General features: G+C 44.9%; 5 protein-coding genes across 11 annotated transcripts; 3 read left to right on the top strand and 2 right to left on the bottom strand.

Annotated features, from left to right (window-relative positions):
- The first annotated feature begins 56790 nt into the window (after positions 1 to 56790).
- On the top strand, positions 56791 to 171724 carry BTRC (beta-transducin repeat containing E3 ubiquitin protein ligase). 5 transcript variants are annotated; one of them, XM_083866387.1, is made up of 16 exons: positions 56799 to 56897; positions 73414 to 73482; positions 84136 to 84243; positions 105369 to 105446; positions 117804 to 117893; positions 148226 to 148457; positions 153032 to 153218; positions 156857 to 156953; positions 157817 to 157954; positions 158423 to 158541; positions 160865 to 161114; positions 161725 to 161843; positions 166035 to 166145; positions 166750 to 166828; positions 170130 to 170323; positions 171333 to 171724. In XM_083866387.1, exons 1-15 carry the CDS (start codon positions 56850 to 56852, stop codon positions 170289 to 170291), a joined length of 1887 nt encoding a protein of 628 aa, XP_083722513.1. In that variant the 5' UTR covers positions 56799 to 56849; the 3' UTR covers positions 170292 to 170323; positions 171333 to 171724. The 5 variants fall into 5 exon arrangements, with proteins under 5 accessions (XP_083722517.1, XP_083722514.1, XP_083722513.1 ...); XM_083866388.1 differs by lacking the exon at positions 73414 to 73482 and having other exon boundaries at positions 56798 to 56897; XM_083866389.1 differs by lacking the exon at positions 84136 to 84243.
- Positions 171725 to 182724: 11000 nt separating this feature from the next.
- On the top strand, positions 182725 to 190335 carry LOC310912427 (solute carrier family 2, facilitated glucose transporter member 9-like; the record flags this gene model as incomplete). The annotated part of the gene is made up of 12 exons (XM_083867010.1): positions 182725 to 182862; positions 183804 to 183902; positions 184359 to 184519; positions 184602 to 184726; positions 184905 to 185050; positions 185186 to 185264; positions 185602 to 185789; positions 185916 to 186026; positions 187201 to 187302; positions 187860 to 187935; positions 189469 to 189596; positions 189812 to 190335. 12 exons carry the CDS (start codon positions 182725 to 182727, stop codon positions 190049 to 190051), a joined length of 1593 nt encoding a protein of 530 aa, XP_083723136.1. The 3' UTR covers positions 190052 to 190335.
- Positions 190336 to 206615: 16280 nt separating this feature from the next.
- On the bottom strand, positions 206616 to 217812 carry POLL (DNA polymerase lambda). 3 transcript variants are annotated; one of them, XM_083866122.1, is made up of 9 exons: positions 217429 to 217812; positions 216354 to 216470; positions 215794 to 216091; positions 215048 to 215213; positions 212486 to 212806; positions 211801 to 211974; positions 210757 to 210885; positions 208613 to 208781; positions 206616 to 208311 (listed from the first exon to the last, which is right to left on the bottom strand). In XM_083866122.1, exons 2-9 carry the CDS (start codon positions 216466 to 216468, stop codon positions 207947 to 207949), a joined length of 1737 nt encoding a protein of 578 aa, XP_083722248.1. In that variant the 5' UTR covers positions 216469 to 216470; positions 217429 to 217812; the 3' UTR covers positions 206616 to 207946. The 3 variants fall into 3 exon arrangements, with proteins under 3 accessions (XP_083722248.1, XP_083722247.1, XP_083722249.1); XM_083866121.1 differs by having other exon boundaries at positions 216354 to 216497; positions 217430 to 217812; XM_083866123.1 differs by having other exon boundaries at positions 215794 to 216088; positions 216354 to 216472; positions 217430 to 217812.
- Positions 217813 to 217898: 86 nt separating this feature from the next.
- DPCD (deleted in primary ciliary dyskinesia homolog (mouse)) lies at positions 217899 to 225216 on the top strand. Its single transcript, XM_083866757.1, has 6 exons — positions 217899 to 217977; positions 218310 to 218390; positions 219061 to 219185; positions 219972 to 220105; positions 223751 to 223853; positions 225014 to 225216. The coding sequence occupies exons 1-6, from the start codon at positions 217914 to 217916 to the stop codon at positions 225116 to 225118; spliced, it is 612 nt and encodes a 203-aa protein (XP_083722883.1). The 5' UTR covers positions 217899 to 217913; the 3' UTR covers positions 225119 to 225216.
- A 1635-nt stretch (positions 225217 to 226851) lies between these two features.
- FBXW4 (F-box and WD repeat domain containing 4) lies at positions 226852 to 286734 on the bottom strand. The gene is given in 10 exon segments (XM_083866124.1): positions 226852 to 227654; positions 227908 to 228049; positions 228208 to 228348; positions 240708 to 240773; positions 268461 to 268555; positions 271100 to 271232; positions 272403 to 272588; positions 275152 to 275247; positions 286401 to 286584; positions 286587 to 286734. Coding segments are annotated over 10 exon segments (1293 nt in total). The 5' UTR covers positions 286720 to 286734; the 3' UTR covers positions 226852 to 227537.
- Positions 286735 to 288358: the final 1624 nt, after the last annotated feature.

The raw sequence follows: 288358 nt of genomic DNA, 5'->3' as shown, positions 1-288358 counted from the left end.
AAGCTCCTGTGAAGCTAGTGCCCTGCCAGTGTCAGCTACACAACTCACCTCCTTTCCTCACCAGTTCTTCCACATGCAATGTGGGGGAAATGAATCACCAGTGCAACAAAGGATCCAGAGATTTGGATATTGGGTGTTCGTGAGACAAAGGCACAGGGCTGCTTGTGCATTTGTGTGGTTACATCTTGCTCTGGCTCACCTAGTCCCACCATTGCAGCTAAGTGTGTGCTCCCACACATGTGAGTGGGGTCATGCACAGACCCAGCACAGCTGAGAGCAGAGAGAGCGTGTTTCTGTTACACCTAGCTCATGCCCAGCACAGACACACTGTATTTTGGGGCATTGGGATTTAAGGAGATGCAGGGAACAGGAGGGGAGGGAAGGCTGCCTGATGAACAGCAGATGTTGGTGATCATTGGATGGAGCTGTTAATTTAACTGGAGTTTATTGAATAGCAATTAGGTTGGGGTCTCATTACTGTAGCCAAGTGGCACAAAGATGTGCTGTAAAAACCCAGGGAGCAGGGATGTGCACCGGCAGAGTGACAACACTGATGGTGTATTTAGGACCTGCAGCAGTAAACATTCTCACTTGCCCAGTGCTCCTTCTCCTGGGTGGTGCTGGCTGGAGCTTGGCACCTGAACCCAGCTGCTGGGCTTGTCTCAAGATGGGAGGCTGCAAACACAGGGAAGGGTAGTGAGTGTGTGTACTCGGGGACCAGAGGACAGGAGAGAAATGAAGGTCTGAAAACAGTGTTAGTGAAGAGGTGTGAGCAACAGCTGGGGTAAGACAGCAGTCCTCTAGCTCAGCCAGGGACAGGGATGAAAGCAGGACAAAGAGTGGAAGAAGGTTTTGGAAGTCTGTAAGATACACCCAGGTGTCCTAACCTGCCAGGAGTTGGGACAAGGTGTCCTGGTGCTTTAGAAAGAGCATTACCACAAAACCAGCAGAGCGGCACTACAGCAGGGCAGATTTCCATTTCGCATAGAGAAATATGTGATCAGAGACCCCATATTTAACTGCTGCTTCTCCTGCAAGCTGGGGTTTGTTTCACACCTCTGCTGTGTAGGATGGCCCTGACACTGACATGGAGGGAAGTCAGTGCTCTCTGCTCCTGGTGAATGTGGACATGAGATCCATCAATCCCATCTCCTAAGAAAGACCCAAAGGTGTTCACATGAGCACAGCCTGAGACTTTGGTGTGGCATAAACAGTGCAGAGAGGGCAAAAGCACATTCCTACCCCTGCACAGCCTGACTTGAGCCTTTCAATGTCTGGTGCAGAGTAAAACCTGAGGAGAGGATAGAGGCAGGACAGAGAAGTCCCAGGCAGAGCTTGCTTCTAACACAGGAGACACACACAGACACAAACAAAACCACATTCACTCTCCTAATGATATGATTTTATCTTGCTTCTGTCTTGGGGGAGAAATCAAATGATCCAGGTTCAAAAAACCCAAAAAACTTCCACTAATGAACAAATTGCCAAACTAGAGCACAGCAGGGATTTGGAGGGTTAAAATGTTTGGGATTAATTAACTGATTAATTAAGCCCTCACATCAGCCTTCATCCCTGCAGCCCTGCTATTGCATGAGGGATGTACTGGGATTGTGTGATCCTGTCAGCACGATGTGGGAATGCTGGGGGGAAGGTGCTCAGAAAGGGAATTTTACACACACATTTGTGATTGTGGGGTTAAAGTCGGCTATGCCCTGCAGACCTCGTGTGAGACACCTTCACACCTCTGCCCTGATTGGAGTGGCTGCACATCAGGGCTGATGGTTGCTTTGAGATCTTGAAAGAAAAACAGTTTTCAAAAGCAAAAGGGATTTCTCTCCCCTGAGGGCATGGGATTTGCCTTCGTTGTGCCCTGCTGTGAAGGTGACAGCAGCCCTGCTCTGCTCAGCAGCCCATGATTCCCACTGCCTGCCCATCCTGGAGAAAGGGAGCAGTGGGTGTTGCAGTGTGGTCTCAGAGGACAGTAGCTGTGGGGCTTTTTGCACGGGTCTCTAGCCTCATCTGAGTATTTAATGCTCAAAATTGGATGGGACCCTCCATTTCATGAGTGGCCAATCTTACTGCATGAGGGTTAAAAAAAGGCATAATGCTTTCAGCTTTTTCTCCCATCCTTCCTGACCCACAAAACAACCAAAGGAAACCTCTCCATGCCACGAGGCCACCTGTCTGCTTCCCATGTCCTGACTTGGTAGAAGAAGTTAACAGTACATTTGGTGGGTCTGGAGGATCATCTGCTTCCTGGGTACTAGTACAGTCTTCAAGACTTGAAGTACTGCTGTACTCAATACTTCTAACACTTGAACTGTTCACAACCCATGTTCTTCTCACAGTCAGCCTGCTCAGTGAGTGTCTGGAAGGGTGCAAACCACTTTGGTTCATTAACAAGACCTGGCCTGGGCACTTCTGCAGTTGCACAAAGCTGTGCTAGCAGATCTCTTGTGCATCAAGAACAGCTTTGCAACCCCTCCCATCAAAGTGAGAAAATAAAGAAACTCACATGGGTCTGTACACACAGAGTTGATAATGAATCTGCAGCAGGTATTTTTATATAAAGCATAATCGAAAAAATGAGAGTGGTTACAGAAGAGTATGCCCAGGGAGATTAAAACAGCCTGCCTTGGAGATTTCCTTCTGGAAGTGGATGACACCAGCAAAGGAAATGGCAACCGGAGCTCAGCCCACCACCACTTCATAGCTTCACATTTTAAATAAGGCATCGAGCTATTGCACCCACCAGGTTCTTCCCTGTCCTCTGGTCTAGGGCAGTGCTGTGTCTGGGCCATGTATAGCATCAGCTCCTTTGTGGTATCAGGTGTTTTCTCTAAAGTCCTGGCTCCCCGATTCTGGGATTGCATGGTCAGCTCTGGGTCTTTTGGGAAAAAAAACCAACTAAGTAGACACCAGAAAGAAAAACTTAAGATTAGAGTCCAAATGCATCTAAGTAGACAGCTGATCTGTTTTGCTTAAGAACTTGTGGAGAAAAATGTGGTTATTCCAGCATCAAGATCCTTCTGAGGAAAATATTTTGATACAAGTTTTCTATTTTCTGATCAGGAGAATCAAAGTAACAATACAAATCATTCCAGCTTCAAATTCCCAGGCTGAGCAGCAGGCTTCATTTTAAAATATGGCAAGAAATTTCTTCTTCCCAAGTTACATTTCCAGTGGCTAAAGAGATTTTTCTTGCTGGTGTTTTCACTTTCTAGATTCATGATTTAGCTACAATCTGCAGTTTGGAGATTTTTTCTTTTGTTTTCTGACATTTCAACTTTTTTTTCTGATTCCCCACTGAGAATGACCTGGAAACACCAAGATTTCTAACAAGTGAAAATTTCTGTTTATTTTCCTGCATTGCCAGGCTGACAAGATAGAGGGTAAAGAGAAGTTGCTCCAAGTTCCAGGCAGAATATCTTGGTTGTGTGTATGAACGTTGATTCTTTGAGGTGCTGGCTACCTCAAAGGCCCTGACTGTCCCAGGTGAGCACTGTGAATGTGTAGAAATACCACGGCAGCTCTCCCTGGGAGCTCTGCCTGTAGAACATCTTGTTACAAAGGCACAGGGCTGTTCTTCAGAAGATGAATAATTTTCAGATTGCAAACCCCACAAGTGTCACTGTTCATTTGCCACCCACAAAGGAAATTAAACCATGGATGGAAGAAATGTAATTTTCATCAGGTGTCAAATAGGTGGCACAGGCTGTAAAGTCTGCAACATCCACACTTGAAGTCAGGGATGGGATGGGATTCTTCAGCAGCTGAGCTCACGTGGGGGCATGAGGCACAGGGCATAGGCCTGAGCTTACTTGGGAAGAGAAGAGATTTCTTGTCATCAGGTGCTGAGCACTGGGACTGCTGACATGCTTGCTCTGTCCATTCATTCCAGCCATGTCTCTGATGGTCTGTATAGTCCACATAGAATCACACCAAATTCTTACCCTTCATGAATTCACTATGATTGCAGCAGTGCCTGGACACTCCCAGGGAGATGCTGGAGCCATTGCATATCTCTAGGGGACCAGTCAGGTCAGGATCTAAGAAGAGAAGACTGATGCACAGTGCAGCAAAAAGAAACAGAGTGACTCCTGTTTCAGAGGCAGGAGAAATGGAGCAGAAAAAAAGATTAAGTCCTGGGCTCCCCCAGAAAGTTTTGCTGATGAAAGTTTGAGTGTATCCATGAACTGGGAAATTCCCCGGGTATGAGTGAACCAGGCAGCAGGGTCAGGCCTCCCCCTTTGCAATTCCTGGCTCCGTTGTTACTGGGAAACCTCAGGGTTTAGTACAGCCTGGATGGGCACCGAGATGTACAAACTGCTTTTCGTCCCGACGGCTCTTAAGCTGCAACTCCAGCTTCCCTGTTGCCCTGCGGAGGGCAGAGCTGAGGCTTTGCTGGTGCTGGTTGGAGGGTGTCCAGCCCCATGCAGGGAGTCTGGGCGCCACTCACACTGAAGATGGGGTGCTGAGGACAGAGAAGTTCTCACCCAGAGAACCTTGGGGGTGCCAGCCAGAATGGCCTGAAGAGCTTGTTGATCCACCAGCCCTATGGTGCATCAGAAAAGGGGTGAAAGGAGGCAACAGGCTGTATCAGCCATGAGCTGGATATTTGAATCCAGCAAATGACTGGGTATAGCAGGAATTTATATGGACTGTGAGATGTATCAGCCTGGCAGAAGGTCAGAGCAGCCACCAGAGTATGTTCCAGCACCCTCTGCACTACCATCGTCCACCCCAAGTCATGGCCCGAGCCTTTGGGCAGCGGGGATGGTGAGGGCAGACAGCGCCCAGCGAGGGAGCGCTGTGCCGCGCGGTTTGGGGAGCGAGGAGGGCAGCTCGGGAGCTGACTGGAGAGGATGCTCTTGCGAGTCGAAGGCAGGATGCTCTGGGCTGAGGGCTGCAGGCAGGGGGGAGCTGCCAGCGCAGCCTCCCGGCGCAGAGTGCTGACACTTCTTTTTGTTCAGGCTGACAGCGAGCACCTGGTGCCCCACGCGCGGAGCCGGCGGCCGCAGCGAGCGCAGGCACACACACGCGCTCAGCCCCGCAGCCTGGAATCGATGCAAACATATGCTGCCATTAATGTGAAAATCACTTCTGCAAACATGAGGGTCTCTCTATTCACCGCCTTCCCCTCTCCCGGCAGGGAGGAGCGGGGGGGTCAAGTGCAGACCTTTTATGCGAAATCCCTGAAAGGGACAAGGGGGAGAGAGAGGGAGATGGATGGGGCTGATGGTGATAGGGAAAACGGGACAACAGCCCAGACTAACATACAGGAGCTGCTCTCTTGCCACGAACTGTACTAAATCTGCAGTGTTGCCTTCCTTTCTCTCTAGCCAGACACCTCGTTGGGGCTGTCAGTTTTGCCCTTGCCTATTTCTGATAAATGCAGGAGGGGGCTCTGTAAAATGGTGTGACCGGATGCTGCAGTGATATGATAGGTGTTCATACAGGGGGGGTAAATTTCTGAGGGGGTGGCAAGCCCCTCTTGTATGGTTAAAAAAAAATATTGTTTAGCAGTGCTAGCTAGAGTAGTTGTGGTGACCAGCACTGGAGTACCCAGTCTTCCCCTAAAGCTCATCGTATGTTTTGGCCAGCCTTGATGTGCACAGCCATATCAACAGAGGCTGGTTATCTGGATGCTGCTCTTCTGCCTCATTGCAGTGCTTCAGTCTTCTTGCTGCAGACATTTACAGCAGACTGTCCTCTTTGGGCAAAGTGGCTTCTCTGGTATCCTCTATACCACTGCCTGCTGTGAAACACCCAGAGTTGCTTTGCCCTGACAGTGGCAGTGTAGATGTGGGTGGGCAGGTTTTGTTCAAAAGCATCAGGGGTGTGTAAAACAGCTGGAAGGGCTCTCTGTGAATCTGAATGAGAAAAGGGACACAGTTGACATTAGAAGAACCAAATGGAGTTTTTGAACCTCTCAGTTGTTTGTCAAAGGCTTTAGAGCAACACTGTGAGATGTCACTGAAGTGCCTTGCACCATTCTGCACCCACCTCCCCCATGAGACAGGCTATGTCCCTTGTCTGTCCTGTACAGAAACAGCTTTGTCAGCAAGAGCCTTCTATATATCTGCAAAATCCCTGCAAACTCTCTTCTGGACTGTCCTTGGTTGCTGGTCTGATACAAAAATTCTTCAAAGCTTGGAAAAACATCACCTTTCTCTGCATTTTGTTTCTCAGCATTGAGCTTTTCTTTCAGAGGGGAAATTTTCCTGGCTCAGCTTTATGTCCATCTCAGACTATCTCAAAGCACCTGGTACTTTATAGCATCTCCATTTTGTTTCCTTGTGATGTCCTAGACCAAGCACGTGTGCTGAATTCCCCAGCATCTGGCCTTCACCCATATCTATCTGTTGGAAGCTGAATGCATCTCTGATTTGGGAAATCAATCACACTTAATTGAAGGGTGATTGTTTTCACATACGAGCTTGCCACATCACTTTCATCTTTATCACATTCCCTTTCTCTCTGGGTTTTGTGTGACAAGATACTGCAGAGCAGGAGGGAAGAGGTTGCTGACCTTGGACCTGGATATAATTGAAAAAAGGAGGGCAGCATCTTCCTTTCTTTCCTCAGTGGATCAGTTTGCATTTCCTTCAGCTGTGGGACTGAGCACGTGCATATGCACCCAGAGCCATATTTAATGCAGCCTCACACAGAGCTGTGCTGTGATGCTTCACAGCAGAGAAGCTGGTGCCAGCACTGCTGTGCCATGGAGATCTGGCCTCTCAATGAACCACAGCAGGGAAGGGGGAATGACACAGCTTTGGTCTGACGTGGCAGTGTTTTGGGTGCCCAGTGTTTCTGGGTAACTCTGAGCATCCTGAAGAGTATTGCCAGGGAGATCAGCATGGCTTTTGAATAAAATTTGGGGGCAAGCCTATTTTTTGTTCTGTCTTGTGTTTTGCCTGGCCACACCAGAGACTGTCTTGAACCAGGATTCTCTCTTCTTTTAGTGGAACATTATGCTGCACAGCAGGGCTCTGATTTTCTTCAAGAGCTTCCACAACACAGATGCTGCATGAGCTATCCCTCCCAGTGGGCTTTTGCAAGGACTTGTGCAGTCCAGTCCCATGTGGCCAGCTGTCTTGTCACCCCACTGGGATGTACCAGTCTGAACTGCTGAAAAGCTCTCAGCTCACAGAGATGTCTTCCTGTCTGTACCAGCAAGCTGAATTGTAAGCTGCTCCCCAGACTCCAGTTTGAAGGTCTCTATAGTATTGACTTTCTAGCACTTGGAAGTGCCTCATTTATCTTATGTTCTGCATTTGTCTTTCCTGCCAGAGTAGTAGTAAGCAACTGAAGCTTGCAGCCAGCTTTTCTCCCTTAATGATATTCCACATATGCAGACAAGGATCTGAATCAGAGTTCTGGAGTCAGTCCCCACTTTTTCGTTTTGGTGAAATGTATCTTAACACAGTAGCCTTCCTTTGCAGTTTGTCTTGGGGCTTGGCAGTGAAGCAGCCCCAATCCCTACCTCTGAAGGCTGTGATTCAGGGCATGTGTCCAGATTTTAGACTCATTTGAAGGCTGATTGTGTCAACAGGAAGGCTCTGCTGGCTCTGATGGCTCTAGGACTGGGCAGCCCCAACTATCTCCAACTTTGGCTCTTTTCCACTGGGGACAGATTTGTCCCTTCCAGATGTGGGGAGAGCCTTTCCTAGCAAAGACCCAATACAAGCCTTTAGCAGACAAAAGGTCTTTTCTAGATAGCATGGAAGGAATTTTAGGTTCCTCTGGGTGGATGGTGCCTGTTTTTTCTTATGTACCTTCACCACAGGCCTCTCTTTCTGACAGATGCTGATGACTAGCAGCCCAGGCCAATGGGACTGAAAAGGGTAGAAGAACTGGAGTTCGTGTGATGGAGCTGTGGGTTTCATTGATTTCTAAATAAAACTTTCTTCATGACCCAGGGCCTCACTTTCCTCCCAATTTTATAAAGCTCTTGTCAATCTCTGACACAGCTGCCAGAGCAAAAATCCAGAGCTGCTGGCATCATTGTGGAGGTGTGTGTACACAAGCAGAACAACAGGTGGGGTGTTGGATGTCTTCCCTCTGTGGAGAGGAACCAGAGCCCCAGCCCAGTACCCTGCAATGTACCCACCCCCTGGCTTTCCCTCGGGGCCATACCACCCCACCATGCTGAGCATGCTCTGCTTCCTCTGGGCCTGCTCCTGTCCAGAGGGGATTTGTGTTTGCAGTTAACTTTGTGGTGACTGTGTGGGTTACAAAATTACATTTTATAAAGTCATGGTGGAGGTGGGGAAGGAAGAATATGATGTTCACCAAGGCTGGGGGTACATGGGCAGAGCTCTGTGCTGGCCCAGGGATTGAATGAGGTCCCTGAGGTCTCCTTATGATGGTAGAAGGTCACCATCCTCTCCCAGACCTACCTTCTGAAAGCTGACAGGAGTGACTCTAGGGAGCCAGCAGGACAACCTTTCACTGCAAACTCTGTTTTTGGTGGAGCCTTCCCCATCACTGGGAGGTGGTGGACTCACTCCTCCCAGGGCTAGTGGAGGACACACAATCTCCTTGCCCAGAAACTGCCATGTTCTGGAGCAGGAGGATGGAGAAATCAAGCCAAAAGCAATGATTCAAGCATTATTTGCCTCTTACACAAAATTTGATGAAAACAGATGGAACATTTGCAGGTTTTTACTAAAAAACAAAATCAAAGCCCAAAAATTTGAAAGCAATCTTGTATTGGCTACTAGTCTTTTCAGGCTTTGTTTTTCCCTCTTGGCAAAAAATAATTGACAACATTTTCCATCACCAAAAAAATTTCCCCACTGAGAATTAAGTATAAAGTCTTCTGTGTTGACCAGAGATGAGAGGAAGGAGAAACATTTCACATTCTCTTGGCTTAGTCTAACAGGGATAGGAGATCTCCTGAGAGTCTGTCTCTCTGTTCAGCATCCAGAGGGAGCAGAGAGTCTCCAGTTGTTGCTGTGTCTCATGAAGGCAGCAGTTTTCCTTTGTGAGCCTGAGGAGTATCTGCCATTTTAACCAGTGCCTGGGAGTCCAGAATGGCCTGAGCAGCCTTTGCTGGCTGGCAGAGAGAGCCACTGGAGCTTTTAGAGAGGACCATCTGTGCTGGAGAAAGGGAGACATCATAGCAGGGGTGTATGGGGCAGTGGACCACAGAGTGTCCTGGGGGTGAACTCAGGGTGTCCTGGGGACACCCCCAGGGGAACAACCAACACTGCAGTGGCCAGAGCATCTTGTCCTTGGAAGCCTCTTTACCTGCAAGAGTCAAGAGACTGGAGCCAAAGCCTTCACTCTCATCCATCAGCAGGGATGGAGGAGCCCATGGCCTCCCTCCTCCTTCTTCCACTGGCATTTGATTCAGACATACACTAAAAAAGGAGCTGTCGGTTAAAGTAAGAGCTGCTTTTCCAGCTCCCACAGGATCCCCCTGGTGTGACCTGCAAGGTGTTGCAATCCCTCTCTGCCACTGGCCTGCCTGGTTTTTGTCACACATGCACACACTTTCCTCCCCCTTCCACAGTGCTTATCACAACCATTTTGGTAGAACTGCCCTTGTCATATAAATCTAAACATAATTCTCTCTTTCCTGTTAAGCTAAAGAAAATAAACGTGTAGGGCTGTTACTGGAAGCCAAGCTGTAGGACTGCCCTAAATTCTCTTCTTATTGAGTCTGGGCTGAAAATCACTCAATTCTGCTGAGGACACACATCTATGCTTGCACACACAGGGAGGGAAGGTGGGAGGGGGAGGGAGAGAAAGAGAGAGAGAGAAAGAGAGAGAGAGAGAGAGAGAGGACACGGTGTGTATAAATATCTCCAGCTCTCTAGATAGTCGGCAGATTTATTCTGCTGCCAAGCCTGCAGAAAATTGACTTGTTTCATGGAGGCAGGCTATTGACACATTACCGCAAGGAGGGTTAGGAGAGAAAGCGGTGCGGCTGGCGCCCCTCTATTATACGATAATGTAATCAGCATTGTGGGAAATGACTGTGGGTAAAATGGCATCGCTGACATTTATATTAGAGGATATTGATGGCAGGAACTGTGACCACATCTATCGTACCTCCCGTTTGCCAGGATTGACACAGACGGCTCTTGTTGGCTGGATTTCCTCTCTCTCTCTTTCTCTCTCTCTCCTTCCTCTTAGCTCCGTTGCTCGCTGCTGTCACTGCAGATAGATAATTGAAAAATGGATCTCACCTTTCCAGCAAACAGGAGTGGTTCAGGCAATTACTGCAGAGGTTATCTACTCAATCTCGAGGCCTCTTCTCAGAGAGAGATTCAGAGGAAATTGGATTTTACATGGATGTTTTATTCTACAAGGGCTTTAGTATAAACAGAGGCAAGGAGACACCAGCAGACTGTATGGGCGAGAATCACATACAGAGGGGTAGGGTGAGGTTTTGGCAGGGGGGCTTGGCTGTAGATGTGGTGGTAACACCATTTGGTGGTCCTCTGCAGAATTTCTGATCTCAAATTTTTTTGAGGTTGCTATAGGTTTTCCTTTTCCTGTTTTGCAGGGGTTTTTTAAAGTGGAGGCTAAGAGAGGCTGTGCCCACCTACAGCCATTTGGCTACATTTTGCCCCTGGAATTTTAAAATTAAAAGGGGTTGTTCCCAAAGGAAAGAAAGGCAAAGAGAGAGCAAAATGCTCTAAAGATGAGAGGGCAAAGAAAAGCAAGATGTATTAAAAGATCTTTGGAAATTGTCTGGCTCTGAAAGGAGAGGAATTTCTCTCAGGCAAGGAATATTATGCCCATAGGCCTATTCTCCATGAGCACCCTTGAAGAGCATTACACCTTGAGGTGTGTGGTTATATGATAGGCAAAAACATACCCGTGGTCCTTTTGTACATGCTGCAATGCCAGGCTTTGGGCTGAGCTTGGTGGCAATCCAGCCCTTCAAAGCAATTTGCAGCTGGCACCCTTGCCTTCAAAGACTGCTGAGCCAGGGAGGCCAGAGAAGGACATTGAGGGTCTTGGTGACCTTGGCAGTTCCAGTGAGCACACAGGAGGGGCTGTGGGGTGGCCCTCAGAAAGGCTTGGCAGATGTGGCTGATCAGAGACCACTTTCCCAAGAACAGCAGGCTGAAGTAGTGTCTGCCAGGGAGTGCTTGGAAGAAGCTCATTCCCCATTTGGGGAAATTCACCCATTTTTTTCATGTTTTATATTACCTTTTCATAGGTAACATATAATGTGGAGTGTTTGCAAATGTGGGTAAATACTCATGCAAGTGGGTAAGAGCAAAGGTCCTTGCACCATCCAATAGGTTTTACTTCCAGCCAGTGTAGGATGAGTGGGAACACAGCTTTGCACAAACAGCTCTTAAACTGTTATCCCAGATGGAAGCAGCAGGGGTGGTTTTGCAGGAGAAGAAATTCAGCACAGCATTAGGCACTCTCATCAGCCCCGTGCTGTCCCCAGCAGAGATTCGTGGCATCCATGGGTGCTGCTCTGCAGCCCTGGGTCTCCACACCCTGCCATGTGCTGCAGTTCCCCGTCCATCACCAGCGTTTTCGCACTCTCCTCTGTCTGTCCCCTGATGTCAATGCTAGAGGTGCTCATCTCTCTGGCTGATCAAATCATTCCTGACGTGCACAGTGGCTGACTCTTCCTCGCTGAAAGTCTGTCTCCAGGGTCCTAGGTGAGGTCCTGCTCTCTCTTCCTCAGACAGTGAGAAAGCAGAGGAGGGGGAGGGCAGTGAGGAGGGGTAGGATGGGCTCCCTGAGCTCTCACACCTCTTCTCTCCATGATGCTGGAAGCCAGAGGGCCCCCACAGCCTATTGCCTATTCTGGCACTGAATGCAGAGCTGGAGATGAAGCCAAATGGCTTTGAATGAGCAACAAAATCCCCATTTTCAAGTGAAAGAAGAGATGAGCTACTGGAGCTCAAGCCTAAGGCAGTGATAGCTGTTATGTTCCTTGAGATCCCTGAGTCTGAAAGGGATGTTTTTTGGGAAGCTGAGTACAACTGATGTGGCTGATCCTAACCCAAAACCTCCCAGCATTAAGCTGGCAGGCTGGGATGGGGAGAGGAGGTCCTGGACAAGTAAGGCTTTGTGTTTGCCCTTGTCCTGCATCAGTCCTGGACTTCCAATAATGGCCATGAGAAAATGTCTGGCCTCCTGAAACAGGACCCCAAAGCACAGTCATCTTGGTTCTGTAGAAAGAGGTGGTCAAGCTCTCTGAAATTAGCTCATTAAAAAAAAAAAAAAAAAAAAGATGCACAGGGTCAAGCCTATGGAGTTCAAATTTTCATCTTGATTTTTACACATGTTTTTCAAGGAAATACCGAGTGATGTGACCCTAACCTGCATCTTTTGAAGACTGACAAAAATCTGCTTTTTGAGCTGCAAATGATAGACCAAAAGAAGGTGAGAGAGGAAGAAGTTTTAAAAATCAGCCGCAAAAAATTTCAAATCACAGTGAAATAACATATCAGCTTCATTTCCTCCTGAATTTTTTCATTTAAGGAAAAAGGCAATGAAACACTGCTGAAATGACATTTTTGACAAAGTGCCATTTTTCAGCATGACCTCTTGGACCCACTCACACCAGTGCTGCTAACTAGTTCTGCATTCATCAAAGCCTGCAGGAGCAGGGGCAGAGCAGCATGTAGTGATGAGCACAAACGCCTTGGATTTTCAGCACACATGCCTTGGGTTTTTTTCCACCAGCACCCTCCAGGTCTAAGTCCCAGAGCAGTTTTCATTGGAGGTGTTCAGGCTGGGCAATTGGTGTGTGTGACTTCAAGGCCAGAGAAGAAAAGGAGGTGGCTGAAAGGGTCTTGTTGGTCATCAAGAACCTTCTCTTGTCGATGTGATTTACTCTTGGGGACTGGTTCTGGACAGGCTTGTGCTGATACAGCTCTGGAAGTGAACATGGCTTGAAAAAGACAGTTTGTTTTCCATCTCCAAGGTGTCTGTCTCAGTGGATAACCCCAAGTTAGCACATAAAGAAATGCCTCCTGCAGAGTGCCAGAGTGAGGCTGTGCTGAGTCACACAGAGGAGACTGCAAGCCTCCTGCTTTCCCTGCTTTCAAAATCAGGAGCACATGGTGCCCAGAGCAGGATGAGGGATCACACTACTGCCAAAGGTCTAAGTGATTGACCACTGTAGGTTCTGGACATCACAAAAAGTGCCCTAATACATCTAAAAGCCTAGTGGTTGGGCTGCGTGTCCTGGAAGACACTGTCTCCTCTATAACCCCTGTAATTGTCCTGAAAATGGTATTTGCTTTCATTACTTCACCTAGATTGCTGTGTACTATTATTGCCTGATCATAAATAGCTGCTGTGTTCCACCTTGGAGGAGACTGCACGCCACAGAAATGGCGAGATGGCTTTGCTGCTAAGTTTTCTTGAAGTGGGATGGATGCCATGAGACCTAATTTCCCTTAAAAGCTTAGAGCTCTTTGGATGGAGGAGCCCAACATTATTTTATTAGCATTACCACAATTGTTAGTGGTATTACTAATACAAATCTTATTATAGACATAATATCTGCTCAGGATCAGAAATTATGAAGCTTGACTAGCTGACTGAAATGCTGGGTCTCAAGCCACATTTCCCTGGTGGGCACATAGGGATTGTCGGCCGATGATCCCAGCCCCACTGCAGGAGAGGATATAAGCCCCAAAGATCTTGTAAAATGCAAGGCATGAGCGTGTTTTTAACTTTAATTTTCCTTGGTATTACCCAGCTGTGGTGAGATATCCACCTTGGATCAGGGTCCTGCCTGTCCCTCCAGCCCCAGAACAATAAAAAACTGTCCTCAAATTGCTCCCAGCCCTGATTTAGAGATGTTTAAAAGGTCCTCTGCTTTGCTCAGCTGGTGTTTAACCTTCTCCCATGTTCTTGCCCTGACCATGCCAGCCTTTACTCCCAAACAGAGCATCTTTTGAGCTTTGCTCTCCTCACTTCTCTTGGTATGCACCCGTAGGCAGGAGGAAGGTGGGAAGAACCCATGGCATTGATCAATAACTCTTTCCTGTCCAGCCAGGAACCCAACCCGCTCAACTTTATTGCTGCAACCAGATCCCGGCTCGAGGGATGTTAAGGCAACCGGCCTGGGCCGTGGGGGCCAGAAGAACAAATACCTCCCTAACAGGCATGACTTCAGCCAGCACATGCCCCGCTGCCCGGATAGCTCCTCTGACAGAGGAAGCCCCTGTGAGGATTTACAAGTCCCAAACACTTCCTGAAATCACCACTGCTGCTTGTTATCTCGCCTCCCATCACCTGCAGGGTCCGGATACTGTTTGAAGGGAAAGGGGAGCCCTGAGAAGGAAGAGGAGGAGGAGGTGTGCGAGTCCTGGTGATCTGGCCATTAGGCTGGGGGATGGCAATGGACCCCGACGATGAAATATCTGAGCACTCTGGCTCAGTCTTTTTATTACCTGCAATGGAAAATGAGTGCCAGCTGCAAATCAGGGATTTCAACAGCCTCTCTGAAGGCATGTCAAGCATTTTATGGCTGGAAATACATTTAGAGTTTATTATGGGCTGCCCACTGATCTTTCCTGCATGCATGCAGTGGCTGGACCCTGTTCCCACCCTGTCTTTGGATGGGAAGGGGTCCTCACAAATTGATCGGTTTTCTGATGGCAAATTGATTGGTTCCATCTGCTGCTTCTCTACTTTCTTTATCCTGAGCAAGGATTTAACCTCACATTGAGACAGGCTGGAAGCTGATTTGGAGGACAGCTTTAGCTGCAGTGGGATGCAGCATATGTTGCAGACCTGTCAAATGTCACACAGAGCAACACTTGGCCCATGGAATGGGTGTCCCTCCGCAGCAGGAACAGGCTTTCCCCTTCCCAGCACTGTGCCATCACCTCCTCAAACTTCAGCACTCAACATCTGTAAACTCCACACCTTCATGGAGGAGCACCCCAATCATCCAGTCCCGTGGGGTCTTGGGAAAGTGAGCCAACTAATGGGAATTGGACCACTCGGAGATGGAAAGCTGGCAAGATAGGATGTAGCAACACAGCTTTGCAAACCAGCCTGCAAGCTCTGCAGGAGCCTGGGCACCGACTGAGCTGTTGGAGAAAACATCTCTTGGCTTCACTCCTAGATATGCTACAGTCTTCATTGCACCACACACACCTCAACCATCCAAGTCCTTCTGTTAAACCAAGTGCTTAATAGTTCCTTTCAATTTCTTACTGACTGGCCTCCACTTTTCCTGTTACGCTAACATCACATTTTCAAATTTTCTCGACCAAAAAAAAATGAAAGGGAATTTCCCTGCAGTGTCCTGGTGTTAGGAATTTGGATCTTCAAGGCCTGCAGAAAGTCATCATCATGGGTGATAGGACAGGAGAGGAGGGATAAAAACAGGGATGTTTGTGGGGAGAGGAGAAAGAACAAAGGAAGGAAACAGGGAGGGTCACTGGAGTAAACCTGAGGAGTTGTGGGGTCAAGGTCTGCTATCTTGCCACCCCTGAGAGAACAGGTTGCAAGGTCTCGGGTGGAAGAACGACAGTCCAAAAGCAAGCTGGGAAAATGGGGCTGTAGATCAGCTCCTGCCCAGTGCTGTGACAGCTGTCTTGGCCTGAGCCATGGCTGACACCTTGCCCAATGCCATGGCAACCACTCTGGCCTGTGCCATGGCTGTCACCGGGGCTAAGCCACCCCAGCTGGGCGCTGAGTCCACAGGCACACCCCCCTGCCATTTTGTATCTGAATTCACGGTAGGAATGCTGAATTCATTAAACTCACGGTGCCCATGGCCTTGTCAATAACTAGTCAAGGGCCCCCTCGTGTCAAGGGGCCGTAGTACCCTTTGGTGCCTTGGCTCTGGGTGCTGCTTGCTTGGCAGCCATTCCCTCTGGACATGAGGAGCAACACCGCCGTGTCCAGCCGGGGATCCCAGCCGGGATGCCCATCCCCTTGTTTACTCCTGCTACCATCTGCTGGAAGGAATCAGCCTGTGCACTTGCCTGCCACATGGAAACTGTTGGGAGCCATAACGGGGACAGCACAAGGACGAGAGCAGCACTGGGGTGAATCTGCCCATGGACAGAACAAGGATGAGGGCTGTGCTGGGGCAAATCTGCCTGTTCTCTGCCTTCACACCCTGTGTTCAGAGGGACCAGGACACCCATGTATCTCTCCTAGTGCTGTTTAAAGACTGCAATTTTGGAGTTTTCCTTGACTCTAACACCATCCTGCTCCAGAGCCCAGCAAAAGGCATTGGTTTGGTCTGAATCTCACTTTCCCTGTTGCTACTTAAAACACTAACTTCTGGTGTGGCCCAGTCCCCTCCGTTTGACTCATTGTGAGCGTAAACATTGTCCCTTCCTAGATAGGTGCCATCACCTTTGCTATGTTCCCATCCCTGTTTCTCCCCACCATTCCCAAAACAATTCCCACTGACCAGAACTCCCCTGTCGCGCAAACACAGACACACCTCGAATGGGGCATGAGGGCTGCTCATCTGTCACCATCCGGGGTAAAAAAACAGTGCTGGAAGCCAAAATACCTGCTCATCACACTCTTCTGTGCAAGCTGGGCTTGGGACTGAAGACAGACAGTACCAGGCTGGAAGCTTCTACATTTTTGTTATGGGTTGTTGAACAAACCACACAGTTTTACCCCACAGGGTATCATAAATAAGCAATGAAAAAGCAGAGAAGTGAAAAGGAAAAGTATTTGCCTACAAAAATGTGCTACAAAGCAAATGAGTCAGAAGGACGTGGACTGAACTGTGCAGGGCCTACCATGTCTAAAAGCAAGGCTTTTATAAGGTAGGGAAAGTGATTTAAGAGTCTGCAGGTAAACATGGGCTGCCACGTATTGTTCTGGGGAAAAGTGGCAGAATAAATATGCAAATCCTTCTTATGTGACAGCCAGAATGGTGGAAATGATTATGAAATAGACCTGAAGAAGTCTGATTAATAATTTATCCTCAAATGGAAGTTGATTCTTGGCTGAACAGCAAGGATAATAAGGCTGACGAATCAATAAGAGCATTTACAACTCTGTAAAATGCGTTTACAAGTACAAAAAGATGGGTTGCTTTGTGGCCATGCCTTGCATGAGCTAGGAGAGAGGGAAGGGAGAGCACACAACACTGGCTGTGCAGCATCGGCCACACAGACAAATCTGGAGAGGGAGCTGAGCATTGTCTCTGGATCGTTACTGCTGCCTGAATGATTCTCCACCATTAACACATGTCCTGACAGCCCATGGAGGACACATTAATTAAACTCAGTCACTTCAGAAGGCTAGCATAATGAATGCAGTGTTGACAGAGCAGTTCAGTAGTACCTTCAGCCAGAATGTGACTGTCCTCAGAGACCCAGTGTGGAAGTGACTGCCTGGACACCACACCTTTGGCTGGCCTGTGCACATCTGACCCAGCTAATCTCCCTCTTCACCACACCTGTATCACAGCATGCATTGTAGACAACTCACCTGCTTTCACTGAGAAGCCTCTTTTGATATTAACTCTTAAAACTCTTAAATCTGAGGCATGGTGCCTCAGGTTTCTCAAAAGATCCTCGGCGAGATCCATTAGACAACTGGAAGTTCATTGCTTGTCCATCCCACCTTCCCTGGGCAGCTGTCCCTGCCCACCCAGAGAAATGGGTGCCTTAACAGCAGCCCTGCTCTGTGTCGTGACAAAACTGGAGGCATTTTCACATGGTCTGATTCAGAGCTGTGAGCAGGCACCTCTGCCTTGAGGCAGATGAAAAGGATGGGGTCTCTCAGCTTGGCTCCAGACTCTGTGACCCTGGAAGGGACATGAACCCATGACGTGTAATTGTCACAAACGTCTTCCAGCCTGTGGTCCTCGGGTTCTCAAAATGTCCCTGAAAAATGAGAAAGACAAGCCATCGGGGCTGCAAATGACTAAAATCCACACTGCCCCTGGCAAAGTTTTTCTTTGTGATGTCTTCTGTAATGAGAGCTGTTACATTTTGGGGGAGCAGAGGGAGGTGAGAAGGCAGCTCCCACTGGGGATGTGCCTGATACTGAGGCCCTCCCTGCCTTGGGCAGAGAGTACAGATAATAGATTTGCACAGATTTCCTCTTAGTGCTGCTCCTTCCCTGAGGGCCTTTGGCAGAGCATCTCCAGTGCCCGGATGGCACAGTCTGTCCCAGCCGAATGGCTCCACGGTGGGAACATGAAGGGAGAAATGTGAGGCTGAAGGGACCCTGATAGACAGTCTTGCAAGACAGCTCTCCCCAAATCCTCCCAACAGATGGGTGTCCAACCTGCTGGTAAATACTGCCAGTGAAAGAGGCTCCATCCCTTGCTGACAGCTTGTTCCAGGGTTTGTGTGTGCTCAGAGCTGGAGGAGTTTCTTAACATCTGACCTAAATCATGCCTACTGCAAATGGGGCCTTGTTCTCCTTATCCTGTCCCCATGCTGAATATGGAGAGCAATTCATCCTTGTCCTTGTATAAAAACCTTATATATAAAAATGTATTTTACTTGCTGCCTTCAGGTCTTTTCCTGTTCTGGCTTACACCATGCCTTTGTTGAGCATCCCAGAACTCTGGTTACTTTAGTGAACAACAGGCCTTGCTAAAAAATGGATTCAGCATCAGCTGTCAGAAGGATACCTTGGCTGTCTCAGCCATCTAGAGTCCCTCAATAGCTAAAGAAAGGACACTTGAGGAACATGAAGAAAGAGAGAAAAAAAAAGGGACAAGTCAGTCTTGCAGAAACTCACACAAGAACAGACTGAACTTACTGGTCCTATTTAGGAGTTTGTCCTGTAGCATAATACACTGTGATCCTGAAAATATTGCTCAGCTAAAAGTGGCTGCTGGGCTCATGTGGGACACTGAGGTGGGGGGATGCTGACCTGCCCTGCAGCCTTCTGTAGCCACAGCTTCCTGTAAGTCTCTGCCCCTGGACTTAAGGCAGTTTACAGTGAGATTACAACCCATCCCAGCCAGGTGTGAGATCAATTTACTGTCTGGAGCAAAGGTCAAGCATCCTGAAGGGTGAGGGCCAATGCAAAGCAGTGTCTTGGCCCATCTAGGCTGAAGCTGTTGGCAGCCATGGCTTTTGTGTCTGTAATTTAAGCCTCAACAGACAGAAAGACCAAACTTTGTAAGGGATCTCTCATCTTACTTCACTTCTACCAAGTTTGGGACTGGACTATTCAAGAGCAGGAGATCTCTCTTGATATTAAAGTCCTTCTGGCATGGGTTGAAAGATGCCTTTTGCAGGTAGAGGACACACAAGGGTTTAGAGGCCCCTGGTTTGTAAATGGTTTACCTCTACAGCAGCTCCTTCTAGGGAGCAGTGCAGACTAATCTATCACACAGCTCAGATGGTGTGAGCAGCAGCTGGTGAGACCTAGAGAGAGGAAGCTGAGGAGAAAACACAAGTTTTTGCTCTGTCCCTGTGCCCAGCATGTGGCTGGTGGTCTCTCTGGTTCGTTCCTTAGAAAAGATCATGGATGACTTTGTCCAGTGCTGAGACATGGCACAGGCTGTCTCCTGGTCCTCCATCTACACACATTTCCACCTCCAGGGTGCTCAAAAACATTGAGGATGATATTTCCTGTAAAAGACACTGTGTACCTGTTCTTATGGAGACTGATGGCATTAGCAGGAAGGAGAGGGCAATTACTTAGATTAACAAGGCCCCAACACATGGACTGAGAGGAAGGGTGGGCACATCCGTGGGTTTTCAACACTTTATTTATTTTTATAATCCTCCTGTTTCCCACCTCCCCCTCCGTGGTGTCTTGGAAGTCAAGACTGACACCTGCCAGGATATGAGAAGTCCAGACAAAATCAGAATGATCCTCTCCAAAGCTAGAGTGGAAGGGAACTTTTTCAGCCCCCACAGAGATCAAAGAGCCAGCTGGGTGTGGGGTTGCAGGGCTGGGCAGTCCCCAGGTGCAGGAGACTGGCAAGGTGTCAGTCATGTCCCTGTGCACATGCTCCTGCAGACGCTCAGCATATGACTTGGGGGCAGCTGGTGGCAGCTAAGCCTTGGCCCGCACACCCCCTTCCTTGAGAGGCATGACGGAAGGGATTAAGTGGCTTGTAAGGTGACCCGGGGTTGATCAGCTCTCGGTGGCGTGGTGGGAGGGGAGATGCTGAAGTGGCTTTCCATCTCTGCTCCCGGTCTCCTCTCCAGTCTCCACCCAAGCCCAGAAGTCTGTTGTCCTGCTGGAGGGACAGCAGCTCCTGTATGTGTCACCCACTTTTCAGACTTTACTTCTATGCCCTTTTCTCTTTAGTGGGGAAGGATTTGTCCCTCCAGTCTCTTCTCTATATCCTAAGCAGTGACAATCCCAGTGGAGTGTCTCCAGGAGCTGGAGGTGCAGAGGATGAAAGAGGGCAAGTAAATGCCATTCAAGCACAGATGTGACAATTAGATGCGATGTTCTCTGCAAATCCCTCTCTCCTTCCTGTCCTTGCAGACCTGTGGTAAGGCTTCAGCATTGCTCAGAAGATGAGGAATGATTCACAGCACAAAAATGCTCCTGCATTCATCCCTGTGTCTGCTCTGCCAGACATATCCAACCAGCTCAGCTCCCACAAGCAGATTAACCGTCACACACCCCAGCACAGGGAGCTTCCCAGGGCCTTGAGGATAGATGTTGCCTGGCTCAGGGAGGGAAATTTCTGAATGCAGCCCTGTGCTGAAGATGTGAGCTTCACTGATTTTGGTCACCTCTTTCTCACCATTGGTCAGTTCTACCATGATGATTTTTCCCCCACAAGGTACACAGAAACATTGTGGGACCTTACCACCGTCATCGGACACCAAAGAAAGAGCTGTGCCACATGAAGAGCTCTTTCTCCAAGCACAGGTGGCTCCAGCATCTCCCTGTAATCCCCTTGCTCTGCCCTCTCCTTCCTGCTCTCAGCCAGCCCCCTGGGCAGGCATTTCTGGATGACTCGTGTGCTCCACACTGCACCAACTCTTGTAACCCCCACTGCCACTGCCAGACATAGAATGCCAGCACATGGGTCTTGCTGGCAGGGTCCTAACAGCCTTAGGGAGCAGGATTAGCAGCTCCTGTGGTATTCCTGTAATATCACTTGCACTGTCAGCTTTGTTATTCCTCTGCAGCCTTCCCACCCTCCAGTGACACCCAGACTTTCTGTAACGCAGATTCCTCTCATAGGGAGGCACCAGAGAGCAGGGAATAAATTTATAACATTAGTTCATATGGTCAGGGCTGAAGCTGAACAGATTTTTTCCATCTAATTAGTTCACATCCCTGCAGTACCTATGGACCCCAGGCACTCTGCACCTAATCAGTGGATCTTCAGTAGACCTGCTGAGTTTTACAGGAAGAAGAAACACTTTTGATTGTCCAGTCTTCTCTGCTGTCTCGGGGGAGTTGCTGAGCTTTCCTATGGCAGGTGATGTCAGGTCAGGTGTTGGAGCACAGAGCAAGGCACGAGGATACTGCTGGCATGAAGATTATCTCTCATGGTCCTCATGAGCTTTATTTCCCTGCTGTGTCCCTTCAGTCTCCTTCCTGGTCCAGGAGACTGTATGTCAGGCATGGCTGTGTCAGTAGTAGGAGTCAAAAAGCAGGGGAGATACTCCATGCTATGCTCGAGTGATATCCAAACTGGCTGCAGGGCAGGCGACAAGGCTGTACACTTAATCCTCAAAGCATGGCACTGCCCTGTAACAGGGATTTCCCTTCATTGTCAGAGCCACTGGTGATGGCTCAATCCAAGAGAGGTGAAAAGGCTCATAACTGGCATCAGTAGTGGAAAAAAACCCCATCCTTAAGTGGCATCTCTAGTGGAAAATATTGCATCTCTAGAGTGGAAAAAAATCCAGACCGTTCCTCTGGAGAACAAATCTCAGAGAGTACGACTCTGTCTAAATATATATCTCCGTGAAGGTCCCACAGCAGTCTCAATGCTGTCCCGAGGTGATAGAAGATCCGGAGGCAGAGGGTGCAATACAGACCTGGCAACATTAGAGGGAGCTTTGGGAAGGGGTCTGGGAAGAGTAGGAAACAATAACTAGATGTAAATTACATTTTGTGAGTTCGTTTAAATAAGGGATCCAGTTTAATCCCATCGAGTGTTTGCTTAGTGTACAGCTGAAAATTAGCATCAACAATTTTATGCACACTAATAAATTTAAGCCATTACTCTCTCCATCTGCAGCTTCATTCATATAGTTTAAGAATCAAAGTGATTTCCCTGTAAATTTCTAAGCTTCAGTAATTTACTCGAAAGAATGTAAATAGAAAGAGCCTGAAGGCCCAGAGACACAGTCGTACAACTCCTCCCTCTCCTCCCTCCTCTCCTCACCCATCTCAGGTGAAGATGACAGGAGATGTCCAGTTTGGTGAGTGAACATGGGTATCACGCTCTGGTCTCTGACTGCCCACTGGTGTTATCCTGCATCTGGACATGGAGCACATCAGCTAGGGAAAGGGAGCCCTGCACATTGGGATGCTTGGTGTGGGTATAGCACTGTGCTCCGAGGCGGCTGTGAGGAAATCAATCATCTTTTATTGTTCTTTGCTCCTCCGGTCGGGGTGGAACATTCCTCCTAAAGAGAAACTTGTTATCCTCCCCGGCAGCGTCCCTGCCGAATTCCTGGCATCAGCGGCTATAAATAACCCCCTGTAGATGAGAACAGCATGTGGGCAAGTCTCCCAGGGACTGCAGGCAGCACAGGATCCATCCTGCACACACACCGGGCCCTGCCTTCAAACCCCAGGAGAGCTTTCCAGCCGGCTGGGGAGGTTGTTCCCCCATTCTTAGCTTAAAAGCCAAGGCAAAAGAGGCAAAAGACTGCAAGGAAACCAGCTGGCTGGGAATTCTCACTCTGGGGTTTTAGGCTAGGCCTGTCCAGCTGGGGCAGAGACAAAGTTAGGATAAAGTTCTATATGTTTATGAGTTTTACAGTCTGAGGCCTTGAAATGCGGTTGGAATTAAGATTAGAAAATCTTGCACTTTTTTTTCCTGAGAATTGCAGAAAATATCCCATCCCCAAGTCAGAACAACACCCACCAACAGTCACAGCAGCCCCCTTCCCATCCCCAGGCTGTGTGGTCAGAAATCCGGATGAATATTTTTGTACATGCCACTTTGAACCACTGTCTTTCAGTTTCCAACATTTCGTCAAACTATTTTATGGTGTAAATGTAAAAGTCCCTTTTAAGTAGAAAACATCTACTTTTTCACTGCAGAGCCTGTAAACTGTTAAAAAATGTTTCCACTTTTTTATTTTTTAAATAAAATAGGAAACATGTCTAGAGCAGCCCATTGAACAATTTAGCTTCAGCAAATTAAAAGATAAAAATTAATAAACCACTATTCTGCTTAGGCAAGGTGTTTATATTTTACAGCCAAGGAATTGGTGGATTATACAAGACGTCTAGGACAGAGCAAGGGCGTGTTTGGAGGAAACTAGGGTGGCAGACTAAAGTGCAATGGATGCTGCACAAAGATATGGCAAGAAACAGCTTTGGAGGAGAAAATCCATGCTTGTAAATGAGAAACATTTGGCTACGTAAGAACTGAAGCTCTGGGATTTGAACTGACATTGAGGCTACCATTTTTAAATGCTTCTATAGCACTGAGCACAATAAAGAGCTGGACGGAGCTCTGCAAAGTGCAGAAGTTTGCAAAATCCAGAGGGGAGAAAGAATGCTGAGAGTTCCAGATGTTCAACACTTAATTAGAAATGTCCATCTTGTTCCCTCTCTCCTTTCACTGATCTCAAAATTATCTGCAAAGGAAGGTCCTCAAGGAACACTCTTTTCAGATCAGATTAATTAATTTCATTTTAATGTCAAGGTTTAAAAGCATCATACTGCTAAAATGTTAAAACAGAAAAGCTGTGTCTGAACATAGTAATTTTTGAAAATACAGAAGTGAGGTCTTTAAACATTGACCAAACATTTCCTTTGTATTTTTTTTTTTCAAATGTAAATCCTGGTAAAATTAGGCACCACTCTGTCCTTTTCCTTAAAGTTCAGAGGACCAAAGTGTCAGGAAGAAGAAACCTTCTTTCAATATGCATAGAAATCATGTGTTTTAAAACATTATTTTATTACTCTTGTAAAGCTTTACTGACAAGTCTAAAAAATAATCTTATGAAGGTGGACAACAATCTTATTTCTAAGGAGAAATGAACCATAACAGCCAGATAGTTGTCCCAAATAATTAACCAAGAAATCTTTCAGTAATAGAAAACACCAATAAACTTAACATTTGGGATGAAACACATTGATTGACTCATTTCACCTCAATCAGGGTGTTGCCCATGTCTTTTCAAAAAACCAAGGGGAGAAGCAGGGATGGTATGAAAGTCAGGCACACCAAGAAGCCCCTCCACAAAGCTAGAGAAGGGTTCCTCCTCACCCCTCTTGGGTGGACAGACTCTAGCTTATCCAGTTTTTTCCTATTTTCCTACTCATATTCTCCAGGAGTAAACTAGGCTTTAGACTGTCCCTAGAGAAGACCTTGGAAGTGCCTGTCTTGTTTAGGGTGACTGCTGGACCTACATGTCTGTTCTGGAGGGGACAGGAGAGGCACAGTATCTATCCCCACTCCCAGCAAGGCGAGGGCAGCAAGCGGGGCACAGGGGCTAGGCTGGTATGAATCCAGCCCAGATGTGCTCCCACCTGGCTACAGCAGCAGCAAAGGAGCTGCACTGCTTCAGTGCAGGATGTCCTTACCACTTGTGGAAAGGGGAGTCTGAGAGAGCTCGGCTTGTTTAGCCCAGCATGACACCCGCTGAGAGGGGATCTGATTGCTGTCCATAAACACGTCAACAGGCCTAACAGCAGGGAAGAGCCACTGAAGCTAAAAGAGGACACTGGCACTGGAGCAAACAGGGCTAAAGCACAAGGAAAGAAAATGTAGGCTGGAAATTAGCAGCAGATTTGTAGCCAGCAAAGAGAGGCTGAAATAGGCATCCCACAGGGCCAGAGTGGGCCAAAGTCAATGTTTGTGTAAGACAGAGCCTGCTCAGTCCATGAAGGAGCTGCAGTACTGGATGTTCTCAAAGCATTATTCCCCAGCCCCAACAATGTTTTATATGCAAGTCAGGTACAGCTGGTGAGAGGCACCTTTCTTTACTTTTCTCTCTCTCAGTGGAGATGATGGCACTGAGAGTCCCTCCTCCTTAACCAGGTGGACCAGCTTCTCTACTGGGTTGCACTCCATCTTCCAAGCCCCAAGGGGCAGATGAATGTTTGGTTTTCCACATGGGGTCCAACCCATCCAAGCCATAATTTAAGCGGTGCCTACTCTCTGTGCTAGCAAGACCTCACTGAGGTCATTTAGCACAGTTAAACTTGAGTTGACTGAGTCACAGGAACATTACCCCTGCCTCCCTCCCTGCCTCTGCTGGAGAGACCAGCCCTGGGGTGGTCAGCATAACCCACTGCTGAAGATGAATTTGCAGATTAATGATTGGTGTGGCAGCAATGAAGGCCATGTTCTCTTCTGCCCTTTCTGCTCCAAGAATAGCAACACATAGCAGAAGGGCAGGGCAGCCAGCAAGGGATAACCCGAGTGCTGTAGACCAAGGTCAGATGTCATAGCCCTCATCCCCTGACTGGCCCAGGCCCCAAAGCTGCCCCTTTGCAGCACAGCAGCTGAGTGGTTGCACATTTCCTCCCAAAGTGCCACAGCCTGAACCCTGTCTGCAGATTTCCCTCTGTGCTGATGCAGTGGTGTCTAAATGCTTTTGGTGGATGGGGATGGCTCTGGGCTGGATGCATGATGTGTTCAGCTGTCTCGGGTTTCGGAGGGCAGCAACATCTGTGAGAGCATGAGGGAATGGCTGCAAATTGATGTATCACACATGCCTCCCATTTGTGTTGGGAGCTCGAATGCACCATGCTGACGGAGCCTGATGTGTTCCAGCCAGCTGGAGCCCAGGGACAACAAACTGACAGGTTTCAGCCATCAGCTGGGCACAAAGAACCTGGATCTGGTCCAGTTTCTGTCCAGTCCCAGAGCAGGGATAACCGACAGCTCTGCTGGAGGCCCTGTGACGTGAGTGGCTCAGGGAGTGTTTGTGTCTCAAGGGGATTTGAAGTGGGCAGTGCAAGCTCAGCAGGTTTGCAGTGGGTGACCTACTTTGCCCCAGGCTAGATGTGGACTGTGTGACTGGCCATGGAACTCCTCCAGTCCCTGCTATCTGCTTGGGCCAGACTTCCTTTTTCTCCTCTACGCCCAGTGCAGCTCATGTTTTATGACAAATTGAATTTAGTTACGTGGTTCATTGACTCTGTGCCCTGGAATTCCCTCACCCCAAGTACCTCCTCCCTCCACCATGCGCTGGGAATCTGCTCTGAAGCAAATCCCCTCTGATATTGGCTAATCCTTTTTGTCTCACTCCACACCACCATGACCTGAGCTGATACTGCTCTCTCCTCAGGGGCGCAGATCCTTCCCTAGTGACCTGCTTAACAGAAACTGCTGCAGCCTTTTGCAGCCAAATACAAGCTCAGCCATGTGCTGTCCTCTCTAATCTGGGCAGTGACACTGATTTTGGCTGATGGCAACTGGAACTATAATTGGCATCCATAACATTCCTTCCCAAACAACAAGTTCCCAGGCAGCAGCAAACCTCAAAAGCTGAGAGCAGTGCTTCCCCTGAGCTCAATGACTGCCATGAAGTTTTGTGCAAGCGAGTCTTGAAGTGAAAGCCACCCCTTACACCTGCAGCAGCAGCATCACCTTCCCAGGCACCTTGCCTGATGACAAATAGCTGTTCCACGCAGGCACATGACTAAGAGAAGATGCCCAGTCTTTTCCCCAGCAAATGTTGTGACAGTGGCTCTGAGGCAGGTAGGGGAGAGACACAGCCTCAGTCCGTCTCCTGGTCTGCTCTCCTGGCGACAATGTTGTGTAAATGTTGAAATATGGCTCTTTTGTACTTTCAGTTATGAGAGGTGGGTATCCTGCTTCGATCTGTCTCTCTCATACACATTCATAACATTCAAATTTATAATGTAATCTTACTTGCCGTTCCATATTTATGAGAAGTTTTGATGGGTGTTTCTTTATGTGATAATATCAAGCAGAATGCTAACCCATTGCCTCAAACCACTGTAAAGTCGTTTTCTTACATAATTGACACCAGCATATTCTTTCATTATACAAGATTTAGCATGCATCTGCTCCACCATTGCACGGCAATAGATGACTTTTTCCAGAGTCTCCTATTATCAATTCAAATTAGCCCCATTTCCCGAAGCTACTGTATGGATTTTACAGTTGACAGTAAGGGAAAAACACAGGAGCATAATGACTCTATTAAATTATTCAGGCCTAGTTAAACCCAGTTCGGTCTGAACTGGAGAGCAAGGAAACAGGGAAGAGGGGGGAGACAGGCAAAAAAAGCCCTTAACTCCACGCAACTCATTGGTTATAAAACGCAGCCATCTTTACAATGAGTTATAGAGTGCATCACCTGCAAGAAGCCTGGAAGTCCTTAATCAAAGAGAAAAGTCTGTCGTATGATAGAACATTCATTTTAGTTAGGGTAATTGGGTTCAGCAAGAGGCTAAGAAGAAAAGTTTGGTGAAGAGACGGACATTTATCACCTTTTATCTTCCCCAAATTTTGGTCTTGTGTGCTTCTCTTTCCAAATTATCTTCTGCCCCATCTCAATCTTTCCCTTCTGTAAGAACAGGCAGCTGGACAAGGTGCCCTTGGGTTTTGCCATCTGATTCCATCCTAACCAAACTCACTGTCCTTTGTTCCCTTGTCAGACAGATGGACAGGTAGACAAGGATGGACCAGTGACTTTGGAGAGGGAGATACTGTGTGGAAATGGACAGGTAAAGAAGTGACACCTGGCTGCTCATGAAGGGACTACTGGAAAGAGAGACATGGGACTAGGTGTTTTGATGGGACCACATTTAAAAATGGAGGATGGATATATCAGGTTACCTGAAACATGGAAAAATAAGGCTCAGAGACTACTCAGGTAGATGGTAAGTACATGGTAGGTGCCAAGTTCACAAAGAGTTTCTAGGGTCTCACACTAAAATGAATGTATTGGCCATGATCAGCTGTAAATGGTAGACAAACAAGCCCTTTGATATTCAGTGTGGCCAGTCAGCCACCTTCCCTTCTCTTGGCACCCCACTACCTGGTCTTAGCCAGTTGCACCTCCAGGTTTGGCTTTGTGCTGCAGAAACTCTGAGCTCAGTGCAGACAAATGCAAAACAATGGCTTCAATGGAGTGATGTTCCTGCTACTTTGCCTGGATTATCAACAAGGCCCAAAGTTTATATCCTGCAGAGTCTGCACAGTGAGATGATAACAATTTGTAGCCTGCCCAGCTATGCCTTTTGACAAACAACACTAAGCCTACAGCACTCTATTCCCAACCAGACCCTGCCACAGCATCAAGACTTTCATCTCCATAAGCAAAACTTTGCTGTAACTCATGGCTGTGAAAGAATGTGTAAGCAGTGGAGCAAAATTCTCCTGCTGTGCACTTTTTTGCAGGAGGAGCAGGAATGAGTCAGAGATTGTTGGGAGTTTTTTTTGGGGGGATGAAGACAGAGGCAGAAAAGCTACAGGGAAAAAGACAAAGGCCAGAAGGATCTTTCTGGGAGATATTCTGCATCCCTTGGTTGAGGATGCAGAAGGCGCAAACAACCTTCTCACAGCTGCCCTCTCCTGCTTGGACATATTTGCCCAGGTTGAAAGGAGCAAGTCCAGTACAGTGTAAATTTGTTTCCTGATAGATTGATATAATGCAGCGTGTTCTCTCACTGCTGTGACTTTAGCTCACAGAACAGCTGTTTGGTCTTTTAGAGTAGAGATTGTCCTTCAAATCCGAAGGCCTTGGATTGAGCTCCTGCAAGGAGTGACACAGGGAAGTAATACTTCTTGTCCTGCAAAGAAAATCCCTTCCCTATTTTGTTGCAAACAAGTATTTTGGCAGCTCTGAAGTTTTTGCCAGGCTCTGGAAAACCGAGCAGAAATTTTCTGTGGAACATGGTGTGCAGCACCAACCACTGTGCGTGGTCCAGCAGTTGTGCTCTGTCAGCCCCCCTAGTGCCTTGATGATAGTTGAGGCACAATGAATGGATTCCAGGCTTGCAATGCCCTGAAATATCTGGTGTGGGTAGGAACAAGATGGGAGCTGGCATCACCTTGAGAATCCTGGCCAACCCAAACTATTCTCCATTAGCAGAAATGAGCCTTTGGGATCAGGATGGAGAGCAGCAGTAGCCCTTATGCCCAAGGTGGGCTCTAAGGAGCTTGTAGACATGTCTGATTTGGGGTTTCCCCTCAAACTGGGTCTTTGTCCTCTTTTCTTCTTTCTGTTCAGGCTGTACTTAGACTTTTCCCACTCTGCCTTTTTCATCCATTGCCACTTGCTCCAGAAGCTGTTTTCTGCTGTCTACAACAGTGTGTCCCTGGGGTCTCACTGACTGCTGGGAGTTTCTTTCAATTTTGCTTCATAGCTGCAGGTGATAAAGCCCAAAGAGAACACACTCTGGGAAACTGTGCCCAGTAAATTGCTGGTTGAATTGGAAAGGATCTTTTAACAAAGCAGAGAATTGAATGAATGGCTGAAATCACAGGATCTGAGGAGCAGCCAGTGGAGTCAGACTGAGGACCCATGCCCCAAATTCCTGCTGTCCTCATGCTCGGCGGATCCCAAAATGTTTTAGGGCAAATTCTGATGATGTTGCTTGGTTTAACAGAGTGGCACAGTGTTTAGTCCAGCTGGCTAGATACATGGGTCTACAGGTCCTGTCCTCCAGCTGCTCTGTAGTCTGTGGGGTTGCAGGGTGGGCTACCCTGACCATCCCTAGTCTGGCTACAGGGTGTGCAGGAACCCAGCTTCAAATTCCCCTGCCCAGATCATGGCTGATCTTTCCAGAGAATTTGCGTCGAAGGGCAAAGCCTCTGCATAGTTTAGTAGCAGCTGTTTTGCCTGATTTATTGGCTGTTGCAAAGGCCTGTGTAAATGTAGCAAAGTGGTCTATTATCACAAGATATATCCAGTGCCCCCTGCCTTGCTGATGACTGATGCCCTGATCCAGCAGCTTATTTAACACCTGTTCAGTTTTAAGCACGTGGGCCCAACCCTTTGAAGTCCTCTGGGAGCAGTGGTAGAGCTCATGTGGTCATGGTCTGAGTGTGTGCTTCAGTATCTGTGTGAGTTGGGGTCCCAGTGGGGCTTAGCTTTGAAAACAGCAAGGGACAGGACATAAACAAATCTCTGTGAAGACTTTTACCCACTTACAGGGTGCAGAGAGTTGGGTTGGATTAGGGTACACATGAACACAGGCTCATCTCTTCATGTCACTGGGGACAGGGACATTGCTGCTCTCATGGACTGCAAAATCCCAGGAAAATGGGGTATGAAAATCCACAAACAGGGGCTAGCACAGAGCAGGGAAGGTGAAGTGGTCAGGTAAAACCGAAGATATCTTGCACAGGTCCCTGTGAACAGTTTTTGTTGCTAGTGAATGAAAGTGAAGCAGAACCAAGAGTACTCACAGATTATTCTCATCTCCCTTTTCTAGTGGGAGTTTTCTGGATGTAGGGTTAGTGTGAGAAAGTGTTTTGGAACCTAAATAGCCTCAGATGAGAACACAGCCTACTTTGAGTCCTGTTTTTACAAAACATATGGAACTTTCTGGCCTGGCTGTGCTTGGCATTTCTGTCTGCATGACATCTAAATCTAAGGAAGATTTTTTGTGGATATTAGGAAACCACTTCATCCCTTCCCCAAACCTGTTAATGAGAATATTGCTTTAAAACCCCAAAATATCTCACCATGATAAATACTCCAGAGGAGACAGTGATGGGACAGAAACAGCCTGCAATATTTTGTTTCATCAAACCTGTATTCTTCATTTTAAAGGGGCATTTTCAATTTTAAAAACCGGTCAAAACTTCAACAAGGGCAGAAAAGGTTACAGGAGGTACAAGTTGTTAAAATGAGTTGGAGCCACAATGAGTCCTGGAGTCAGTGATAAAAAAAGCATGTTCTTGATGGGAAAATGAGAACAGCATGACCCTGTCACCCATCTGCAAAGTGGACTACCCTTTCCCAGCAATGATGCCTGGTGTTATGACAGCTTTTAATTAAGCTCCCTGTTAATGATCTGGGAAGAGGCTGCTTCATTCCTGAAGCCTGTAGGTGGTAGTAAAGACAGGAACAGATAGTGAAATGACACCAAAATATTTAGCACCCGGTTTCATTCCCAGTGGGAGCTGGATGAAGCTCATGGGAACACTGACCTGGGGTTTGAAATAACAGATGAAGGTCAGCTTGGGAAAACACAGCTGATCTGCAAAGGGAAAAGTAACAGATGGGCCCCATCAAGTTCGTTCCAGCCCCAAACCTCAAATACCCATTGGTGCCTTGGTTTCTCACTGGGGGAAAGAATCCTGATCCGTTTTCACCTGCTCTACTTTTCATGTAAGTTGCCACCTCTTCCCTTATGAGATTAAAGGAAAATAGTCTGGTTTTCTTCCAAATGGAATAAGCAGAATGGAATGTTATATCTCTTTTTTTCCAGTCTACATTGGTTCAGCTGGTATTGGAACACAGGCACAGCCTGTGCTCCAATGAGTAGCCTGTAAAGATGAGATTGCCATGGGAAAGGTGCTGATATGATTTGGGACTGAGCACAGATGCACAGAAGGAAGGCTCAGCCTAGAAAACCCCTTAGCAACGTTGCCTTTGGCCCAAGTAGAGTTCCAAGGGTCATTTCCAGGCCTATGACCTGAAAGCCATTGGCATGATTGGAAGACGTTCAGAAAAAGCTATGAAAACAAGCAGAGGTGTAAAGGGAAAGATTTACAAGGAACTTTTGAAGGAGCTAACTGCAAGAGCTTAACCTAATGATGACACAGTGAGGACACGATGATAGCTTGCAAATATCTGAGGGGTATTAGCACTAGGAACCAGTCATGGGGGACTGAAAGGGTGTAATTGAGAGGGACAGGCGTCAGGGAAGGGAAGCAAAGAAGGAGCTTCAAGATAGCTTCCAGAGAATCAGGAGCATTAAGAGATGGGATACGCCTTTCAGGCAATGGTTGGAAGCAACCTGAAACCTATGAACAGCCTGAACAAGGAGCTGAAATGCGTGCTGGGGAGCACACCTGGTTTGAGGGGCAAGGGAGGTGAAAGCTCATGGGCTTTTCAAGTTGCTGACCCATGTGATCCCTGGTGTGACAGGTTGGTGCATTGCTGGGGAGCAACAAAGTACTGGGCACTAGAGGCAAGCATTTATGGAAGTTCTGGGAGCCAGTGCTGGCTGGCCATGGCTGGAAGCCAGCTAAATCCATGCCTAAGTCACACTCATCCATCAGCTGAGGTACATAGTCCAGGCCTTTGATGTCCAACCCTTTGCTGGTGCCCTCCACGCCTCCTGCATCTCTCCCAAAGCTCCTCAGTGCCAGCTCTGCCACTGCTGCTCAGCCACCCTTTAGTCTTTCTGTATCCTTGGGCTCTCCCTGCACCTTTGGGCTCTGCCTGTATGCCACCTTTTCTCCTTGCCCCTTCTCAGGGACCTCTGCACATCCTTCATGTCATAGCATGCCTGACCTCTCCCACCTCTGTTATTTCAGCCCTCTGTCTTTCCAAGGCAAGGATTCCCAACCATCCCAAGTAGCACATGGAGGGATCTTTCCATTTCTTTTTTTTTTGGATACTGAATATCCAAAGGCAGTAGGTTCTGGAGAGCATGAGCACACTGAGCCACCCTCCTGCGTGTCCCCGTGTGTCCCAGCAGTGTCAGACACAAGGTCACCTCTGAAGATGGCATGCCATGTGGCACAGAGATGTGCCAGCCCTGTCAGCTGATGCAAACTCTGCTCCTGCTCCAAGGGAGCAGCGCCAGCCACAGAGAAGGGAGGAGATGGAAGAACAGGGGAAGACTGATTGCAGAGCCTGACCTTACATTTGGACCTCTCAGAAACTCTGCCAAGGTTGCCTCCATATGTTCTCCCAATGAGCCCTGTCTCTCCCCTCTGCATCCCTTACAGACAGGATGAGGCCTTGGAGACAGGAGCCCCTCAATCACATCTTTCTCCCATCCACGTAAGGCTGGGCTGACAGGTCCTGCTTCTTGCAAAAACTCCTCAGCATGTCTTTGAGCAGAGAGACTCTTCCTCTGGGGCAGGAACCCCTTAGAGATGTTGATAGGGTGGGCCATGCCCAGGGGAGCAGTGCTGCAAATGGCACGTCACAGAGGTGGCACGGGGAGCGTGACAGATCACTCAGTGCCTCCGCTGCTGGACAATCAAAGAGTTCCTCCAACTGGCTGGATTTATCCAAAAGTGACATGCATCTGGGCTGGGGGCAGGGAGAGGGGGCTGGCAAGGGACTCTCCTTATGGTAACAGCTGGGACCAGGCCTAAATATGATTCATTAACATGGTTAAAAAAAAAAAAAAAGAAAGATCAAGACTGAAAGAGAGCAAGAGAAAGGGGAAATGAAAACCAAAGTCACAGACACAATTAAGATTTATGGACCCAGAAGGATGAGGAGGCTGGGGATGGAGAAGAACAAGGAAGGAAGGAGAAAGAGTGCCAAGAAGGTATATTACAATTTAATGCTTCTTCATGCTCAAAAATTACGAGAAGGGGCTGAGTGTTGTTCCCTGGGATGGAGGCTGATGAAGCTTGGTTGGGCAGGAGTGGGAAGGTGAGGAGGTGCAAGCTTGGTATACTTTTTAAGGGGGGGATGTGTCCTGAGGAAAATGTCACTGAAGGAATGTGCAGTCATGATTTACAGCCCACGGGACAGCTTGCCTGGCTGCATCGTGCCAGTGCTTTTTTGGCCCACAAGGTCTCAATGCCATGGGATCCTGAATTATGTGGGACAAGGGGGACGGCTGCCTCCATCCCCCCAGCTCTACCCACCCCACAAATATTTCCTCAGAAGGAAGGGCTCAGAAAGGCAAAGGGGTGAGATCAAAGGGCCACAGCAAGGTGCTTACCACCACACAAAGATTTTGGTAGACGATGCCAGGTCTGAAATTGAGAGGGAACAGGAGGTGGGGCAGGTGACCCACTTTGGATGAAATAGGAACCATCTGGGACCTCTTCCCAAAACCACTGACCAGTCCAGCACTGCTCTACTCCCGTCAACTCAGCTGTAATTTATGGAATGGAGGGTACATGATCCCAAACAGCCCTTTCACATCTCTGTTTAAGAGCTGTCTTGTACCAGCTAGAGTTGTGACATAGCATTGACATTTTTCTTCTGCCTCTCCAAGTTTGTGTGCAACTGCCAATGGCTTCACTATTTCTCTTTTTTTTTCCTATCAATGAGTAAATACTCCAGAGGTGTATTTGCTGGAAGCAACCTGTCCCCTCCTCTCTTCCAAAATCAACTTTCAAAGCCAGATTTTGTAGAATGTGCTTGGCTTTCAAAAAATTAGAAGAACATCCTGGTTGTTGTGTGGGTTTGTTTTGTTTTGTTTTGTTTTGTTTTGTTTTGTTTTGTTTTGCCTCGCTAAGACCCAAATTGAACTCAAGGGCTTTGTAGAATTATAAACAAAATAATAAGTAGGGGAGTTCTACTGAAGTGAAAAGTTTCTCCGAAGGGCTTTGTCTGCTTTAAAAAGTGTTTTGTCCAAAAATATTTTGTCACCCAGCTCCATTAGCATTTGCTGCAGACGTGCACAGCTCATGAACAGGGTTATCCTTTGCCCTCCCCTGATAAGACATCAGCATCACCAGTTCTGTTGTCTCTCATCTCACAAGGAAAATAAGGTTGAGTCCACTGACTCCATTCAAGTTGCAACACCTTGTTGCCTTCCCCAAAACCACTAGTAGAATGCAAAGCACCACCCTCCCAGTATCTCTGCATGCCCTCTGACCAGTTGGCTCCTGCAGCAGGCAGCAGATGTGAGGTGTGGTGAGCCAAGGGATTGAAATGTAGTAAAGAGGGAGATTCCTACTGTCTTGTGCCCATGAACTGTGTCCCTGAGTAACTCCAGCCATGCTGCTGACCAGTGAAGGAAAATTTCCTCCACAACACAAAGGTCTACAGAATTTTCTGATGCTGTGCAAATCACAGGGTGTGTGGGGAAGACAGAGACTAGCAACCTTCTCTGTTTCCCAAAGTCCTGGAATGTTCATACCTGTTTCATAGAGCTGTGAAATTGTCTGGGTTGGAAGGGACCTTAAACTCCATCTAGTCCCAAACCCCAAGGGCAGGGATGCTATCAACAAGACCAGGTTGCTCAAAGCCTCATCCAATCTGTCCCTGAACCCTGAACAGGGTGCAGAAGATCAGTGTGGAGATCTTGGTGGCTGATCAGACTACACAGTGTCACAGGTGGGACAGGGGAAAATACAGACTCAGGATTATCTGGTATCTGGCCCTGAGGGAACAATGCTCTTGTGGGAAGGATGTTAATCCTGGCTACCTCACTGCAGTGCTTCATGCTGAGCAGAAAGTGAGTGGCAAGCAAAGCACCAACAGAATGGCATCAAATTGATGTCAGAAAGTGGGAGTAAGGAAAAGTTGGGAGTGTTTGGTTTCACTACAGCAGATGGGAAAGTAAATTAATATAAGGAATTTAAGAATTTAGACCGGAACCTTGACTGGACTTAGCACCCATCTGGGCTGTCCTTCATCCATCCGCCCATCGAGGGATCTTTCATGAACCACCCATTCATCCGTTTATCTTCCTCTTCCTGCCTGCAGTAATTGTTGGCACAAGGCATTGCACAGAGGAAACCAGCTGCAGAGCACAATGTCAATTTGCGTGGTACTAATTCCCCAGGAATGATGCTCCGTGGTCTGACAGGCTTCTGAGTTGCCCTCCATGCATTAACCCTTTCTGTGTAGCAGAACAGCCACCTCAGCATTTCCATGGCCTGCTCTGAGAAGAGCATTGCACCCAATCTGCTCCCCATTATATCAGGACACAGGGATGCAAGGAGGCTGGTGGTGAGGCCAGCAGGACCTGGAGCAAGCAGGGAAGAGGTGGAAGCAGAGAGGCAAGCTTTGTATGCAAGCTGATAGGGAATACCCAGTGGGGAGAGGTGAGGACAGGAAAAACAAGGGCTGTTTGAAGGAAAATAGGCAAGAGACAGAGGAGCAAAGAGTCAACAGCTGCAGTGCTAGGAGCAGATGGAGTTGTGCTGTGCATGGGTGTCCTGAAGGGGCCCTCCAGGGAAAGACAGAGCTGAGAGAGGTAATAAGAGAGGCAGCAAGACCTGGTGCCCATGTCCCTTGGAATGGGCAATGGTAGCTCTCCAGCCTGGCAGGCTGCTCTGTCCCATGCTGTTCCTCAGCCCCACCAGCATTTTTCCAGCTGGTCCCCTCTCCAAGGAAAGTCCTGATTTCAGCAGGAAAATGGCAAGAGAGCACACTCTAAAATGGGATGTTCATAGTAACTCACCCTTCACACCCCTGGAACTGCTGTGGGCAACAGTGGCTGGCATGCTGAAAGTGAGCCACATGTCACTCCCATGAGGAATGAGGCAAACAGTACCCTGACCCAGGTGGTTGTCCCATTCCTGTGGCATTGGGAGGCTGCCCTGATGCTGTGTCCACTTAGGGAGGGAAGTAGAGGAGATGGGTGGGATCTGTTGGCCAGGACCATGGCAGGGAGCAGTGAGAACACAGAAGGTCAGTCCCATGCTGTGAGAGGTTTTTTACTGCATTACACAAGTGCATCCCTGTGTTTCTGCAGCTTGGACTAGACTTGCAAGAAAGCTGAGTTGTTATTTATTTGAGGCAAATGTGAAACATCTCTGTCCCTTTTCTCTGGGATCTATCCTCAGATGCCTCTTGATGCATCTTAAATGTGACCCAAAATGCTTCTCACTGATGAGCTTGGAAAAGGGACCAGGTGCTCTGAGCTCATGATATGCTCTGTTTGGGCAAGTCACCAACAAAGGTTTTTCTAGTGAGTTGGATCAAGACACCTTTCTGTTCACTCCTCTCCCCTGCAGCACAGATCACATTGGGGTCAGTCTCACTGCTTCTGGTTGGCAGGCTACATAAACCAAGAGAGTCCTCTGGAAACCAAATCCCCCAGGATCTAGGGAACACATGCTAAAATAAGCTAGAAGGTGGTCTACATATTGGAGCTTGTGAAGTAAAGTTTCCCCTTTGGAAACACATATGGTGGTATATTCTCTGGTCTCAGCATCATCACATGGCAGTTAGGTACAAACTCCTTGTGTCACCCCCATGTTCTCTGCTGTTTGGTTCCCCTAGAAGCCCCTTGAATTTTGTGTGGCAAGGCTGGAAGAAGACACAGCAGCTGCTTTTGCTATTCTGTACAGTTTTCTCCACTGCCTCACATTCCTCTTCCCATTCACTACTTCCCTGTTCCCTCCAGCTTTTCTACACAGGAAAGTCTTTCCAGTCTCCCTGTCAGAGGCTCAGCCAAACATACCTAGGCAGGAAAAGGTGCAGTTTTCAGAATCCTTGTAGGGAAAAGAAATGGCTTAATGCTTAAATACCCTCCCTGCCATGTTGACACCTTCCTCCCCCCGACCTGGTGCATGTTGAGCGAGCAGCAGGGTACCCCAGGGAGCTCTGCTCCAGCTGCACGCTCATCAGCCATACGGGGAGCGCGCAGCGGTGCTTCGCCACTAACGCTCGCCGTGTTTAATCACACATCTGTGGGTTCAAACAGACTTAGCCAGAATGGGAAGGGATGCACCAGGTAGCAGCAGGTGACAGAAATTGCTGATTCTGGTTAAACTGTGAAAAACTGATAAGCTAGGGACAGGAAAGAGGCAGTGCCATGGGAAGCAGGGAGCTAGGGGCATCCTGGCCTAGACAGCTGGGGTAAAAAACATGTGTGCATGTGTGTGTGTGTGCACCCATGTTCATATGGGAATATCCAGATGTTTATACCACTTTGGTCACTGTAGGCCGTGCAGCCTGGGTCTGCCATGCTTCCACTACCTGGCTCACACATGGGCTGGCAGTGCCTGAGCATGTGGGTGATGTCTCCACACCCAGAACAAACCCCACACAGGTTTGGGCTGAGATGTTTGTGAAGCAGTTGACATTGGCTGCAATGATCGCACATGAGTGTGTCGGGACAACAGTGTATTGCTGTGTGTGACAGAGCTCTGTGTAGGCATTTAGCAGGAGGGGACTTCCAGTTTTCTGTAGGTGTTTGCTGAGATCTGTGTCTGTGAGATGTCATTTTCTTTATTTGTTTGCATGCACCAGCCAAAAAAAAAAATGAGCAGGGTGCCATGTCCCAAGCAGTGGGAAATGATGAAATGAAGTTTTTGGAGCTTGGGCTCCTGCTTGCATGCATGTGTGTGTGCTTGTTCTTCATAATGACAAGTGTGTGTGTGTACAGGGACTGTGTGTGTGCCCCACACACGTTCAACCAAATGCCTGCATGTTGCATGTAGGCTCCTGAGGAATGAGGTAACTGGGCTGTGGTCTCCAGCTGTTTGCCATGGTAGAGCCTGCATGGCACAAAGACAACTCAGAGCAGCCCCTCTCTGCTTGTGTCCCTGGCACAGCCTCTCCTGCAGCTGAGGAGAGGGGGAGATGTCAGTCTGGTGCCAGGGCCAGGCACAGCTGGCACTGCCATGCCCAGTGGTGAGGAGCTGGGCATGGGGACCTGATGCTGCAGCTCATGAGCAGCTACTTAGGCAGTTCCCACTAGCCATCAGCACAGGCATTCATGAGGTACCCCAGGCTCTATTTTACCCCAGGGATGCTCCCCAGATGCCTGTATGCATGGCCTGACCTTCACTCTGCCTCTGCTGTCCCCATCCCCAGTTCCACAGTGCCCTGCAGCCTTCTCTCCTTCTGCTTTCGAGCCCAGCTGGCAGCCTTCATGCTCTCCTGTTTCTGAGTGTCTCCAGCCAGCTCCTTGCTGCCTCCTGCCCATCCCAGCTCACTGTCCTTTGGTCCCAGCCTACCCTGTGTCCAATACACGGGGTGTCCTGGCTGGCAGCCACACTGTGACAACCGGTGGAGGGGACAGGTGAGGTCACAGGCAGTCTCTGCTCTGCAGCATGGCACATTTTGGAGCTGCATTTGACTCCCTCAGTGGGAGGGAGGCGGACGAGGTAATGGCTGCTCTTTTGGGAATATGAGCATCCATCTGGTGTGCTGAGGGCACAGGGGGTTTGGCACCCAGGAGCTGGCTCTGCCACCACGTGTCATGGAAGGGCCAGGTCTGAGCTCTGCCTGGAATGGAAAACTTCTCCTTCCCTCTGACCTTGGTGCTGAGCAGTCCCTGTGGAGCAACTGCATCCCTCAGTCCCTCCACTCTGCAACAGTTCTCCACATAGGCCAGGCACAATCCAGACTTTTCCTGTCTTCTCCCAGGTTGTGTCATACCCTGAACTGTCAGAGAAAATTTAGGGGACACTGCTCTGGGCACTGCACCTTGTGCCATTTGCATCAGTGCAAAATGTGAGTGGAAGAGCATTTCGTACACAAGGTGTGTTTGCAAATGACTGTATAGCACACCAAAGGGTGATGAGTCTGGAGAGGCACAGGAAATTCCCACCACACTGCTGTAGGTCCTCATGGGGGGTTGAAAAGGAAAAGCAACAGCAAGATGGGAGGCTCCCACTGAGCTGACTAAGAAGGATCTCCACTGGGAGTAAACCCCACTGAAAGAAAGAAGAGGATTTAGCATATTTCTCTGCTCTTCCCACTTCTCCAAAATCTGCCTCACTTTACCTCTGCAACATTAGTTATATTTATTTCCCTCTTTTCTTGTTTAATATCTCACACTCTGTTTCCCTCAAATTTTGATTTCTGTTATTCTCTCAAACTGTGCCCAGAAACACAAGGTAAATGCACCCCTCAGATGCCAGCACATCTCTGCAGATGCAGGAGCCTGCTGCAAAGTGTGTCCTTGGGAGGAGAACTCAGGGACACCAGGGTGCCAGTATTACCTCAGTGTTACTCCTGACAGATGCACAGTTCACAGTCTATCTTTTTAATGTGTGACACTTCGGGATCTAAAAACACAAACTAGTGAGTGGAAGCCACTTTGTGCTGCAGTATCAGGGCACTTGCTTGAGTTCCAAGCAGAGCAGTAACTTTCCACCCCTGGATCTCCTCTCTGTGACTGCCTGGGGGAAGCTGGTGATTCTGATTTGTCCTCATCCCACAGGAAGTTTCCCAACTGCTGCTGTATGAAGGATAGCAGCTTTTAGTCTAGAACATATTCTTGGGCTTAGAGCCTCTCCAGGATGTCAGGGGCAGGATGGGACCAGGATCTACAGCAGTCAGACATGACTGACGTGGTTGGCAGAAGAGGGGTGAGGTTGGAGGGTTTTGAGCATCATCCTTTTCTTGGCATGGATTTATTCTGAAAGCACTCACCTACATCCCCACTACCTGCTGCTGCACAGACACCCTGCACCATCCCAGCTGTAGAGCTGAAGCCAGAGTTTGAAGTAGGAAAGTCCAAGGCTACTCCTTCCCTCAAGAAATCTTTGGGGGACAAAGGGGAAAGCTGGCTAATGGATGGGACAGGAGTCCACAGGATGTCACACTGAGAGTCACACTGACTCTCCATCTCACAGGAATACCAGAGGCATCAATAATTCTCATCCCCAAAGCTCTTGCAGCCCTCTGCAGCCTGCAAACAGCACCATAACATTTACACTGATCCCCTCCTCTGGCTGCTCTGCACCCTCCATCGCTCTGGATGCCCCAAACCGAAAGCGCGTCTCAGTCTCCCCTGGCATCACGAGCAACCAGGGCTGTGAGAATGACTCACAGGCAACCGCACCCGGGTGCTCACAGCTACTGCCCCCATCCCAGCACAGCCACTGCCCCCAGCCCGCCCCCGGCTCGGCAGCAGCCCACACCATCTCTGGGCAGCACAAACCATCCCTACCCGCGGCCCCGCACGGCGGGAGCCCCCACGCCTGCTCAGCAGTCCCGGCTGCTCTTAGTTTCTCCCTACTGAAGAATTATGTAGCATGAAGAAGCAGGCTCCACCATCTTGAACTGGCAGTGAACTTTGCTTTCTACATATAAATACAGATAGCAATCACACCCCAATCAGCACACAAGCTTCAGGGCATCATCACGGCAACTCTAACTTTCCCATTACGATAATGTGATTTTCACTCAGTCTATAATATCACCAGCCATGAATAAAACAACTGGCTTTTTCTCTCTTTCTCTCTCTCTTCCCTCTCTCCCCCCTCCCTCTCTCTCCTTTCCTCTCTCCCCCTCTCTCGGATCACAGTCTTTGCATACTAATGATGGCTGAATAAGGCTTCCAGGGTGCGATTTCTGATGGATAGGGAGGTCAGGCTCTGGGTGGATCCTCGGTGCTCTCCAGTCCTCACACACACGGCTTCATCTCTCTTTGACCTCCTGGGTATGTGGAACCCGGCTGGACTGACAGACCTAGCTGGACAGACAGGCAGTCACTGGCTTCTTGTCCCATCTGCCCCTAGAGTAGGGCAGGGACATGCTGCAGTTTGTGTGGTTGGGTAGAGGGGACATTCTGGCCCCTGAAGCCTACCAGCCCCTGCCCGGCTCCCTGGAGCATCTCCATCTCAGCTCGAATGCTCTGGTGTGTGGGAAATGTGTCAAGCCGGGATTAATCCTGCCCCAGGGCACCCTCACCCCTGCTGCTCAGCCAAGCTGTTTGTCTAACCCCGTTCAGGTCTACTGTCCCTGAGGATGTATAGAGGCTAGATCAGGGAAGCAATCCGACTAAAAAAAACCCTGCCACCATTTAAAAAAAAAAATCCCATAGGGACCAGGTACCTCATCCAACCCACTACGCAGAGCAGAGCAGTTGCAGGGAATTGACTGGATTTTCCCACTGAGAGGCAACTTGCTGGATCAGACCCATCCTCTTCTAGTTCCCAACATGATTAACAGCTACTGCAGAGGAGAAACCCCTTTTGCAGGCTTGTCAGGAATAACCCTGACCAGGAGTTCCTGCTCATTTCAGCAGCTCCAAGAATTGCAGCCTGATGAGTTCAAACCAGCCAGAAAGGGTTCATGACTGATTCTGGTGATTTCTGGCAGACTGAGCATCACTGTGCATGTTCTGGTGCAAACAGGGCACCACTATCCCTGTGCTACATGCCCTGCTCTGCATTCAGCCCCAGCAAACATCCCGTGCCTGCTCTGCATGCCTCTAGCTGAAACTGGCACCCAGCTGTCATAGGAATGGCATGGTAGGGAGCACTCCCATATGGAGAGACTCAAGATATGTCAGTTTGATTTTGTTTCCCATTCTCACTCCAGAAACTATCACGCCAAAGCACAGAAACCCAGGAACAATTTTGCACTTTCCAGACCATGCTGATCCAACATGCAAAGCCGAAATTTAATTTCCTTACATCCTTCCCACACTTGTTGTCTGCTTTCAAAGTTTTCAGAAATCTCTTGTTTGGGAGCAGTGGTAGAGCACTGTGAGGTTTTCCAACCTCAGACTCTATCTCAGAGACAAAAACACTGATCTTTTAACTCCTCTCCACCCAGTGCTTTGCTTAGGATTATTATCTCACCTGGATAATTAATTCTCTTGAATATCAGCATCTGGCCCTGGGTGGGAGCTGTGCTGGAGAGAGCAGCAGAGCACAGGCTTGGGTTATAAGGTGCTAGAACACCTGTTCGTGCCTTTTGTGTTCTTCCTCAAATCTATAAAGCAGGAGAGGGAAGGACATAGGGTCCCTACTCTGCCCCAGAAAGGTGTCTGTAGGAAAGCATTGTGGAAGGGACTAGTTCTCCTTTTTGCAAGATAAAAGGATGTGTTGAGTACTAATTGCTCAAGTGGCTGTTGAAATGTCGGTGTTCCTCATGAGCACCCCTTGCTGTGTCAGTGGAGTTCCAGGGTGAGTGTTGAGTTACTGGGGCCCTCCAAAGGCTGAAGCAGCAATAAAAGGCATTAGGAGCAGAAATGGGATGGGATGGCGCCTAGACTTTGCATTGGTTGAAATCGAGGATCTTAAGTGTGTGCTTGCAAGTTTTGAGTGCTCAAAAGGGAAAAACAGGCGGGAAAACACAAAGGAGCAGCAACAGCTTGCATGGGGCAGACTCTGATGCTGTTAACCTGCACCAATCCCTCGGTGGGCTGTGGCTGACCTGGCAGGACAGTGCATGCAAAACCAACCCTGCAAGCCCTGAGCCTGAAAGCACATGACCAGGGGCTGCTGCCTTCATGGCACTGCTGTGCAGCACTGCCACCACTCCTGACTGCTTTGCTGGGCAGCCACACAGGGAGATGGAAGACTCAGTCCCTGCAGTCTGTCTCTGGGACAGGATAAGCAGGGAAGGTGCATATTACAGACACTTGAATCCTAGTTAATATGTGCCATGGGGTGGCAGACAGGGTATCTCTCAAAATGAAGGACTAAGACAGGCTACCTGTTCACTCCTGCCTGCGAGCACTCACGACTTGTAAGTGTCCTTATATAAATCAAGCTTCTTTCCCAGCTGATGGCTGTCCTTGCAGTATAAGTGGCTTTGGGGATGGCTCTGTCTCTGCCATCTCTCAGATGTGATATAGGCTGATTCAGAAACTGCAATGAGTCCTGCTGCAAGCAGCCTGGAAGGTGCCCTCTGCAGATGAGAAGTGTGCTGGAGTGGTGTAGCCCAGAAATCTATGCTGGCACCTACTGCATGTCGTTTCCCCACCCCAGCAGTAGTCTGGGGTATGGGATGCTTTGGAGTTACAGAGAGAGGGAGGGATGACTCCTCAGCTTTGCAGCTGCTTTTGCTTCTTCTCTAGCTGGAAAAGGCTTCCTTGCCTTCCCTGACATAAAGAAAGAGCAGAGGTGCTCCAAAAACTAGTAGGCACCTGTGCCAACTGATCCCAGCACAGGGCTCACCCCACACAGCAGGCTACGAGTCCCCTGGTGGGTGACAAAGCTGGCTGAAATGGATGGGGCTGTAATGGAGGTACCTGCCGGCAGGGCTACCTGGGAGACGCTCTTATCTGTCATCTGATTTATCCAGGTTAAAAGGCTGCAATCAGTCACCAAGGTAGATTCATTCCCCAGTAAATAGTGCCCGAGGGCTTCCAGGACCTATTTTACTGCTAAGCACTCTCTTTCCAATGCTTGAATACCTTTGTTCCCGATGGAGCTGTTGCTGGCTGATATATATATGATATGGGGAGTCCCGGTGACTTTTTTATTTTTGCTCTGTACAGCTCCTGGCCTTGTCTCGGCTGCGTCGAGCTGCACGATGAATTATCTGTCCAAGGCTTTCTTGCGTCTGGGGGCAAATCCAGCCGAGACTGCTCTCAGCTGCCGGGAGAGCTGTCTCTATGAATCAGCTCTGCCTGAAGCCTGGACGATTGGCACAGCAAGAGGAGAGGCTTGGAGGGGAGGGAAATGATGCTCAGAGTGCTGGTGGGCTGGTCCAGGTTTTGGGCTGGGAGGGACCAGCCTCTCCCATCCTTGATTCTGTCGCTGGGGCACTTTGTGACAGGGTGACAGAGCTGGGCTGAGGGACAGTGATATGCTGTAGTGCCCCAACAATTGCTTTCTCCAGTGATTTTTTCCTGCTAGATCTGCCTAGAGCCTGTCCCCTCTCACAGGTGAGTCCTTTCCAGGTTTGGCTGCCTCCAGGGTCAGGGAGGCTCCTTGAGCTGTGAAGAGCAGTGACTGATATTACTCAGACAGTGGTACCTGAACCCCAGTGATCCCCAGAAAAAAGGACACTCTCTGCCCTCTGGGATTCAACTGTCACCTCTCATGACATGTCATAAAGCCAATCTGGTTTCTTTTGAGGGCTGAGGTCCCCTGCCCTGGCCCTGCTCTTTGGGGGCACGTTTGTATTTGACTTGATGGTGGAGAAGAGGAAATCTCTATCAAGAAGGCTGTGGACACAGTAGCAGATTCTATCCTGATTTTAATTTTTTACTATTTTTTTTCATCCTGGTCGAACCCACCAAGAGATCCCCCAAACTGCTGGCAAGGGGCTGCCATCCCCATCCAAGCTCCAGGTGCTACCTGCCTCCCCATCCCAAAGGACAGAGGAAAGGCTGCATCCTGCCCCCTCCTTTGGGGAGAGACCGAGCCCTTGTCTACTACACCTTGTTCTAATGTACCTTCAAGCACTTGTCCTGAGGTTTGACTGCTTTTATTCCTTTTCCTGTCTTTGACAAACCTCTTATGTAGTTTATCAACCCAAATTGGTTTGTTAACTTCCTCCTGCTCTTCCCATCCCCTCCCACTCCTCCTCCCACTAATTGGAGTGAAGGACTAATGGAGTATTACTGTGAGGGACTAGGCAAGCTTCCCAAAGTACTTACCTAAGAGGACAGCACTTTGACTAATGGATGTGTATTAAGGCTGTGCATCCTCTTGTCCTGAGAGTGGGAGGAGGGAGCCAAGAGTACAGAGCAGAGCTCCAGACATCGGTATTACTGGCTCGCTCCAGATATCCAGACTGTACAGTTAGACCATCTTTGCTCTCAGATTCACCCTTAGGAGTAGGTTTCAGATCTAACTTGCCCTTTGGTAACACCCCAGCCAGGTGAATTTGACTCCGACTTGGTGCAACAGTCCTTTGCCAGTTACAGATATCAGCTCTCCTGCTTGGGCAAAAAAGGACTTTTTCCTCCATGCTGTGTTTGTACAATAACCAGCACAGGAGGGCTCCTTCAGTCCCCCAGAGGATATTTTGCAGTGCCTGCACCAGTACGTTGAATATTGGATCACCCAAACCTGCCCTGGGACAAGACACTGGGACAGCCAGAAGGAGAGCAGGACGGGTCTGTCTGGAGGCACAGAGCACTTCAGGACTGCTGCATACCTCTAGACCTTCCATCCATGAATGTCATGAGAGGTTTTTTCCTGCTAGCCATCTGGCTTTGAAGCCTCCTGTGCATTTTCCAGGGCCATATCCAGCACTGGAAGAGGGTTTGAAGTTGTAACTATGCAGAACCACAAAACCCGAACTTGGGAGATGCACAGGGATGATAGGCTGTGATGATCAATATGTGCTCCTATCCTTGCTCCTGCAATTTGGTTTCTGAACCTATGCTAGGATGCAGAACCAATTAGATCAGCCTGATGACCATCACCAACGTCATCTGCAACCTTCAAGTGTTTCATAGCTCAATCCTCTGGACACCTGGAGGGCATTGTACTGACATTTAAACATTGTAAATGGCAGCAGTGCTCAAAAGCACCAGGAGAAAGGTCAAGTGCTTCAGTAACAGGTGGGCAGGCATGGGTCTGCACATGGGTGTTTGCTGGTTAAGTGCATGGAGACATCTTATCTTGGGAGAGAGGTAGCAAATGTAGCTGGATGCAAACTGGGGGTGGGCAGGGTGGATGGGAGAGGACATAAAAATGGAGAGGAGTGAGCTGTGGCTGTCATGAGCCTTTGGGGAGGGAGAAAGTATTTCCAGAAGCTAGATTTGGGGAACTAAAGCCATGATGTTTATGAAATGTGAGTGCTCAGGTTCAGAAGACTTTGACAGCTGAGTCTGGAGATAGCATCGGGGACAGCTTACAGCATGTTTCTGAGACCCCTTGTTTCACCAGAGAATGTGCAACTTGCTAAGTGGACACAGGAGGTGGACGTGGCCAGCCCTACCTTTGTTTTGCTTGGGCTCTCCAGGTGTCCCAGTTTTCTCTCTGCCACTTCTTACTGGGAGCTGCCCTTAGGGCGTGTGACCTCCCAGCAATGTCACCTAGGTAAGTGCTGGCTCTTTGGAAAGCTCTTGTGTGTTCCTGGCTATGCCCCCTGATTAGCCTTATCACTACAACAGGAGAAATGGAGTGATAAACACAGGACAGGTTCAACTTGTCCAGCTTCACTCCCTGTAGGCAGCACTGGTGAGTCACCCAGACTTAGGACATTCTTCATCAGGATGCTTCAGGAGGAAACAGCCAAACTCAGCCTGAGTGATGGTAAATGGCTCTGTGCATCTTATGCATCTCTTATTATGGTGGGCAAGGACACAAAACCCACAAGTGCAGACACTGATATGAGAACTGAGTTTGGCCCAGCTGCAGCACAGATTGCAGTTTGTGTCCCTGGTTCTTAAGCACTGGTACCTGACACAGTGTGTGGTGGGAGAATGAGGAATTCACCATAGCAAGAAGAGCGTTCTCAGGACAACTGCCTATGTGAACATAACGATAAGGGGGAGGGATAAAACACCTTCCTGATACACGGAGGGGGGTTGTCATCATCCTGGCCACACCCATGCAAGGGGATCCTTCAAGCTCTCTATGTGAGCACTGGGGAGGAGGAATATCAGAGCTCCCCACGAGCTGGACACCACTCTCTCCTGCCCCAGGGAAGGCACAATGAGCGGCCACAGAGCGGGGTCACTCAGTAATGCTCCCATCAGGGAGGAAACCTTCCTGTGCCCCGGCAAACCCCTAGTGAAAGACAATCAGGCTCGCTGTCACCGAGCTAATTCCGATGGCATAAAAGCAGTAATGAAATTCACGGCAGGATTAGCCTCTCCATCCAATGGGCCGGCGCCACAGTGACATATCGTGCTTCTTGCCCGAATGTAACACACCATCTAATTTACGTCGTGTAGCGAGCGGGAATGAAATGTTCATAAAGAATTGCTGAATCTTGTCACCTTAACTGCGGCCCCGGGCTCTGAGGCATCTGTCAGGGAGAGGAGAGCAGAGAAGGAGGCTCCTGCCTTGCAAAGCTGCGACCAGGGCTTTGGGAAAGGGGAGATGGCTGCATTAATCTTCTGGGTCTGTGCAATGGAGATGTAGCACGTGGGGATGAGGACTCTAGGCTGGAGGAGGGGGGCTGTGAACCTTCCTTACATGTGCATGCTGTAGAGTGGTGTTAGCAACAAGAAAAGGGCTGTTAGAGCTTCCCCACCCAGAGAACTGCATGCCTGGGATGCATGAAAATGGACCCGTAGTGGCATGGAAATAAGGGGCAGCATCCTTGGAGATACACATGCTCACAGCAGAACACAAGTTCCCAAATTCCATGTTGGGTCCCATGTGCAGGTGCACACTATTTAGCAACTGGAAGTGTTCACCTGTCTGGGGGGAAGGATGTGCACAACCTTTTTGCAGTGGCTTGGCAGCCCCGTTCCCCCTCCCCTTCCCAAATGTTTATTTGCAGTTAATTTTCATGGATCCTAATGGCTCAGATCCTGCTAGGGGGGATTGTGTTTGCCTCTTCAGTCAGAAAGTTTGCAGAAAAAATAGCCCTTTCCTGTTGTGTTTGGAGTAATAGCGTCTTGGTGTCCGGAGGGGAGTTGGCAAGGAAACAGGGAAGTTTATTAAGAGTAAGAGATTGAATTCCACTGGGTTTAATTGGAAGTGCTTGAGCAAACAGGGGAGGGAGTCGTCCAGTCCAGCTCTCTGGAAACAGCAGTGCTAGCCCCAGGCTTCATGCCCATGGAGCTGACTAGTCCCAGGGCCCCCTAATCCTCTTGACTGTTGAGGAAGCTGAAAGGTCTGGCATGTTTTCTTCCTTGGGATCATCTGTGCACCTCAACCTTGGCTTTCTTTTCTTTCAGTTGCTAGAATCCTACATGGGATCTGGAAATGCTGGGTCACAAAACATGCAGCTTTGAAGTGTCTGGGAAGACACAGCATTTGGGTTTGTATTTTCCTTTGGAAGCTGGTTCAGGGCACAAAATGTGCAAGTGAGGAGTAGGTCCTGTCCTCCCTGTGCTGCCTGGTCCTCTCCCATAAAAATGTGGCTTTTCTCCCTTAGCAGGGACAGCAAGCTCCAGGCTGGGACTCAGCAGCAGCTGGCTGGGCTGCAGGTACTGGGTATGCAATTTGCAACTGTGATATGTTTTGGAAGAGTAACCTAAACTTAAGAGGCCTGCTCTGCTTTCCCATTTTAAAGCCAAAATGGGGAAAATCCACTTTTGGATCCTAATCCCCACACCATCCTTCTGGGCACAGAAAAGTCTCCAAGTCAGATTCCCATGGATGAAACCATCTGCCTGCCTTGGGCTGCTCTGAATGCTGCCTGCAGAATGAGCTGCAGCACCATTGTGCCTCCCCTGCACTGATAATCACAGGTACGTAAAGCAGAGTGGAAATTTGCCTTTGTGGTTGCAAAAGGAGCTGTGTGCCAAAAGTCTGCTTCTCTCCTAGAAAAGCCTCTCCCTAAAGACCTTCTCCCGTACCACGCTGAGTTGAAAGAAGCATCAACTATTCTCCCTGCAGACGAAGGTAAATGAGGGCTCAGACATTTGTTTTGCCTTGAATTCAGCTGATTGCTCCACTGAAAAATTTAAAATTAAAGAACAATAAATAATTTATTACTTTATTTACTTTAATTCAATAAATTGCTTCCCCACAAATTAAGATATATTGCTTCAAATTAAATGTTTCATTAAATCTGAGATTAAACTTTTGGGGGCTGGGGAAAGTAAGACTTTTTAATTTGGCTGAAAACATGAAAACTGCTGTTTCCCATTGCTTTAATTGCAAACTCTAGAACCAAAGTGACACCAATTTTACAAAGCGTGATTGTGCTGGTTTGGTCCCTGCTCCCACTCCTCTGGGACATCAGTGGGTTTTTGTTTCTGACTCTCTCACATGGCTGCAGACTTTCAGCTGCAAATCCAAATGGAGCATGCCTCTAATCCCAACCAAACCTCACACAAATGTCCTCTAATTGAAGCACTTTTGTGCCTTCCAGATTTTGCAGGGTCTTGCTTCTCCATAACCTTGCTTGATGGGTGAAATTGTCATAGTGGCTGGCTCCAGCCACACTCCATGCTCTTTGTTTCAAATATATATAAATTAAATATATATATGATTATATAAATATATATTTTATATAATTTTCTTTTGGTTGATGTCCTGTGCTGGGACTCTTAAAAGTGGGATTTCAGCCATATGCTATTTCCCAGTCTCCAAATATGTCCACCTCTAATGAACCTCAGATAAAATGTCATGTCTCTGTTTTCTGGTGGTTTATACATGCAGAGGTCTTCACAGATTTTCACCAGTATGATGGCCTAGCCATAGAGATGAATGGGACTGACCCACTCCCAAACGTGGAAATCTATGTAGACTGAAATGAAGGAGTTTGCTAGTCTCCTGGGCACTGGTCCTCTTGGTAGTGTACCTAGCATGATTGAATCTGCTACAGAGTGGGATCTCTGGGGCCTGTCTGGCTGCTGGGTGTTAGAAACAGCTTTTGTAATTTATTAGGGACTGCTGGAAAGACTTGCAGCCAGTTCAGCACATATAGAGATAGGTACTGCATACTCCATTGGTGCACCTGTGCACCAATACAGCCACTGCAGAGTACCTCAGTGCTGCTCAGTTTAGGAACAACCTGCACAAATACAGTTGCAAGAGCAAATAATTGCTAAAGGGCTTCTATATTTTCCCCTCTGACTCTGCAAACAGATAAACTGTAGGTGCTGTGAAACAGTGTTGGAGGAATTCTCCCTTGCTTGTCTAACCCTTGGTTGGAAGGCTTCTAATGACAGAAGTGCTCAAAGTAGTTGCCTGTAACTCTTGGGTGCCCTCTTCACCCATGGCTACATGCTCACAGCTCTGGGTCCTTCATTGTAATGGTATCTGCTGCAGGCTTGCAAAACTGGGACCATGGTTATCTTTCACAGGAAGCTTAGAGCACCAAAAGGAGTGTCTGAGATATTGGGTGACAGAGGGAGAAGGCCTTGTGATACCTACTCTGGGCTGCTCTGAAGAGGATTGGTAGGAACCAGGGCAGAGACAAGGCTGTGTGAGTCATTTCCTAGAGGGAAATCTTTCCTGCACAGGCCCTTTTCAAAGAGAGGTGTTCCTCTTGAGAGTATTTTCAAGGGCTGGGAAAATCTCAAATCTCCTTTTCTGAGTTCTCCTTTAGGCACCAAATGGCAGGAAAATGTCCCATGAGGAATGGAGTGCACATGAATGGGTGGGTTAACTCCGCAGGCAGGATTCCAAACTCCTCCTCTGAGCAGTGAATAATGCTGTAGAAACAACCTCTAAGAACTGCATGTCTGTCAGCTCCTGGAATCCAGGTCACTCTTGGCCTTGTTGGGTCCATGGCACAGGGCAATTGCTTTTGGATCTATGAATTGTAATGTGCCTCTGTTATATGGAGAAAGGCACAGTCACTGCAGCAAGTGGGCTTTTGCCAGGAAAACTCTCTTATGTACTTACTATGTAAGTCAAGAGTATTTACAGGAGATCTTGCTGCCTGTAACTTAAAGCTTTAGCGAAACAAATTGGAATTGCCTTCTGGAGGCCATTGTTATAAATTACAGCCCCAACATCTGTCCACATCTGCAATGTCTAGACAACCCGTCTCGGCTAGAAGAGCAAGCGTGGGGGGTGCTGTGATCACAGTGGGGAGGGGAAGCAAAGGGTTTATGCTGGGGCTTGTGCCAAGCACCCTGGCTCATGCTGCCCCTCTGCTTTTGAGCATGATGCTCGAAGCAGGGTCCACCTCAGCTTGGCCAGGAGGGACTTCAGGGGTATTTAAGGCAGGAGGAGAAATATCTGCCTTCACCCATTGCAGATTGATGCCAGCAACAAATTTGGCCCTTGGAAGCCTTAACTGCTGTTGCCTCATTTATTGCATGTTGAAGAATGTGAGAGAAGGCAGCGCCCTCAGCCAGGCTTGTTCCTGGCTTTCCTTGGCCCCTGTGCAGCACTTTCGATAAAGAGGCCAGGCCCGTCAGCTGAACGATTGTATTTTTTTTACAGTTCCTAGCGCAAACCTTCTCATTTATATGTAAAGTAGCCATTAGTCATAGCTCTGTTCCCTCACACTGCCTGATGTACAATCACATTTTGCAGTGGATGAATCTTTCCACACAGCTGCTCTGCTATGAATAATCCGTTGCTGGGCCCATAAATCAGAAAAAAATCATGCACCTCCTTTGCCTGATCCTTACACAAAGTCATATATTTTACATGAGGACAAACTAAATATTCATGAGGCTTTAAAAGGCTGTTCTGACTACAAGGTACTTGTTGGGGTTGTTTTTGTTCTGTCGGGTCAGGTTTGGTAGTTTGGGTTTGTTTTTTGTCCTCATAAGAAGAAATCTTTCTTTTCTCTTTGCCACCCTTCAGGCTGCAGCATTGAACTCCCAGCAATGCTCCTCTGGATTCATGTTTGCAGAAGGACTGATGAATTTGTCATTGCTGCTGTGTCAAGGACAGGCTGATGGAAGGTGCTGCAAACACCAAAGGACACATCCCAGGGGAGGTTGCAAGGCCTCAGAGAGTGAAGGAGCTGCTTTAAGGGTAAAGAGGCACTTCCAGATCTGTGCTGGGGGCCCCTTGCTGGTTGGGAGTTGGGGTGCATATTTCTGTAGGTGGCTCAGCCTGGTGCTCCATGCCAGGACGTCTGGCGAGACCACAGAGACTGGGAAGGCTGCTGAACAGTTGGTATAGTACCTGTTCAAGAATGTTGCCCTAATTTATTTTAATCCATATTTTAAACAAAGCATCTACAGAATCTCTGGAGAGGACTGGGACCAGGGCTTCAGCATCTTCTGCTTCCTAGTGGCCAAGTGAATCTAGTGGGGGAGCAGCATCATGCAAACACCATGGTAAAATGGGAAACTGGGAAGTGAGCTCAGGTTTAGTCTGCTCAGAATCCCTGTAAGGACTCCAAAGTCTCAGGATCTACCCTAAGACACTCTGCCTTGGCCATCCAGAGCCAGTGATGATGCTATCAGTGCAGGGAGGGCTCTCAACCCCCAGAAGGGTCAGGAGATCCTGACAAGTGTGAAGATGAGGTTTTCCACCTTCTCTTTGCTGAATTACCAGCTCCCAATAACTGAGAGGGACCAGTCTCATCCTTCCCTTCCTGGGTCCCACCTGCCCTTACAGTAGCTTTGTCATTAGTGTAGTCACAAGAAAAAGCCAGTTTTACTTGCCAGCAATGTGTTTAGTTTATATTTCCTAAGTATAATCTTCCTGCCACTATAGTGAACTAAACCAGCTTACTGTGCTAGCAAACAGGTTTTGGAGCCAGCAGAAGGTGAGGAGGAAACATGTGGCTGTCAGAAACAGGAGAGAGGATGCAGCTCCCCTTTTCAGCAGCACAAGGGATACAATCGGCTCAACCTGTAAATGTTAATCTACAGCCTACACTACTGTGGTTTCTCTGCAGACAAGCCTTTCTCTCTGGTCATCCCCCCCATACGTGCAGCTTTGCACATCTTCGTATACCAGGTAATGAGTACTGTCCTGCTCAGTGAACATAATTCCTACTGTGTGGTCTTGGACTCTCTCCCTTTGCTCTCACATGACTGAATGTCCCTTTGTCCTAAAAAAGCCCCTTTGCCCACAGGCTGCAGGGAGCCATTCTGCCCTCAGTTTTCCCAGGCCATTGCACACCAAGTGCCTTTAGCTGAGATGCCAGAGCCCTGTGTGAAACATGCCACCATCAGGGATAAGCTGGGCTGGAGGGGCTGAGCTGAACTACTGGGATGTTTCTGGGTGAAGGGGTCCCTGTCACCTTCTCACAAGTTCTCACGCTATCAGAGATTGCCTGTGTGCTTGCCACTGTGAAACACAGCCCCAGCAGCAGCTGCTGCCACTGCTGCCACCAAGTTCTTGCAGGACAAAGGAAAAACAAAACATTCTTCCATCAGTGAACTTCCTTCTTTTCACTTCCCTTTCTTTTTTGCTCCAACTTGGAAAGAATGAAGCCAAGGCACTGCCAAAGTAGAGGAAAACAAGGCCAAGCACACACAGATGGTGACTCTACAAATTTAATTTAAAATCATCCTTTATTATTCAAAATATAAAAATTCAGGCAATAATGCCCAAAGGAACTGCACTGATTAAAGTTCCCTAATGTTTCATGGCCAAATCTTGCTGCTTCCACCATGGGTCACCAGGACAAGAAGTGAAACCCCTCTGGAGTGCAGAGAAAGGTAGGGCTGTACCTGCTGTAGATTGCTTAACCACCTACTTACTGACCCAATCAGCTTCACTTGAAGCAAAGCACCAGCTGTTCCTTACCCAATTAATGACTGCCACAGCAAATTAACATGGCGTTACACCAGGCGTGGATGTGGTCCGCAGAGTCCAGAATGCACAGAGCAATATGCTATTGCAAAAATAATCACAGTAATATCTTTACTGTTAGGTAGCATCCTTCATCTGGAAGGATGGTGAGGTCCCTGAGCACTATATGGGCTCGTTTCATGCAACGTGCTCTGCAGTGAGGGGGTGGAGGGCAGGGAGGGGGGGTTTGGTTGCTGTTTCAAGGAAAAGTAAAGAGGAGCTGGTCAGGGTGGCTCTACTGTGGCAGAGTCAGCACTGACTACACATACCCAGTTCCTGCAATTCAAACAAATAATCGTTTGGTTGTTAATCTGTTGAAATGAGCCTTCTCCCTGCCTTACAGACCTCTCCAGTGTTTCTTTGCCTTCTCTGTGATGTGACACCTTGATATTGTCACAGCTTGCTGTGCTAACCATTCTCTCTGGCCACAGAGGACACAGCAAGCTGGTGTGTGCAGAGCTAGCCATTCAGCTACAGGGAGTGTCCCACAAGGGATGGGGCCACAAGGTCAGGCTGCAGATGCAGAGATCCAGGTGAGGTTCCCACAACAAGGGGTTACTTCATGCTCAGTGCTGCTGGGCCAAGTGCTGCTTCTCTGAATCTTTCCTCAGTCTATGTTGTGGTTGAGGCTCTTGCCCTGTCCCTCTGCAGTGGTTCAGCATTGTGGGGTCCTGATGGTAGTGTGGCAGAAGAACAAAGCCATGACCTTCTACCACCAAGTTTAAGTCGAGCACCTAAACATTCATTAGTTTTGGCTCCATGTTAATCCCCTGTAAGTTACAGTCCAGACAGATCAATCAGCCTGGAGGGCTTTAGGACACTAGTGTCTAATGCTGAAGCATTTCACTTTCCAATTTTCCAACAATTAGGCCGGCATCAGATATTATTGACAAATAAACCATGCAGTCAAAGCCCTGAGCCTGCCATGCTGCCACCAGGAGGATCCATTTACATCCCAACCCAGCTGCAGGATGCCTGGAGGGAGGAGACACAGGAGAGTCCTGCCTCAAGCACCAGGAGCCAGCCCCTGGTTGCCTTCAGTGCTGTTACAGGAGCCCTCCCTTTGTAATTATAGGATTCCCTCATTATAATTACTGTTATTTATATAATGGTGGTGAGTGTTTGCAGTGCTGTCAGCAGTCTGGAAAGTGCCCAGCCCCACTAGAGCCAAACATTTCAGGCATTTCACTGCTAGAGTCTGGGCTTAAAGTACGACAGCCAAAAGCACGGCTGGGTCGGTCCAAGAATGGCAGCCTTTTGTCCTGGTGACATGGGAGCTTTATTTGGGAGATTTCTATGCCCTGGGATTGTGGAGAGAGAACATCAGGTTATCTCTTCCTCCTTCTCTTAGACCACTGCTCTGGGAGCATAGCTCATGCCAGCATCACACCCTGCAGGGGCTGACATTCCCTGTCCCCTCTGCTGGGTCACGGGCTGCAGCAGACACTCCTGGCACTGGATCATGAGGCACCACCTAGTCACATGTCCCTGGGAGGAATCCAGTAATGGGCACATTCTCTGCATCCTCTGTTTTCTCTCTGATCTTCTTGCCTGAAAATCTGGAGGAGATGGAGTGTTTAGATGAGGGAAGGGACTGATACTCAGGAGATACTGGTTTTGTACCTGCTTGAAGCTTCACTTTTGTTTCTGTATCAAACGCTGGAATGAAAACAATGGGTTTGAGCTGCATATGGGCAAGCAAGTGCTGATGTTTGTGGCTGGCTTCTTTGCATTTAAATAAGAAGAAATTCAGAGTATCTCACTTAAAATGCAGAGTCAAATATATAAATGCAGCAAGTAAAAGCACTTGACTGTTTTACTAGATGACAAACTGGCTAGAAATCAGTGTTGTGTTTGCTACAGAGAAGTAAAAACTTACTAGGGTCTTATAGTTGGTATTAAAACCACAGGAAGCAATTCCTCTCTGCTGCTCCATACAAGGCAGCTTTAGTTTTTGGCACTGTTAAAAATGTAGAAAAACTGGAAAGAGATGAGACAAATTTAATAAACAAGAGGATTAGAAGCAATGGCTACCTCGTGAGCTGATCTTGTAGGGTGTGCAATAGAGAAACAAAGGAGATATGGTAAATATTCTCCTGTCTACGTGCAGCTGCTAGTCAAGGAATGCTGACCAATTCTTTTTTTTTCTCTTTGCTGCTTAGTACAGCAAAGAAAACTTGGTCCAATTTTCAGGGAAAATTAATCTAGAAACATTATTAGAAAAAGGGCACCAAAGCACCACTGGAGGCTTTCTATGTACAGGATGGCTTCAAACAAACATCTCTCAAGAATGATGTCACCCTACTCCATCCATTCCAGTGCTGCAAATTTTCCTGTTTCACATCCCCCGTGGACCTTCGGTCTGGTGACTTTTCACGGGACATTTCTGGCACCCCGTGCACGGGGCTCTGTTTATGTTTAGCAGCAACAATCGACTGGAGCACGGGCAGGGCGCGAGCAGGAAGCGCGGCCGGAGCAAAGCGTGGGAGCAGCCGAGCCCTCCTGGGGGGCATTTGAGAGCAGGGGGCTGTGGCTCAGGAGCCAGCCGTACCTTCCACGGCAGGGAAGGTCTGGAGTTGAAAACTGAGGAGGACGCGCCTCCTCATCTCCCTCCATCGCCCGCCCAGAGCTGCCGCGTCCATCCCACCCCGGGCCGCACCTCACACTGTCACGGCTCCAATGTAACTACAACCCCCGTCGGCCCCCTGCACTGCGCATAACGCATGCGCCAGCCGGCTCCCAGAGTGCCCCCAATCCCGAAACCTGCCGGGATTTGTAGTTTTACTCTGCGGGTCGGACCTTTGCCAGGGACGTGGTGGGGGACTCCATTTCCCGTGGGCCTGCGGAGCGGCGCATGCGCCGTACGGGCAGCGGGGCGAGGTGGGGGGGGCGCGGGGCAGCGCAGGTTCCCGTCTGCGCTGGCTGCGGCCTTCACTGAGCGGGGGGGGGCGGCCCCGGCCCGGCCCGGCCCCGCAGGACGATGGACCCGGCCGAGGCCGTCCTGCAGGAGAAGGCGCTCAAGTTCATGGTGAGGGGCCGCGGGGGTCGGCGGAGGCGGCGAGGGAGGGTGGGCACCTCTGTGTATGGAGGGGCTGCGGGAGGGGGGGCCGGGGCGGGATGGGGCGGGGGGCAGCGGGGAAGGGGCGCCGGGCCGGGCCTGGGCGGGTGGAGGGCGCTGGGCTGGCGAGCGGGGGAAGGGGGCGAGCGGGGCCCAGGGACGGGGGGGACCTGCCTGCGGGGAGGGCAGTGAACAGGGTCCCCAGATCCGGGCAAAGGGAGCATTGGGAGGAGGGGGAGGGGGCCGCAGGTGCCACCTGAGAGCGGGAGAAGTTAACCTGGAGTGAGGCAGGACCTGGCAGAGGGGCCCGCAGGCACCAGCAGGCTTTGCGCATCTAATTATTGGATTTTTTTTTCTTTATTTGTGCACCTTAAACTGTCCTTCTGTAGTGTTCACTACCTCTCTGTAATTTTGTTTTTCCTCCCATTCTACTGCGAGATCTCTAAATACTGGCACTCGAGTGTTTCACCTGCTGCTGCAGCAGAATGTCAGTGATAGTGACTGCGGGGAGCACGTACATTGTTTAGGGTTTGAGTTGGCCTTTGGTATGGAAAACAGTACGTGCATCCAAGATGCTCTTCGAAAATGGCTAATTTCCATAGATTTGAGGCATTGTGCAGTTAAACTGTAGATTCATTCTCTTTTTCGTCCTTTGTTGAGGTTTCTAAGCGTTTTGGCCAGAAATGTAAAATTTAGAAATGAAAACAAAGTGTTGCCAACTAAACTGAATGTAAATTTCAGGTGCCCCTGAAATATACTATATACTAAGGATATAATTTAAATGACTGGCAACACTTGCTAAAAGTTTGTTTTGGATTAGTGCTTCTAGTGACACAGAACTAAACTTGAGCTCATCAGGAAGAAGGAATTCTATTAAATCTTCAGAACATATGCTCAAAATGAAATTGAGGAAACTCGAGTTGTAAATTTCTAATTGAGCTTTGAAACATTTGTTTGGCTTATGGTTTTTAATCTGGAAGAACTTGTTTCTCTCTTGAGACTTTTTGATCCGTTTGCTAGTAGTCTCCAAGTTTTGCAGATTTATAGAGTATCAGCTGGTTGAAGTGGAAAAATGCTATGGACACCTAAATAGGCAAGGCAGCAATTAGTAATAATGAATGGCCCTCTTTGGTGTGGGATTGGCCAAAGGAGTGTCCCAGATCCTGCTGCACGTGTGTTTGGCCAAGCTTGGTAATTACAACCTGCCTCTAGATAGCGAGTTTCACATCCCAAAAAGTTTTTGCTGGAACATTCCTTTCTGCTGCCAGACAGTATTGTGGATGTGCTACGTTGACTTCTCATACATTACTTTTTTCACCCCCTGCGCTAAGATTCTCATTCAAGGGCTTAGTCCAGGGGGTTTGAGGTCATCTGTAAGGTTGGGCCTAGAGGCTGAGGGAGTCCCTGCCCATTCTGCAGCTGGCAGTGTCCCATTTAAACAATAGAGCTCCCTGACACTGGGGAGAGGCATGACCATGAGAGGAAGCTGCTCTTCTGGGATGTGCATCTGTTAAGAGCACCAGATAAAAGGAAGAATTATCAAGACCAGGCTACGCTAAAAGCTAAAAGCTAACCCACGTTCTTTCATGTTTTATCAAAGTGCCTCTTTTATGTAAAATGCTTGTAAAACATGCAGTGAAAGATGTGGCTTCCCTCTGTCCACTCCGAACTTTTTAGGATATTTTTGCTTACAGGCTGAGAGTGGAGTAAGCAAAGGTTTTGTTAAACACACCTCAGGCTTTTGCTTTAGTGTGCATTGGTCCAGAACATGGCTCTTACTTTAACTCTGCTGATGGACTAAATAAAGTGTTTGTCAGACTTGGTGGGGTCTTCTGGTGTTCCCGGAAAGGTGGCACAGGTAGATACATCAGGATACATGAGGAATCAGTTGAGTATCATCTTGGCCCTCTTGGGAAATGTCTTTTCTCTGCCTTGTAGCACTCAGACCGTGCTCAGGCACTGCAGTAATGGCACTGGTACAGTTATCCACACAGAGGTAGCAGATCAGCTCGTGCATCCTCTCAGCTAATGCTGAATCATTCACAGTAGATTACCTTGTCCATCTGAGTGTGTGATATGCTTCATTTGCATCTTCCTTAATAGGTGGCTCACAGTTTGTCTCGAGGTGGGCTTTGCTATTAATTATTGATTTTCCCTGAGAGCTTCCCAAGGAGCATTGTAGGTAAATATTAAAATACATTTTGGAGGTATGAGGCCTGTTATCAAAGGCAGGAGAGACAGTTTTGGTTTTGCTATGTGTTTGGGGTAGGTTTCATTTCATGTTGAAAAGCAACCCTCTAGGTGGTAGTTTGTTTATGCTTCTCCAGAAAATAATACTTTTTTCCACTTAAAAGTGACAGTACTTAATTTTTGACATTGACTTTGAGCAGCTCTCTTGAATCACAAGGTATCAGGCAAGATGGACCTGGTGATCTGATTTTCATTTTAATGTCTAATTCTAACAGAAAAGTGTAATGGGAAAGCTTCATCCAGTGCTAGTATTGTGAATGAAATTATTTCTCTTTTAAAGTATCTATATTTGATGCTTTGAAAGAGAAACAGAACTCTGTTGTTTTTTTGTATGCTCATGTCTGTGTAACTTTTTGATGGGAGTAGAAGGCAGCTGCCTTCTCACTGGCTGGTGTTGGCTGGATTACTTGCCAGTGGAGCAGTATCGCATTTAACTGGTATCTGCTACCAGTTTCCTGGTTATCTGTGGCCAGGTACCATATGTATAATCTAATATTTTAAGGTTTAAGTTACTTATTTAATTTAATTTGCTTACTCAATTTACCTCTGTGTCTCAATAAGACCTAAATTATTCCTGATATTAAATTGTGTATTAACACTACACAATACTAAGCAAATACTCACAAAGGAAGACTGTTTTCACTGGTGAATGAGTGTCTTGTATCATGTGTTCTGCACATCATTTTTCAAAAGTTTTGTTGGAGGTTTTTGGGGGTTTTTTTGAATGAAAGATGGTTCATAGATTTAAAATACAATCTTTTGAATTAAATAGTCCAGTGTTCTGCAGCTGCAGCAAGGATTTTACCGGAGTGGGACCTGTCTTAGTTCACTTCAGCCTCTTCTTTTTTGTACAGTCCTACTGATGATAGTACATCCTTTCTAAAGTACAGTGTGTAAGAGACTGATGCACAAGCTAAAGAGAGAGGTGACTGTGCCCATTAAACTAAAAGAATGCACACTAAAGTCCCACCCAAACTCCCTTGCCATAGAGAGCTCTGCTTTTATGCATTCAGGAATATGGGATTTCCATAGCCATAGTCATTTACAAAAGAACAAGGAATCGAGGTGCGCAATAAGTAACTTTCAAGTTTGAATAAAGTGTTTGAAACTGTAGATACAGTATTTAAAGTGTGAGTGTGATAGGCTCAACTGAGACTTTGATTAACTGTCATATAAAGTAAACTACATAAGCCTGCATAGAATAGTAGATATTTTTTCAAACTAGCTTCAAATGGTTCTGTTAAGTATACGAATGTTCTGATGATTATCTTTTTAATTAAAATGAGAAATCTTTGTTTAAAGTGGCATTCTTTTTTACGGCCTGTTACAGTCTCTGTAACAATCATTTCTTAAGTCTGAACGTTTTTAATTCCAGGAATCCATTTATATAAAACTATGTTTAGACTTAATTAAGGAACGATTCTTCCAAAGCTTGTAAATAGCCAGGAAAAAAGGGACAGAAAATAAAACTGACATTCACACTTAACAGAATGATTGTTACAAGGTATGTAATATGCTATAAAAATACAATAAAGCCCTTTTTATAAGAGTTCATATTTTTTGTTCCTCATTTTGAAAGGTATTTAAGAAAAATATCAAAGCTCTATGAACCGACATCTGTTTTCTTGAATGGACTAGTGAGAACTTCAGTTGTGTTTAATTAGCAGTGCTTGGAACAACACCTGACTGCTTTGGGGTCCCATCCAGGACCATTTGAGAGGCAAAAGCGTGATCCTTAAAAGAGTTTCACTTTCTCAGTTTTTATGGACTAATTAATTTGCAATAATTCACCTAATTTCCTGGCTCATTTATAGGAAGAAGTCAGTCTGAGTGTTCATGGAAGAAGTTGGTCTGGGTCTTCATGGTTTTTTTTCTGTTTCGCCCCCAAAATACCATTTTCCTTTTGGTTTTGAATGATCGGACTCTAGGAGCTGCTGCTGGGCCTTCCAGTTTCACAAGAGAACCAGAGCCTTCTGGTTGTGTTTTAAGATGTACCTGTGGGTTGATTTTCGTTCGGTCTCTCTTTTTTTTTTTTTTTTTTTTTTTTTTTTTTTTTTTTTTTTTTTGTGGCTGGGTTTTTTGGTTGTGGCTTGTTGTATTTTGGAATGAGAAAAAACTCTTTAAGTTCATTAATTTTTATGTTTGCCTGTTTGTAGGAGCTCCCACATCCCACATAATTGGCAGGTAATATAGTGAAGAATAGTCAGTGTAATTGAAGGCTGAAGTGTAATAAATTTGGAAATTTTTTTTTCGTGCTGTGCATATATAAATATGGAACAGATGGACAAAGGCTTATACTTTAAAAGAGGCTCTGCTTGCACTGAACCTGTCATTCATGGTGTCAGTAGGACCAGGATTTTTAAGGCCTGTTATTTGTTAGCTATGTTTGAAAAAGTCTTTGAGAACCTTGCAGTCTTCCCAGTAACATAATTGTGTCATGGATATTGTGGCAGAGACCCCTGGGTATCCAAAGCAAGGATGTCATGAAATCAGTGAGAATAATTTTGTAAGCTGGGATAGCAAAGCATTGCCTTTTAAATGTGGGGTTGCAAATCCTGCTTCAATATTAAACATACACTTAGTAGTTTTTCCAATGCTACTGAAATAGCATCCTGGGGTTTTTTTGTGTTTGTTGGGACTAGTAGTACATTATATGGAAAACATTGATTAATTTTCTTCTACCCCAAACTTCATGCTGTAGATTTTTCTGCACTTGATGCAGGCCTTTGGTACTTCAGTAACTTCACCCTCACTTCTCTGGTAATGTTTCATTTCAGCCACTTTGCTCCATTAAATGTATGCAATTAGAAAAGCAAATGGCAAATTTGCTATCGCATCACTGAAGTATTTAGTTTCATAGACTTAAAAAGCTAAATTTGTTGCACCATACTCTCCGCACTGTAATATGTACTATAAACATCAGAGAGAATAGGCTGACCTTAATATTTGCTTCTCAGACTAAATCGCCGCCTTGCAGCAGTTATTTCCCACTGAATAAAAAGTTTAATTTCACGCCCTGATTAGTGCTAGTATGTGCAGGTGGATATTTATTTTATGCAGCTAAACTAATCTGCCTTGGCAAATTATTTGCCAGTCAGCAGAGCTATAATTCCTCGTGAGTATTTGATACTAAATTATCATTCTCGTTAGTAAGATAAAGCACTGTTCTAACCACAAAGTTTGGTTAGGCAAAGGGCTTCCTAAATAGTCTTTGGAAGATACAAGGTATGTGGTGGCCTCAACATTCTCAGTATCTTAAAATGGTTTGTGATATGCAAATGAGGATTTTAGATGAAGAAAATAAAGTTATTCCATAGTTGTGCATCATGGTGAGGCAGGAATGTACAGTTTTCAAAGATCACCTCTTTAAGAGGTGCCTAATGAAGAAAAAATCAAATGGTCATCTTTGGTTGGCCACTGGAAATACTCCAAGCTCTGATATCTGGGCCATAAATGAGATGAAATATAAAATTATGTTGTTTTCTTCTTTATTTTCAGTGCTAGTGGCTATTGAGATAGCAGAATTTTCCTCAACTATTTAACTGTTTGAGACAAAAAGTTAAATGGTTGAGGAAACTTCCTGGTCTGGTGTCATTTAAAATTAACTTAACACTCTAAAACCTCAGAAATTTAAAGTGGAGATCAGCAAGTGTCTCCTGACATACAGATGTTGAGTGGATATGTTTGTCAAGTGAATGTGTTCATCCATCATTTTGTTTTCTGTGGATTTTACTGTGTTGGTATTTTATTTGTATTATAAGACACGTTAACGAAAGATACTTATTTTCCGTTACAAGGGGAGTAATTTATACCTGGAAATTGGAATTCTCACTTAAGTATTGTGTGAAGGAATTCGACAAACTTTTTTTCATCTGTATGGTTTGTCATATATTCTTGTCATATTCATTTTCTCAGTATTTAGGGTCACATTTAAGACCAGCAAAACCAGAAAGCTGAGCAACTTGATTTTTTGTATAAAAATTTTCATGCTAAACTCATCAATGCAGATGGACTAGGCTGTTTTCTCACTTCCTTGTCTGCTTATATTGTGTCATCTTAAACTCCATGCATACTGGTGAGATTTGTGTAATATTTAACTGTCCTCTGTTGCAAGCTTAACTGGTATTTCCAGTACTGAGTATTTTCTTCAGTCTTCATTGTTTCTCCCTTACAATTCAGGAGATACTCAACAAGGCATATTCTTTATACATTTTAAGTGATTTTGCACAGAAGGGCTGAATCCACTGTGTGTTCAGCTGTGGAAGCTGAAAATTAGTTGTAGCATAGCAGTGTCCAGTGGCTGCAGCTAAAGAGTAAGTGCTCAAAATACAATTAATAAGCAATCAAATACGAAGCTGTTTCCCTGACAGGATACTGATTAGTGCTGTGAAAAACTTCTTGGTAACAGAAATGGTTGAAAATAAACATTCTGGAAATTGCATTAAATATTTCCTGCTTATTAAACAACAGGGCTTTCTAATGCCAGTTTTTCTGAGGTGCTGGGGAAATGGTGTTGGACAAATGCTACCCCAGGCTGCAGAAAGAGAAAGCTGAAGCTCAGAAATTTGCCAGGGGTCATGGACTGGAGGAATTTGTGTAGGGTGATACGGTACACTGTTAATAGAAGGCAGAATACAAAGAAGCCAGCTCTTCTAATAGCTACCCTTGTGCTTCTGACCATGTTTTGGTTAATTTTACAATTGGCTAGCCACCTGTTAAGATAACCCATTTTATCATTAAACAAAATTAATTTTAAAAATGGCTTGCAACTGTCTGATTTTAATGGGATCTGAATATTCTTAGTTTTAATCTGCCTCATGAGGCTTGTCTTTCTTCTGGGAAGTACATTGTTACATCATTAAAATATCATCCCCTACTGAGAGAGAAATCGGTCCCATTCACTAAATGGCAATGCTGAAACAATGACAAGTATTTCTAAAAACTGCATTAAAATTCATTTTTTTCTCTCTTTGATGTGCAAGTTCCATGGTCCCATTAACCAATGGGTCCTCAGCCTATTTGCCACTGTGTGGGCACAGCCAGATTTGTTAGCTGGGATGGCAGAAGGGTTCAGAAGCAGACATGATGACTTGTAGTTTTAAATTTTCACTTTTCCACAGTGATTTTGCTTGGAAGCTAATGACTGATCATAATTTTGCACTCTCTAGCTACTTCTAGTCCTCCTCTGTACTAAAAATTGAGAAACATCTGATTTCGTTTTCCTTCCCCCACTGCTAAAACAGGGTCTTGTGCAGTCATTTTAATGAGAGCAATAGAAAGGAGAGAATGAGGAAGAATGGGAAAGCTCAGCAAGGGATCTTTCTGGTCTTCTTGAGGGAAGGACAGAAGTGTTTACAGTCTGTGGGCAGGACCCATGCAGCCTCTTGGCAGAATCCACTGGAGTAACCAGTTTGGACTAGAAGCAGCAAAAAGGCCTAATGCTAGTTTAATTTGTTTCATCCCACAGTGAGAAGGGAAAGGTTGCAGGGGCATACTACAAAGGAATGGAGAAGTCCTTAACTGCAGTTGTATATTAGCAGAACAATAATTAGAGTGTTCTGTTAACTATAGTCTGGATGGACCTATCGTCTGCAGAAGCACCTGGAGCAAACCAGACCTGAAGAAGATGGTAGAGAGGGAATTTGGATAACACCAGCCATTGCAGAACTCTGGTGTGAATTTTGTCAGCTGGCTTTGTGCCCTACATGGGATTTTTCTGTTTGTAGGAATGCTCTCTATTGATATTTCCATCTTAAGACATAGTTATTCTTACAGAATTGAGGGGGTTATTTTCCCCCAAATATAGTGGGATGGATGAAGCACTGTAGAGAAAGGTGATGGCAGTCTTTGCTTGGATACTACTCAGGGCTGGACTGTATGCTGACTAGAAAAGAGTCTGAATGTTTCCAGGCTTGCCCATACAGCAACCAGAACAATCTCTAGTTGTTTCAGAGAAAAATGGTCTATCATGAAAGTCTGTCCTACAATGTAGTCAGTCTCCCTCTCTACACACATCATTTGGAATTTATTGTGAGACCAGTAGAGAATGGAGCAGTGTCTGTGTGGGAGTTGCTTTTAGTTTATGGATAGTTGGCCTTGAATTCTGTCTATTAGGAAGATGTTGGCGATTCTCCCGGGGGGTTGTTCATTGGGTCTGCTCAATGCCTTTCCTTCTTATATGCCAAAACTGCCAGCATGATTGAGAAATGCAGCCAGCTATCATTCATCTCCTGCAAATTAGAACAATGAGAAGGGGGCGTAGCCTCAAGACTGGATGGATCGATCTTGTTTTAGGAGATGAGTCTTAAAAGCATCTCAACAGAAAGAAATCCAAATAATGTTAACAGGCTTTTCCAATGTGACACAAGGTGTTTCCTGTTGCTAACATATCCAAAAGGACAAAAATCTATGTTCCCTTTTCTTTTTGTAACTTTTTCCTTTTTATTTTTCCTTTTCTTGACGAGGGTGACTCCAGTGCAGTGTATTGCTCTAGTACTTTGTTACAGCTGTTGTTATAAGCAAACATAAATTCTCTGCAAGTTTTTTACTGACAAGAAAATACCCCTGTAATCTCACTGACCTTAAAATAAGAATTGATGCAGAGATGATAAAGGGCCCATCAGTGAGAAGACACATGTCAGTGTTGGATTGGAATAGGTCTTGTGAAGCCTGGGTTCAAGTCTGATATTGGCAACCAAAGTTCTCTCTGAAGCTTTTGCAAACTACTGAAAGCAGTTGCTAAGTGGAATTTTCTTTGCTATGCCACTGCAGAGCTATTCCAAATTTGACTAATTTGAAAGTCAGAATCATAGTTCTTATTTTTCCTCCTTAAGTCCATTGATGGCTAATTCATTCTCATTTGTTTATATGCCAATGTCCTTGAGCTTAAACAGCTCTCCTTGTTCCCCTGTGTTCATCTGCAGATACTTGTGGAGAGCAATCATATTCTGCTCTGAGCTGGATCTGGTCAAGCTAAACCAGTATTCTTCATTTTTTAATTTATTTTTCCTTCTGTTGTAAGACATTTCTTGGAACTTTTGATCATCTTAGTAGACCTTTTTAAACAGCTGCAAAATTTGATTAGTCTTCCTGAAACACAAATGACCAGAGATATACAGAACATTCTGGGAAATATTTTATGGATTCCTTGCACTAAAGCAGTGATCCTGATTCCTCTCTTCTGGGAATTTTTTACTTTATACGATATCCTATAGTAGTATTTGCCATTTCCGTGGCCACATCTTATGGGTGAGCCGCCATTATCTAATGAGTAACATATCCCAGGGCCTCTTTCCCTCTTCTCAGTTACTGAGTTCCTAATTTATAATGGAAATAATGTAGCTTTTTCATTTATATGCATCATGTGTCAGTTCTGTTACCAAATCTTCAAGATGCTTTGTTCTATATATTTATGATGCCTCTTTATTTTGTTAGCACATTGGTAATTCTTGAGTATTTTAGCCATTAGTGAGAATATTTAACATTAGTTTCAAGAATAATAACAGATTTCAACAAGGATCATTCTCGGTACGGCTTAATGGTTCCTTTTTTGAAATTGCCTGTGATGCTCTACAGTTTTTAGTTTCTTAGCCTCCTTATAACTCTGGTATTAATCCTAATCCTCTTCATTTTAACTAGTAACTTCCTACATGTCATCTATCAAATGCTTAACTACTTCTAATTTGTCTGGACTTCAGTGATCTTCTTATAGAAGAAGATTGGGTTAGTCTAGCACTAATTCTCATTTGTTCTAAATTGGGAGTAGATTTACTTAGCCTCCCATGGTGACTGTTTCATTTTGGCAATAGTTACCCGTAGATTTCCTTTCTTGGGAGACAGGACATACTGTTTATCTGTGTTGTGGGTTTGGTTTTTTCTTTTTTGACCAGTAATTTCTGCAACATTTTAGATTAATTCTGGTTAGAATTACTGATGGTTGTCCTGAGTGAGGATGCTACCAGGGGCTGCCCATTAGATGTCTTCAGATGCTGCTGTTGCCCCTGCTTCATTCTGAAGTCCTCCAAGACACAAGGTGATGCTTTGGGGAGTTTTGGTTGAAGGAGGAATTTGCTCTAGTTAAGCCAAAGGAACATTTGCATCCTATGCCAGGAATTGAGAACTGTCATGGAGCTGAACTCGGTACAGGGTATTTACGTAAGGAAAAGAAATTTAATATATTTTGGTAAGTTTTTGAGGCAGTTAGTTATGGATTCCAAGTTACTTCGGATGGGTGAAAAGGTCCTGCATTATAATTGTAGCAGAGTGCTTTGTAAGGGAAATGTATTTGGACAGAATGGCTGTTGCAAAAAGGAAGTGTTTTGGTTACGTTATTGAACAGAAAAATGTTTGGCCAGTGCTGAAACCTGCTCAGTAGCTAAGCAGAAAATGTGGTGGAGTGCTGGAGTGTGCTCTTCAAAGTGTTTCCTTCTCTTTAGAAAAAAATGGTATTCCTTTTCCAAATTTGTCTGCTTAATGTGTGAGCTGCAGACTTCCTTCCAGGATAGTTGGCACAGACCTGTAACCCATCTCTCCTGCATGCATTTTTGTCTGTTATCTAACATTCAGCAGGAGATTGGGAGGGTGAAAGTTAATACTGTAGGTTCTTATGCTGATTGTGGAGATTTTAGTTTTGCAAACTTAATTTCGTTTATCTTGGCTGTATTTTTTTTTAAGCACAGGACTTTCTATTCCTGATGCTCTGAATTTCAGTGAAAAATTAGAATCCAGGTGAGGTCTCTGGATTTTCTATAGCCTTACAAAAAAGAGAGACAGTACTTAGAAGGCAGCAGCTTTGTTTTGTTGATCTCTGGACAAGCTTCCTGCTGCTGTTTTATACATAAATGCTTGAACTATGAATGTCACTGTTCTTGTTGGATACTTATCTGGCACAAATTCAGAAAGTAGCATGAGAAACGGTCTTCACCACAGATCTTGCAGTCTTGAAGGAGGCTTGAATTTCATACTTAAAATGTCTCTGTGAAATCAAGCATGGGCACAAAGAGAATTTCCACAGTGCTAGAGTAAGCATGTTTGTGCATCTTGCTGTTACTTTGTTCAGAGATTAATGGAGTGCTGTCATGGGTCTCAATTTGGTTTTCAATACTGTAGCTTAGTATTCTTGTGAGCCCTAAAGAAGGCATCCAGGTGTTTCATGTTACAGAAGTAGTTTACCTGGTTGCTGCTGCTCTTGAAGGATATAAAAAACCTTGCATCTATTTATCTGTCAAGGAGTATAAATAGGCACTTTCCAGTGGGAGTCTGTTTTGAGCAGATCTCAGTGGAGGAACTCAGGCAGGTTCATTAAAGAACTGGAGTAGCCATGTTCACCACGTGCGGTGAGCTCATTAAGTGCACAGGCAGTCAGAGCCTACTGTTCGAGAGTGCTGTGTCCTTCTGAAGGAGTTTGTATCCAACTGTGAGACCTGACAGTCAGCTGACTTAGTGTTTGTTCATTCTTGCTACAAAATCTCACAAAATACACACTTAAATATTGGCAACTTAAGCATTTAGGATCAGATAGCTCATGGGTTTTTGTCCTAATAACAATGAAAGATTTTGAAATCGTGTGTTTGGTTTTGTAGAATTGGAGTCCACTGATCTAACTGTGCCTTATTTTGAGTATTGCTTTGGGCAGTAGAGTCACAGATCTGTTTGGGCCGTGAAGTTGTATATTCTGTAATAGGAATTCAGTTTATTGCTGTAATGGATGCAAACTCATTACAAGTTCTAGGCCACAGGGGACACTTTGCTTTGCTGTGGAAGTCATCTCAACTGGACAATCTTCAGTGCAACTGGCCATGCCCTTCCATGTCAGTGACTGACAGATCTAATTCTGCTTTTGTAGCCAAGAGCCTGTTAGTTAATGGAGTTGTGAATATTGTTACTTAGAGGCAACCTTCAGAGTATTAAAATACATTATTCCTATTCTTCACTTGATATTTATCAAACAAGGTGTTATATCTAATGAATTCAGTGCTATTGTCAAATAAATACTGTGTGTAAATCATGACTTAAAAGAAATGGTAATATAAGTAGCTTCATTATTGCTTTGCAGTGATGGATAGAGATGGGTTTAGTTTGCTTGTTTAAATCCTATGTGATGGGCACCCAGAGTGAATGTCTTCTCTGAGGGAACAGCAAGTGATATTATGGGTGATATGATCAGATTAATAAGATCTTTAGTATATATATATCATACAAGGTCTCAACTTTTTCCCCCCCTCATTTCTTCTTACATGGAAGCAGATCAAATGCAGAAACAGCAGTACTGCTTTGGAAGTACCATAGTAGGTTTCCTTTTATAATTATCATTCTTGACATATTTATCCTTTCTTATGGAAGTGAAGATGCAGATATTTAAGAACCCTTCTTGCACAAAAAAGCCCAATTTCCGCTCAGTACTTAATTAGCACTTGTTTATGACACAGCATCTGATTTGATTTTCGAAACAAATTGCACAGTAAAGAGGCTGATATTTAAACTGTATAGTAACCACAGCTCCAGCTGTGACTCAAATCTTGTAAGCCTTCAGGGGTTGTGTTTAGGCTTAGAAAATAGGAACTCAGGCCTGTAATTAAATGTCCTCTGAAAATCAGCCTTGGTAGAGAAGTAGAGAGGGTACCACTGAATTTTAAATTACTGACTTGTTCTCAAGAATCATTCTGTTGTTCTTCTGGGCCTTGCTAGGGACTGCAGAAATCAAATGGATTAAAAATGGAAGAGTAGATTACTAAAGCAAAAAAAGTCAGGGGTTGCAGACAAAGAGATGAGCAAAATAAGCTATTTTGGCTCCCAGTTTATAGACATATCCAATATATGTAATTTTAATATATGGCTAATGTATAGATAACAAGTTCTATGGACATCAGAAAAACTAGAGAGAGAGTAAAGATTTCATGCACAGTAAAATTGCATTTCAGAACTGTGACTAAGGTGCTGATGGTTGTGGAATAAACCATCTGTGGTAATGGAAGGCTCATTTTTAAAGCATTGCCTCAATAATAAACATGAATGTCTTGGAAAAGGAGGTAGACAAGGTTATATTACAAATTAGTCACTCACCTAAATCAAAAGGTGAAATATTCACAAAAGAGCATGATAGAAATTAGCAGTTAGAGTGCTTTCAGAGTTACTTTTTGAGGAAAGCAATCACTGTCGAGCAAAATTCCCCTTAGCAGCCTGACTTGTAGTCAGGGAAAATGCTGGAGCAGATGCTAAGAGAAAATACTGTGCTTATGAATGGTATTGAACCATGAGCATAAACGATGTGTGCACATGAAAATACAAAAATGAGTAGGTCTTGCTGGGCAATTAATTGTATTGCTGGTGGAATTGCTTTGAATACATCATAATCATGGAAGATTTTAGTGTTGATACATAAATTAATACAGCTTTCAAACAAGACAGTTTTCTGGGTCTCACATCTTTTTAAGGCTGAGGGAAAGAGGGGCAAATTTATTTTATTTTTTAAATTGACAGTTGTCTTCTGGTCCTGTCTGCTGTCATTGGGATCCTGCAATTCAGAATGTTTTAACCAGATGTATTACTTTAACTGCGTTTTTCTGCTGAAATGCATTCCTAAAGGTCATTTACAGTTTGCCTTGGAGAACCACAGAAATTCAGAATTTAGGAGATTGGCTAAGCTTTTACAACCAATCATCAATCTGAAAAATTTTAATTAAATTATGCTTTTCTACTGAACTTATTTTGATGTAAATGGGGGCTCACTTTTGCAAATATCCCACTTAACAGGCATAAGCAGCTGTATGTGGGTAATGACGCACATACCTCATACTGGTAAAATTTCCTTCTCTTCCATGTGGTCTCTCATTTCTTCTTAGATGAGAGTAGGTTTCTCAAATGCAGGGGAGACATACCTCATTGAGAGGATTTTGCAAATGCGGTATTAAGGGATGAGTGATAGGTCTTAGTTTCTCCTGTTTTTATGTTTCACTTGTCAGCATTGAAAAATATTGAAAAATAAATAGGGTTTACAATGGCTGCTAATCTGCAGAAAGTCACAATTGTTCTTATTGCAATACTGAAGCAACTTTACTTTCGAGTCACAAAGAATTGTGTTGGTAAGAGTTATCTAAATACAAACACAGTGTTATCTTTACTACTGGAAACACTTCTGCTGAAGAGTAATCGTATTACTGGCAACAGGTCTGTTAATGCACTTACATATTTGCAGGACCAGGGTCTTCAGATTAAATGGTTCGAGTCAGTGTCTTAAATCAATTATTCAGACTGCTCTGGACTGATGGACTAGCAAATGTTAAGAAGCCTGCTGGTCTGAAGAGTTTAAATGTTATCCTTTAATGTGTAGGTTAGGTGACAGAAACCAAAAGAAATTAAGTACTTTTCCACAATTTGTTGTGAATGCAATTTGTTTCTATCATCATAACAATTTGTTGTGGGAACTTGGCCTCATCTGAGACTGATATTCAGGTCTCTACTTCTGACACTGATTTCAAATTACTGCTATGTCTGCTTGTTTATGAGGATTTTTTTTTTTCCTGGATAGATACATACTGGGCTGTACTAATTTGAAAAAGAAACTGAAGCATTTAAGCTCAAAGTAAAATGTGTATTTCTGTAGTGTTCTTGCTAGATATGCAGCACTTTATATAGTTTCTTCCATTTCCAAAGCACATGGAAATGTCAAGAGCTCCTCTCAGCACACCTATGAGGTGGGTTAAATGACTGTTGTCCCCATTTTACAGTCATAGAGAGACTAACCACCCATGACGTTAGTGCTGAAGGAAGGATTAGGTCTTGGAGGATGATGCTTCTAGCTGTGTGAGAAGTCTCCTAAAACATAGTTTGTTAATGTGTTAAGCATTGCAAGTCCAAACACAGCAGGTGAATGCAGTAACCAGGCATACTTGACTTTAATTTATCAGCACAATGGTAGTTATTAAAATTCATGTTCAACTGAGATCATTGGCTAAGACACCAGGGCGTAATCTTACTACTACTTTGAAAGATTTAGGAGGATTTAAAATCAAACTGGAGAGAAACAAAAATAAGAAGTGCTCAAAGTATACGGTCAAATCCTGAATGTGCACCTCTATTTAGAGGCAAGATTTTAGTCTGTTCTAGTTCTTACTTTATTTTCAAATTCCAAGGCTGCCCACCATAAGTATGAAGGTTTGTCATTCAGCTGTAACACATTTTTTCTCAGCAACAAATTGTATATCTTGGTGTTACGAGTACCAAAGTGGATGTAGTTTGTACAAACAAATACTGTGTTGACTCAAGAACAAGTGAGAGTAAGCTCATTTTCAATACAGCCATTCTGAAAATGAGTAAGCTTTTTCCAGCCTTCCAGGAGGAGTGGTAGGGGCACACATCTGATTTGGAAGGGAAGTACTGTGAGTTAAGAAAGGGATTGCAAAGTAGTTTTCAGGAGTAAGAAAAATCTCAGGACTGGTGTTAGCGGATGTTCTGTCTGGTCTTGTTGCTTAGATGTGATTTTAATTTCTAAGCATCTCCTTTTTGGGGGGCAGGGAGAAGACATGAATACACTTGAATGTGGAAGTATCTTTGAACTACAAATAAATGTCATGCCAGGCAGTGTTTTAGGGTTTCTTGCATACTTTTTCCTAGCTGTAAGTTATGCTATATATGTCATGTACTTCTGCAGCAGTTTGATGTCTTGCCTTTTCTTCAATCCAATAAAGCATGAAAAGAGTAAATGGGGGGGAGATTATATTTGTCTGTCTATTTGAGACATAATTTATGGCTGTGTGTAAGTATAACAATTTGTTACCCTGGTATTAAGGCTGCACCTCTTCAGGAATCTTCTGTCATCTCTTCATGTTGTCCAGTGTCTGGTCTGACCATGTTGAGGATGGTAACTGTGAAAACACTCATAGCTTGACTACCGCTGTTTTGACACCATTTGCTTTTTATGTAGTGTCATTAGTCTTTGCTATTGCACCCACCACAGGGGCTGTGCTTATCCAAGTGCATTTTTGTGGAATTTAAAAAAAATACCTATATATACTGAACTGAAATGTAAAGTGATGGAAAACGTAAAAATGGTGACTTTATTAAAAAATGTTCTTAAAGCAGCTGATATCAGAGCAGTAAACAAGAAGTAATCTGGGGACTAAACCTTCATATGCGGTTAAAAAAAATCTGCATTGTTTAAAATGCTCCAGAATTTAGACTTAGGTTAGCTAGGTCCCAGTGTAAAAGGAGGTCTCTCTTTATGTCTATTCTCTCCTAGCCCCGAATACACATGCCAAAAGATGGATTTCAACTTATATCTTCTGGATACCAAGCATGGCTAAAGCAGGTTGGACTGTATTATTGTTATTCATCTCATGTGAGGGACCGTGTTGGACACCTGTGCTTGTCTCATTAGTGAAGTACATAAATGAGGGTGTAATGAAGTTACAGTGCCATGTTAGCTGATACCCCTCATAGCCATCACTGTTTTGTGTTTATGCATGCTGTGTTTGTATAACATTTTCTCACCAGTCTGATGAATGTGCACTTCCTGTAAATAAAAGTTCAAAATGCAGTCACCTGGAAGCGAAGAGGGTCAGAGTCTGAAAACAAATCTACAACAACAGCTTGAATTACGGAATTAGAATGGGCCTTCAAACACAAAGCTGCATGGTGGTGGTGGTGGTAATAATGGGGAGGCCACTGGGTTAAAACTCAAGAGAATTGCATCTAGCATCTAATTCAGATCTGCCTGGGTGAATCAAGTATGGACACTTACTCACATCACATAACAATTGTGCAGTTTGACACAGTCTGACACTGTGGGGAGTCCCCACTCGGAAGTGGCCTAGTGCTATATTACTCTGGCTATTATTAAAGGCCAGGCTTTAGATGTCTCAGCAGTCTGCCTCTAGCAATTGCTGTCAGCTTTTCACTTTTGTGAGTGAAAAATCCCCCTTCAGAAAAAATAGCTTAATTTACAAATGGCCTGTACGGATCTCTTCTCTGATGAACACACATATATGATGAATCCTGTGTCCTTGAGAATACATGGCTTAAAGTTGCTGTTTCTGTAGAAAGCCAGAATGTGTTGTTATGGCAACAAAAACTGGAAATATGAAAACAGCACAGATAAGCTGCATCCTGTTGTCATGGCAACTGCAGTTGTGAAATGACAAAACATGGTGATGAAGGGATCTTCAAGGTGGTACCGTGAGCCCAACATAAACAAAGAGCCACGTCACTTGAGCAGAGAGTGAGAATGAAAATCTGCATCAGCAAATCCCCTTAAAATATGAGCGTTTCCTTGAAGGTGCTAACAGGATGATTTTGATTGTCTCCGGTCTTGTGTCACTATCTTAAAAACAGTAGGTAGTAACTTGATTGTGCAGGCTGGTTACTCTGTCAACTTATATTGACTTCTGTGAAACTGAGCAGAGCTTGAACACCTATTAGAAGATGGGCATCAAGTCTTATATTTGCAAACCATTTCTTTGAATGAGCGATGTGCTGCAAAGGTGAAGTGTGCTTTGGAGCTTCTTTCCGGGAGACCGTTTCTATCTCTCTCTCCTCAAGTCCACTCTAGTGAAGGTCAGTTGGGACACTGAAGCTTATGTTTTCTTGATTTAAACTTTGCTGAGCCGGAGGCAAGGTGTCTCAGAGGAATCTCAACTCTGCAATTATTGTCTCACAGAGCTCAAGTTTGTTGACCTATGGGGCATGGCATCACTTTCTGTTTCTTATGTGGGTTGGGAGAACAATAGGAAGAGGATTGTGTGGCTGTTCTGTTTTCCTTTCACTTCTGAGGCAAACAGAACTAGCCTTATATTACCAGTGCTCTGATGCAGTGGGATATATGCTTTTTGGACTCTGAAAAATACCAAGGGGCTAAAAAACCTAAAATGCACAATAAAATTTCCAAGGAGGCTTTATACTAGGCAACCGCAAATAATAGAACAACTTGCACTTTTTGAAAAAGATACTTTTTTAAGCATGCTTTCCCTTTGATTTTAAGTTTATTGATATTAGTTCTAGTGTCTATCTCAATCTTCTTACTCCTTGATCCAAGGAAGAGTTATAAACCTGTGCTTGTCATCAGCAGATACTGTCATGGAAATAGCTTTGCTATTCCAATTTCGTGCTGTGAATTCACCACAGGAAGTGTAAGGGTAAGGCAGTTGATATAAAGACTGGAAAGAGCTTACATGAGAAGCAGAGAGGTTAAATTTTTTTGAGGTGAGTTTGATTTCGTATAGGATATCTATCAAAGGTACTACCTGTAGAATTCCTTAAAACTATGTATTGAAAAGAAAGCCACTTTTGATGTATATAAAAGCATAATCTACATATGCATCCAGATGGAATGGGGGCTGTGCATCAGGTTTATTCTCCTGCTGTCTGTATTTTTAACAGGATCCTAACTTAATGATTTTTTTTTTCCTCAGCATGGCTGAGTATTGATCTGCTGCCTGGCTTACACAGAATGTGAGAAGTATCCCAGTAACACATTGTATTAATGTGGACTAAAAGCAGTTTATATTACAGATGAGGTGGAGGAAGATGGAGTTCTGCAAGACTGGATACATACTATAAATATCCATAAAACTGACAATTTTATCTAAGACCAGTGCTGGCTGCATTTGCGTATTTCCAGCCTTCTTAAACTGGAGATAATAGTTGAACACTGCCTGAGCATGGGTTGCCCACACTGATGTCATTACCCTCTGCCCTTCAATGGCAGGTTTTATATTTAATGTTGCTATGCTGCAATGGAGAGTTGTATTGTGTTCTTATGTGGGCTAGAGGAAATATAATACCAGTGGCCAGAAATACATGTTGCCTTAAGACTGGCATTTTAAGTAACCTGGATTGTCCTCTTTACTCTAGCTCTTTCCCGTTTAGGTGTTTGTCATTTTGTAGAAGATACAAAATGTAGAAGTTGGTTTATTCAGCCTTGATCTTCATTTAAGCTTTTGACATGCAAGCAGTCTGTAACATCCCATCACCTAGACGTTGATCCTTTAGGGACGAGCGACAATTGACTTCTGAAGGGAGAAAGGGAGGGAATGTTTGTGTATAAATACAGTCAATAGACATGACATTTTAATTCCTATATTATGTGGACACTTTCTATAATTTAAGCCAAACCAGGAAAGCATGGAAATTAAGCTAATTAAGTAAAACACTTACAAAGCATTATTTTGATTACATAAACAAGGAAGTAAAAGTATCATTGTAGGTGGCTTCTGAAACATGGTAATTCAGAGTTAAAGCTAATGCCTCCCTTTTTCATAGCATTGTGAGCAAGTATGCATCATGTAGGATATGTAATGTAAAGCACTCATCTGAGCCTTTCTGCCTCCCACTGTCTTTTTGTAGTAGAATTTTTAAAGCCAAGTTATAAACCTGTAAATGTGTTTTATGCTGGAAATTCTTGGTGATACCTTAACTAGATTGGTACCCACAAAGGCCAGTATAATCAAAACAAGGCACTTCAGATATTAATGGTCTGCGCTTCAGTCAAGTCAGCTGGAAAAGAGTGTGTAAAAACCAGGATTGTGGTGAAACTAGGATTCTTCTGCTAGAATTGCATTTTGCTGAGAGAAAAGTGAAATTATTCTGGATCTATTTTGATTTTGTAGTTTTGTCATTTAGCATCTTTTCCTTAACTTCTGAAACATCTATTTTCAGTAGATCCATATGCTTTTTCAGAATTCAGATACTAACTCCTTGGATGGAAAGTAGAAATAAGATTTCTTTTTGCAGTTCATTTATTAATACTTGGCACTCTTATAGTACATTATATCCTCAAAGCTCTATGCAGGCATATCAGTTATCCTTGAAACACTTCTGTGTGGTAGGTGCATAACAATAACTCTGAGAGATTTTATGGAATTAAATAAAGCTGTAGATGAGGGAAAAATCTAATGAAAATTCCGTTTCATTTCTCCACCAATGTAGGTTTTTTCTCTGCAGTTTGTGTCATAAGAATAGAGAGAAGTTCTAGAAATGTTCCAAGATGAAGAGGTTTCAACACATTCCTTAGGATGCTGTATTACTCTGCCCAAACTCATGAGGAATTGTTTGGAATTGATCAGGCTTTAGACACAGAATTATAGAATCATTACAGTTGGAAGATACTTCTAAGATCATCAGACATAATGGGGCTTAGAGGCAACTGTCTTTTCTTGCTTACCAAAGAGCCAAGTGTGCTCAGTCTTGCAAGATCTCCATTTTAAGACTTCACATAGTTTCATGCTTTAGACCTTGGTGAGATTGCTCTTAGTAAATTTGGTGGTGTTTAAAGAAGCACACAAAAGTCTCTGCAAGTCTTACTCCTTAAAGAAGGGTATGGCACCTAAATCTTAAAGCTCTGTAGCTGCACTGGTTTAGATTTATCAGCTTCATACATTAAAGAGCTATAATTATGAAAATATTAGTATTGTTGAATTCAGATGTGATCCATACAAGTTCCCTCAAGGACTTGGCAGGTGAGGATATTGTACACCTTATAGATGGAAGCTGGCCCCTTGCTGGGGCATGTAATTTCTGTTGATTTGAAATCACAGAGGCTGAACTCCAGTAACCATTCTTTGGGAAAAGCATTTCTTCACAAACATTTACCTAAAAGCTGTGATTTGGTCCTCCCAGATCCCACTCAGGTAAGTTATTATTTGGATAATCTGGATACATAAATCCTTTTCCACGTGTCTTATCTTTGATATTTAAAAGTAGTTAGTGAACTGGAATATCTTGTAAAAAGTTACTGTTAGCTAGGGAGTTACCAGAAGATTAGAGAAGAGTTTGCATAATACTGTATGTTAAGGAAAATTTACTGAGCAATTACACACAAAGTGGTGGCTGAAGGAGAAAGAGCCCTTTTCAGCAGTTGGAGCTCTGTGTGCACAGCAAAGCTGGCAGAATGTAGTAACACCCTGAGGCTGAGGGGGGAAAACTGCTGCACTGAAGTCAGTGATCTGTACCAGGGTAAGAAGTCCAGTATTAACTATGTTTAGAATCTAGGAAGAGTGTTACAATTCAATCCTGGTAGCATATTTCAGCCTCTGATTTGTGAGACCTAATTGTTTGGAAATCAGACTCTGGGTTGTCCCAGAAACATATGCTCAGCTTTCCCAAAGTGAAATGTTCATTTGCTTGATTTGTGGTTCATGAAAAATGGTCCAAGGGTCTTTAATGAGATAGCTCAGCATTTGTTAAGGCAAAACAGGAGCACAAACCACTTTGAATCATCCCCATACATCCTTGTGGAAATGCGACCAAGGTGTCTGATTGTAATAGAAGGTGAGGAATTGTGCAAAGCACAGGTTGTGACAGCAAGTGCATCTGGCCCTTCACGATTCTGGTGCAATATGTGCAGCTAGAAGAGCTGACAGTTGGTGAGCTGGTTGAGCCCTGCAACATCGTTCTCTTGGTCACACTTGAGGATTACTACAGTTTCCTCTTTATTTTTATAAATTAATTTTCTTACTGTGGAAAGACTCAAGAAAAACTGCCTGTGACAAAGTCTGAATTATCTGGTTATAAGTGTGGAAAACTGGTCTGGGATGCAAGGAGGTGCACGTTTTAACACTATGGTTTTGGCTATTTTATTTTATTTTTTTTTTTGTCTTAATTAAGACTTACAGCTTTTAATGTTTTTCTTATTTTCAAGTGAAAACAGGCAAAAAACTTTCTCTGAAAGTTATGAAAGTATTAATTTGCTCTGAGACATGCTAGTCTCCTTGGTAAGTTTATAATTGGGCAGAATTTTTTTTAAAATGCATATTCTTGTCTCTCAGGTATATAACTACTTCATAACTGGTAAATCTGTATTCATATGTTAGGGTTTTTAAAGGCATATTATTTACACAATTCACTTGAATGGCTCCTTTGAAAGCTGTGTGGCTCTCTCATGTAATTATGTATTTAGTATGCCTTGCATCCATTGTTGGGATAGGGGAAAAGAAAAAAACCAAAGCCCCAAAAAATCTACTAAAAATAAATAATGAAAGACTATTCTCTTTCTGTTTTAGCAGCTTTTTAGAAGTTGTGTTATATACTCTTTTTTAGATAAGAAGAGCTACCAAAGCTAAAATATGAAATATGTATGGCAGGGTTTTTTATTGCAAAAGTATACAAGATGCACTGGGATTATTTTTTTTTTTAATACTTATATATATTTAATCAGAAAACACCTCGCAGAACAGTAGACAGAAAAATAAGAGATACCTTTTCATTTTTATGTGTATGTGAGAGGTTAAAAGAATGAAAAGTGGACCAGAGAAAGGATCCAAAATAATTTTTTAGCCAGAAGTAAATTTCTGGAATTGTTACTAAGTTTCATGAGACTAACATTTGTAATGTAAATAGCAGCTGCCTTATCTGATATGTTTCATGCAATGTGTTGCATTCTGTGGTGACAGGAATAGTGCAGACTGAACACAATGTGAAAGTGATGTATGTTATATTTTTGGCATTGGCTTAGTTAAGTATGTAGCCAAAAAAAAATATAAGAGAAACTGAGTGAGATTGGAAAGTATTGAGGTTTAGTCTCCCATTTTTGTGGTGTATGATAAAAATAATTCCGAGTATTAGGAATCCAAGTAAGATCTGAGCATGTGTTTGATAAAGGATTAAAATTCCTTGGGCACATTTCCTGAGAACTAGGTTTTATAGAGCATGCAGGAAACAGTAGTGTGGAAGACACTTTCAGGGAGAATTGATCTTGCCAGCCATCCCATACTTGCTTTCTGAAGTGGTGATCTGTCTCCTCGTATCAAGCTCACCTCTGGTTTACATACTTCTAATACCCTTCAGAGCATCCTTTATGTTTTATCTGCTCCAGTTTGGTTGGTAGAATTTCTAGGACCTCTTTTGCCCTCATCTCCTGTTTTTTGTAAGGGTTAGAAATTGTTACTGGTTTATCTTTAGAGTTCACCTGCATAAGGCACTGGATGCTATATAGAGGGGAAATAATTCTGAACTAGGGAAGGACTAAAATAGATGTGGTTAGCATATGAAATTAATCTTACGTACAGCACACCAAACACCAGCCCTTGGGGAGAAAACTGGGTTTTCTCTTTGGCTTTATCACTAACTTGTGAAACAAAGTACAAAAATATATTAGGTTACCTGTAAATCAAAGGTATTGTAAGTACACAGGTTATCATAAAGTTCAATACAGGGTTTACAAAGGGGTAGTAGGTAATACCTCAGTATTTTAAAATGTGCCACAGTTAGGGATAGTCATTCTGTACTACTGTGTCTAATTAATTTCTCTGAAGTGACTATAAAGAAAATACCCTTCAATAATTGTTTGATTTTTCTTTTGGTCATTCTTGTTTTACAGTGAGCTCAGTATTGTCAGTTTATGCTTTCATACCTGTGCACTATAGTTGTGAACTGTAGGCAGTCCAAGAACTTTTTTTTCCCCATGTAGAGCCACTTAGTTTTACAGGACAAGGTGATATATTTCTGACCTGTAACACAATTTACTAAAACCGTGTTAGTTACCCCTAGTATATTGTATTTGCTGAAGGACTAGAAGAGACCAAATTTGATAAGAAAAACCCAGTCTGAAATGGTATAATCTTGTAACGCAGTAGCAAATAAAGTAAATAACCAATTTTTAGCGCTGGCAAAAATTTAGCCATTGAGTGTGTATTGAAATTTGTCTTTAGGACATCAGATAATTGGAAGAGAGGGTAGACTATTAGAGGCAGAACATCTGATGTAGTCAAAAAATATTCTTGCAATATAATTACAAGAGTAATTGAGTAGGTTAAAATGCATCTTCCCTTCAGCTCGTGGTTACTGTCCACTCAGCTCAGGCATTGGCTGAGAATGCTTCTAGCCTATTTTAATTCAAAGTAAGGCAAGCCCATTTTAATCACCAGTGGAGCAGCTGGAACCAGCCTCTGTCAGAAGGAGGATGCTGGTCTTGTTTGTAACTCTACTCCCTGTATTTATTTAGTGGGAAAATACATTTCAGGGAGTGGGATTTTAAAATCACTCGGAAAAAGAAATTGGGGTTTTTATCAAATTCCCTATTTTATGCCACTCAATGTGTATTAAAGATGTTTTGCTTTTCTAAATAAAAAGCTTTGCATCTCTGGGTGTGAAAGTTGTGCAGACATCCAAAGTATTAATGCAATTGAGAGTTAGGAAAGTAAAGATATTGCATCCTGGCCCAGTACTTAGCAAGCAATACCAGCATTCCCATTTGGCTCTAGTCCAAGCACTGTGCCTCTGTATCTTTGTTTTGATGAATCGATGTAGATTGACTTGAGTTCAGGAGACGATTTTGTCAGTCAGCTTTCAAGTCATGAACATTGAGGCCAGTCCCTTGTTTGTGGAGCTGACAGTACAAAAGTGAGTGTTTGACACGTGGCTTGCTCAATGCATGGGGATGGAGGCTGTTGAGATTTTTCAGAGATCAGGCTCTAAATGAAGTTGTTCTGTTGGGTCACTCATCTGATTTACACACAAGCTGTTTCTATTGAAGCACCTGGGGCCTTTTGTTCAGGCTTGTGAATAAGCCTCTTTCAGTCACCAACAGTAATTTAGTGTCTGCTTCCTTCAATAGGTAAAAGCAAGTACGGGAATGACATTTCCTTCCACACTGTGCAACTTCACGCTTATATTTTTCAGATAGGTAACAGAACTGTATCACTAATGTATATTTTGTTATATATTGGAAGAGATTCAGAAATCATCTAAGGTATTGGTAGTTTACTTCGTACTTCCTAACTCTGGAACAGTACTAAGTGGCAGGAGTGCATGGGTGAGGACTCTGTTAGAGAGTTCTGCAGAATAGCCCTTCAACGTTTTCCTTTGTTATTGTGGCAATTTTAGAGGAAGACATTTCATTGCCTTGTAAGTTCCCTGGCACAATTGAGTACCTTACCTGCAGATTGTAATGACTCTGACTTGAGCTGTCATCTCATGTAAACCTTGAGTCAACTTAAGCTTGCCTTTCCACTGACAGAATGCTCCTCATTTTTTCTGCCTCTGCACCTTTCCATGCCTCAGTCAGTAAAATATTTAAAGTAATTTTTTTTTTACTTGGCAGCCAGTTTTAATGGCAATCAGTTTTTTTAAGTTCATTATCACAACATGAAAACTTGAGAATATGGAATAAATTATAGCTGCAAGTCTTGAATAACCCTGTATGAAAAAAAATCATCCCGTATTTATTTTGTATTATGTTATGAATCCTGGGATGGGTAATGGTAAGCAGCTGATGCTTACCTAGTGAATTTGCTCTGCATCATCAGAGGCACTATGTAGTGAATCTCCTGTTACTGTGATGTTCTTGGAGAATAATAAACAACTTTGATTTAAATAAATTAGACTGGTGAAATGTTTAACCGTGGATGTCCATTTCATGTATTAATTTTTTTAAAAAAAGTTATTGTCACAACAGCTGTCTGTAACTGTATTGATGCATATTACATTGCAAAGAAAAGATTGGCATTTGGAAGGTTTTCTATATGTGGGGCTGTTTGAGAGGTTAGAATAGTGGACAAAAAAGTATGGCTCGCTTTTGTTGCTTGTTACAATACTGTGGCTGTAATTTTTTTGGCTTCAGGAGGGACGTTACATACAAGTTCATGTGATGTGTATTACTGTGATATGTATTACTCAAATTCTGTGATATGTATTACTCAAATTCTTGAGTTTCAGTATCTTTGTAAAGAGAAGAGTTGTTTGGTTGGGTTCTTTTTTTTTTAATGAAAATGCATTGGGGAATGTATTTTAAGGTATCATAAACTTCAATTGAGAACATTTCTAGAGGTTATATTCCCCAGCAGTCTTTAAATACTCTTTCTGGAACAGCAGTGTAAATTGCAACAAAGTATAGCAAAGAATGTGGTGACAGACAAGGTTAATCTCTCTGTCTGTCTGCACAGGACCAGATTATGGATGTTGGTGATCACCTTTCTGCTCATTCAAAATGGGTTATGTTGCTCTTACATACTCCTTTGGTGCAAGATTGTGCAAGGTTTTCTAGCCCTCTCAAGAGCAGAAAGAAATGGTGGCTCAGAAGGCAGCTGTCATTTCATACCCATTCCAGCTGCCCTTTCCACTCAAATTTCCTCCCATCCCCTCCCCCTATATTTAAAAAAAAAAAAAAAAAGCAGGGGCAGGATTTCAAAAAATAAGAGTATGAGGGTTTAAAATCTCTAGCAGCTAATCTATCACATCCTTCAGTTTTCATGGCTATCTGCCAATTTAAAATACACTTGTTTTTTCCTGCCTTGCCAGTAATTAGACAAATGCAGTAGTGCTTATGGCATCAAAAACTCTGTGTCTGGTAAAAGCAATTGCTATCATAATGCATCCCTAAATTTAATAGTAGTGGTGTAAAATGAATAAGCAGCTCTCTATTTCAAGGGGTAATGGCTTTAACTATCAAAATGGCTAGTATTTTCCTTGATTGGCTGCTTTGGCTCCTTTTTTGTATTTCTGTTTGTAGGAACTGAATCAATTTATTATAATAATTGTATTTTGTTTAACAAACAACAAGGCAAGCAGAAACACAAAACTCTTACAAAGTGTCACAACTCCTATTCACCTTGGATCATAGCTTTTTCCTTTTATCCTGTTTACAGACAAAACAAAAACCTTTTCTTCCCCTGCAATTATTACACTTAAAGTTGTCATTTACTTTTCTGCTTTCCTTGCAAAATTGCTTGCCTTGTTTTCTGCCTGGAGCATTGCTGTGGATGGAGGTCTGATTAATCAAAAAGAAACTTTTTATTACTGGGAAAACTCAACACATTGTTGTGGAAAATTAATCAAAATTTACTTTCTTGATCCATAGTGCTTTTTTCTTGCTACTATGACTTCTGTAAAGCTTCTCTCAAGGAAAAGATGCAGTTAGTGCTCTCTTAAAGGGCAGTTGTGTTGATGCCATTTGGCTAAGCCTTAAAAGTTCCTGTAATCTGTGCCATCCTGTCTCATACAGTTCCATCTCATAGTTGTCCTTTCTCTGCAGTGCTCTATGCCCAGATCTCTGTGGCTGGGCTGCTCCAGCCTGGCGGACAGCATGCCCTCGCTGCGATGCCTGTATAACCCAGGGACTGGCGCACTCCCAGCTTTCCAGGTACTTTCTGTCTCTCCCCACTCCTTTTCTCTCCATCTGTGTGCTTGTGCATCTCCTTTACTTGCCTGCTTGACCTCTATTTATTCTGGTTCATACGCTATACCTCTCCTCTGTCATTCTGAGCTCTGCTATTTTAACCCATCTTGTGTAGATTCAGGGCAGCTGGGGCATTTCCATTTACCTTGATATAATTATTTTATCTAAATTGGCTTGATACCATCATCTTTTTCATTGGCTTTAAATTGTGTCAAAAAGATACCACTTAATTATATCTGGCAAACAGCATCCATCACACAGTCTCCAATCTGGCTATTCTGGCTATTTGCAATTCCCCATCTATCTAAATTTTTTGTGTGCCACTTAAAGGACTGAGAGAGTGAATTCATTGCCACGATGATAATTGATGCCAGCAATTCTTTACTTCAGCTTTGTTAGCAGGAGTCTGGACATTTTGACTACAGAAAATTATTGTCCAAGTAAGCTGTCAGTCAAAAGGCAAATAAAGGAAACCTTTTTTTTTCCCCCTTTGATGTCTGAATTTGTTAGATTCAGGCTTTTCTCTGTCATGAGTCAGCTTTCTGCCAAACAAGTTGGTTCAGACCCTTTGGGGTGACCAGTGGATCTTAAAAAGTGCAGACATTCTCTCATGAGAGAGTGAGACAAGTGCTGGGTGAGCATCAAGAAATCTAGACAAGGCTCTCAAGATCATCAAGCATTTTTCATGACATGTGGATGTAACAGCAGAGGCTGGGCTCCAGAGATGTTATATTCACATTGGAAATTCTTGAGGTATTTTATGAACTGCAGTGACTGAGGGACTTTAGAAGTATCTCTGTCGAGAGCATGTTTATTTGAGCTTATGGTAGCATGAACATTTACTTCAAGGTTTATGCTGCTAGATTCTGCTGCTGCTGGCCTAATCTGTGGCAGAGTTATATTTACCAGCATCTTTCAAAACCAGCTAAAAAGAATAGGCCAGAATCTTTCTGAAATTTTCTCTTGTTTCGGGTTAAGTTCATTACGTGCTTCTAAAGGAAAGCATGCAGAGATTATTTTAAGTTTTACTTCTTGCTCCCAGAGCTAGGATAGTGCTGTGGAAATAATCCTCTTAGTCCCAGAGGAGGCTTAAGTGTCTTGCATCATTTTGCCGCAACTCTTTTGCTGACACAGCAGTAGCACTGATGGACTCTGGAAGGTGTTCTGCCCGGCCTCCTTTGCTGAACCAAGCTTTTAGTGGAGCTTTCCATGGGGGAGGGGGAAACACGACTTTTTATTAGTCTAAGAGGACTCTAGAGACAACAGGCAGAGTTTAGACTCCTAATCCTGATTTGCATAATTTGACTAAATCGGATGGGCCTAATTTTTGGGCTTTTGGCTATTGAATAAATCTTAAATCTCTTTAAGCTTAGCAGTATATGGAAAGTAATTTATAAACTCAAATTGAAACTTCTTCCTTTCTACTTGAATTATTTTTGATTACAAAGAGGAAGAGAAATTAATTCATTTTAGCTTAAGATGTCCTTGCTAATGATAGATATGAACAATAACTGTTCTGCTAATGCAGTGCATTGATATTTGGGGGTCAAATGAGTTAGCTGCACAACCATTCATAGTGTTGGGATACTGGGAGGACTGACATTCACATTTCTGCAGATTTTGAGAGATATTTCCATGTGTATTTAGTGACTATGGGATTTGGGGAAGTATGTCCTACTTGCCATCTGAAACGATAGACTGGTACTCTTCACTGAACTCTCGACTGCTGTGTTGAGGAACACATTTATTGCCAGTTGAAAGAGAAACCACATTGCCAGCAACAGCTTCTGCAGCACTGAGTCATGCACATTTCAATCCATTTTTTTCAATGGGCTCTGATTGATCCTCATTAGCTTGCATGGTTTGAAGAAAACTCCCCTCTGAGGCATGGCTTCTGCATTTTCCAGTGCAGAAGGGAATGGTTCGGAGTCTGATTGAAGCAGTGATGTTGCAGTATTTCATCATTCTTTAATGCTTTTTTCTGGTATCAAATCTTTGGGAAAGCATTCAAGACTTTCTTGTAGCCCGGTGAATTTTCTCATATTAAGTTACTTTCTTTTTTCCGTAGCAAGCTTGAAGTAACTGGAGAAGCATATCAATGTTCTTTGCTTGTGGCAAAAGAGAAGATGCCATCTGGAAGGCTACTTAGTCACTGCTGAATTTGTCTAGTTATTTACATGGCTGCCTTCAGATGCTCAGACAGAAATGTGGAAAGATGCTCTTTTTGAATAGCTCAGTTAAAGTCTTGCTGACTCCTCATGGGAAGCATTGGCAAGTAGTCAATTTCAAGATTATTCTGTTAATATGTCAGGTAACTTGGTTTTTCTTCTTTGTGTTTATATTCTTGGAGAGACTTAGGTGAAAACAGGATCTTCTGGTTCCTCGATCCTGTTTTTAGGCAATCATCCTGCAGTGGAAAAGGCTTTAAGGCTAAACCCATGAAAAGGGGAATAAGGAGTTAGAAACCGTTCTTTTTTACATCTTTTATCTCAAAGGGCTTTGCAACTGACAGTCTACTGTGTTAATGAATTTCTTAGCAATCATGGTAGCAATCATGGTGGAAGATGGCAGCAAATTGGAACATGAGCTCCTATAAGGCACAGTAGGAAATGGTCAAAGAGGATATTTTAACAAGAGAAAAAGGATAGCCATTCCTTTTTCAGGTGTCTTGGATACCAGATTTTACCGTACTGTTATTCTGCAAAGCAACTGAAAATTAGGTTGCATGTAGATTCTCCTAATAATAAAAAATAAATTATGCAGAATATACTCTTTTTTTTCTTAGAAAATTGTGGAAATTTGGAAGTTTCCAGGTATGCCAGCAGGTGTCTGTTTTCATGACATTTTCCATGTGAAGTTAATTACTTTCCCTGTTAAAATATTTTCCGTGCATGCTCACAAGGCTCTCTTTATGTTGCTTCTCATAGTTGCAGCTCTTTGAAAATTCAGATTTACAATTATACCCATCGAGTATGCCAAGGGAATGATTATATTAATCCTTACAGGTTTGCAGAAGACTAAAGTATTTCCTTGAATTTGTTTCTGTAGGCTGTTGTATAAATGAGGAGGCTTGAAGAGGAATTTAAAGGTCTTGCCAAAGACTTTTGTGTATCACCATAATCGTAGAGAGTAGCCCACCTCTCTTCCTTTTTACCTAATTCACAGCCAACACAAATACCAGCTCCCATTTAGACTGTAAACTTCTTAGGACAAGAGTCATGCTTTTACTACCTTTGTCTGGAGCCTAGACACAATGGAGAAGAATGGAGTTTCTTGTCAGCTTTATTTTGCCAAATCTGAAACTTCTGTTTCTGTAACAGGCTCTAGTAATCAAAAAAGAGGATTAACTTCTGTGATGGAGGAAGCAGCATCCTGTTGAATACAGAAGTGTCTCTATAGAATAATAAATTTTTGTTTTGTTTTACCTGGAGACCTTGGCCATAAAGAACTACACATCAGGGTTTGTTAGGTGGAGGGGATGAGCTTCTGCTTGGTTTTGCAGAAATGAGCATGTGTGTGAGACTTCCTCCGTCTGGGCTAAAACTGTCCTGGGGAGGAAGGCATGGGTGCACTGTGCTAGGCAAATTGAAGCAAAAAAGAGTGCACCTGAGGCTGTGCAGTGTGGATGTGACCTCTATGGACTGAGATTACTTCTGCAGAAAGATGAAAATGCAAAAGATGTCAAAGGTATGCAGTGGTGGAAGTCTGTTGTCCCTGTGAGACAGACATGAGCTTATTTTTCAAATTACTTTTACATTATTTGTTACACAAATACAAACATTAGGAAAAAAGTGGAATATTTGTTAAAGAAGCATTGTCAGTGTATTGGTAGAAACAGTTGCATCTGTAAATTTCCTTCAGCCTGTTCATGCACTTTTGTATTAGAAGTTGACATTTTATTGCTGGAACTACAGTGTAAATATGAGTAGTAGTACATCATTTCTGGTTATACAGGAGGTTAGAGCTACAGTCTAGGGGTGGGCAAACTGCATGCTCAGAAGTGCGTTTGTGAGAAATAGATTTGAAGGAAATTGTTTGGCTTTGGAGCCAGTGTTTGCTGTTGTGCATAGTTCTGTCTCTAATTGGGAAAGATATGGGGTGTCCAGTCATAGGCTCCATCAGCATGGAGACACTAAGCCTGCTTTGTATTCACCCCTCTCGCTCTGCCGGTGGCTGTGTGAAACCTGCCCGGGGGCTGTTTACAGTGCACCTCTAAAGCAGAATCCTAATTTTGGTGACTAATAGCCAGAGCATGTGGCTTCAGCACCCCCCGGCTGGCAGCAGGCTCTGCCCTGGTTGTGAATGTAGTTAGGTGGCCCCCAACTGTTTACAAGACAGCAGAGGTGAGATCTTTGATTGACAAGTCAGAAATGCATTAGATCATTCCTCTGCCAGTCTCTGGTTCATGCTGTTAAAAATGTCAGCCTCTCCAAGTTTGAATGGCAGCCTGAGGGCCTCAGAAGCTTTTTGTTTTCTGAGATGGAAACACAAATTGGATGTGTGCCTGAGCGCTTCATCCTGGGCTGTAATTTCATCTTTTAGCTAAGAACCACAAGGTACATGAGCAAAGCACCCTGTAAACAATAATACTGGGGAAAAAAATAAACAAGGTCGTGTTTCTGGTACGTTGATCCACTGGTGTCCTGACCTCTATCACGTTGAACATCTCCACTCTGATTGCTGTTCCCTTTGGCATTACAATGAGAGGAGATAGACTGACACAGGAGGCAAAGATTTAAAGTCGCAGTGCTGTTGCACATTGCTTGTATTGGCTATGAAATATTGAACTGCCACAATGTGACACCTGGTTTTTTAAGCAAAGTTTCCTGTTGGAGGTGTTCAGCAGCAGTCTTTTCTGTTTTTCCTCATTTTACCACCTGGCAGGAGCAATTATAAAGGCATGAGAGATGATACAAGAAGGAGCAGAAATGAAGTCAAATCCATAATTTTTGTGTTTGACTCCAGCCCCATTTGTAGCTCAGACTACTGGGAGCTTCACTGTAGGAAAACCACGATGGTTAACCTCTCCGGAGATTTCTCTAAAAAAAGTGCCCAGTGACTACAGAAGAGCTTTCTTAAACATATTCAGGGTTTATCCCTCTTTAAATCTGGTGACCTTGTCTGGCTGTTGGTGTGACCTGTGCAGGGGCTGTGATGCTGGGGAGCCCACCAAACTCAGGGAATTGCCAAGGGTATGCTCCAGGATCTCAGCTCTCGGGTAGTAGCAAGAGATATTTTCTTCCTTTCGGTTGGCAAAGAAATGAAGGAGACTAGAAAGAAATCTTTCTTTGTGGATCAGTGGGATGGGTTTGGTTGTTTTTTGTAGCACATCACCAATTTCTAATTACATTGAGTATTTACATTTAGTAACAGAAATTGGCATTTGGTCTGCACGTACATTGATCCTCAAAAGTTCCATGTGCTTTTATTAGCTTTTTAGTCTGAGTATCAGGAGGTGTGACAGTATCTCTCACTGAGAAATACCACCCCAGTGTGTCCAGTGCAATGATTAATTTAAAATGCATCTTAGCTACAAGGCCTCTCCCTCCTTCAGCCTCGGTAGTGATGGTCCAATTACTACTAATGTGCTTTTCCCACTAAGGTGAGGGCAAGGTTTCTAGCACACCAGCACCAGTTTGGCTCTTCGGTTTAAAAAATGAAACAAAACTCATCCGAGTTTTCCTTCCTCTCTCGTTAGGAGTCAGGAAGGTGTGTAAAGCCGTAGTGACAAACAGCATATGCAGCGCCGCGTTGGAGGCATACAGGTATCTTTAAAGCTAGCTCCGGTTCCTCAGGATTGCGAACATCTGCTTGGAGGTATTGTGGAGCTCCACAATGCACTAATTGAATTACTCTTTTCTGGAGTTGCAGGCTGCGCTAATTGAATTAGAACGGGGCTGTGCGTGTGCGCGCTGGCGCGCGGGCGCGGCGCGGGGCGGGGGCCGGGCCATGGCGCGGACTGTGCTGCGCTCCCCCGGCCGCGCCCGGAACTGCAGCCCGGGGCTCGGGGGCTTCACTGGCATCTCAGCGGCTCGTCCGTGCTGCTCCAAAGCCTACATCTTTGTCCCTTTCTGTGCAGAAAGGAGGCTCTGAGGGTATCCCGCTGCAGCCCCCGCGCACCCAGTCACTGCTGGTCCAGTGCGCTTAGATCCAGCCCAGTCCCCGTAAATCGCTCCATTATCACTTCGGATTTGACGGCTCCATAGGCAGCGAGGGCTTCAAAAGGAGCCGGTGGCACAAGATCAAGTTGTACCTATTCGTGCACAACTGGCAAAGAGATAACACCAATAATTTTGATCTAAAAATGCAAATATGGAATTTTGCCACAAATTTGGAAAAGTCATTAAATACTTTCTTATCCAGCATCTACATTTAAGCCAATGTTAGAATTCAGTCATTCTTAGGAAATATGCAGATAGTTCTGAATAATTCTGTATAAGGAGAACAAAATAAAATATATCTTCTTTGAAATAAGGTGAACACGTGCAAAAATTCAGGCAATCGACCCAAACACTCTAAGTAGAAATGCACTTGCTAAATCTTAAAATTCAAAGCTTGAAGAAGTACTTTGCTACACTGTATTGGGTAGGTTGCTTATTTTTTCCTCTGCTTTCTGTTGGCTGTTACTTACATAGTGTGTAAAAATACTCAGATATTCTCTTTCCTATAGTCTTTCCTCTCCAGATAACCAGATGACTCACTTTCCCATAAAATCTCAGCTATTTTCACTCAGTTTTATCTGTGTTTAATAGATAATTCTTATAAACATAAACCATATCAGAGACAACATAGTGTTTGTTTCAATTTAATGGTTTCTTATATTTTGTTGCATTGGAAATAAAAATAATATGCTAGAATACTCTGCAAATTAAGTAAATTTAAAATCTCCTTGTGAAAATACATAACCAGTACTCTGTGATATGCATGATTCATGATTGTATACTTGGCCTATGTCTGGTGATGTTAAACAGGGCTTCTAATTATCACGAAGAATTAGCAAAATTGCTGCCAAAAATAGAAATTTTAGAAATTTTCAGTTATACTGAAAGTTACTTAACAACCAAGTGCCCCCTAAAATAAAATGCAGGTTTTTTTGTTAAATATCTGGAACAGATTTTTGCTGCTTTTTGAGGAGAATTCCCAAAGAAGTTTATACTTTGGGAATTCTCTTTTTCTGATTTTATTTATGTTTATAGTTGTTTCTCTCTAGCATTTTATTTTTATATTTACATATAAAAATATATGTGTATGTGTAAGTATAAAAAAAAATCAGGTTGTCAGTCTTCTTGGCTCCCTTTCTATGTAGTCAGGTAGACTGCTTCTAGTAGCCATTGTGAATGAAATAGCTGAGTAACTCATTGATCATACCCAAATATTTATTTAGGGCTCGTGTCGAGTTCTTAAATGACTACCAATATAATTTGGTACCTTTGTTGTATTTTCTGAATTGTGTCTGTACATAGCAAGATCAACCATTGCCTTTTGCCTACGTTCTAGAAAAAAACCCTGTGATATATTCTCTCAAAATACAACCATATATCCAGCAAACAAAGGAAGCAACTCTTCATTCAGCCAATAAAGCTGCATAGGCTTCTACTCTTTCAGGAATATATCTTGCTCTTCTATCACATCTTCAGAGTAATAAACTGTGCAGCAACCCTTTGATGTAGGTAATAACATTTGACCTTGCAACACAGTACATTCCCTTGTGCAAATGAAGACAAACTTAACACCTTGATGCTGTGGTGGTTGTTCATTAAAAAAACCCAAACACACACACAGAATTGGTGTGTAGGATAACACACTTATATCCGGTGCCTTCTTTCCGTAAAAGTCAGAAGTGAAGATGGTCATGGTGAGATTGTCACCTTTAAAATAATGTGAGAGTGGATTTGGTGCTGCCTTAAGAGGCTGTAAATGGGAAAGAATCTATTCCATCCAGGGTATAGAGTGCTTTTAAAATCAATCTATTTCTAGAAACTAAATTGTCCTGGGACCAGCTCTTGATATAAAAATTCATAGAAACCTGTTTTTCCGAGTGTGGTAACTTCTTGCCATAGTGCTGTAGTGTTAGAATTCACATTGGCCAGGTTGTTCTGTAAATTAAACAGTGACAGCTTCCCTCGGGGGAACAGCCAATGTATTTATGATGATGTGCTGATTACACAAAATACACTGCAAGCAGAAAACAGCTGCAGAGAACAAACCTCTTAAAAGAATACAATTACAAATAGCACCCTCAGTATTTCTAGTGGTGAGAGCAAAATACAGCATGCTAATGCAGGCTTCTAGTTTGCTTCCAAAGAAGAAAAGGGATCTACAAAGAAGAGGCTGAAGTATGGCTGGACACACACAAAATGCCAGTATGGAGCGGCATATAATCCCCTCCTGAAGGTGAAGGGCAAGAACACACCTCAGGCCTGCTTTTTAGCTGTCCTTGTTGCTTAAAATTCCTGTGACTGCAACTCTCAACAACACTGGCTGGTGAGGCGTTAGGGCTCTGGCTTGTGTGTGTTTTGACTGCTGTGGTTCATACCCTGTGTCCTGGTTAAGAGCTGAGATGTGATTAGAAGACTAATTTATGCTACCAGTATGACCATTATGAAGCAGATCATAGGAGACACCGTAAGAAAAAAAAAAAAAAAAAAAAAAAAGCCCTGGTTTAAAGCTGAGGGTTTTTTTTTTTTTCAGCTAATTATTGCTTTGAGGGAACTTTTGGAAATAAATTCCAATTGTTGTTAGCAGTAGCCTCCAGTGTTTTGTTTTTAAAAGGTTCCTGTTTTGTACATGCAGGGCAAGGTCTTGTACACTTGTTTAGGATAAGATGAAACTTGAAACATATTACTGGAAGATGGTGGAAGTGGGACTGTGACCATAAACTCACGACACAGACAGACATCTGAAGAGAAAGAGGTCTTCACCTGGAAACAAAAAATGAGAAGTAACTGAAATTGCTTTGTGTAGTGTGGCTGTATGCAAGAGAGCTGTGATAAGGACCACTGTGGTGGGATTTTCTGTGAGGGCTGGTTGAAAATGAGTATGTGGCAATGGCAGTGGCAGCTCCCACAGCTGCTAATATCTCACTCTGTAGTGCTGCAAAAGAAAAAAAAAAACAAATCCACAACTCTGCAGCACATTCTTTTTTCATCTGAGTTGATCTGTCACACTTAAATTGTTAAAATATAACATTATACTTTTGGCTATGCCATGTATGTGTGTGGGAGAGTGAAAATACAGAGAATGCCCTTTCCATCCACTTTTTCAGAATCACTGATAGATAAGTATGGTGCTTTTTAAAGTCTGGAATTTCTGGTGTTTGGGGTCTTTGTTATGTTCTGGGTCTATATCAGTAAAACATATTTCAGGCAAAAAATTACCTGTTTAAAATGAAGAAATGTGGTCCTTTCAACGTATAGATCTGATTTTAAAGCAGATGAGGTAAAACCATTGGCACTCTAATTTGGAAGGACTTAATTCACTTGCTTAGAAGTATCAGCTTTTCCATCTATGGATTTCTGGCATGTACTAATAGACTGTTATTCATCTGTCTGTATTTTCTTTAAATCGTTTTTGAGCCTCTGTGTGTTGTCCTCCTCTGCTTACATGTATCCCATGTGGCAAGAGGGAGTTTTGTATAATCACCCTGCTTTAATCAATAGAATAATTGATAAACCAGATAAGATTTAAACTGATTACCTCCCCGAGTAGAACTCCCCGAGGGCCTTGGACTCTCTTAATTTTGACATGTATGTTGTGTACCCCGTGGATGAAGTGCAGTTTGAATTATCTGTTTTTATTTGCTTAATGATGGGGAGGGTGTTAAAGTCAAATGTTTAATTAACCCAGCAATGGGCTGCGCTGTCACTTACACACACATCCAGCTGATTGAGATATCTCACCGAGAATACTGAATAGGAATGATAATGTGGCACTGAGACGGAAGATTGCTTTTTCAATCCATTTGCTGGGTCACTGCTTTGAATGTCTTACTGGATGAAAGGCATTCAGCCTGGAAAAAAAAATCCAGCATTTAAGTACATTTTGTTTTCCTGGCCCCTTTCCACCAAGAAGTTAAATAAAACAGATATGCTGTAGGTTTAATAAGCCATTCATGTTGTAGCAAAAAAGCTGCAAGTACTGAAACTCAAATAGGCGGTGGTCTAGAGCTGTATAATTTCCTAAAGGAACAAAATGTTTGCCAGCCCCAAGGTATCTGAAGGTGAGAACCTAAGTACATCTTTATCTTTCCTTCTTTGGTTGCTTGGCTACTCACCCTATTTGATGGTCTCCAACACATGTCCAATTCTTCCTTACCCAGCGCAATGAAATTTAAAATAATACTTTGTAACTCCTTGTTCTAGCTCAAGAAAATGGTGTTTTAGAGTTGGAATTATTTTATAATGGTAGAACCTAGTAGTGAGCTGTTAAATTTAAATGCTGCTGGAGAGGCTGTTGTGTTGCCACATTTAAATTTGCTCTAGCCAAATCAGGAGAACCCAAGGGTTTGTTTCTTGGGTGGCAGCTGTTAAAAGGTGCAGTGCTTGCTAGCCAAACATTATAATGTGCAGTGCCTAATCTGTAACTTTTGATTCTTTTATTAGAAGATTATAATTTTTTTTTTTTTTTTTTTTTTTTTTTTTTTTTTTTTTTTTTTTAATGTGATTGAATAATCACACTGTTTTTCCAGGAATGAGGTTTTTCAACAGCACTGTATGGAGGTAAACACACCTTGTATTAGAAGCTAACTAAATTTGCCTCGTAGTCCAGTGGTGTGATTGATGCTTCTTGTAATAAATGTAGCTTTGGAAGCTGGAAAAAGCACTGAAGCCTGACTGTATGGACTAATTACTACTGTGAGGCACATTGGGGAGGTGGAGCTGTGTCACCCGAACTGCTCCATGATGACTCCTTAGGTACTTTGAACCTGTTCCAGATTGAGAACCAAGTACCATTGGCTACAGGGTTGCCTGGCTCACACTGTCTAAGACAAGGATCTGGGTGCCTCCACATTCGGTGGTGTGGACAGTGTGCTGTGAATTCCCAGTCTGACACTGCAGTGGCATCACTGAGTAGCCATTTCTTAACAAGTGAGCTGATTTGGGGGAGAAACTGTGCCTAGAAAGTTAGCAAGTTTTGTTCCCCTGTGCTGCCATTTTTACTTTGGACAGGCAGCTCATGCTTCATGCCTTTGTTTTGTATCTCATTTTCCCCTTTCCTGCAATAAAAAATAGAAAGTAAAAAAACAACAAGTAAAGCATAAAACAGTACAGAGAGATGAGGATGGTGTGGTTGATTTAGGTGTTTGGGAGTGAGAATGCCACAGGCTCTGAGGAAGGGATGTGATGACAAGTGGAGGTGTTTTGCCTGTTAAACAGGAAAGCTCAGAGTGATAGGTTTTGGAAAAAGATAATAAGTGTAGATGATGACCCAGGGATGAGAGGGGAAGGGGTTTTATAGTCAGTCCAGTGAGACAGCATTGGTTCTTTGAGAGAAGTAGTTAAAAAAGTTAGAAAGTAATGCTTGAAGAAGCATGATGCCTAAATAACTTTCATCAAAGTTATAAGATGCTGCTTATATAGCTTGAGTTACAAGATACCAATATAACTTGATTAATCTATATAACTTGGTATCAATATAACCTAAATCTTGACTTTTTATGTCTCTGTATTACCTGATACCTGTATAACCTGAATCCTAACTTTTATACCTATATAACCTGATATAAATAACTTTTTACACAATGTAATGGCTAGTATATGGTTAACTAGTTGCTTATTGCTGAATGGACAAAAAATAAGAAAAAAAGAACTTGCCAAGTGGATAGCTTTAGAGATAGAAAATATAGTACTAATGAAAAATTGGCAAGTGCAAAGCCAATTAGCCATAAAACAAAAAATTTAGGCCGGTTAAGACCAGACAGACCAAGGAACACCATAACTGCACATGCTCCAAAGACAAAGTTGAAAAGTTCAGATGCAAAGAAGACTTTGGAAGCCTTCATCAAAGACCCCTGGTGACCCCTGAATTGGGGAGACAAAAGCGCACTGCAGAAGAACTCTTTAATAACTCTAAGATTGTACAATGTAAATTAGTTCTGGCAGGTATGTGATGATGTTATAACCATGTAGTAACACTAAGCAATACTTACTGCATAAATGAATCACAGCACTTGACAAAGGTGGGTGAGCTAGGTGGGGATATCCTCCTCACCACCAGTGCTACAACAAACTGCTCTATAGACAGCAGTCTATGGAGATGTATTTCCAGCCTATCTTTTGGGCATCAAGGACATGAAATCTACAGCAAAACTAGACACTTTTACAACTGGTTTCTAAGAGCAGCTCCTATGCAGATGAAGGTGTAATAAATATTGTACAAAGAAAGTTAAACTGTATCTAGAGAATTTTAATAAATAAAAAGTTTTTTAAAACTCTCTCTGGATCCGTTGGCTCTTGCTAACTCTTGTTAGTACTAGAAATATGTTTTTGACATGTATTTGAATGTTGGCTTATATTCCAAGCCTGTAAAACCTGACTTTGTGCTTTCCCCCCTATCCTACATGTAGGGGAAAGAAGTCAAGAAAACATCTTATTCCAGCATACAAAATCCCTGATAAAAGCCTACAATTCATGAGCATGGGAGGGAAGAATGCTGTGAACTGTGAATAAGAGTGTATAATTTCAAACTTTAGTACTTCTACACTCTGGGATGAGTGTTGAAAATGAATTTTTGTGGAAAGAATGTAGCAAAATGAAAGCAACAAAGAAGTGAGAGCCAAGCCTGGATTGATTCAGTTCTTCTCTAAAAGGCTTCTGTTGCATGCAAAATCCTTCTTCCTGAAGTATGTGTGGCACTATTCAGCAGTCTGGCAGAAAAATTTAACCCCAGCTGAAACTGTTACCAAGGAATTTTAACATTAATTTAAAAGATGGGAGAAATTACTAATGTTGCCCTGAAGAATAGAGGGGGGAGAATATTGTTTTGTTCAATGTGAGGAGCAGATGTACAAGGGTAAGTCAGTTGGAAGAGGCAAACCAAAGCATAAAAGATAAGATTCAGAACAAGTCCTGACACCAGTCTTACATAGGTTATCTGGTTGAATATTTCAAAGTATACCATATTATGTGTATTGTAAGGTTAATTGGATGTTTTTAGCCATGCTTTCTTGGGAATGTGTGCTTTCTATTCCTTAAAAAGATGTAGATAGCTTTGAACTACATAAAATCTTGGAGTACAAGATGTACGCTATAAAATCATGCATAGAAAGTGCTAGCTATAAAAACGTGTATACCTGTGAAGGTGCTGATCAATTTGTGCTATTTAGGAAAGGAAATTCCGAAACAGACCCGGCTGTGAGGAGATGCGAATAATAAAATTCAGCTAGAGGTCCTTGAGGCTTCTTAAGCTCTAACCTTGTTATGAGGAATGGGGAAGTCGAACTGCCTAATGCAGATGTCTGTGAGTTACAAAAATAACCAGATGTCCTGATTAGCAGAAGCAAATGTTCTTCCCTTAATCCACGTGAAATTATATTCAAAGGCTCTCTGGATGTAATGTGTGTGTAAATAAGGCACCAACAAACATTGGAATAGAAAGGGCCATTGGCCAACTAGCTTGCAAGGCTTGAAAGCTTGAATATTAAAAACAAATTTGCCACTGCTGACTCTCTTAAATTCACAGAACAAAACTGTTAAGCAGGGCTGCTTCCTGTGAAACATGGAAAGCCTGTTCTCATTAGCCATATTCTCTCTCTCTCTCTCTCTCTCTCTCTCTCTCCCCTCTTGAAAAATGTGGATGAAGTGAAGCTAGCTTTTTAAAATTCCCCTAAATGACTTGCTCCCAGCATCTGTATTTCAGGGGGGGTGGTGGTGGGTTTTTTTTAGCTACAGCTAGATTTTTGCTCTTAGAAATGCATCTGTTCATCAGATCTTTGCTATTTGTGCTGGATTTTGGTATTTTAATGTTAAACTGAATTTACTGTTCTAGTAATGTTGACTTCCCACGCCATTAAATTACGCTTCATAGCCAACCAGTAATTACTAAGTTAAAGAACGTCATAAGAAGTTTTTCTTTATGTTATGAAATTCTGTTATCAAGTCTCATTGCTTTGAAAATTTATACTTTTCCAATTATTGATTTGAATGAAAAATAAAGAAAACCATGAAGGATCCATTCTGCAGATATGAAAACCAGAATCTTGTCCTGGTTGTTGAAACTTGTTATCATTATCAGTGTTAACATGGAGGCAGACCAAATTAGGACTTGTGTGAACATGCATGTATGTGTCTGGTCTGAGGTGCAGCATTGTACTTCCCATTTTCACTGCTGTCAGAGCTTCAGTTTTAAGAATTTGAGTTCTAGTAGATATCTGAGCCGCTTGAGCATGAATTTCAACTTGTAAATGTTCCAGGTGGGGGTGAAGTCTCCATCACTGGGCATTTATAAATGTATTGGAGAAAAAAAAAGCGCCATGATTCTGTGCAGCTAACAAGATAATAAATATAATAAACAGAATAAACAGGTGCATGCCAGTCTGTAAAGCAGGCACTGAACTGGAAGGCATTTTTAGTTTATTCCCTTTTTTTTTTCCATTATCAGTCAGTACAAGGCAGGCTGCAATTGTCTGCCCTCTCCTTCCGTCATTCTAATGCTCAGCCAAAACCCCTTGCAAAAGTACCACTTAACTTTAAACTTGTAAGAGCTGGGAAACTTGTCTGTGCCTTCATTCCAGGCTGAAGTCACCCCCTTGTGCCTACACATTGCAATTTATGGTGTTCTCTTAGAAGATCTAATCTTGGCGAATGTTCAGAGCAGCAAATGCCGAGGAGGAATGGGGTCTGATACTTATCTCTGCATTTTCATTGCTGTGGATCTCCCTGTGTGTTATAGCTGTCATTTTTGTTTTATCTACTGAACAGCAGAGAATTGCCTTCAAACCTGCAGCTTTCATACTTGTTCTTCTCAAAGAACATTACCAGTCTTAAGGACTGGTTTTATTTATTGTAGTGACTAGCCAAATAAGTGTGAATTTGAATGTTTTGGGTCTCATAATAGGGGAAAAAGGAGACACTATCCTTACATGTTTTTAGAGTATCTTAGACACTTATTTTTTTAACAGTAATACTGCTTCAGGCTGACACTGGCTATGCCAGGATTCATCCTAGCACTGTTTGAAATGGCTGAGATATTTATAAACTGACAGACAGTATTTATAAAATGAGGATGCTGACAGTCCCTTAACGATAACAATGGGCTTGGACTCATCTATCACTTACTGAGGTTATTGGAAAGGGAACATAAGGCTTCTATGTGCCTCTGGTCTTAGACTGGCACTTATTTCCACACATATCTCTCTCTTTTCAGTCTTCTCTGGCTGACATTGGCATTAGACAATTACAGCTAATTTTTCCATACCTTTACCTGATGATGCTTTGTCCTGTTTTCTGCAAGACGACTGACTTCGCAGCATCTTGGAGCAACACCCTATTTCTCCCAAATGCCCCCCTCCTAAACAAGAGGAACATCCTGATGTCTGGCAGGCTGCTGGCTTGAACTGGGAGAGAAGAACAGTGTGCCCTGATTGACAGACTTAACCCGGGGCTGGGCAGGGGTTAAACAGGCCTTCTGCTTCCTTTTACTTTCATACAGCACCAGTCTGTGGACAGAATGCTGATGTACCTCTTTATTCAGTGGCTCCCTCTCCCTAACGAGACTGAGAGAGTACCCTTCTGTCCTTGGTGAGGAGGACCAACTGCAGCGCAGGGACACTTCCAGGAACATGAAAAAGAATGTCAGTTATTTTCAATTTCTGATAAAATACTGTGTTCATTCAATGCACTTAGGAGCTTGAGGGTCAGGTCATATCAACAGTTTGCACTGGAAAAGGAAAAATGCACTATTTCATTGGTGTGTGCTAAAGCATCTATTTTAATGTGGCAGCAGAAATACTGAGACAGCTATGTCTGGCATCCAGTTTGCCCTTGGAACATTTACTCTACTCTAACTGTTTGCACACTGTGTTCCCACTGTATTATTTGCTTAGAGACCTAAAATACCCAAGTAGATTTCCTACATGCAGTTGGATCTGCTGATACTACTAAAAGTACACCCTGCCCAGGCTTCTGTTCGAACTGATGTATACGCACGCAATGGCTGGAGCGAGACTTGATTGGCTTGAGGGGGTCTATTTATCAGGGAACTCGATTAAAATACAGACTGCACATGACATCAAATTTGTAATCATTTTTCCACAGCAAGCAAGCAAGCATTTTCTGTATTGGATGCAGGTGTTTAAAGCAATAGTGTGTTTTAAGGGCCAGTGCAGCACAAATTCTGGCCTTTGGGATAAAGACAAGTGTTCTGCCTGCATAAACAATATAATATTTTTTTTCCCTGAGGTCCACACACACCTAGTTTCCCTCAAGCTCATCATCTCTGTCAGGTTAATCAATAGGCACCGTATGGCAGAGGGTCAGTAATCAGTGTCATCGTGCCTTTAAATCGTGTTGAAAATTTGCTTAAAGCCTGGGCCAATTAACATCGAGATGATGAATGGATGGGTAGATGGGAAGAGCCTGGCGCTCAGGGGCTTTGTGAGAAGGAGATGCTCAGCTGTTGAGCAGCAGACACCAGCGAATAAAATCAGCCATTCATGTGAGCTCAGTCCACCCACTCTTAATGATAATGTCAATCTAGCAAAATATATACACATTGGAGTTGTCATGAGTTCATAAATCAAAGGAGTTTGTCAAAGGCATTCAGATTAACGAGGCAGCAGCAATAACAAGTCAAATTTGCATAGAGAATTGCCCGAATCTCAGTAAATTATGATCCTGTTTTTCATTTGATTATTTGCTAATGTCTCAAGAGGGAGAATGATTATATTAGCATGCAAAATCTACTCCAGAAGTAGAAATCCGAGGTATAGCAGACCAGCACACGATGACAATTAATCAGTTTCTGCATACTAGCATAAACACGCAAGGCCCAGAAATGAACTCCTTTTTTATTATTATTTCTCCTTGCTACTGATCCAAATGGTTCAGCTTGACAGAGACTTTATATTGCTTTAACAGTGTTCTGAATTGTGCCTGCAGGCAAGACATAGTTATGCAGCTATAACCAACCTATCCATCTGCCAACCAGATTGGAATTCTCCTATCCAAGGCTTCCATTAACCCCCACTGACAGCTCCAAACAGGATTAAGAATTTGAAAGCATAAAAAATAGTTGTGCTCTTCACATAGACACACGCTTCTCCCCCACCCCCACCTCCACACACTTGGAAAAAAGGCTGTGTTTGTACTCTTTTATAATTAGTGCAGGGCAGAACAGCATCAAAGAAAGCCTCCCCCAGTTGGCAGGGGTTTGATTTCCACCACAAGTGAGGCGGTACTAAAGGTAGCTCTGCCCAATTGGTAGTCCCTGGGAGTGCATTTCTCCGTGTATTATATCTCATTCCCAGCAGTGTTTTGCTGGGCTGTGTACACAAAATACTGCATGTCATCTCCTGTCAAACGCTTCAGTCTGGGGATTTCGTATGCATTGTAGCATGTTGTGTTTAGTGGTGGAGGAGGCTTCATGGGGAGAGTTAAATAGTAATAATTTCGTAGTGGTCTTTAAGACAACCTGCCATGGAGTTATATTCTGTTAATTACAGGCTGAAGTTTTAAATGCAAATCAGATTTAAAAGGGTCTCATTATAGGCAGTAGCCATTTTAGGAAAAATGAGCTATGGAAGGCAGAGCCCCTTTCTAGGAATCTCTTGTTAAGAGAGAAATATTCAAGGTTACCACAACTATGAGCTTGGGTTTCCTGACTTCTCGGTACTTCCCCTGTCATTGTGTGACCTTGGGAAAAAAAAATGTTATTTTACCTGTCTGTGGAAAGAGGGAGTGCTTTGGAGAGTTCAGCATCTAATCTTGCCTGTATTTGTTCGAAAGAAGAGACCCTTGCATGCAAGCACAAACACTTTTAGTTAAGCTTTAGTTAAGAAGGCTTGCCTGGGAAGTGAAAATTTTCCCTGGTGGAAGGGAATTTGTATGGCTCTTCAGCTTTCCATGTGCACTAGTTTTCTTTCCTTCTTTCTCCCTAGCAAATTCCATCCTTCCCCTACTATGTATGAAGTACAGTTGCTGCAGATCTTTAATATTCCCAGTGAGTACACCCAACTTACCGTCTGGATACCAAATGCTTCTTTCCAGGTCTGTGCCCGGGATGTGCATTTCAGTAACCACGAGAGGGTGCTCAGAGCAGCTCCTCCCTTTGTCTGCCTCTCATGTGGCCGAGAGCATCACCGGAGTCCTGCTGAGACAAACCTTATTCTGACCTCGCACATGTTTATCCCTCCTCCCACCTTGTTCAGCACAGAGAAATATATAGATGTACCGTTTCAGTCGATTACATTACGCTCTTCCCTTGGCCATGGCTATGTGTTGCCCTGTCAAGTGAAATTCACTTCATGCAGCTACAGTTAGTCTTGAAATATGCAGGGTCCTGTACCTGCACCTGGATTAATAGGTTTCCTTTTCCTGAGAAATGAGCGGGAGTTATAAACATCTGTGCTTTTTCTTAAGTGTAATGCTTTCCAGTCATTCTGTCTTCACCAAGCGTAACTTACTTGCCTACAAAAGTGCATGAGCAGCGCTCCTCTTTAATAGTCTGCTATCGGAGCTGCTGTGTTGGTGCTGTAGAATGGTGAGACGCCAAGCTGTGAACCACCATATGCACTTGGCAGTCTTTGTCTGGTCTTTGTTCAGCCAACCTCTTAGCCTTGCCACCTATAAAGATAATGAATGCAAAATGGTCCTCTGCTTGCTCTTAAAATTAGATGCTCAGCTTAAAGAAAAAGTAGATAACTTGATGCTTTGCAGTAACTAGAAATTTCAAAATAAGGACTAGCAGTTCACCAACAGTTCCTGCTTTTTGATGTTTGTGTGAGAGAGGATCCTTAGTAGCTTTGAAAGGCAAGAAGAATGCAAGATTTCACTGTCGAGGAGAGATTTTTGGGAAAGAGAAATTGTTCTGACACTTACTGTAGGGAAGGGGGTGGATGTTGAAAATGAATGCAGAAGTACCAAACAACCCCTTTACCCTACAGCCACAACAAAATACATTTCCTGGAAATCTGTAATAACTCACCTCAGGTTCTTATAATTTTCACTCTTGACCTTTTTTTTTTTCCCCCAAAGCACAAAAATTAAAATCCTAACTTGAATGAACCACTTACTAAGCTAAATTTCACAAGCAGAAAGAGCAGCTTTAATGTCTGACCTTCCTTTTTGTATATATATGATTCTAGCTTGTATGTTTTTATGATCACAGTTCTTTCAAAGCAGGATTTAATGTAATAACTTGGTCCTTACAGTGACCTCATACAAAATTTTTTAAAAGCTGCCCTCTTACAGTGATTTATCAGGCCTGTTTAGGATTGATTTCCATTATAAAACCCTGGTTACAGCATCCCAAATGTCATGGTGTCTTACAAGTTCTATATCTTGTTTAAAAAAAAAAATAAATTCAAAATCACTAGTTGGTCTGCAAGCCTTGATTTACTCCTGACCAGTTTATGACATCCCAAGTGAGGTTTTACTATTGTGTTCCTCTCCCTCCACCCCTTCCCTGCCGTTTCTCAGCAAACAGCTTCTGTCCCTGCCCTGTCTCGTGGCTGTCCCTTTGCTCCCCTTGCCCAGAGCGGCGGTGCCGGTGCCGGATCACGCAGCACTGCAGTGGGCACACGCTCTGCTCTGCTCTGCTCTGCTCTGCTCTGCTGACGGCTTCCCGCAGCCGCCGTGCTGCTGCTGGCCCTGCGCTGCCACTGCTCACAGGGCCGCGCTCCTCCTCTGCCAACAGATGCCACTTCTGTCTCCTGAGGTGTTGGGCTGGAAGCTGTCTCTGTGAGAAGCCAGGCAGAGCCATGCTCAGCGAAGGACAGGTTATTTGGGGGACAGGTACAGAATGCAAACTTAGAGACGCAGTCCTGAGCTTGTCTGCAAGTAACTGGAAAACCACCCTTTTCCTGGCAGAGCTCTCTCTAGGCAGTTTTTCTGTATCTCTTTAAAACCTGTTAAGTTGCTTACTACTGAATGTGTGGGAATTTGGCCTAAGGCTATGAATACTGTGGTGATCAAACTGATTTTAGATGTGTGAGTGGGATTCCCCCAAAGCTGGCTATCATAGCTCAACCTGGGTAAAGGAACACTGTCTTTCAGAGTAGCTGACTTCAGCAGTGAGATCAGGATTCTCCCCACTGTATCCAGCAGTTTTTAATCAAACATTTGCAAGAGACTGTTCATGTTCTGACACAACTATAGTTTGTCTTTAAACCAAACAATATTTGGTTTTAATCATGACATTAGTAGGACCAAAGTTTCCTGGTTGTATTTTTTACTCATGCTGGAAAAACCCTTGTATTTCTTGTTTACCTTCTCTTGTCTTACTGATCTTCTCTTTTGGAGGTGGCAGCTTACATTTTAGAGAATCAGTCTTTCTGGAAATTGTACATGTATGGGGAGTGAAGGGGCAGGAGAGAACATATCTGTACTATCATACACTACCTACACAATATTTGGGGGGTTTTTGGGAAGGATTTCATGACAACCTCTTCTACAAGAATTCAGCTCCACCATAATTTCACTATGAATTTAGGCAGCCAGGCAGACTCAGTGCAATTAATAATTGTTAGGCAGATTGAAAACATCAGGACACAGAGAACAGGGTTGCACTCATTAAAAGCCTCTTGTTTTCAACAGGTTCCACTCTTTTGAATGGTTATTCTGGGGTGTTCAGTGTTGCCATGCTGATTCAACCACCATTTCAGCTTTTCAAAGTGGCTGTTACTGGTAGTTTCAGAATACATCCCTAAAGCACGGGCTTCTTCAATAGATACCTGCACAGTGGTGCATTGTTGTGTTGAGGAGGAGAAATTCTTTCTCTGCCATAACAAGCTGTTTGGCATAAAACCACAAGTTAGCCTCCAGTATGTGTATATGTAAAATGCTACAGCCTGTGTAGGAAAAATATTGTTTCTTTTCTCCTCACAGAGTAATATTAGGGATAAGAACTGAATTAAAGCTTACTTTCTTTCACAGAATTCCTCTGAGAGAGAAGACTGTAATAATGATGAGCCCCCTAGGAAGATCATTCCTGAGAAGAATTCACTTAGACAGGTATGTGATCAGTCTCTTTAAAAATGTGATAAAACTTTCTAGCTATTTGAATCCTTAAATGCTTCTGGAAGCTGAAGTCTGGCTTGTGCTCATGGAAATCTTTTCTTTTCTTCTTTGAAGTCTTAGGAACTCACATTGTACCGAGGAAAATCAGACACAGAGATTTAGCTTTCAGGGAGTTTGATGACTCTGAAGAAATGTATGCTTCAGTATAGTTCAGTCAACTGTGACTCTAGCTTTACCTTTCTCCAGTTGGTGTTCATCAAGACCTCTTCAGCCTTTTCTCTTGTAATTGTTCTTGTCTTGTTTGTAGTATATTTTGGCTTGCCTCAAATCAAGATTCTCAAAATGTTCGACAACAATTAAACTTTTTATTGCCCTTGAAGGTAAATTTTCCTTTCCTGGAGATGATATCCAGGTTAATAACCTGAAAAATTACCTGTTCTTATTTCTTTTACATTTGTATAAATTACTAATGGGTAAAAAGGAGAAAGGATGGTCTAATAAAACAATATTTCTTTGTCCTTTATATATAGTAAAGCAGATTTCTTACCAGTTCAAAATAATTCCTTGTTTTAATCCTTGTGGCCAACAAAGGGAGTCTGGCTTGTGCTTTCTGGGAAATTTAAGTTGGATTTAGTGATTTCTGATCCATTTTCACCTTGGTCTTTCTCCCCACTGCAACCTTCAGGCAGCAGAAGTAAAATTATGTCCATGCCTTAACTGCCTGAGGTTGCTGCCTGGTGTATCAGAGTGAAACTATTGGTGAATGTGACTTAAGTGAATACCCCAGGCCACACATTGCAACAGCTGAGGATTTGTTACATTTCCTTCTGCATCTCAGCCACAGGAGCAGCATTCTCAGGCAGAGGAGTGCATTTATAACAGGAGTAAGATGGCACAATCCTGCCCCAAATCAGCTGTTTCCAGGAGAAGTTGTGGGTCAGAACCATAGTAAAGGAATCTTTTTGATACAGTGTGCTTGTGCTCAGAGTTGTTGGTTTTGCCTGGTTGGTTTGGGGTATTTTGTGTTTTAATAATGCATTGTTTTAGGAATGTTTGATTTTGTGGGAGGAGGTGTCATGTGAAGGACTACATACATGTGACTGAGACAGGTCCATCTAACAGGTACAGTCCATATAAGCCTTTTAGACATGAGGCAATATGCTGGCATAATGGCTGAGGTCCCATTTATAGCTGAGAAAGATTATCTTGCAGAATTGATTAAATATGTTAGATGAAATTTATTTCTGGCATTCAACAACAAGCAAGAGCTGGAGGAAGAGGGCAAACCTACTAGGTCCCTACTGTCTGTGTATCCCCAGGATAGGAAACAAGGTCCCCAGCATGCCAGAAGATCAGGGGGTTTTTATTTTAGAGTTATATTATCCATGGCAAGCCTTCAGGTTCAGCAAGAAGAGGTATATGACTCTTCTTCAAAAGAAAATTCATAAAAGAAATGTTAATTTAAAAGGTTCATGAGTTACTTATTTTATGTGTCTTCTCATCACATGGAGTCCTTCCTCATGATTACTGATTGAAGAAATAGATATTTACAAACTGTATTACACAGATGAGGAAGGTACAGTTTCTTGAATTGGGTTTCCATTTTGTTATATTTCAATCTGCAGAAGTATTATTAATGTCACAGGAAAGCTGTCTTTTCCCTCGGGCCCACAATTCATCATAATCAAGTAGATATCAGGAGTACAACTGAAAAACCACTTGTAGTGTCCCAGGATTTCATATTGGAAAGAATTCAATGGATATTGTTTACATTGAAGATGATTAGCTGTGTTGCACAGTATTGTTGAGATGTTGTATCAGCCTCCATCTATGTGTCCAGTTCTTACAGTGACAGATGCAGGACAAAATCCTTGGGTCTTCTACTGCTGTATCTGGGGCCTTTGTGTTGAGAACAGTGTTTGTAAATAAATTCAAGATGTAGTCTTAGTCTTAAAGCAAGTGCCCTCTTGTCTAGATCATAGGAGGTGGTTGTCCATGATATTTTGCCTTTTATGGAGGGAATTATAATTCTTTACATAGACATTGCTCCTATTTTCTATTAGCAATGGACAGGAGCAGTGGGGAGTTTTCTGGTTCTCATTCCAGAAGGCGGACATGTATTTAGCCATGTGCCTAAATACTCAAAATCACTGAGTAATAGTTACTGGAAAAATCTGGATCTCCTGTAGGAAGGCATGCAGAATGACTGCTATGTCTTACATGTATCCATACTTCATAGAACCAAAAAAATGTGACCTGCACATGCTCTCAAAGCACTAATACACAAAAAATGCCTCCCACGTCAGTGGAAAGATGCTAACCTGGTAGATATTGTGTGAACAGTTTCATATTTTCTGTTCCTCCTGTAAGACTCCCTTAATATTTCATTACTGGGGAACATGGACCTACATGCACAGAGAGATCGAGTGTATGTGGGTAGAAGTCTGTTTACTTCAATGGTCTTTCCAGTGATCATATCCTCATATTTAGTACTTTTTGATTAGTCTTAGAAAATTAATGAGATGCATCAGACCACTTCAGGGTAAGTACTATGTCTTGACATGTTCAGCTGCTAACAAGTTTATGTGAATGTGCATTTCCTTTTCTTGCCTTGTTTGCAGTGCTGTTATGCACCCTTAGCCATAATGTTTTCTCAGGTGAGTTTGTGGATCAGACATACCAGAAGATAGAGGTGTTAAGGAGGTGTAACGCTTACTTACACATCTGAAGTTGTGTGCAGGGACTGAAGATGCCGATTGCTCAGTGCTATGGAACTCTTAGTAAGAGAAATATCATTTTTCAGTTCATTAAAATAGTTTGTGGATACGGGTATCTTCAGAAGTCTCGACAAGTAGGGCTGTGTTTGAATTGCTGGAAGTAGAAGGCATGGCCACTGTTGGCTGCATGTAGGGGCAGCAAGGCAGAAGAGACGTGGAGATTAGCGCTGGGAAACAGAAAAAGGCAATGAACTTGACACTGTTAGCTGGAACAGTGAAAAGATCTAAGCTGTGACAGACTTTGGAATATGGATGCAGACGTTCAGTTTTTGTTGAGTGCTTGTTCTGACAAAATTAAATTTTGAAGGGATAAACTGAAAATCATAGTATGAAAACAGACCAGAAAAAAAACAATGACAAGTGGCAAAAGTTTTTGGCAACTTTATTTAAGCTAACAAACGAATTTTCACACTGCAAAGTTATAAATTAATTTTAATAGGCTGATCCAGATGGTCCATTTGGAAAATGGATAGCTTGATCTGTTGAAAATTAAACTAAATTTATCTCTCTCATACTTCAAACTGAAGTAAGCGTGAGAAGAGTGCCCATTAAGTCCAGCTCATACAGATGGACCGGCAGGTCACACATGGGACTAATCTGATTCATTTTAAAAATAAATGCATGAGTTATTGAATCAGGTTCCTGTTTCAAGCCTTGCATGTGAGAGTGTGTGTGTGTGTGCTGCCCTTTCAAAGGGACTCGCAAATGCTTCAGTGCGTTTTTAACCTGTGTGTTTCCATTTTAATTCAACTTCCTTGCCAAAAAACATAATTAGTTTTCAGTGCCTATCATTTAGTGTTAGACCCAAACACTAGATTGATTAGGTCAGCCATTTGTTATTTTAAGGGCTATGTCTCCATCCTTCATTTATGAAGAACATGAGCTCAATAGTCTTGGGGAGAGAGCCAGCCTTTAGAAACTGGGAAGGGGAAACTCTCTGGGGGCCCCTCCAGCCTTTTAGCTTCTGGGTGTTTTTAACAGAGCCATGAATGCAGATTTGTAAATTTATTGCAGTGCCATCTGGTTTTTTTGCAGGAACCGTATTATTGTTGGCTCGTATCTGTCTATTGTGGTGGTCACTCCCCGGGAGCTTGCCCTCATAGTCCTAAGGAAAGTGATGAATAGTGGGGGTCAACATGAATAGGTCACAGGGCAGCTGTCCGGGGCTGCCCTGAACTTGATTACCCCACTGGTTTTTAAAGAAGACGGGCACAATGCTGGTTGTTTAAAACCCTCCCTCCCTTCTCTTCAGTGCAGCAGTAATGAAGTGCCTTTTGCTGCTGTGGTTCATCTGTGGGCGAAGGTGCCTTGTGGGGAAAAGCTGGCAGCAGCAAGGCTGCCACAGTGTACCTCCTGCAAACCTCACATTGGACTCTGCTGTCTTTCTGCAAGCTTCCAGATGGAAGTCCGGGGGAAAAAATCCCTGTCTGTTACCCCATTCAGGCAAGCTCCTTAGCATTTTCAACAATTCTCCCTCTTACAGTTTTGGCACAGATTATTACCTCAATTCACTCTTACAGATTTGAGATAATTTTCTAAAATTACATGTAGCACCTAAAACATGATCTGGGCACTATTTCAAAGTTAAAATAGGCATGGTCTGATCTTAAGAGTTTAAAGCCAGTACTCAAGAAAACTGTGAGAAGCAGAAAGCGGCTGAAGAAGGTATAGCAGAAGAAAAACAACAAGTAGCAATTCTTAGTGGTTTACTTTCAGCTAGCAGCCTCATCCCACTGCTTAGAGCTCCTCTCCAGGTGTATTTCTCCTCTGCAAAAGTACTTCTGTTGGGCAAAATTGAAGCCCTCTTTTTGACTGATGAGAAAAGTTGCACGGTGTGGAGGATGAGAGCGTCCATCAGGTCCTTTCATCTCTTTGGGGAAGATGCTGCACTTCAGATTTGCCTTCTGTTGGAGAGCTGGCCTGAAGCAGGGCAGTCTTAGTCTATAAAGTTATCCTGGTTTGCACAACACTTGGTAATAAGGAGTTGCTGATTGAAAAGCCCCCTGAAATTGCTAGAGGTACACCCTTAGGCTTACTTGCAAGATTATTCTGTCTTTCTAAGGATTTTTTTCTCATTATTCTCAAACACCAACAACAAAAAAATAATTTCCATTCTTTTGTGACATTTAGTGCATGTTAAAAAGCTAGCCAAAGCAGGTCGTGCTGGAGTCTAAGTTACAATGGGAATTCTGCCTTGTGGCGGAAAGGCCACTGGGCTCTTTCAGCATTAGTGCTAATAGGAATCTGTCACCCCGCCACCGCATTGCTGCATTCCTCTGTAATTGAGTAAATTGCAAGTGTTGTCTGCTCCCCCCTGCCCTTTGTGTCCATGTCCACTTACCATCCGAAGAACGTGGGCAGTGATAAATAAAGCGCTGAACAGGGCTCCCAGCTCTTTGAAAGCAGCATGTTGCCAGCCCCCAGTTATATTTCTTTAAGTGTTTATGTTTTTCTGTATTCTTTCTCTTGTGTGGCTGGAACCCTGGGGATCCAAAGCCATGAGAGAGGCCAAGAAGCTAACAAAAGTAGCTGTCCCCTTGTTAGCTTGTTCCTTTCTTCTTTAAAAAACAAGATGAAAACCATCTGGCTCAGGGCATTACATTTTCCTCCCCCATGCACCTCTATAGATGAAGAGTTTCACCTGCAGTGAGGGTTTACATTGATTAGGGAGGGAGCAGTAATTCAAGCCTCTATCCACTTCAGTGGTACTTTGCAGTCTTTAAAGGTGCTGACCCATTGAGTTAAACTGTCAAGGGAGGATAAAAAAGGATCTTCATCCCGGGAGGTAACAGCTGCCAGGTTTTCAACACCTTGCACGCTGCTGGAAAAATGTCACAAATTGTCAGTGGAAAGAAAAATCACTTGGCTGCCATCTTCCCTTAATGATATGCCTTATAAAATGAAAGATTTAAGGGTTTAAAAATCAGCAAGTAGCTGTTAGGAAAAAAAAAAGTCCTAGGGGATTTTGAGCAATGGGCCCAACAAGATGTATCCTGAAAGACTGTGAGTAATGCATCCGAGTTAGAATAACCGGCTCTGATTGGGATGACCGTGGTTATGTCTGCACAGTGGGACAAGAGGGAAGTGAAAGCAGCAGCACAGAAGTCTAACATTACCATGCCTGTATTCAAAGAAAAAGAAAAAAAAAGTAGGAAAAGTAGTTTGATTCATAAGCCAGTGAACTGCGAGAAGACATACTGTATTTCTGCTCTTCTGAGGACAATTTGTTTTCAAGCAGCTACCAGATGGCTAAATACCACGACATTTTCTTTTTCTTCTTTTTCCCCCTTCTTTTCTTTAACAAGAGATCTAGTTTGCCTTGCTCTTTGTTTTTGTTTGTTTTAATGCTTTTATGTAGCTGAACAACCCCATGGTGTTGGGCATTGTGGCATACTCCTTTTTTGTTTTTCTCCCCCTTGTGCATTGATGGATGAGTTAAAAAAAATCTTCAGCTTTAATGTAATTTCAGGTAACAAGCATATTGGACTAAGGCTTTTTGTTTGCATTGTCTTGAGGTTTTTTTGTTTTAGGGGCCTTTTTTCCATGTTTGTTTTAGGTAAGTCATTTTAATTGTACTGGGTAATTAGAAGGTACACACAGCCAAGGGAGCTTTGTTATGGTAATTGCTCAAGAAAACCCACTCCCCAACTACCATTGCTGTGTGTTAAGACACGTCTTCCCTCTAGTGGCAATATTAAGGACTCTGGCTTTCACAGTCAGCAAGGTGTAATTGCAATATGACAAACTGTGCTTTAGGGAAAATCCTGTAAATGATCTAGTTTTTTTGTTTCGCTAGTCTTTATTTTGTCTTACAACTTTCTGTGGAGACTGTCCTTCCCAAGGCTGGGCTAGGGATAACAAAAATTTCATCTTAAGAAAATAGTCGAGGCGGATCCTGGGTAATGTCTTACAGCTTGACTTAATTCTAGTCTTCTTTTTAATTACCTGTTTATAAAAACGTTTTTAAATTTGTTAGGATTACTTAATTCTTTCAGAAGAAGCACCTCATTTGAAATAAATAAATAAATTGCATTTATTTTAAATAGTCCATGTGAAAGACCTTTAAAGGGTAATTAATGCAAGTCTCCTAAGACTCTAAATAAGATGAAAGCGATCTTTCCAAATCTGCTGGAGTGATTTGTTTATATAACTTCGCACTTCTGCTGAATTCTTCTGAGTCTAATAACTTTTTTTCTAACCGTTTGGCAATTTGTGCTTAGCTACGAAAGCCCTTGTTCAAAAAGAACAGTTTAATAATCTTTTCCCTGAAAATGACTTGAAGGGAGCATATGGGTTTTGTCTTTTTGCTGTGTTTTTATTAGTGTTATCTTTCTCTGATAAATCATGTAATTACTAACTATTGGGGGGGGAAATCTTATTGAACTCCTGGGTTGCAGCTTCTATTAAAAAGTGGAGCTTTGCTCAGGGACTGAGGATTCTTTGAATGAATGGCCAAAGAAATGGATTTCAGTTGGTAGAAAAGCTGCACACACATGGAGCTCTGCCTGGGGTTCAAGGTTTGAGGCTGGTGCTCAGTGTTCATCCAGAGATATACAGACAAGAGTAGAAATGTTTATGTGTTTGTGTCAAAGAGCAGGATCATACTTTCTTTAAAAAGAAAAATGTAACCAAAGACACTCAAGGAATGAGATCAGATACAGCTCTATCTTTAGTGAACCATAGTCTAGTGCCTCTGTGGCATTTTAAGCCTTTGGCTGAGAGCGAATACAGCTTTGTGGTTCCCCTGCTTCTGACATGATTTGGTGCTCCCATATATTTGTAGGTTTCTTTTTTTCTTTCATTAGAGCTTGTTTGGCTATAGGGCTCCTTAACACTCTTCTCAAACGGCTTTTGCAAGGTTAAAGGAATGCAGCTTGGTAACAAGTTTGTGTCATTTTAAATATATACCTCCCAGTAAATAAGGAGGAGTCTTGCAATCAATCCCTTTTAGTGTGTTATATGTTTCACCTGACAACTAAACCCTCTATTGATTAACCATTACTTTGTTAGATAATCTCGTGTCATTGAAGCCACTGTAAAAATTAAACTCTTTAAAATGTTTTACCCTAGCAGCAGTGCGAAAATTGAAAACTTGTTCAGAATTACAGCCAGCTTCCACAAAGAGGGTAGTTTTCAACAAACTGGTTTATGTTTGCATGCTTTATATGCAATATAAAAACATATTAGAGCACTCCAACGCAAAGCTATCTGCCTGTAGCATTGAACCAGGCTACCATTTCAGAATAATTTTCCTTGATGAAGAAACCTCTTATTTTGATGAAAGATGAAGAGAAACTTGAACAGTCTTGGTGCAGATTAGATGAGGTATGTAAAAGGGTCAAGCTTTAATGGTGAACTTGAGAAATTTCCTTTTCTACGGCTTCGTTTTGGCTTTGATTTTCCTGCTTTTCTTCCAGGTAAGTCAATGTTCCCATGGGCATTGGAGCAAATGAAAGGAGGTACTCTTAATGTTGCAGTGTAGCATCAGGCATCCTCAAATGTTTCACCTAACATGGAGGGCTCTGCCTTATTACTTGATGATACAACATTAATTCTGCTTTCAGAATTCTCTAGTCTATTCACTGGCCCTATTCACAGTAACTGTTGGTATAGGAACAGTATCAGATGAAACCAAATCACCAAGTCCAGCAGCCATTTTGTGTCTCTGCAGAAAAGCATTTGGCAACTACCATATAGTACTGCCTTGACTATATGTTCTCCAGGCTTCTTATGACATGGCCTCATGAGCCAGATGGAGCTTCTTTGTAACATTGGCAGTACATTTCCATTGAGACCTATCAAGCAGAGTGACATTACCTCTTTTTACTCTTGACTCTAAGGGAGAACTAGGTTTTCTGTGTTTTGCTTTCGACCCCTTAAAACATATTGTAGAACATACGTGTGACTCTTCTTCATCCTCTTTATTCATCCCACAAGGGAGGATTCTTCTGTGAGAATGTGAAAATATGAACTTTGTAACTTTGCAAAGTTAGTAATGTATGTTAAACTGAAGAGTACTTTATGATTTATTCTCAAATATGCATCCTGATGTGTTGAATTCACAATATATACTCTTTTTAATTTTCTCTTTTCCCCGTTTTACTTCTACTGAGAAACAAAGAGCTGCTGAAGGACTAAATGGTCGTCTGGTAATTTGGCACATACATAAATCCTTATGTAATAAAATTACTGTGTAAAAGTTGGCTCTTACAGTAAAAGCATGTTCTTCTCTCCTTATGTGGCTGAAAAGATTGGGAAGGAGGAGTTCCTTGGCATATTGTCAAAGGGCAGAGGGGTATATTGATAGCATGAGAATGCCCAGGTCAGTTAGACACAGAGTCAACTCATCCACTGCCAACTTCAGCACTGTCACTGGAAGCTACTGTTGAATAAGAGCAAACAAGTCTGGCCTCTTTTGGTACTCCATTGCCATCCTATTCCTGCAGCACCTACTGCTGTTGCACTAGGGATGTCTGTGCCGAATATCTCTGGAGCTGCTGTCCATGAGTTGGTTTAGTCCCTTTTTCCGCTTCTGATGATGTTTCTCTGCATGATGTCCTGGGGTAGGAAGCACCAGAAGTTCACTGCCAGCTGTGTGAAGAAGTATTTAATTTTATCTTCTTTAAATTTATGCTATACCAGTTCTGTCAAATGTCAGTAGTCCTGGTATTGTGGGATTTGATGAACAAGTTATGCTGGAAGTTCAGCTGTTCTCCCTGAGATGTAGTGTGTGGGTAAAAGTAGTCAAAATCAAGAAATACACTGCATTAATTATTTGTATTTGCATTCTGACATGCATGTAACTTTTACTTTAGTAACTTCAGTGCATAGTCATCTTGTTTCATTCTCAGAAAATGCTGACATCTTTAGATTCAGCATTTAGTATTTCACATTTTGTATTTGGATTGTCTACTCTCCCCCATTTGTAAATGTGGAGAAAACCTGTTGTAAGCCCAAGTTTTAAAAAGTTGGCATGCAGCCAAGGTTTGTGCATACCTGTCTTGGTAGGAAAAAGACTGACATGATTCGAGTTCATGGTTCGGTTCACAGAGCCACAGACTTCCTTGTTGCTTTCAGTAAATGTTTTTGTGGCTGAGCTTTTAATCTGCAAAGTGGAGTTAGTAGTAGCTTTCATCAAGTCAGGGCTCCTCATAAAACTTAGAGTATGTAGCAGTCAACTTGTGCAGAAATACTGCATACAGAATTGTAGAAATTAAATTGCAAGTGAAAAATATCACAGATTTACAATAAATGGGTTAAATTACACAAATGTAAAAACTGAACAAAAAATGTTACCAACTCTTCATAGTTTTTTCATCTTCAAAATCTCGTTGAATTTAACTAATATCATGCCTGTAAAATGAAGTTTGCATGGTATTGTCTGAATGTCAGTGCAAGGCAGATGGTATCAACTTTTTGTCTGTCAGTTGGGATGCTGCATCTAAGCCCCAGTTTATAGTAGTTTATACCATTCTGATTTTTCTTCTGAGGAGAAAGTTTTATGCATACCAGGGTGATGGTTTTATGATGTTGGCAAATACTTCCAGGAGGCAGTCAGACTTCTGTTTGCTTGTGGCCTAATCCAGTTTGAATCTGATCCTCTCCTGCTGAAATATGCACTTTGCTCATCTGCACAGCACCTTGAAAGAATTCGTGTTTGAATTTTTCAGTTTCTCCTTCTAGAGTCAGAAATTGCTTGGTGACTGCTAGTCAAAGCAGATATCAATGTTGTGACATGTAAGGAGAACTGGAGACAGAATTTTCTATATTCCTGTCTGTCACTGGTGGTTTTCTGGTTAGAGAGCTCACTGAGAAATAAAACATGAACTGCTAAAGCAATGGAGAAGATAGGGCTTCTCTGCTCTCTTTTATTTCTGTTTCATGGTGAACTTTAAAGGGTCAATAGGTAAGGTGGAAAGGACTCTGATTTCCTTAATTTCTCCAAGAATGTTTGTACTATGATGGTCCAGTACAAATCCACCTAAGTCAGTATACTGATTTCCCATGGTGTGCAGCAAGGAATGTTTCATGAGGATCCTAAGTTAGGTGAATGTTATAAACTGATTGTGAACACTCAGTTCCCATCAGTTGGTGCTTACTGAGCTGGGGGCTGTTGGGAGCACTGGCTTTGTGGACACATCTCCTATTGTTCCGCATAAACCCCTTTTAATCTTTTTGCATCCTTGCCTCTGACATCCTGTGCCGTGTGCCCCTCTGCCAGTTTTTGTGTTGCTGCTGACAACATTTTGCACAGTCAGGCCTCTGGCAGAGGGGCAAGAGAGGGAGATTGTTTTTTGCGGCTTGGCACTGAGGGAATCTGGCTCTGGTGATGGAGCTTTAGGGAAGAGGGAGAAGTTTAAGACCCCTTATCATGCCAGTGTTGTCCACAGGTTTTGTAACCTATAGCAGGTTTGGAGTTGAAGTCATTTCAAATCAAGCAAATGGAATCATAGCAAGCTCTGAAAAAAAAATCTCCAGAGATTGCCAGAGAGTATTACAGGGAGAGAACTGACAGGCAGCTCACTACAAGTCTTTTGGTGTCATCCCATTAAGGCAATCTTAAAAATATCATGAATGTAGTATGCTTTACTTAGTGCTCTTGAAAATGTCTTTGTAACAAGTTTAATTTCATTCTCTTTCAGCATCTTTTTTGGGGTTTTCCATGCAGCTGTTTGATGTGGCAACATTTGCTCTGTGGTCTGCTTTCTACTCTTGAATCAAACCAAATTGTTGCTTGCTTTTGAGCTGCCACTCTTTCATGGGAGCATTTCTCTGTAAATGGTGGCAGATGTATTAGTCCCATACTGAAGCTCTTAGATGCAAAGGTGCTGAGAGTGAGGAGGAAAACCTCCATTAGAAGCTCCTGAGTTCTTCAGGCGTATTAATTTAAACAGCCAAGTCAACCAAATTATAATTTTAAGCCCACTTTGTAAGTATTGTTCATATGCTTCCCTCAAAAGGGAGAGGGACTATGAGTGATGTGTTCTGCAAAGACTCTGAAGTCTGCAGCCGCAACTGAGGATCACTTGGGCAGGACAGCATTAAAGAAAAAAGACATTCTACTTTAAAAAATAAAGAAAGCTTTACATAACTGAGAAGATTAAATACAATGAAATGTGGTCTGCATTTGCTCCTTTCTGATTATAACCTTTGTTGTGTCCCATGTATTTTACATTTTATATTCTGATCAAGTCAGATGTTTATTCACATTTGACATAGTCTGATAACTACTGTGTTTTCAGAAAGCACCTTGCTTTAGTTGTTCGTTATGCAGCATTTTGTGAAAGAGTGAAAACTGAGATGAGATTTTTTTTTCATTTTCAAAGGAACAGAGAAGAAAAATCTTTTTCTTTGTATTTCTGTACTGTAAAATTGCACAGAGCTTCTCAGAGGACATGCATGCCCTGAACATAGACTTTTGCTATAAACTAGTTTTCTTGGTTTGAAACATTTACATCATAGAAAAAGGAAATGTAGTAGCATAGTAGAGTTAGCATAGGTTCCTGTGCCAAAAATATGGTGCCTGAAAGAAAATTGTGTTCTTCTATTCATAACCATTTTAATCTTTCCGCAGACCTACAACAGCTGTGCCAGACTGTGCTTAAACCAGGAAACAGTTTGTATAGGAAGCACTGCTATGAAGACTGAAAATTGTGTGGCCAAAGTAAGTAAGAGAACAGCTTTGGTTTTGAGGGATTTTTAACAAATTTCATTTTTAGTCAATGAAAAGTTCTTGTTAAATGTTACAGTTTGGCAAAAGTATTTAAACAAAGAGCAAGTATTTTGGGTAGGCTTTTTTGTCCTTCAGTGTAGAGATTTTAGAGCTGCTGTTTTTCTCTGCTGGAAATGATTATTTGAGTCCTGAGCTATGTAGGATTGAAGGATTCGTTCTACTATACAAGTAATAGGCTTTTCCAGTGGGATGACCTATGCTGGCCATGTAATTAGCTGTGGCAACTTCAAATGATAAATGTCCAGATACATATTAGAAATACTGCATGAGAGCTCTTTGTATCATTTACCCTTTCCTAGCTACCAGAAGGGAGGTGCAAAAAGGCTTTTCAATTAAAATACAGTGAACACTGTACTCAAAGGAAAGGGACAAGGGAGATATTACAGTCAGAAGGGTAAGAAAATGAATTTGTCAGCCTGTCACAGAAAAGTAATTTCTTGACAGTTGAAGTAGATGTGATTGGAAAAGATGAGGTGCCATAAGCCACCCTTTTTTCTTACAATTCAGCATAACTAGAGTAAAACAATGTACAGGTTGGTCTGTTTGTGAATGGAGGACATTTGAACCATGATATGTGTGGAAAGGCGGCGTTCAGCCTTGTGTAAGCTTTGTATTTCCACTGAAAGGAAGTTTAGAATGGGCATGCAGGACACATCAGTGCATGCAGCCATCTGTTACTTAAACCAGCTGGCATTTTGTTGCTCCTCTGTCACCACAAACCTAACCACTCAAAAGCCTGTTTTCTCTTTCAGTTATTATTCCTTGATCTTCTTGAAGTCCATTTCTTTCATACTTTGATTGGTTGTTAAAGGTGCCTTGTCCCTTCAGGGGCCACTTTTATATTGACCTTTAAGATAATTTCCCAGCTAGGTCTTTGCTGGGGTTTTGCTGATGAAATTTGGATGTCCCATTACTTTTGACTCTTGTCAGGGAATTGGCTACCATAGAAGTTTGTAATGGTGCTTGCAGGTGGCTTAGCACTCATAAACCCTGCTTGACATGCCAGTTACCTTCTACTGGAGCACTTCTGAGAGAAGCTACCAGCTCTGGTACAAAGTTTAATACCAGCACTTCATTCTAGACATGACTGGTCCTGCACACTGCTTCCTAAGGTGCTTTATGATACAGACTAGGTGAAACTCCTTAAGCAGAGCAACTCTGGCTGAGTTGTCTTATCATAGAGCATTGTTGTGATGCCATAAAGCAGCTCACAGCAAGTTCATGGGATTAAACCCATTCAACCTATCTGCTTTACAGTGCCCTGTTTGACCTCATCGCCTCACTGAGGAGCAAGGGTGTGCAAGAAGTACAGCTAATTTAAGTGGTGCTTCTTTTAAATAAAATCACATACTTCAACAACTTCATGTCCTAAATAATAGGCTCTCCAAAAGGTATTTCAGCAGGTTTGTGGTAAGAGGTGTGGATAGGGCTCAAGGCAGGAACAGCAAGACTTCTTTCATGCTGTTGAGGATGACGAATTTGAGACATCATCCTGGAGATTAAAAAGTGTATGCTTTTGAAGTATCATGTCTCTGTATGCTGTAGGGGAATATATGTGTATATGTACTCTTGGATAGTCTGCCATCATATATAGGTATGGAAAACCATATATAAACACACACATATATATATGCATATATACATGCACCTGTGTGTAAATATATATATATAAAATATATATATCTTTCTCTAAAAAATCATAAGGACTTTTCTGGGGATATAATTCCTCTAGTACTAGCTTGCCTGGCTGTTGCAGTCCTTTCTTTTGCCTTCCTATCTACAAACCTAATGAAGTCAATTCTAAGAAAGCTTGTCTTTCAAATTCCAGAAGTGTCGAAGCATTTATAAATCCAGCTATCTAAATGCAGATGGTTCGGTGATGGCATAGGCAAATGGCACAGCTGTTAAGTGTTCCCTAGGTGAAGGGCTTTAAATGGGATTTAGGGAGTCCAGAGGCCTTCTCCTACCACATGCACACAGCAAGTTTTATCCACCATTATTGATGTATTTTATAGCCTTGGAATTCAAAATGTTTTGTCAGGAAGGTGAATACTGGAAGGTACTCCAGTTTTCATTATCTGCGGCACTTTTCCAAACATATTGTAGGAGTTTCCGGTTTTGTTTGTTTGTTTGTTTTTAACTTGCAGTGAAGCACAGAAAGGGTTACTTTGGAAATAATCATTTACTTTTTCTGATTCTGCAATGTAGTATCAGCCCTGACTGGGAACCACTGTCTGCGTTATCACCTTCTTGTCAGATCTGTCAGTCAGTCTGCAAGGGACAATGGCTTTTCTGAAAACTAAATTTCTAATTCTCCACCCACTTGCAGAAAAGATAATTGTGCTCTGTTAAGACTGTATTAATGGCATTTACTGATTGTGTGCTCGACAATTCTAAAAGTTTGTTCAAAGAATGAAATGCCATTACCCTTGAGGCCACACAGATCAATATTGAGGTATCTTCTCTCAGACTGGAGCACTGTCCATTTGTTAAACTCTCCTGTGAATGAGTGCTTCTGTACAGGACATCCAGTATAAACTACCAAGCTAACAACTGGCATTCTTCATAAAATAGAGGGGGGAAAAAGCAGATACACATATTCAGGTATGGAAAGCAGCAGAGGGCCACAGTATTTTGATCACTCAAGGATGTTTGTGTTTCTTAGGAAACCTTGTCTGTGGTTTTGTGTATAGTATCATGCTGCCTCTGCAGCCAGGTGCTCAATGCCTTTTGCAAACCTACAAATTAACTAGTTTTATTCAGACATTTTAAAATAAAGCTAAAATATAATATTCTGATGAATCTCTGTGTGTTGTTCTTAGCCCTTCTTTTCTGGTATTTCTCCTCTGAAACTCCATTAATAGGACTTGGACAAGTTTGGGTAAAAGCAAATAAGGAGCATTAGAAACTGTTTGAAGTGTGTGCATATTTTGATGGAAGAGCTGGGACCTTAAATTAAAAATTATACTTTGTGATGCACAGATTGCACATGTTTGATCTCTAACATCACTTCTCTCCCACCAGAGTTTTTCTGTTATTTTTTGGCATCTTTTTGCCTGTTGCCTTTTGAGTGATCAACAAGTGTGACATATATTCAAACTAACACCTTTTAAAAGGAAATGCAATCTCTGATTGTGTTTTTGCATGTATGTGTATACACAGACATATATATAAAACTTCTTTTTGTTTATTTAGAAACCAAAAAATCTCTGCAGCTGGTTTTCTTTTAATGATACTACTGGTGTGCAACCACAAGTGGACAACTTCCTCAGGAGTTGGTGCTAGGTGCTTAAATAAGGTAGAAATGTTGCATGAACCTGGGCTCCAAGGACAGGGTATTTGATTTTAATGAGGCTTATTGAAATCTGGCCAAATGAGCATCTGTTCCTATTGTTTGTTCCATATTTTGTAAGCCAGTATCTTCAGGCAGATAATGGTGTTGGTGTGTGTTTCATCCTCAATTAGAGAGGGACATAGTTAAAAGTCCCCTGGCATCTGGTATGTCACTAGGATTCTTTTGATGCTCCTGGGTGTGCAAACAAGTTTCTCTTCTGTTCTGTACCCAGGAAATCTTTCTGTGGTGACCTTCACACTTTCTATTTGAGGTGTGGTTAGGGATGCTCTGCTGTGTCTCCAGTTGCTTTGGCTGCGTCTTTGCTTGGATGGATTATATACAGTCCTGTTTTCAAACAGAGGTCTTACCTTTTCACCCTTCCATTATGTGGGCTGTGTTAGGTCGGAGTTTTGCTGTTTGCTTCAAGTCTGTTAGATTTTGCATTTCCCTGCATCCTGGAAATACCCTTTTGATTCCAAGTGCTCTTTTCTTTCCCAGCAAGAGATTGGTGTATAACTGATCTCAGAGTCCTACAGTCAATGCCCATTTCCTCCATTCATTAGATAGGTCTTACTGTTTATTAACTCTTGCAGTTTGTTCCAGTTCATCTATATCTCCTGCACAAAGGAACGTTCTTGTTTCATTCTGCACACTGAATTCTTTCCTGTTTGTACCAGAGACAGGCACCCTATGGCACCCCTGTGAGAGACAGCACTGATGAGACACCTTCAAAATGGCATCCAGCATTCCCAGGTTTCTACTTTGTTCTGAACACAGCAGCAGCAGATGGGAAAGGTTTTCTACCTTGATCTAAGTAAAATATAGTCACACACACCACCCTTGAAAAATCAGACTTTGGTTGCAGGCCACTGCTTGCTACTCACATGTGATAACTGGTCTTGCTTTGTAAGGTCCTGACACACTAAGAGATTTCCCAGGGTCTTCTAAGCATTTTCCATCTATTGGGAAATCTTTGCTGTTCACCATATTTGTAAAGGTGGGATGGAGCTCTGTTGTGCTCAATCCTGGAAACAGAACAGGCCTTGGCACTTCCAGCATGCTATTTGAAATTTCCTTTCAAAGATGCATCTTGTTATTTAGCTATAGCTACACATTTTACATTCAAGGGTGATTCAGCTGAAGCCAGGAATGGTGGAAGTAGCTGGTAATTGAAATCTTCTTTCCTTTGTCAGTTCTTTCTGCATCGCTACTTTCAAATTTTTAGAACAAACATAGTCTGCACAATAATAACATTAAGTCTGGAATTTTTATGTGAATTTAAAGGAGAAGCCACGGGCACTCTTTAATAAAGAAGCATTTAAGGTTCCAGTCTGGATGTTCCAGTTGGCAGTAGGACAAATTGATCTGAAGAGTGTCCCTCTTGTACTCTCAAGTCCCTTTATGTCACAGATTGATGACTCTTTTTTTCCAGAGAGTGTGTCTGCATTTACTTTGCATGAATAGCACAACCAGCTCAGAGTTCTTCTATGATATACCACTGAGTCAGTATATCTTCAGATAATGCATAGTTTTCTAGTCCTTTTGAAGCCTTTCCAGTCACTGAGATTGAAATTAGAACAGTTTAATAATGAACAAATATTATTTGACTAGCAACATTCAGTTTCCTGATACTTGTTCTACTGTTTTAATAAGAAAGTATGTCAGCTTAATTTTTAGTATTAAGCTTCTGTGTAATGGTGGAGAGGGACTGTCAGTGGACATGCTTCCAACCCCAAATCCCTCAATAAAGTATCCTCTACTGTGTCTTGGATATAGCTTTCTCCGGGAGGGACAGCAGTTTTTGAGGTTGTTGCAAACTGGATAAACACCGCCTCAGCCACTGGCTGATAGAGATGTAAGCATGTCATTTTAGCCTTCTGTTGGAGGTATCCTCTCTGTAATAGAGGGTTGTGTGAATGGCTGCCATCGCAGGGACATTGCTGGGAGTATTTAACATGCAAAAGGTGCTTTGGAAGTGAATTCTCAGACAGCAAAACTAGAAAATGGCATCGGAGGTTTTTCTAAAAGCTTTGACCTAATGATGATCTTCCTTTCACAGATATGACTACTTTTATCTTCATTGCTAGTTCGTCTGCCTTTTTTTAGGTCAAGACAATCTTTATGCTTTAGCTTCATCTTGGTCTAATAACCTCTTTGCAAATGACGGAGACAGAAATGTGATATTCTTGCTCCCCCACTCTACCCCACCATACACATTCTCCAGATTTTGATAGACTTGTTTTATTTATTTCCAAAATTATATCCGCAGGAAACAAGCTGTTTAAATTCAGATTATGCTGAAGCAAAATGGTCCTGGTATGAGAAGCAACGTGCTGTTTTATGAGCACAGAGTCCCTTTTCTCATAACTGATTGATAGTAAATATTTTCCTGAAGAATTATTGCCAACCATGAACAGTGCAACTGTTTCACTTTTTTTTTTTTCTGTGCTACTTGCTGTACCAGCCATTGTCTGTAATTAAGATCTACAATTCACAATGCAGACGTTTGCACTTCCTCTGGGTCTGAGCTATTTATAAGGCATTTCAGCTGTTCAGAGTTTCTTTTGAGTGTTAAACTATGTGTAAACAGGCTTCTTTAGTCTTCAGTTACGAAAATATTGTGGAGTGGTTGTCATTTCTGCTTTTCTTACCACCCAAAATGACTTCACATGTCAATGAAACCACAAATAAAAAAAGAACTACGCTTGGATTTTTTTTAAATGCAACAGAGACTTTGAAGAAATAGCAATATAAAAGCTAACTCATACATTGCTTTGTAGCTGAGGATCTCTTAAGCATATTATGGATATCAGTTCTCCAAGCTTGCCAATAAGGATGGTCAGGCATGGGATAGGCAAAATCTTGATATGAAGAATCATTTTTCAAAGTTTGGTCAACTTGATGGAGATGTTTCTACTTTTTGGACCCCATGGTTTGGAATCTTGATAAAGCAAATTGCGTTACATTTCAGACCGAGTTCAGTAAATACTGGAAGGTCTCCCCACAGATGTTAGAAACTCCCATCTCATGTTTGAGTGGTTTCGAGGAAGAGTTTTCTTGTGGTGATGACAATCAAGCTGGAGCAGGTTGCTTGTGGAGGCTTTGCAGCCTCCATCCTTGCACGTTTTCAATACCAGGCTACATGAAGCCCTGAGCTGATCTGACCTCATAATGCACCCTGCTTTGAGCAGGAGGCTGAGCTAGAGGACTCCAGGGGTCTCTTCTAAATGGAATCATCCTGGAATCCTCTCAGTGTACAGAGAGAAGATGTAATAGAAGTCTTTTAAAATTTCGAACTTGCTTTGGCATCCTTAGTCGAAATTCCCCTGCGACTATATTACGTGTAGTATCACATGCTGTAGTTCCTTGCTGTGTGTTTACTGGTTTGGTGATGGATATTCTGTATAAAGAATTACAGCCTTGAGGTCTTCATTCAAGATCCATTACATTAAGCTTGTAAGGAGTGTTTACCAGGATAAGTGTTACAACCAAGCTGGACTTGCATTTACAAAGTACTTTAGGATCCTTTGTGCTGGAAATATGAAACAGTTTGGAATCTAAGTAATCAGTGGCTTTGGTGATAAATGGTGGCAGATATGAAGGGAAGCATTGCTTTTAAAGTAGTCACCTGCAGTGACAGCGCTCTCAGATAGTACAGAATACATGACATTAGGTTTATTTTTAGTATTTTTCAAATACAAGAATTGAAAAATTTGTTTGAAAATATGTCCAATTCTTGTACTAAAGCTCGTGGTATGAAATGCTGTAATAACAGTTTCCTGGTGTGGCCCACTGCAGGGAAGCCACTGATGTGGCCAAGTATCACATTTCAGAAGGCAGAGTGATTTCAGCCTAGCAAGAAAGCGCCCAAAAATGAGGCTGTTTTTGTAGCCTGATGGGGGTTAACGTGGGGTGGGCTCCAGCATCTCTGCTGTCGGGAGCGGGCAGGGGAGGGAGGCAGCGTGGAGCGGGTTCATCGCGAGGCGCGCACTGCAGCACTGCCCAGTGGTGCATGCCGGATCACCCGCACGCAGAGATCACATGGCTCCTCCAAAAGTCAAACGATCAATTCGCCTCGTTTTGGCTCTGTACTTAATGCACAAACAGTGCGATCTGCAGGGCTGTAATTGCATTGTTAGGGCCAAGGAACAAGCCTGTGCCTTTTCAGCAGACAGCTGGCAGGGAAAGAGGCATGTTGTTAGGAAAGAGAGAGGCAAGGCAAATAAAATTACTGCTAACGCTCAGAGATCGGCAGGAGTCCTACTTGCCTAATCTTACCGGTGGGAGCAAGCGGCTGTTGTAATCCAATTATAGCAGCATAAGCAATTTGTTAGACACTCCGCATAATGTAACAATTTCCCAATAAACTCTGACTTGTAATAACGTCGGCAAGAGCCCACATAAATCTGCCCGAATGGTGGGGGCTGGAGTGTTCGGCTGGGGGCTTGTAATTTGTGCCATCAGCACGTTTTGTGGAGTGTGGTGTGGTGCAGTCTTTCAGTGCAGGAATTTTAAGGGGAAAAGCATGGCACGCCCCTCCAAGAGAACACCATTAGCAAGGGTCAAAAGAGATACCAAACAAAGCTAGAAGGTGTCTTTTCTAGGAGGGAGGAAAAATCAAACCCCAAATGAAAGGCTCAAGCTGATGAGGATTTAAAAATATTAAAAAGCAGTAATGAAAATTGTAGCATTTTTAATTACATCAGGGGGAGGAGGGGGAACTAGAATTACATCTGGTTTTGGAGGGGAAGGGAGGAGAATACACTTCTTTATATTTAAGCCATTTAAATATTAAAAAAGAAGCTCAAGTCTTGAAAGGGATGCTCTGTGCTTACAAGACAGAGAAACCACAGATCCAGGTCCCAAGCAATTCATAATCTACAAAGGAAAAAATTAAACCTCTTCTACTATCCAGTTACTCTCCCGTTGTCTTTCTTGCAGCTCCTAGCTGGCTTCATGCATATTGGCACAGCATCTTGATGATGCATCTGAGAGATAAAACGTAGGTCTAGAACCATTCACTTTGAGCGTACCCCAGTGAATTTAACTTTTTTGGCACAATGATGAATGTCCCCTCTGGTTCATGCAGATCTACACAAAGAACTAATCTAATTTAGATATTATTTAAAAGTAAAATCAGTCTGCTGTGCTCTGCCTGTCACTCTTGGAGTGCATTGCCAGTTAGAGCATCATAGACACCAGCTAAGGGTTTATGTTTAGCAAGATTTAAGGTATCATATTTCTGTTAATCCCATTATTTAGCATTTCCCTTTGCTAAGATGCAGATAGGCAGCAAGCAAAATAATGTAGATCCCTTTATATACAACACAGAGACAGTCAGAGGTCCAGAATTTTCAGCGTTTTCTAAACACTGCTGTGGTGTAAAAATGCCTGACTTCATACTGCTAACAATACTTCATTCATTTCTTAGCTCTGGGATCTGTGAGGCTTTAGTGTGGAGTGACATTTCTGATCCTGTTCCCAAGTTGTGGCAGCATAACGCCTTTACATAGGCTAAAAAATAGTTCCCAGCCATACAAAACAGGTTTCTCTTATTTGGACCTTCTGCTCTCAGACCCTGTGTTTTGATTCTGGGCTATGCTAGGTTCTTTTGCTTAGCAAAAAAAGAACAAAAACAAAAACAAAAACAAAAACAAAAAAAAAAAAAAAAAAAAAAAAACAAAAAAAAAAAAAAAAACCAGTACTAAATTGCTGACCTTGTACATACAGCTCATACGATCATGCCTGTACCATGTCTGCCTTTATGGTACTACTGTATTTTGTGTGATTATGGGGTGTATTTACATATTCACCTGCCATACTAGTCCTGAGATGATTTTTATTTAAACTGTAGAAGAGTAGCTGAGATGTGCACGCAGGCTGCCGTGTGGATAATGCTGCATATTTTGCCCTTCTTTATGTGGAAGTCAAGCTTCCATTGTTCTTAATCTTTGTTGTCTGCCAGCATATCAAAATAATGGGCTGAGACAGTGAGCATTTCCAAAAGTATCCTAATAAATATTTTCTTGCTACATAAGTGCACCTTAAAAAGTGTGTTTAAGGAGGACAGGTATTATCTTAGTTTACCGGAGCTGAATCAATAAACTGTAGTGCTTCTAATAAAGCCACTCAGTGTCTGGGTTTAACTAATGGCTGATTTTCACGGCTTTGACAGTGAGCTGTGTGCGTTATTTTCTCCTGATATTGTAAAAATAATGAGAGCAAATTAGAACAATCAGTTTACCCCGATAGCTGCTGATTGGAGGTGATGGGCAATATGGCAGCGGGTAATCCATCTTCGAGCTCCTGTCACATTAACTTCAGCAGTGTGGAAAAGATCAGGCGGAGCGAGTGGGAATCCTGCCCAATCAGAAAGCTGAAATTAATGAGAAGAGCATTGTTCTGTGATCAACCTTTTAATTAGCAAGAGTGGAGATGGAGGGAGTGATGAAGCTGGCAGCACAGCTGCACAATGTTGGGCATGTTTTCGGTGAGGGGGAGGAAAAACATGGGTTTTAAATTACCCCTTCTGTGCTCCCTGTACACCGGCAGTGTGTCTTCATTCTAACCCCCTTAAAAGATCTTAATAAACAGCCACATCCAGGTTAATATTGCAAACGTGGCTGTTACTAATGAGTAGTTTCGAAGTAGGTCGTTTCGGGGGTCATTTAGGAAAATGTTGATCACTGTTTACAAAAAAAAAAAAAAATAGAGAGAGAGACAGGGTTTGGTGTTAAAGTTTCACTGCATCAAGGAAAGAAGAGGAGGGAGATGGATAAAATTAGAGTAAGGGACTGCTTGTTTTAATACTCCTTTCCTTATTTAGAATATGTTTGAAATAAGATTCCTCAGCATATATTTGAAACGAGACTCCTCAGTTAAAAATACTGTGTGTGCCATGTGGCTTTCGGCAGCAAAAAAAGAGGAGACATCAAATACTGGGTAGATTTCCTAATGCTCCTTTTTGTTGTTTTTTTTGTTCCAATGTGTTGTTTTTGCCAGTATTTTCCCAGTATTTTCTGTTTATTCGCTTAACATCAAGAAATTATAATTAAAAATATTTGACTGCTGTAAGTGCTAAGATTGAATTGATTTTTTTTCCTGATGGTTTGAGAAAATCACCGTTTTCTCAAGCACATTCTAAAAACGGACACTCTAGTTAATAGCTGTCAGTTCTGAATACCAGTCTTAGGAAAATCTTTATTTTTATAAAGGGAGAAAATAATTTTGGGGAAAAATGTTACTATGGAGCAATTTCTGGAAAGGAAAATATGAAATGTTGGAAAATAATATTTATGTTTGCAGTGGGAATGCAGCTACTTCTGATTACCACAGTTCCTGTTCTTCCTTCCTTGCTCTCCGTGTTGTTGTTTTCAGGCAATTCTTTTCTCCTCCGTAATTCCCAAAGAAGTTGTAGTGGTGTAAGAGTGAGGCTCCATCACTCTGGGCACAGCAGCTGTGCTGCTTTCCTTTCATTTTTCCAGTCAGGACACAGGCTCTCCTTACTTTTAGGTATTCCACTTTCTGATGCTGAAAAGCAAATAAACTCTTGTCAGTTTGCCTGAGAAGGCGCAAGTCAGCGCCCTGCACCCAGCCAGCTGTACAGGCTGTTTGTGTGAGGTGTGAGCTCACACCCACCAGCAACTTCGTGTTGCCTGCTTTAGGCAGGTAGCAGTGTGCTGGGGAGGAAAGCTGCTGTGGGTGTGGTTGGCTCCTGTGGGGTTTAGTTCCAGGCAGATCTCACCATCTTTGCTTACTGTAGTATTTGGAGTGTTCCTCGTTTTGTAAGAGCGATGTCATCTCTTTCCTTCTCGCCCCTCTTTAAAAAATGAGGGCTTTGTATGAGTTTGGTAGTGTCCACATAGTTTTTTATAGGTCAAAAGACACTGCATCTCCACAAAGTTAACCTGGTAAATCATAGACATTTTGTACTATCTAACCACTTGTATTTCTAATATAATAATGAGTGGGGCTTGCAGTTCTGCTTGTAAAGATTGTCTTTAATATTTTCATTTGTAAGAAACAGTTCCAAATTTTATAACTTTGTCACTATTTAACCCTTCAAAGTAACATTTTATTTCAGCCTCCCACTCCCTGCAGCCTAAGGCAGAAATGAAATTTGATGTGTGGGATGAACAGTATTCACTTAACAAACAGCTGTTCAATATTTTATTTTATTCATATTGCTTGTTCTGTGCCCCAGGCTGTATTTATTGCATGCCTTTCAAGTCCTGGTCAGAATATGGAAATACAGACTTCCTCCTGGGGGTTTCCCCTGCACTTTCAGTGCTTCACAAACCTTAATTAATCCTTCCAGTGTTTCTTGAGATGAGTGCTGGACTCACAGCATCCCTTTTTTGCAGAGAAGTTCAAAAGTTACTTCAGCAACTGAAATTTACAGAGGAAATAGTTTATTTATAGTATACGATGAGACTCACAGGAGGAATATTAGATTAGAAATTATGACCTGAGATTTTGAGTTACCTTTTGTCTTTGCCATTCTGCTCTTCTGTCTCAGTTTTTTCGTCTGTAAAAGGATAATGCTGCTTAGCATTTCCTCAGTAGACTTTTGGGAATCTAGAAACATGGTATCAGTTGAAGCATGTTTTGTATTTAAACACTATTTTTGTTTATATACCTGTAACGTTGATTTGGGCTCTGTTGTTGTGGCATCTTTTCTCTCTCCAGGACTGTGCACATTTTTAAAGGGCTGAGTTAGACATGCATGTTGGGAAAGATGCATTTACCAGTGGTTGCATTCAAATGACAGTCAGATACAATCCTTGTGGGCAAGAGGAAAGTCTAAGAAAATGTGGACAGTTCCTAAGCCAAACATCTTTCTTGTTGTGGCATAAACCACCAAAAGCTCTCAACGCCGTTTGTTCTCCTTTAATAAAACTCAAGACCCAGTAAATTATTCTACAGCTGCTTGAATCAGTTTGTCAGTTTCTAAAGGGATTCCCATGTGGGCAGAAACCAAGTGGTAAATTTTTGCCCCAAAGTAATCATACTGCAGGAGAATAACTGGAAAGATGGGATGTATTGCAGAATCCACGTTAAGTATGGAGCTTACCACCGTGACTCTGTAATGGGATGTCCCAACATGGGGTATAATATCATAAATACTGTAAATATGCCACTTGTGAATTAATAAGCAGCCTTGGGATTGTTAATGTTTATGTATATGTTAAAATGAACATAGAGCCAATATTTATTCTTTTTTAACCTAATAAAATAATTTCATTCTAGCTCCTAACTGGGTTTTGCAAGTGTATGTTTTTATCAGTGTTGAATTTCTTGGTCAGGTCCATATTTTAATTCATCCAATTATCATTTCTTTCTTTCTTTGCTCTCTGTGTGCTAGCAAACTGTCTACTAGCTGTTGACAGAATATCAGCAACTTTTTTTTTTAATTTCTCTTTTTTAAATTTTCTATAAAAACTGTGTTAAACAGAGTTAAAATTTTCAGACTCAATTTAGCCTGACTTCTGCATTTTGAAAAGTAAGAGCAAATTTCACATATCAAAAGGTTTTGTATGTTTTTGTAGCTGTATTAGTAATATTCTTCTTTATACTCTTTTACATGTAGTATTACACTTCCACAGAAATCCTTATTTTCTTAATACAGTAGTATTTATTATAGGTGCAATACTTTGAAATTTGAGATGAAAATTTTCACTTGATTTTAACTTTCCCTTCTCATATAAGCAGTATGAGTCAACATGTGATACATAGTAATTTTGTTTCTTGGGTAATGAAACAGTATCTGTTTTATTAACTGTAAGTACATTAAACTCCTTTTTGTTAATAACTTCAAAACACAAAGATAACTTTTTTAAGAGAAATGGTTGTTTAAGTTTACTTAATAAGGTTTTTTGTTAGCTAAACAGTTACTTATAAACTGTTCCAGAATGTATTTTGTCTTTAATGAAAATTTAAAAGCTTAGCTGTACTAATTAAATTAATGCATATTTAAAAGTAGTAATTTAAAAGTAGTTCCTGAAATATATCTTGTAGTTCCCATGAAGGCGGGGTCAGAGAAATGTGCATTTATACATTGCATAGATAAGTTATTGGTGGGGAAATGGGAGCAGCACTGTTGAGTCTGCAGTCTCATATCCTACAGTAATGCTTAATAGATTAAAGCAGTTCTCATAGGACAACCTGATATCTTGCCCTCAGTTTACTTCCAAATATGTAGTTACCTTTATTTCTGAGCACTTATTATCATAGTAACTTCTTTGGATCAAGTACTGACAGGTGGAATCCCTTCTGATATGAAAAACCAGATCAACATGCTTCAAATCCTGTCCTCAGGTGGAGACACATTTTCTTTTAGTTTCCTGATACTGCACTGAAGAACTTTTTATCTTATGTGGGACCTCAAGTGACTCAACATAAATAGTCTGTGTGGAAGTCAGACACTTGCCTCCATTTCCTTTCTCTCAAAGTAAGTCATTATCAACTGGCAGGACAGGTTTTGATCCTGATGGTCATAAGACTTGATTTGGATTCATACTGGCATCCAACTGGCACCTGAGTTTTTGCTCTTTGCAACCCCAGGAGTTTTCAGATAGCCACTGCAGTCTATACTCACGTAACTGGTTAGTTAAAGGCACAAGACAGCAACAATATAGAAATCAACCATGTAACTTTTCTTCTGATTGTGGAAACAATAGACAATTGGCCCTGGAGAAAATGGAGTTTATAGTTACAACATCTTGCTGCCCAGCAGATCTCAGTCTGATCTTCCCAGTAAGTTTCTTGAAGGCAGCTCTTCTGGCAAAAGTGCCTCCATATCAGGGACTCTAAGGTCATCTGCATTACTCACATCTGAATCATGATCTGGCATCCAGATATCACATGAATGAAGAATTTAAAGGTTTGTCCCAGATCCTGTGAGAGTTTACCTGGAGGCAGTGAAGGTATGAAAAGAGATATTCTCTGTTCCCATGTAATACATTTATTATGAGTGCATCAGACACCATGAGGGATATCCTGTGAAACCAGTGACAAGCACAGTGAATATGGCCACAGGGCAATCTGAAGTTACTTGGGAGTTTCCTGGAGGCAAGATCAATGGATAAAACCTCACCAGAATAAGTAGTGTTCTTGCATGTCATGTGCAACTCAGCAGTTCAGCACATGGTGTAAAGGTGTAGGTTGTAAGTTTCATAAATCTCAGATAGGCTCAAGCTCACTGAGCACATGCCAGACTGAAAAGTGTCAGCTCTTCCAGTCATCCAGGAGAGAGGAATGAAGCCCCATCTTTGTGTATTAACAAAGTGGAGTCCACAGTCCCATCAATGTTCACCACTCATTCAAAGTCAGTTTGCTGAGTTAACAGTCAGCAAGTTTGCATCTGTGCCGTTTCAGGTATGCTCTGAGATGTGAAATGATGAATGCCTCTTGCAGAACAAGACATTACCGTCCTTGTTACATGAGAAGGGCTGGAAGGAGGATCCAGGGAACTACAGGCACATCAGTCTGACCTTGGTGCTGGGGAAGGTCATGGAACAGATCATCTTCAGTACCATCACATGGCACATATGGGACAAATAGGTAATCAGGCCCACTCAGCATGGGCTTAGGAGAGGCAAGTCCTGCTTGTCCAACCTGATCTGTGATAAGGGAAAAGTTGTGAATATGTCTACGTAGACTTCAGTAAAGGCTTTGATGTCAGGTCCTGCAGCATTCTCCTGGAGAAACTGGCCAAGCCCAAATAGTGGTGGTGAATGGAGTCAAATGCAGCTGGTCACCAGTTACCAGTGGTGCTCCCCAGGCTCAGTATTGGTGCCAGTTCTGTTTTGTAATTTTATTGACAATATGGACAAGGGGATCAAGTGTACCCTCAGTAAATTTATAGAGGGCACTTAACTGGGTGGAGTGTTGGTCTGCTTGAAGGTAGGAAGGCTCTACAGAGGGATCTGGGCAGGCTGGATCAATGTACCAAGGCCAACTGTATGAGATTCAGGAAAGTGAAGTGCCAGGTCCTGCACTTGGATTACAACAACCCCACACAGTGCTGCAGGCTGGGGCAGCGTGGCTGAAAACTGCCCAGTGGAAAAGGACCTGTGGGTACAGCAGCTGATCAACAGCAGCTGATCATGAGCCAGCAGTTGCCCGGGTGGCCAAGAAGGCCAGTGGTATCCTGACTTGTATCAGAAACAGTGTGGCCACAGGATGAGGACACTGATCATCCCCCTGTACTCAGCACTGGTGAGGCTGCACCTCAAATTCCCTTGTGAGAGGTTCAATTTTGGACCCCTCACAACGAGAAGAATACTGAGGTGCTGGAGTGAGTCCAGAGAAGGGCAGTGGAGCTGGTGAAGGGTCTGGAGCACAGGTCATATGAGGAATGGCTGAGGGAGCTGGGGGTGTTTAGCCTGGAGAGGAGGAGGCTCTGGGGAGCCTTGCTGCTCTCTACAACTGCCTGAGAGGAGGGTGGAGCGAAGTGAGGGTCAGCCTCTTCTTCCAAGTAACAAGTGACAGAACAAGAGGAAATGGCCTCAAGTTATGCAGGGAAGGTTTAGATTGATTATTATTAAACTTTTTTCACTGAAGGTTTTATGGAGTATTGGAACAAGCGGCCTAGGCAAGGTGAACCATAGACCTGGAGGTATTTAAAAGGCTTGTATATATGACACTTAGTTTAGTGGTGGACTTGGCAATGTTGCCAGATGGACTTGGTGATCTTGGAGGTATTTTCCAACCTCTGTGATTCCACCTTTTGGGACCTTGCAGGTCACTGATTCCAGCCTCTTGTCTTGTAGCTACTACTTTGCCCTTTTAGTAAACTTACAAAGTTTCATCTTGCAATCAGTTAAGGTCAGGTTTGCAGTCTTTTTTTCCACCGTTACCATCAGAAGACTTTTCTAGAACCCAGTTGTTCTAATGACTGGAAATCCCCTGCTGGAATCTCCATTCATAGAGAGATTGTACTGGTTGTTTCTTCCTTTTGTTATCCACATACAGTTTTAGAGCTGTCATACCCACTTTGTTTTCTTAGGACAAATTCAATGGTCCTTAGGGAGTGGTGTGATTTAAGAAATGGAAGAGAAAAGATGTTTGAGCATTTGTGGTTGAAGACTTCATTTTCTAGGAGGAATTTATGTTTACTTTTCTGATCACTCTCTCTTAGGCAAAAGTTGTCAGATTATTGCTCTGAACTGTACTTCAGGTATTGACAGTCTTACACACATGTAAATATTTCTTACACACACATCTTACACACATGTAAATCCTTCTGGCTGATGCAGTGACACAGCCTGCATCCTTCTAAAAGGAAGAGAAAGCTTGGACAAATCACTGCATCATCCAACTTGCTATTGTCAGGTATGATGCTCCCTTGATTTTCCTGGAATATTGTTCTGCCCTGTGAAGTACTCAGCAAATACTACTGCTTGACTGGAATACAGAATCACCAGTAGTCACTGCCACTAATTGGCAGATTTTAAAATTTATTGTTTTCTCGGAGGGAATTTGTAATAGGAAATAATTCACGTTGTGCAGTAAAAGCAACTGTTCCATATTTTCCTTCATGTATATTTAACACAATCTGTAATTTACAAAAATAGATTTGAATTAGTCTGCCTGTGGAAGCTCATACCTAAGATAACTTCAGCAAGGCAGGCAGGCAGTCCCTTGTTGCTTGTAACCGATGGCTTAGTTGAGGCTGCAGCTTGGAGGGAGACAGCAGTAGTCACTGTATACATTGCTGAACCTTACTGTTGAGGAAAATTAAAAATGAGCAGCAAAGTAACTGCACTCACAGTCCTGAAAATAGTATTGTAACTGGTTGCAATTGCTTGTTTTACCGTAATAATGAATCTGGACAGGCAAGTAGTCCTTTACCTGCTCAGCTCATGTAACCAGGCTGTTTGAGTCCTGTGCCCAACAGGCAAACTTGCCTTCACGATGCTCTGAATTTGTAAAATGCAATAGGTCTATCCTAAATGCGTGTGCACAGGTTCAGATTTAGCTGCCTTCTCATAATATTAAAGTCTGAAAAACTCCTGTTGCTTCTCAACACACAATGAAACCTTTGTAACAGTGATGACAAACTGAGAATTCAGTTAAAACACAACTAAAATATTTCAGCATTGTTTTTTCTGACCTCACTACTCTCACTTTAAACAATGCTTTTGTGTTTAGACTAACATTCATTTAGAAGAAAATAAAAGTGAAAACCACTTAACAACTATACTACAAAAAATTAGATGGTTAATTAACTAAGACTTGTAATTTCTCAGCAAAGAAAGCTCCCTCTCTGACAAGTAAACCTTCCTTATAGGTCTTTGATTGTAAGTAATAAAAATGTTCTTAATTAATGCCAATTATGTGCATTTGTTTTCTTTCAAGTCACTGTATTTTAGAAAATTGTGTGAACTACAGAACTGAATCAGATTGTTCTCCTGCCATGTTGAGTTAGATCTATCAGCCCTATTCTGGATCATAATTTGTAATCCCAAATAGTTCTGAGGTGGTTTGTAATGGGACTATTTCAAGGTTTGATTTAGAAGACTGCAGATGATTAGACTTCACAGGCAGTTAATTGTAAAACCTGAGTTTTGAAACTGGTTCAGGTCATAAGTGAAGATATGTTGGAATTTAATTATTTGTAGAGAGTGTCAGCTGAAGTTCCTAGAGAACACATGCATCATAAAAAATTGACAGCTTTTGAAAATTTTTAAATAGTTGGACAGATGTAATTGAAAGTCAGTATTGCATGTGTGAACAGATGAATACTGCTTGCTCTCAACTTGTAAAGCCAGAGAGCAGGTATATCTGCAGTACTCCTGAGGAACCTGGTCTTTTGAACCTTAGAGTTGGAAAGTCTTAAGAAATAATCCTCTATACAGCATCGTTTTAAAAGAGTTCCAGATTTTGCTTATGATAAATTATATACATCAACATCAGACAATTGTAACTATCCAAAAGCCTGTATATGAACTGTGATAGTGAAGTTAGAAATACAGAGTCACTTAGGTTGGAAAGGACCTCAGGAGGTCCAGCCTTCTGCTCACAGCAGAGTCAATATTGAATTCATTACTGCCAGGTACCTGCTTCTCCTGGGTTTTACATCTACAGAACATTTGCCTACAATTTGAGGCCTCAGACTGCACCAAGAGATGAAACCAGCACGTGCTTTCCATAAGAAGGGCTACATTTTGCCCCAGCTGTTGCCTGTCTTTGTCTCCTAAGACAGCACCAAGGATCACATCAAGTTATGTAGTCTTGAAGTAACAAAGACACAAAAACAGCTGCAAGCTGTTTTCCTAAAAGGAAGGGAGATACATTGCTGCTACTACACAGAAGTGATCACAGATCTCAGAAGTTTCAGTACTTGGTCATTTATGTGGGGGGAACTACTGTCTTCCTGCAGTTTGGTCAGCACCACCTTTTACCTGTCTCATTTGACTTAAGCCTCAGCTCTGTGAAGGTGGAGGGATGGATTGTGGTGTCAGCCCAAGAGAAACCCGGCTGAAGGTCACCAGCCCAACCAACAGATCTGCAGCTGCAGAGATCTTGCTTTCACTTGAGATGTCCTTTCACTGCTGCTGGACAGGTCAGGTGTCACACTATAATCCTGCCACACGAGGAGGTATGGGATGAGAGAAGTTGTTGCCAGTGCTTTTCTCCAAGTCCTCTTACGGGGGTAAAAGGAACAGCCTTAGATGCCATCTGTAGTGCAGAAGGAAGGTCTGTGTGTCAGGATTTGGGTGCAGCAGCAAGACTGTGTACAGAGTTCGGCCCAAAATGGCAAGGACAGCTGTCAGATGGGACTGAGGGACATGGGCAGGCAATGTTGGGAAGTTTTGGTCAGGTGCTTCTGTCATGTACTCGGGTCTTGTTACTTCTAGTTTTTCTTATTGGACTTGTCAGAGGCATAAAAACATAGCTGTGGATAGCCTAGCACATCCTACTGTATTTCCTCATCTCTGTCACATACAAATATTAAAATCACAAACTTCTAAACCCAGGCGATGTTCTGAAGTCTCCCAGTGGCTACACATCAGAATTGCTGTGATGAGTAAAGAAACTTACCCAAAGCATATCCTCCCTAGGGCACTTACCTTCGGGATGTGTGAGTTGTTGCCATGTCTGTATTGATTTTGGAGGGGCATCTGGGTGTCTCAGTTTGAGAAAATTCAATGGGAAATTTTTTCATAACACACTTGACTTTTGGTTCTGATTTGGAAGGCTGTGGAAACAACTAGTACCTGCTGCATTTTTTCCAACTGGTGAAGTGAGACATGACGGATTTGTTTGCTAACACTTGAGAAAAGTTTACTCTTGTGTGGTGTGGTGTCACTTTGTGACATTGCCCTCAACGAGCACCTTTGGTGCAGAGGCTTCATTCCCAGCATTAAGCAGTGCTTCGTCTTTGTGTGAAGTGTGTTGGGACACATCTGTTTTAACTGATAGATTTGTGGAATGGAGTGGCTTGCCTATGGCAGCACAGGAAGGGAGTGGGAGAGTTAGGAGTAAAACTCAAAGACTTGGCTCCATTTCCCTTTCTCATTTTTACATTTGTACTGCCAGCTTTCAGTTTATCAGGAATTAATAAGTAATAACCTATGATTGAAAAGGCCTGACACTCTTTCTGTCATGAGATGTTTCTCTGTCTTCAGCATCGTGCAGAACTCAGCAGTGTTGCACCTTTTTAGTTTTCTTTAAGCGGCGTTATTCAATATTTAATGTGAAATAGAAATGTGTAATTCACAACTGCAGTCAGCTGCATTGGGATGTTTGTCAGCCAGAAAGGGGTGAGGTAGCAAGACTTTTTTATGTCATGAAAATTGAAAATTTTCAACAACTTTTTCATTTAGTTTCTTGCTCCATTTCACATTGTACACAAGCTGATATGATAATCCTTCAGCTTGTCCTAAATTACATTTTAAAATAGAGATCAGTTAATTATAGCAATCTGAGTATTTTTAATCAGTTATAGAGGGAATTTCTAATGACACTTGTTTCTCTTGAATTTCAGATAAACTAGTGGATGTGTTTCTAATTATGCACGTGACAAAAAAAAAGTAAATCAAGTAAAAATTACAAACAACGCTACCCAAGACTGCTTTGAGTGAGATCAGATAGTCACAGCTTACCATCTATGGCTGTTCTGTTTGGAGAGTGCTAGAGGGAGCTCTAACCCCTCGATCGAGGGATAGGCTGTCAATGGTGCATCTCAGAGTTTGGGCTGTGATAGGAAACGTTGACCTTTTTTTTGACGTTTTAATTTTATTTTGTAGCAGGAGGTTACATACGATTTTTCCAGGCGTGAGCCCAAATTGCTCTTCCTAGATGAGAAGATGCAAATAGTATGTTTGCGAGTGTACTATTATTAGATTTAGTACAGCCTATTGTGAGCTACCTGAAAATACAGAAAACAAATGAGAGGTATCACAGAGATGTTTACCAAATAGTGAGTGCTAAAGTCTAATAGTCTTTTCCTTTCACAAAGGAGAAAAATTCTCACCATTGAAGACCTAATAGTATTTAAAAGAGAATACATTTTAAACTGTTGGAAGTAGAAGCTACTTTACTCAGCATATAATAGGTTCTTAGATGCTTAGCCAATTATTATAGTAGAAGTTATAGAAAGTGTTGGTGGTTGTTAGATAAATTTACAAATGGGATGCATCAGTGCATGAGGATGGGAGAGATTTCTCACATCATATGCTCCATATTGATAACATTCTAGATATGACAGGAAAGAAACTCTCAGAAATGGGATGAAAAAAACAAGAGAAAACTTTTTTTTTATTTATAGAAAGGGAAATATAGGTGAATTGATGCTATTTTCATTTTTTGTTAACAAACTCACTAAAAGGAGTAGTAGAATCATGACTTTGAGTGAAGGAACATTGTGTGGAAAATACAGTATGTTGAAGGACCAAGTGAGGTTAGCAGTTCTGTTTTGCCACAATTTACTGGGAGATTTATATTGTTTATATGCTACATTCAAATGTGTCCACTTTGATTGAGTCTGCTATAGGGCGAAGGATAATGGAAAGCTCCCTCATTCATTTAGTTTGAGGTATTTTTCTGAAAGATTATTGGCAGCTAAACAGTGAGCCAAGGAGGAATCCCTAGTGGAACAGTCTGTGACTTGGGCTTCTGAGTTACGCAATTTGAGCTGGTAGGGATGAAGTCTGCTCAGCTGTGGAGCTGCATATGCCTTCCTGAAATGTTGTTATGGTTAGACCTGGTCACTTGCTGTAGTAGAGGGTACTGGTTTCTGCCTTTCTTCTGTCGTGTGCTTTCACATATCAGCAGCAATTGGCCTAACCCAACTTAATGCAATTTCTGAAGATACAGAATTCATTGTCCTTAGCACATATATTTGGAGTCTTTTCCTTACCTCGTGAATCTCTTGCCAGGTACCAATAAAAGAATGGACCAACACAATTTTAAGATAGAAATTCAAAGAAAACTTCAAGGGAGGATGGAGGTCTGCAGTTCAGCTGCCTCTTCAGAGGAGGATTACTTCACAACCAATTCATTTTGCTTGGAACTTTGTTCACTCGTATTTTGAATATCTTCCTTTTAATGTCCTGAGCTTTGCTTGCTACAGCCTGTTGCTGTTACTTCCCTTTAGGTGGGTAACCCCCAGTCTTCTCCATGCCGGAAACATCCATCTTCCTTAGCAATCCTAGGGATCCTCCATGGGAATCACTCTGCTTTGCCAGGAAGGTAGCATTTGACTGAAAGCTTAGCAGAACAGCTCATCTCGAGAAGATAATGCTCATTAGTGAGAGAGGGTTAATGGATGACCTTGTAGGGGTTATAGGAGGCTACAAGGCAAAATCTCAAAATTTTGGCTGCAGACCACTGACCAGCTTTAACTTAGCACTGTACAAGAATATTTAATGGGTTTGTCCTTTTACAGCTGTCTCTATGGTGGCTGCTAACAGCAGTAGTATTGATGTCAGCCAGTGTGAGTTGCTGAGATGTCCTCTTCTAGATCTGGCTGTACTGGTGGAAAAGAATGCCATGCAGCCTTTGCCTGGCTGCTGCAGGTTGCTGCCCTGCAGGATCTGTCAGCAAAACTGCAAACCTGCTCTCAGTTAAGATGAGGTGTTTTAGCGTAGACAGTTTAAATAGCAGGTCTCTGCTAACAAGCTTATTTTGACTGAAATAGGTTAGGGAGTGCTCGTGTAGCCAACTCCTCCAGCAGATCCAAGGAGTACATTTGCAATGGGAGCAGAGCGCATACATGAATCTTATGCTTTTCAGAAGGCTGCTGAGGTTTTGTTTGTTACATCTCTCCACTATGCCTGGAAATATGTAGTAGCTGGGAAATACTGTATGATACTCAGCATGTGTATTCCTGACTTCAGTCCCAAATCTCTCACGTTGTCTTGGCCAAGTAGTTTGGTGCACACGTGCCCTTTGTTGTTGGTAACAAAATGCATTTCAAAGGAAAAAAACTCATGGAAAGTACTACTGAGTAAGCCATCTTGGAGGGCTTGTGTTTCTTGGCGCTAAAAGCTTTGCATAGGCAGAATCAAGTGGTTTGAAAATCTCAGCAGCGTTATTGAGAGCAGATAACAGGTTTTTACGATCATTCTCTCTTTGTGTTGTTCACAGTGGTATCAGTCTTCAGTGTTACTTCTGCCATGTTTTGAATCACTTGAGTCCATCTACCTGTTCCTGGCTGCCTTTCTCTCTCAGTTAAGGGAGCACTTGAAGCAAGAAGGAAATCAACAGTAACACCCATAAAGAGTAACTTCACTCAGGCAGTAGATCATGCTTGAGTGTTTTAAAAACAGAAGCAACTGTTCCAGAAAACTATGAAACTGCTGCTTAGAGCATTGTTTACTTATGCCTCTCCCTGACATAAATGAGCGCTTTGCTGCTACTGGCCATTACCTGATGACTTCAGTACACTGGTTCTCCAAGTCATAATGTGCATATGCCTTCCCTCCATTAACAGTTATAACATGTAATGGTCCCAGCAGTTCAACTCTGGTTCTGGTAGCCATGCCAAGGAAGAAAGCATTTCCCTTGGTGGTTTCCACTGGAAGAGATTTGTTGTTACTGGATTGTCTGCTTTGAAATTTGTGTATGATCACAGCTAGTAAAAGGTGTGCTCTGAAATCTATCTCTTTAAGAGTGATAGTGCCTGCCCTCCCCCCAAAAAATGTCTAGATAGGCATTTGGTCAGGGATCATAGTTTGGGAAAGTAACATATGCCAGTGCTGTGCTGATGCAAGCAGATTTCTGATCAGTGCTTGTTATTTGCAAAGACAACTTGGAGATGAGGAGGAGGAGAGGGACTCCCAGTTCACATCATTGCCATTTCTGGCATCCAAGAAATTTTATTTTGAAGGTTTTTGTCAACACTTAAAATTTAGGTGGGAGATCTGTATCAAAGGAAAGTTTACAGTAAGAGCTATGAGATTCCAGACAGTTAAACTTTATTAGTCTGTCTGAAACATTAAGTATTAGCTTAAAAGAATAGTTTTTTAATCTCCTCTCCCTGTTGCTGTTTACTGTGTAGCAGTGTGGGAGGGGAGCATCTTACCCAGCAAGGTATTATTGCTGCTCTTTGTATAGTCTATGTGCGAGTGCCCATGGCTATCCTGTCTCCACAGTCCCTAGAGAGACTCCCCATGTTACTTTCCTGGTGTCTGCAGCTTTTCCTGGCCCTGAACAAAATCAGTCTTTTCCCTTTCTTCTGTATCTGAGGTAATATCCTTAGCCAGGTGCCCTCCAGGCTGACACCATATCATAGGTACTTAGATGGTACCTCTGAAAACTATTGCCCTCCCAGGATTTCTGAAAGTGCAGCAGGTTGGGCTTCTGTGTCCAGCGTAATTCCCGTGATCTTTCATCTAGATATATCCTTTCTTACAAAGCTTTTCTGCAGTGTGATTAGAAACCAGATGTGGACAAGCAGCCTAAAGCTCTAGAGAAGCAAAATGGCTAGTTCCTTGGGTGCTGTTAATTTCAGTATGTGTGTTTTGGATTTTTTTCTCAAAAATAAACAGTAGAGATGCTGTGGTTTCTTTCCTGGTGCTTTCTTTTTGACTCTCAGATGTGATTGATGATCATCTACTTCTGGGTTATGTTCGTTTTTCAGAATGTTTCAGTGAGCTTTGCAGCGTGGAAAGTAATTCAGTACTGAGCGAGTAAGTCCATATATGAGCTAAACCCATGGTTAACCTCACAGAGGCTGTTATGTGAGATGGAGGCAGGCAGAAATGGGTAGATTCTAAACTGAGCTTTTAAAATAAAAGTAAATGGAGTGAGTTGTTTAATGACCTAGCATTGTAGCCTTGCTGTCAACTCAAACACTGGAAAAGCAGGTTCATCCTGCAAAGGAGAAAAATGAGGAGCTGGTTGCCCTACTCACGTCTCTCAGGTGCTATGGCTCATGAGATCGTGTTTTTTATGGTGAGACAAACCCCTCACTACCCTCCAATTCTCAAAGCAAAGGAGTTCTTTCATAGGGAGCTGCCAGGGAGGAGCTGCAAAGGAACTTCTCTTTGCCTAGCCTTGGCAGCCTGGGAATCGATTCTGCAGCATTTGGTAATTGCAAGACTAAAAAAGAAGAAGCCAGCCATAGAAATTGAACCTGTATCCTCTTAATTACGGTGTTACTGCCTTTAGGCCGAGCAAAAAACACCCTTTGAACTGGATTCTCAAATAACTATCTCTGCCTTTAGCAGGAAGGACTGGCATACCTCAGCTCGGTTCACCATTTTTGTTACATTGCTGTGGTTACATTGTTGTGCCATTTAAGTGGCCCCAGCTGGGAAAGCCAGCTGGGTTGAGGTTCTCTGGCGAAGAGCACCTTTTCAGGCATCAAACCAAATCATCCTGTGGCCATGCTGGTACTTTTTAATATCTCTGCTTTTCCCACATGCTTCTAACTTGATCCAGAATTCCTGAGCTTTTGCTGCTGGTGAAAATAGTTTCATGTTTGGATTCACAGTTGTGGGCATTTTTAATGTGGTCAATCCTGAAGAATATTCAGGATATAGAGGCAAGCATGGCTTTGCTTTCACTGTGAAGTTCCTGTCTTTCCCCACTTTCCTTGGCCCCTGGACATACACCTCTGTGGTTCCTTTCTTTGTCGTTCCATTACTTGGGTTTTTTTCCCCAGTGTCTTTTATCTTGTGAGTAAAGTTTGAACAGTACGCAGAAAGTTAACTGCCTGGAGTCTTTTAAATATAAGTAACACGCACCCAGTAATAAGCTGTCGGTTGTTTTTTTGCTGCCTGCAAAGAAACATAAACACAACGCTCATTTCTGGCAGGTTTTTACTGTCAGAGTTTCTCCTATTATATTTATCTTACAATTTGCCAGGGGGTGAAGTTATTAAGTTTTAGCAGCAGCCATCGATCAAGTTCACAAGTTAACACGATAAAGGCTCTGTGCCGCTCCGATCCGGGAAAATGATGATCCTCACTCGGTAATTAACTAAATGAGAAAGTTAAATCTTACTTGAGAGCTGGGAGAGATGAAAGAGAGGTGTTTGTCAGTTTCTCAGTGGAAATTAGAAGCAGTTTTCTGCAATTCCCTAAGCTGCTGCTCTGTCATATTTTACATAAGCACTGGGAAAACGTCTTGTAATTAGTGCTGTCATGGAGGATTTTTTTTGCTGAAGGATGTTGGAATAATTCATTAGATTATCAAGAAAGGCTTGTGTCCTGAAATGATTAGCACAGTGAAATTTAAACCATTAACGATAACAAGTTTAGAGCTTGCTGCAGTGCAGAGGCACCCGGGGTATGTCTGTGCCTATTTCAATCATTTCTTATAATTAAACATTATGTCCTCTTTTTTCCTCCCCTTCACTAAGACCCATCCAAAATTCCTGTTAAGGTGGCTCTGTCTAGATCAGTGACTTAACTACGACGGGCAGTGCAAGCAATTGGAGGTGAAACGCTGCAGTTGCAGAGAAGCAGTAAAGGACATTTATCTGTAACAGAGCCTGTAGTCCCAGTGAGTCCAGGAAGAAGTCCAGTATGAACTGTTGGTACTGGAACATTGAAGAGAAGACCTTTCCTTTTATCTAGGGAGAAACTGAAATTTGCAGTGGTAGTCTAAGCTCTCAGTATTTTCAGAGCTTCAGCGTGAAGATGTCTTGAAGGTTCAGAAGGTCCCAAACCTTGCTGGCATCATTTAAGCCATTCTTAATATTCTAGAGACAGTTTCTCTTTGACTTGAAGACTTGTCTTCTTGCATTGAGAAATACAACACCTGAATTCATCTATGCTGTGAAAGGTGCCTGAACAAAGTCCTTTGCAATGACGGAGGATGTAATTTTAAAAAAATAAACATATAAAAGTTGTGACCACTCATATTGGTGGGTAAACACTATTAATTGTACTACAATCAGGGAAATGTCTTGGGTTTGTTTTTTTTTCTTTAGAGGGCTCCTTGGTCCCCTGTACTGAACAAAATCAAAAGTAACCTTGGTTGTCATATATGGGTTACAGCTGTGATTTACCATAGCTGCTTTGTTTTACATGCAAAGCAGTAGATTTATCCAGTCTTTATTTATCTGTGTTGAAATATTGCACCTTCCTACAATTGCAAGCCATTATTTAGATTAAAGTCCTTTCATATATTAGTCCTCTTCTACTTCACTGGGCATACAAATGTGCTTTGTGTTAAATGTAGCCATTTGGAGAAATGGTCTTGTAATTATGGGCTGCAGTGGAGCATAGTACGTAGATCCCTGTGCTAGTACCAACCTGAGGCACACAATCCCCTGGGTTTCCTGGCACAGCTTATGAGCTCAGGCTCAACATTGTCGGAGGACAGACATCTCTGCCATTCCTGCAGATAACTCATGGTGCCCAGACCCAGCTTGGGCACCTCTCAGCCCTCACATAAAGGATTTTCTGAGGAGGAGTTGGTAAAGTTTCATCTGTTCCAGCTTAGTAGTTTGCCCTGTTATACCCAGATTTCCTCCCAGATGATGAACTACCTGCGTTATTCTTCTTTGCCATTCTTAGAAATGAAGCTTATGAAAAATTTGATTGTATGCAGTACACTTGGATGAATGTTTACCCTAGCAGTGTGGATGGCAAGTGGAACAGGTTTCCCTTGTTCAGATGAGGCCTGATTATTGTATCAAGAGGGAAGAGGCTGTAGATGATTCAATAATACAGATGGTTTGATGATGTTGTTTTGTTGATGCCTTTTTTTTTTTAATAGTTCTTTTTCATTGAACTGCCTGTGGATTTTCAGGAATCTTTAAACTCAAATTCTGGAACTTCTTTTCTAAACTGTAGTTTGAGTGGTTTGAGAGCCCTGTCAGTTTACCTGTCTCTACTCTGCAGAACTGATGTGTTCATGGCATGCCCTGTCCTCTTGGTCCTATGCTTGAAAAACCACAGGACCTGCTGGGCACACCCCTGGGCTTACACTCACTCCTTTTGGTGGGAAACCAGAGCAGACAAGGGTGTAAAACAGGTCTCAAGCTGACATTATAAGAATGCGACACTAATTTGGACGTAAACACTGTAAAATATTTTTCTTAGCAGAACTGCTTTATAAATCTGGAGTTTCACTTCCAGAGCTGTTAAAAGTGCTGGTCAATGGATTTTTCGATTTACTCATTATTCCTATCCAAGAAGCCTGTGTTCAGGCAGAATGCATTGTTTTGTCCCATCTAAGCCACCTATTTTTATACACATAAGCATGACTTGTATTTGCAGATGTTGCAACTTCTGTTTGATATCACAAACCAATGTTTTAGGAGTAATTGAGGAGTTGAAGGCTGCTGGGAGAAGAGTGTTCAGAAGGCAAGGAAAGGTCAGAGTGTGGTGCCACGCTGTGAAAGGAGCTGCACCTTTGTGTCCTTTGCACATCAGCTGTATACTTCATTCAGGGTCAGCGTATTAGGCAGAATTCACAGTATCTCAAATTAAAAGACAGGTGTACAGGTTTTAAAAAATGCTTTGTAGAGACAACCTGTTTTGTAAGATGCACAGCACAGAAGAGGAGAAATTAAATTACATCAGCCTTGTAGGTTGCAACACCTCCCTGCTGTCTTAAATCCAGCATTTTTACTGGGATGCCTGTATTTTGCAGGTAATTTAACTGCAGCAAAAGTTACCGGAATCCCTTAACACAGGTGTTCAGTCTGTAATCTCTGGTAATCATCTTTTGCCAGGTGTTTAAGTACTGATGGACTTTGCTAGAAAAAGTCCAGTTTTTCACAGGACTTGATTCTCACAGTCTCTTTAGCGATTTCTTTTGACCCAGGAGAAAGTTTTTCTTTCTTGCTGCCCAGTACTGGCTCTCTGACTTGCTTGCAGTCAGTGCTGTCCATGTGAGGGTTGAATGAAATCGTAACTCGCTGTCCTTGTCTTGCGTGATCGTGCTGGACACAGCCACACAGTCACAGGGAGGAGCAGGGATAAGCTTGAAAACATTGAGCTGCAGAATGGTGCACTGATGGTGTGGTCCCCATGTTCTGTGTTCTCAAAGAAACTTAAGTCAAACTATAATCCAGAAATAGAAAAAGCTGCTTGTTAAAAATCACAGCTATTCATTGTCTTTTTCTACAAAAAGAAGATCCAGCTCTCCAGAAATTTTGAAAAGAATATTTAGGTGCATTATCTCTAAGAAAATGAAATGTATATGATCAGATTAATAGATTTTCAAATTACGAGATTTTGGTGTTCCAAAGTCAGGATTTCTGTTGGGATTGGGAGGTATTGAAGTTCAGGAGTTATTTATTCCCGAGAAATGAGACACTTCTGCATTCCAAATCTACTACTGGTAACTAAATTTTGTGGTCTCTAAATAGCCTGCTGTTTTGGCACTTGCTGAAGAGAGGCTTTTTTGTTGTTTTTCCTTTTCCTGTAAAATTGGTTAACCATTGTATTTCTTTTAGTTCATTAGATATCTTTGCAGAGAGATTTAGGGACTTGTTTTTTTTCCCTTAAATTTAGTAAGGTCCCCTGGCAAGGTTGATGCTTGGAATCATCATCATGGAACAAAAATGGCATCCCTATCTCAGTGTTTAATGTGTTCTTTTATCTGTAAGATTTTTCTAATTATTTGATAATTAATGAAGAACCTCTGCATATATTTTGACAATAAAAAATATATCATAATATTGACTGTTATTATAATGCTGTCTGATGTTAAACTGTTGCAATGAAAGAGAGAAAATCACATTTTCAGCAGGAAATAAAAACTTTTTGACCAGCATAAGAAAAAATAATTTCCCAGCAAATGGTTAATCTTACTTGGACAAAGGATACCCTTGCAATGCAAAATGCGCTTTTCTTCCAGTTAAATCATTTAGAAAGCAGAATTTATTTCTTACTATCAAGTAGTAAATTGAAATGTCAGTGTTCTGTTTTGTCCCTGAAACTCTTCTTTGAGCTGACTGCTTCTGACAAGATATTAACAGTGCTCAGAAAGTTGAAAATATTTTATTCTGTGAAAGAAGTATTTACCAAATGTCAGGGTGTATTTTAGCTGGCTTTGCTCTCGAGGTGTAATTCAATTTTTTTCATCCATTTCATGCATTCCCTATGAATTTTAACAGCAATCCATTCTTTAGAAGAAAAAAACAAAGTAGTTTGTACTACGGAGTGCAAATGCAGTTTGCTGGTGGTGCATTGAAGTAACTGGTATATGCACATTAGGAATCCAAATGCGTTTTACTGTCTACGTGTTAAATAAAGGTGTGTTTATGTTGAACTGTCGCTGAAGGTTTCCCATCTGAGCAGAGTCCTTTGTGTGCAGCTCTGGCACAAGCCAGTGCATTGTCCTGCAGGCTGCGCTCGGGCTGACGGCACTGGCCGGGATATGTGGTCTCTGACAGCTTCCATGTGTCAGAGTGCTGTTTGCCTTATATTGTCTGCCCCCTCAAAGAAATTGTACAACTGTTTGTGTTTCTTCACATATGTGTTATTTGGATTGTTCCTCTCCTTCCTGTTTACAGACAAAACTTGCCAATGGCACTTCCAGTATGATTGTGCCCAAGCAAAGAAAACTGTCTGCAAGCTATGAGAAGGAGAAGGAGCTCTGCGTCAAGTACTTTGAACAGTGGTCTGAGTCTGACCAGGTGGAGTTTGTGGAGCACCTCATCTCCCAGATGTGTCACTACCAGCATGGACACATAAACTCATACCTCAAACCCATGTTACAGCGGGACTTCATCACTGCACTGCCAGGTATTTCTGCAGGCAGAGGGAGCTTGCTCCCTGTCTTTCAAAAAATTATTCCATTCTGCCCTGCCCTCCTGGAGAGGTGTCTTGTAGGGTCAGTTTGCAAAACAGTTAATAGCTTTTGAATGAAAAGCTCTATACCAATATGAAATGTTGTAATACCTTAATTTGTGTTTCTACTGTGTGTCAAGGCATGATCTAACACCGTCATGGTTTGTCTAGGAGTAAATGATAGCTAATCTGTGTTTTGTAAGGGTAGTTATCCCAAGCCACAAGGGCAGGTAGTTGTGCTTTTAATGCCCACAACGATGCATGAATAACGAAAATTTTTTAAATTAAAACTACTACTCTTTCTGGTTGCTCAGCTGAGGTTTTCCCTTTTCTTATTTAGATATTTGTCTCTCTTTCCTACTGAAATAACTTCCTGAAGCCATTGCTTTGATTATGTGTTTATTGCTAATAGAAAATGGAGGGCATAAGAGCAAAAGATGGAAGTGTTCTGTTTTTTACACCTTTGTATGCTTTCCACTGAAAATACTATCCCAGATATTCTCAGATGTGGCGTTGGGCAGATCTCACAGAATGCACACGGGAAGTAGTGTACATGCAGTTTTATATCCGCCTTGTCTTACAGATGGGAAAACTAAGGTGGTGGAAGATCAGATATGTACAGCAATAGAGTTTCAGAACCAAACAGAAATTCCTGGCTCTTTTGCTCATATTTTTTCAGACCATTAGATCATACCTCTGTAGATACATAGATAGATAGATAGCTGGTTAATAGATTAGCGTTCCCATGCATAGGTCCTTAGTTTGAAAGGGACCTGAGTAGGAAGTGGTACAAGTGTTGTCTCTAAACAGCCCATAGAAGAGAGGTGTTTCTTGCCAAAAGCTTATTCTGTGAATACCTTTGGAGAAGTGCTGAACTTCTAGCAATGTGATCAGTCCAGTCATTTGATCATTCTTCAGAAGGGAGTTCTCAACATGAAATATAAATTCTAGCCTTAAAAGATGGAAAATATGTTTAACTGTGAATTGTATAAAGCATAAAGGCACTGCAGGAGTTTTGCTAGGAAGTTAAATAGGTAGACTCATTGGATTTTAAGCTCATTGTGCCCAGTAATCAAATGGCTGTTGTAGCATTAAAAAAAAAATCTTAGTTATGCTAAGTACCTGCTTTATGTTAGTTTTTAGTAGTCCAATGGTAATAATCTCATGTACTTAGAGCAGCATTATAACTTGTGGAGCTGCTCTGTTTCAGAAAAATAGGAAGTGTTTGGAAACTGCATTGGTTTCCCCACTTTTAAAGTGGAAGTATACATGTAGTTACATACACATTTTTTTCATGTCTTTCCCCATGGAACTCCATGAAAGACCCCGTGAAATCAACACATCTCATTGCACTTGGTTAATTTCTTCCTACAGCACTTTTTCTGAGAATTTTGGGCAGGCGCTATAAATACTTCTAGACACATTCCCGATTTCCTAGCCATACCATATTTATTACTCGTCTATTCACAGTTGCCCAGGAAGCAGCTGATTTTACTCAATCAGAATGCAGAATAAATAGGAATCAAGCAGCTAATATGTGAGTATTTTAATAGTTGGGGAAAATGTGTGCGTAAATAATGTATGTGCATCAAATTTGCATATTTGCAAATTGCAAATGTCCTAGTGAATATAGCTCTAAGGGAGAAAATTAATGGCTGGGAATTACACTGGCACAGACTGCAGTCTGTACAGGATGTCCCGAGTATAAGCAGGTTCTGACAAGGGGAGTGGGAAGGGAGGAAGGTAAGAAGCTGCCTAGGAAAGAGTGATGAACCTGAAATTCTAAATTAAGTCATATAATGAAGAAAACCAAAACCCTAAACTCTGTAAGTATTTTTTAGCTTTCTGAAATTCTCAAGTGTTCAGTACTCTGGTTTCATTTTTACTACTTCATTCTCTGTCCTGCTCTCCCCCTTGAGTGAATAAAACAATAAAGCTACTTCAAAATCATGAGGCATCTTATCTCTGTCCTCCTAGCACAGTCCCAAAGAATGAACAGAATTACAGGTAGTTTTAGATCATGGGCATGTTTTACTAATACAGAGTAAAGTTGCCTCAGATTATTTTCCCAGTGCTTTGAACAAAATTCAGGTTGCTTGAAAGATACAGCTTAATTGTGTACTTAACAAAGTTTGTTCAGTTTCTGAAAAATAAGGCTTCTGCTTAGCATTTTCAAGCTGTTTAACATTTTTTATGAGGAAAGTCATTTTGATAAGGATTTCATGTGTGAAATAACTGAAACATTCTTGTTGGTTCGGAGGGCTGAAGGGCTAATCGTATTTCACATCCATTTAGCAAAACCTTCTGTGAGCAGAGTTTTCTCTTTTTAAGGAAGCAATGCTTTGTTAGATACATGCCTCAGTGAGTTGTGCTGTTCCTAAGAAGTAAAATAATAAAATTGAGTTTGCAACCAGGCCAAAATAGCTCTGCCCATCCACTTATCATAAATGTGAAGAGAAGAGGCTGAAACATTTGTATTCTTTTGTGCAAAGGGTCTAGTATCAATGGCACAGGATGACTTAAGGACATGGCAGTAGTTACAGCACCTCATTGCAGCCAAAATCTAAAGTGTGACTGCTGACAAAATAGAAAGGGCACATGGGTGAAGATTACTGTGCCCAGGTGTTGCAGTGTAGCCCTGCTTCCTAAAGCCACCAGTTGTTCCCCATATATAAAATTAATTTATCCTGTGATGCTGCTGACTTGAAGCCACATGTGAGTATACTATGGAGGCAGACATTTTTAAGTGTCCTGGTGGATCTGTAAATGTCTGTGAGCCCACTGGAAGCAAAACAGACTGGGAAATCTGCCATTTCTACACAAAGCTTCAGGAACAGGGCAACAGGATGTCCATGTCTACCCTGCCAGTTGTGGAATTCCTAAAAATTCCAGTTCACATTCACTAAACCATTGTCTCCCTCTTCGCACAATTTGCTGTGGAGTCAATCTAAATTTACAAACACTTTTTTTTTAATAGTGGTTGTACATGGTTTTTTTTCAGATTAGATACATAATAAAGGCTGATGATGCTTTTATTTTGCAAGTTGACATCTAATTTTGCATCTCTAAAGATGAGAATTGTCAGATCTCTTTCTCCACTCTCTGGTTGTGCCTGGTATCATTCACATGCTTTTTCTGCATGAAGATTGAAGCATAAAATGCTGAGCAGGACATCTGACACAAAGTGTATTCTAAGTTTAGTATATTTGAAAGCAGCAGGAGGAGGCATGCTGAATTGTCTCATTTTCATGCAGTGGGAGATACTTTTGAGATCTTTTCGTTAAGGAAAAAAAGGTTGGGCCATTTGTGTGTCATTAACTCTAATCAAAGTCAGCTGGTTGCACCCAGTTTGGGTTTTACAGTGTGACTGTAAAAATGTACTTACTGCCTTTTCTTTCCCTCTCACAAGTGGGGTCTGGTCTTTGAGACTCTTGTTTTAAAAGCAAGAAAACATGTATTTAACTTTGTCCCAAATGTGAACCAGAGGCATGTAATGATTGGCATGTAATACCAATCTGCCATGCTTCATTTTTGGCTGGACTGAACATTTATGCCTGAGGGATGATGTGGTCTAAACTTTCACAAAGCATATGAAATTTAACCTGTGAAGTGAGATAATCTCTTTGTGGTGTGTCTCACATGTGAATTAAACAGCCGTCAAGAGAAGCTGTATTTGCACAACTTCTCATTTTAAAGGCATCTTGTTTTCCTGAAGTCTTGATTGTGATTAAATTTAGGGTGGTAAGGGCACATTTTTACTGACTACATCCATCCAGTTAAGAAACATAGCATAACCTTCCCTACCTAGACATTACATTGAGCTGCTTGGTGCTAACCAGGCAATTGCTTTACATTTCACTCCAGTCGTGTTGAAGTAAAGCCAGTCCTGGTATTCACACTGGGAAATATTTGCAAATTATATTATTTTGATGCATATTTTTCCTTCACCCACTAAAATAAATGAAACTAGCAAACCTGCTTCACTTTCTCCTTACACAGCCTCTCCTTCCCTCTTGATGTCCTGTGCATCTGCATATCCTTCCCTCCCCCCTGTCTAAAGGTACCACTACCCTTCAGGGCACACATTGGGAATATATATTTTTTTCTTCATTACATTTAAAAGCTACTGCTTTAGCAAAAACAGCTTTTGAGCCGTTGCAACACGAGAACAGCTGTAGCAGTGAGATGAGAAATGGTCCTAATATAGAGAGATTTTGGGGGCTGCGTTGCTGAGTTGGAAATGCCATCCACAGAATATCCCCCTAGTGCTAAAACCCATCGAAATAGATTGGAATGACTTCTTGGATTCTTTATTATTTTTAATGACTTGTTGTGCTATATCCAAAGGAAGTTGGAGAACACTGCTCACTCCTGAACTTAGCCTCAAAGGCTCTTCTGTGTGTTTGGTCCAGCTCTACGTACAGAAGAGGAGATGGAAGGAGAGTGTGTCTTTGTACTAGCAGGTAGAGTTGTTTTAAACTCTGTGTCTGTCCAGCAAATAATGCTTTTCTGTTGTTGTTCTCCCCCAGCTCGGGGATTGGATCACATTGCTGAGAACATTCTGTCATACCTGGATGCCAAATCTTTGTGTGCTGCTGAGCTGGTGTGCAAGGAGTGGTACCGGGTGACGTCAGATGGAATGCTGTGGAAGAAGCTCATTGAAAGAATGGTCAGGACAGACTCCCTGTGGAGGGGTTTGTCAGAGAGGAGAGGATGGTAAGGAACCTGAATCTTCACTTCTTTTTCCCCCATTCAGGACAGGAGGGGTTGTGTGTTTCAAATCATATTTGAAGAGTTATTCAGCACTGAAACATCACGGTTCCAAACCTGACAGTTGGTTACACCAAAAATCGAGTTGGGGAGTTAGGGCATCATTTGGCTGTGGCAGCTTGGTGATTTTTTACTCAACTTCCTCATCTGATCATGCTCTTACCCCACTGTGACAAGTGAGATATACAGACTGAGATTTTTAAACCCAGCTGTCATTCAGTTCAAATTAAGAAGCTGTGTGTGCCTCGGGGGAACCCTAAACCGGTCAGCAGTTCAGAGCAGAAGATCTTTTTCAGGAGTGGCAGTGGGGGAGCATGTGCTATGAATTAGTTCTTTCCTGATAGGTCTGTTTGTTTTCCTCAGCAGATTTTCACTATTAGATATCTGTTTAATTTTCAAACTGGAAGCTGAGGGTAGGTACCACAGAGAATAGGGGACTTTAGAAATGCAGATAGATTAGTTAATAATCATCTGTAATAGCCTTACTACAATGTAGGTCTCACTCAAGTTTGAAGCTGCTCTGCTAACATTTCATTAGAACTTTCTCTCTGAGGGGTACACCCCTTAGCACATAATTTTCTTTTCCAAGGGTGTCCCTAGGATGTTGGCAGAAGGGAAACTGGGTATGAATATTTCATAAACAAGATAAAAGTGACAGCTCAGGCATTTTGGTTGCTATTAAAAAGAAAAAGATACAGAGTTGCAAACAAAGACCCCTGGTTTATGGTTAATTTTGTTATACTGTTTGTCTCAGGAAGTAAAGGCAAGTAAATCAGGATTATGAGACATTCTTTAAAAATAAATACTACTTTGATCTGCTTCCAATAGTGCAATGTTTCTAAAGAGTGTAAAATAAACACAAGCATGGCAGTGGTAACTTTTGCATTTTTTTTTAGCGCCTTATTTTCTCCGAGATTTCCATTTTTTCTTCCTACTGTTGAGGTCACTCACAATAAGTCCTAAGAGGAGCTTGAGAGGTCATTTAGTCCTTTCCATTTCCCATAGGCAGAGACAGGTTTTTCTTAAGTCATCCCAAATCTTTGTCTTAACTTGTTCTTAAAATCCTCTACTGATGGAGATTCCCCAGGCAATGCCTGGAAAAGGAATTCCACGGTTTCACTTTTTTACTCTTTCTACCTTCAGCGTTTGAGAGGTGTTCCTGGTACCTAGGCTATCTTCCTAGCTACAGTTTGACTTGTTACATTTAACCTGCACAGATTAACAGGACAGTTTCTCATTCTCCTTTTTGCAGTAATCTTTTCTGTGTTGAAAGATGACCATGTTTTCTATGTTTTGGCTGCACTAGCCAACCATAACGATGTGTTGTCTTGTCCTCTTCAGTATTTTCGGTTTTCTCTGTTTAGACCCTTCCCAATTACTCTACTCCATTCTTGGAGTATGGTGTAATCAGCTGAGAGTCTTCTGCCGAGGCATCACTGGGGTTTGCTCCCTCCACACTTTAGAAATAGCATTAGCACCAAATACTAGTCATTCAGACACATGACACTTCTAAAAGATAGGTGCAAAATTTTGTTTCTCATGTCAAGGACAGTCACCATGTTACTGCACCTCTTCTTTGTGTTTATGCTATGTGCTGGAGGTTGCTCTGACACAAGAGCAAGTTATTCCCAGGTCTTTCAGACTGCCCTCTGTTTGTCCCTGTAATGAGCAGATAGAACTGTGTGGTTGAGGTGCAGACAGGAAATACCCAGTGCAGTTGCACCACTGCCATATAGAATGTTATAGCTTGTAATCAGTGCTAGCTCTGTGCATGGCACAGGGAGGATGACTAACTGGACAGTTCAGAATGATGTATGACTGGTGTTATTTCGTTACAGCGCCTCAATTTGCACGTGAGCTGCCTGATTTCAGCATTTGCAGCTTGTGCTTTATGACAGAAACCACCCTCACATTCTGCAGCATGGCAGCCTTCACTGGCAGATTGTCAGGGAGCAGTAAGGGTTACACAGATTTAGAGAAAAATAAAACAGAAGCCCAAAATCTGGGCATGCTTGTGTCCATCTGATTGAATTGGCTGGTCATCAAAACCTGCAAACAATAGTTCTTTTTATCCCAGAGCCACAGCACAACAACTACAGGGATGCCATGGAAATTCCAAGCAATCCTTCAGCTGAACAGTAAACAACTGACTCTCCATGCAGAAGGGCACAACTTACAGGTAGCAACCAGACTTTCTGTTACATTAGCTAGTAAAGTTAGAAAGAATAAAAAGGTTTTTAGGCACATAGACTTGTACACAGGTTTTTCTAGACCTGCCCCAAGTCTTCCAGGATGTCTCCAAGGTATTCTGTGCATCTCCAAATAGGCTTTCATGTTCCTTGGCCAATAATACTAATTTTCATGAATGCACTTCCAGGCTGGATCACAGTAAATAGGAATCTGTCTAGTTATCTAGGAATCTGTCTGCATCCATGTGTGCCGTCTTTATGTGTTTGTTCCCATATGCATGTCTACTGGTAATTGTGTTTGAAGAAACAGATAATTCCTTTGTCCAAATATGAAAGCATCTTTCTCTTGAGTTGTACTTAGAATACTTGATTTAAAGAAGTATCAAAAGTTCTTTTCCTGAGCATTTGTCATTTTGTTTCTCCAGTCCTATAGTCCAGTCCTGCCGTGCGACCTAAAGATTTTAGTTCATTGTTGTCATCTCTCTAATTCAAGTGTATCAGGGCAGCTAATGTACAGTCTCTGAAATGAGTTTTGAGTTTTAAAGGACAGGAAGGAAATGCACAAGGAAGTATTGAACAATTAATTATGCTGTAATGGATCAAGGGAGGGAGAAGTGGAGAGCTGGCCCAGTGTAAACTCTGTGCCTCTGATGCCAGGATTACACTCGGAGGCATTTGTGCCTCTCTCCATTTTGTGAGGCATGTTGCCAGGCAGAGCAGCAGTTAGTACGCCCATGGTGGGGTTTACTAGCTTCCACACCGTGTTTGGTGGCTTCTTAACTTCAGGATGAGGAATTAAAGTTTTTTACACAGCAGGCAGTGATTGCCGTTTACAGATTTTTTTGGTAACAAAACTCTAGCTTGGGATATGAGTATTCCAAATCAGTGTTGAGATGAGGGAGCAACACCACAGATGAGGTGTTGCTTACCAAAGCAGAATAGTGGCGGTAAAATGTCCGTGTACTGAACTGATATTGTTCCTGCTAATGCAGATAAAAACTAGCTTTGGATGTGTAGTGAATTTGAGGGTTCCTTTGCTTCTCTTGTTTACTTTGCATGCTTTATTTTAAAGGTGACCTCTGATAATGTGTGTGAGTATTGCAAGCATGAACCATTGTCAACCCTTACTGAGCTGAATGGGCCCCTGTCCATAACAGAGAATTTATTTCCCTTCCCCAAGTTACTAGACACAGATTTTTCATGGGTATTTCAGTGTTAAAATACAACACTGACATGTTGCAGGGCAAACAAACAAGGAACCATCCCTTCTTAGTAAATTAAGTTTGACTATGAATCTGTCAGCAGTGGTTACCCATTTGTAAAATGCCAGGAGGACCTTTCTCCAAAATGCTGAAACATGATTTGTGTTCGATGGAAATGTTCTTTGTCTTCCAGGGGGCAATATCTATTTAAAAATAAACCTCCTGATGGAACTGCACCACCCAACTCCTTCTACAGAGCACTTTACCCCAAAATTATACAGGACATAGAGGTAAGAAATAGCTGCCAGATGTGGTGGTTTTTTAGTTTTGTTTTCTTGAAATTATCCTGATTTATTCATGATGTTGGAATTCTGGGGATATTCCACTGCAATGTAATATTTCATTAAATCTGACATGTCTGTGTTTGTCTGGAGTTTGGAGATCTGGGATAGTTATAAAAGATCCTGCTGCTCCTTTAGACAGAGGATGAGTTGGATTGTTCGGTGAGCTGTTCGCAGGTGGAGTCTCCACACTTTACACATCAGATATCACAGCAGCACCGTAACATCTTGGTTTCCTCTGTTCCACAGTACTTTGCTCCTCCTGGTGCAATGAGACCTAATGGGCTGTTACAGGAAGGTACCAAGAGCTGAGGCAGGGAGAAAGTGGATTTCCAAAGCCTGCAGTCCTAAGACTCAGGGAAACAAGAAGCAGCTGAGCATGTTTGCCTTGTGTTTAGTGTGAGCAAAATGGCATGTTCTGGTTGTTTCCTAATGGCAGGAGCAGTGCTTGGGCACTGTTGTGACAAGTTCGTAAAAGCACTTAGAGCTCAACTAAGGCTTTCTCTTCAGTTACTTAACTCTTGAGTCACAGGGAGCTAAAGGTTGGAGATAGAAGGCGGCTTTTAGGTTACTTCTTCCTCACCATATCCCAACAACACAGACCAGTTTAGCCATGATATGTTTTTCAAGCATTTTTCTGTTTAATTGGTTTTAGTACATGTATTCTAGAAAGCAGTTATGTCATTGTATGGGCCTGATAGCAGGAAAAAGCATAAAGAAAAGTGTCTGCTGCCTTCTCAACCAAACTACAACAACGGGAGATAGCTCCATGCTTTTTTTCCCCCTACATCTGTCTCCTGTCTCTCCTCCAGACAATAGAGTCGAACTGGCGGTGCGGAAGGCACAGTTTACAGAGGATCCACTGCCGAAGTGAGACAAGCAAAGGCGTTTATTGTTTACAGTATGATGATCAGAAGATAGTAAGCGGCCTACGAGACAATACTATTAAGGTGAGAATGCTCCATCATGGCATACTAATGGCTTGGAGTGCCTATGTCATAAATAATAGTGTCCTAATTTCAGTGACACCTACCCAGTCTCTTGTTGCCTTCTTCTCCCCCCATCTCCCACCTGCACAGCAGCTACACCTCTTTTATCTGCCTAGAGAGACTCTGTTTTCAGACAGACAGGCTTTGCCAGCAGAGTTTCTGTCCAGCAGTAATTACAAGCTATGTAATTAATGGGCCCTCTACCCTAATGAGAAAGGTAAAACCAATATTCATAGTAAAGCCAGTAATATCAAAGATGTCAATGTATTGCACCAAAGAGCCTCTAGGAGACTCTGCAGATGCCACTAAAGGTGGTCTAAGTGCACTATGGAAGATGTGCTGTAGTAAAAAACAGTCTAGTCAAGCCAGTAAGTGCTGAGAGATTAAAACCTTACTGAACTGTCTGGTTTTGAATGTTTGCTGTCTTAGATCTGGGATAAGAATACATTGGAATGCAAGCGAATTCTCACCGGACACACGGGTTCTGTCCTGTGCCTCCAGTATGATGAACGGGTGATCATTACTGGATCTTCAGACTCAACAGTCAGGTGTGTGCTCATGATTTGGACCTTTCTGTTTGCCTCTTAAGATTTTAGCTTTGCAAGCTGCTGAAATGTTCTCTTCTTAAATGTGTGCTGTTCAAGCAGTTCCAAGAAATAGTTCAGCATATTTGTTCAGAATTGTGCTGTCCTTGTTTATCAGATGTCCATGCAAATCGCTGTCAAGGAGAAATGAGAATCTAAGCCAAGGCCAGTCAAGGTCAAGATGACTTGGGAAGGCCATCTGGCATTTCACCAAGGTTTTGCATGTTTTGACACTCCCTGAGAATGTTATAAATTCTCTTTGAGAATAACTTTTTAAGAGTTGAAGTTTCCAAAGCAAGTTTGAAGGTTCAGTCATCCATTGTCATTTAATTTTAACAAAATATATATGACTAGATGTCCTATGACTTTAAATGAAATTTCAGCATGGTGTTTCTTTTCATTCAATCTTTCTAAGCTTGCTTTCCTTCAAGTTTCCAGTAAAAGGCTGGACACTTCAAGGTAGCACTAGTGGTGCATGTTGTGCATTTGTGAAGTCCACTAGTCATATCAGAGGATGCCAGTGTGTGTAAGACCTGTAGTGTAAATAGGGGCACATATGAGTTAATGAATTGCAATTTGAACTTGGATGTAAAGGGGCAGATCTGACTTTTCCCTGTTGTTATATACTCCCTCCTTGTCAGAGTACAAGCAATGCTCATGCAGTGAAGTTAGACAGCAGAAAGCTGCATTGGTGCCCTTTTCTGGAGCTATTAGCATGCATTCCTATGGCTGCAAGTTCCTCTGTGCTTGTGAAAACTACTACTGTTAAGCTAATAACTATTAAATTGAATTCCTGACATCTGATGCATGCAGTCTTGCAGTTCTGCTAGGTTTTGGAGTCCTGTCATCCATAGGAATCCAGAATTTCGGCAGCACTGCCTGCCTGGAGATGTGGGAACTGCACTGGGCTAAACAGATCACAAAAGGAGAGGCTGATTTCTGTAACAAGCACTGTCATTTTCCGTATCAGGACAGGCAGGCCAAATTGCAGACTGGCTACTTGCCCAGGAATACTTTGTCTCCCACTGTATCTATAAACGTTTGTGCAGACCCCAGAGGCACATAGGACGCATCACTTTTATCCTTGGGTCTCCTCAGGAAGAGAGGCTTCATCCAATAGACTGTACAGATGGGCTCTTAATGCTTCTGAGATCTCAGGGATGCACTTGTCCAAAGAAGTCAGTGGGTCTCCAGCTCCTGTTCAGTTTGGCAGCTCTGTCTGCAAACTGTTCATATGTTAATGGCTCAGGTCTTTAGCTTTTTCTCCTTTGCGTTTTCTAATTGGAGTGTGGTTTTCCTTCTCATTTAGAGTTTATAAGTTGATGCACTTTAGTTTCCATAAGTTAGAAAATTAGAAGTCTTTCTCCCATCTTGCCTTTTCTTACTGCTCCCCTTATTGGCAGCAGGAAGTTTTAACTTCTTCAGGGTCTGATGTGCCTGATGATACAGCCATTTTCTGCTTTCATATGGTGTATCTGGGATACAGGTTTGATAGTGCCAAAAGAAATCTCTTTATGGAGGGCAAAAGAAGTTTGCCAACAGAATAGCCCAAAAGAAATATTTTTAAGACTTAAAATCTTCCTTTCAAGTACTAGAAGTTCTGTATAAAGCTTTTGTCTAACTTGCATCTTAAATTATCTTTCAGTTGAAACAGTTAGTTCCAATAACATTAAATTGACATAAATGCTGTGTCTTAATTTGGGTATTCAGCACATTCCTGGAATGTAGCTGTGTACCAGATGCACCGCAGGGTAAATGCAAATCATGGTGCAACTTGTGGCAATTACTTGTATTTGTTTGAAAAGAATTGTCTTGTCTTCTACTTCTGTGTATAAATTACCACTTAAGCTGGTAGTCCTGTGAGAGAGGTCAAAAATGAAGCCTGTCAGGGAACGAACTTCTCCACATGGACTGGAAATGAAGTGTATAATAGGCAGGCACAACCAGGAAACACCAGTCTTTAAGGCCATCAGTCTTCTACCTTTCCTCAGCATTAAATTCCCTTAATTAAAAAATGCTTTTTTCCTGGGTGCATTATTTTTATGGTGTTAACTGCATTGCAGGGTTTTTGGCTGCTGGGCTGTCTCAATGTACACATAATCAACAGGTTTATCTAATACATTTTTTAATGAACTATTTAATAGATGTATATATAACTTGCTGGTGTTTGCTTCTCTAATATTGCCAGAGAGTCAATTAGCTCTCCCTGTCCCTCTCTTGCTCTGCAGAAAATTCACTGTGCAGGTTTTTAACTCTGTTCTCTCTGGTTTGAAATCTAAACCTGCAGAGTGTGGGATGTGAATGCAGGCGAGATGCTGAACACACTGATCCACCACTGCGAAGCCGTGCTGCACCTCCGCTTCAACAACGGCATGATGGTGACGTGTTCCAAGGACCGCTCCATCGCCGTGTGGGACATGGCCTCCCCCACAGACATCACCCTGAGGAGGGTGCTTGTGGGGCACCGAGCTGCCGTCAACGTGGTGGACTTTGATGACAAGTACATTGTATCAGCATCAGGTGACAGAACTATAAAGGTGAGGTGTTTCAGAGGCTTTTTATTTGCAGCACTGGGGCCCCTTGGCAGGATCTTCCTTTAGAACCAGTGTTCTTCCTCCTGCTCGTTTGCACTTGTCCCTCCTCAGTTGAGCTGGCACAACTTATTTACAGAACTTATGGTAAATCACTTCCAGGTACAGATGCGGTTGAAAAAGAACGTTTTTTTCTGTGTTCTTTTTCGACTTGACCACTTCCATAACCTGTTAAGTCATTTAAAGAGTTGTTAGAGGGCAGCATGGGGACAAAAGTGAAGGTGAGTTGATAGGGGACACTCAAGTATTACTGCTATGATCCCAGTCTGCAGCATTAAACCTCAGGAGAATCTATATTGTGTGTAAACTCAATCATAGCCCAAGAATGCTAAACCTGGAAACTAATTTGATACTGTGTGACAAAAATCTTCTGCGTACAGTGACTCAACCTGCTATCGGTTGCAGACTATAATCACAGGTCATCAGAGGGATGATTTTCCCAGTCTTCATTAAGAGCATTCTGGATGCATCTATATATCATACAGACACCGTCTTTTGTTAGTCTCTTCGTAATAATTTTGTCTCTGTGTGGTTCCCTCCCCGCTTCCTGTCACAGGTATGGAACACTAGTACCTGCGAATTTGTGCGCACCTTAAATGGCCACAAACGAGGCATTGCATGTCTGCAGTACAGAGACAGGCTAGTAGTGAGCGGCTCTTCAGATAATACCATCAGGTGAGACACAAACTCCTCATCGCAGGGTTCTGTGCAAGCACGCTGTCTCTGGTGCCCTGAGACATGCAGAGGTTAGGCCACTGAAGTGCTCTGTACCCTTGTCAACTTTGAAATATGCTTTCTTTGGTGTAGAACATTGGGAGCTACTGGAAAGAGATATTAGAAACCTGTTTTACTGTGTTGTCTTTCATCCTCTGCATCTCAAGAGTCCCATACTAATCAACAAGTTGCATTGCTCTGACAGTTCTGGTGTATGAAAGAGCTGGCAAGTACCACTTTCTACGATGTCCTCTTGTGATATTTTAATTGGACTATGTGTCTAGTTAAAGGGGTCAGATTTGCAGTAAGAGGCATTTAATCCTCTGCAGAAATCCTCCTGGGCTCTCGCCAAACTCTTCTTGTGGTACTTGGCACCTGGTTAAGTTTAGAACAGCTGGTTTAGAGTATGAAGTTCAGTTTGCTGCCTTTTGCACTTCTCCAGCTGCCCTGGTTGCAATCTGAGATTTAACTCTTTCTGGTATCACAAGCCAGAATTTCTCCTTACATCCTGCAGCTGCTGGCAGAGGGATGTCCCACTAATTTCACAATGTATGGAACAAGCTTGAATATTAGTTTACATGATACAGAAAAATGGCTCAGTCATGGAAATGGGAGTAACAGCAAACTTCCTTTTCCCTTTGTCAATTTTTTAAGTAATTGTCTGCCTTTTGATAAAACTTGAGAGCTGGACAGTGCCAGCAGGAACCCTTCGCTTCACATGTCAGTAAAAATTTTCCTCAGTGAGATTGATCCGTGCTGTTGTTTGCCTGTGGACTTGGTTTGCAACATGCTGCCTCTCCTTGTTCTGCATTCTGTAGGGAAACAGTGGTCCTTTGGTTGATATCACCAGGCCACTGTTCCAGATTTTACTACAGGGCTGTCTGAGAGCATGACCAGGAGAGCTAAAACTTCCATCTCTTAATCAAGGGAAGAGGTATTACAGGCATTGAGTAAGAGCAGCACCACTTGGTGAGAACTTCTGCACTTCAAATAGAAAAAATAAGCCTCTGCAGTTGTACTATGAAACTTGGCCTCAGATGCAGAGCAAGAAATAGTTAAATACTACAGCAGTTAGGGAAGGATCTAAAATATGCAATGCTAATAAAAATAAATGTCAAGATAGTGATAATGCTGAACAGGAATACAGTTACTTTTATTGCTTCCATTGGACAAAATCCCTACTTGACAGATAAATTATGCTAGAATTTCAGGAATGTCAACAGTGAATCTTAATGGAAGTCAAGTTTAGCAACAGTGTGAGGAAGGCAAAAGGTTTACCCAATGTTAAAAGACAGTTTTCTCCCAGCCATTAGCAGAGGGCACAAGTCAGTGGAAGGATGATTAAGAAAAGGTTCCTGAGTAATCTTTGTGGATGGCTTGGTGCTTTGTAGGTTTGATTTTAATTCACTACCAGATGTTGTGTGCTGGACTTCAGTAGAGGCTAATACAGAACTTAAAAGTCCATTATTTCTCAGTTGAAGGGAAACTTTTTTCCAGAAGAAGACTTTGTGATTTCTAGTTCTGCAACTGCAAACATTAAGGACATGTGAAGTAACTCAGAATTCTGTAGGGAGACTCCACATAGAAAAATGGTTTAGGTTTTGATTTAGGCCAGAAATTTCACAGCTGTGTAGCTGTGAGAGGACACAGCTACACAGATATCACTATCACTGTGCTAATTTCCATCTAGCAGAAATCAGACCATCAAGTTTAATCCAATCACTTCAGTATCTTAGCTTCTAGGGCCAAAGTTCTTAATTGCTACAGACAAACGGTGTAGTAAAAAAGGAACCGGAGAATTTAGGACAAGAAAATAAAATTAGACTGTATCATGTTGGGTTAAGTTTTTAATGAGTGGTTGGTCTTCATGTGTCTATTTGTAGTGTGCACACACATAACAGCATTCTCTCCAAGAGGTGAGGATTCAAACTCACCTGCCTTCTGTACATCTTCCCGCTCTGCTTTCTAGTGAATTAAAGGCTGAGATAATTGCAGATCTCCCTCTACTTCCAGAAGTTCTCCCAAAGTTATAGGAAGGAGCAGTAGTAGTGTGCATACACATTGTAGTGATTTTTTTTTTGTTAGTTCTCAAGCCTAAAGTTTAGTTCTTATACTGTTTGTTCCTTTGAATATTTAAAGAAGTAGAAATTAGAGAAACTTATCAAATCTGAGAAAGACCCCCGGCACCAACACTGCTAAGAGACCCTACTCTTAATAGCAGTTATCCCCTTTGTACATGAAAGCCCATTTGCCATGTGACAAGGGACATGATCACCTCTTGTAATCCCATTCAGATTCAGGTAAAACCTCAGACTGGGATCTGAAAATACAGGCCTGAGTTAGTGTGATGCAGCCTCCCAGAGCTGCTGGCTATTTCAGGATCAATGGCAAGGAATGAAAACACATGGCACAAAAGTTCTTGGCACAAGATTGCTCTTCAGACCTTTCTGCACCGGTTAATCTCTGGCATTGTCTATCCTGTTAACAGTCCTTGAGAGACGTAATGCTCTCTGACCAGCCAGAGTGCCTTTGGCTGACCTTTGCCATGGAGTTGTTTGCTCTGACCTTGACTGGTGTGCTGTACTCAAGTGAAAACTGTTGGGCCCTTCGCAGATTCCTGAAAGATCAACTTCACAGATTGAAGAATCACTTTGTGTTTCTTGTTGGCTTCAAACATGTGCATAGACATATCCTTTCTCAGTTCTACAGTGACAAAAGCGTTCTGTTCATTCCTCTGTTGTCCAAAGTGAGAGCAACTTGTTGTGGCAAGACAGCTGCAGTCATTATCCACCAGTCTTGAGCACACATCAACTGGATCTTGATTATTCCCTGAGGATCCTCAGGAATAAACTATGTGGGGATATTTTATTTCTTTCTTTGTCTCTCAAGCACAAGTGACCTGACCTCTCAGCAGCTGTGCTGCTTCAAGATGTGTCACCCAGAGAAATTCCACAAATCCCCCATATTTCTCACTACTGTGAAGTTCATGCCAGTCAGAGCACTTATTGGATGAGCATTTGAGAACATTGGTGACGGCTTGCTTTCTGCTGTGTGTCAGGGAGTCAGAGCAGATATTGCTATTACAAGACTGCTGTATGAGCAGAGCATGTCTCAGCCAGAGATGGAACACCTCTAGATAATACATGTCAAAGAATTGCAGTTCTTGTAGGCAAATAACCTTGCTTTATCCATTGGTAATTGGGAGTCATGTCAAAGAGCTGGCAAAAGTACGAAAACCAGACAGACTTACTTTGTAACTGTTTGAACCGTTTATCTGTTTTTCAAGTTAGTGCTCAAGTGTAAAAATTATGTATTTTAATGTATTCTCCATGCTGAAAATCCAGCACAAAAGCCAAAACTCTGGGATAGTTACAGTTGAGAGACTAATGTGTTGCTGGGCCTCTTGCTGTATATTGGTTTGAGTGCCAGAAATTTTTAAAAATACTGTATTATTAGAAACAGTTCACATAGAGCCACAAGAGTTATTTGAGAGCAAGAAAAAAATGCATTTCAGAATAATGAAGTCAGAGCATCCCTTTTACCTTGTGTGTCAGGTTGCCTGGATTACAGATTAAACATACCTTCAGGGGGGAGAAACGACAAAGGATAAGGTCTTGTTAATTCTTGTGCCTCTCACCACTATATTGATAACTTAATTGGTCTGATGGTAGTCTCCAAATCAGAAATGGGCATGTAGGGGAACAGAAAGGGGCTCATGCCCTCTGAAGGTGATCATATCAATTGAAACAAGCTGCCGAGGGGATTGGTAAGTCTCCCTTTCTTAATATCTTTAAACCAAAGCACAGCACTTTTATAAACAATGAACCTTAGTAAAATAAAATGAGGCTCACTTTATCAGTTATCAGTGAAGATAACTGAGATATATCCTGTGTTACTAGAGCAGTAGATACCAGACACAACTGGTTTGTGACTCATCTCCCATGTGCTACTGTAACATCATAGGGTCATGTGGAAAATCATGTATCCATTTAACTGTGAGAAAAGGAGTGATGGGTGTAGTTTGTTTCTTCTCTGTTGTTCCATCATAATCTTTATTTCCAAGTTTCCATTAACTACAAGCAAAGACCAAATGTTTCATTGCAATGCTAAGGTATTAAAAAATTCTTAATGCTTCTTTGTACTCTCTTCCAGGCTGTGGGATATCGAGTGTGGGGCATGTTTACGAGTACTGGAAGGCCATGAAGAGTTGGTGAGATGCATACGCTTTGATAACAAGAGGATAGTCAGTGGAGCATATGATGGGTGAGGTTATCAATGCAGTCAATGCTTTGTATCTTCCTGTCTCGGTGTCTCCCATCCCACTTTGTGCATCTTCTGTATAAATACGAGACTCTCTGTCACACCAAGAGGACCTTTGCATGATCAGTAAATGCAGACCATGCTGTCATGTGGAGCATAGCTGTCATTCTTCCTTTGAAATAAGTCCATGCGATTTGATGTGTGTGGTCCAGTTCTTGTGCTTGTAAGAGTATCTGACTGACTCAACCTGAAACTTCTTCCAGCTCAACCACTTGTAGAACAATATTTCCCATCTGAGGTTCTCTGCAGGACCATTTGCCATTAGAGACTAGTTGTCTGCACTCCCACGTGTTTCTGTTAGTTATTACCACCTGCTTTTTATGTGTTTTACTTTATTGACAGCATATTTTTACCTCGCATTTAGTTCTATAAGATATACAAAGGGGAAATGCAAGAACCAGGTCTCAAGAGCAGAAAGATCACTGTAATTTTCCTTAAACTGATGTATTAGCTAAGTTGTGCTAACAATTTTTGGTTTTTTTCTGTGAGTGCTTGCTCTTTTCTCTTTAACAGAGCCGTGGTGTTTGTCTATTTTTTTTACCACTAGGAAAATTAAAGTATGGGATCTTGTGGCTGCTTTGGATCCCCGTGCTCCAGCAGGGACCCTCTGCTTGCGAACCCTTGTGGTAAGAGCTTTAGATAGAGGTGGTGAAGAAAGTGTGCTTGTTCAGAACTGTCCTGAGCTGTGAAAACTCAAGTCAGTTTAGCCCCAGTCTGCAGGACCTTGAAATAATTTCTAGGGGTCTGGCTTTTTAGGTTGTCCAACTTCTTTTAATTTTGCAAGCTATTAATTGCAAGCAGTAGAAGTTAGAATCTCTGGCCTTTTCACTCCATTCTGGCCTTTTCACCAGTTTTATTCTGTGATTTGAAGTTAATAAGTGAATCCATTTTTAGCTCATCCTTGGAATCCATATGCTAGTGGGTTTACATTAATCTATGTGTACCTGATGATGTAGTAGTAAGTTCTCTGAATTGTTGGCATGAAATTTCTTAAAAATACTACATTCCAAATTTGAGGAACAGGAACAAAGACACTCTTGGGATTGTTTTCAACTGCCTTTTGGGCGTTTAAAGAAAAAGCAGATAAGGCCTGAAGCAGAAGAGTGAAATTGTCTTATGCTTAAACAGCAACTACTCTTTTCATGCTGTCCACTGGTTTCTAGTCTGGGTCAATGATGGTGTGGTTAAAATGTCATTATGTGAGTGTTAACATTCACAGTCATGTTTAACAATGGCTCTGCTTGGTCTTAAAATAATGTGGGAAAGTTGTGAGAAAAATACCAGGACAGCCAAGGCCTTGGTGTGGTTCCTATAAGTGTTCCTCCACCACATTCAACCTAATAAACCGGCACTGTTGCTGGGGATTAAGCCAGATTTCAATCAATAACAAAATCTCATTGAAAAATAAATACTATATGTTTTTATTTCTTAGGTTAAAAGTGTTTGGGCAGTGTTTCAATTGGTATATGTTAGACCTTTTCCTGCTGTGGCACGTGACTGTAGGCTGTGCTCTAAAACAGGATCATACCAAGGCTGTCTGATTCTCTAAAAGTGTGGTTACTTTTCACCAGCTGAGGTGTGCTGGCTGACCTTCTGCACATTCATCAACCACCTGAATTGCTCCTGTTGTAGGTTTCTCTGAAGTATTTTACATCACATTTGGTGCAGGCTGTGAGGTTGCTGAGACTCAGCTGACAGGTAGTAAGATCATTAAGCCATGCTACCCTTTTCCATTCATGTATTTGGACTGTCAGCTGCAAGATCAGAGTCCATGAGAGCTTTGGATGCCCACAGGTGCTATGCTGAAAAACCCTCTTGTTAGCCAAATAGAAGTGCAAATAGTTTCATGGCTGAAATCCAGACGAACCTTTGTCACTGATCACCCTGTTCCAAGCTATAGAACAACTCTGTGCCCATGAGCTCATATCCTGAGTCTAAGACTTAAGTTTGGTATTAGTAGTGTTTCTCCTCCAGCCTGAGACAAATGTGTGCCTTGCAACCGGTAGACTTAATTTAACTGGTGTGATTTCCTCTGAATTTTCCAGCAGTGGACAGCCAAAGTGCCCCAGCTAATTATATTATAAATCAGAAGTGGTGGGATGGAAACACTATAGGAATCTCAACACATGGATACTCATAAATCCCTGTTTGATAGCAATGGAGGGGGCCAAAAGCAGGGTGGGGAGCAGAGGAAGCTGTTGCGGTGCTTTTAGGACTTTTATGACAACAGGGTGTCCTTATACCCGCTTACCCGTGCCTTGGTGTTTTTTTTTCTTCTTCCCTCGTCCTCCAAAATTAAACCTGGCTGCACAATGAACATCATGAGTCTCCTGCTGCTTGTGTTCAATTTTCAAACAGTAGGAGGAAAGTGCACAGATAACAAATGTTCGCTGCATGCCAGGTCCCTTCCAGTTTTGTCTTCCCTTAGATGGAACAGTGGCCACATGAATTTGACAGAAGCTTTCCATGAACAGAATAAACTCACAATTCAGCTTTCCTTATGACATAAACAGTCCAGGTAGGATAGCCTTACTTAGCCCACAGTAACTGGGATCAAAAAGAGAGTTTTGAAAAGAAGTTTTGGAAGTACCTCACTCTCTCTCACTCTCTCCCTCTCTCCCTCCCCCCTTCCTCCCCTGTGAGTAATCTGTCAGTTGATCTGACTGTTGTAATGATACTTTTTGGAAGAACTTCTTTACTGCTATAATACAAAATCTGGAAAAAACACTTCCCTTAAGAATAGATGGGAAGATAGAAACTCATAATGTGTTTATAAGATAAACTCAAGTTACAGTTAGAAGATCAAAAAGGTTTCATTGATTAGAAATTCTAAAAAATTTATCTTAGAATCTGCCTTATGTTTGCATTTATTTTTAAATAATTTTGATTTAAAGATTCAGAAATTCACTTTCAAACAGCTGTTGTTCTTTGTAAACTGAGCTGTATTTTTGTCGTCTTGTGCTATAAGACAAAGACTTCCCCTTTAGTGACTAGCAATTCTCTTTTGCCTAAGTGTTTGAGAAACCTGTAGTTTCAATATTAAAGTATTTTAAGACATGTTTTTTTCCTGAGCCCCAGAAGCCCCTTTCAATGTGTGAGCACTAAGGAGAAATGTGTGTTCATGGAAGAGATAGGGCTCACCATTGCTGCACAGTTTCTGTTCCCTGATGACCAAGGAGGAGGCCACTGCTCTTGGAGTCCTATGAGCACCAAGAGAAAATAGGCAACACACAAGGGAAAGCAGAGTGGATTTGCTCTGTGATATCCAGGATCTTACCATTGCCTCCTATTAATTATGGTCTGAACTCTTGCCAAATCATCATGCCATTTCCACACAGCCTCGGAGCAGAATGCAAACTGCCCATAAAGAATACCCTTTCTAGATCATGTTTTTAGAACTGCTTAGGAGGAATTACTGCTGTGTTACTGGACTTTAGAACAGGCTCCTTAGTGTCCTCCAGTGTTAAGCTGTTCCCTCTTCAGCAGTGGCAATGATGCCAAGTCTTGAATACAAAGTTCTCATCTCTTAGCCTGTAACCTGCTGTACCTGGGAATGCTGTAATTTCAGGAAGGAGTTTTGCCATGGAATAAAGAAGACAGTGCGCCTGTCAGCCTCACCAGATGGAATTATGTGGGGAGGGAGCTTGGTTTGTTCTGCACAGTGTGTGTCTAATATTGGGATTTAAGGAGTAGTGGGACAAGTGTAATGTAAATTTCCTGTATGTCAAATACTCAGGTATGGCAAACCCTTTTTCTTGAGAGAGGATTTAATTTATGCTCTGTGATGGTGATGCACAGTGTGTCATGTGGGGTTTACTGGCAAATTAATATAACACTAAATTCAAGCCCAAGTTCATCTTCCCTGCTCCATGCCAGGTGCCAGCTAGTTTGCAAAGTAACATGCTGTGTCTCCCACTGGCCTTTCAGGAGCATTCTGGAAGAGTCTTTCGACTTCAGTTTGATGAATTCCAGATCGTCAGCAGCTCACATGATGACACCATCCTCATCTGGGATTTTCTGAATGACCCAGCTGCCCAGGCAGAATCCACTCGTTCCCCGTCCAGAACATACACCTACATCTCCAGATAAATAACACTACACTGTACCTCACACTCGCACAGGTAAAAAAATAAAAAACATTTAAAAGTAAGGTGAGGCTCAAAGATGACACTGGATGTAGTGTGAGCCTGCTGCTGGAATAACTGGCTGGGTCTATCAGTGTTTGTCATCTTGGTTTTACAGTAATTACTGTGTCCTGTAAAAGGACAGGAATGGTTCTGATACCTTAGAATAGGGAGTTTATTTTAGGATTTGTGACATGTGGTGCCTCTGACTCCCCCTGAAGAACTCCTCCTCCTCTGTCCATCATCATCAATAATTAAATCAGTTATACTGCTGTCCAGAAGGAAGAAGGGTTTCTGCAGAGCGAGTAGAGCAGCTGCTGCCTAACAAGAAGATGCAGATGGCCTGACCCTGGGCAGTTGTCACCAGGCAGGAGGGTTTTGCCAAGAACCTCCCTCTGAAGTGATGACCATTCTCCTCACTCTGCAGCAAGCTGATTCAAGATTACAGTTTGCTTAGGGGAGGAGACACTGAGGCACAAGTACAAGCCCAGGCAAATTAAATCAAGATGCACCAATGTGCAAAATAATTTACTGATAGGGCCTAGCCCTTGTTCTCTCTTACGTAGCATGGATGTTAAATTATTTGTGTCAGAGCCTGTTTGGTTTGCTTTTGTCTTGGCCAGCACAGCGTGGGGAGGACAAAATGTTTCATATGTTTGGGTCAGTTGTAGAGTGAATTTGATGCATATGAGTGAAGTGGGATAACATGGTTGCCTGCGTGGGTGGGTACATGCACAATTACTGTTAATAGCAGTAAACATAAGAGAGAAGAATGGCAGAAGAGCTGACAGGCTTCTGCAAAGGGGTGTCCACAGTGACATTTTCCCATGAAAGTGCTCTGTCATGGGGCACATCCTGTATTCTGTTTGATAACTGTACAGTGATGCTCTGGACCTGTCAGATCTTGATTTTCTCAAACACTCTGGTCAATCAGATGTTATTTTAAATCATTAAAAGGCTTAGTATGAATGGGGTTTGTTTGGTTTGTTCTGTTTTTTGTTCCCAGGACTCATTTAAGCTGCAGTATTTACATGCCAGGACAAAAGAACTATCCACGTAACCAATACTTGCTGAAGAGAGAGGCTCTCAGACTTGTTTCTGGAACAAAGTTGGCATGCGGTTGATCTCAGACAGGGTCTACTCAGCGCGGCTGACTGCTAAAGTGCTGCTATATCAGAAGATGACTTTTATCTTTCATGAACAGTTAACATTTTTAAACCTTCCCATCTCTTTCTTCCCTCATTCCCTTCTTCATGTTCACTCCTCCCTTCTTTGGTTCCCCTCCAAGCCTGGTCACCAATGTCCTATGAATATATTTAAGATGTTGCCAGAATGTGTTGCTTTGCTGTTAAGCAGAAGACTTACAGCCACAGTGCATCCTGCTGAGAGTCACTTCAGGGTGGGTGGGAGGGTGGGTGGGAAGGAGGCTGCTACTCTCAGGCTGAAATCAATATCCATTGCTAGGCCTTTGAAAAAGCATTCAGCTCTGAAGAGCAGCAGAAACACTTATAACAGCCAGACCATTATCCCCCCCAAACCCAGCTTCCCTGCGGCTTTTGGCTGTTCTGACTGCAGACTTATTTTTTGTGGAGAGAGGACCCTTGAAATTTGACTATTATGAGCCAAATCCATCTCTTTCCTCTCCTGCCTGCTATGCTAACCCTTTGGAAGCTGGATGTGTATTGTAGTCTCCCCTTAACATCTGCTTGGCTGGGGAATGCTAGTCAATGAGAAGTTAAACTCTCTCCTGCCAAAGTCCCAAGCATGATGGACTGGAGCTGAGATCCTGTCCACCCCCACCCCAGGTGAACTGTTGGCCCAGGACAGTATTTCACTAGCAAAGGGATTGTCTGTACCATTTTCCTACTGCTGTTCTCCCTGAAGACAGTATGTTGCTGATGGCTTATGAATCATTCTGTAAATTAGAGGAAGTTTGAGGCTGGGCTGAGAAGGAAAGCTGGACATTGCTCCTATCTTTCCATTCCTTCTCCCCTCAGAGAGGCTGTGGCTGGGTACTGGAAGAGGGAGCTGTTAAAAACTTCATGGAGCTCTCAAGGGCCACCCTAGATTGGACACACTACAGAAACATTCTGGCCGTGGCAATAAGACTTTGCCTCATTTCAATGAGCAAATGCACACCCTGGAGATGGTGGTTGAGTAAAATGAGTGTGGCCATGAGGACAATCATTGCATTTAGCAGTGACTCCAGGCCAGTTCTGCAGCAATTCTGGGACTGGCTTTGCTAGAAGGGGTTGAGGAGTTTTTGGTCTGCTTCACTAACCTATGTACTGCATTGCAGTTTAGGGACACAGGCTGATTAGTCCTTTTGCTGATAGCTGAGATGGGTCTTTGCTTTCTGGCTGAGACTTCTGCAAATTGTCATTGTTTAGAAGACATAAATAGCCCTGAAGAGTAGGTACATGAGAAACAATTCTGCATGTCTCTGAACTGGACAGAGGTCTGGGGGTAAACAGCTCTCTTCACAGAGCTGGAATGAATTGCAGCTGGCCTGCATTTACATCAGAAATGACTCTCTAAATCAGTCCCTGGCCATTCCAGGTTTAGGCCCAGATCTTCTGCTGTAGGTCTGGGAAAATCTCCACTGCTTTAGTGGGGAGTTGCTCCAATCCCACAGTAGGAAATTGAGGTCCTTCATCTCTGGGATGGAGGGGTTTAAACTGGCTTTGTTAACACCCTCTGAACTTGGCAGATGGGATTTTTTTTGTAAGCTTTTCTCACATCAACTTCACTTTGCTGGGGAAGCTGTTGCATTGTTTCTAATTGCTTGGGATGTGCTTTTTCCACCAGGCAAATCTAGCAAGGAGCTGGTCCAAGAGTCCCCAAAGAGCAGTCCAGAGGGCTTGAATAATTTAGGTGACAGCTAAGACAGACAAGAAGGCAGTAGAGTTAGGGAGGAGGGCAAAGCTGGTTCTTGGGGAGAATCTAGTGCATTTCTTGAAGCATGTGGGCAGCAGTGTCGAGCATCTCAGAGCATGTGATTGCACTCCTCTTTTCTGTTTGAACTATTATTGTAAAAGAGTCAAACAAGTTAACAACTGTTCAGGTAGCAGTGACAGAGTGACTTACCTCTGCACAGTCATAAGTAAGTTCTGAGTCAAAATGTTTATCCACAACTAATTCTGCCACTGCTTTTTAAGTCCAGGAAGGCTGTTTTGACTTTCAGGCAGCTCTACATATTATGAATACTGCAGTCCCAATGCCAAAGTGGCAAGGGAACAGAGAGAATCAAAGTTCATATCCCAAACTTTGTTGAATTCAAGTTCTGAGTCTTAATACTATTTTAACACTGTCCCTTTAAGTTCAGGTATTACAAGGTCTGTGGCATGGCTGCATATCAGCAGGAGTTTATATGACCTTGCGTGAAGGTTTAACTATTTTTCTCAGTTTGGTCATCCTCTGTCTTTTCCATTTCTGTTACTGTAGAAAACAATTATCTGTTACTTCAGCTACTGAAGGCTGTAGAACTTCCTAATATTTTAATTACATCTTTGTGGCAAACACCTACAAGGATGTGTTGTATTTTTGCTGGTTGAGAGAATTTGGGAGAACTGGCAGACTGGCTGGCCAAACACAACAGATACCACCACTGCAAATTGTCCTTGGTTGTCATAGCCCTGCTGCTCTATGCTGGTATTCTGTTGGGTCTTCAAGTGGTACCATACTTTGTATTCTGCTGTATAGAGCTCTTTAAGGTACATTTAGCAAGCAACTGCTGGAATCCATTTTTAGCACGTGGTAAGAAAGGTGTGTCACCCTCAGGAAGGGACCGTGTATAGGTACTTCAAACAGGACTGCAGAAGAGTGAGGATTCCTACCTCACTCCCCGAGTTGTACAAATTTTCTGATAGCTAAGAAGGAAACTGAAGTTAACTGATCTAACTTGAACTTGAAACTGCCACAGCCTGACATTTTGGTGGTGTTTATTGTGCACCCAGGGAAGAGCAATCTGGTAAGTAGATTTCCCAATGGCAGAAGAAAGTGGCTGTTTCAAACTCCCTTCCCTTCTCTTAGGATATGTGTGCATGTGTGTGTGAGTGTGCAAGAGTGCATGTGAGAGAGAGGTTTCAGCATGAACAGGATGGATAATCCCTCAACCAGATTGGAATAATTGCAGAGTTTATAATGAAAATAACTAGAACATGCCTGCTGAAAGGAGATAAAAAAGGGATGGAAGTGTCTGTGGGCTTTAAGTGTTGCACATTGCTTTGAAATTAAATACCTCTGCTGCTTAGAGATTGTCACTTCTCCCACAAGTAGGAAGTTCATGCTAGCCTTCCACCTTGGATTACAGGATGGAAAGTACTGGAGGTGTGGGACAATCTGTTGTGGCCACACCATCTCCTGCATGTGACTCCTTTGCAATTGGGCACAGTTTGCTGCAAATATTTCTCATCCTCAGAGGAACACAGCTTGCTTTCAAATATGCAAATAGAAAGTGGCATGAAGGAGTTTGCAGTGAGATGACTTCTACAGATGTCTCCTCTGGAGCAGCTCCCTCTGCTCCCTATTAACATTCAAGGACAGACATATCCACTGTTGGAACGGAAGGATTCAGGTGACAAGTTGAGAAGTCTGTGGTCATCAGAAACATTGAAATGCTTTACACTTGTTTCAAAACTGGAAGCTGACTTGGACCACCATGCTTTACCTACCCACCTCCTGCTCCAAAGGATCCTTTTTTCTTTTTCTTAATTTTTTTTTCTGAACACTGAAAAAGCTGGAGAGTATCATGTACATTTCTCCACTCCCAGGTATGTGTATCTTCCCCTTCCACATGTCCTTTCCTCAGTCTGAGTAGAGCTTCAGGCTTGGTTCTGAGTTTTTGACATCCTGGCTCCAATGGGAAGCACTTCTCTAGGTTGGGTTCTTACCTAACTTTGTTAGCTTCCTTTAACATGATTTTAGATCTGCCTTTTGTGGCTTATTATTCCTTAATTCACTGGGAAACAGCAATATTTGCATTTAATAAATCACAAATACTAGCAGCTCTCCTTTGCTAGAGAAGGGAGCAAGAAGGAATGTCCAGCCTTGCAGGCTTGCTCTTAACTGTGAGAGAAAAAGGAGGAGATGGCCCAAGTGGTTGAAAACTAGGGGTATGTGGGGATGGAGATGGATCTCTACAGAAGTGGGGACAGTGCTAAAAATAGATCTTTTAGCTTGTGAAGTTGGCTGGGTAAAAATGGAGGTTTTTCATGATAAGAGGTCACAGGAGGTGATCAAGTAAGGCCTCCAACTGTTGAACTTGTCAGCTGATGCCCGTTTTAGGATGCAGTGGAGACATAAGGAGAAAGGGAGGTTTAAACTACACTTGCCAAGAGAAGAATGAGCTTTGCCAGGGTCTCCAAGTGGCATGCATGATGCATTTGACATGCTGAGCTTTGCCCTACTGTTCTCCCCAAAGTGATAAGCAGCAGCTTCCCAGAAGGAGGGGGGAAACAGCAAGTGACCCAGCTGTCCTCAAAGGAGGTCTCCATATGAAATTCCTCTATACTGCTGGAAAATACCTACTGGATTGATTGGCATGAGGAGGTTACAGCGTTTCCACTTTCAATTCAGAGATGGGAGCAGCAGGTCCCTTGGGTGTGCTCCTTCTCCAAAATCCCAGTAGTGGGTTGAGAGGAATGGCTGCCTGCTGAGACTGAGCATTTGGCTTCCCCTCCATTCCCCCTTTGCCCCATTTTTTTTAAAAGATGAAGTGGCCAAACTACTGGGTAAAATCCCCAGGGGGAGCCTTGGCACACTGCCAGAATAGATCATTTGGTCAGAAAAGTCTTCCCATGACTTTGTGCTTGTTCCCAAAGATTGCTGGGCTTCCACATATCTTGTCCAGCAGATAAACCATGAGAGTTGGCAACACTTGTTGATCCTTAGGGATGTTAAGATGATACTCTCAAAATTAGAGGGATTCTGATGCACGTGGATGTGCAGCAAGCCCTTTAAATGCTATAGACAACTCCTAAATAAGTCCCTTTTAAATAGCCTATCACCCTAAAAGATAGCTTGATTTCTGCTCAAGCAGGAGCCACGTGCAGCTGCGGCCAGAAAATCAGCATGGAATACAAGTCTTCATCACAGAGCAGCTGTGCTAGTACCTGCACAATGAACAGCTTTTTGCCTTCACAGACAAAGTGTTTTAATCTCTTGGCACTGGAGCACGGGTTTACATCTGAGCAAAATTCCACGTGCAGGAGGCAGGCTAGTGGGCTGTTTGCAGTGGCTTTTACAAGGAGCTACTTGTGAAAATTTTGGGGCAATTCAGTGTGAAAATCTGGAGCTGCTTTTGAGTGTAAAACTTTGCTTTGGCTACTGTGTCTTTATCATGCAAGGCACTGCAGGGCTTAGCCTAGCCCCAGTTTTAGCATGGCAGAAAAATAGTGTGGACCTCAGCAAAGTGTATTGTCCTGTTTCTTCCCATCATTTTCCATTGCTGCAGGAGAGCTGCATGCTTGCCAGGCCAGCCTGTGCTGCATCACTCCAGCCTGCTCAAGCAGAGGAGGCTGTGGAAGTGGGAGAAGTGAGAAAGAACATGGTTTCTCCAGAGTTTTCTGTTTGTTACTCTGCTATATTTGTTATCTGGATTCTTAAGTAATGAGTGCTTTGAATTTTGTGATTATGTTACGGTGATGTGTAGTTAATGTACTAATGTTCACTTGAGCTAGGATCATGGTAACAGTGTGGTTTGTTTGTTTTTTTTTTTTTAACTGTTCAGAAAATAACTTAAATACAAAGATTAAGCTGTGAATCTCTCCTGTTTTCCTTTTTGGGGGGAAAGACACTGTCAAAATACCAATCCTGTATCTTCCTCGAGCCCCATGTGTGTGAGTCACACTTCTGCTTCACATGTACTGTACACAACATCTGCAGTGTGAACACCTGGAAGTGCTGTGGACGAAAGCTGGACAGCTCTGCCCCGAGCCTGAGGTGGACAACAGCCTGAGGGCTTCACAGGACAGAGAGTCTACAGTAGCCAGTCCCACCTCAGAGCTGCTGCTCATTTGTATGCAGCATAAAAGACTGCCCTGGCAGTAAGAAAAAAAAACTTTTTCCTAAAACCACAGCATACTTTCTAATTAACACACTCTCCATTCATAGTTAATGGCCTCTGGCTGGGGCAGATGAGTCTGCCCTGTAAGCCAGAGAGTGGATGTGACTGATAGAGAAGAGTTGAAGCTGTCCTGCCCATTAAAAAAGTGTGGGGAAAAACCTATAAAGACTTTGTGGTTTTCTGGGTACTGTTGCAAGATTCTGGTAGGAGAAGCACAAATTTGTTTTATAAGCTAATCAGAATCCTGCTGTTCAATAATGAGTGAGTAATTGACATATCGCAGCACCGCCACGCAGTTCCATGGCTGGGGATGCTGCCATGCTTACTGCTCGCCCAAATCAGAACACAAGCACCCTTGCCCTCAGACTACCTTCCTTTTAAAAGTGCTCCTTGGATAGCAGCCCTGGATCTTTCCATTTTACTTAACAGCCCCTTTTAAAACAAAGGCCACCGCAGCTTTAAGATCCTGACTCCAGGGGTGGTCAGAAAACAAACAAACCCCTGCACTCCCGACATCTCTTTCCCTGCTGGCTCCATTCTTGGGAGCCAGCGGGAAACTGGAGATTGTGAAGGCTCCTGCTTTTCTGAAGTGCTGGGAGCAGGATTTTTTGTCACTTCCAATCTCCATCTCTCCTTGTGACAGAGTTCCCAGCAGCCCTGTGCTTTATTTGGCAAGGCTTTGGTGTTTATATATATATGAGTGTGTGTGCACACATATTTTACATACATACTTATATATAATATGTGTATATATAGATATATTTACACCACTTTAACCTTTTCTGTTGCCTCTCTGCTGTTTCCTCTGATCCAGTAATAGATTTGGAAGAAGAGGTGCAGTGACAGGCTTCATCCATTGTTTTGGATTGGTCTGTAACACGGAATGCAGTTTGATTTTAACAACCTGTGAGTGCCAGTACACATAAATGAGACCTCTTCCATACCCACAATCCCAGGTGTCTGTGTGTACCCAAACAACACACATACTGCCCGCTCCCATGAGAAACAGGTTCTCCTTGTGTTTTATTTTCTAGATGTTCCTTAGATAGTCCTTCCCCTTCTTCTTCTTCTTGATGTTTAAAGATGCTAATCAGGGTCTTTATTCCAGATTTCTAGGACTAGGACAGTGCTGTCCTGCAGGGCATGAGCTGGAAAACTTCTCCCAGTTTTGGACTGGGATCTAAAAACTCAAGTACTAAAGAGATTCTTTGAGAAAGAAAAGCAATCTCAGTTGTAAATTTCCACTGCAAAAGAATGAACAGCTTATCTTAAATAGATTCAGTGGTTAATTACCCTTTCTGTTTAAAAATGTGTGCCTTATTTCCACTTCAAATGAAGGAGGAAAGTAATGTTTGCCATAGCTTCAAATTAACAGTGTTTGATCAACCTACAGCTTTAAAATGAAATCTTCTCGTTTGGTGGTTTTTTATTGTTATCTTATATACATGCTTTCAAGAGTATAGTAAGGCACTTCTTGGAAAAGGGGGAATTGACCAGTCTGTCTTAGCTAAGCTAGAAAGAATGTAATTCTTACAATAACCATTTAGGACGAGTTTAGCAATTGGTGGTTTGAAGAGGATGATGAGCTCTCAGGAGAGGAGGCAGCATGGCCAAGGAAACAAAAGGCCCTGAGCAGACAAACATGCTGTAAGGCTGCTGTGGATTTCTGTGGGTGAACTGTCTGTCTGTCCTGGGATAAGAGCTGTCCCTGGCTCCAGCAGTGTCCTGGCCCCTTCAGTTACAAGGCAGTGTGTGGCACAGCTTCCTGTGCAGTGGCACACATCAGTGCCCAGGACGTGGAAATGATTCAATGTTTTGTGGGAATAAGATGCCACTTCTGGTCTTGAGAGCTCTGGATAGCTCTGCATTTCCAAGTGATTGAGTTGCTCCACAACCAGCACATGTACACTGCCCATGACCCTGTCCCAGGAAGGGCTGCTGGAGGAGGTAAGAGAGGAAAAATAAGCTGCTGCTTGCACTCTCCCATGCAGTGAGCTGCAGCCATCAGAGATCTCACCCTGACACCCTTGCCAGCTGATTCATGCCCAGCAGTGCATGTCTGTGAGTACCAGTCACTTTGCTTTACCCTAAAAGAGCTCACACACACATTATATCCCCAAGAGAGATGCTCTTTCTTTCACATCCATGTTAGCTTCCCATCCTGAGCTTTCTCTCCAGAATTATTTGCTGACATGCACCTGGCTGGTAGGAGCAGCTAGAAGTCTCCAAACAGCAGAGAGGTTGCTGAGCTGTGGGGCTGATCAGCTGGGGACCACTGAAGTTGGATAAGGAATATGACCAGGATAAGGGAATATGACATGGATAAGGGAAACCTGGGCTGGAAAGGTCTCAGCTGTACAGGTAAATAGCCTGCCTGCAGATGGAGAACAGTCAGATCTGCTCAGGCAGAGGCAGCAGCCTGAGCAGTGTTTTCTCTGGGGACAGCACTGACTCCTTTTGGAGTCCACTGTGGTTTGAAGAAACTCAAGCCCCTGGTTAACATCACAGAGCTGATGTATCCAAAATTCCCTGTCCCATGCCCCAAGCACCTTGCTGAGATGGATCAAGAAGAGGTGGATCAAGGAAGGCTTCTCCTCCAAGGGGCGGTAAGGTGGGGAGGCTGCCAGACCATCTGTTTCTGTTGTGTCAACTCCAAAGGGCAGCCCTGGCAAACTACTCTGACCTTCGGAGCAGCAGTGCTGTCTGTGAGCAGCTCTGCCTATCCTCCCTGTGCTGCCGAGTTCCCTCTCTTCCAGCTCAGGGAAAGGTGTCAGTGGCTGCTAAGCAATGCATCTTTTTTGTCTTTGCATGAGCTGTTTATTGCTTCCTTGTGAAATTTATCTAGTTTAGACTAGATGGTGCTGGGCAAACCCCAAGAACCAGCACTGGGACCACATCCTTTCCACGGGAATTTTATCTCATCTTGAAAAAGGGGACAGACCTCCCAGTGGGGAGCTCGCAGCTCAGGGGAAGCCCCCAGGTGTCCCAAATGCTTCTCCATCCTCTCACCCATGGTTAAGTCCAATAAAATGCCATCACACTCTGCAGGATGTGTGCTGGGACCAGCTACACCTGCTGCTCTGCCTCTCCCGGTTCTCATGGGTTTCTTTGTGTGCCTCAGGCACTGTGTCAGATGTCTTGAGAAAAGGAAATGCATGAGCATCCCATGACATGGAATGCTGGGACAGGGACAGCCCCAGTGCTGTGTCTGGAGTCTGGGGCAGCAGCGAGGCAAGGGTGGGACAGGAGCTCTGGGATGGAATGGGTGGGGATCAGGGAGGTTTATGGGCTCACAGCCACTTTCCCAGCCACGGGGAATATTTTAGCCAGGGATACCTTGTATGGAGGCAGGGGGGGATGCCTGTAAAATGTGGAGACAAGCTCCCTTGCAGCTCAGGGCAGTGGCTGTTTCTCACCAGCTCTTGTCTGTCGTGTGCCACTATCACCGGGTCAGGTCACAGGAGTGCCTCCAATTAACCCAGCCCCCTGGTGATCCTTAATTGGCACTCCAGGCTTTCCTCTTCCCCCTTCTTGCCACACCACGAGTTTCTCACATCTACATCTGCTGCTAAGCCTATGCTCCCAGCATCCCAGCCACTGCTGGGAACCAGTGACCATAACCCATATTTACTCCCTGAATCAAGGCAGCAGCCACCCCTGGCTTGGGGCTGTGTCCGGAGGATGTCCCTGCTCGGTCCCCAGCACCAGCACTGCTGTGTGGCAGGAGGAGGGGCTGTGGCTGCAGGGATGAGGACAGGGCTTGGGCTCCAGTGCAGAGGAGCTGGGGAGTTCCAGGAGGGTTTTCTGGTAGGTATTTGCTGGGAGGGTACCAGGGTGGGGGAGAGATGGCTGCTGCTGTTTCCTCTTTCCAGTGCTCTTTCTAAAGACCAGTGGACACATTTAACCCTCCACATGCTGCTCCCCGAGATGAGCCATGTACCTGAATGACAAGAATTAGAGCATGGCTGCAGGACACAGCATGACCTGGCTCATCATCCTGTCCTGGGTTTGCTGCTTTGCCCTGTCTTAGCAAGGGCTTGGGCTGAGTCCTGGGCATGTTTAGGACTGCCCTGCAGCACTGCAGGTGCTTTGGGCATGGCTGCGACCCACAGGCTGCATGTTCTCTTGCTGAGTCATCTCACCCATGGTTAAGTCCAATAAAATCCAATAAGGATCTTCATCCTGCTGCTTTGAGAATGAACCAGAACCATCCCCAGAAGGACTGTGGCTTCTGCAGGTCTCCCCCACTGTGACCCTGTCACCAAGGTCTCTGCAGCCACCCAGCACACCTGCACAAAGGTAAAGGTGATGCCCTGATCCAGATGTGGAGAAACTGACACTGGGCAAGACACAGGAACTCTTGAGCAGGAGCCAGCCCTGGGAAAACTGAACACTGGCAGGCTCACAAGGCTGGTGGCTGGAGGAGAGAGCCCGATGCTTTCAGGAAGAGCTGGAGGCTCATGTGCAGGGAGGAGATCAGAGCTGGAACATCCTCTGTGGAGGAATGTGGTGCCTGGACTCTCCCACACTCCAGACAGCCCGGCTGGGGCTGGCATAGCAGGCCTGGGGGTGCCCATGCCTGGGGGTGCCCATGCAGCTCTCCCAGCTCTGCTCCACTTTCCTGGCCCCACGGGACTGTCCTGAGTAGGGCCAGCCAGGCGGGACCTGTCCCTTTTAAACCCTTGGAGCTGTTTCCAGCCGTGCCTTAGTGGGGTCCCCATCCTTTCCACTGGCTGTTCGGCAAATTAAGAGCATGCTATTAGGCTGCTAATTAAAGGCACTTCATTAGCAGCAGGGGAGGCAGCTCCTGGCCGCAGCAAAATTGGATTCCTCTGAGCTGCCATGAGCCGATTCTCTCCTCTCTGGGGCTGGGGGCTGTGTCCCTCTGTGTCCGGGGAAGACAGCTGCTTCGAGTCATGGCCGTGGGCTACCAGCCCCTTCCCGAGCGCAGGGGATGGAGCACATCTACCCCGTGGTGGGAGAGAGGCCGGAGGTGTTGGGGCTGTGGGGTGATGCGGGGCCGCCCCTCGCCGCCGGCCTCGGGGATGGTGCAGGGATGTTGCCCCACTTACGGTTCCCGGGGTCACTCCCATTTAGAGGGGACACGTCAGAGCTCTCAGCGGTGGCATCCCGCCGGTGGTTCCGCTGCCCCCGGGCTGGGCCGTGACCCCTCAGCGGGCTGGGCAGTCCGCAGGTGCTGCCCCTGCCCCCGGCGAGGGGAGAGGCTCCCGGACTCCTCCTCCGGCCGCTCAGGGCCTCCAATGAGCCCCGGGGCGCCCGGGCTGCCCTGCCCTGCCCTGCCTTCCCTCACCCCTCCTTCTTCTATCTAAAAATGGGAGAGAGCAGCGGGGCCGCCGGGCCGGGGCTGCCTTCCTCCCCCTCTCCTTCTCCTCCCGCCCCGCGCTCCGCCTGCAGCCTCGAGCCGCCGGCCGGGAAAGGGACCGCACGGCCCGGCGGGGACATCACCGGGGTGAGCTCCCTGCGGGCCGGGAGGGCTGCCCGTCCCTGCTTCCCGTCTGCCTCACGGTGTCCCTGTCCCCCTCTAGCCCCTGCCCTGACACCCCCCGGCCTGACATCCCTCTCCCCTTTTTCCCGGCTTGGGATTCCTGATGGGATTAGAGGGGATTTGCCGTGCGTGAGCCGGGAGCTGCTGGTGCTACGAATCCGGCTACCGTGCGGGGGGTGTTGTGAGGAGGATCGGGCTGTGGGCGCGGGGAGCGGGGCTGATCCTGGGGGCTCATCCCATGTCCGCAGCCTGCGAGCCCCGTCGCCCCGGGGACATTCGTTGCTCCGGGGTGCAGCACCCAGGGCTGTCCCTGCAGCTGGGGGTGCTCTGAACGCTCCTGAGCACCCCGATCCTGGGGTGGGCTGGGTCAGAGCTGCAGGGTGGCCGTTCCCCCACAGCCACCGGCTCCCCCAGTGAGGACCCGCAGCAGCCGGAGCGGGAGACAAAGGTGTTGGAGGGGGCGAGGGGTAGGAGGTGGGTCCATGCGGTGTTTTGGGTGGGCTGGGACCTTCTACGGGGACCTTTCGATGGTGTTGGGGCGCTCGCAGCAGCACCACTCAGCTGCTCCATTGAGACAGGGGGATGGTTGTCCTTCCTTTCTCCGCCTGCCCCTTTCCGTCTGCTGCCCCTCCCGGCTGGGGGCAGGGGTGCCCAGGTTACCCGGCCTGGGTCACTGCCACGGTGAAAACCCTCACACCACAGCACAAGACCAGCCACGAAGAAGCTGCATCAGCTGGGCTGAGTGCTGGGCAGTGGCATGAAGCAGCACTCAACACAGGATTCCACTGCACTGGGGTGTTTGCTCTGGGCCAGGGTCATCCCCACTGGAAAAGGGTCAGTTCATGACACCTTAGCTCTTGGCTCTGCTGGTCAGGTCTGTGCTGATCCTTCCTCCTCTCTCCCAGCATCTCACCTTCCCCCTGCTGTCTGTCACCCTTCTGGTATCCTTTGGCTCCTCCATGCTCTATGGCTACAACCTTGCTGTGGTGAACTCACCGGCAGAGGTAAGGGATGGAACAGCCTCTCTGGGAGCAGGGAAATCAGCTCTGCACCCTTACCTTGGAGGGTGGAGGGACAGCTGTCCAGCAGCTCCACACAGAAACACTGATGTTTTCCTTGAGCAGTCACCCAGAGAGGAATGGCATGGGAGGGACATCAGAGTCCATGTCCCTGTACACTAAATTGGTCCCCCCAAGAAAGCAGGGCCTGCAAAGCTGGCCACAACCTCCCTGCTCCAGCTTGAGCACTGTGTGGTATCTCCAAGTTATCCTCAGGCCTCTCAGGTGCTGAGACTTGCTCAGCAACCAGACCAGCACATCGTAGTCATCCCCAAACTTGTTCTGCCCTGCATCTCTTCTAATGCTGTTAAGCCCATGATATTGTCCCTATAGATCCTGTCTTCCCTTGTCTTCCCCTTTCTGCCAACACACCTGGTGCCTGTGTGTGTCTCTGCCCTGCAGCACATAAAGGCTTTCTACAATGCCACGTGGTCCCAGCGGTTCGGACACGGGCTGGCCCCGGGCCCCCTGACCCTCCTCTACGCCCTGACTGTCTCCATCTTCGCCCTGGGCGGGCTGGGGGGCTCCTTGCTGGTGGGGCTGCTGGTGGAGCGCTACGGCAGGTAAGGGTGTCATGCCATGGGCCAGGGCGGTGCAGAGGTGGGATGGGGCTGGAGGAGCTGCCCTGCTGCTTGTGCCTGCCAGGAATGGTGCTCTGAGCCGCAGTGCTCTGCTCGTCCTCCTGGCCGGCGGCTTCATGGGCTTCAGCCGGGAGCTGGGATCCCCCGAGATGGTGATCATCGGCCGCTCCATCACGGGGCTCCACTCAGGTGGGTGCTTCCTGGGCTGTGCACAGCCCCTTCCTCATGGTACAGCCAGGGCCACCTCCAAGGCCATGGGGTCCCCACTGTGGATGATGCTGGGGATGGGTGGAGAAGGACCAAGGGTCTGGCTAGGTACCCTTCTCCCTACTGTTTCTGCCATCGCAGTCCCTCCTGTGCCCCCCAGGTATCTGTCTCAGTGTGGTGCCCCTCTACTTGGGAGAAATTGCTCCCAAGAACCTGCGGGGATTCCTGGGCCTCATGCCCAGCATCTTCATCTGCCTGGGGGTTTTCTCTGCCCAGGTCCTGGGCCTGCCTGAACTGCTGGGCAAGGTGAGCACAATACCTCAACCCACACATGCTGGACACTGCCTCTGCCCTCCCCATGACACATCCCATTTCAACTCCTCTCAGGACAGATTCTGGCCCCTTTTCCTGTCAATGGTGGTTGTCCCTGCCTCCCTCCAGCTTCTGCTGCTGCACTGCTTCCCTGAGAGCCCTCGGTACCTGCTGATAGAGAGAAACGACATCTGTGGGGCCACCAAAGGTAAGGGGATATCCTGGGGGAGACTGGCTCCAGAAGGTGCTGGATAGCTTTCCAAGGTCTTCCAAGACCCAGGTGCATCCTCATGGCATTCTTCCATACCCATACCTGACAGCCCACCACAATCCTGATGGTTCAGCCCTTCTGTCCCACCTGGTTGTGCCACAGCATTTCTATGGTGCCCAGCACTGTGGTGTGAGGCTTTTCCCCATTTCCTATGGATGCTGAGCCCCATAGGGAGGCTGCTGGGGAGGCTGGGCCAGGGTAGAGCCAAGGGCCATACCTGTGAGCATCCACCCTGTGCTAGGGACACGTGTCCATGGCCCCACTGTCCCCACAGCACTGCATCGGTTCCTGGGCACCCCCGAGGTACAGGATGTGATCGAGGAGATGAAGGAGGAGCAGCGGTCGCTCTCCTCCATGGAGATGGTGTCGGTGTGGCAGCTGCTGCGGGAGCGCTCGGTGCGCTGGCAGACGCTCTCCGTGGTGGTGCTGAACGCCGGCATGCAGCTCTCGGGGATCGACGCTGTAAGCCCCGCACGGTTCTCGCCCCTAAACACGGCTCTGCAGACACTGAGCTGAGACCTGGCAGCTCATCTCATCGCCTGCCCCATAGCTCCACATCCCTGCTCATGTGTGTCCCCTCCTCGGCAGATCTGGTTTTACACCAACACCATCTTCGAGAACGCCGGGATCCCCGTGTCCCAGATCCCCTACACCACCATGGGCACTGGTGCCATTGAGGTCGTTGCTGGGCTGATCGGGGTGAGTGAGGGACAGACAGATGGACAGAGCCCCTCCATGCCAGAGCCCTCTTGCCAGCTCCCAGCACCATTAAACAGGGGGGGCAGAGCCCAAATATCATCTATGCCACAGCACAGATCTTTTCTGGGAGGCAAAGGATTTGGCATGGAAATGGGGATAGGGGATGGAGGATGGGATGAGATAGGCTCAATTTAGGAGTCACATCTAGGAGTGGTGGGATAATTTTAGGGTAGCAGGGCTGTTGGGTAGAGATGGCAGGTGAAGAGCAGGTTGGAGATGATGGAGGGGACTAGAAGTTTATTCTGGCTCTTGCTTTCATTGTCCCTCTGTTAGCAGAGCCACATTGTCCCATTTTCCCCCGCCCCCAGCCAAGCACTGGCCTGGCCCCAGGCTAGCAGCCCTGCCCCACCCCCAGCCAGTCCTCATTTAGCTGGAGAGTTAGCACTGGGCCAGGCAGATTTATGGCCCTTGTCCCATCTTCAAGTGTCACCCAGGGCCAGCCCAAGCCACCCAGCACTAAATCTGCTCCTGACAATTACAGAGATGGATGGGGGTGGCTGCTCCCAGAAAACAGCGAATGAGTGGGGGGCTGCTCCCCTCTCCCATAGCTTAATCCGGAACAGAGTGGGGTCCCCTACCTCTCTGAAGGGTACTTCCTTCTCCCTCCCCCCCATCTATGGGGGTGTCCCAGCCCCCCAGCTATCGCCCAGTGAAGAGCCAGATTGCTTGGGAGCAGCCCCACAAATGGCCCCCGATGGACATGCCGAAATTGGTTATAAAATTACAGGCATTTGTTCTGCTGTCAATACCCTGCCTGCTCCTACTGCTGCTGTGCTGCCTGCCCACGCCCTGCTGTGCCCACTGCCCCACAAACACCCTGTGCCCCAGCACCTCCACATGGCACTGATGCCAATGTGGCTTCCAGGTCACCCCAGCCAGCCCCAGCGCTGCACCCTAACCCCTGCTCTGTGGAACCCACCTCCTGCCCCGGGCATGCTCACCCCTGGTTTCCATGCCCCAGCCCCAACCCTGGAACTCTGAGCTGGGGTCGCCCCCAATCCTCAGATGCCACTGGGAGCACCCTCCCACCTTCAGCTGGATCTGGGGTTCAGGGGTGATCCTATCCACCTTGGAGCTCCCCAACACCCCATCAGTCTCTGCTCCCTCCTGGCAGTGTTTCACCATCGAGAGGGTGGGCCGGCGGCCCCTCATCATCACCGGCTTCTGTGCCATGGGTGTCTGCTCAGCTGGCATCACCATCTCTCTGCTACTGCAGGTAGGGCCTGGTCACTGCCACCCCCTGGGCCACTGTGTGGGGCTTGGTGCTGGAGGGATGGGTGGACTCCTGGGGGAAGGAACATATGTGGAAACGAGAGGTGAGCTGGCTCTTCCAAGTCATGTTTTCCCTTCAAAGTTAAAGAGAAGGTAAATTTAGTACTAAGAACAACAACAATGAAAAAGAAAACACAAATCCATATGAGAAAAATCCTGCTGCTTTTGACAGCTTTTTTTCAGAAATAGTTGTTCCAGGGAGGCAGCTGTGAAATGCCAGGGCAGGTGGAGGGTCCTTCTCCTGCCATCTGCTTCCAGAGGATGCGCCCATGGCTCTGGGGCTACTGCAACATCATGAGCTGCTGAGCTTGGCTGAGGCTGACCCTCACCAGCTTTACCCCAAACCACCCATTGCTTGTCTGGATCTCACCAATACATCCTGTGTGGCCCCAAGAGCCACCTCCAAGCCCTGGGCAGACATGAAGCCATGTCCCAGGGGTGCTGGGTGTGAAGCTCAGGGCCAGCCCCCAGCAGTGTCCCCAGCCCAGTGTCCCCTCGCAGGCCGCCCTGCCCTGGATGCGCTACGTCAGCGTGGCCTGCGTGGTCGGCATCATCGCTGGCTTCTGCATGGGACCAGGTGGGTCTGGGGCTGGGGAGTGGGGAGCACTGGGGTGGGAATGGGGGCTCCAGGGGGTTTGCAGGCAGGTGATAGGACCTGAGCCTTGGCCCCATCCCCATTGTCAGGCACTGGTTTATGATGCTGTACCTCCAAGTGAAACCCCACCACAAACCCCTCCAGCCCCACACATCCCCAGGGCACACTCTACCTCCTCCTCTTGGGCCATGATCCAGGAGCAAGCAGAGCAAAAGCCCTGGCAGCCTTCCCCAGACTTCCGTGGAGGTGCCACCACTCCTATCACAGTGCAGCTGGTGAGAATCATCCTGCCCCAATCAAGTGCAGGCTCCAACAGCCAGGAGTGAAACCTAGACTGGTTTACTCAGTTGATGTATTAGTAGAGTTCTTAGCAGATCTATAATTCATCCTCAGTCCAGACTTTTTTCACTGTAATTACATCTTTAATTAGGATTTTAATGGCTCATTGTTCACAAACAATGATGAATAGAGTTTTAAAACAAAGAAAAAAAAATATATATCTCTGTTCTGGGTGAGCTGTGAGTAAGAGTCCATCGGGGTTCCACTCCTCCCTCACTTCTTACACTTGTTTTTTGGTTCATCTTTTCCCTGCATTTATAAAGAGGTCCAGCCAGCCCTGTTCCAGGCAGCTGGAACCCCAGGCATGTCACCATATCAAATGCAATCCCTTGCCAGATTTTTGTGTGTCTTGGAATGTACTCTGGATCTTGGATCCTGCCCCCTGACACAGGGATGGTCCTGGGACCCAGAACTTCTGGCTCAGTGACACTTGGCTGGAGAGGCTAAGTCCTTCTAGAAGAAATAGCCACAAAGCCACAACCTGTGTCCAGTTTTCAGACAACTTACAAGTTGGCTTGGGAAACCACTTCCATACATTCTGGGTTTTTTTCACCATCCATGGGAAAAGCAGGTTGGAAAATGGCATTTCTGTGTCCTGTGGGAGATTCTGATGCTCAGAAAAGTCATTGCTTCTTTCCTCCCTGAATCAGCCACAGTGGCAACAGAAGCTGATTGATAGAAGGAAGTTTTCTGAACTGTTTTGATCAAGGCAGTCAGAAAAGGGCATTATGGAGGATGCCAGGAAGATATTTCTCTATGCCTGTGATCTCTATGAGATTTAATATATCAGCATTTAGAAACATGATCTAATATATCAGCGTTTGTGGAAAACAAGGGTCCACATGAAATGTCCCACATTTATTTTGACTCCGTCTGAAGCTTTCCAGTCATGCAATTTGGGGAACTGGCCTGAGCACCCATCCATGTGTCAGTGTGGTATGTCAGGGGGATGTCACCCACCCCCCAAGACATATCTCAAAGGAAACCAAGAGTAGGACACTGTTCCACCACCCTCCCTGTCTCCTCCAGCTCTGCCAGCACCACCAGTATGACCCATGAGTCTTGCTAGGCTCCAACCCTTTGGCCACAGGACTGAGGTGGGCAGAACCTGTTGACCCCAGGGGTACCCAAGTCAGCCTGTCCCCCATAGCCTTGATCTGTCCTCTCTCTCTGCAGCTGGTGTCCCATTCCTGATGACAGCCGAGCTCTTCATGCAGTCTCACCGCCCGGCTGCCTACATTGTGGGGGGCTCTCTCAACTGGCTCTGCAACTTCACTGTCGGCTTTATCTTCCCCTTCTTGCAGGTACCAGATCAGAGGGGCCCTGGGAGATGGAGGGAATGGACACAGCCCTGCTGCTGTCCCAGGATGGGGTGCCAAGACAGGGATGCCTGTGCTCTTGGCTCAGCTAAGTGCTGAACAGAGCCACCCAGGGCAGGGTGATGGGAGGGGACCCTGCCTTGTGCCATGCCCTGTTTGGGAGTGCCTGGCTCTCTGCCTCATCCTGCTCTTGTCTCCAGATGTCAGCTGGTGCCTTTTGCTACCTGGTTTTCTGTGGTGTCTGCCTGCTGGTGGCCCTGTACGTCTACCTTGTCATCCCCGAGACCAAGAACAAAACCTTCATGGAGATCAGCCACATCTTTGCCTCGCGCCGCTCCGTCCTCTCCAGCCCAGCCCATCTCATTGGGATGATGAAGCTCGATGGCTATGGGGCTTTGGAGAGCAGCTCCCTGGAGGGCTCGGGCTCCAGTCTGCCCTGATCTGGGTGGGATAGGGATGGTGGAGGAGGCTCAGGGCTGGGGAAGGATGTGGGGGCCAATCTGTTCCAACCTGGTCATCTCTAGGTCTCCCAGGACATGTCTCCATGGCACAACCTGCACCCAGGATGAGCCCCATTGATGCACCAAGGTTGCTCTGACTGCTGGGCCTGGCCCCCATGCTGGAAGAGATGCCCCCATAGGGACAAGGGAACCTCCTGAAGCAGGGGGTTCTCATTGCTCCTGGGTGTGGGGCCTTGGCAAGAGCTTCTGGCATGAGCTGTTTAATAAAGAGCATTGCCACCAGAGCCATTGTTTGGCAAGTTTAGCCTGGAATGGCAGCAAGCAGGAGAGTGCTGGAATGGGTGGATGCTTCTCCAGTACCAGGAAAGAGCAGAATGCAAAGAGGGGCTTGTCCTCCTCCCCACTGTGACTGGCTGGAAAGGTCAAAGTCACCTCACATTTTCTAGGAAGGGTAGTCAGGATGGCTCCCAGGCTCTTGCATCTTACCCCAAGTTGGTCAGGCAAAGCTGAAGGCTGTTGCAGAAGGGACAGAGAGCAGCTCTGAGCTAGGGGTGACTGTCCAGCCACTGTGCCTTTCCATAGACTGCTGAAAGCCCTTGGCTTTGTGTGCTGGCCCCACAGAGTGCTCCCATGGGAACCCTGCACACTCCCAAACTCTCTGGAGGACAAAGGGATCCAGGATATACCCTCATCCCCCTACTGCACTCCATGAATTGCTGGGACCCCAATGTGCTCTCCAAGCATGACCTCTCCCATGAGCCTGCCCTGAATTCTGGGGACTGTGCTTGGAGGGAGAGGCTGTCCTGTGTCCCAGGACCCTCCCACAGCAGCTGCCACAAATACCATGGTAGACCATGGGGTTCCCAGACCTCCAGGAGCTGTCGTTTGCAGGAAAAATATGACATTTTGTTCTGGTAAGAGGTAAACCTAGGTGGTGGGGAGTGCTGTGTGGCCAAAACACTCTCACGCCAACACACACATCATTTTGTTGTAAATATTTTTTTTCCAGTTTCCCTCTCCATGACAGGTCCACAGCTTGATGTTTGGTGTTTCTGGTGCTTCAGTGAGGAGCCCACCCCTCCAGCATCCCTTGGCAAAGCCTCAGGGTGCCTCTGGCTGTGTGTGGGTGCTGGACCTGTGGGGACAGGGACTGGGCCATACTGGGTCCTATCCCTTCCATCCTCAGCCACCAGCTTGGGGCTCTCCTGAGCCGTTTAAAGGACTCCAGCCAAAGCAGGGTCACGGCTCTGCAGCACCAGCCGCTCCCAGCCCGCCTCCCTCCCGCCTCGGCTGCTCTCGGCAGCAGAACAGAGCGGTAAATATGTGCAGCATTACATATGTATAATGGAGTGTAAATAACCCCAAAAAGTGCATTGTAAATAGACTCCAAGTTTATCCTTTATTAATGAGGCACTGAGTGCCCTGCTGTTTTAGAGCAGCGAGACTTTGATAATATCAAAACCTAAATTACACTTGTGTCTCTCATTCCCAGCAAACGACAGCATCATTTCAGGCCTCTTTGCCACTTGTATTTATTTATTCTGGTATTTATCTATCTCTCCCACCCAGCATGTGGGGCAGCTTGGAGGTTGCCCCCTGCCCTCCATGTGGGAGGCAATGGCCCCCCTGAGACCAGCCCCCCATTCCTGGAGTCCTGGCACAGCCAAGGAATTGGAATGTTGCCTTATGGCCAAGGACTGCTCTAAGTGGCCAGTGAGATGGGGTAGACGTGGGAAATGTGGGGTCGGGACCCATTTCTGTCAGGGTTTCAGGTGCCACCAGAGGCAAAAGTGACCTCTTTCCAAGGACTGGGGGTCACTGGCAGAACTCTATGGTGCCTTTTGGATACATTTGTTCCTGAGGACTCAGGAGGGTACCATGTCAAAGGACATGTTCATCCTCTTTTCCATCAGGGCCTGGGGGTAGAGGAACCCCCATGCTCATGGAACACTAGCAACTCATCAGTTTTTTATGAGGCTATTGGGGCAAGATTTTTTGGGGGGTTGTAACTCAAACTTCCCCATGCCACTGACCTGGTACTCTTGCAAAAGAGGGATTTGGGCTTCCTCTCTGCTTGTCTTGCCAGGGAGGCATTCCTAGCTGCTCCACTGCAGGTTTCTCGGGAAGGATATGGCTGGGTGAGCTCTGAGCTGCTTTTCCATGTCCAAAGCTGCTTTTCCCAAGTTAAAATCCAGTTCCTTGGATTGAGACCTCCAAAAGCACTGGTTCTGTCTGGTGAGGATAAGGCTGCATTCTCTAACAGTGTCCAAGCAGACCTTTAAAGACTGGAGAAGGTGCAAAGAAGAGTCTGAGAAATTACTTGGACAGCTCGAAATGCTGCTGATCCTCTTAAAGTTTGCAGAAACGAAGGTGGCTTTCTCCAAATGCACAAGTGCCTTCTCCTGGTGTGCCCAGTGCTAAAGGGTGGGTGGGTTCAAGTGCTGAGGTATTCACGTGGAGGGCTGAGGCTCAGCCCAGGACAATGTGGAATGGGAGGGAAGACCCTGGTTTGAACTCTCCAGATGCTTTGAATGGGTCATGGCCCATCACTGGATATCTGCAGATCCTTCATGGAAGCTCTCTAGGAGAGTACCTGGCTCAAGGTAAATGGTCACATCCCAACTGGAAAGCTGATTAAGGCTTGCTGTACACACCCTGGTGTCCCTGTACAGTCACTGGGGATTGGTGAGGCCACAAGTGGCCTCAGACCATGGTGAGACAAGCCATGGAGCATTCACACCCTGCCAGTGCCCTCAGTCCCTACAGCCCCAGCAAAGATGGGCTTCAGGTGGATGGATCCTGAGGGCCCACCAAGCCTTTGAGGCACCTTCATGCACTGGTTTCACCAGGTGTTCTAACAGCAAACCATCCCTGTCACCACGACGGGGTTGCCTTCACTCCCCACAAGTCTCACCTGAGTGCAGAGGCTCCATCAGGGACCAGTTTTGACTGAGGTAAGTTCCCATGTGCTCCACCTCCTTTCTTATTCCATGTGGAAAAAGTGGCACTGGGACAGCACTCTGTTGCCTCACAAAGGCTGGTGCAGAATTTGTCCCTGCCTCTTGTCTCACTGAGATTGTCCATGCTTCCAGTTTAGCAGCCATGGGAGAAGGGTGCTGGGCACAGGGAGCATTGCCTGGGGTCAGCGTGGTTTGTAAATAGACTCTGTCTTTGCAGCCTGGGCCCTGGAGATATTTGAGGGGTTCAGGGACTTGGAGGTGGATGAGAGGCTTGACATGACCCTGCAATCCACGCCTGCAGCCCAGGAAGCCAATCATATCCCAGCCTGCATTACAAGAGGTGTGACCAACAGGATTCTGTCCCTCTAGTACACTCCAGCTGGAACACTGTGTCCACCTCTAGTCTTCAGCACAGGAAGGACATGGACCTGCTGGAACAAGTCCAGAGGAGGCCATGAAGATGCTCGGAGTGCTGGAGCACCTCTCCTGTGAAGACAGGCTGAGATGGCTGAAGCTCTAGGGAGGTTTCACTGGATAAAGGGGCTGCAAGAAACTGGGAAGGGACTTGCTACAAGGGCATGTAGTGACAGGACAAGGGAGAGTTGTTTAAACTGACAGAAAGCAGGTTTAGATCGGATATTAGGGAGAAATTCTTTACTGTGAGAGTGGTGAGGCACTGGCACAGGTTGCCCAGAGGAGTTGTGGATGTCCCATCCTTGGAAGTGTTCAAGGGCAAGTTGGCCAAGTGGCTGCCCTGGACCCATGAACACTGCTCACAGCAATAACTGCCAGGATACAAGTCACCCAGAGTGGAAACATTGCACACCCAAAATTAGAACACACACCCCCACCCTCCCCCACCCCCCAAATGGTAAAAATTCCTCTCCTGTTTTCACACAGCAGAGGAGTCTTTCAGCACCATCCCAGGGCATCTTCTGCCTGGGAAGAGTGATTTCATTAAGAAATGGTTCCTCTTGGTGCCTTCTTTTGTTTTTCCTTTGACTGGTGGTGTCAGGAGTTTCTCAGAGAAAGGAACAAGGACACAGAGGCAGTGTGGGTGTGCCCATTCCAAGTGTCACAGCCCCATGGACACTTTTGTGCTATTATAAACTGGGCTCCTTCCTGGCTGAAAGTCATCCCTCAGCAGGGCCTCCCCAGGCTGAGACCACAGCTCTCATCTCCCTAAAGTGCAGAGCCAGGTCCAGCCTGCACTTCTCATGGACTCTCATCAACAGTCTTTCTGCAGGTAAAAATCTAAAATGGGTGGGGTTTTTTTACTGTGTTCAGGATAACAGCACTCAGCTGAAATCCAACACTTCGTAAGGGTGGAGAACAGTGATTCCTATCTTTTAAAAGCCTAAAATATTTCCCCGGCATCAACAATACCCACTCAACCTCAGGAAAAAAATATTTATAATGAAAAATACTTAGAATTGAGTGAGGGAAAGTGTTTCTTAGCCTATGAGAAATATGATAATTCTGTATGGATGCCTGCAGGCCCGTGGCCAGTGCTCTGCAGGTCTCTGCAGCAGTTGTGGGGTGCCAGGACTGGTCCGGGCCGGGTGGCCAGAGCGAGGGTGCCCGGCGGAGGGTGCACACCAGCAGATGGCACTCCCAGAATTTATTGCTACAGCAAGCTGCCTCTCGGAGAGCAGTCATGTAGGAGATGTCCTATTATATGGGCAGTTGACTTTAATAGTCATTGTGTGCTTAAAGCACAGCAAAACAACAGTGAGAAAAAAAAAAATCCCCACTCCACTTGGATGGCCCTTTTCCCCCCAGCCCTGCTAGTCTATTTGTACAGTAAATTAAAAATATGAATCACTTCTCTCTACTGCCTCCCCAAACACTCATCCTGTCAGGCTCTGTGTTGTCTTCATTTGTATTACCTTAATTTAATGTTAATTATGTTCTTCATTTACAAAGAACAAGCATTTACACTCCCTGTCTGGGGATTTTCCACACTCGCGGTCTCCACAGACGGGGAGGAAGGGGAGCGGCGGGCGGGGGGCGGCGGTGCCGGGGAGGAGCTGCTCCAGGGCCGTGGGAACGGGGGGAGCAGGGGTGTCCCCCCCGAGCACACCGGTAACGATGAGCGCTATTGCCTTTCGATTTATGAAACCCTATCGCTGCCTGTGCTTAAATCCCCCCTAATAAATCCTTTTTAAAAGGTCCTCGGCCAATGCAGGGCAGTGATTTATGGCGGAGAGATGAAGTGGAGGGAGGTTTGGTGGCAGGGTTTGCTGCCGGGGGTGTTGGGGATGTCACGGGGTTAGGAGCCTCTCCACTGCTGGGCAACCCTAGGAAAATTTCCTGCACACCTTTTCCCTGATGTCTGCAGACTTGTTGGATGTTGCCTGTGATGGAGTGACCTGTTTGATGTGGGTGATCCACAGTGTGGATGAGGACTGCAAATCCTTGCTCCATGCCTCAGTTTCCCCATCAGCACCTACAGAAAACTACCCCCTCCCAGCTCTACCCATCACCAGTGCTCACCAGTGAGCCAAAGTTTGGGGTGCACTTATAGAAATGACTTACGGGGATGTGAGTGCAGGAGTGTGTGTTTGTGTGCACACACATAAAGGGCCTAGATCTCTAAAAGCAGCCCACACCTCATCCCAAACCCGACTTTCCCATGCACAGAGCTGTGACTGGAACGAGGAAAGACAGAAGATAAGAAAAGCAATGAAAGAAAGAGTCATCAAGAGTCATGAGCTTTCCTGGGCTATGGGATGTGTTCCTCTTCACAGGCTGCCCTTGACCATTCTTGGGATGGGGGACATGGGGCTGAAGGCTCTGTGCAGCCACACTTTCAAACCATGAGCCCCCTGTCTGCACTCAGCAGGTTTTGGCACTGCCCACACCTGCCTGCACCCTGCCATTGCCTGTTCTTCTGGCACTGTGGCCAACCACAGGTAGGGAACATCAGGGGCTTTTCCCAAGGAACCTGAGGATGGGATTTGAGCAGAGGAAGGAGCATCTTTGGTCTCATTTGTGTAAGAAATTCCGAAGTCATATTTTGCAGTGCAAATTGGAGTTGTATCAGTACATCAGGAAGCTGGGTAGATCTGACTGAGGTGCTCATCTCCAAATCCTCAAAAACCACAAAATCACCAAAAAAAAAAAAAAAAAAAAAAAAAAAAAAAAAAAAAAAAAAAAAAAAAAAGCAGCCCACCAAGTCTTCCTGTTCTGTATGACACAGGAACCTCAGAAAAGTACAGAAAACAAACTCCCACTGCCAGGAAAACCCAAGATCCCACACACCTGCTCCTCCCAGTCGCTACCGCCCATTTCCATGGCAACAGCCACACATCCTGGGATGGGGACCTGAGCCTCCTTGTCACCGAATGTCCTCAGGACCAGGGCAGGTCTCCTCGCTGGTTGTTTAGAGGGGACATCTCAGGTTTGACCCTCCAGACTTCTGCCACAAGCCCATCTTACAGCTGCAGAGCCCTGTCCCAAACCCTGTTTGCAGGGGGTGCAGCCCCACAGCCCGTCCCACACCCACTCCTGCCCTTGGCCAGCTATGGAGCAACCCCAGAGCAGGGTTTCCTTCCCTGCCTCATCCTCCTGCCGTGTAGACTTAAGGCCACTCACTTCATGACAGAAGCGGCTCAAGTGCTCCCGGTGGGACAAACCCGCCCCCGCCCCGGGGGGATGACAACCTCCTCCATCCTCCACCGGCCAAGCCTGCGCCCTCCCCACGTGCTCCCGTGTGCTCTCCCTTATTAACAATGACCTTTCCACCGTGCTCACCGCTGATTCCCCAGTCCCAAATATCTTTTAAATGGGTTTCAGGAGCTGATGCGCGCTCCGTTAAAAGGCCACCGCGCCGCACCCGCCCCGTCCCCACCCGCGCCACCCGCACACCCGCTCACACTCTCACACTAACATTTTAATTAATGACAACCCCCCCCCCCCTTTTTTTTTTTTTTTTCTTCCCCCCTCCCCTCATAAGCGCTTTAATGTGTGTTCGCAGCCCGGCTGATCCCCACAGCCATGGAAATATTAGGTTGACGGATGTGGTCTGTCGCCAGTGCTCCCTCAACGGGTCTGCCTGTCAGCTCGCCGATGATGACATTAACACGGGAAGAAAGTGATGACAAATGCCCGTTATCAGGGAACGAGGCCTGTGACAAATCGCACGGCGCCTCGCGAGCAGCCCCATTACGCTGTAATAAAAAAAGATGGATGGCTCAGCGCACCGGGGCCCCGCGCTAATGCGATTTCGCCTGGTCTCTCCGGGTTCTAATTAAGGCAGAAAACGGAGAATGAACAGGAGTCCCTGGTGCCCGGCTCCCACCTAGTCTCCCCCCTCCAACGCCCCACGGCGGTGGGCACTCGCCCCCAGGGAGGATGTCCCCCAGCTGCCCTGGTGGCCCAGAGCCTTGGGAGGGGGCTCTGCTGGGGATGCAGATGAACAAGGAGTGCAGATGTCCAGGGGTGGCAGGAGGGGCGGGGAGTGGGGACCCCTCAGCCTGTGCCTGCCCGTCTTGCCTCTGCCAGGTGGGCTCAAGGTTCCCCCATCCAGGGCGAAGGGAGGAGGGGGGACACGGCCACCGTCAAATGCGTCACTCGGAGACAAATGTCACCTCCACCATCTGCTGCAGCGTGTGAAGTGGCGGGGGGAGCGCTGCAGAGAGGGGAAGGGCGGGACAGTGTCACCCTGGGAAGAGGCTGAGCCGCCGTGGAGAGGGGACACCAATAGTGACCACCGGGCCCTGCGGGGACACAGAGGGGCTGGCCATTGACGGGGCTGGACAGGGCTCCATGGGATGCTCGTGGGAAGCAGCGACTTGCTTTCAGACAGGAGTGCGAGAGGGCAGCTGTGTGTGGAGGTCAGTCCCTCCAGGAGTTCTGTGTGTCTGTACCCACTGAGCACAGCAATGGCTGTGCCCTTGGTGACAAGGACACGCCACAGCTGCCAGTGAGGTGGGAGCACCTGCTGGGGGGAAGGAGGAGTCAGCCCCTGCCACGGGTGCACAGTGGGGATAAACACCCCACAGCCCAGATGGGGTGCCCAGACCGTGCAGTCCCCACTGTCCCCACACCTCCCACTGCCACCCAGCTGCCTGGTCCCCTCCCAGCTCCCCAGCAAGGAAGTAGGTCTGGTCTCTCTCCACACCTCTGCCCACCCCACATCCCCAGCCTCCTTGGGTGTTTCCACTGGGAGAAAGAGAAATGCAAGTGTCAACTTATTCCCCATCCTCTCCCCAGAGATCTGAAGAGTGCTCACAGATGTGAGTCAGCCTTGCGGGGGGTCTCAGTGGGCTGTGGAGACACCCAGCAGCACCTCCAGTCCAGCTCCTGAGAAAGGAGCAGTGGCACTGCCACCAGGGCCCTTCTGTGGGCTGGACCTATCCCTGATTGCACCCAGCAGATGTGCTGAGGGGCCACACTGATGGAGTTTTCCTGTCTTTTCTATATGCAGGGAAGGTCTGGGCAACCTCCAGCCCCCACCAGACCTGATGAGTCCCCCAGGGGGATGCAGCCTCACACACACTCTACACCCCACAGGACAGCACAGAGCAGCATCTCCTGCGCCAGGTCCTGGCCAGATCCAGCATAATGTATTTACTTCATGCCAGGCAGTCTGTAGGCTTAGGTTCTCCATTTATCTGGCTTTGTGCCATACATCTTTATAATTCCAGGCAGGAAACAGCAAGGTATGGGGAGCAAGTTGCACGGGGACCTGTCAGGGAATGTCACTGTCCTTGGGTGATGGAGAAGGAGGCTTGGACACACGCTACTCCCTACCAGGGAACCACATTTTGCTGCTCTGAACATGCTTTTGAAAGTACTTTTCCTTTCCAATGGAGAGCTAGGTTTCTTCAGAAAGGATCTCTAAATGATTCCTGTCATGTCTTAGGGGATTTATTGGTCATTTCAGGAAGTTTTTTAAGGCTCACACTTATTTACAGCTCCCCATGCTCCTTTCACCTGGCCAGGCCTTCAAAGGGGCTTTGACAAACTTGAAATATTGCTGGAGCAAAACTGATCCCAAATGGCAACCATTGTCAGTGGGAGCATCCCAGCTCTGTTGTAAAAGCTGCTAATCTGGAGCCAGACTCACATATCTGTTGCTCATCAACTTTTGTATCCCTGATCTAATTTTAGACCTATTCAGAGTGAGAGCTGAGCAAAGTCTTCCAACAGTTTCTTCTGGACAGAATTCAGCCCCTGGTGCTGCCTAGCAGCCTAGATTGAACCTGCTCTCCTAGACCCAGTAGCAAAAATAAGTGCAGAGGCCATGAAAATTATTTTAAACAAAATCACCTTTGCTGAGAGCCAGCTGGGAATGCACCAAGTTCCTGTTCTTGCAGCAGGTTCAATCAGGGGACTTGATCCCCAGCTGGGATGAGCTTTGGATGCTGCACCTGGACCTGTCAGAGCCAGTGCTCAAGGGTGATGCTTAAGAATTGGCCTCAAGCTGCTGCTGTCTGAACCCAGCTTAGCCCTAAGAAGAACCCTAAAAAGGACAAATCACCCCTGTAACATTGCAAAAACAACCTGCGATGGGGTCATCTGGAGGACTTGACAAACTTGTTGGGGAGGAGTTGCTTAGAAGGATGGGAACTCTCACTGCAGCCTTGCAAAGTTAGTAATATTCCTTGGCTGAGAAATGGGAGCAGAAATGTGTGCTACCAGTTGGAAAGCACAAGTGCCAGTCTGGACACCAGCACACCCTTCAGTTTGTGACCAGCAGCAGGAGCCTGGCAGGACTGTGACAGATCCACTGCACCTGTGGGATGGTCAGGCAGTGCCAGGAGAGGCTTGCTGAGCCCTGCCTGCCCAGCCAGTGGGTTGGCACATTCCAACCTGCACATTCCAGTCCTTGGCTGTGCTGTTCACCAAAAATGAGCTCATCCCAGCACAGGCAGGCAGATACAGCTTGTCCCTGAGAAAGTCATAATGCCTTACTCAGATATGTTTTGCTGTTCTTCCCCTTCCCAAGCAGAGAGCAAAGGCAGAGCGTCACTAAAAATGTTCTCTCTCACTGCTGGACAGAGGGGAGCTCAGTGTGTGGCCAGGAGAGGCACTGGATGTCTTTTATTGCACTCCCAAGGGCTCCCCTCAACTGACTTAGACCACCTTGGCTGGCAGGTCGGGCTGGCATCATCCTGGGATGTAGAGCAGCTGCCTGGTGGGTACATGAATATCCAGGTTTACAGCCATGTTCAGGTCTCACCTCAGCAGTTGGTGCAGGCAGGGATTGGGGTGGCAGCTGATATAGCTGTCCCCAGAGCTGGGCTCCCATAGCCTGGCTGGATACTGGGCTGGTTATCCACTCCAGCTGGGAAAACAAACAGGGCCTATTGCCAAAACACACAGAGAATGCTGAGATGGGGCTGAGTGACACAGGGCCCATGTGCACTGGGGGTCTGGGACCTGGAGGTAAACCTGTCACAAGGGAACAGGAGGGGTGTACCCCCTACAGGAGATTTCTGCACCCCAAGGCTCATGGATCAAGCAGAAAGTGAGAGCAACAGACCAAAGGGGACATTTGAGGCCACCAGCTGTGGCATTGCCCTCTGCTGTACCTGTATCAGGTCCCCCTGGTTCCTCACCCTGAGTCCTGGTCAGGAGCTGGGCTCAGATACCTGGTGCCTTCCCTGCCTCTGCTGTTGATGTTCATGAAACCATCACCCCACGTGTGCCTCAGTTTCCGCCCCAACAAGGAGCCACCTCTCCAGGCTTGATACCACTGACCCAGAACAATCTGTGGTTAAAACAGAAAGAGAGTATGGTCAGAAAGAGAGCTCAGGAGCAGCAGACAGGGTGGAGGGGGTATACTGGGAGGTACACCTGCTTCACCCCTGCTGCTCACTGCTCTGGGCAGCTGTGCCATTGGAGCTGGGATCCTCAGCACCCCCTGTTCTACATCCCCCCTCCCTGACCCATACCAGCCACTTCACTTTAGCTGTAGCTCCACTGACCTGCCATTAGTTATAATGCCTGAGCCCAAGCAGGAGGTCAGCACAGGCTGGCCCAGACATAAATCAGCTCCCTGTGGGCAAGGAGATGGGGGACGGCAGTGACAGTGACCATGTGCTGTAGGACCCTACCACCCTGGCCCTGGGACACTTCCTAGTGGAGACCTTACCCCCATCACACCCAGCCAGGCTCCCTGGGGACCTTGCTGTCCCACCAGCAGGTCCTCGGGGTGATGAGAAGCACTGTCCCACAGATGGGCTCCCCATAATGAATCAGTGGGGCTGAGACCCTAAAAGCCCAGACAGGGGATTGAGAACACCAGTTCAGGGGGTGTCCACCACAGAGCTGGGCGCCCACAGGGGTGATGTGTCTGAGAGGTGACACCACGGGCTGAGGGGACAGTCCGCAGGCTGGGGCACCTCCCGCTGCCCTGCTAGGGGAGGATCTGGGTGAGGAAGGGTCTCTCTCTCGCCGTGGGGCTCCCAGCCCAGCCCAGCCCAGCCCAGCCCAGCCCAGCCCAGCCCAGCCCAGCCCAGCCCAGCCCAGCCCAGCCCAGCCCAGCCCAGCCCAGCCTCCTCCTGCCGCCCGCGCTGCCATCCCCGGTCCTCCGGCTCCCTCTGCTGCCGGCGAGGACGGCGGCTGCCCGAGCAGCATCTCAGCCGCCCAAGGTCCCCAGCAAGGTTTTCAAGCCACGGACGACAAGGCACCTGCACCAGCATCTCCCACACGCCCCCCGATTCATTCACCTGGAGAAGGGGTGCGGGCAGAGGATGCTCCCAGCGCGCTGCGGGAGAGGGGGGACACCCAGCCCCAAGCAGCCCCCGGTGCAGGGGGGGAGCCTTGCCAGAACCAGTAGGTGGGTGCAGACCCTGGAGACCCCATGGAGGGATGGACTCCGGCAAGATCTCAGCCTGAGTACCAGACACAAGGGACACCACGCCGAGACTGCAGCTCCCAAGTGCAGGGATTTGCAAACAGGTCCTTTCAGCTTAGGTGATTTCTTTTCTCTGGATAGACATGTGTTCATGCCATGCACACTGCAAGTGTCAGGAGCTACTCAGCAGCCAGTCTGTTTCTTTTTAAAACTTGACATCAGCAGGTAAATTATCCCCAAGTAACACATTTACCACGAGAGGAAAAATGTCGGTGCTGCTGCTGTCACCAAAGCAGGAGCTCCTGCCTCCCGTTCCCCCCGGTGACGGGGAGCCTGAGTTATGGCCCTGTTGGAGAGACAGCGGGTTTGTAAATGCCTCTGTTTGTGCTGTTTTCCAGCCCAACCAGAGCCCATTGATCACCGGGACAGGAGTGAAGCCAGCAAAGAGAAGTAGAAGCTGCAATGGTGGAGACACACAGCCAGAGCCATGCCAGGAGCCAGACACGTGCAGGGATGTTGGATCTGACCCTCTACATTCTTTTGCCTCTGTGAGATTCCTGGTCTAAGGACACAGACTGCTTCTTTCACCCCTTGAACAAGCTCATTTGCTTGGCCAGCAACTGCAAAAGGATTTAAGTCAGGGGTCCATGACTAGGGAGGAAGGTTCCTATGCCAGGGTGGTGCAAGCACAAAGCCTTATGGCACACATATTTGGTGTGAAAAAGGCTGTTTTGGGGGTAAGGACTGGGCCTTTACTTGGCCACAACTCACAGCCACTAAATGCTACCAAGGATGCTCAGGAACTGGGATGTTATTTGCATCCAGAGGAAAACAGACCCTGCCCAAAGAAAAAACAGCCTCAGGAAATGCAAAAAGGGAAACTGAGGCACAGAGTGTCCATGTGGCATGTGGAGACCCTGGATTTCAGGCAGGGCCTCAGTGTGGGGTAATCCTTTTATAACCTCAAGCATTTGCTGTAGCACAGCCAGTGCTGAGATTTAACCTGAGCAACTACAAACTGCTCTGAGTGAACTTCCCCCAGGTGGGCAAAGGAAGAGCCCTGTGCCCAGTGTGTGACCTGGACCTGAGCAGCCTGGGGACTCAACCCCCATGCTGCAGCAGCCCTGCAGCACCTTCCCTGCAGTGAGTGAACCATGGGACAGGGCAGGCATGTTGGAGATAGCCCCCCCAAAACACATTCCCTAGAAGGGGGTGACATGACACAGGCACAGCCAGGCACATGAGAAATGATGTTATCCAGGCACATGGTTGCTGCCCCCATGGCAAAGGTACTCACTGGCACTCTGAGCCCTGCAGAGTTGGGCAGCTTTCTACAGGGATGGCCAAGGGGCTGTGTAGAATCAGGACATTCTGCTCACGAGATCCTACCAGGCAGGCTGTTTCCTATAGCCCAGGAAGGGAAACTAAGGCAGGGAGGCTGCTGGGACTCAGGGAGCAAGGGAAGGTGGCAGTAGGCCTGTCCCAGCTGCACCAGGACTACTGGGCCATAGAGAAAGTCACTTGTCTACCAAACATGAAGCCCCTGTGCAGGCCACTCCCATGGGATTGGGATCACAACCCCTTCACCAGATGGGGAGGATGATTCTGAGAGGGCTCTGATTCCTGGATTTGCCCCTGCAGACAGAGGCTCATGCAGACCACAAGACTCTACCATGGTACCCTCTACAGAACATGGTCCAGTATCCTGCCACGTATCCATGTTCCCAACAGGGCAGCTCTGCCATCACCCAGCTGGATCTTATTCCAGACAGAAGAAACTGCTGGAAACAGGGACTGCAATACAAACCATCACACCAGGGCCTGGTGCATGCCCTGCTGCATTTCTTGCTCATTCCTGTTGCCCACTGGCTGCCCAGGCAGGGCTCTCGTTCTGCACCCACTGGCCCTGAGGATGCCCCACAGGATGCTCTGCCCTCCAGGCCTTCTCCAGCCAGGCTTCCTCAGCTACCCCCCAGCAGCCCTTCCCTCATGCTCCACGCCGACGTCACCCCGGCCATCAATAGCGCTTGGTTAATTAATTTGATGGGAACAGCAGGGACCACACTTTGCATTTAGTGAACTTCTGAGAACTTCCAACCTTATCTTCATAATTGGCCTCATAAATTCGAGGAAAGAGAGAAATCAGCAAAGCCAGAGAAGCGCGGGAGGCAGGAGAGGCTCTGCACGCGGGAGGGCGGGCGAGTGTGTGAGAAGTGACTTTATTTGGTGTCCTTATTTAATTTTATTGCACAGATCCATCTTCGCCCGCCCCCCCCCCCTGCCTAGCCCTCTCTCTCCCGCTCTCCCTGCTGAGTTCACCTAATCATGATAAATTCATATTCATTTCCCTGCCTGCTCCGACGGGGGGAGCAGCAGCTCCCCTACATTCACCCAGCCATGCTGCCATTAGCAAATATTTACTCATGAATACAAAGTGCCAGAGTTAGAGACCCAACTACCCTCCTTGCACCCTTTCTCCCAGTCCCCTCCCATCCCAGCACCAGGATGAGCAGGACAGTTAAGGATGGGTGTCCTTCCCACAGAGTAAGGAGCAGGGTGGGAAGGGCTGCCTAATGCCCAGAGCTTTTTCTTCATCCAGAGTTTTTCTTCCTGTTGAATGAGGGTGGCAGAGAGGTGCTTATTGGGGGGACAGGAATTGCCTGAGACCCCAGTCTAGACTCACCTTCAGGCTACAGGGATGGCAGGGTGGGAGCAAGGGGCTCTGCAGCAGAAACTGAGGCCCTGTCCCAGCTCCACGACTTTCCACTCATTCTCTAAGTGCTGCTGCATTTTGTTTTATTTTTAATTTTCAGGATGATCAGACTCACAGCCAGGGAGAGAGGGAGGGGGTGTGCTGGGGAGGGGAGAATAGCTGAAGCCCCTTCCTGGGAAGCAGAAACCAGGCAAGACCTCATTAGAGATGCCTAAAATGATGTTTGCTCTCCCTGCCTGCACTGAACCTGGAGACTCAGCACCTGCCTCTTCCCAGACACCCCAGGAACCCCATCCCTTGTACCTTCTTCCCAAGGGTGGCATGCTGTGGTTTAGAAGAGGCAGGAGGCGTGATAAGGGGGTGGTCAGGCCCTGCCCTGCTGCAAGGGCAGGGGTTAGAGGAATAGAGAGGAGCATGTGTGGGGCAGCTCTGTCCCCTCTGCCCAGGGCAGGGCTGACTCACAGTGGGCGGCACGGCCCAACCTCTCATGTTTCTCCCCTTGCACCAGGATGTGGAAGAAGCGGAATCAGAAATGTCACCCTCCAGCTGCTCTGGACAAGCTCCTTCACTTCCTGTCCCTTTTAACCCCCACAGCTACACCCAGGAGAAAGGGTCCTTATCCATCCGTGGCCCACCTGGCTCAGTTAGCCACATGAGGGCCCTCTGCCCCCTCCAAAGCTCCTGGGCAGGGATTTGTGGGATGGGAGGGACAGACAGACGTCATGCTCGTTCCCTCACAGAGCAGGGGACTGGTGGACCCAGTGGCCTCCACATGACACATATGTACTAGGGCCACCCTCCCTGGTATTTCCCAAGGGGTTGGGCACAGTCTTGCTCCTGTGGAGCCCTGGCCCCACACTTCCCCATGTCCAGCCCCTCCCTAAATTAAAGCAGAACAAACAGCAGGGTCAGGCACTGCTGCAGCAGCCCTTTGCTACCTGGGTGTGAACTGTAGCCCTGGAGGAGAGGTAAAAAGGGAAGGGAGTTGGGGGCTGGCAGTGCATATTTCCCATACCGCTACTAATGTCTTCAGCACATAGCCCCACTGAGAGAAGCAGCCCCAGCCCTCCAGGAACAGCTTGCCCTGCCACCCAGAGCTGAAGACAAACCTATGCTCACCAAGGCACAAAGCTGAGCAGCCCTGCATTGTGCTCCCTGCCTCAGCCCAGGCAGAAAAAGGCCCATGTCCTGTCAGACATAAGGCAACCTCCTCATCTAACCTCCCTGTGGGACAGGACTATCCCCAGCACTGGACAACGCCAGATGTGGTGCTGCCCAGCCAAAACTGCTTGACTGTAAGGATGGGGACTCCTTTCCCTGAGGGGTGGTCCCTGGGCTGCACACCCCTCCTGGGGTCAAACTGTTCTCCCTGGACCTGACAGGCCCCTGGTGTGAGGCTGCCTCCCCTCTGCTCCTGGGTAATCCAGCTCAGTTCTCTCTGCCTCTGCCTCAGCAGATCTTGGCATTCTCCAGCTTCTCCATCTCCCCTTTGAGCCAATCATTCCTGCTGCTCATCTCCATGTGCACCCTTGGCTTCTAGAATGTTGATTCCCCTTGGATAACCAATGCATTTCCATGCTCAGGACTCTGAGCTGTGTTCCAGGCAGAGAACAGGAAACAGAACAGCAGCCAACTCCCACATGCCCTACTGTTCAATGCATATGGAAAAGCTGACAGCAATCCTTTCCTGACTCCACACCTGAAGAAAGAGCTCAACCCAAGGCTCAGAGCTCAAGAATCGCTCCTTTCTCTGGAACAGCCAATCCCAGCTCAGCCACATGCCCAGCTGAAAGCCAGGACAGAGAATGGTATGGGAGGATGGTGGCCAGCAGCTCCCCGTCCTGAGAGCCAAAAGTGCTGGTCCAACAGTGTTCTGTTCTACACCTCCACTGAAACCAGGGAAATAGACCAGCACCAGAGGACCTCCTGGTAAGCTACAGAAGAAAGTCCCAACAGTCACAGTGCAGAGGGCAAAAAGACAGGGATACCAAGGGCAAAGAGAGAAGAGATCTATTTATTTATTTATTTATTTATTTATTATAATTAAATTTCAAAGCACCAAGACATGCCAAAAGACATTCATTTCCTTCAGGTGTCCAGCAGAAATGGTGGGCTGACAAATGCCACTGCTGGGGTCTGGGCCCAGCCCTGCTGGTGCCCAGCAGCCACAGGAACTCTGCAAACCCAACTGGTTTGTGCCTGCCCTAGCAGCAAACATGCAGCTTTGTTACTGTATGTGACAGGACCAGATTCCCCCCAAGGGAGCAAGAGCCCCAGGATCCTGGCACAGAAATGCCCACCATGGCACCTCTGCCAGGAGCAATCACTGCAATACCTGTAACAGACAGAGCACTCAATGTCTCTGAGAAATTCATCTCCACAATATAAAATAGTCAGTTTCCTGAGAAATAAAATTCCCTCCCATGGAACTCGTGGGACCAGCCACATGCACATGTATACGCAAACACACACTTTCCCTGATAAAAGACCAGATGACCCCATGGCTTCCACACAAAAAAAGGGAAAAAGCTTTGATTTGCCCCAGTTAGAACTTAACTATCTCCTTGTGTTTCTCTCTGTCTCCATGCCTCCTACAGACAGACACACAGCCCTGCTGGGTTACATTCAGTGCCATTACATTCAAATCCTTCCTGAGCATAGCTCCCCAAGATGTGAGCTCTTCTCCTCTCCTGTGCTGAGAAGAAAGGAGCTCTTGGGCCAGACCAGGGCTCTCAGTAAATCTGGAGGATCCTCACAACACAAGGCTGGAAGCAAGCAGGCACAGCAGCTCAGGTCCCTACATCTCTTTCAATGCTTAGCTGGCACCAGGGAAAGCTGGTGGCAGTCACAGCAGCCTGGCCCTGTGCAATGGGACCCATCAAAGGACACACAGCAGCAGCATAGGTTCAATCCCTTGAGACTCCTGCAGTAGCAGCTGCCAGCAGTAGTGAGGAGGAAGGCCTGTCACAGGACCAAGCTATACCTCAGCTACCTTCATTCACAGCTCAGAACTGAAATTTTGGATGTCAGTGCTCAGATACAGAGGAAGATGCATCCCACTTCCCTTGTTCTCAAGCACAGTAAGGGGCTGGATCTCAAGGTTCTGCAGCCCAGTCTTCCAAAGTTGGCGAGAGCAGGGCCAGGGTAGCTGATGGGCAATGAGCCCTTTTGGCAAGTGCCAAGAGAGCACTGCCATGTGGTTCCAACCCACAGCCTCTGCTGAGGAAGCCACAAAGCTCTGCCCAGGAGCTGGGCCTCACACTTGCAAGAGAGCCCCAGTATGCTGAGATATGTTCCTCAGCCTGCAGGCACCACAGAGCCTTTCCACCACTGGGGAAATCAGATCCTTCAAAACAGCAGCACAGCAGCAAGCCCAGGATGACAACCAGGCATCACCAGTCCCGTTCGGAGGGCTCCCGGTAGGGCAGCCCCAGCTGTATGAAGACATCTCTCTCGGTGGGAGTGGGCAGAGTATGGCCAGCTGACACCTTGGCACCGCCGGGGCCTCGCACCACGGCCGTGCTGAGCGCGTGCTCCGACAGGCTCATGCCCTTGGTCTTGGCCAGGGCACGCATGGAGCGGTTGAAGTGAGCCGAGCCCGTGAAGTAGAGCAGGGCACAGGCGAACTCCCGGTACGGCACCACGATGATGTCGAGCCGGCGGTGACGCCGCGTGGGCCCGGGCAGGCGGCACACGCCCAGGTATTTCTGCTGATCTCCATTTTCCTCGTGACTCACCAGGTCATCTGTAAGGAACCCTGCAGAGAGACAACAGGCCAAGAGGAGCTGAATGGCAGACGGACACCTCCATGGTGAACTGCCCAGAGAGCAGCAGAGATGCCTCACAACGTGTTGTGGGACCCCAGGGATAATATGCTGAGCTGCAGCACTATTCCCTCCTTAACACTACAGCTGAGCCAGGCCCAGGGGCAGCAATTTTAAGGACTAACAAGATGTCCCATCCTTGGGAGAAGTGATCACCAATCCTTCAATGAATGCCATCCACCTCATTGCCTCCTTGCCTTGGCCATTCTAAGAGCAGCTTCCCCATCCTCTTACCGCTCCTGCGGAGGCTGTCCAGCAGCTTGCTGAACACCCCACGGTGAGAGTGCCCATCTGGGTGAGTGACCAGCACATCCACATCTCCACAGGTGGCCTTCCCCCGACGGTAGGAGCCACAGGCAACACACACGAGGCCAGGCTTCAGGGCCAGGGCAGCTTGTCTGACCTTCGAAAAAGAGGGATGAGGAGTCAGAGACCAGCCTCTTCATGTCCTTTCCACCAAAGCAGCAAAGGGTCTCGTGTCTGCCTTGAGGCCTGTCCTGCATCTCCAGAGTTTCCATACACCTGGCAGGCGTGGCACATTGGCCTACCAAGAAGGCTGGCCTGCTGTCAGGGGAGGAGTGAGCCAGAGTGGCTTCCAGCCAGTCCTGCAAACACCCTGCACAATGCCACACCATACAGTGATGGACCATCAACTCTTGGGAGCACTGGGTTGGGACAAGCAGGAAGATGAAGGGGCAAAGTACTGCACAAGCTTTCAGAGCCTTCAGTTTCTGAGACAGCAAGAGGTAAGAAGTTTTTCAGCTGCCCTACAAGCAGAAGGTTCACCAGCCCTGCCCACAAAGGGAATCAGTTCAACAGGTGATGGTCACAGGCCCTGTTTCAAAAACGGGGATGGGCTCACAAAGTCTCCCCACCAGAACCCAACACAGCAGAAAATCTGTGAGCACCCCTTGGAGTTCACTCCTGCAAGGAGCTTTACCTCTGCAGGAGAGCTGGGCTTCCTGACCCAGAAAAAGCACAACTGTCCCAGCATTTTAGACCAAAGGGATGCCAACATGCTGCTGTCAGCAATCAAACACATAATCAGAACTTCTCCTGTTACAGTCTTCTCCAAGCTGGACCCCAGCTCCTGTTTTGTGCAGACAGTGCTAACTAACTCTGATGGCTTCATTCATTACATGTTTAAGAAAAGCTCCCAAGTCCCTGACAGGCCATGAAGTATTCTTGGTCTGATTGTGCCAATCACCCTGCTGGCAGCAAATAATGAGGGGCTCAGCAATTCCCAGTGATGGGGCCATCACAGAGGCTGGGGTTCAGCAAGGCAGTGTCCATGCCCACAGCCCCTTGTCACTCTCAGGGATCATCCTTCATTAGCAAGAGATAAACCCATTAACCTTTGCCCCAAAGGTGCTCCAAGAAGCCACAAGCCTTTCTCATGCGGAGCAAGCTCTCCTCTGGTGTTTTTGCCCCCCTTCTGGCTTTAAATGAAGATTTCTAGAAAACTCTCAGCCCCACCAGAAAGCCTAAAAGCTTCTCAGATCTTACTGTGACAGGCAGCACAGACAGTGACTAATCCCTCATTCTCTCTCCTGGGCCTGGATCAGAGGTGTGTGCGTGTGTATGGAGGGAAGCACAGTAATCCCATCAAGATAACAATAGACCCACTCCCAAGAGCCAGCTCTTCAGCTCAGCCTGCCTGGGAAAGGGACCACTCACCACCAAAATGGCTAATCCGGCACACAGGACTGACACCCCAGCAGGAGCCTGGCAGGAGGGTATTCTTCATGGTCAGGCCCTGTGGCCGAGTGACAGGGTCACACTGGCTGCTGCTTCCATGGTGATTGGAGAGCACGGGGGTAGCAATGACAGTGTGTCCCCCAGGCTCTCTGCTCACATTAGGGTACACTGGCTTAGCACCCCATAGTCATGGAGTGCCACAGCATCCTAGAGCAAGCAGCACTTGTTTGCAGCCTGGATCCCCTTTGCTTCCACCAAGGATATCCACCCTCTGTTCTCTGTCAACTAGATCATGAGGTGCTCACAGCTTCCTTTGAAGAAGCAGCACCAGGGACACCTCAGCTGAAAGCAGACATTCCAGACATGATGAGAGGTAAGAAAGCTGAGCTGGGAATCTGCTTATCCTACCATGCCACATGCAGCCTTCTCCAAAGCAGCGTGTAGAACTGACCCCTGTGAAGTATCCTCCTCCTTGCCAGGCACTCAGACCAAACTTACTTATGGGGCAAGGTAGGGGCATTGTGTGACCATGCCCAAAAAGGGTCCCTCAAGCACTGACCCCACCAAGAGGAGAGGCTGAAGAGCTAAGCCATAATACAAGGGGCATTTTCACAGCATGTGCCTTCTTGTCATGTCCCAGCAGGTACTGCACCCTGAGGGCCTGGGGCCAAGCTACTCACAGTCTGCTCTATTTCTGCAGCTTCCTCCCGAGGCATGCGCTCCAGGAAATCTGTGTAGTGCTTCAGCCCCACAGCCTGCTGGCTGGTCAGAGTGGCCTTGGTGCGGATGTCATCCAGCGTCCGGAAACCCTAGTGCAAACCACGTGCTGATATTCAGACATCTACCAAGACTTTGCCCTTCACATACTTTCCACCAGGATTTGGGGAGATTGTATTTATCCTGTCTCAAGTTCAGGCCAAGTCACAGCTTCTGAGATCACATGTAGACAACACTTTAGGGCCTGGTTCCCAAAAGAAGGGATTTAGGCAATCCCACTACCAATGCACACCTCTAATCTCCACCCCTCCTCTGATGGAAGGCTACTGCTCTTAAGGCATAGTGCCCCTACACTCTGAAGGAAAACATGTAATGCAGGTAAAGGAACAACACCCACAACATCTCAATGAGGGAAGGCTGACAGCACGAACACAAACATGTTTTTAAAACAGTCAAGAATCCAGTCACAAACCAACCACTACAGGAAACCAGGCTTCATTAGCTCATGCTCAGGAGGCAAACTGCTTTAAAAAAAGGAACCCACCAAGTGGGCTGGGCTGCTCCTGTAGGCACAATTATTTCTACCTCATTTTTATAACTTCCAGACAAGATGGCTGCTTTGACAGCTACAGGCCAACAGCCAGCAATCCCATCAGGAGTTTTCATGGACAAGATGCCCTGATTCAAGCCTGGCACTTAGCAACATCACTGCCATGACTAGTGTGACACAAGCTCCAAGAAGTGATGCTAGAGCAGAGACAACATGTCTCCCATTTCTCCTCTCCACATCTTTGTCCTTTACCCATCCCACCACAATTAAAGTCTCAGCTGGGTGTTGAGACACAATGGGACCCAACCTCATAGTTCCTCCCAAAAAAAAAAATAGATTTAAATCTTACCTGTAGATATTGACAATTAAAAACTGTTTGTGAAAGTAATGCTCCTACACTCAGCAGCAGTCTTCAAACCATAACCTGAGAGCCTCTTGTGTAAGGTATTGAACTTACCTGCTGGTACCACATCTGAGCTGTCTTGACCCCTGCTCCCCAGATGTTGGAAAATAACTCCAGCACAGGCACACTCTCACTGATGTGATCCAGCTTGCGTAGGTGCCCACTCTCCAAGATTTCCAGGATCTTCTCTGCCATTCGCTTCCCAATCCCAGGGATTTTACAGGCTTCCTAGAAAGAAACCAGGGCTGCTACTGGAAAAGCAAAGATCATAGACAAGCTGGGGAGCTGCTACTGACTCAGAGCCTGGTTAGTCATTTGATGAGTAAAGCGTAAGTGGCAGGACTAGTTCTGCCTGATGGTCTCCTCTCTAGGCCAGGCTTACCCTGGCTGATCAGTTCAAGTGGAAAAAGACAAACCTGAAGAATGGGACTGAAACATGAACACACTGAACTGCTGGACTGCCACAGCCCCTAAGACTCATATCCAGTTAGTTTTACATGTTATTGCCATCAGTGGCCAGTGGCTGTTGACGAAGAGGAAGGTGAAAATGTCCCTGCACTGAGTCTAAGGAAGGCATTTATCTTGTGAGTGTTCTGATCTGGCCCTAAAAGGGTCAGATTCCATTTTTCTGCTGTTCTGCAAACACTGTGTGTGGTCAATAAATTTCAATTTGCACTTGCTATACAACTTCCATCAAAGCTCTATCTCCCTGCTCCATGCCCCTGGGGAGGTGTTTTACCTGGTAGGAGGTGACTGGTTTGTGGTAGCTCTTGAGTGCATTGATTGCTTTGGAGTAGCCCAGAGCTCTCCACTTGTCCCCCTGGACAGAGTAAGCCTTTGCCAGCACTTCCAGCTTCTCTGTGATGCATTGGTTGTGATTTTCCTTCTTGGTGTTGGAAGACTGGGCACAAACCCACTTGCTGGGAGGCTGGGCCACTGTGTAAGAGCTGTCACTGATCTCTGATGATTTCACAGGGTAGCAGCCAGAAATCAAGGCTTCCAGGTCTCCCTGGGTGACACCAGCATCTTCTCCTTCACTGTCTTCATCCTCAGAGCATTTCTTTAGGTAAAGATCAAAAAGCAGCTGTGTAAGAATAAGTGCATGCCTCATATGTCCCCTTGGCACAGGCTACTTGTGAGATTAGGAAGCCAGAGCACTAACCATCCTCCCTCCTGGGCACATCACGCTCCAACTGCCACCTCTAGAAATGGCTGGTTATATGCACACCACGTTTCCTCACACCTCAAGCTACACATACACATCTCACACTGCACAGGAGACTGTACTGCTGCCTACCTGTGATTCAAGCACACAGCCCCCTCCTACAGCCAAGCCCCTAACTGAGATAAGACATTGAGTAAGTGAGCAACTGCTGCCAGCAGCAAGGTATGACAATGCCAAAATCCTTAGCTGGCAGAGATCCTGACTCCCTACTCCCAGTGGGAAATCTTTAGCTCATCTGGTGGCAGCATAGGCACATTTCTCAGATTCAGACTCAGCAACTTCTACCCCATGATGCAGATGACAGCAGATAGGCACTGAACTTTGTTTTCAGTTTACAGACACAAAATCTTAACAGAGAAGTAAATTAAAACCCCCTCATTTTCCCCATGGCTATCTGCAAGAGAAAAGGGGGAGGAAGGAATGACACAAAGGACTCCACATTCCTCAGTGACAGAAGAAAGAACCAATGTATGCATTTGCTGATACCCTCAGCATTAGGATGCCTCTGTGTAGACTTAAGAAACAATGAGACTCAGCTTCAGGTAATGAACAAAAGGGAATAGAAGTAGGAAACCACACAGAAGCTTTGTAGACTGCTTTGCTCACTGGGGTCCCCATCTCCCCTGATGTATAAACACAGGAGTCCATGAAGATCCAAGAGCTTCTGTGTTGTGGAAGTAACTCTGACTGATGCAGGGTTGTTTGGGATTAGTCCAGCAGTTACATGCAGCACACCATGTTCTGTTATGAGTTTCTGCAGTGTCAGCCCAAGTCAGAGCCACATCCTTACAACCTCTGGTTCTTCTGGCTGAGGAGGTAGGAGGTCTTGAGACACATAGATGGGATGTACTATGCAGTCTTGTTTTATAACTCTGCAAACTGGGTCAGATTGAAGATTTCATAGACTTAATCAGTTTAATTTGTCTTGAAATGTAACTCCCTTGAGATGCTGTTCTCTCTAAGGGCAGCAAAGCCTCAGAGAGCTCAGATAAGTCAGTAAGCCCCTTAAAAGCATATAAAGGAGTACGTTATCCAATTACAATGCAGAGAACTCTGCAGCTGGAGCTGGAAGCCATTCCCATCCTCTTGGCCAGCAGTGTCACAGAGGTGAAACAGCCCTTAAACCCCTGACTCTCTATGCTTTGTCAGCAAGGCTGATGGACTTCACAACCACATGTGCAAAACCAACTAGCAGCAACAGCTACCTGAGAGGGAGGCAGACAGCTCTGGGTTCACAGAGAGTAACTGGCACTGCCTGCAGAGGCTGCCTTGCAGAGAACTACTGTATCTGAATGCCAGTCAAAAAGTGTTTGCTAGCCTGACTGGTAACAGGATTTCCTCACAGGAGTTTACATCCAAAGGCAGAACTCCCAGATCAGTCTCTGTTTAATACGAAACACTGGCACACCCATCATCTCCTAGAGAAAAAACATCCACTCAAGCTAGAAAAGACTCTGTGCTTAAAAGCTACTCCTAAACTAAGTTTCAGCTTTATTGTTGTAACTAAGTTTCAAGTGGTTGGTGTTGTCTTTAAAGCAGGCCAGAGAAGCTGACTCACAGCAGAAGCCACTAATAACCCAACACAGATATTTTAAGAACACCTCCACTATCCTTCTGGTAGCAACCTGATCCACTGTACAAACATGTGTCTGAACAGGGTGTTTGCCAAGGAGTGGAGAACTGGTCCACATGGCTGAGGAAGGAACATGGGATGAAGTATCAGAGACAGCTTCCTGAAAAGGATATATCTGCGGACAGGGAATACTCCTCAAAAGGACGTAAGAGAATATCACCATAGTGAGCCTTGGCCTGATCAGAGCACCAGGACTGTTTCAGCTGGAAATGTTCTGATGGGAACAGCAATTTAGGGCCATTGTTTCTATTCGTAACACCTAAAAAGGACAAAGAGAAGCAGTAACCCTGTCCACAGCCTGTGTCTGGCTCACTGAAACATCCGAACACCTTTCCTTCACTGAGAAAATCTCACATTGTGTCCCTGTAGGGATGCTCTTAGCCAGGAAAAGCAGCATGCAGGATCTGTTCACAAGGAGATGGATCTCTCCAGGAAAGCCTCACCTCAGCCACTTGCTGCTGTCCAAGGATGCCCAAACCTCGCTGTGAGGAATCCTCCACCTGTGATTCAGTATTTGATTTCACTGCTCCCTCCTCTGCTGGGGGCTGGATTTTTTCTCTGTCCAAGATCTGTTGCTGTTCTTTCTGGAATTCTTCCTCCTCCAGGTACCTGCCATGGATTGGATGTCTCAGTATAGGAGAAGGAGGATTTCTCAGTCCCCAGAAGTTTGACCAAGAAATCTTTCTGCATGTTTTGGGATGGACCAAACAACCCAAGATCACAGATTAGTTACTCTAGTTTTAGCTCAACTCCTCAATTAACCTTGCTGACCTGCAACGTCCACTCCTACCTACCTCACTCTTAGACTCTCTCTCCAAAACATTTTGATCCTAGCCTGTGCCTGCTCCTCCATTCTTAATTTCCTCTTGTGCCTAGTTGCCAATTTCTCTTCACCTTTCATCTTCAATAAATAAGAAACAGTATTTAATCCTCAGTATTTTTAAGAGACATCTTGTTATCACTGATGGAGCAGGAAGAGGTACCTTTAGCACCTGTAGCAAGTGATAGGAGTTCTGGCAGTACTTCTGGGCCCTATTACATCTTTTGCTACCACACAGAACTTTGGGTCATGCTCACAGGAGCTGCAAGGAGTTGCAGTCCAAGATTTTGAGCAGAGATCAAATTATAGTGCTGTTCAGATTAGGATAGAGAAAATGCAGGGAGGAATGGCAGTGTGGTATTTGCATACCTGCGAGGGATAAAGACACCATAGCCAGCAGTACTCAGCAGCTTCTGGTCTCTAATGCAAGCACTGAGCCAGGACGCCTTCACCAGCTGCAGCCCCGGGCGCAGCTTGGTCACTCTGAGGAGCCGAAAGGCGCGATCACAGTCCATGTCCTCGGCCACAATGACATGTGTCACCTCTGAGGAGAGCTGGCTCTGCACCACACCCCCATTCTGGACAATCTCCCTGTGGAAGATCTCGGCCCTGGCCTGGCCAATGCCGGCCTGCAGGACGTAGGCGACGACTGGCTTGAGCCACTCTGCTGAGGAAAGCACAGGGGCAGGGACACGGTGACAAGAGGAAGTGCCCCAAAACCCAGCAAGGCTACATCTCTCACATGGGACTTGATGGCACCAGCTCTGGCAGGCAGTCTTTGGGGGGATTCAGCTGGACACACCAAAGCAAGCTGGCCACCTCTACAGAAAACACACTGAGGGCCAGAAAAAGCCTCTGGGGAACAGCACTTGCAGTTAACTGTTAACTGTTAAGTATTATATCCCACATCACAGGGACACAGGACTTACCCTCAGGTGTCTCTGTTCCTTCCTCTTTCGGGATCTTTGGAGGGATGCTTTTCCCCGAATCATCCCTCACTTTCTTCCTCTTGGGAAAGGCTTTGACAATCCCTTGGGGCTCCATAGGCCTGGTGGGAAGGTTAGCAGCAATTGCTAAATACAAATAAGAAAGAGCAAGGTTGCTTGTATCTTACCTAATCACAACTCAAGATTTACTCATGTTGCTCACTGTCTTTGTTGTTCTGAAGTTTTTTGTTGTTGCCTTCCAAAAATGCTCAGCCTGAGAGAGGCAACTGGAATCAAGAACTGCAGCCCACAAGGTCAGAAAAACTGAAGTCAGAAAGTCACTTAAGTCAACCTTGCCTGAATGTCTTAGAAACCTCTACAGCCAAATTCTTACAATGGAAAGCATTAAACTACTTTAACATTTTAGAGTTCCTATCTGCTCAGCCTAAATAAGCAACTGTATTTCCCAGGTATTTCTTAAGCACATTCCCAAGAGGGAAACGCTTCTCCTGCCAGGGCTGAAATCCAGTCATCTATGAGATAAAACACTAATTGTCACCAAGTGTTTCACACAGCCACAAGAGCAAAACTCCCAACTTGGCTCTATCTGGAAACAGCAAATTACTAAAGACTAACTAGCCAAGTTCAATATGGGTACAACTGTAGCTTTACCATGACAAGCCTTACAAATGCAAACTTTGGAGCTTGAACTACCAGGATACAAGGAAGCTCAGCTTTCCATAACCCAAACAAGCCCTGAATCATGTATATCCCAACAGCTACTTCCATGTGGCTGCAGCACTGAGTAAATACCAGCCTGGTTTCCTCTGTGTGCAGCACTGTGCTTCTCTTGGAGCCCTCACACACAGTCCAGCACAAACCTATCCTACCAAACCTGGGAAAGCTGAAAATGGTCCCATCTGGCCATGGCTTCCTGCTAGATGAGAAGCTCACCGTCTCATCTGAGCACAAAACATAATCCTCTGAAGACAACCCAGAGCTCGACTCGAGGCCTTGCTTCTGCGAGGAAGAGTTCAGCTCAATGGGAACAGAAACACTGCTACATTTCTAAAACTCACCTTCGCTGAAACGTTTCAGTTTTCAGGTCGTTCTGACCAAAAAAAAAAAAAAAAAAAAAAAAAAAAAAAAAAAAGCCCTCTGAAAACAGTAATCCTTTCTACTAGATAAAGAAAAAAGCCACACCAAAAGCCCGCCAAAGTTCTGGGTACCTAAGTACGTTCCAGCGCTCGAAAGTGTGTTTCTGCAGGCTGTATTTTAACTCCTACAAACCACAACGCACCAAACCGGCCTTGCCAGCCTCCTCAGACCGTGAAGGTTTCAAGGCCACCAAGCTGGGGCTGGCAGCACCCACAACCTCGGGGGGCGAGAAGGACCCCCCCGGAGCTGGCGGCCGTGCCGGGGGAGCCGAGGGCAGGCGGGAGCCCAGAGGGGAGCACCGGAGAGGGGAAGGCCCCGGGCGGGAGCGGGGCCTCGGCCGGGCCGGAAGCGCTTCCGGGCAGGGGGCGGAAGTTTCCGCGTTGCCGCGGCGACGGCGCGGCCGCCATGGCGGTGCCGAGCTGGCTGGAGCGGCTGCGGGCGGCCGGCAAGACGGCGCTGGTGCAGGACGGTAACCGCAGGGCGAGCGTCGGGACAGCCCCCGCCTGTCCCCGCCGCGGAGTGTGGGGCGGTCCTGCAGCGAGCGGCCGCGGAGGGAGGGGAGCGCTCCTGGGCACAGCCCCGCACCCCGAGGAGCAGGGCCCCAGGGAACGACACAAGGCCATCAACGCGGGCAGCGGGACGGGGGCGCAGGCAGTGGGACGGGGTCCCGCACAATGGGATAGGATCGCAGGCAGCGGGACGGGATCCCGCACAATGGGATAGGGTCGCAGGCATGGGACAGAGCCTTACACCCAGGGGTAGATGTATCCCGTTTCCTCTCACCCCCTGCCTTGCCTCTAGGGAAGCGGAAGATCCACTACTTGTTCGAGGATGGGAAGGAGATGGCCGAAGAGTACGACATTAAGACTGGCCAGTTAATAAGTAAGTGGTGCTCTCAGCTGGCCCCCAGCAGATGGGGGTCGGGACAGAACTGCAGGGCAGTGGGTCTGTACCCTCAGGGCTGGGGTGTTGAGAGGGACCACCTGGTCGGGAACAAATCATCTCTTCCTGTTCTGGGAGACAGGCATGTCTGTAGCAGAATTTTGTAGGGACAGAAGTAGGGTTCATCTTACAGCCAGGGTTCTCTGACTTTTGTGGCATAGCAGACGTTGCTTTAGTCCAGGATCTCCCCCAAACATACCATCTGTCACAACAGACTTGGATGGACTAGATGGGATTGCCATCATAGTTGCCAGGCACCACATCTGTACCACATGAAGGGCTGAAATATGCTTTTTGGTGGCTTCTGCTACCACAAACAAGGTGTCGTTTATGGCTCTTGTCCAAAACCACATCAGCTGCAGCACAGCACCTGTTGGCAACCTCACCATGACTTCAGCACCAAGTAGCAAAAAAAGAGAGGCATTCAGCACAGAATTTCTGACCTAGGAATAGGGCAACTAGCAGATCAACTCACACCAAAGTCAAAATTACTGGAATTAAGGTAATATATTCATATAATCTCAGTGTGCTGGGCAGCTTTGGCAGTCAGTTGCTGGAGTTCTTACAGAGCAGTGCAGAAGAATTAAAACCCTTCTTCTCTCTTCCCCAGGCAGAAAATGGCGAGAGAAGAACACCCTCGGGGGCACCGGCAAGTGGCAGGTGGAAGTGGGAGAGCCAACCTCGCCGCTCCTGGGAGCACTGGAGTCAGAGCTTATAACAGAGAGCAGCTCAAATGTATGTAAGGGTCTGCAGCTACCCCTGCACCTAAATCTACCTTGCCTTGTGCTTACAGCAGTAGTTGGTAGAGCAAAGATCACCAAGAGACAGCCTCAAGCACCTAACACTCTGCTACAAATCACCCTAAAACTGCAGGGCTGAGTAGAAAGAAGGCATAGCTTAGGTTCTTTAGGAGTCTTCAAGAGATTTGTAGTTTCCTGAAGTAAAGAAACTGTAGTGCTGTGTTGGCCAACTACTATCCTGTCTTGAAAGAGTAGGGTAACAGGAAGGCCAGTGCCAGGACAAGTCAGGGATAGAAAACAGAGGTGATAGCAATGAAAGGCACAGGCAAATAAAAGGCAGGCTGCCCCATAATAAAGCACAGCTTGTTTCATTTTCACACCCCTCTAGCTGAAGGTGCAGCTGTTTTAGTCTCTCACCAGCTTTTTTACAGACCTGAAGCACAAGCACAGCTCTGCACCGCAAACTGGGGCAGAGCTAGGACTGAATCCAGTAGGTTCCTAGAGCAGGTAGAGCTCAGTATGTGGTTGCCTGTGAGGAAGAGTTGCCTGTAACCCTGTACTGCAAGGCTTCCTCACTGAACACCTACTGCAAGCAGTGCCCTGGGCAAAGGCAGAGCAGCCCTAGCTGTAGGAAAGTGGTGCTCAGGCAGCTTGAGTTACTCTCTAATGCTCCAGTAGAACAGCTACCCCCCTGTGGAGTCTTACAAAATAGTACAGGAAGGAGACAGGGAAGAGACGAGACAGCTGGAGGGGCCTTGCTAAAAGTACTTGTTTGCTGTAGCCCATCTTCATGAGGAAGGATACCCTGAGCAGCTTCCAGTGGCGGATCCGTAACCTTCCCTACCCCAAAGAGGTCTACAGTGTCTCTGTGGAGGAGGAGCAGCGCTGCTGTGTCATCCGGACCACCAACAAGAAGTCAGTAAGGACAGCACTGCCAGTGCTGACAGTCCCTTGGGGTGGGCTGGCACAGAGGGCAGGCTAGTGATTGCACAGGGGGCTGTCCCCTCTTCTGTCCCTAGTGTGCAAGGGCTCAGGGGCCTCACCTTGCAGCATGTCTCCTGCTGCCTGATTTCCACTCCCAACTGCCTCAGACACATTTACAAGTAGGGCCCCTCAAGCTCTGCACTGGCCATTGCAAACTCATCTTGGGTCCAGTAGAGTTGGTGGTGCTTGCACTGTTCTTGCCCTGTCAGATGTCACTTTCTTAGAAAAATAAAGTAAGAACCTTGCAGACCTCTTGAAGCGAGAACATTCCATTTTCTTCCTTTGATTTAGTCACTGCATCTCAGAATGCTGCAGGATTCAACACAGGCAGAAAATTCGTGGGCACCCAGACAGATCTCCCTGCATAAACACATCCTATAGTCACAATGTCAGTGATATGATCTGGAGGTAGCAAGCAAAAAAGACAGACTGAATCTGGGAAGGAAGCACCATGGTGTTCTGGCAAGACAGATTTGAGATTGGAGGAAGAAAATGGAAAATGCTTTTAAAGCTACATCTTGTAGTGTGTTAATACATGGCATCCCACATGGAATGAAACACACACTGTGTCCCAAAGCATCTACAGCCTCAGATAAGCCAAGATGAGGCTGTAGTACTGGAGAGTGCACGGAACGAGCCTTGGGATCACAATGGAAGGTGATGGAAGTGGCTGTAGGTGGTGCTGTCGGCACAGAACTACGGCCGCTCGGCTGCCGAGGGCTTCACAAAGCAGCACCCTCGAGTCTCCCGGAAAAGGACTGCTGGAGCTCTGCACATCAGCATACCTGGGGGCTCAAAATTAGAAGGCTTGGGAAGAGGGAAATAACCCATAGAAACAGCAAGCAATGACAGCTCTAATACAGAAAGATTACCTAAACGCACACAGAGGGATTCACAGAACAGTGGTGCTTTAGCAGGGAGACCTATGAAGCAAAAGATGAATGAGATTCCCATCAGCCACACATGGATATGCATGGAGCTAGAACGGGAATAGAGTATGTGATCCTAAATCCAACCACATACCGTCACAGACAGACTTACCTAGTCCCAGTCCTACTGATAGTGGTGTGTATGTGGGAAGTTCCTCGCTTGTCTATGTGGGAACTTCCTGCATAAGTGCCATAAGGTTATAATGTAGCACTGAGGCTCTACCTACGCCCTAGCTGACTTTGGGCTTTTTTGTACTTCTCTCAGGAGGGTCTTGCATGAGCAGCTGACACCTGCTCTCTCACAGACTAGTGTCAGAGGACCCAACAGCAACTCATGGCCTGTGTCTGACAGTTAAGGACTTTTAGAATTAAAGCTGAAAGCCACCTCACTGAGGACAAGAATGACGTTGCTGTCAGCAGGGAGCAGGGACAGACAGCAGCACTAGTACACTTAGTACAGGCTCCAGGATGTCTTAGATCATTTCTCCTGGGTCTCGGCCAGGGCAAGGCACCACTCAGCAGCTGATTCCAAGATAGCAACAACAGCATGGAATCCACAGAGAGAGCGCACATCACTACGGGAGAGAAAGGAAGCCTCGGAGCCTCTCCAACCCTTGGAAGTCAGCCACACTGCTTCTGAGCAACAGAGCTGTGCTGACTGCCAGCCAGAGGCACAAGTAACAGGATGGGCTGCCAAGTCACTACTGACTAGCTCAACTCTAAATTCTCAGCATACCAGTAGCAGTTTTCCCTACGGGCTGACAAAAAGTGGGTTTCCAGTAGGAAAATAATAAAGGTGATTTCAACATACTGTGGATCTCGGGCCAGGACTCAGGCTCAGAGTGTAATACTGCCCTTGGCCATGGGGTGAGAGGAGAGGGCAGAGAATCAGCCTGCATCGGCTGGGATAACCATCCATCAGCTACCTCCCCAGCCCAGACAGGAGCTCTTCACTTCCACCAGTCACTCTGTTCCCTCTGGCCACGGCAAGGGCTGCTCAAGTGGGATTTGCTTAAAACCTCTTGCTGTAAAATAAATCCATTAAACTGAACTCTAAAAACAAACCTAGAAAGCCACCTCCCCAAACGCCAAACCTGATTCAATTATTGTAGTGAGAGGCAGTGGTAATGTTAGGAGGAGGAGGGGTTGGCAAGGCAGATCTGGTTTCCTTTGATCTTGTCACAGATTTTAGTTTGAGGCCAGCCAAAGCCATTCTTCTCTCCTTCTCCTTAGTCCTGGGGCAGCAGAATGCTGGTGTTTCATTGATGACTCCCAAGGCCCTTTGAAACAGTGGGTTTTTTCTGTGTACTGCTTTTTTTTTGTCTAATCGGTAAGAAGTTAACACTTCCTTAACATGTCTTTGTGTTCATCTAATCTCTGCTGTTTAACCTTTGACATCTCCCTTATTATCCATGTCTGCCACCTTTTCCAAATACCGACAGCAGTGACAACACAGAACGGTTTGAGCCCTGCGGTAACAAGCCGTGTACATTCCTCCCACTGCACCGGGAAAGCCATTTGCCCTTTGTAGCTGTTTTCACCGTGACTTGGAAAATAAACCGCAATTTGGGCAGAGGTAGCTAGAGAGGCCAAGCCTCACACATAGCCAGCTGAATTGAGAACCACCCCTCGTGGTAGCAGCCACTGCCTATTCCCACTCTGCTCCAGACACTGCAGTACCAGCTACAGGACAATTCCTTGGAGAGGAGTGCCCACAAGAGTGCTGGAAGAGACTAAGGATCCAGCCATGCCTCTGGGTGGGCATAGGACCACACAAGCCAGTGTATTTGGTGCAGCCTCGGAGAAAAGCAGTAGATGCAGGGCAAGCCATGCCAAGCACAGATCTCAGGCAAACACAGACAGGTCTACAGGGTTCTGGCACCAAAGTCTTAGGAAATCTCTTAGCTGGCAAAAACCTCTCTGTCCTCTGCTTGGATGTGAGAGGTTATTGGAAGACTGGGATAGAAACCAGGGAAGGAACAACCAGGAGAGCTGTAAGTGCAGAGGAGCACCACAGCCACCATGGGGGCTGTATGGAGATGCTGCAAAGCAGAGGTTTAGGTGATTGTGGGCAGTTGCACCTGGAGATCTGTGCCCAGGGGTGTGCCTGAGCACCACCGTGCCACCAAAGCAAGAAGTTCCCTAGGAAGTACAGCAAGAAATTAAAAAGAGGGGTTTAGGAAGGATTGCAACACAAAATGGTGCATCACAGAGGAAAGTAAGTCATATGGCACAGGAGCTTTGACAGCTATTTTCACAAAAGCTGAAGGAAGCTGCTACTTAGAGGGAGTGAGAGGCCATGAGCAGGAAAAAGACAAGGAACACCTTGTTAGGGCTGAGTAGTCTTATCTTTAATCGTAGCTGGCACTACACATACAGGCAAGCTGGAGAGACCAAGCCTGCTGTCACACACCAAAGCTCTTCAGGACTTTGCCAGCTCTGGTTTCCATTTTGGAGGTTTGTTTCTAGTGCTCCTTCTAACCTGGGGGCACCGGCAGGCACACAACATGGCACAAGGGCCTCCTGCCAGCCCTGAGAGGTCTGTTGTCCTCATCTACACTTTGTAGACCAGCAGTCTGTGTCTCAGCACTCCTAGTGGCAGAATAGAAACCCCACCATCCTTATTTCTCTCCTCTCTCATTTGTAGGTACTATAAGAAGTTCTGTATTCCTGATCTGGACCGATACCACCTCCCTTTGGATGCAGCTGCCCTGAGCTTCACCCATGCCAACAACACGCTGATCATCACGGTGAGGTTTTAACCATGCAGAACAGTATTCTGCCCTTCTCTGTATGTCCATGAAGAAGCTAAAGTTCTTACACATGGGGAAACGAGGCAGAGCTGAGGGTCACCCATGCAGCCCCTTCTCTGTCACATAGTCGGTGGGAGTTTCAGATTACACTGGGCATGCTGACACTAGCCAAGAGATCCCAGGCAGCAGGAGGGGCCCTATTTGCTGCTCAAGGTGACATGCAGGTGGAAGAATGTCTGTTGTGCCTTGTTTTCTGTGTATTCTCTCCCTAAGGTCTGAGCAAGCCTCCACTCTCAGTGACACTAAGTTTCTTTTGTCTCAGAGCATCAGAGCCCAAGGACCCACTGCACTTCAAGGTCTCGCAGTCTTAAAAAAAGAATAATAATAAAAAAACCTGCTGCTTTGTTTCAGTGAGGGAACACTTCCACACACATGGTGGAAGCAAGAGACTAGCAACATGGGTACACACTCCTTGTTGCAAGGAGCAGACAGATGCTTTTAAGCAACAGGTACTTGTCTTATTCAGTGTAGAAGTCAGCTACACAGAGGGCACACCCTCTGTGAGAAACCTGGCAGCAGAGCTGGGCTGCATGTGCAGAGGAAATGGGCCAAGGAGAGCACCTTGAGTCCTCCTGAGCTTCTGTTTGCTACTGACCACACCTTGCAAAAAGCACCTGCATCCATCACTAAGCTGCAGCTGGGTGAGAGGCCTCTGAGGGGAAGACAGAGGAACTGCAATTCTTACTTCTCTCTGTATTAAAAAAAAAAGGCAAAAAAAAAAAAAAAAAAGCAGCGTATTTTATGTGTATATATATATATATATATATATATATAAAACACTTGTGAGCATACAGTCAGTGAGCACAGCAAGGATCTGCTTGCCAGGATATTCCAGTGGGGTTGATGGGGGCCAGGATTCCACACCCAACTGGAAACTTTTACTTGCACTGTAAAAGACACTCCAGAACTTGGCAAATATCTCTAGCTTGATGGCATCACCTCTCTAAATGGGTTTCAGAGGCAGCTGGTAATGGCAAGGCCTCCCTTGGCAGGAGGGCCCTTGCTGGGCTGGCAGCAACAGGCCCCAGTTGGTCTACTTGGAGCAGAGGCTGAACAGAAGTTCAGGAGTGCTAAGGGCATTTCTTTCTCTCCTATAGTACCAGAAGCCGAAGGAGATCCTGGCTGCAGAAGAGCAGCTGCAAAAGGAGCTGAAGAAGATAAAGGCAGCTAACCCTGGGGATGGAGACTGTAAGACCCAGTAGGCAGTGGCTGCTAAGGGGTTGAGGTGAGGGGCAGCTCTCTGGCACAGCTTAATGGTGTTTTTTTTGCCTTATCTAATAAAAATGAGTTCTGTTGTTAATAGAGCCTTTTGGAGGAATCTCTGTAAGATGGAAGATGGCAGGGCAGTTGACCTATCTGCTGCCTGACCTGCTGATTTATGCAGACGTTTCATAAAACCACAGAATGGTTTGTGTTGGAAAGACAACACAAGATCATCTAGTTCTAACCTCCCTGTTATGGGCAGGGACACCTTCCACTAGACCAGACTGCTCAAAGCCCGATCCAACCTGGCCTGGAACGCTTCCAGGGATGGCATGATCCTTCTATGAATTGTGGGAAGCTGTAGTATACAAAGGAAGCACATCACATCCACAACCAGCAGCCCTGTCCCCATCCTCCAGGAGCAACATGACACCTTGGGAGTTCTCCATCTGCCATCATTGTGGAAGGCAGTAGTGTTTGGAAAACAAGAATTCCCTCACACCCATTACTTGCCTGGGATCTGGTTGGAAGCAGCTCTGTCCTGTGCAGTTATGCAGCTCCTCCATGCAGTCAGACGGATGCTCTGCTGCCTTTGGTATCTCTGCAAACAGCATCAATGCTTAGACCCGAGTGGGCACAGCCTATGAAATAGGGTAAAGAGGAAGACATGCAGCTGCTTCCTTGTGCCAGCCATCCACAACGTGACAGGGCTGTGCAGAGCACAGGAACCAACATGCAGCTGCCTCCATTTGCATGGCATGGAGGGGAAGCAGTGGCTGGGCCACTGGCCAGCTAAGGAGCAGCAGCTGCCCAGCCTTCTGTGAAGGCACAAACATTGCAAACCTCACTGCACAGGAACAACCCCAACAGTGCCCCAAACTCCTCTCCAACAGCCATCCTCTTGCTTAGATTTCTGAATGTTGTTCTGCCCCAGTTCATACCTGAAGTTATTACCCAAATAAAACCTACCTTCAAGTCAGCTGCTTGTGGGCTCTTAGCATAACTCCTTTGATGAGGCTGCTTTCAAACCATGAGAATTCCTTAGAGTCTGGGGTTCCAGCAAACATATTCCTCCAATTCTTGTGCATCACAAGGGAAGAAGAGCCTCTTGACAGTGGAAATGAACGTATTAAATACTACCAAAGCACCATACTGGGTGGCTCACCCTAGAAGCCTATCACTTTGTGATAAAAACTTCTCCTTTACCTATCCAGGATACTCAAACTCAACCAAGTAGGGCTCCCACACTTCCCTGCCCAAGGAGGGCCAGACCCCAGACACCACTGTATTCACTCACAGCACATTATCCACATCCAATCAGACAGCACAGAGCACACTGAAAGCTGTGGTTGTTCAGAGACCCACATCAAGTTCAGAAGGATAACACAAAAAGGAGCAGAGCCCACTTGGATGTGCCTACAGGATCCAGTAAATCACATCCAGGTGTTCATACTAGGCTGATTTGCTGCTTAATTAGGCAGGCACTAAATGAGTCACAGACCCTACTTCTTGAATTCTTGTTTAAAAAAGTGACAGGAGATCCAAGCTCCCAGAAACTGCCTTCAATGCAGCAGTGTCAGAGGCTCTAGCCAGGGAGAGAGATCTGTTAGACATGCAGACAGCATCTGAAAATAGGTCCAACCTCCCCCACCCACCCAGACCCCTGCAATCAGCAGGTAACATCACAACCCCTTCAGAACTTGAAACAAAACATACAATCTCTTTTGTTTCCTTTCAGTTTTATTTAGCAAAACACGACCATTTCAGCCCTGCCAAGTGCATAGCCTGACCTCACGGCCAGTTTGGGGAGGCACACTGAAAGCAGGGCTGGCTCTGCCTTTTAGCTCAGTTGTTGCTCTTGGCTGTGAAGGACAACACAAGCAGCTGTCAGAACAACAAATTAAGGAGAAAGGTGGACCTCGCTCCAGGCACCTTTCCCTTCCACTGAATCAGTCCACCCCACACACAGCTTCACATGCTTAGAGCTTGGCTGACCAGCACATAGCTGATGGGGCATCCTGGCTCAACTTGCCCCTCAAACGATGTATCCACAGGAGAAAAAAAAAAAAGGAAGGAAAGAGAAAAAAAGAGAAAAAGAGAAAAAGAGAGAAAAAGAGAAAAAAAGAGAAAAAGAGAAAAAGAGAGAAAAAGAGAAAAAGAGGAGCACAGTTAATAAAACAATTCCTGACTTGCACAAAATAAAAAGGATAAAGGACAATTGGCCTATTATTTTCACTAACAGGCAGGTCAGGTTGAGAAAGTTTGGCCCTTTGTGCACTCTTCATTGTAGCTTTCTGGCAGGCAAAAAAGTCCCTTCAGAAGCTTTGTGGGCCTTTCTCACCTCTCCTGCCCTGCAATTCCCTGAGCCAAGTGTCAGCTCTGCTGATTTGGGGTCACCAGAAGCAGCTGTGGTGCCCTTCACGAGGCCGTGAAGTCCAGGACGTGCAGGGCTGATGCCAGGGCAGCGTACAGGTGGGTGGTACTGAAACGGAGGCAGTACACTGGGCTGCTGGTGGGTGAAGACAGGTGAAAGCTCTGCAAAAAACAGGAGAATCAACCTTTCAGAGACGAGGTCAGCCCAAAGACACTGGTTGGTGTTACAGATCCAAAAGCTGAGATGTTTGAGCGAAGCAGGTTTTCCCTGCATGTAGGTTAGGTTTGCCATGGTGGACTAGCCCTAAAGACAGCCCAGCAGCCCCTCTTTCTTTTTCCCACAAGACATGTGCATTGGGCTGCCAGAGAACAGCTGAGAAGCTCTGCAGCTGCCCAGTCTCCCACCGGTGCTCACCTGCAGGCACCGAGTCTGCCGCTTATCCCAGAGGCGCACCACACCGTAGTAGGAAGAGCCGCTGGCAATCATATGGTTCTTATCACTCCTTATGCAGTACAGGGCACTGTCATGGGGCTCTTCCCACTCCTGGACACACTTCCTGCAAGAGCAACACAAACCAGAGCAGGGCTGAGCCTCCACTCCTCCTATCCACTCTGCCGGAAGGAGCTAATTCAGTCAGAGCTGAGTTCCCAGATGCTGCTCAAGGACAGTCCAGGAGCCTTGTGGGGGCCCCAGGTGCCAGCAGGGCAGGCTCACCTGGTGCTGGTCCGTATGTCCCAGTAGCGGATGTAGGTGTCATACCCACAAGAAAGGAGAAGGGAGGGCGTTTCGTAGAACACATCCAGGACTCCAGCTCCACGGTGGAAGTCGGTCCCTAAACAGGTCAACAGGTGACCACTGCAATGAAACACATTAGGGGAAGAGTCATTCAGAGCAAAAATCCCTTCCAGTTCAGCTGGCCAGAGCAGAGATGGTGTCACAGAAGTCTCCCAGATCTCATTTCTGTGATATAATAGAGTACAAAAGCCAGCAGTTTTCCTTTCCCACCCCCAGCTTCTGTGACTGCTTGGGCCACTAACCATGAAGGGTGTCATGAAGGGTGACCAGCAGGAGTCCCAGCTGAAAGAGGAAGAGCCAAGGTACAGGCGCAGCTGACCCCCAGCAGAATGGGATCCTTTTCCCTGGGAGAAGTGACCAGTATTCTGAATTATATGGCTGCATTTCCACAGGACACAACTCCCAGCTTAGTCAGACTCCAAATAATCTGCAAGAGCCATTTACCTGTTCAACCCCAGCCCATACTCAGTCCTTCAAAATACTGTCCACTGGGGTATTTCCCTAGATCTTTGACACACAGCACAGATCCACAGGCAAATTAGACTCTCCCAACCCAGTCTGCCATGGCTGCTCTCCTCAAGCCCCTCCAGTTACATCACATTCTACAAACACCATATCTGGGGCTGAATGTGACAGATCAAAAGTAACCACCCCAATGATGCTCTGGAGATGACTTTCCAAAGGCTAGATTTTTTTCTTGACCCTTTCCTCCTTTTTAATTCCTTGCTTGTAGTGAAAGAGCAAAGGCAAGATCTCCATGAAGCTGTATACTGGGTGCTTTGTGGTGGTATCATTCTGCTGCTTGTCCATGTGAAGAACCAGCCTGGTGAAGTCCCACTCTGCCAGACTTCAAGAAAAAGCTTGAGCCCCTTCCTTGGGTCACACGGAATTGCATCAGGTACATGGCACAGCCTGTCCCAGTGTCATTCCACCTGCTGCAGCAGCCAGTGATAATCAGACATGACAGACTCTTGGGAATGGAGTGGACAATCTGCCCAGCTGCTTGAAATGGCCACCTATTGCAAATTCTCATTTTTTTTTCCTTCTCTTTCTCCTCACACCCTCTACATCAAAAATGCTGGACACAATAAAACTTGAAGCACCTGCTTTTCAAACTCTGCTGCACGGCCACCCCTCTCCAACAGCCTCCTGGTTCTCAGGACAATGAAGCAGCCCTGAAAGCCAACAGCACGGATCCCGCAGTGGGGTCACTCTCAGCATCTCCCTCCATTATTTTGTTACATTCTGCTCCTTGATCCAGCATCACACAGTTCTGAGGCACATCGCCAAATGCCTTAATTCTGTCTGTAATCTGGGCTAAAGCCCTCGTCGGGGGATAAAGACCACACAAAAGGAGAAATAGAGTCCTGGGAGATGTTAAAACAAGTAAACACCTTTGTGTCAGGAGAGAGAAATCGCTGATAAAGCAGATTAGCGCCTCGAGCCCTGGTGTCCCCAGATCAGAAGGCGAGCCCTGGCCGATCTTTGCAGCCAGCACGCTTCTATGATCACAGAGCTGGCGGCATGCTGGGGCCAGCCTGTTTCCCCACAGTCACTCTCCAAAGAGCAGATTATGTAGAATAACAATTTCTTTGTGGCTGTGTAATTCCCTCCGTGACCGTGGCTGTGGGCAGCTACATTGGACCTTGATGCCAGGGCCCTAGCAACCATTTAGAGAGGCCAACCAGCCCTAGCAATGGCCCCCCCATGCAAACCTCTCGGACAAGCTTTAACATCAAGTGCATGAATTAATCCCCCCCAACACGAATCCAGGGGTGCTGGCTTATTGGACTTTGTGTTTCTCCAGGCAAGGGATCGAGGGGATTCCAGGCTTCAGCCCTTTGCAACCTTCTCACAATACATTAACCCTTGGAAGGTTACTTGTAAACCAACCCAGCAGAAATTCTGCACCTGTCTGTTGGTTGAGAGGCTGAAGCACTCATGGTTTGAGCACCGTGAGCAAGAGCAATGGGGTTTGGTTGGTCATCAGATCCACTGTGGAGTGAGACATGGATGGACATGAGTGCTCTGGCACTCCCCTACCCTTCCAAGTGCACAGATCCTCTCCATCTGCCATTCTGAAAAGCCAGCAGGACAAATGGACATGCACACAGCCCTTATCAAGGCTTCCGCAAAACCTTCTTCATCCTACAAGATGTATGTGTAGCCCAGAGTTGTAAGACATACAAACAAAGGTATGAGGAGGAGTCAGCTGCTCTCCCAGACAAGAATCCTTGGACTACCTGTGAGATGCATAAGGGGTCAGGCTGCCCAACTGAGAGTCTTCTGCCAGTTGCTCAGGCAGGAGAAAGGAGTTACTCCCAAGAGGTGAGATACCCCAGCAAGCTATAGGCAGTACCACCAGCGTGGACCCTGAGCACCACCCAGGTGTTTCTCCATGCCACTTCTCACTGCAGTGGTACCCAAGCACTTCAACAGAGTCAGGCCAGTTTTCCTCCCTCCACTTACCTTTCCATCCCAGGCAACAAAAATGAAAGAAAATTAAAGAAAAGGCAAAAAAAAAAAAAAAAAAAAAAAAAAAAGGGAAGGAAAACAGAAAAGGATTGGCTTTTCTCTGTAGGCATAAAATGAGCACAGATTCTTGCAAGCTACTGCAGCAAAGTAAACCTTGCTTTGCTGGTTTGTTAATCAGTTTGGCTCTCCTGGCCCAAGAACAGGTCAGCCAAAGTAGTTCTCAGGTGGGAGTTCCAGCCCCTGGAAACAGGAGCAGCTCATTAGCAATTTACAGAGGCAATGTGGTAGTTGCTACAGTGAAGCACTTAACTATCTGGCACCAGGGGAAAATTTACTGTGCTCTACACTGGGCATACAAACAAAACACCCATGTGTTCTGGCATGGGCACACTCAGGGTGAAAAAGATGCAGAACACAATTAGTATTTCCCCTTTATTCAGCAGATTAAGGTGTCCCTGGACATCTACCACCATGCCAGACAAGCTCTATGAGCCTGCAGCATACACAGCCACGCTGAGCCCATGCCGGGAAGGGAATTCTGCCACCACAATTCTTCCAGTCTTGGGATCACAAGTTTGTGCCCACAAATTGTCCACTCTTGGTTATCCCAAATACTCAAATACCCTCAAACCTGAACAGCTTCCCCTTTCTTGGGAGCAAAACCCACATCTAATCCTTAATAACTCATCAAGATAGCCCAGGAACAGGCCACAGAATAGCAGCAGCTACACCAGCACATCACCAATGGTTTCTAACAGCTTAGAGGGACAGAAGTTACCTTCTCCATGAGGGACAAAAAGAGATGGCATAGCTATCTTGTGCCTTTTTCACCAGCACCAGCCAAACATAGCAGGAAACAGCCACCTTCCTTTTTAGTCCCTTTTTCACCTAAACACCTTTCAAATCTCAGATAGGCTGATCCTCAGTACTTCAGAGCCCTGTCCTTGTTACAGGCTATGAAGGTTAGTCAGGAAGACCAAGCAAGACCAAACATGGGAGGGCCACACCATCTCCCCATCCTGCCGTGGTCCTCCAGCAGCAGCAAGTAGCTGTTTCACTCCCAGGTCTTCTTCAGACAAGCCAGGTAGTTCCCTGTGCAGATGGTTGGAGCTTTGCTCGTCTTTGAACTGAACAGCCTGGGCCAGGTAGTGCCCACGTTCAGTCCCAGTGCTGGGTGGCACCAACAGAAACAACTCTGCACCAGGTGAGCTCTGTGAAGCAGAATCACAAATGTGACAGTGCAAGTTTTCTGGGAAGACCAGTCTAGAGCAAGAGCTCTCAATTTCAGCAATTTAACCACAAACCATCTGGGCCAATGCAGCATCTAAAAACACACAGGGAGGCCTCCAGTTCTGAGGAATCTCACAATATTCCTAATTTTTCATACTTCCTGTTAAGCTTGTAGACAGACTGAATAATATTGACAGTAGTCCAGTACCAGCCCACAAGGAACAGAGCCAGAGCAAATCCAGCAGCCTATTTCATCCCTAGCACAGGAAAGCTGTATTAGCACTAGGCTCTGGACTCCTTGGTGACAGAACAAGATGTTTAAACAAAGTCCATGTGCCTAGTGAATGCATCCAACTGATGAGTCCAACAATGAAATGATTTTGTTCAGAAACTATAGAGAATACTTTGATTCACCCCGATCAATTTCCAAGTTCTTCTAGACTTTTAAAATTACTTTTAAAATCGGGTATTTATTCAGGATTTCCACATTACACTCTCTCCACTCCATGCTAGAAATCTAGCCATGAGCAAAGCTGTCCTGATACCTCCAGAAGACAGGCAACCTGGAAGCCAAGTGAAGGGAAGAAACAGGCTGGTTTAAGTTCTTGTTCTTTTTAAAAACAGCTTCAAGTTCTACTCCTTCTCAGTCACTAATATGAAGACAAAATAAGATCAGTCATGGCAGAGCCCAGCTGGTTACTTTCCAGATAACCCATGTGATATTGTTTCACCAAGTTAAAGTTATATACAGCCTCCCAAGCCACTGGAACTATTTGTGTGGCCATAAAAGCTCAGGACCTCCATGGTATCTTTCTGATAGTGAGAGTTCAAAAGAAGTCTGCACCTACTTTCCTGGAACCTGCCCATTTGCTGAGGATCTTGCCCAGCTGTCTCCAGTACACAATAACTACACTCCAAAAGCTGGGATGAAACAACATTTTTCTCCCTATCGTCAATTTCTGATGATCCCAATTTACTAGAATTGATATTATATAACTATGCAAACTCTAGGAAACTGCTGAATTTTGAACATCTGTTGAAAACAGAGATGTGCAAAATTTAGGACAATTCATTTGCTCTGGAATCCCCATCTGTAAACTGTCATCATCCATCAAAGAGGAGAATCTATTGCACATAAGCAGATGACTATTCAGAAACCAAACAGAGCTTCAAACCAGTATTTCAGCTCAAATAACTATCTGAAACTATACAGGTAGGAAGCATATACTTTAAATAAAAGGTATAGAGAGTCCTGTTCAGTTCCAAACACTGGCATATTTGATCTGAGTATCAAACAGAAAAGGGAAAACAAATCCATTTAAAAATAATTATCCCAAGTACAGCATTTGCACAATTTCTGGCACCCAATTAAGAGAGCATGCCAAAACCAAAGGGAAGAGCTGAGCTGCTGTCTCTTCCAGGTGCTTTGCAATAGCAGCTGAGGCACTGAGGGGATGCAGCAACTTACACTAAGAAGGGAAAGGCTTGATCAAACAACATCTGTATTGTACATAGGGAGAAACGCAGATCCTTGGCAAAGTTATTCTTCTATCCTACCCAAAAGTTGCCCCTGGCATTTAGACCAGGCTACTAATTCCTGCAAGGAGATGCGGGATTGGCATGGGGAATTTTGAGGGAACATCTTCAAGTGAAATGGCTCAGAGATGCTGTTTCAAGTGATTTTCAGGGCAAATGCCTCTCTCTGATTCCTCAGTGCAGCTGAAGGGACTCGAGGCAGTAGGGGGGAAAGACACCAACGACGGTCTGAGATTGTTTTGAGGGGAGAGACAGAAGAGGGAGTTTTGCCTTCTTTTCTTCTGCTTTCTCTGAATTGGCCCACACACGTTTTAAATGGTCCAATAAAAAGATACAATTTCTTTACCTTTCCAGCTCTGGGACCCTGTGAGTTTTTGTTGTTCGGGTTCCCGTAAGGTTAAGTTCAGAGGATAAACTGACACACTGGGCTATGGGAAAAAGCCAGTTTCTTCAAATAAAGCCACAAGGGTGCAAAAGAGACCCTGCTGGGGCTTTTATTTGGGAAAACAAACAGAAATGGCACCAAGCCCTTCTGCTTTATGAACCAATTTAACTATAAAACCAATGTTCTCCCTCTCGGGGGTGAGGAGGGGAGAGAAACAGGACATGACAATAGTCCAAAACTTTGAGGGGAAAAAAAAAAAGAAGATAGGACAAAAAAGGTTGTCTATCCCCTTTTCTTTCTTGTCCATGGCTCCTTTTCTTAGCACACGTGTGTTCTTGTAAAAACGATTAGATTGCAATTTGTATAACATGGTGACCCCCAAATTCAGACATTTAACCCCTTTTCTCTGCAAAGAATGTCAAGAATGTCTTCTCTGTCTTTCTTTCCAACGGGAGGAGTAGGGGGGAATTCTCAAACTGTGATTTCTAGGAGGAAGAGAAAAAGAGGGAGGCGAGGAAAAGAAGCAGGGAATTCTCAAAGCCTCTCGCCTTTCGCCCCACTTGTGTGGGAACAGGCGGCTGTATTGCTCCCTTTCTGGACAGAGCTCTGCAGGTCTCCTTTAATGGGGAGACAAAAAAATGGAGAGTCCAAATCAAAACAAAGCCATCTGTTTAAATGAGCTACCACTAGCCAGTGACAGAGGGGGTTCCTCATTCACTCCTTCCCATTCTTCTCTCTTGCCTCTGTTGATTCTCTCTCAACCCAGGGAAAAATAAAGATTACTTTTGCTTTGGCTCAGAGGGATGAAACTGATTGATGTGCTTCGAGTGTCCAGCCCCCACCCATACTCTCTGATTGTTCAGGGCCTTGTAAAGTTGTCATAAATATGCCTGAACAAGAGTTCAAAGGCCGCAGCATGCCCTGAACATGCATACATTGAAAAGGCAGGAGCTGGCGTCATGGTCTTTCTAGTGAGACAGGGCCAAGACTGCCACAGGGAAGAAAGGATTTAGGATAAACACCTGTATGTTCCTCCTCTTACAATGATTTTACATTTAGGCTAAGATGGACCAAAGCCCTCTTAACAAAAAGGCAGAAGACATGCAGCTTATGTGAGAGAGTTCAGAAACACAGTGTCACAAAAACCAAAACTCAACCAGAAATCAGTAAAGAACAACATGGCCTCAGTTTTGAGAAAACATGTATACCATGGGAATACATTGCACAGACAAGACTGAAGCTATCCATTATAGACAGAAGACAGAGTTCTGAAAACAGCAAAGTCTTCTAAAAGGGACAGTCGTCCAAGAAACCACCACTCAAGAGGCACCCTGCAACAATAACCTTTCTCCAGAATGAATTCAAGCTGACCATAGGCCTGGTCAGCCATGGTCCTGCTTCTAACAACACTCAATATCTCAAGGTCTGGATTGGTCATTGTGATTTAAAACTGTCAGCCAAGACAGAGACGCTGAGAAAGAAATGCAAGTCTGTAAGGAATAGGGAGCCTCTTTCCCACAAAACCTGGAGGAGTTTCCTTGGCAAAAAAAAGATGCCTGGCATATGAATCCACAGAAAAGCAGGGCCAGAAAGAATATTCCACATCTACCACATTTATTCTTCTGCTCCTCAAATCCTCTGAAACTGGTATCAGTGACAGGATAATATTTGCTATTGCTTGTCTCTCCTGATATCAGACATATGCAGCCACTTCTCTGTGACCGGATAAATCCAGTTTAAATGCTGGGTGAAACAGACTCCCCACACATCTTGGAATCAGTTACCTTTCCTTTTGATCTAGCAACTCCAGTTCTGAATATATGTGCTTCTTTCACCCATCAGCTCCTTTTGTGATTAAATTAGAGGGTCTCAAACTCGTATAAACCTTGGAGCTCAAAGCTGTGGAGAGAATGCTCTTCTCTAGAAATAATTTTAGAACACAACATTAAGAAGCCTTGAGCCAAGCTTCTATATTAAAAACTTTTATTGAAAACAGTCAGCAGGACTTATAACTAAGAACTAGACCTGCAGATTTTCATTTCACTCATCTACTTCCACACAATTAAGAAACTGGAGCACAACAGGAGACAAAGTCAAGAAGGACTGGATTTAAACAGGAAATCATCAGTAGTGATCAGCTGACCAGGATATTTAGTACTCTATGCCTCAACTCTCAAATTACACTTGCTGTTTAAGACCAGTACAGGGAGTAGAAATTTTAACTCCATGGCTCTGAAGAGCCACCAAAATGGATGCAGATCAACATAAGACAAAAGTTGAAAAGACAGCAACTCATTCTTGTGCCCTCCATGGCCCAGACAGATGTAACTTAGCAAGGGACCCATGGAAACAGACACTAGAAATACAGCAGCAGCACATTAGCAAACGTCAGCCAGCTGCTTAGGATGGTAACACTCATGCTGGCTCTTGGAAAGAAAGAGCACAGTGCAATAGCACTATAGGCAGAACAGATTACTAACCTGCTCAGCAGCTGCCTGGCTACCTGAGACTCCTCCCCAACCCTCTGGTGAGGGCACCATCCCTACACCTGAATCTCCCTTCTCCTCCACTCCCATGTCACTCTCATGAATCCTCTACCTCCCACCTCTCCAAAACCTGCAGACATCAAAGGCACCTGCCTTGAACACCTGAAGAGCAGGGGGGCCTGATGGTCAAGAAATGCAACTCTGTATCTTCCCCTTCCATGTACTCTCGACTTTTTTTTCTCCATCTCTTTGAAAAAGGTGGCAGAGATAAATGGAGAACAAAGAAACACGAAAAAGCCACAGCTCTGGCCCACACCCTGCCTATTACTTAAGGGGGAAGGAACTCTTCCGAAAGAGGAGGAAAAAAATGTGCTCCGACACAATGGCTCAAAAGGCCAGGCAGCAAACCGGGCCACTTTGTACTGCTAACAAGGGACACCTAATTACAGGAAGAGGGCAAAGAGGGACAGATAAAAGGGATACAAAATTTCAACATCTGTTGCCATAAAGGGATAAGAAGTGGGGAAACGCAAAGTGTCAGTTTGGTGTCAGTGACGGCATAAGGCTACTTTCAAAGGGCTCAGGAGCGGGAGAAAAACCGAACAAGAAATTAGAGGGTTCTTAAAAAAAAAAAAAAAAAAGAACACCCCAGAAAACAAACAAACAAAATCCCCACTCCGCCAAAAATACCTTCAAAAGGGGGGAGGAGTTGGACAAAGACTGGATATTTAAAAGGTAGAGGATCTGGGTGGCTTGCTTGCAAGGGACAGCTAACTTCTAACTTTGGTTCAGTTTTCACAGCTCTCATGCCCTGCAGCATGTCATGTCATGTCACAGGAAAGAACACCGTCGGATTTGTGCATTCAAAGTGTTTATAGCATGAAGACTACCATGTGAGACAGATCATTGGTCCATTTCAAATGTCAGGCTTTGCAAAATAGCTCCAAGAGTTGCTGCAAAGAGACCTCTGGAGTATTCTATCTTACGGAGAAGCATCCTTGAGACAGGGGCATTTGTCTCCTAACAACATGCAAGACCACCCCAATAACACGGGAAGCAACAGTTCTCTGCAGGCAAATGACAAATGCCGGCCTTGGAGCTGTCAGTGGTGCATGACACTCATCTTCCAAGGAGTTCAAACTCCCAAAGGCAATAGAAAGAAGAAGAAAGAGGAGGAGGATCTGAATAAAGTTACCTTTTCTCTTGCTTGCCATTAAGTGGCTGTTCTGTTGAGCCATACACTCACACTGGCAAACAAGACGAGACAGTCTGAATAGAGATCAGTAAAAGTGAGCAGAGGAACCCGACCTGCAAGAGAGACAGCTGCCATCATATCCTTCACTAAAGGAAGGACAAGGGGACTTGGAAGAAGACAACGAGTCAGCAAGCCCTGATACTTGATGCAAGGACACAGGTTAGTATTGTGTGGCCCATGCTGCTCACTGTTCTCCTTTCAGGCCTCTAATCACCGAACTTACTCACAGCTGCCTTCCACACACACACACACCTTGATCCACAGCAAGAATAAGTGCACAGCCATCTCCCCGCATCTAAAAGCAATCAGATGGCACAATGTAGCATGTGTGGAGTGAGAGATGTCCTCCAGAAATGCAGCTAGCCAGCTTCAAAAGCATAAGAAAAAAAATCTAAATCCTCCTTCATTACAGGAGACAAGGCCAGGTGTAGCAGCAGCTGGAATTTCAGCCATCAGAGACAGTGTCTTGGCATTATGCAGTCATTCCCCTGCTTTAGACTCCCTTGACAATTGCTTGTTGCTGCCTGTTGTGGCTTTGATCCAACGCCATCATCTCAGCAGAGTCAGAAATGAAAGACAGTTGTGGGAGTGGGATGCAGCAAGAGGCGTTTCCTTTCCCCACTAAAAATTTCCTCTACACCAAAACCAACCAAACCCTTTTCAAAGCACAGGACATATTTACAGGTGAAGATATTATCCCCTTCCTCTTGGAGGGATGAGAATGGCTGCCCCAGGGTCAGGGAACAGCGAAGGTCATAAATACAAAACATACCATGACCAACAGCAACAAGCACCAGCCAAGGACTTATCTGGCCTGGAACTAAGATGATCAGTACACAAAAGGTTATTTAAGCTTTAAATCCTTTTGTAGCACGTTCCAGTTCTCAGCTGTTGGGTAAAAAGACCACCTACTCCAATGGAAGACAATGGCACAGAAACTGATGTACTGTTACTTACTCATCCTCCAATGCAAAGAAAACTCCCCCAACTGAACTAACTGATCCTGGACAGCACTAAACATCTCAGTTGTGCTAAGGATCCTGTGATTTTCAAGAACACACCTTACACGTCATTCTACCCTGCCTAATTTTTTCTTTGACAGAAGTTACCTGGATTCTGTTCTTAGACATTATATACTTGCCAAGTTCAGCCTCGGCAGGTCAGCCTCTGGGCCCTTTCGTGGCCACAAGGAAAGAACTAACAGCAAACTAGAGGCCCTGGCTCTGTCTACCAGATGTTATCAGGACACATTGAGCACAGGAGGAGTTTTTAAGTCCTGGGTGCCTCTAAGATGTTACATTTTCATGCCACACTCTCGCTTCTGGAGTCTGACCAGGGAGACAACCATTCAAAAGCCTCAAAGGATCACTCCCTACAAGATCACTTCTGGGAATCACTGGAGCCTTTGAAGATGGATCCAAAGCTCTGCTGGGAAGATGAACAGTTTATGGAGAGTCAAGACCTGGAAGGATAGCTCTGTACGCCCTTTCTATGAATGATGACATCAAGCTTCACATGCTAGAGTCCCAGCCATGCTTCCTACTCGGCCTCCTACCCTGCACATGTTGATGAGTCTACCAGCTCACACACAGGTCCCTGCAGAGGAAAAGACCCAATGGCATGGTGCATTCCAGCTGTGACAGGTGAAGAGGGAAGAATAAGTTTGACACTCTAGCCATTTCGACAGAGGCCCAGCGGCCTAGGTTGCCTTGGGTTTTTTATTTGCCTGTCACTCAGGCTTTTCCATTATTGAAAGATCAAACTCTGCTGTGCTTGTTCATTACCTTAATCCTATTTTCTACACAGCTTTATTATCTCTTCAGGCTTCCTTGGGAAAGGCTGTCAGAAAGGCTGGGGCAGGGGGGAAAAGGGTTGCCCATCTCCTCACCCCTGTCAGATGCCTCTATTCAAGAACAGCCAGAAGACTTGATGGGTAGGGGTATCACAGCACAGCCTGCATCCTTCTGGAGTACTCCAAAGGCACCACTGGATGGGTCACTAAGAAACATGCACCATAACTGAATGCACTGGTGCTCTTTCCTTCCAGCTTGTCCTTTGTAGGATGCATTGTTGCAAAGTATTTTTGTTGCTTCAGAGAAAGAACAGCTGATTTAAATTTGTATTTGATACAGTTGACTTAAACAATCTAAACTATTTAAACTATAGATTAGAAGGCAACTGGTCTCAGATCTACCCTCCTCCATTCCCTTTCCCCAAATACAGCTCTACTGACATTCCTCAGGCCCCTTCTGCCATTGCTCATCTCAAATCCTGACAGCACTCCTTAGGATAATCTGTGCCACTCCTACCCAGAGCATCCTGGTCCTGGAAGGCAGGGCTGCCTTTCCAATAATCCTGTGAAATATTTGCTATCTGTCCATCACTACACTAAGACCCTCAGGCTGAGAGTTTCAAATTTGTCAGCAGTTGAGTCTCACATCAAGATTTGAGAACAACATTTCCCCAGTTGCTAAGGTCAGCACCTTCACCGAACAGGAACTACTCAAAGACCTCAAATCAGAGGCCATAGCAATTAACCTCCTCAGTGCTTATTAGGACAAAGAGAAGACAACGTGCCTAAGTCACTTCCACAGATAACGTGTTGCCACACCTCATCTCTCTGAACTACTGGAATTGTCAGCCAGGACAAGGTGACTTCAGAGCTGTGTTTGCCTCTGGCTTCCCAGCACCATAGAGAAGTGGATGAATGGAAGGATAAGGATCACCTTCCTCACCTCCTCTGGCTGAGCCATCAACAGAGACAGATGAAAAGGAGGGTGTAATGGGTATATTTTGACTGTATACAGGTAATGGGAAGAAACCAGGATGGCTGTGCCATCAACTGGAAAAGCTGAGAAGAAAAGCCAAGTTACTGAACCAGAACCACCCCCCATATGCCTTTCCACACCAGTTTCCTTTGTCCCCCACTTCGCAACACATCTCATCTTCTATATTGACAGAAGGAGTGATACCCTTTTGCAGCATTTCCAATATTGCACTCTTATTCACTTTTCTTTTCAAGTCCCTCTCTGTAACCTGGAAGCTCACTCACCTCTCAAGGTCCCAGATTCTCAGAGGTGAGGTGTGTCCACAGCAGGCTGTCCCCGTCACAAATGAGCTGTTTGAAAAAAGAAACAAACAAAAAACACTTACTAATCCTCATGTTCTGAAGAAAGTGCATGAGCAAGACAGAGAAAACAGATTACAAGACAGACTTTGAATTCTGGTTCAAGGTGATTTCAGCATGTCCCATCACATTTCACATGGGACAAGCAGCAGCAAAGGGAGAACTGCCACAAGACTCTCACTAGCTGAGCTTCCCAGATGCAGCAGGTCACCACTGCAGACAATTGTCAGGACATAAAGATGTATTTGTAAATACAAAGGGAAAACCTGAACAGGAACAGCTGTAAACATTTTCAAATGAATCAGTACAGAACTCAGCATGTTTTATACACAGTCAGTGCTGTAAGCTGCAGAAATAAATACTGGTTTTTCCTACTTCATGTCTCACTTCTGTTTGTTGGCAGCTTCTGAGTACAATCATGAACTGGCTGCAGAATCACAAGTCTAAAGAATCATAGAAGTCTCTGGTCCAGGCTGCTCAAAGCAGGGCCAATTTCAAAGCTGGATCAGGCTGCCCTCCCCAGTGCTCAGGCACTCTCTGTTAGAGACAGAACAGCTCTCCTGCAACAATATTTGGCTCAGTTTACACCCTCCAGCAGAGCCCATTCCAAAGTCCTCTTGGCAATGCTATGTCCCTGCTGCACATGCTGGCTCCAGAGGTCACCTGATACCCACTGGCCTCATACTAGTTCATAAGACAGAATAAATTCTTAAAATCAAGCATCAGGAACATGGGTGCTGTGCTCTCCAAACCACACTGCTTGTTTCATGCCAACTTCCCATTCTCGATCCAAATAAGAGGAAGCAGCTCATACAAGGACTTCCAAGTAAGTTACAAATGACCTCTCACAAAGCCATATTTATTGCAGCTACCAAGAATAAATTACCAAAACTATGTTTAAGTCAATGCAACAAGGATAGCATGAACACAGGAAATGGAACCTGCTTTAAATAAAAGCCATCTTTACGCTTTGCCTAAAGAACTTTTGCAGTATGATACAAGACTGGCAGCTGAAAGATGAAAGCAAAATAAGAAAACAATGTTATGTCTATAAAAACAGCAGTTAGAGCAGTTTTTTAACATTTCTTTGATCCTCTACAGCATTCTTTCTTTGGAAGTCAAGGTGTCTGCAAGCCTCTACTGCACCACAAATGGATTCTTGCAGTATTCTTGATTTTTGTGAAAAATCTGCTGCTGTAAGAAAGCACTCAGCAGCCAAGTGGTAAACACAGGCTCAACCAAAGCCAGGGAAGGACCAGATGGAAACAAGACTGGAACTCAGGACTCGTACTCCTATCTCTGTGGTTTAGCTGAGCAACTGGTTTCTCCAAACCATAAGGCCAAAGCAGCACTGACGAAACATTTTGCAAAAGAGGCAAGCAGATAACATTAAACTATTTTGAAGAGCTACAAGAACTTAGGAAGGGCTTCAGCTACCAAGGCTCCCTTTTGTGCTGACTCTATCCTTCCACCCAAACTCACGTACCTGGAGGTGTCCACAAGTTCTGTGACCCTTAGCTGCCCTTTGGGATAGAAAAGGCGTGTAGAACTAGAGCTATTTCAAAGTGTCTCCAAACAGGATGCCTTACATGCAAAATTCCAGGTTCACTGGCAGTGCACATGCAATCAGCCAAAACACCTGTAGCATTGGGCTGTCCCTACAGGTGCTGCAGGGTGCTCACATTTTTCTTCTCCATGTAAGTCCCTGATCAAAGTCTAAGAGTCTATGGAAAATCCAATTCCTGTTGCTGTGCAGCAGCCACCAGGATAAATTAAGAAAGTGTGCAACATTTCACTTTTGGAAAGATGGTTTCTACTCAATGTCTGCCTTCTCTCCACTATAGTCCAGGGCAGGAGGGAACATTTCCCTTTTGCCTATGTCACCCATCTCAGAGGAAAACAAGCAAAAGACACCCACTTTGACAGTTTGTCGGTCAAGCCCTATGTCTGGAAAGCAGCACTTTGGTCAGGAGGTCCCTCTGCTAGGCGTTGGGTTTTGTACCCCCTCCCCAGTCATAATCCATTAATAACTACTAAAGTCAATTACTGTGGTTAGAAACATAATAGCAGTCAGGGAGTCAGTCAAGCAGGCAATTGGGTGCTTAAGACTTTTCTTTTGGGGGACAAACTGACTCTGTCCCTGCAGAGAACGCCCTCACGTGGGAGACAGACCCCTTTGTGCTGAAGGTATGCACAAGGCTTTGATGGTTGCCACAGGTCTAAATTACCATGGAGGCACACCAACAGGGAGAAAAAGGTGGGAGGAACAGCTAGGTCTAATCCTCCCTTATGCTGTCAATTCTGGACTTCAGCTTTCCCTCCTTGGTCCTTACCCCTCACCCCCTCAGAGGAAAAAAAAAAAAAAAAAAAAAAAAAAAAAGGGGGGGGGGAGGGAGAGAGAGAGAAGCATTAGATAAAGAGATTTTTTCTCCAGCATCAAATACAGGCCTCAGGGCCACAAACAAGCCTCTTCTGGGTAAAGCTGACTCTATTCAGTCAACAGGAATTTTGTCTCATACTTCAGCAGGATCGGGTTTGCAGCCTTATCTGTAACAGCCTGAGCCCATTAGCAAGCAAAGATAAGACTTCTCCCACAAGAGCAGGCCACCTTCACTGCAGCATTAGAATGCAGCATTCACAAGACAACATGCACAAGAAGTGGTGCCAATGAGAAATTCCCAAAGGCTGAGGGTGAACTGACCTTAAAGTCTGGATTCCAGGGCATGATAAAAGGCTCCTCACCTTGAGTCTGATCTGCAGGCACACACCTTGAAGCCTCAGGTGTCCCATAACTGGGAACCTCTCAGAGGTGACAGTTTTATTGAGGCAAAAGAGCAACACAAGTCAGCTTTCATATGTCTAAAGCAGCATGCAGATTGGAGGAAAGCATGTAAAGCTTGCCTCCAAAACATCTGAAACTTCATTCAGCAGAGCTGAAACCTTCTATAAGGTTTGCTCCTTTCAGTTTATCTTCAACAAGGCTCTTTTGTCTTAGAGAGCACAGAGCACACATAAGAAAACCCTCTACCTTAGAGAAATGCAGCTTTTTCACAACCGTTGTTGCCAGCTGCCCAAGAAAAACAATTCAAGCTGAGTTACTAGCTTAGAGAGTGTCATTCATTTTGCCCACACTGCTTTCTACAGCCAGACTGAAGAGAGACTAGATGGGGAAGAGGGGAGTACAGGATACCCTGAATATATTAATGCAGGCATGACTCATTTATCTTAAGTATATACAACACACTGATGTACACTGACACTGATCAGATGCATCTACATCCACCATAAAAGGTGCTATGGCCAGTCTCCAGATGGCCTTGGAGATGGAAAACCCCTTCCCCACTAAGCTTCCCTCTGTCCTTTGAAAGCTGCTGGCTACCATGACTACAAGCTCCCTGTAACAGGCCCTTCTAAGGGAAAAAAGGCACCATTGTAGGGTTTCCATAACAGGGCATACTGTCTTCACAGGGATCCCCTAGGAACTAAAACCAAGCCAAAAACCAAACCAGGAAGGCAAGAATTTTGCACAGCATTGAGACACACATACTTCATACACAGCATATTTTTGTCATCCAACACAAGGAATCTTCCAACACATCTGACACTTTGCTGTCCTCTTTCTTATTTGAAGCTCCCTACTGACAGAGAGAAGAGGAATAAACAAGAGGGGAAAAAAACCCCAACAAAACAACCAAGAGCCTGCTTCTCCAGAAGTCAGACCTTCTCTATGTTGCAAAAGAGACATTTCATTAGACATCATCCCTCCACAATAGACGTTGGGCCAGGAAATGAAAGAGCACACATCCTGGCAGTACTGTTGGAAGAAACACAAGAACTCTCCATCTGACTGACTTGTGGTTGTTGAAGATCCTGTGGCATTTCTGGCAACAGCAGTAGTGCTCTGGCTACACTCCAGCTGCAATAATCCCATGGCTGCTCCCAAGGTGCCAACTACAGTTTGACTTGTGTAGTGTGCCTCTTTAGCCCATCCTGGACAGACCATTGCCAGATGTGAACAAACCAGAGGGACAGAGGTAGATGCCCATCAGTCCTTTTGGAAAGATGCTGTTTATCCAGGGGCTTGGAAACAGTCTCAGCTCCAGAAATACAAGTCACATTGAACAACATATACTTTCCCCACTATCAACCCAGCCTCCAGAGTGGGTCCTGCCTGAGCTGGGAATACTGCAATGCAAAGTCATTGAAGGAACCTGGGCAAAACAGGTCCTTTCCCACCTCTTCTCACTACGCCTCCCCTGTGCCCCAGGCTTGTGCTCTTCCCCTGTACTGCAAACAGATTGCTTCTCTAGTTCTATTCTGCTCTTCAGGGATTTCAAATCCAGAATCTGCTTGACACGTGCAAGAGCCTGTTCCTTCCTCCTGGCGCGCTCCCCCGCCCCCTGGAATTGGACATCGTTGTTCCATTTTGGAAACTATTATATATGGAGACTCATTGGACTGGGAAACAAAGAAGTTATTACTTGACAGAGCCCTGCAGCTGGGAATGTGGAAGATGGGGGGAGAGAAGGGGGAGAACCAAGGGAGACAGGATGGGGGGTTGGTAGTAATGTTATGAAAGCGATCAACAGAAAGGACAGCTCAAAGATGGGAAACATCTATTTTAAAAAGTCTCAAGTGAGATGAGAAAAGAAGAAGAAGAGAAATCAAGTCCAAAAGGGAGATAGGAGAAGAGAGAGAGCAGTTGGTGCCGACGGTGCCGCGGGTTAAACGCACGGGTCTGTGGGTTTGTGTAGCCTTTGATTCAGCACTGACACGCTTTGGCAAGAGAGGCCACCGGAGCTGTCAAATCCTTCACCAACGTGCCCATCAATTGTATTCAGCTCTCCCCGACCCGCACTGGCATTTTAATTACTGTTGGGTAAACTAATTTGTACAAATGAAGGCAACTCTGCCTAATAGAATATGCAAGCTCTCTGACCTCTGACAGGCGATGACACAAGATACAAAGGAGGCAGAGGAAGGCTTTTTATCAGAGCCTTATTACTCTCTATTACTCCAATTAGTTAAGCTCCAGTGCTCCTAATTGGGGGAAAAAATTGCAATTAAATCAATTTTTGATGGGCTGAAAGTGGGTTACCGAACCGCCCTGCCTGTGAAACACTGATATTATAGCAGCAAAGGTCAAAGTCTTTGTCGGCACCTGTGGGGCCCCCACCTCCCCTCTCCAAGCCCCTCTGTGCCCCCCCAACACACACATGCAGCTCGCTAAGGCGAATCATTAGAACATGTCATGTCTTATCGTGGCCGCCACCATCCCACCAACCTCATCAGTTGACATCATTATGGAAGGTAACTCCTCCAGCATGAATACAGTGCTAAGGTCACACAAACTTGATGGAGCCCCTGCTGAAGAGCAGATGCAACAGTAACAACATTGTGAAGGGGAGATGAGGGGGTCAGAAACCCAGCACAGGGAGGGAGTTTCACCACCTCCAGCATGAGACTTCTCCAACAGACCAGATACACACAAAGGGAGAGAGACAGAGAGTGCAGGGAAGCAAGTGCTCCTTACCCAGGGGCATTTAATTTGCAAGGAGAAAAAAAAAAAAAACAACAGCACAGCATCAGTTTAGCAGTTTCTTCTTTATGAGCAAGCAGGCACCACAGACATGCAAGAAATCCCATCTGCCTTAGATGCAGGCAATGCTGGACAAACCCAGGACTGGATGGTCATGCTGCCCCTTCACTGTCCCAGACCAGTTCCTTTAGCCATACTTTGTACTTCTTGCAGGACAACCAGAAAACTGAACCAATCATCTTCAGTGTGTCAGAAGTCAAGGCAGCTGGGTTATATGTTAACATTCTGTAACCACAAATTCAACTAAAATCAGCAGGTAAGACAGCTGCACCTAAAGCTCACCTGAGCAAGCAGAAGAATCCCATTACAGTACAGCCTCACCTTTGTTGAATAACCTTGCTGAAAAGACCCAGCAGCTGAAAGTCAAATAGCCAGACTTGTTCCAGAAACAGACTGGAAAGCTCTGGTATGTTTGCTGCTACTTCTTTGAGCTCGTGTGCATGCTACAGCATCCCCCAAGGCACCAGTCAACTCAGAGTTAATTTGTGCTCCTGATATACCTCACAAATGTCACACAGAGAAGGTACAGAAGAGCTCTGCCACAGCCCACCATGGACTCAGCACAGAGAGAAAGCAAAATGCATAGAGAAGACCATGAACCCTGCAACACCGACAACCACTACTGCTCCAAGAGGAGGTGCTGTGCTCTTGCAAGGAGCTCCAGTGACACATGCGTGAACAGATGGACTAATAACTCATTCATATGCCGCCTCAAGTGGACCACTAAAAAGTGGTGCCCAGAAAGAAGGCATTTACATTTTGTATTGAAGAGCACTGTAGAGATGCCGGGTTGAAACATGAAGTCACATTTGAGGCAGAACTCCAGCTCATGAGATAGAAGAAATGCTCATGTTGTTGCCTCCCAGTCATTTACTTCATGCCTCACAGTAGCGGGAGCATCAACTTCACCTCTCCAGCCTTCCTCTATGGCCTCTAACTTCATGTCTTCTTCCAGACTTCAGAGACACTCAGGCTAAAGAACAGAAAAAGCTTTTAACATCCCCAAAAGCTCAATTCTTGGCATGGTAGACAGATCACCCCTACTCTAGCAAACTGCTTAGCAGGTGTCCAACCTAGACACCTCCATCTTGCCTTCACTGCTTTGCAGTTTCACCCCATACTCTGTGTCCAAGTCACCTGCAACCTTGATCACTGCCCCTTCAGCAGCCCTGCAGCAGGTAAGTTCTGTGAAAACAAGTCACCAGATACAGAGCACAATCCTCTTTTCTGGAGAAAAACTGAGCTCAATGACATCAAGACAAAGATTCCAGACAGGACAAATAGATGCACACTCTTCCACACTACAGTATTGAATGGGAGAATACCCTTGATTAGAAACTAGTGATTCAATCCACAAAATGGTTCTGATGTTCCTAGGGCTGTTCACATCACTGCTTTCCTCAATACTCCCACATGACACATACTTTTAGAAAGAACCAAAAGGTCCAAAAGAGGACCACATTCATATTAGCTCTATAAAAGTTGATTGAGGATCCTGAGTGTTCCTGTACAAGAGGAATATTGGAACAGTGCATTTCACAGTGCTGCTGTCATTTTTCAGAACTTCAAACAGAATCGCTTTTGTAGCTGTACAAGTAATTGACACCAACCTTGCTTCTTTATTGAAGGAAAAGTCTTGATAACCTATTTTTAACAGTGTAAATTACATATTTACATGGTATGTCCAACAATCTTCATCTTTCCTCACTCCCCAAACCTCTGGGCTTGCCAGGTATGGAGTAGTTGTTCATGCAGAGCTCTTTGTACAAGAACTCCTTATCTCTCTCAAGACCAAATTTAAGCCCCAAATTATGCTCAAGTTATTACTGTTATTACAGGGAAAAAGAGACTCCTTAACCATAACTGAAATTTAATCCAGAACATAATTCAGGCATTTACCTGAATAACTTGCACCAAAAATCAAAGCCTGTGCCAAAACTGACTTGTCTGTGCATGCCTACCAGGCCTTTCTGTGAGCAGAGCTCTCTTTGCAGGCAACCACTGGGGTTACATCTTAGAAGCTGAATAATAAAGAAACATGGCTCAACTGAGAAATCACTTCTGAGTCTAAAATCTGGGCTGTGCAAGAGATATAGCTCTCTATTCCTACCACAGAGAGCTTTCTGCAGAGAAAGAGAAGGGGGGAGAAAAGAAGAAAAAATACAAAATCTAGGGACTTTCTGGTCAGTTTGAGACTAGGTGGCTAAACACCACTACAGCACGGTTATATCAGTAACCAAAACAAAATCTCAAAGAACATTTTTAATGTTCAGAAGCTGTAACATTAGAAATTCCAAGAAAGTAGCTACTAAGGTTACATTTGTGTTTTGAGGAGTTGAAGGGTTTTTTGGGTTTTTTGTTTCTTTTTCAAGTGCAGGTGAAATAACCACAGCTGGTGTCTCAACTTCTTTATTCACACAATGCATTCTGCCTTCCAACATCACTACAGAAATCCCAGCCACCTGTAGCACCTTCATCTTATGCTCTACTCCCCAGGGCAGCCTTTCGAACACCAATGGTCAAGAGTCCTGTGAGGTGCCCATGCCCACCAGACAGCATGCTCTACCCTTCAACTGCTGCACATGCCACCTGCAATACAGTACAGGGGAGCTGCAAGATAACTTCATAAAATCTCTATCTTGAGAAAATTTCCTGAGTTCTCAGAATTAATTGAAAGGAAAGAACCAGTGAAGCTGCTGACAGAGCAGCAGTAAAACATGATCCCTATATGACATACAAGCACAGTATTAGACACTGGACACCATTTGTACCTAGAGACTATCACGCATCTTGGACAGATCTCTGAGGGCCTGGCATTCAATTCTCACCAATCTGCATACCCACTTCCAGCCTTCACACCCTTCACTTTCCCCTCTCTTCTCTGCTCAGTTCTGTTATCCTTCCCCCTCGCCCCCATGGGGAAGACACCCTGAGCTCGATCTTCGCCCCCTTCCCCAGACCTAGCAGCCCCCTTGAGCTCAGTGTTCTGGGCCCACACACAGCCTTACAAGAAGCTCTGAACTTCAGCCCTCACTTTCTCAAAGCCTACCCAGGTGTAAAGCTCCAGCGATTCCTTTTTCTTTACCATTTTCCCTCCCTCCTCCCTCTCCTCCTAGCTCCACCAACATTTTCAGGCCACACAGTGAGCAGGGAGGTTGGAGTACATGAGGGCCATTGCAGCAGTCGTGCTGTTTCAGGCCCCCCCAACTTAAGACAATTTCTAAGAGCCATTTCTTATCCTCCCCTCCGTGAAATGATTTCTGTTAATTGCCTGGTGGGAATCAGTTATAGGTGGGGGAGACTCTCCCCACACACACACCCTGGCCCCTAATTGGCTTATTGAAGTTTTAACGGGGCTTTCACCTGGAGAAGCTGGTAATTATTCCCTTCATTCCCCTCTTGCTTGTACCTGTAGCTTCACACTTGGGGCCTGCCTGGCTCCACGGGGGGCACTTTGTTCCCTCTAACTACAGGCCCCACACAAATGGGCCCAGCAGCAGGACAACACAGCAAAGTGGTAATTTTCAGCCTGGCGTAATTAGCCAAGGTTCTTTCAGCCCAAACTGCTGAATGCAGAGAGGGCTGCTGGGGAGGGTGTGCCATGTGGGAATGGAGGAACGGGGGCTGCTCTCAACAGGCCGACAAAGACCTCTCGGGGGCTCCAATCTGGGGCGAGCAAGAGGAGGGGGTGGGAGCGGGACAGTTTGCCTGGCATAGCTGGGGCACACACTGAGGAAGTCAGCCCATGGCATCCTTCCCCCAGCCTGTGGAACAGGGCAGTGCAAGATGCCAAAAAAGCGGTAAAGGAGAAAAGAGATCCAGTGATGCACAAGAGAAGCATGTGAAGGGGTGCGATGCATGACAGATTCTTGAAGGCCTGGTGTAGCCTATGCTCCCAGGACAGGATTTCTAGTCTAGTACCTTCACACTAAGATTTAGAAAGGCAACAGACTCAGGGAGAATAAGCTGGACAGGGCAGGTCCCAAATAGGAGAGCAAGAACTGTGCCAAGGACAGTGAGAATTCTTATTGCTGAGAAAAATCATTGAAAAGTAAGTCATCTGCTCCAAAAGTCAGGCAACAAGCATAACCAGGAGGACAGCAACAAAGGCTCCAGGTTCTCTTTTTGCTGAGGCATCTCCCATTAGCAAACCAAAACCGTTTTTCATAGTGGGACCTCACTTGTTCTGTCTCCCTTCCTGCTACAAGATTTTGGTTTTGCAAAACTACCATGAAACCTGCTGGATGTGGGTTCAAAAAACTCAGCCACCAAGTGATACACCACTGTGTATCACTCCTTCGTTAAATCAGACTGATGCCAGATGTCCCACAAGCCAGAAACTGGCATCCTCTGTGTGGCATGCTGCCTCTGCTGATTCTCAGGACTTGTTAGCATCTATGCTTTTTTTGAATTGACTTGTCAGGTTTTGTACACAAGTTAAAGCTGCTATTCAGCTGGATTAATGATCACAGCTTCAGTGCAATGGGGTCTGGGGGATTTTTTGGTTTTTTTGTTTTTAAATGTTAAACCACAGTTTTAAAAAGCTCACCTTGTGTCTCTTATGATTGCAATATCCTACTAGAAAGCAAGAATTGTCATAATCTAAAACCTTGGTCCTGATCCTGCCATGAAAACCAGGTGGTAAGCAGGGAGGTAAAGAGATGCCACTATAATCAAAGGACAGGTACACTGGAGTGCTGAGCAAGCCCTAGGAGATGATGCAATTACAACAGTCCTGGTAAGAAGGAAAAGAGATCCTCAGGGACTCCAATTGTAGGAAGAGAGCAGACAAGCAGCACAATCCCCAGGGCACAGACTTTTAATTTCTGAGCTGCCTAAAATACAACTGTGACACAATGCTGCAGCAGGTTGCAAACTAGAGAAGCAAATTGCCTGGTTCAACCCCATGATTCTGGTTTCTTTCCAGGCCATATCTCATTTTAGCATTTAACATTATTTTAGCATTAGCATTTCTACCACATTTTATGAAAGACTCTCACAGAAAGGATCATTTTTCAATTTCAATCCTATTTATTTCAGCTTCTACCAAGGTTCTACCAGCTGCTTTAAGTACTTGTCACAGTGATGAGTTCAGCCAGATACTGTGTGCCTTTGACCCATCAATGCTCAAGACTTTTCCTTAGAAGCAACTTTTGACACCTCTGGAGAAAGTATGCTTGCTGTGAAATCCATGCCACCATCTGAGAACAGACACCAAGAATGGACAAAAGCAGACCCATGTTGACCAGGCCCATTTCAAGCCTGTGCAGAGAAACAGAGTGAACATTCCCTGCACCAGTGGGAAAATATATGTAATGTCATCTGTGCTCACACTTTATCACAAACCTTATGTGGTCCAGGGCTTTTTCTTCTAATAACCCCACACCCTACAAGAGGAAATATAGAATTGATTTAAGTAAATATTCCAGCTGTTACTGCTTTGGACAAAAGTCTAAATATTTGCTCATGTATAGAAAATGCTTAAAGAATCATGATGCAAAAGAAGAAAATCTCTTCTGTTTATAAAATACAGCCTATTTTTTAAGGTTCAAGACTGCCAAGACCAATCCCAGTATTTTTTCAGATGTGACTGGCAAAGCTTTCAGTTAACAAGTATTGTTTTAAAAATGCATGTATATATATAGAATGACATTTTATATAAACTTTTCCATTAGAATCTATGACAGAAAATTACTTTTCAATAAGCAGCAATCCATGCATGCCAGTGAGGTCAGGGGGAGGGGAGAATCCTTTCAAGTCTGCCAGAACAACTAAAAATCAAGAATGTTTCAGTTTAAAAGTAGAGGTGGAAGGAATCTCTTTTCCTGGTGCCACAAGCCACAGATTATTTTTGTCTTTTTCCTTTTGCCATATAGACACGTGTATAATAAATTCAAACTCTAATATTTAGGAGAATTTTGAAAAAACTGATCAGGTGAGGAAGAAGAGGAGTTATCAACAAACATATACTTTCCTTATCTTATCACACAGGGCAGCAGTTCTTTCTCGATACCATACAGAGGCAGGAGCTGCACTTGTTCATGCTTTTAGGGGAAAGAAGCCAAATGACAAAAACACTGTTTGATCTTCCTCCTCTGCCCTGTGATATTCAAACAATTTACAAATTAAGTCTAAATGAGTTCTTCATCAGAAGGAAATAATGCCCAGAGGGTTTTGAGATGTCAAAGACCAGAAAAGGTGAAAGAGGAAAAGCATGTATATGGAGCACATGCTATACACAGAGAGGGCCAGGACACTGAGGCATGGAGACACAGGTGCTCTGTGGAGGAGGGAAGCAAAGCCTCATCTGCGTTTAACTCAGCCATGAAATGACTCCTAAAGCTTTCCTGTTCTGATCATTCCAGTCCTGACATGGACACGCTTGCAACAACCTTAATTCACTTGCCCTTAAAGCTCTGGGCAGTTTCCACCTCCCCAGTCCTCCAATCTCTACAATATGATTTGCTTCAGGGTTTTCATACTACGTGTTTGGAGCATGTCAACTCTTCAGCCCTAAGCAGCCAAGATACTGAATAAAACCCCTCCTCCCCATCTGCAGGTTTAGGGCATGCTTGGTTATGAGCAAGCACTAGAGTGAGAAATCAAACCTTCCAGTCAGGCCAGAAAGCCCCAGCTCTGCATGCAGAGAAAGGCACACAAGGTTTCATTAACAGATAATACACTTCTTAGCCATAAAGATGTTTAGTGGCCACCTCCCACACAGATCTCAAACCACTCAAAATCTTGCCAAAAAGGTTTTGCAGAAGCCAGAGTTCAAACTATGCTGACATCAATAAGGCACAGTTTCACAGCACAGGTTATCACCTTCAGTATCTATAATCAGGCTGGGCTGCAAGGCAGTCTAAGAATTATTAAATTTCACTGATAACTGAGATAAGCCAGATGAAGATAGGAAAATGATCAGGCAAAATAGATGGCATAGAGATAGGAAAAGGATAAGACAAGAAGGTGAGCAATAATTTATTATGATGCTTTATGTCAGTATATTGGAGAAAAATTACACATAAAATGGTGTAAGAGGGAAAGGATTGCATTGGAAAGGACTGAGAAAAAGACTCTTCAGGCACACATCTCAAGTCTGCAATGGAAAAGAGGATCCCCTAACATACATTGTTCTTTGATAACAAAAAATATCTGATGAAGGGATATTAAGTACCACACTGCCTCCTGCCACTCAGTAAGTTGCTATCTAGGTGAAGCAGGACAACCTGCTGGCAGTCAGTTCTCCAACACTTCAAGGAACAGAAGTCTGGAAGCTTTAAGTGCATAGGCACCTTTGCGAGTACGAGTGTGAAACCACAGTTTCCTCCTTTCCTTTCCATGGCTTGCTCTATTTCCATGTGCTCTGAGAATATAGGGAGTCACATCCAAAACCACAGCTATTAAAAGAACAATTTCTACTTGGTAAGTGAAACACCCACAAAAAGAAATGCCAAAACCAAGCTCACTCATACGTCCTACACTGAAATGAGCACATTATTTGAGCATCAGTATTTGATTCTGTAGCCAGTTACAAGTGTCAGAGTAGAAACTGACACTCATCTTTTATCATGTGAATACAAGAATCAATTACATGGCCATCAATTCACGTTGGGCTGCATCTCTGTGGACTCCAGTCAGAAGCTGTACTGTGAGAAAGTGATGAGCTTAGCACAGCTCAGGAATGCCTGAACTCTGCTCCATATGAACTCCACTCCAAGTTCCCCATTATGAACCTGCTATCCATGAATTTACAAAATCACTTTCAAAACTTCTGGCATCATCCACCTCCACAACCTTCTGAAGAACTGAATTCACACTGTGTGAAGGAATACCCTCTTTTATTCATTTTAAAACAATCTTCTAGTAATTTCAAATGTCTCTGGTACTAATATTGTAGGATTTGGTAAATAACAGTTCCACATTCAGACTTACTCACCATCACCTTACTCTTCGTATCAGGCTGGTTTTACCAGGACATCAGCATATCATTAACTTCTGCAGAGTGTTTTACTTGGGACCAAGTATGGGGAAATCCCACCAAAACATGATATAAACTAGAAATGTAGTCATTTCTTTGGTACAGAGAAGCATTCCTCTGCAGTATCTCCTCTTCAAAACCTGTTGGTTCATTGCCCCTTCTGAGGCAGGTTAATTGCTCCATGTCTTGAGGCTTCAACTAGCCTCAATCACTCCTAAAATTAGTAGGGAACAATATCACTGGCTCTACTGAGGGAGCTGAAGAGCCAGCACAAATATCAGGACCACAAAGGTCTCACAAATTAGTTTGGGAAGCAGAGGCCTCAGACACTGCACAGCGCCAACAGCACTGCTTACCTGCACACAACACTACTAAAGTACCTCATACTTTCCACCACGTACCAGGAGCATGAAGTCCTTGCTTTGCCAGGCTCCAAACTTACTTGAAGTGGTCTGCCCACCATCCATGTTCCCAGACTGCTCTGAGACCATCAGAAGACAGATGTTAGAGAAACATTACTGCTTTTCCAATACCTGGAGCAGGCTCCCTTGCTTCTCCACTGTCAAAGAGGAGAAAATCCAGGGGAAGTATAGGGAAAATGAAAACATGCTCTAGGCCAAGACAGAAAATCAGATGCAAGAGAGAAACTCTTCAATCAGACAGTCCTGCTCCATCTTCATCCTTCATTAAATCAGCCTGAACAGCCAAAGCAGGTCACTGAACAAAGCACAGTGTAAAAGCTCAACACAGCTGCACAGGAGGAAGAGACCAAGCATAACAACAGTAGTAGTTGCTGCTTGGCCCAGCTTAGTCTGCAATTGCTGCTTCTGATGAATTCACATCTTTCAGGAGTGGGGAAGAGGTACAGACACAGATTTCTTTTTCCCCTGAAAAAACCTAAGCTGCTGGGTTCCAGCTTGCAAGGCTCTCTTCATCCCCCACACTAATAAATCTCTGGGACTATAAATCACCTTGGTACAGGTCTCTCTTCGCAAAGGAAATGGGCTCTCTCTTGTCATTAGCTGCCTGTGTCTACCAACCATAGCAGGGCCTCATTCAAGTCCTCTTTGATGGACGGTTAGACTTAAAGGAATATGTGCTTCAATCTCAGAGGAGAGAGAAGAATTTACTAATTAGACAGGGCAATGCACATTAAAAGCAGGCTTTAATACCTGGTCCCAAATTAGCCCTGCACCTGCTAAGTATCAGGATGCCTACAAAGCAGTAAGAGTACATCCCACATGTAGGGATGGTGAATGGAACATCATGAACCCACAATACCTCCAAGAGCAAGAAAGTGGTTGCAGCGGTTGTGTTTCACACAGTTGGGAGGGAAGGTAGAGAAGACCTGACAAATCCTAGACAATGAACCACAGAACACAATACAATCAACACTGCACAGAAAGAACAGACTTTCCACTCTGCCTTCCAGTCTGTAACAGTCTCACACTGCTCTGAAAAGAAACCAGAGGCAATGGAGCCAAGGAGAGAGTCAGAGCCACACAATTTTGTCCACGTCTCCAGTGTCCGACCACAACACACACAGAGATTCAGGATGCCAGCAACCCGAGGAAACTGAAGCTTAGCTACAGGAAAGAGGCACTCTGGCATGCTCCATTGGAAAGTGTATTAGCATTCAAGCCAGATGCACATACTGAGGAGAAACTCCCATTCTTCAGAGGAACTGGTTTTCCTTCGAGGATGACTATCTTTTGTTACTTATTTGCTCGTCTCCAAATTTCAGCCTCTCTGGTCCTGTCCGTGTCTTGCCCTATTTTAAGCAGTCTGCCAAGCATCTTCGGTGAGGACTGAAGTGACAAGGAGGATGTTGCAACAGGAAACATCATTATCCTGAAGTGTGCCAGACCGAATATAGGAGAAGCCCATCTCTGAGCCATGCTTTCATTTTTATCAATATCTTCTCTAAGCCTGAAGATATTCCTGTGGACAGTGCTAAGCTCTGTGTCAAAATGCCAAAATTCAGCAGCAAGTGACAAGTCAGAGATTTACATTTATGACTTCTGTAAATTCATACCATCTGCAACCTCATCCCAAGCACATGGATGACAGAGCCTACCCAGGATGAAGGCAGTGCTGCTGCAAACATCTTCCCCTCTGCCAGGAACCACCTTCTCTGCAGACAGAACCCTCTCTTCAGCAGTTTCCTACAATCCATATTGATATGCTCATGTATTCCCTCTCCTGAGCTGGAACAGAAAAGTTCGTAGGTTGGAAGAGCAACATACACTACATACCACACACCTGAAGAAAGTATGCTTTTCTCTTCTTCTTCCTCCCCCTTCTCCTCTCCTCCCCCAGCCTTTCCTGAGAGCACTGACTGATACATAATCCACTCCATGCTCGGAAAAAAGAAACTGTCCACCTTTACTTCTAACTAGGAAATGCAATACAAAACCTTGTCCCTTAAATTCCCTTCAAGTTACTCCTTGCCCCCATTTACACATACAGATGTATATATAAAACACATCCATGTCTGTCTGTTCCTCAAGTTGACACAAGCTATTTGGACCACAAAGCTGTACACAAGCCCCAAAGGAGCCACCAGACATTCTGTGCTGGAAGCTGGCCATTGTCTTCCCAGGGATATATGCAAATTTCTGTTGGATAAAACAGCTCCAGTTAGAGGTAGAATCAGGCAAACACACATTAAACATGTGTTTTGTGCAGCATGGACTTGATATGCAGTATAAAACAGGCTTGAATTGACTCCATTGACCATAATCAAAAACATATCCCTTTGCGTCAAACAAACTAGTGCATTTTGGATAGTCTAGAAATTTGATTCACCAAGTACTTGAATCAGAAAGTTACCATCAACCTGCTGTATACTTTTTAGTTTCCTTCAGGAAAACTAGGACTAGCAACTGCCTTCATGTGTACACAATCATCACTTTCTTGTCATAATAAAGAACTGGTGTTTTACTATAATTCTTCCTCCTGCAGCAGTCTGAAACCTTCACTCTGATAAATTCAGTACTTTTGCAGTTCTCCCCCAAATATATTTTTTACTTCTAGAAAAACTGAGGGCAGGGGGGAATCCCCCAAAGAGGCCCAGTGCTTCCCTCCTTGTAATGAAACCCTGTAATGGAATGCCCTGCACTCCAATTAGGAAGAAATGCTAATTTTCTCCAGTTGAGCACCCCCTCTAGATGTATCTAATTTGTTTCACTGCTTTCATCTCTCCCCTCCATCACATTTTCATTTAAAGGTTATGATCTGTTTGTGCCCTCCATGCCGCGCCCTGACAAGACACCCCTATGAGAGGTTGCAGGGGCCATGTCGCCCTTCCTAACCCCCTTCCCAAACAAAAACCAAAGCTTTTTTCCCTCCACTGCCTCTTTAAGAAATGTAGAAAGATGAAGGGGAGGAGCAGGGAATTGGGAAGACAATAATTAAAAATAAGAAGCAAGCCCTCTTGCAAGTTGGGTTGTTGGTTGTTTCCAACAAAAGGTTAGAGACCTTTGCACCATGACCAACACCAGTATGGCCAGTGCAGGCCAGCCAGGAGCAACATTGCGGAGCTTTGCTACTTCTGCAGATCCACTTTAGGAACAGCTGCCATACAAGAATACTCTTTTGGAAAAGCTTTTGAGATGCTAAATTGTTTAGCTCCTTGTACATCTTGGGGTATCTATTTCCTCTCATCTGTCACAGGGAGAGTCTGGTCAGAAAGGTTGTGAAGAGTTGGCTCAGCTGAGGAGAAATTCTCGATAAAGCTTTCCCACTCCCCTCTAAATGGCTTATGCCTTGTTCTGGGAGCCTGTGTTCTTAAAATTCCTTCAGGAGAGCAGAGACTTCAGCTAGGTAGCATGGGCCTTGGAATAGCTCTTCATGGCACCCATAAATTTGTGTTTCCATGGTTGTGGCTAGACAGACAGGTAAATCCTCAGGGCAGAACCCATCTGGACAGGTTATCCACCCAGAAAAGCTGTGTATACACCACATAGGGAAAAGGCATCCAGATGACCTTGCTAGTGCCACACCACTTCCCACAGAAATTTCAAAGGACTTTTTTAGTCACCAAAAGACTATTACTGAACAAAAATAATTTTAAAAAATGCAGCCAACATCCTACTTCCAAGCAAAGCTTCTTTGCAGCCTGCCCCAGTATTCTCAAATAAAACAGTAACCCTGGAGCTGAACCCACAGTTCTTCCTACATAGAAACCCTGCTCCTAAGCCAAGCCATTCATTACTTGTGTTCAGCCTCTCCCTCACTTCACTTCAATTTTCTCCATCAATTCTTGTCTGTTAGAAAGAAAGGAAATCAAAGATCTACACTCTTTACACACAAGTTTCACCATACACCTGTTGTCAACATCCTGTAAGTTGAAAATGCCCAAAGAACCTCTTTGGAGGAAAGGCAGCTAAAGTAGGCCCTGACTGAAAAGGAGTGGAAACTGCTGGGTTCTACTGGTGGCACAGCCTGGTAACAACCACCCTCTTGGAAAAAGCAGAACAGCTGGACATGCTGCCCAGACTGAGCACTGAGTAGCCTGCTCTTGACAGTAAGATGAAGCTGGAAAAGTGCTGCAAGAGTGTTTTCTGTTATTAATAGGCACTTTGCTAATACTGCTCCAGATAGTCAGCTCCCTCTCAGTCATTTCCTGCTGCAGCCACTGAATCCCATTGGTCACAACACTATATGCTCCATTACAAGCTATTTCCTCTCTACGTTTGCAATGCCTCCAAAAGCTTTTGCAGGAAGTCCTGATGATCTCCCTTCCTGCCTCCCTCTGCAGACACAATTCCCTCATAATTTGACTTTCTGGGACCACAAATGGGGAGCGGGTAAGAGGCACACAAAGATTTACTCTTCACAGATAGCAGCTTTGCCCCTTCCTCCCTTTCCAGGCCCCCTCTCTATCTGGTCCATGCAAACAAACCCTGAGTGGGAAAGAGCGTTTGGAAGAGGCCTGTGTCTGGGCCAGCTGCCTTTCATCCAGAAGATGCCTCTTCCCGTTGGAAAATACAAGCATTGTGTGAAACCATTTTAATATATTCATGCACATTCCTATAGCTCGCAGGAGCGAGTGGGTCTCAGCACCCTCCCCTCCCTGCCTTCCAAATGATTTTCATAGGCAACGATGCACTGGGAATACCACTTGTTTTCTCGAATGCCCGCGAGTATGTAAATTGTGGGAATATGCAGGCCAAGGGCTGTGGTTTTATTGTGCTGCAGAAAAGATTTTACTAATTACTTGCCTAAACTCCAAAGCAGTACGCCTGCTTTTTTACAAAGCGGGAGTGTGGGGAAGGTGGGGGTGGTGGGAATAGGAGGAGGGGGTCTAAAAAAAAAAAATGCAGGGGGAAGAGAGAGTAAAGGGAAAGAGGGAGAAGGAAAGGGAGCACAAGGGATGCATTTCAAAGTTTCTCCAGCAATTGGATGGGGGGGAGCTGGGCCCAATGTGAAATCATAGAGGTCAAAGGTGGGTCTCCCTCCCTTGTGAGAAAGTGGTGAATCAGGACGGTTTATCAAACGATCATTTTCTTTTGAAACTGGGAGGCAGCGGCTGGGACAATTCTGCAGATGTGCTTGATGAGTTCGGGACAAAAATGGGCCGCCTCCTCCCCCCCTCCCCCCTTTAAGGTCTCCCATCAGGGGTTGCTTCTCCCTCCACTGCTTCCAAGACCCTCCCCTCCCTTCTTCAGTGGTCAGCTGAGACCCCCACCCACTGACCGCCTTTGTATTCCTGGCCTTTGGACACAGTGACAGGGCCCTTTATGAGACCCCAATCAAGACCCCCATGTCACAGGTACCTAGTAGAGATACCAGACCCTTTTCAAATGAGGAACAACAAGGAAAATATGCTGGCCCATTGTCCCAGCACGGCACCAAGGGAGATGAAAGGGACAGGCTGCTCCCTCTCCACAGACTGCCTGCCAATCAACCTCAGTTATTAAGGTCACGATGTGGAAATTCTTTTGACCTACACCTAATCAAAGATGCACCAAGGACTTTTGCAACAACATGGGGGAAGGTGGGAGAGCAAGCATCTCCCTGTCCTCTCCACCCATAAATACAGTGGCACTTCCTCAGAGAATTAGTAGGAGTTACCCCAGCTAGTACTACAGCACGCTTGCTCCAAGTACCACTAGGGCAGCCAAGCAGAGCTCTCTGCAGGCATGCAGCCTCAGGAGAGCTTAAATTAAAAGCATTTCTCACTGAAAAGCTACAGACGGAGCAACACTGGAGGTGGCTCAGAAGCCATGATCGAGGACAGTGTGTGACAAATACTAAGCATCCTCTTTCCTATTGCTGATATCTTTGGTTTGTGTGGGCTGTGAGTTTCACTAAACATGGTCAGCACCGTCCAACAGTGAATCCTGAAGAAGAAAAACTCAATGGATGTGAATCTCTAGTCTCCAAAAGCTGAAGCACCTGAAAGAGTGGATAGATGTCAGTAGTGCAGAGCAGACATTCTGACTACCCCCTTGCATGATAAAGGATGAAGATACCAAGATGATCTTGACAGTGGCAGTTTTTAGTACTACATAGAAATACTCACAGAGAGGAGGTAGGAGCCATGTGCACTGCCAGAACAATGAGATGGACAGAAAACAATGAGAGCATGGGTCAGATGGGATCAGAGAGCACATCCCACCAGATAGCTCCAGAGCACTAGGAATATGAACAAGATCAATTGCCTCTGAAAGGTTGTTCTGCATCACGCGCTGAGTCATCACCGTACACTCAGAACAGTCAGACACAACATTTCAACCTGACAAATGAACAAGAAATGACAGACTACAGTCTGTGATAGTTCACACAAAAATGAAAGAAAAAATCCAAACTTCACAACAGGAACATTATCCAGCATATATAGGATGCTTCTGCAAGTGCATGACTTTGAATTAGGTCCTCCAGAAGAGTCACATGGTGTAAGTCATGGCCACCACTGGCAGACTTATGATAAGTCTTGAATAAACAGAAATTTTTGGCACTCTTCTTTATGCATCATATCTACTGTCATTCAAGGAATACCCTTCCTGATCCCATGCCAGCTTGATGCTCTCATCTGGTTGGCATTTTTCAAAACCCAGCTGGATGAAGGTCCTAGTGAAAGGAAAACAAATTTGGAGTGGTAGTATACTGAAGTCATAGAAAGTGGAACAGTCACAGCAACCAAGCCACAAGTTTCTTTATGCTAAACACTTCATGTGTTGGATCACTTTCCACTGTCTTTTAGCTAAAAAATACCAGTGCAGTGCTACTGGAGCCCCTCAATTCCTGTCAGAGAGCCTGAAGAAGGTAACAGTTTACCAGTGGTGACCAGCTGGGTAACAGCTGAGAAGTGGAAGATTCCAAAAGAGCTCTGGGACAAAGACTCATGTCTTTACACAAATCCTACTACATTGCTTCTCCACTGCAAGTCACTGACATTCCTAAAACTGTCCCTTTGTTCCTTGGCTTTTCAAAATTGTTGAAGCAGGTGGAAAACAGCTTTTTCTTCTTGATATTGAACCAACTGGTCTTATACCATAACTGCTTAGCTATGGCAAGGTATGGTCTGGTTTAGGTCATTGTAAACCAAGATCCAAACTGACACTTCAGACACTGTAAGCCGAAGTGCTCAGAGCAGACATTACTTAAGCCCTGCAGGACAAAAGACAGATATTGCCTTTACTTCAGGGCAATATCCTCCACTATCACCCTCCTTTCAAATGCCAATGGCAGGCTGAGGACCAGTCTCCTGCTGTCCTCAGAGTGAATCAACACTCCTTTAGAAGGGCTAGGCTGCTATCTTAGGACACTACAGCTTCACTTCCCACCTCAGGGCATGAGCTTGCATCCTTTGAGTGACATGTCCGCCTCATCTGGGAGGAGTAACAGTGGCAGCTGAGCCTGGTTAGAGGCATCTGCACCTGGGGCTCTCACCGTGCAAGAAAGGTCCATCCCTCTGTGTCCCTTCCCGCCCCCAAAAGCAGTCATTTGAAAGGCGGGGAGGGAACAGACACCACTCTAATTGTAGGAGTGAAACCTGGCATCCTCCTGCTCATCTACCTTTGCACTCCATTTCTGTTTCTCTTTGAACCTCTGGTACAGCTTGTCAGGTCGCTGCCCTCCAGAGAGATCAGAAAAAAAAAAAATAAAACAGTGATTACTATTGTACACTGAAATGCAAGCTGGAAAAAGAGAGAGAGAAAAGGAAAGAGAGAACGGCCTCCATGTGTCAGACTATGAAAGGGCTTCGACTGAAGCCGCCTGAAAAACAAACCCTTAATTTAAATGTTAATGAAAGTGCTGAAGAGACATCAGAGGCTTTCATTTCTCTACAAGGAACAGAATCACCAGGTCTAGAATTTATGGCCCCCTTCACCTCCCCTCTCCTCTTCTCTGCTCCATCAGCCACAGAAGTAAGGAAAGGAAAAAAACCCTAATTTTAACATTAACTCCACACTTCCACCCTAGGATGCAATTGCTAAATTATCTGTTGGCAGGACACTGATCAAAGGTGGAAAAACAAAGGCACACTGCACAACCGAGCAAAGGTAAACAGCAGCCAAGGTCTGGTGAAGTTACCTTCTCCCCCTGAAAACTTAAAAAGCAAAGAGAAAACAATCACAAACTGGAAATGGAAACCTCAAACCATAAGGCTGCCAGCCCCCTCAACTAAATTTTTTCTGTCACATCGATTAAAGAGTCATGGATTCTCCTGTGCAAACCACGCAGCACAAGAAAGATGCTTCTTCCCAGCTTTCTGAGACAGACTTTCCCCTCAAGCAAGGGGAAAAATGATAAAAAACTGCAGGGGGAGAAAAAAAAAATTCAATATGCAACACAGCTCAACACGATTAGAAACAGATGTCTGCATTCCAACTCAGTCAGCTACTGCCTCCCAAAACCTGCTCACCTGCCTGCAACCACTAGTGAGCCAATTCACACAATCACAGAAAATATATAGATTAGAGTATTGGCCAGAAGTGACAAAAAGGGAGGAAGTCATCAATCACGTGAACTTTAGAGGGCAAAAGAAAGAAATTGAAGTGAAGAAAAGCGAGCTGCAGTTTCTCAATCTATAGAAATGTTTGCATATGTGTTTGTTTCTAGAGGAGAGGGAAAAGGGACATGCGTGTTCATGTGTTCACCCACATGAAGAAGACCAAATAAAGTCAGTAACACACAATTAAAGAAGGTAAAACAAAATCCTCTTCCTCCCAACATCAAGGGAACAGTCAGGGCAAACACGTAAGACACAGGTGTCATTTTAGCTCCAGAGGGCAGAAACTGATACTCATTTCCTGCTCTTCAGCTTTAGGATGAAAGAGCACCAAGTCAGTTATGACTATTGCATGTACCTAGAAACCCACATCCAGATCACCCTCTGAGGTCAGTAAAAGATGGCAGTTAATGCCACCACTAATTCTGCACGTCCACTCTGGGATCTCACAGTTGAGCAGGTTCTTCCTGCCCTGCTTAAGAAACAGCTGCAGGTCAGAGTCCCCTCTCAATTATTCAAACCGACCAGGCTCTACAAAGATCCCCAAGGACAGCAGAGCTATTGCTGCCGGCTGTTCTGCTGGCAATGCACAAACCTGAACAAAACTCAGTTACTTCTCCCAAGTCCTAGCAGACACAGAGAGGTCAACTGCACAAAGATAGGTCAAAGCAGAGCACACTATGGCCAACAGCTCATCTTGATATGCAGTAGGGGAAAATCTGCTGATAAAATCAGATTAAGAAATAAGGATAAGGATACATTAGCTGACATTTTAACTTCTACACATTAGGCTTCAATTGCACAATTAAAACCACTGCAAAATTGTTCTGATTCAAGTGGGTTGCTTTGCTCTAAGGCAGTCTGCAAGATCAGATTGTTACATTTTCATAAGAAGTTTCTAGATAACCATTAAAAACAAGCCCTCAAAATTAATCATTTTGATCGCTCCCAATGGAGCAGAGGCCCATTCAGTAAAGTTGCCTGTCTGTAACCTTTCTCTTCCTTCCTTTCCCCAATGAGTTTGGGGTCCATTTTACAGTTTGCCTGAGGTTGTCTGTAGAAGCAGAGATCTCCTCAGGTATTACTTCCTCATAATAATCCATGGGAGAGGCAATTAGGTTAAAAATCAGCATGTTCAAATAGAGGAGTTGGGTCTCAACTACAATAATGCATAAACAGGAGAGCCAGCCTGGCTTTTTAAATTCAGCTGCTCATGTAAGTACTTATTTTCCTTTAAATTAAGCATCCAATGCAGATAGCTAGTCTTCAGTACAAACTTGCCTTCTCTCTGGAGTTAACCTGCACTTCACCAAGATGACATCCATGAGGAGAGGTCATCTATTGCAGCAGACTAATGACACAGTCAGAACAGAAGAGACTGTCTCTTGGGCTTACACAACCAAAGCATGTCTCTGTCACAGTAGGGCACTTTATGATTGCTCCAAAATGTATCTAGAGTATCCTAGCTCTCTATCTACAGCTGAAACCTGGCATCCTGCTGCCCATCTACAGTTGCACACTGGAAACCATTTATGTGTGCCTCTGTCTTCTCTTTGCTTGCTTTAAAATCTGACACACTTTTGAGTACAACATCTCATGATAAATATTTAAATATTTTAAAACAAAAATAGCAAATGCCAGTGGCCAGACTTGGCAGAAGTTAGCTTAGATCTGAGTACTTTTTTGAATTCAACACAAAAAGAAATCTGGATCCAAGATCAATAATGAACTTAACACGAAGGTCCGCTTTTTTCTTTTCCCTCCAGTTTACATTGTACACTGCTCCCTTCTCTTCCCTGGCCACTGCCACCTCAGGGAACCACAAAGCAGAAGGTGCCACTGCTCTACCACAAACTCCCGAGTTTGCCTCACTTTGTACATTTGAACTGGTCCACTGCACTCAGACTTGCCCTGGTCTCTGACACTGAAGTCATTGCAGTAAGCACCAGTAAATAAAAGTTTAACATCTGCGTGATGCAGAGTTCAAAAGGCAAATGAACTTGTGGGAGGAAGAGGATTATGAGCAGCTAAGAAACATAGTTTAGGGTACGCAGCAGAGTTAAATACAGCATTTTACTAATCCATGGAGAAGGAGAGCTTTGGAGATCAATTAAACCAGTGGCTGAAGGAAGCTGAGGTACCCTTATTTTAAGTATCCTACTTTAAGAACACTCTCAGACTCTTGTCTAGTCACCTGTTTGACATGCAGTGTGTGACCTGCTATCCAAAGCACACCAACCAGCATAACTTTGCAGACTTGCTGAAAACCCAGAATGATCACAACAACTCCCATCTACATTACCCTGTAGGGCACTGTTAGGGATCCTCAAAGCAATGAAGCTCCAACAACACATGGATGTCAAGACACTCCCATGGCTGAAAAGGTTATATAAAAGAACTAAACACCGTTTTCCCCTGCTCCAAACGAAGACATGATCCAATATTCTTGGTACCCTTTTTAATACCTTTCCCTCTACTTAAATCTCCCTTATAGGAATCATTCTGTTTGCAGATTCTGAAAATATCCAGAATAGCACCATTACACAAAGAACAAGGAAGCCCCCTCCCCCAGCTTCACACATCTACAGGATGATCTCTCTAGTGACACAGGGAAACTATGGACAAATTAAAGCAGAATATTAAGAAAAAAAGCCTGAAGCCAAAGAAGCTGTGCTCTAAGAGCACAAATCTCTAACATTTAGCTTGAGTGTACAGGCACTGTCCTCTAGAGTAGCAGTCCAGCAGTGCAGGACTATAGCAGGTGCAGCAGAAAACTCATCTGCAGGTCAGGAGCATATGGGATACTTTGTAAGAATCTTCACACAGAGGAACACATCACTGAAAAGACAAAAAGTTTCAGCCCATTATCAGCTGAAGTTCAGTAAGAATACCACCCTGAATACTCCAGAGAGTCTCAGTCCTGGCAAACTTCCAGGTGAGGAAACTACAGCCACTCCAAAGCAATTCTGAATGGATAGAGTTGGAGGAGACTTTCTTGCTCCTACCCCACTGCACACAACTGCTTTGAACTCTGTGTGTCCATAGTACAGACAGCTGCCATTTCTTAGCAGTGGGCCAAAATACTTAGGTGGTTGGAGCCTGATTCTCTGTCAGTTCTACACCAGTAGAACTACCTGTCCTTATGGAGGAGATGTCAGTTTACATGAGCACAACTGAGAAGGGAGAATCAGAAGGTCACGTTAAATGTTTAGGAGGAAGTAGGGGTTATAGGCCATGTTCAGCCTCACTGGGGAACAAATGTATCCAAGCTCTGACTACAAGGATGGGGACTGTGAGGGAGGAAAAGCTTTAGACACAAAAGTGCCTAAGGAATGGATATGGGTGAAATATGGGCTCTTGCAAATAAAACAGAAACCACAGAGCTCCCCAAAGCAGACTTTCCTAGAAACCAGATATTATCTTTTTGATACTTGCCCTCATTAGACAGCAAGTAATAAAACCTATTAGTGAAAAATTCATCTCCCCTGCCCCTTGCCCTGGCCCACCCCCACCACATGCCCTCCTGCTCTGATCCTCTCTCTCTTCTAGGATAGCTGCGATTTGTTCTGAGAAGCGACAGGTTTATAGGTTAGCCGACACCTTCTCTCTGTGGAATTTTAATTAACTTCTCCCATCGTCAATATGTTAAGGAGCAGGGTTCCCATTATACGAGGTCAGCAGCGTGTTTCAGGCCCTGCTATATCAGCCGTCAAATTGAAGAATTAATGACGTGGCTAATTGGCTCTAATTCTCCACACCCCCCTCCCTAAAATATGGACGGGTAAGGGGGGGTGCAGTAGGGTGGGCTAGTGGGAGAGGCTGGTACAGTCCACAGTGTCATAAAAAAATGAGACCGCACAACTGAAGCCCACTTGTTCATGGGGTAGCTGTTCCACCACCTCCAATTTATCACCCTGCAGGGAGGAAAAGGGGGTGGGAAGTCTGAGGGTAAATATTGTGACAGAGAGTGTGCACAAGCGTGCACACCAAGCAGAGGAGCACTGTCCTGACAAGAGGCTACAGCACTAGGTCATCACTTAGGAGTAGGAAGCAGAATGCCACTGGCCTCTAACCAGCCACAGTGTCTGAGCCAGAGCCTGTCTGCCAGAAAAGGGACCCTTGCAGCAGAGAAGACAGCAAAGGGCTTCTATCTCACATCTTGCAGCAGCACCAATGCATGTGGCACTTCAAGGCAACAGCAAAATCATAGCAAGTCTGGAGTGTCATTTCCCTGATAAAGTCATTAGCTCCATACCACTAAGTTTCTGCCGATTGTAAAACAAGCTTGGAAATCTAACAAGGACAGCAGTGGTGGACAGTATTGCACAAGCCTAAAATTCAGTTGTTGCAGAAATCACATGATCAGCAACAGCAGCTCTTCCTCCCCTCTTCCTTGAAGTATGCTGAGGAAGAACCTCTCTTGCATGCAGACCAGTTTAACAGGGAACTAAAAAGATAGATCATTGCTGGTTGGTGTAAGATTTTAACGGGGAGAGTTTCTCAGGTTTTTACTTCCTCAAGAACAGGAGCACTTCAAAGAACACCCTGGAAGACAATGTTATATGTATTGCACTTGTCTCCCATGCTGAAGCTGCACTTGTAGCATTATGCCTGTCCTAGAAGCACAGAGCTACAGGCAACAGAGGCTGGAAAACCACATCCCTGAACTCCACTTCATCTTTGCCAGCTCAACATGCCCCAAAAAAGCTGAGTTCTAACCACTACACACAGCTCTCAAGCAGAGACCTTTTTGCTCAGCATCTCTTCTGCCAGAGAATGAGAATACAAGTTGGCATCTTTTCAGCACAGAAAACTTCAAGAGGACCCAGCTCACTGTTTCTAATTAGCAACTCAGTGTTCCTTCATCAAGAAAGAACAGGTCCCACCTAAGGCACTAAGAGGAACCCAGGGCTACCTTCACAGCCTCTTTATGAGGGGTTCACTTGGCTGGTATAGGAAATAAAGACCACACGCTCTTCCCTGAGCTCCTGCTGCAGGCATAAGCACCTGATCAGCCTCCACACAAATCAAGTCCCTGAACTCTCACATTGCTGCCTTAGAAAGATTTGTGAGCACACAGCCTATTCAACTCCTTAACTTCTCTTTGCTGAAAGTCGGGAATAAAAGATCTGTTACCTTAATAATGGGCTGATAGCAATGGACCACACTCGATCCTCTGTCTGCACTGTATGTAGACACTGACCAACTCTGCCCGCGGACAGGGACCAAACCTAAAGAGAAAGATGCATGTTATGCCACATTACCCAAAACTGCAGAAGATAGAATACATGCTGCTAATGTTGTGCCTGAAGAGGTGCCCAAACTGCTATGATTACCTTCCTGGAGATACTCTCCCTGAATTCAAATTACTGATTTTGGGGGAGCAAAGCCTTCAATTGCTGGCAGAAACAAGCACTTGAAGTCACACAGATTCAGCTTGTAAGTACGACCTTCCAGCCCACTGGTAACAGAGAGAGCATCCCCATCACTACTTGCTCTCTAAGGGCAGCACTCAAGATAAACTCCTCATCTTCTGTAGTTAAATAAATGACAACTAGGATTTGTTCAAATCTGTTCTCTTGAACAGTGTGGGAAGACTTAGTAGCATCCCTGAAAAATTGCCATTAATATTAACTATAAAGTTAATCATTCACCAGCCTGTAAAATAATCTTTTATAAGACCCTGCTTAAAACCAAGTTTTTCAGTGTACCCCAGGCTGTTTTTAAACTGGCTGCCCTTGCTCACTGACAATATGAGAGAAGTCCTTCCCTCCCCCAACAGTGCAAACATGCCCATCTCCTTCCACTAGTTCACCCCTTTGTTTCTGGGCCCTAATAAAGGCCCCAAAATTCTTGCTGGGGCCTCTGCCAATGGCCCTCATTTTCTCCACCTTGCCATCATTCCTGCCCCACAGGACCCAAGCCCCCCCAGTTGTCTGTAACCAACCCCCAATGTTTTGCTTCAAGACTTCAAAGCGCAGAGTGCCCTATTTGTTTGTTTGTTGATAATGCCCAGGATTGCAGGCTATTCTTGTCAGCAGGGAATTTAGCACCTAGTGTCAGCAAAAGCAGCAAAAAAGCTTAACTCCTTTAAGGCATCCCTATCTCCTACAGGTTAAAAATATTGCTCAGAGCACACTATCTGCTGCCTATCACACAGGAATGTACATTAGCAGCTCTTCAGGGCTTAGTCCTAATCAACACTCAGCAGAGCCCTCAATAGCTTAGACACTTAGAGCCCCTTTAAAAGGTTGGAAGGGATTCCCTTCCATCCTCCAAGAGTCTCATTTTCGCAAACAAGACAGCCTGCAAAAGAGATGATAAAAAATAAGAGGTGAACATCCCCAGAGTATATGCTGTGGGGAGCACTGGGTGGGCAAGATCTCACACTAGCTCTAAGAAAAACAGCTTGAAATTCCCCTCTGGGCTTCAGGAATTTGTTCTCAAGGTCGGGGATGTCTGTCCTCCAGCTGTCAGAGAAGTAGCAAGAAGGCACTCTCTCAGAAAAGAGGATCTACAGACCAGAGAGGAGCAGCACTGCTAAAGTGTGAGACAAAACAGCATCAAGGTCTTGCTCCCAGGAGGCAAACAGCAGCTCCAAAATTGCCTTTTGCATCTGAACATTCCTTGCTTTACTTGGACGTGATTTTACTCAGGAGTACATCTGTACAGAGGACCAACAAAAATAAATCGGGTCATGCTGCTTCACACACTTCCTATAAAACTTTGAAAGAGACATTTAAGTCTTTCCTTGCTTCAACTTCCCCTTCTTGAAAAACAGGAATTAGCTGGTTTTCCTCTTACCTCCATGAATGCTCTATGATATAAACCAGTGACCAAGCGTGTCTATCAGCCTACCCAGAGCAAACGCATAACATTCAACATACAGCAACCACTTCCAACAGTGAAACAAGTGGTTGTGAAGATACTACAGGTACTGCATCATGCTAACAGGATAAGGGTGAAACATCTGTGTAGAGCTTCCTAAACTGATCACACAGAGCTGATTACAGCTCAGAGGAACAACTCTCCAGGTCCACACAGGAACAAAGCATTGCCAACCAGACCCAGAAGAACAAAGATCAACAAGGTCCTGCACCAAATAGAAATAGTCAAAAATAGTCAAAAATAGTCAAAAATTACGTGACAGGACCTAGTGATGCCAGCTGGAAGAAAAAAAATGGGAGCTAACAATACTCATAGTCGAACTTCATTCCTGGTTTGCAAACCAAGAACCAATAGAAAAGAAAACAACAGCAACAACAAAACCAAACACACACCCCCAAAAAACCCCACACAAATAAATAAACCACAAAATTAGTAAATAACCATAGATTTGGAAAAGACAACAATATCCTTACAGAGATTGAATATATAACAGAGAACATGTAATGTTGAACAGAGAACATTGTAATGTTGAACCACAAAACAAGGATGGGTTTGAGATCCAAACAGTGAATTTCACACTAACTGGCATGCATCTCCACTACAGTGTAGATAGATATACAGGGAAAGAAGCAAAATATCAGCTGCTGCCTTGTGCACTTCCAGGTTTAAACCAGCAGCTGATGCTGTAAATTACTGCCAAATCTCTTTCTAACAAGCCTGGCACAGCAAGCATCTTTTCAGAGACATGAGCCAAGATAATCAGCATTCTTCCCGCAAGGAGTACAGGGCTCACAACAGTTCTGCTGACACTTAAATATTCATGGCACAAGACCTCTGAAGTCACCTCTACAGCAGCACCTGCAGCTGCTGAAGCATTCCCAGCTCACCTTCGCTGTTCGGTCCCGGGAGCCGCTGACAATGAGACCACCTTGGAAGTCCACACAGTTCACCTCCTGTTCATGAGCAGAGAACTTGACGCTGTAGGAACCATGGATCTTGTGAAGGACAATACTTCCATCTCTGAAAAACAAATCCACAGCAGGGAAGCTGTATCCCTTGGACGTGCACCTTCCACTAATGCTTGGACTGCTACAAAAAGACCAGAACTGGTCTCTGACAGTGGCTGAAATTCGTATTATTAACCCTCCACTCTTCACACATCACCTGTTCTCTTGCAATTCCACATCTGGCCAGTTAAAGCCTGATCTGATGCACATGAAAATTTTCCTGGCTATCTTTCCACCCTTCACTTTGCGTTAAACTGCAGAAACTATAGCAAAGCAGCCATTCCTCCTCCTACTATTTTGAGCTTGCCAGAATCCTGTCTGCATGCCGAATGGGTGGAGTAAGGGAACAAGTGAGAGGATATTCTCACCCATGTCCAAGCCTCAGCTTTTCATTCATTTCAGAGCAGCTGCACAGGGTGCTGCACTTTGAATTAACTACACAGACATTTAGATATTTTTCAATCAACACAGTTATTGGAATTTTAAATGCAACCCTTCATTTTCACCCAAATTTTGGTCTACAGTTCACAGGGGAGAGTCCCACAATACCCAGGGCAGACAGCCATGCTTCTCTCTCCCAATTCTGTGCTTAACTGTCATGTATATTTTAAAAGTTTTAGCTATTAATGAAAGTCCTGTCAGTTGCTCTAACTGAAAAAGGCCAGTCAAATGCAAAATTAATTGGAGAAGTGTGGGTGTGCTGGAAGCCTTGGCAGTTTTTCCCCTCTTCACAATTATATCAGTGGGTCTAATGAACACACACTTGTCTCCAGAAAACTTTCTGCAGCACTGCAGTCCCAGCCAAACAGCAATACTGATTATTAGAACAGTCTAGCTACCCTGACTTTAACAGAGGGGAAGAAATGAAACTTGGACAGCAGTAAGGTTTGCCTGATCAGTCAATCCCAATTCAACAATCCTGTCAACATCAACACAAGTTTACAAGAGCAAAAGACACTTTTTATGGTCAACAGTATGAGCCTCAGCCCCTTCACTGCTGCAGGAGAAGCTTCTTCAGGCCAGAACCAAATTTTTAAGAGAAGAAGCAGCAGCAGCTGACCACAGCCAAGCATGAGGGCAGTGCGTAGCAGTAACTCCAGCCCTGTGCTCTGGGCTGGAGTTACACAGAATCTTTCCAACATGAGTGGCAAAACCCTTGGGCTCCTTCATCCACCCAACTTACCCCCCTCCACTGACAATGTGGGAGTTGACAAGAACGAAGCGACACACGTCCTCCTGGTGGCCAGAGAAGATGGCTTGAGGGTGACACTGCAAACCTGTCCCCTCTGCACACAGGTGGTAGGCCTGGATGTTCTCTGCTTGAGATAGGTAGAGATACTCGCCATCCAGCTCCATCCAGGGCATCAAACTGCAAATAGACAGCAGGTTGGGGGCATGCAGTAGTGGGGAGATGAAAACAAAACAAAACAGCCTCACAGAGAAAAAGAAAAAAAAATTTCCATATGCAAACATATCAACAAAAGAAACGTCTGCTCAAGAAAAGTGAAGTTGGAGCAGCAGGACACATGCAAATCAGGGCTTAATATAGCAGCACAGCTACAAGTGAAGCTTCTCCAGCAACATAAAAAACAGATTACATTGCTGACATTTTTCTAACCAAGACCCAAGGAAAAGGAAGCATGGAATCTCTGAAAGAGAAGATGGCCAAAAGCCTAGTGAGCATAAATAGGAAATATTTAAGGGCCCCTGAACCTGCACATGAGCTCTGTACCTTTTAAGAAACCAGACTCTGGTGTTGGTGAGCTGTGTCAAGCATTTCTCTGTTCCACACACCTCTAAGTAGGGGAGCATATCACCAAAATACCACAAATCTTCCTACAGACAGTCAGTCACCTGCCTCCTGCACTTTGAGGCTCCCCAAGAACTTTATGGTCATCATACAGAGGAGATATTTTTCTACATTCACATTTCTTCCCCTGCTGAGCCATAAGCTATAGAGCAAGCTTGATTTCTCTTGCCCATATTTTAGAAGAGCCCATACACCTTTTCTGCCCACTGTTTCATGTGGAACAGTGGCAGGTTTGTATGGATAGCTTCCAGGCCAAGAGCAGTGGAGCCAAAAAAACTATGCCAAAGTATTTTGAAGACTGATGTTACAAATGGAAAATAGGCTTTACTTTCTGGGAGACCAAGAAGAGGAGAAGACACTCTAGCAATATCTGAATCAAGTCTGCCATCTCAAGAAGTTTATTTAATCTTGAAACAAAACCAAAATACAGAAGAAAACAGGCTACAATACACACTTAGGCAGTGAGACTGTTGTGATATAGCAAGGCTAGATACAAAGACACAAGGGACTCATGTCCTATGGGGCATGGATGTGTGAAAATGTCTCTGTTCTGCAGTCATTGCCAAGTGCACCAACATCCATGGAAACACCGAGCAAATCCAGTGCCTTTCTACAGAGCAGCCTTTCAGTTTCCAAACTATTCAGGAACAAACGGCTTTGAAAGCAGTGGGGCTTCTCATAAAAACCTGTCTTTCTCTTTTTTTCAGATCATTTATCCTTAGAGGTCATGATTTTCTGTGTCATCAGAGTCATTACACACAGCCATACCTCGTAATATCACAATGAACAACTAGAAACAAGCAAGAGGACAAGATTGCTCATTAAACAGAAGGTTCCTGCTTGCCTGTATTCATCTCCAGTAACAGGCTTTTAATCACATGGACAAAGTAGTTGAGTTTACAATATTCATCTGGGACTTGATCATATACATGGAAAAAGTAAGAGGCACCTTTAGAGCAGGAGCTTTGGGTTTAGGCAGGCTTTGATTTCCCCTTCCTTCCTCCACTCCTACGCAGTCCTCTAAAAGCAAGTGAATATCCAGCTTACCCAGACTAAGCCAGTTTCTGTGGCTCTCCTTTTGCAGAAGTTCAGCTTTTTACATTTTGCTATGGCTTTTTCATAAGGAGAAGTAACAAATCTGAAGCAGGATAAATGAAAATTAGGGGATGCCATTTGGATGGTGGCCTCATTAAATCAGCCCTTGCCTTTTCACTTGGGAAGCTGGTTTAGTAATGATCTCTAATATCCACAGAGCCTGTCTTCACAGATGGTTGCAAGCACTTCAAAGGCAGGTATACAACCTGCACCAAAACCCACTCTGCTCATTACAGCTGTTCCCAGGACTTTAGACAAGAAGTGGCACATTTTCCACCACTTCCATCTACACAGCATAAAAAGGCATGAAAGCTCAGTAGAAGGTCCCTGTTCTTCAGCAACTAACAAACCATAGTCTTTCTCATTTTTCCTTCATTTGATGATGTGAAGGCTGAAAATTTAGATGTGCTGCTCAGACAAGAGACCTACCTTATGCTTTACTTTAAAAGCCAAGTATACCTTTGCAAACAAGAATTTAACAACAAGCTCCTATAATTAATGTCAAATATACTCTTTTTTTAAAGTGAAGAAGCAAAAGGCAGATGAATGGCAATCAGCATTTCAGATGTGTACATCCAAATCAGGGTCCAGGATAAACCACGGGAGACAAACGAAGCATTTTGAGGGGACACCTAAGTCCACATCTGGGAGATCAAGGTGAGCTCATTGTGAGAGCAGGAAAAAAGATTGCTCATGGTGTACAGCAGTAGACATGAATGCAACAGTTAGAAATCTGTAGTAAAGGTTGCTAAATGTGACTAGAACTGTACAGATCAGAACAAAGAAACATTCAAATTACTAAGAAAGAAATTACTGACACTCAGCATGAATCCCTAGGGCAAGGCAGCAACTACAGTTACCCCACACCCGGCTAGCCAGCAACAGCCAAAATAAGCCAGCAACAATCACTCATAAGACCCCATGGAGCACAAGGAGCAGGAAACATCTCATTTCAGGGCACAAGCACAAACCCAAGGCCCCACAGCAGTTGTCACACAACAAAGAAAAAGAGAAAGAAGCCACTTGCTTGCATTTCCATTTCAGGACTGTGTCTCTCCGGCAGCGTCCGTGCCTCCAGTTCTGAGATACCTTCACCCTTTCCTTCACTGGAATGCCAGCGGCTCTGCAGACAGAGGAGGAGAGACGAGATTAGCAACCAGGACTGATGCCTTCTGGACAACAAATGCACTCAAGATAGACACAGGTAAGTTCCACAATGATGAACCAACACACACTGATGGTGCCAGAGCCACACTAGTGAGCACATTCATGAGAGCTGACAAGAAAGGAACACCGACAAGAATGGGGCATTACCAGCAAAGAAAGCCACCTCTGATGATCACCAACCTTAAATATGATCAAGACCTGACCAAGTATACTAAATGCACCACAGTTCAGACAAAAGGTAATCCAAACAAGATGATACAGAAAGAAGTCACCAGAAGAACCATAGATACAGGACATCACCCTTTTAATAGAGACTGACAAGAGCCATTTAAGACAAGGACAACACCACACAAGAACAGATGAAGGAAACACTACTCAGGACAGTTTCACTAGTTTCAGAATACTGAAACAAGAAGCCAGAGAGTGTCTATCCAGAAGGACTAGTAAAGAAACTATTCCAGAGTCTCATCTGTCTTACAATCACATAACCAGATACAATAATCAGAAATCAAGATGTGTTCAAACTAAAGATAAAATACATTCATGTGTATAAACCATCCAGTGCACAGATACCCCAAGAAAAACTATCTTTTGCAGCAGCTCACCAAAGGACAGAGAATTTCAGCATATCACTGGAAAATTATCTCTTTACAGTCAGACAAAACTACTAAAAGAGAGACTATAGCTCATATAGCTCATATAGCTCATATAGCTGTTGCTGGATTACAAATCAAAGTTATTGGAATGAGCTGAGACAAACCAAGATCAACACTCTTCAAGATGTGACAAAAAGTAGGTACCACAGAGGCCTGGACCAAGGTTTCCTTAGAGCCTACATGAATACACCCAGTTCAAGCAGCTGTTCAACACTTGTTTTGTTTTCATGATCCAGAGTTGACTAAAGACAGGAGGAAAGGCAGCTTTAGCTCCCACCTTTCTCATACCACAAATTCAATTATTCAATATCCTTGCTGGAGCTGTTTAGGTAGAAAAGATCAGAAAACTACAAACAAAAAGAAACTCCAGAATTTATCCTTTATAACTAGTGGTCATGAACCACTTACTAGACTACAAGAGTTTGTCCCACTTTCATGCATTCATGTATTTCTCAACAGCCAACACTCCCAGATGCACAGGGAGAAGGGAAGATCCTTGAGAGATGGGAACTGGTGCCTCATCAGAATCAGAATCCTCCTCCCATCCCTATAGTCCCTCCAATCCACTCCCCAAAAGTAGCATTTTTGGGTATGCTGTCATTTTTAAAACAAAGATTAGCTCCCTGTAAATAAACATCTCCTTCGGTTGTTAATGGGTGTAGGAATCTCTAACCTGGCCCTGGGGTCTGGCCAGATTCTTATTTTCCCAGCCTTCCTTCCATAGCCTCAGGCTCCTTTTTTTCTGCTCACCCTTCCCTCCTCTTTTCCATGCTTTCCGGCACTTAGTCACCATTATAATTTGACTGCATTCCTGGGCATGAGACCCATTTTAAACAAAAACAGAAACCACACACAGAAAAGCTTTTCATCCTCTAGAAAGCTTTGCAACTTTATGTTTATGATAAGTAGAGCCACATCAATTAAAACTGAACTTAGAAACCTACAGGCTCTTTATTTTTCATAGCCATTTAAAAACAAACAAACAATACCAAAATAGAGTTAGACTAGGCTGCAGGAAGAAGAATTCCGTTTTTAAAGGGAGCACTTGCAAGAACTCATGAGGCCAGATAGTGCCTGAGATGAGGAATGCACAGTACTGAAAAGTCAGGTCAGGTCCACTCTCATCATTGCTTATTACTCTCCCAGACAGAGTTCAAGCTCTCCGCCTACATCCAATTCCATTTATTACTCCAAAACACTTCTCCCTACACTCAACCCTCAGTTAAGTTCTCCCCACATACAGATTTTAAGTCACCAGCTTGCACAGTGATGGAAAACACACTCGTGCCACATCCCCCTCCCAACACATGCCGGCCCAACCAGACATTCTGAGCTAAATGCATAAACCCTACTAAGACTAGATGTGATTTCCAAGGCTCTGAAAAAGGTGACTCCAAGGTCAAAAAAGCAGCCTCCATCTTACCCTGCTGGTCCCTTTTCTAGCAAGCCTTGACCCTCCTGCTGCTGAAAATGGAAGTTCCAAAGCATCACACGTTGGCTCAGGCCAGAATCCCAGTTCATTATTGCAGTTACTCCTGCAACAGATACCTCGTTCTTTCCCACATATCAACAGTTCTTGTCTGAAGGGGATGAGGGTTGGGTGGAGAGACTATATGGGGGAGGTCTGATGGGATTAAGGAGGGGGGTGGTGATGGTGTTGTTTTGTCTTTTTTTGTTTTACTCTTAATAGCTATATTTTTCATCCAGCATTCTTCCTCCATATAGCAACTCTGGATCCAGCTAATTTAAATGTCTTTAAAGTATCCTCCTTTTATATCCCAGACATTTTATTTATTCAAAATAGATACAATAAAAGGGGAAGAACATATGGAGAAAGATGATATAGAAATTGGACTGATAGATCCCTCCCCTTTGCCAATTACGAGGCAGAAAAGATTGAAATGCAGTGTTGGTAAGAGACATTCAATCGCTTATACCAGAAGCTAAATTGAGCCCAGTTATGGAATCAAGTGCTGAGATAAAATTTGATAATTTGATTTACTTCCTCAACAGCACCCCCCAGAGAAATTCCCAGAATACACAAAAAAATGTGATGAGTACCACTGCAATGCATGAGAACAATTCTGAAATCTTAGAAAGTTAAAAAGGGCATCACTATATAAACTTAACAAATTGATAAAAAACTCCTTTTCTCCCCTACAAGAGCCTGTTTTGTTTCAGTCATGATCAACACGCTTTCTACACTTGCAAATTTCTAAGAATTTTTCCATGATGACCTGAGGCAATCAACAGACATCACACATCTGCAGAGTGGTTGACTTAACTAGGTACCTCTTACTTCAGCAACTGTGTTGAACATCCAAAGATTCAGGAGACTAAACCACCTTACGAAGCCAAATACGATATAAAATGCTATGGAGGGAACACTATCCACTGGCCAATGAATACCTTGATTTTTCTTAGTAAACAATCCAGAAAAATACTAAGCCACATGCTTAAAAATTCAGCACATGCTTAAGTACTCTGTGAAATCGAGATCTTGGCATTTGCATTCCCAGAGAAGCCCAACAGTGAACTTCAAGACTGCTGAAGGCTGACCCACAGGGGAGGGACTGCTATTTTTAGCAGGACCTACACAGGCCTGCATCAGAAAGCAACTGAATCCAGAAGTACAGTCCAGCATCCTAGAAGGATGCCAGGAAACACAGGATGAAGGAACCAATGAACACTGATTGTGAAAACACAATGAAATTCAAGCAAAATGTTCTTAAAGCCCTTTAGAGTCCATCGTTTTACACCTCTGCTAGGGCATCACAATTATCAATATTTGATAAAGTTACATTACTCAGGACATACAAGAATGTCTTTGTTATTAGTTAATCACCACCAAACAGCACTCTATCAGGATCCCAAATCATAGTGTAATATATGTTTCCAATTGCATGCACTCCTGATGGAGGCTCCCTTTACAAAGACTTTGTTATACGAAGAAAGAGAAGCTGAACATTTCTTACAGCCTGAGAGAGAGCTCCAAGAGAAAAGTCATCCCAAGCAATCCATTATAAAGGGTTTTTCATTTCCCCCTTCCTACCTCTCCCCACCCTACAAAAAAAAAAAAAAAAAAAAAAAAAAAAAAAAAAAAAACTAGAAGTATTTTGCTCAAATTATGAATTTCCTCTCTTTCTTGGCAGAGTTACCAAAAGAAATGCAATATTCCTTCTGGAGCCCACTTCCCAGCTGCTGAAGTAAGAGACTGGAACTGTCCCCACACAGCAGCACTGACCCAGGTGACCTCAGGTACCAAAGCAGCTGCTGGCCTGGGCCCCAAAAGAAAGCCATGAAAGAATCACTCAGCCAGGGCACATCACCTCCTAAAACTTCACCTCCAACAGATCTTGCCTTCAATGATCCCTTCCCTATCCAAAGTCCTTTGCCACCAGAAATGGTATTTCTGCAACAGCAAGAGCTTCTGTGCTGTACTGCATCCCAGGGAGATTTCTGCTTGCTGTCTACAATTTCAGCATGTGCCAAAACAGTGATGCCTGCAACAACACAGACCGTGTTACAGAAGATAACACCAACATGTCATGCCTTGTATTTTCCCAGCTGCATGGGGCACCCTAACCCACCAAAGTCCCTCATGTTTTGCTACATTTTAAGTACTGAAGAGCTCATCTGGAAATGCAAGTCTGCAGAGACCTGCTGAGACTGAATTTCTTCTGTGCACAAAATCTGCTGTCTGTATAAAAGCTGTCACCAGCCTGCCTGAGGCCTGACTGGAAGGGTCATACAGAGAACAAACAGGTCACAGTGGCTAAGCCCCACTATCAACCTTGGCCCTGTGGCAAGGCTGGCTAACACAAGGACCAACTGCACTTATTTGTGCAGTCGGGACACACCTGTTGAGTGGCAGGGTCTCAGTGCAGCTACAAGTCATGGGCCACCAACAGCCAGCCGAGAGGGAAAAGCTATTTATGTCAAGAGCCCCTGTTGCTGTCCTCAACAAGTCAGCTAGCTTTCAAAATGTAGCTTCCAGGACAAAAATTCCAACTGAATTATTTTAGCACATGACCCTTATTTACCCTACTGCCATGTTCAGGCTGTTCTCTGTGCTCCCCTCTCCCTACAGGACGTGGGTTCAAATAACTCCGAGATGGAAGAGAGCTCTGCCAACTATTCCTCACTGTTCCTTGCTTCCTCTGCTGTGTCTGTGCCACCTCAGATGTCACCAGGCTGTCAACTGCTCCCTCAAACAGCTCTTGTGAACAACTCACCTCATGAAGAAGGCAGAGGCTGTCACAGCACTCAGAGGTGCAAATTTCTGTGCACACACTTTCATAAAGGCTTCCCAAAAAACCACCACCGCTAAGACTGAGCCAGGCCACTCTGCCATCAGATGCCCTCTCCCTTACAAGTGACTGCAATGGGATATTGGCTAGAAACTCCAGGCAGGGTTTGGACTTTCTCAGGGAGTTGCGTAGGCTTTTTGGAGACAAAACCTGGGTACCTTCAAAAAATGCACTGCCCTTGGAAAGATTATGAGAAAACCTGATTATGAGAAAAGCTGCTGAAGAGGTGTCATGTGCATTCTGATTTGAAAGAGTAGACTGTCAGTGTAGTACTGGGATAGAATGAAATAACCCATAGCTAGTCCAACAGGGGTAACAGCAACAAACAAAGCACACACATTTTAAGCCCTGAACTACATAAAATTCTCCTTCCTCTTTGAACTTGTGAAGATCTTAAAGGAAGGTAGGCAGGCCTCAAAGAACTCTTACAAACAACATTCCCAGAAAAAGCAGCAGTGTCAATGTTGTGGGGCTGTCCTGGCAAATCTGTCCTGCTCAGCACTAACAGTTTAAGACAGAGTAAGAATAAATGTAATAGCAGTTTATAAAAACCACTAACTTTTCCCACACAAAGCAAAATCTGCATTCCCTCTTCCAAGCGTTTTCTGTTACTGCAATATCCTCCCCAGAGTATTCCCCTCTGCATCATCTGCACCAGTTCATTGCCTTCTTCATTTCTGTCTTAAAGTAATGAAACTTTGTTTTTAAAACAAGTTTTAAAAGATGAAGGAAACTGAAGCAGCTTTACAAGCATTCACAATCCCTCCCCCTCCAGTGGTGAAGGCTGAGGTCTCCTATGATTGCTGCAGTTTGCATTTGGATTTGACTTGCACAGATTGGCCATTTCCTGCTCCTGTAGGTGTATACATTTCTCCAAGATCTGGAGAAAATACAGCTTTTATTAACTCAGCAAAATGCCTCCACAAGCTCTTAAATACTCATAGTTGATAAATCTGTCCATTAATGAATCTGCTTCTCTGAACTGGAGAATATACCATGATCCTGGTGGGCAAGGCAGAACAGGAGACAGGGAAAGAGAAAACATGCAGTGGAGCATTTCTATATTTTGACATCTATTAATACATTACAAAGAGCAAATTGTCAAGCTATTTAGGTTCCCACTTTTAAGCTGCCCTCTAAAATTCCTTTGCAACAAAGAGGAAAAAAGTTTAGCCCAGCTGCAACTTTATTCCTTTCTTCCATGCCTTAAATAAAGAATCACCTTGCAATGAGCTCTTTGCTTCTCCGATTTCTCCAGTCCAAGGTGGTCCAGCAAGCAGGCCCTGGATAAAGTCTTAAAGCACCCTCTGCTATTCCTGGCTCTGACACTGACCTGCTGCACAGAGGGCAGCTTGGTTGACACCTCCCTGCCTCTCCTTACCGTCCAGCCCTTGTTTACCCTGGCTATTTAGGCAGCAAGCTCGTCAGAGCAGAGACGGCTCTTGCTGGGCCTGTACAACAGCTGGCAAAACAGACACAGGCTACAGGACACAACTGTAATATCACTACATCACCAAAACCCTCAAAGGCTTTGTGTTACTACTCAGCTACAGTTTAGCTGCAGAAAGTATTGTTAAGCCTTAACTTTTCTGTGATATGCTGTCATGCATTCTTGAGAAGAAAAATTCTCCTTTCACCTTATATCATGAAGATGTGGCTCAACTTTTACTTCAGCTCCTATGACTGAGTAAAGCAAAAATCTTAGCATAGGGACTCTCTTTTTACCAGCCTCACAACAAGGTCTTGCAGCATTACAGGTCTATACATAAAATTGTCTATACAGAAAAAGTGACAACCTGATTTGGAGAGACTCACAGTTCAGATGCCAAGATGCACATGTGTCTAAAGCCACTCTGTACTTCCAGAAAATGACACAATATTCTATTGAACATTTAGTTACTGCTGGTTCAACAAAGAAACAGCATATTTTTAACACAGAGAATGTTCTTTAAGAACTGTTCCAGGTCAGCCCCTACCATCCCTAACACACAGTGACTCAGGCGAATGTGAACCTAGTGATTCCCCCCTGCCAAAGGAAAGAAGTGTATAGATACATCCATCAAAGCAAACTTCTTTCTTTCCCTGCAAGTGCACAATTGAATCCATGTCTTAAATACTTAACTTGGCTTACATCTGTGGCTCCCATTTGGCTGAATCTACCAGAAAGGGAAAATATGAGAGATTGTCAACGTTGCAAATAATGCCTTTCAGCATAACAGCTAGTGTCTGGGCTTAGGTCCACACCTTCCTTTGACGTCATCAGCAACTTAATTCAATATCATTTAACAGCAAGCATGTGTCCAGAGATAACCACAGCTGGCAATTTTTAAAAGTATGTAGCCCAGATGAAAATTTTTAAATTAGATAAAATAATTTTTTTTTTTTACATTTACTACTGTTTTTCTTCTCCACGCTGCTAACAGCTAGGGGTTTGCAACCAGCTTCTTATCAACCTTACCTCTTCCCTATTTTGGCAGAAAGAAGTTTATAAGCAAGCTGACTGTGCAAACTGTTTTTTCACATACAAGATAAGGCTTGTTCCTTCTGATCCTCATTGTTACAATTATCTGAAGATATAACCAACAGAAATAACATTTTAAAGAAATAGTGTCATTTTCAAGTTAATCACTTTTTAAAAAATGGGTAAGAGGGGGTAGGGGTTAAATTTCACAGCTATCTCCTTTAGGCTCAAATTTATTGCTATTTACAAAGCATTAACAGATGGCTTATCAAAAGCCACTTAGCAGCAGAAATGATCAAACTATTCTGAGACAGATTTTTGTTTTAAACTGTAAATACTCCGTAGACTAGTTTTTAACTTATGCCAGCCTCCCAGGGACCATCAGTTTAAGACCTAATGTGAGAACCATGCACGTTATTTCATTAAGTATATTAACCATAAACGGTTCCTGCCTTTGCTTTCTCAATTGCACACAGTATTGCACAGAAACCTCTCAAAAGTAAAAACTAGTGTTCACCTCAGGCAACATTAGTGAGAACATGCAGTAGAAGCTTCAGCCCCTCAGTGAGCCAAAGCCAAGCTTGACAAACTCAAGAGTTATTCCATATCACTAAGAAAGCACAGTTATCAAGAAGGTCCAGATATTCATCATCTTCATCACCATTCTATTTACACAGTAATATTTTAGCCTAAATACATACTCAGCTCAAATTTAACCTTGAATGAGCAATCTACCAGGTTCCTACATAGAATTGTTATTATCAACTACGGTGTGCCCAGAAGCTTGCCTAAACACCTCCCCAACTTGTACCGATTAGTTAAAAAAAAAAAAAAAAAAAAAAAAAAAAAAAAAATAAGCAAACAAACAAACAAACAAAAAAAAAAAACCACCAGTATCTCTCTCCAAATACTACTCCCTCAATTGCAAGAGTAGCAATCTGGGAGATTGCTCCTGATCTTGGAGAGAGGCAGGAGGAGCAAGTGCTACAGAAGAGACATGGCTAGTTAAAACCCTTGAGCTGCCACAGAGACTATTAAACTCTTCTTCAGCTAAATACAAATTTTACAGCTGTACAACTCAACACATGCAGCCATACTGGTTCTTCTGCAGATGTTCAGATATCCAGGCCTCCTGGTTCTGCAACATGCCCTTGCCTCTTATCTGTTGCCAAACTGGCTACTCTGGTAGGGTAAAACTCCTGCAACTGCCTCCAGATGCTGCATCACTACCCTGGGAAAACAAGAGGGGCTTTTTTCAGGTATTCTCCATAGGATCTGGTGTGCTAATTCAAGGAACTGGAGACTGTCTGAGCCTTCTATGAAGTTAAAAGTAATTAAAGGAATCATCCTCCAGATATATTTCAAGATTTCTTCATAACCACTTGTAATGTAACTTGGTGTGTTGATTGAACTCCCCAGGACCAGGGAAGTGCTGACCAATGCTAAAAGCAGCTCTCAGTACTGGAGTTGTTTGAGGAAAACTTGAAAATAGGACACAGCACAAAAGTACATCCTAGAATTACTAAAAAAAAAAACCTGTTGATAGCAAATCTAACAGCACTGAAATCCTTGTGAGTTCATGATACTCACACAGCTTTCTATTCTCTGAAACCCTCTGACCTAGCAAATCTCTTCTGTAGCTGTTTATAGACCTACATTCCTCTGCAGGAGGAAGTGGTGGTCCTTACACACACTGCACCTGCTCTGCTGTACACCTGATCCCTCCTGCAACTGAAGGAGCAGAGTATCACCTTATTCTTAATGAAAAATACAGAACTTCATTTCCTCAGGAGACAAAATCATATATCAGAGTAGACAAGAGTCCAATGCACAGCGATTCTGCAGTGCTTACTCCTGCTGACTTCCAAGGGAACTGTGCTTAACTTCCAACCTGTGAACACTGAGCAGGTTGAAGTGCTGGCTTGAAAACCCAACACAAGGATTTTCAGCACCACCAAATTTCTGCTCCTGCCAGCAGAAGCCATAATTGTTTCTCTAAAGTCTATGCATTGACGAGACAAAAACATCAGACAGCAAAATAGGGGTCAAAACCTGCCATCCCTCTTTTGAATTGTGTCACCACAGTATTTATGGAAATAATACAGAGTCACTGAATGACAAGCAAGATCCATGCTGGCAGCTAAGGAGAAGCCATAGGAAGGGATTTGTAGATCCTAAGAACACAAACTTCTCTAGAGATCCTTAAACAAGGAAGGAAAGCCAACTTTGTGAGGTGGCCTCCAAGTGGCATTTGGTACACAGCCAAATTTGAGAGAGGAAAGGCAAACTCTGGATCCTCACCAAGTCCTACCAAGGCACAAGCCCAAAGGCACATTGACTGGAAAGATGCTGGTGTCATACACACTGCAAAACCTCGAGGGCTTGACCCTATTCCTAACCTATGTTGTGCTGTTGAACAGGGTGAACATGTAAAGACCCCAGAAAAAAAAAAAAAAAAAAACCTCAAACAATTCCTATTCCCAAAACCTTAAAACCCAGAAGCCATGAAAAGTCCAGGAGTCACTTTCTCTGTGCCAGCTGCTGTGTGAGAACCTAAGACATGTGTGTTCCTGGAGGCCCACAAAAGTGTTCACCTAAGAATGCACAGAGCCCGCTCTCCAGCCTTTTCACAGGATGCCTTTCCCCAGGCCTTGCTCCCTTGCAGCTTCTTCTCTGAGGTGTTTTCAAGACCATGGCAGGGATCACTGCTCAGAAGTGTCATGTGGGCATACAGGATCCACCCCAGCTGCAAACAGCAGCTCTGTCCATCTCCTTGTGCTCCAACCTCCCCTAGCCTGAAGCCCCTAAGTTTTAGTGTTTGGAGGTGTCTGGGGACTGAGAGGATCACAAAATCACAGAATTATTAGCGTTGGGAGAGACCTCTGGATGTAACCTAGTCCAACCTCTCTGCCCAGGCAGGGTGACCAAGAGCAGGTTACACAGCCAGGAGTCCAGGTGGGTTTTGGATGTCTCCAGAGGGAAACTCCAAGCCCTTCCTCTGTTCCAGTGCTTTGACACCCTCAGAAGTTCTTCCTCATGCTGAGGTGAAACTTTGTTTGTTTTAGTTTATGGACATTGCTACTCATCAAAGGCACCTGCCTTTGAGACACTTATATGCATTGATGAGATTCTTCTCAGTCATTTCTAGACTGAACAGGCCTGGCTCCCATAGTCTCTCCCCACAGGGAAGATGTTCCAGACCCCTTATCGCTCTTCGTGGCCTCCGCTGGACCCTCACCCACACCTCCTTGTTTTTCTTGTACTGAGGAGGCCAGACCTGGACACAGTTCTCCAGACGAGGAGAGGGCCCCAGGCTGCAGCGCTCCCGCTGGGCCTGACGGCGAGACACCCCGGGAAACCCCCGCCGCCCCGGCCCGCTCCCGGCGGGGACAGGAGGCGCCTCCCCCAGCCCCTCTGGGCCGGGCCCCGCCACCCCGGGGTGCGCCAGGGCCGCTCCCGCCCAGGGCGGCCCTTCCTGTTCCTGTGCCCTGGCCGCCCCTCCTGGCGCAGGGACAGGGCGGCGCAGCCGCGCTCGGGAATGGCCCCGCGTCCCCCGCCCCTCGCGGCCCAGCGGCGGCCCCGCCGGGAGCGCGGCGCGGCCCTGGCAACCGGCTGGGCCGCGGCATCCCCGGCCTTTCCCGGCCGCCGCCCCCCGCCCTTCCGCCGGGAAGGCCGCGCTTACAGGTCGGTGCCGAGCTGGGTGAAGCCGGAGTTGAGGCAGCCGCGGGCTATGCGCCTCCAGAGGACATCGCGGCTGCTGAGGAAGCGCAGGCGGCGGCAGACCTGGGCCAGGCGGCCCAAGGCCTGCGCGTCCAGGTAGGAGCAGATGAGGAGCAGCAGCTCCTCAGGTAAGGCCCAGAGCGGGGAGGAGGGGGAGGCGGCCCGGGATCCCCCCTCCGCCTGGGGGGATCGGGGGCTGCCCTTCCTCCCCATGGAGCAGCAGCTCCCGCCCCTCCTCCCCGGGAGCCGGAGCTGCTGCTGCCCGGGGGAGGCCAAGCCATGGACGGGGCAGCCGCTCCCCAGTCACATGGGGCAGGAGCCGCTGCCTGTCACTGCCCCCTCCGGGGGAGGAGGCGGCTGCCGGGACCGGAGGGGGCACGGGCCGCCGAGCCCACCCTCGTTAGCGGATTAATTCATTAACGGGAGCCGCTGGGACTCCCCCTGGGCCACTTGCCCTCCCCCACACCCCGTCGCCACGCCACGACCGGCTCACGGGTCTGTATCTCCCGATCTGGGATTAGCAACGTCACCTGATCCGAGTATTCATTAATAACGTGAACAATTAATGGTGGGGATGGTGATCCCAGGTAACCAGAGCATCTGCCTCACCACCTGGAGCAACACCAGCTAGGTACTGCACCCCTGCAAAGGAAGTTGAACAGCAAGGTGATTAATGCTCATTAATTATCCTTGACCAGGGTCAGGAGCGCCTGTCACCCACAAAGTGACAGCAGGGGTCATCTGGTGCTGCGCAGCAGTTTTCAACACTCCCAGATTCCTGTGACACATAAAAGAAAGGGTCTTCCCCACATAAGAGCGGGCCTTGATACAATGGATTTAGGGCTGGCTTTTCACCAGCACCCTTCCTTGCAGTCCATTCCCCCCTCCAGAGCTGCACAGAGTGGGGTCTGAAAAGTGCTTGCAGTTCACACGTGTGTGTACACATACACAAGCACACCACCTCCAAAGAACAGTTCATAATAACTGAGTCATTGTTGCCATCCACAGGAGCCTGGAGTACTGACAGCGCAGAAGGATTCTGGTCCAAAATGGCAAAGTAGCTCTCCACAGACAGTAGAGCAGGAAAATATGAGGGTAGTGTTGTGCTATTCTTTCTTATAGTACTTTCCACTCTACAGAAGGCTGAAATGATGGGGAAAATTCTCCCTCAGAATGAAAAAAAAAAAAAAAATAGATAAATTATAAGAAGTTCATCATGTGCCTAGAATGCTTTGAACAGGTATCACTTAGCCACCACAATCTACATCTCATTTTGCAGGGTGGAGTAGGATAATAAATTTCAGCATATAATGGGGTTACCATAGCATACAGGCCATTTGACAGTACTTGCATCCTATTCCAGAAGGTCATCTTGTCTGTCTAATCTCAAGCTCCCAAATACTCCCATGAATAAATCACCAGGTCCAGAACCCTTGTAAATTAGAGGTTCAGAACTGCTGGATAAGGAGCTCTCTGGTCCATTTACACCGAGTTTTAATATACCCTGTAAGTCAGGGAAGTTTCAGAAGGCAGCAGGTTTTTTATCAGCATTTTTAAGGAGTGATGTCTAAAGTAATTAAAAATTTCTCAACCTGAGTTTGAGCTCAGATGAAATAATAGCACATCTAGTACAGGACTTAAGGAGCCAGCTGAAAGAGAAGTAATAAAACAAATTTTGCTTAAGATTATGGAAACTTCGGGTGAATGCAGTTTTATGTCATTTTCATGTCTTTCTGATGATATGAAATGTTGTTCTTTATGAAAAAGACTGAAAACATTAAAATTATTAAAATCAGTGACTTCTCTGTCTTAAAATTGTTACCGTAAAGACATATTTATTATCAAGTTGGTCTTTTTCTAGTAGGATCTCACAGAGACTGCTTATGCACCCTACACTATTTAATATTTTACTAATAACCT

Source organism: Zosterops lateralis (genome assembly GCF_965231275.1).
Source record: "Zosterops lateralis genome assembly, chromosome: 8".
NCBI lineage: Eukaryota > Metazoa > Chordata > Aves > Passeriformes > Zosteropidae > Zosterops > Zosterops lateralis.
Note: the sequence above shows the minus strand (reverse complement) of the source record. Positions and strands in the feature narration are given on the sequence as shown.

Bases quoted from the DNA above. Each gene is read 5' to 3' on its own strand.
- DPCD (XM_083866757.1), top strand. From the start codon at position 217,914: ATGGCGGTGCCGAGCTGGCTGGAGCGGCTGCGGGCGGCCGGCAAGACG. The intron at 219,186-219,971 runs GTATGTAAGGGT...TGTTTGCTGTAG, and splicing joins TAACAGAGAGCAGCTCAAAT to CCCATCTTCATGAGGAAGGA. The intron at 223,854-225,013 runs GTGAGGTTTTAA...TCTCTCCTATAG, and splicing joins ACAACACGCTGATCATCACG to TACCAGAAGCCGAAGGAGAT.
- POLL (XM_083866122.1), bottom strand. From the start codon at position 216,468: ATGGAGCCCCAAGGGATTGTCAAAGCCTTTCCCAAGAGGAAGAAAGTG. The intron at 216,092-216,353 runs GTAAGTCCTGTG...TGCTTTCCTCAG, and splicing joins AGGAACAGAGACACCTGAGG to CAGAGTGGCTCAAGCCAGTC. The intron at 208,782-210,756 runs GTGAGTAGCTTG...TCTTTTTCGAAG, and splicing joins CTGCAGAAATAGAGCAGACT to GTCAGACAAGCTGCCCTGGC.
- BTRC (XM_083866387.1), top strand. From the start codon at position 56,850: ATGGACCCGGCCGAGGCCGTCCTGCAGGAGAAGGCGCTCAAGTTCATG. The intron at 161,115-161,724 runs GTGAGGTGTTTC...TTCCTGTCACAG, and splicing joins CAGGTGACAGAACTATAAAG to GTATGGAACACTAGTACCTG. The intron at 166,146-166,749 runs GTGAGGTTATCA...TTTTACCACTAG, and splicing joins GTCAGTGGAGCATATGATGG to GAAAATTAAAGTATGGGATC.